At 45.8% G+C, this 288,358-nt stretch overlaps 1 protein-coding gene and 2 long non-coding RNA genes across 15 annotated transcripts; 2 read left to right on the plus strand and 1 right to left on the minus strand.

The window, feature by feature from the left end:
* Positions 1-87,025: 87,025 nt before the first annotated feature.
* On the plus strand, positions 87,026-194,261 carry BCOR (BCL6 corepressor). 12 transcript variants are annotated; one of them, XM_006133942.5, is made up of 16 exons: positions 87,026-87,169; positions 88,260-88,364; positions 138,825-138,954; positions 141,320-141,398; positions 142,762-145,578; positions 146,245-146,298; positions 146,703-146,886; positions 158,832-159,113; positions 159,443-159,796; positions 167,185-167,510; positions 168,094-168,363; positions 176,535-176,701; positions 190,209-190,354; positions 191,559-191,636; positions 191,826-191,976; positions 193,128-194,261. In XM_006133942.5, exons 3-16 carry the CDS (start codon positions 138,869-138,871, stop codon positions 193,420-193,422), a joined length of 5,289 nt encoding a protein of 1,762 aa, XP_006134004.1. In that variant the 5' UTR covers positions 87,026-87,169; positions 88,260-88,364; positions 138,825-138,868; the 3' UTR covers positions 193,423-194,261. The 12 variants fall into 12 exon arrangements, with proteins under 12 accessions (XP_006134004.1, XP_014434447.1, XP_075769352.1 ...); XM_014578961.4 differs by lacking the exon at positions 87,026-87,169 and having other exon boundaries at positions 87,228-88,364; XM_075913237.2 differs by lacking the exons at positions 87,026-87,169; positions 88,260-88,364 and adding an exon at positions 117,635-118,352 and having other exon boundaries at positions 168,226-168,363.
* On the minus strand, positions 128,186-133,103 carry LOC102457994 (uncharacterized). Of its 2 annotated transcripts, none has more exons than XR_001369001.4 (3): positions 132,917-133,103; positions 132,119-132,260; positions 128,186-131,425 (listed from the first exon to the last, which is right to left on the minus strand). It is a non-coding gene; the product is annotated as an uncharacterized LOC102457994 (long non-coding RNA). The 2 variants fall into 2 exon arrangements; XR_012898367.2 differs by having other exon boundaries at positions 132,931-133,097.
* Positions 194,262-268,383: 74,122 nt separating the features above from the next.
* Positions 268,384-286,054, plus strand: LOC112547562 (uncharacterized). Its single transcript, XR_003091331.3, has 3 exons — positions 268,384-268,439; positions 281,753-281,953; positions 285,699-286,054. It is a non-coding gene; the product is annotated as an uncharacterized LOC112547562 (long non-coding RNA).
* The last annotated feature ends 2,304 nt before the right edge of the window (positions 286,055-288,358 follow it).

A 288,358-nucleotide genomic window follows, 5' to 3' on the forward strand; every position in this document is an offset into this window, starting at 1 on the left:
GTGTCCTAGCCCCCATAACTAGCCTTTGCACCTTGCACATTCATTGGGCCCTGCATGTTGGCATATAGCATCCGGTTTCAGCACCCAAGAAGGTTCTTGTCATGGCCCAACCACACACAACCTTTTGGAAATGCACAAGATTACAAAATTAAGCCAGTCACAGGAAGAAACTGAGGGGTTTGGGGTCATAGGTGTGTGTGTGTGGGGGGGGGTGTATGTGTGGGAAGCTGAGAATCCCAGTCAGGCACTGCTGTGTGCTATTAAACAGCTGCTGCATTCTGCTCCAGAGGTGAATGGATTTCAGTGGTAGGTGAAGTGATTATCTAATTGTACAGAGCGTTGTTAAGCTAGAACTGTTCCAATACTAACCCTGTTTTTCAGTAAACTAAGCAAATCAGACTCAGAAGATGCACTACCATGTCTTTTTTATCATTACCTTAAAACTGAAGGAGGCACAGTATAAAATGCTAATCTAAAACTGTTACTGAAGAATAATTTAGAGATTATCCAAAATTAACAAATCAAAACCTAGCACAGGAATAGTACTAGAGATGTAGCCATGTTAATCTGGTCTTGCTGAAACAAAAAACAGGACTATGCAGCACTTTAAAGACTAACAAGATGGTTTATTAGATGATGAGCTTTCGTGGGCCAGACCCACTTCCTCAGATCAAATTGTGGATCACAGGAATGATTGTGATAGCAAGAACAATGCATTTATCAGAATAAGAATACAATACACTAGAATACTGGAGAGCGGGGAGTAATCTTTCATCACTTCCAAATTGCAGAATTGGGGCCTCAAGTTTCTCTGCAAACATACGGGTTATTGACTCCACGCATGTGAGCAGTTCTATTCACGCAGATGAGTTACTCACATGCATAAAGCCGTTCATGTGCATAAATCTTTGTCGAATCCAGGCCACCATAGAAGGCTTTTGTCTGGCTTGAAATAAACCTGCAGATTAACAGAATTGGCAAATATAGGATGAAAGGGCAACTATTTTTTTTTCAGCTCAGCAAATGTGATCTCATGAAGTTCCCCTTAGCTCTATGGCCCAGGTTTAATGTGACTTGCAGAAGTAAAAACTTCAGAGAGGTAGCCAAGGTAGTCTGTAACTGGAAAAACTTAAACAACAAATAGCCTAGTAGCACCTTAAAGACTTGTTAGAAGTAAAAACAACACTTGTATTCTAACTGAACACAGGCTACTAGGTCAGCTGTTTCATGTTAGTGGAAACACATATGTTAATATGCCCTTGAGCTAAAATCATATGAAAAATGCTAACTACATCTGGACCATGATATGTAAACTAAATATGAAGGGCCTAATCCTGCAACATACAGAGTGCTTTCTACTCCCATTGTTCAACACGCTGCAGGATTAGCCCCTCAGACAGTACAGAAAGGATTAATATAAAAATTCCAAAAATAGCTAATCTCTTGCATATGTCTGAGATGCTGTCTTTCCTCCTCTCCCAGACATACTGACACCCTGCTAAGGAATAAGTGATACAGGCCAAAATACTGTCCTGACCTCTGCAGTCTTAATTGTGCAGACCTTACTCAGGAAAATTGTCCATAAAAATCAATGAGCATTTGCCTGTATTAGAATTGCAGGGCCAAGATTTGCTCTGTTAGCACCCATCACAAACCAAAATGAATTTTTCACCTTTCGCTCCCAATTCAGTAGTGGAGTTGGCACTTGACAGACAGTACAGAAGGCAACCTATCACTGGAGCCAGTCAGCATGTCAGAAGTCTCTCTCTCAAATGTCTTTTCATATTTCTGCATGTGTGTGATTACACAACTGTTCTACCCATTCAGCATCTTTATACCTAACCAGATTCTCTGTTCTGCTGCTGCCCCATTGCAGTGTTCTCTTTGTGCAATGGGGACCGTGAAAAGCCTCTTAGCTAGATACCAGAAAATTCTTCAGCATAAATGGTGTCACCACATGGTAAGCTACTCCCTTCCATTGATCCTAATCAGAAGGGCATGGCAAAAGACCTCTGTGCTCTGGCTATCTGGGGATGCTGGAATGCCCCTGCTCCCACCCCCTTCCCCCACCCCCACCCCCACCCCCACCCCCGACAGCCATGTGGAGTTCTTTTCCTCAGGGCTGCTCTAACTTACTCCAGGCTGGATTGGTACTGGCCAGCCCCAGAACTGGAGACCTGCAATGGAGGCCCAGATCCCCCGTTCTTCTTTTAGGGGCCTAAACTGAGCATACTTCAGACCCAAGATTCAGGTCCAAGATCTGCAAATATGGCTTCAATTTTCATTGTATTTATTACCTTACACATTCTTTTTCAAAATATACTTTGCAGCAAAAAGTATGTGTAGTGGAAAGTCATTGTGTCCCCTGTGAACATCTGCGGACCATTTTATCTTGTTAGTTGCACACATGCAACTCCCATTCATATCAGTGGAACTTATATGCAGACCTAAAGGTCTCTGCCGTCTGCTGGGGAAAATAATGCAGTACATTTGCCAAGTTTAACATAGCATGCTATAGGAACACTTCTGCTGGGAGGTGGGGGGAGAGATCATCTAGGAAAGAAAGAGGAGTCTGTGACATCCCATACATGTGAAGAGGCAGATGCTCCTGCTGCTCCTATCTTTAATTTAATATAAAGGCCATGATTTAGCTAGTGCATTACTCCCTCTTCTGAAAAAAAAATGTTTAATAACTGATTTTCTGCTCCAGACTTCAAACATTACTTTCTGCCAACATGTGAATGACCAAAATATCCTTCATTCATAGCATACTCAGTTTTTAATTTGCCAAAATGTCTTCCCCACTATCGGCCTGTCCCTAGGAGCAGGTGTCTCATTTCAGATGCAGTTAGCTTGGTGCTATACTCACATCTTATACTCTTTTACAACTAACTTGATCCTGACAAGTAGATTTCTGAAATCATAGGTCTTAAGTCACAGAACGTAGAGATGGGAAAGAATTTATTAGGCAAAATAGTCAATGCAGGATGTAGTGATATGGTGCTCTGTCCGAAGCCTTATTAGATATTAAACTGATAATGCTCTTGCCTAGAGGAAATTAGTCTTTGAAAAATGTACAAAGGAAATATGTTAATAATGGCAAGCAAATGTTACAGGTAGCTGCATAGCACCATGTGATGACTAATACAAAGGACTGAAGATTTGTTATGTTGAGCATATCAAGTGGTAGCATAGGTTTTGTCTAGTTATACATAATGAAAATACACACACATTGATCTATATATAATTTGTTATTACCTCAAAGCTGGCCAAATATAAATGTATAGGGTTTTTTATGGTCTAAAATTAGAGCTATATGTGTCATGGTCATTTGTATGACCATACAGATGACTGCTACAGGATAATGATTGTGTTATAATAGATTCTGAAGTATTTAGATCTTGATTCAGCAAGGTACTTAAACCTGTACTTAACTTCAAGAATGTGAACAGTGCCTTTGTCAGCAATGGGACTACTTAGGTGCTCTGAATTAAGCAAGTGCTTTGCTGGATCAAGCCCTAGACACTGAATATATGAATGTGCAGAAATAAATGATACAAAGCTAGAGCCCTAAAATTCCATATGTCTTACAGAACAACTTCCACTGAAAATGATACTCCTTTTTTCAAGGACAGGTGGGGTTTCTAAAGCTCTAGCACTGTTTGGCTACGTCTGCACACGCACGAGAAATATGCAAATGAGGCTAAGCGTGGAATATCGCCGAGCCTCATTTGCATACCTAATGAACCGCCATTTTTGCAGAAGAGACTCTTGCGCCAGAAGGAGCTGTCTACACTGCCCCTTCTTGCGCAACAAAAACCCTCTTGCGCAATGCCGCTACGCTGATTATTTTCAGGAATAATGGCATTGCACAAGAGGGTTTTTCTTGCGCTAGAAGGGGCAGTGTAGACAGCTCCTTCTGGCGCAAGAGCCTCTTCTGCAAAAATGGCAGTTCATTAGGTATGCAAATGAGGCTGGGTGATATGCCATGCTTAGCCTCATTTGCATATTTCTCACGCAAGAAGCCGCGAGTGTAGACATAACCTTTGTGAACAATCAGATCTGACTTGAATTCATCCCACAATTTTGTTTTGGGATTGTTTCCTTTCTCTTCTTTGGTTGTGGTTAGGCATCACTTTTACCCTGTTTTGAAATGAGGGGGAAAATGGCCAAATATCCTAGCTCATACTCGTGTGAAGCCTCATTCGTATAGGGGCTATCAAAAATTCTCAAATGCTGGTGATCTGGTTAATGACCTCAAAGGCTGCAAATCCAATCTCAGTTCATTTTTTGTTTGAAAAATGAATCGGGGAGGGGTGGGGTTGGAACATGGTCATGGCTAAGTCTGTTAATGAATCCAGCCCTTTGTTCTACTGAGGTTTGGATGTTGACAAATGTGCAATGTCCTGAAAGATACGACATCTTTGCCTGTGTCCAGGTGCAGGATAGCCACTAGGCCAGCCTGCTTTGAAAATGAAAACCATTTTTTTAATCCTAACATTTCTTAACATCAAAAGGGCCAAGAAAACATCAGAGCCTCTTTTCATCCCTTGGCTAGTCTTATGATGTTGCCTGAATAGGTCTCATTGAATCTATCTTGATCTCTGCATAGACATTACCTTGTTCTTTCTCTTAGTAATATGTTTATGGTCAGTTAGACCTACCTTGTATTAGGGATTTAAGAGACTGTCGACCATCTGATAAACAGAAGTGATGTGATGTGACTAGTCACTTCCCCACCTTGCAGCCTCTATCAGAGAGAGGCAGCAAGGGGGGGCAGCAGGAGCCAGTGTTGGGTGGAGCGGGCTTAAAAGCCGGTTCTCCCCCCACCCCATCTCCATGGGGGGCATGGGGGGTAGAGGCACCCGTTATCTGGGTCTTTCAGTTTTGGGATATGTAGCAAAAAAATCAAATGTGATTCTGGGATGCATTAACAGGTGTGTTGCGAGCAAGACACGAGAAGTCATTCTTCCGCTCTACTCTGCACTGGTTAGGCCTCAGTTGGAGTATTGTGTCCAGTTCTGGGCACCACATTTCAAGAAAGATGGAGAAATTAGAGAGGGTCCAGAGAAGAGCAACAAGAGTGATTAACGGTCTAGAGAACATGACCTATGAGGGAAGGCTGAAAGAATTGGGTTTGTTTAGTTTAGAAAAGAGAAGACTGAGGGGGGACATGATAGCAGTTTTCAGGTATCTAATAGGGTGTCATGAGGAGGAGGGAGAAAACTTGTTCATCTTGGCCTCTGAGGATAGAACAAGAAACATTGGGCTTAAACTGCAGCAAGGGAGGTTTAGGTTGGACATTAGGAAAAAGTTCCTGACTGTCAGGGTGGTCAAACATTGGAATAAATTGCCCAGAGAGGTTGTGGAATCCCCATCTCTGGAGATATTTTAGAGTAGGTTAGATAAATGTCTAGCAGGGATGGTCTAGATGGTATTTGGTCCTGCCACGGGGGCCGGGGACTGGACTCGATGACCTCTCGAGGTCCCTTCCAGTCCTAGTATTCTATGATTAGGTCTTCATGAGGTACTGAGTCACAGACCCCCCAACTGTGTAATGACCCAACTAAAGATTTTGCCATAGGGTCTTTTATAATTTCTAAAAATATATTCAGAACATTTAATTTTCTAGAAAGTAACTTAACCCTTAATTATCACACTACACTACTGCTAAAGCCAATTCATACAGGATAAATCAAGTCCTGCAGGCCTTGCATTTCTGGCATTATTATTAAAATATGGAAAAAGGGATAAGATAGGAAAAGATATAGCTTGGCAGGCTACACCCTACCCCATGCTGCTGCCTCTGTATCAGGTTAACCGATGAGCCCAGGCTCATCAGTTAACTGTATGCATGTTTGCACTTCCACATCCTGAATGCACACAGCTTCCAGTATGCTTGGGCGCATGGGATTTAGGGATTTGGGGTGCATGGGATTCCACTTACTTCAGTGATATTACAGAGGAATTGACTTTGGTCCTGGATGTTTTCCTTGTGACTGATAACACAGCAGGTACCTCCACTAGCATAAACCAATCGGTATTTCTTTTTGCATGGTTAGTGGACACTAGTGTTCCCTCTAAGCTGAGCACTTGAGTGGTGGCCTAGGAGAGATTTAAATGCTTCCCAGCTGATTACCAGAGTGACCACAGCTGGCAGCATGTGTTTCTACATGCCTTAGTGCACATAACAAAATGTATTCTGCACATGGATGGAAAAAATTAGAGGGAACACTGGTGGACACCCCAGCGCTCATACTATCTTTCTGGGAAAATTGCTTAACCTAGCATTGAAACACAATGTACCCTACTGAACAAGTAAATGCAGACATCCTTAATACATTTTACAGCTGTCTGTATTTTAAGACTAATTCATCTGGTGTGTGATTCTTAAGTGCACAATGTGAGCACAATCCAAAGCTCACTAAGGTTGATAGAAAGGCTAAATGAAGCTAAAGCATCACAAAGGACTCTAGTCAAAATCAAGTTTGTGCTGGATAAACCATGCTGTCTTTTATAAACAAAGCAACATAAGCATAAATAGCGGCTGAGACACAAGACTGAGTGCCAGGAACAGTCCTATATTTTAATCCCTCTGCTGTCGATTACTGCAGTGTGGGCTTGGGCAAGTCACTCAATTGCTTTATTTAGATGATGGGTAGCCTCGTTCATTTGTACAAATGCATGGGAGAGGGCCATAACTCAAGCCTCTTTCAAACAGGAAAGTGGGGCAAGGCTGGTGAAGGAGGTATGCATGCTGTGTTCCTTCAAACAATGTGCAGTACTCCCGAGTGATCCCGGAGCCGTTATGAATGCACCAGTTAGCCAATGGAAGCCTTCTATCACAGCTTTCTGAGTTGTAAGCCAGGGTAACATTAAAACTGCTGGCACAAACTGAAATGCTGGGCCTTCTGCTGGCCTTATTTAGAATACAAAAACTGAGACTCCCTAAAAAATATTCTGTAAAATACTACTACTGACGTACCCAGCTGTCACGTCTTTCATCCAAGTATCTCAAAGCATCCTACAATTACTTAGCTAAACCTTGGGAGGCTGATACTGTCCCTGTTTTACAAATGGGTATTTTGGGGCATAGAGACATGGTTTAATATGATTTGCCCATAGTCAAAACTGAGAACAGAGCAGGTCAGTGGGATTCTGCCCAGTGCCCACCCTTCTTACCAGTGCATCAACTCCTGAGAAGGGCTGAGCACGTGCAACACTCATTGAAATCCATGGAAATTTCAAATGGACAGCACTTGGCAGGCTTTAGTTCCATACAAATCAAAGGATTCCTCCGCATAAGTGTAGGTGCAGTGAGTGGTTCAGAACTCTGCTTTCCATTTGGCACATGGTGGTCTGTCCCACAGCTTATCAGCTTTTTCTTTCCTACAAAAAATTGACTTCTGGATTTTATAATTTATGCTAATCTGTGACTCACTGGCTTTAAGCAAAGGCTCTATTCTAAATCCCATACTGAATCTCCATTCTGCATGGGTCATCAAGTGTGCAATTCCCAAGGAATTTTCCAAGCAGGTCAGTAACATGCACAGCTATAGAGCTTCTTCTTGAAGGAACATTTTAATTGCATATTTTATCCAGCTGCTGGCACAACATGCTTTTAGGAATAGCACCTATCTTGGCAAAGGCTGATAAAAGATGATATATTTTATATGATCACATGCTCATGCATTGGTGGCTTTCATTTACTTTGTCCATTTCACTCAAAGATATCACACAGTTGAAAAGCAGAATAAAAGGAATTTGCCCTTTTGACCAGTTCTCTTTTCCTTTAATCTCCAATTTTTCTTTTATTTCCCCTTCTCTTACATGCAGCACTATAGATCTATTTTCACAATGGTCTTTATCTGAGCTGGATGTATCATTTAAAGGTAGGTAATATTGTAGCAACTGATTAAGACATCTCTCTTGCCTAGAACAAACCCCTTGCATGCCCATCAAGGTAGGCTAAAACAGAGCTGAAAGAGAGAATTGCAATATGCAGAAACCTGACAACTAATATATGCACGTCTGCAAGACACTTATATTGTTTGTTTGTTTTTCCATGCCCTGATGCCATATACAGAGACATTTAGAGCCAGATAAGAACCATTTCACAAGCCTCAGGCATATACACTTTGGGGGTATCTTAGGAGTTAAATATTAGAACTAATGTTCCGTAAAGAAAAATTGTTCTGTACTGGAAGCCATGCTTCAAGCTTCATTGCTATGCGTCAAGCTTCCATTAGATGGCTCTAGTCCCCTGATCTTGGCAAAGAAGGCAGTGGAGCAATACAGGTAGATGGTGAGTAGCTGAAGATGGAATTGGAAAGTGATCATTAATCCTTCTAGTTAGCAGGCATGAACTGATATAAAGTATCAAACAGGTCAGGAAAGATATTCCCCTATTGCAAAGCAAGCTCTGACAAATTAAAGTCCTGTTTGACCAGTGGTGGAATTGGGATTTCAGACACAAATAGTTTAGATATTAAAAATGTTTGAATCCGAGAAAAGTATTCACAGATGAGAATTGTTCTGCTTCAATTAGATGTGTTCCTAACCATTTTCATTTGTTAAAGACGCTGCAGTGTTTCCTTGTTTAGTTTGATTCCTTAAATACACTACTTTCCTGTTCTCACCTTCAAGTACAAGAGGGTTTTTTTCTCCAAAACAATAGTGGCTACTTTTTCAAAAACACTTTGCAAACATTAACAAGTGGAAGCAAAATGCTGATTTCAATGGAGCAGGTGCAAGTCTTTGATAGGAATTACTTAATTATTTCTAGCTATATTTTACATATGGATAAACTAGCTGTAAAAAGAGCTTATATGTTCCTGGGTCCTAGCTCCATGTTCAGTCCATTCAGCTAAGCTGTTCATGCCATACACCAAAGCAAGTTAGAGTGAACTATCTATTCTTTTCCTTTGGCTCATTAAAAGTAATCAAGAATGTAAATAGCTGTTAAGATGAATGAAGGTCTCTAAGGTAAAGAGGCTGGGATTGGAAAAACTGCAAAGCACTAATTACATTAATCGCATCAATTTGAGTAAATTTTCTCCTTTCCCCTCCCCCATCAATAAACTTCTGAGAACCCAGCCTTAGGAAACACCCGGGCAGCTGGGCCCCATCGCCTACCCCTGTTCACTGTCTGCCCTTCTAAGGCACAGGCAAAGGCGGCGAGCAGCAGGCTGAGAATGGCCCTATGACGTGTGTGGTAGTAGCTCTGTATTTAGCTCCGATCCTGCAGCCATTAGTCATGGGCCTACTCCCACGGGGCTTCCTGCAGCGTGTGGCTCTCGAATGGACCGTGCAGCTGGAAGGGCGCAGGCATTCCCTGCACTAGCAAGCCCCCCGAGGTAAGGACGCCCCAGGATCGAGCCCCTGGGCCGCGCTTTGGCCCGCTCAGCCTACTCGGAAGTGCCCCGTGCAGTGACCGGGCTCTGCACACACGCAGCCCTGGCGCCTTAGCGCTGCCGCCGACTCTCTCCGGCGGAGTCTCCCCCCGGCCCCTTGCACAAGGCGCACTGGGAGCGTGTCCGAGGTCGGCCGGCCAGCGGGCTGTGACCCGGGCGCGGCTCAGCCTGGCCGCAAGCACACACGGGCGGGCGCCTCCCCCACCGAGCCGCGAGGCCAGGGCTCCTCCCAGCGAAAGACACTCGCAGCCGCGCCCTCCCGCTCCTGCGCGAGGAAAGGCACCAACAGGCTCTGCACCGCGCCGGGGAGACACCCGCCCGAGTCAGGCGGGGAGGGCCCGTCGTCTGGGAATGGCCCCGGGGCCTGAGACCCCGCGCCTGTCGCTCGCAGCCCGCAGCCGAGCCGTCAGGAGTCCGGCCTTGCACCCACTAGGTCCCGTTGTTCCCAGCGGGAGCTGATGGTTGCGGAGAGCGCTGAAAATGCGCCCCCCAGGGCTCCGCAGATCCCATTCCAACCCCTCGAACTGCAATGGGAAGTGAATAGGAAGCCGAGCCATTTCCTGGCGCTTTCTGGCATAGATAGATAGGACAATCCCGAGAGCTAATGTTGCCCGGCAGATAAGCAGGCACCTCCTCCGCCAGCTGACACTTCGGAATGCCTTAGGCTGTGTCTCTGTTACAAAGAAGGTGGGTTTGTGTTTACAGTGGGAGAGCTGCTAGCACTCGCCCTGGATTTCTAAGCAGAGACAAGGCACCTGCGGGGGGGGGGGGTGTTGTTTTTATTTGTTTTGCCCCTTCTAGGTAACTGTGTGAGGTCAGCACTCTTCTCTAGCCCACAGCTGACATCAAGTTTATCTCATGGTAAAACCATAGTGCCTTGTGTCTGCTAAGATTTTTACAGTGAGATAGTGAACCTATATTAGTTAGCCTTCAGGGAAAAACACTAGTTTTGTCTTCACTGCCATAAAAAGATAACTGTTTCCCTTGCTGGGCATAGTCAGGACATGAACTCTGCTGCTGCCTGACAAATGCGATTAAAACTAACAATACTTTCTATTTCAACCAAGATTCAGTATGATCTATGGAAAGACGTAGTGTGGTTATTAGTGCTCCAAGACCGATGCTGATTGCCTTTTAAATGGCTATTGGAATCAGTAGTAGAAAAGACCATGAGAGGCTTAAAGGTACTAGGAGGTTTTGGGACTCTTGAGCCAGGTTTACACTGAACTCTGTAGTGTAAGGGGTGTTGAGGATCATACCTCCCTTTAGTAACATTGGCTGTGTACCTCCATATAACATTCCTTGTATAGGAGTGGCATGTCCACAGTTATTGTTCTTGCATCAACATTGCATCTTGGGTAGCTATCTCACAACTAGCCAATTAGCCCATCATAGGATGGGATTTTCAGGTCTCTCCTCCATGTCTGTCTTCTCTCCTGAGCCTCCAGTCTCTCTCCTCCTCCTCTTACTGCCTCCCTCCCTCTCTCTCTCAGCTCTCCTCTGTCTCTGTCTCTCCCAAATGGCCTTTTGGGCTCTGCGCTCCGTGTGCTGCATGGGGAGCGTAGATCCCAAATGGTCGCTTGCGCCACTTGCTCCCACGCGGTGGCCTGGCTGAGCGGCGCAGAAGTCAGCCGAGTGCCATGGCGGGAGGGGAAGGAGGGTGGGGCGGTGATGTTCACGGCCAGGGGGTGGGGCCTGGAGCCGCTGTCACACCACCCTGCCCCCCTTCCCCTCTCGCCATGGCACTCGGCTGACTTCTGCGCCACTCAGCTGGGCCGCCATGGGGGAGCAAGCGGCCATTTGGGTCCCACACTCCCCAAACAACACGGGCCGCCCAGAGGGACCAGCCAGTATTTCAGCGTTACAGACTCTCAGACACTGGGCTACTATATACATATATATATATGACTAGCCAATTAGCCCGTCATAAGATGGGATTTTCAGGTCTCTCCTCCACATCGGTCTTCTCTCCTGAGCCTCCGGTCTCTCGTTCCGTCTCCGTCTCCCTCTCTCTCCTCCTCCTCCTCCTGCCTCCCCCCCCTCTCAGTTCTCTTCCCCCCTCTTGCCTCTCACTCGGGGGACCGCAGAGTCCAAATGGCCTTTTGGGCTCCACACTCCCGGTGCTGCATGGGGAGCATGGAGCTCAAACAGCCCTTGTGCCACTTGCTCCCACGCGGTGGCCCGGCTGAGCGGTGCAGAAGTCAGCCGAGCGCCATGGAGGGAGGCAAAGGGGATCGGGGTGGTGACATTCATGGCCGGGGGCAGGGCCTGGAGCTGCTGTCACGCTGCACATCACCGCCCAGCTCCCCCTTTCCCTCCTGCCGTGGCGCTCGGCTGACTTCTGCGCCGCTCAGCCAGGCCGCCACGTTGGAGTAAGCGGCCGTTTGGGCCCCGCACTCCCCATGCACCACGGGCTGCTCGGCGGGAACATCCAGCATTTCAGAAACAGCACCGCCCAGAGGGAATAGCCAGCATTTCGGTGTTACAGACTCTCAGACACTGTGCTACTATATATATGACTCGCCAATTAGCCTGTCATAAGACGGGATTTTCAGGTCTCTCCTCCACATCGGTCTTCTCTCCTGAGCCTCCGGTTTCTCGTTCCGTCCATCTCTCTCTCTCTCTCCTCCTCTCTCTCCTCCTCCCCCTCTCCCCCAGCTCTCCTCCGCCTCCTGCCTCTCTCTCTCTGTCTCTATCTTTCTCTTCTCCTCCCCCTCCTGCCTCTCACTTGGGGACCGCAGAGTCCAAATGCCCACTTGGGCTCCGCACTCCCCATGCTGCCTGGGGGGCGCGGAGCCCAAACGGTCACTTGCTCCCACGCAGCAGCCTGGCTGAGCAACGCAGAAGTCAGCCAGCTCCGCAGCGGGAGGTGAAGGGGGGCGGGGTGGTGATGTTCACGGCTGGGGGCGGGGCCTGGAGCTGCTGTCATGCCACCCATCACCACCCTGCCCCCCTTTGCCTCCCGCGGTGGAGCTCGGCTGACTTCTGCGCTGCTCAGCCGGGCCGCCGTGGGGGAGCAAGTGGCGCCCAGAGGGAACAGCCAGCATTTCAGCAACAGTACCGCCCAGAGGGAACAGCCAGCATTTCAGGCAACAGCGCCCCCCCCAGAGGGAATAGCCAGCATTTTGGCATTACAGACTCTCAGACACTGGGCTACTATATATATAATGTGACTGGACACCCTTTGTCACCCTCCATTGCTGGGAGCTCTGCAAATGGATGGGGTGCATCATGGGGATGCGCTTGCCATCCCATGAAGCAGTTCTTTTTTCCCCCCATAAATCCATGAGTTTCTTATACATTTTTGTACCAACTTTCAATAGTCCTTGTAAACTGCACCTGCTATCTCTATCTGACAGGATAATTCCTGAGCTGTTGGCTAATCTGGTGACGAGAATTCTGAACACAAATAACCTGTGCTGTGGTATTCAGTGAGCTGCAGAACAGAGAGTGAATTGGCAATGCCTGCCTTGCTGTCCTAGAGGGGTAGCTGTGTTAGCCTGTAACTTTAAAAAGGTAGTCCTGTGACATTTTAGAGACTAACAAATACATATAGTATCATGTTACCGGAAAGGAAATGCACATAGTATCATGAGCTTTTGTGGGTAAACCCCACTGCTTCACATGAGATGATCTTGAGTGATCATCTTGTGAGGTGCCAGTAACATATAATGAATGTGGTGGGGGAGGTTGGTGAAGGCATGGACTGGAGTTCGGGAAAGAGAGACTGACTGCAGGCCTTGACACAAGAGCCAGGGAGGTGTAGGAGTCACAGGAGAAGTGGCCCAGGGCCCAAGAGTCAGTAGAGGGGGAGAGAAGGAGGGCAAGAGGACATGGTTGCTGCCAGAGGGTTCTGGGGTGAGACCCACAGTAGTGGGTGGGCCTGGGTCCCCCCCCTTCCTCCTTGCAATACACCAAGCCACACTAAGGAGTGGTCTTTATGGACTAAGGCTTGCCCCTGAGATGAGGAGCCAGACTGAGGCTACATTTGGCCACGGTGATTAGGAATGTGAACAACTAGTCGACATATTAGTCGACTCATTGCTCCCGTGCTTGCTGCCTCTATCAGAAAGAGGCAGGAAGGGGGTTGGGAAGAGAAGGTGCTTCAAAATAGCAGCACCACATGGAGCCCAGGGTCAGCGGAGGAGTCCCCAGCTGACCCCAGGCTCCATGCTGCACTGCTACTTTGAAATGCTGTGTGCAGCTCAGGGCCAGCTGAGGACTCCTAGCTGGCCCCGGGCTGCACATGGCACTTGCCTCTTTGAAACACTGCAGGGAGCACAGGGCCAGTAGAGGATTGCTTGAGTCCCTCTACTGGCCCCCTGCAGCGCTTTCACCTTTGAAGTGCAGCAACAGCCTGGGGCTGTTGCTACACTTCAAAGGCAGAGGCACCCTTATGGACTAATCAACTAGTTGATGCAAATTGCATTGACTATTCGATTAGCCAATTAATCTAAATTTAACATCCCTAATGAATGATAGATGTGAGACTGAGCACTGCTGATATTCCTGGAACGTAGGGCGAGAAACCAGTGTGTTGGGCACTGCTGGAGGGCAGGGTGCTGAAACGGATGCTGTGATCTGGGGAGTGATGCGGATGCAGAACAGAGAATGGAGAGTGACAGTGGGTGAGGCGCTCTGCTGAGCACAGAGCTAATTCCTAGCAGGAGGTACTGTGGCGGTGAGTCGCAACCCTGTTACAATACGGTACTGCTGTGCCTCCTTTTGTGCCCATTCCTACATGCCACTAGCAATCAGCCCATAGGTGTCAAAGTCCTTGTGGGTGGGGTGAAGCTGCTACTGCACAGCCGCCTCTCCCCACAGACCTGCACACAGCAGATCCAACAGCTCCAGTATGCTCCCCAGGGGAGTGCATCTGCTGTGGAAAGCCGGCATGGTCAGCTGGGAAGATGCTGTGCCGAGCAACAGGAAGTGGAATTTCAAAAATTCCCAAGCCTTTAAATGGGGGAGGGGCACATGTCTGTGTACCTTCAGGACAGCAGAGTTCTAACCGCTGACTGCAGTGGTAATGATGGGCATTGTGGGACACCACCTGGAGGCCAATTGGGAGGACATTACAGAGTGCAGCATCAACACGGGCGCTGTGGCACTCTGTGCCGCTTGCTAAAGTGATTTTATTATGTCCATGCAGAAGGGAAATGACATTGGTGGGAGGAGCATTGTAGGTATACACCTCCACTGTTTTGTTGAAAAGAGCTGACTTTTATCAACAAAACTGTGCCATGTAGACAAGGCCTCAGGAGATTCAGGCAAATCTTTTTAAGTTTGTGACCAATTCACACATTGTTGAATTTTGAGTTACAGGGTGAAAATTCAGACCAGGTTTACACTAAACATTCAGATTGACACAGCTATGTCTTGCTAGGATGTGAACAATTCCCTTCCCCTCTGCCCTGCATTGTAGCTACACTGACCTAAGCTCCTGTGTAGACACCGCTAGATTGAAGAATACTTATGTAAACATAGTTACTGACTCTCTGGCTATGTCTATACTGCACCCTTCTTCCACAAAAGCTTATGCAAATGAAGCGCAGAGTAGAATATCACTGCGCTTAATTTGCATAATTAATTAGGGGGTGTTTTTGTGCAGGGGGCTTTTGCACAGAAAGGAGCTCTGTAGATGGCTCCTTTTTGTGCAAAAAAACCCCTCTTGTGCAAGAGCCGTTCTTCCTGAAAAAATGAAGAACAGCTCTTGCACATGGGGGGGCTTTTGCACAAAAAGGAACCGTCTACACAGCTCCTTTTTGCACAAAAGCCTCTTGTGCAAAAGCAGTCCCTAATTAATTATGCAAATGAAGCATGGCGATATTCTACTCCACACTTCATTTGCATAAGCTTTTGCTGAAGAAGGGTGCAGTATAGACATAGCCTCTGAGGTGGAATTCCCACAGTGATGGAAAAAACATGTCTATCATTGTGGGAAGCATCTATGCTATAGCACCTTCCTCTGCTGCTCCAGCACTTGTCTGAAACTCAGTCAGAATGTTGAGTTTCACTTGGCTCTGTGTGACTACTGTGAACAGCTGTTAATTTCACTTAGTTTTGATGCAAAACTGTCATTTGACCCAGGTTTGCTTGCCTTGGGGTTTGGTCCAAAGGCTATTGGTCAATGGAAAAACTCCCTTATTAGACTTTGGATCAGACCGTTGGTGACAGTTTTGATTAACATGACTGAGCCGAGTTTCAAATTTGCTCTGAAATCTAAACTCAGGTTATCATCATCTGGCGTGGGTGGTGGGGGCTTCACGACAAGTATTTTGCATAGCCTTATTTCCAATAAAGAACAGATTTTTCAAACCCCGCAAAGCAGGAGCAGCAGCCTTAGGCAGAGGCTAAGCAGCTGGTCACATGGAGTCAACCTCTAGAGGGACATTATAGTAGCTTTGAGACCATAGCGATCACCTGCAGCACACAATAGGGAAGAACTGGCAACATTCTCTCTGAAAATTATGCTGACAAGACTAGATAGATTGTTTACTTTGGGTAGGAGGAAAGATGCAAGGAGTACTGAGGGAAGACTATGACTGGCATAAACTTTGGGATTGGAAGACACCATTGTCATGTTGCCTTTAGAATGCCAAGTGTCCTCTCCCCCTAGCAGTTGCATCCTCTTTATCTCATCTAAGTACCTAATTTCCCTAGTTTAGAATATATGGTAAAGTTGCAGTTTCTGCCAGTGTTTTTGATAACTTGTGCTGCATGTTAATTCCTTTCTGACTGAAGCACTGACTCCTGCATTTCCTCGGTGCTTGTCCCTTCCTTCATTTTGGTTTGTAGACTCAACTTTCTTTTGAAGCTGTTAATTTCTAGATTTGTGCTGCCCTCAGCATTATCAGAGTTAAGATAAATCACAGCGACGTAGGCTGCTTAAACTTTTTTTCTTCAAAACATCAGCATTAATCAGGCTCCATCCTTTATTTACATTGCTGCTGCTTGTCTCTCATCCCACCAGAAATGTTTAAAACACACCCAGAGCCAAGAGAGCTTAAATTTAGCTTTCAAGGACAGTGGCTCTACCCTTTACTCAACTGCCATTCAGTTTCAGAAACATTCCCCATGCTGTTGCCTCAAGGATATTCCTTTATCAGTTAACAGCGTTTATTCTGTATCAGCCTGAAAAAGCTGTATTTTGGCGAGAACCTGAGTTTTCTCTTTGAGCCAACTTTGATGTCCCACACTGTGAAGATTCTAACCAATTTAGGTGGCATTTAAATTGATGCCTCAAACCTTCCCAAACTGCCTGGCTGGCTCCACCCAACTCTGCCCCCAGTCCCCATTCAGCATGGCTCCCAGAGTCTCATGGGGCTGCCTGAGCTTAAGCCCTGCCATGGCTGTGGGAGTGTGCTGCCAGCCCTCCCTGTGCTCAGGGTGGGGGGCTGGGTATTCCTAGGCTCAAGGGAGTGGAGTGGGGAAGGCTGGTGCCACCTGTGCTTGGGGGTGGGGAGGGAGAGAAGGCTGCGGCCACAAGCCACCCATGCTTGGGAGGGAAGGGCTGCCAGTAGCAAGAGAAGGCTTGGCTCCCACAGGGGCTCTGGGTGGTAGGGGTGGGGTTGGGGCTTGCCTTCACCAGCCCTAGGCTCCCCCACTGCCATGCCTCAAACATACACTCAACATTGCATTGTAGCCTCTTTATATATCTTCTGAGGGAAATGAACACAATGTTGGGGATGTAACTTCCATGAAAAATTAATGTAGGTTGTGTCTACGCTACAGTGGCACTGTTATGATGTTGCTATCACTGTGCTGCAGTGTCACACTATGGGCTAAGGTTAAACCTGGGACCTTTCAAGCTTATAGCATGAGCCTCTACTGCAGGGGACTCAGGCAGCGTCTAGACTACAATGCTTTACTGGAAAAAGCAATTTGCATATCTTTTTCTGATAGTTTTGTCGGAAGAAGCTTTTCCAAAATTTGGCCCAGTGTAAACAGGCCAAATTTTGGAAAAACCTCCTCTTTCGGAAAAGCCCTTCTTCCTCGTGGAAGGAGGAAGACAGGGCTTCTGAAAAAGCAAGTCTGTTCTTCTGCAAAAAAAAAAAAAAAAGCGGAAGAGAAGACGCGTTCCCTGGATGCGGCAGAGTTTTTCCAGGATACCAACATGTTCCCTAACTCCACTTGCCACCCCCAAGTAATTTATTACCCCCCTCCTGGGACCAACCAGCAGTGGAGCTAGAGCGGCTTCTGGACCAGGGGAAAGCTGTGCAGAGCTGTTTGTCCATAGGACAGTTTGAGGCATCTGCAATGGGTCCTGCACTTTGGGAGGCCAAATTTCCTTTGGACAGGATGGTCCCCATACTCAGGTTAGCCTGTAGGGCACTGGACAGGCTGGGGTCAGGCTGCCCTACACTCACTGTGCCGGTGGGCACTGTAGGAAAGAGGAGCAACACCCAGCAGCCTGCTCTGGCCCACCGCCCTCTCTCTGGCCAGCCTGGTCGCTTTGCTTCACCATGTGGTGAGCGTGTGGCAGCACGACCCCTGCTGTAGCTCAGTGGCAGATTCCCTAAGTAGTCACTGAGGCCATGTACCTTGGGGGAGGAGCATTGAGGGAAGGGGTGAAATGGGGGGGAGGCAGGGCAGGAGCGGAGCAGGGACTAGGCTTGGGGGAAGGGTATGGACACACACGCACGCACACACACACAGAGGCCTCGGGCTCACGTGTCGGCAACCATGTGCGGGCCAGATTGTGAAACTGCTTGGGCCACAGATGGGCCATGAGTTTGAGGCGTCTGCTCTACTGCCTGAGTGGAAAAAAATTCTTTCTCTTAGCCAAAGCCGTAGGAGGCTCATCAAACTCTGTTTGGGTTAGTCACCACTGGAGGGGACAGAGCATCATGCCAAGCAGACCTGGGTTACAGTAGCACCATATGCTTCCTACTAGGGATGTTAACTTGAAATTAATTGACTAGTTGAATAGTCAATGCATTTTGCATCGACTATTCAACTAGTCAATAGGGAGCTCCACCTTTTGAAGTGTAGAAATAGCTCTAGGGCTGTTGCTACACTTTAAAGGTGAAAACGCTGCGTGGAGACCTAGGTCCGCTGGGGACTCCCCCGCTGACTCCGGGCTCCACATGGCGCTGCCACTTTGAAATGCCATGTGCAGCCCTGGGCCAACTGGGATGTAATCACAGGCTGTACTCAGCATTTCAAAGCGGCAGCAATTCTTATGCAAATGGTTTGAACCGGGATATAGGGTGGCTCGCACACTATCCTCCACCTTTTAATGACTTAATCAACCACCCAAATAATGGAGGCGCTAATGGTTCTTAACAGCCTCTTATAACTATTTGAAGTATCTGCTCAGTCTCTTTTTTCTTTCTTTCTCCACTTCCCTTTTTCCTCTTCCCGCTTTCTTCCTTCCCCATCTCCTTATTTATTCTTGGATCTAGACTTCTTATACTCCAGTCATCTGAAGAAGTGGGTTTTGCCCACGAAAGCTCATGATACCATCTACATGTTTTGTTAGTCTTTAAGGTGCTACTAGACTATTTGTTGTTTAAGTTTTTCAAATACAGGAATGTGTTGCTGAGCTGCAAGGGGGTTTATTTGTTCTCTTCCCCTTAAATTTAGAATGAACACAGTTAAGCTCAGCTGAATGCATCTCACCTTTTTAATGATTTACTCTTTGTACTACTGTAATACTTAGAGATTGCAGTCAGGGATAAGGGCCCCAATTTTTCTAGGTGCTGTGTAAACACATACCAAAAAGAGTCCTTTTCCCAGTTTGGCTCACAGTTTGGTCAATGAGAAGATGCCACAGGTGGATGAAACTAGTGGGTGGCATCTTCCTGACTTACAAATACTATGTATTCTGGTCTAGGAGATCCTGCCCTAATAGAAGGAAAGAAACCATTGCTTGCCTTGGGGCCTGATCCAAAGCCCATTTAAGTCAATTGAAAGAATTGAAAGAGAACTTTCTGGGTGTCTGGCTGATGAGTCTTGCCCACATGCTCAGGGTTTAGCTGATCGCCATATTTGGGGTCGGGAAGGAATCTTCCTCCAGGGTAGATTGGCAGAGGCCCTGGAGGTTTTTCACCTTCCTCTGTAGCATGGGGTACAGATCACAGCTGGAGGATTCTCTGCATCTTGGGGTCTTCAAAGTATTTGAAGGCTTCAATATCTGAGATATAGGTGAGAGGATTATTCTGGGAGGGGTGGGTGAGATTTTGTGGCCTGCACTGTGCAGTGGGTCAGACTAGATGATCATAATGGTCCCTTCTGACCTTAAAGTCTATGAGTCTATGAATCTGCTGATTTCTTTGGCTTTGGATCAAACCTTTGGTGAACATTTTGATTAACCTGGGCTGAGTTTCAGGTTTGTACTGAAATTGTTAGTGTCATGTGGCATGGGGTTTCACACAGACCTAATTTCCAATAAAGAGTGGACTCAAACCCAACAGAGCAGCAGCTTTATGGCCCTTATGTGCAGACCTTTTGACTGCTCAGGGTGGCAAAAGCAAACAAAACAAGAAACTAAAAAACCCAACTTGTCAGACCACAAGTACAGTAGGCTAGAGCGGAAAAGAACCCCAAAAGCACCGAGCATTGGAAAACAGTCCTAAGAAAGGAAAGGGACTAGTAAAATCTACGGTCACAAAGCTAGTCACAGACTCTCCTTTAACTAACAAAGCATAATTACTAACAGTGATTTTGTTGACAAATTTATTGGTGGGGTGGGGCCTGGGTAAAGGGGGCATATAAGCCCTGGCAGTACTGTCATGGGACACCTCTGCAGTATTAAAACTGAGTAGAATAAAGTTTTAATCCTCTTATTTCCAGTATTAAAACAAAGAAATGAATTGGAATACTGCTAAAGGACAGCAACTAGCTAGCCTGTGCAGAGAAACCTGGTCATTATGTTTCATTCAGAAGATGGACTCCCTGAGACAGATCTGAGTCGCACTCAAGTGCACTTGGCATAGACGGAGGCTAGAGGGCAGGGGCGAGGACGGGGAAGGTGACCTAAGCTAACTTTCTCTTCTCTTGATCCTGGGGTCAACAAGGGAGCTAAGCCAGTCCTGGATATAATTAAAATCAGCCTGAAAGCTGCTTTAAATGATGCTCTCTAAAATGGTCCCCGCTGGACAGATCCACCAGCTCAGAATTGCTGAAAACACCCCCTTTCCTCGTCCATTTCCCCCAGTGTCCAGGAATGCCCACAGGCAGGGAGCAGGTGGTGCAGAGCTGGTTATCCTGGCATTATGCTACCCAAGGATTTTGCCTATGTTGTAGTAATCCCCAGATGTCCTGTTTAAGGCAGTTCTGCTGAAATAGTGCACAGCAGATGGAGCTGGGGCCCAGGATTTGGCTAACTGTGTGCAAGCAATACACAGAAAAAAACCCAGAATGGATTATTCCACAGTGTTGTCAGTGGACATGTTACATCAGTGCTGGGCCCTGCACTCCCTTTGTGGATTGAAGGGTATGAAGGAAGCTGGTGACAAGAACAACTGAACCTAAGTCTCTTTAACTACAGTAGACTTCCGATAATCCGGAACCTTTGGGACCTAGGTGGTGTTGGATTATCGGATATGCCGGACTATCAGGAGGTGCTATAAAATGGTTATATATATATATATATATATATACACACACACAGGGCTCACCAGCCATGCTGTCCAGCAATCTGCATATGTGCAGATCGTTCTGCACATGTGCAGATTGCCTGAACCTGGCTCTTCCAGGCGAGTAGATTACGTAGCCACGGGCGAGTAGATTACATAGTTTGTCGTGCCCTGAATAATATATATATATATATATATAGAGTGTGTGTGTGTGTGTATATACACACACACTGTATATAAAGTGTTTTTAACCCTTTTTATTGTACATACTGTATCCAGTATGCTGTAATGTTTTAGTTTTTAACCCTTTTTTATCCTTTTTATTGTACATACTGTAATGCATAAATTTAGTCATAGAATGAAATAATAAATGTACAGTACTCACCATTATTGTTGCAAAGCCTTTGAATACAGAAAGCAGAGGATACTATGTACAGTAGTGTGCAGCACTGGCTAATCACTTAAACTATTAATACAGTAACTTAAAACTTAATACAGCACTTTATTCACTTAAACACAAAAAGTATACACTTCAGCACTAATACAGACTGTAAATTATTCACTTATACACTAAAAAAAAACATGAACTGAAACAAAACACTAAAACTTAAATCTAATTTTGTTTATTTGCCATGCTGCACAACTACTCATCATCTGATGAAACTTGTGCTTCATCATCCAGGATAGGGTGCTGGGGTGGGACCTGGGTGCCAGTGAGGGCAGTGGATAGGGTGCTGGGGCAGAGAACAGGGTTCTTCAGCAGGGGACAGGGTGTTGATGGGGGCAAGGAACAGGGAGTTCCCAGCATGCACCTCCTCCCAGGACTCCTCCTCCTCCCCCACTGCAGGGGAAGGACGTCCCTGGCACGCCACAGACCTAGCCTTTCAGGTACCGTGCCAGCTGTTTGGGGGAGAGGGAGCAGTAGCGCACTTCATGAAACCCTGGGAGTGGCATGCAGCTGCGGGACTTCCATCCACCCCGCGGGAAGCCAGCGCTACCTCCATTGTTGGAGGTAGGTAGTGGGGCTTCTTGGGGGTGGGAGGAAATGGGGGGGCCCCGAACGCCTCGTGATTGACTGGTCAGGGCCTCCCGATCGACCAGTTGATTGCGATCGACAGGTTGGTGACCACAGCACTAGGCCCTTACCATTTTGATGTCAGACTAGCAAGAGTGCCGTACAATTTGATGCTGGACTATTGGAGTTTTACTGTACTTGCATTCTGTTGTATCTTACTGGTGATTCCAAGTCTCCAGTGGCTAATTGGACTTCAACCAAACTCTTCTCCATGGCACCTACCCTGAGCAATGTGGCTGAGCACTGGGGAACTTGGTGTAAGGCAGGGCCTCCCAGCCTGTGCAGCAGCTGCAGCGAAGAACCTGCAAGGAAGAGAGAGTGGAGGAGCCAAACAGCGTCCTATTCCTCATCTCTGCTCCAGCCTGTCTCCTGTCACTCTATATACCAGTGCATGGGAAGCCCCTGCCAAGCTGGGTTTCAGACGTTAACAGGTTCATTCGCAGGTAAGGTGCAAAGGGTGCAAACGCTTTTCCCACAGTCCAGGGGTGGCCAGCCTAAACCTGAGAAGGAACCAGAATTTACCAATGCACATTACCAAAGAGCCAGTTCTGTGTCACCAGCCCTGATCATCTCCCTGCCACCACTCTCAGCACATCCCACCCACTGGCAGCCCCACTGGTCAGTGCCTCCTTTTCCTTTTTCTCCTGCCCATTGGGATCAGCTCTTTCTCAGTGGGAGACACTGTAGGGGGGAAGCATGGGTGTGACAGGCTCAGTGGAGAGGGTAGGAAGTGGCAGGATCCTAGGGGGAAAGGGTGGAGGGGGACAGCACCCAGGGCAGAGCTGAGGGTTGAACAGTGAGCACCCTTCAGTGGAAAGTTGGCACCTGTAGCTCCAGCCCTGGATTTGGTACCTATGTGAGGAGCCGCATATTAACTTCGGAAGTGCCGTATGTGGCTCTGGAGCCACAGGTTGGCCACCCCTGCCACAGTCCTTCATGGTCCACCGTGCAACTGATTCCAACCCGTCTGGGAAAGGCAGAGACTGCCCCAGCCTCCTTCCCCTCTGCTCCAACCAGCCAGGGGAAAGCAGAGACAGTGTGCTGCCAGCCTCCTTCCCCCATCCTCTGGCTGGCCGGGGGCAGAGGGTGGGGGGAGCCTGGGGTTGATTCACCCCTTCTTCCCCCAGGAGAGGCTGGGGGCAGGGCAGGGCTGTGGGGGAGGGGCAACCACTAGCCCCTCCCACAGCTTGCACGCGCGCGCACACACACACACACACACACACACACAGAGAGAGCGAGAGAAATTCCTGCATAAGGGCCTGTTTAAGGACTAACATACTTTGTGCTGTCTGGTAGGATGCCTTCACACTGCTGCAGAAATGTTCCTTTACGAGAGGACCCTCCATGCCCAAAAAGAGGGCAGGGTTTTCCCTTTCATATTACAATCTATGCTGGGTTAGCTTTAATTCTTACCCATACTGTGGTATCCTAGCCTGTCAGTGGTGAGAAGCGGATCCATGAGATGTCTGTCTTCTCCCCTGAAACAACATGAGGAATGAACCTCTCATTCAGCATCATGGACAGAGTCAAAAAAGAGCTTCTGTTGCACCCTTATCAACAGTGATGAGGACTGAGGCACAATCACTAAAGTGCAGCAGGAATTGGCTCTCCCATTTGCTGAGCCTGGCTGTAAAAACAGCCTGATGGCTGATCTCCTTCCTGACCTTTGGGTTCCTGAATGGGGAGAGGAGGGATAACTATAATGTAACAATAATTACTTGATGGCAGATCTATTATAGTTATCTGATGTAGCCATCTGTCCTACATACATCCATGTGTTCTGTACATGTATGTTTGCAAAACCCTCAACAAATCCTCCACAATCAAATGATTTGATACAATTATTCTGACTACAATATCCAAACTACTGTTTTTAGCTTCAGAGGGGTAACCTAATTGGAAAAAACTTAAAAAACAACTAATAGATCTAGCAGCACCTTACAGATTAACAAAACAAGATGGTATCATGAGCTTTTGTGGGTACAACCCACGTCATCTGAAGAAGTGGGTTGTGCCCATGAAAGCTCTTGATATCATCTACATGTTTTGTTAGTCTTTAAGATACTGCTAAGCTATTCATCGTTTTTAAAGTTTTTACTGGTTTTAGATGCTCCTTTGTTTCTTAAATAGTTTCCTTTTTGTGCTGGACTTTCTATGATTGGCCTCAGCTCAAAGTTTACCTCAGCTCAAAGTTTAAGATCTCATTCAAGCATTTTTATGTTCAACAAAGATGAAACAATACTTTCCCTGTTTTTTTTTTTTTGTTTGTTTTAATTAGAGATACTGATTAGACAATTTTCCTGAAAGGATTATAGTTGTTGTGAAACAAAGCAAAAACTTCAGCTCCCACCAGGCCTCACTCCCTCAGGTGGTGGTGGTGGGGGACAAACCAAGTTCTTTACCAGGGTAAGAGAAAATGGTGGAGGGGGGTTGGCATAGGAAAGGGAATTCCTGTTACCCTGTATTAGCAACAGTCTCTGCAACTGGGAGTATTCTGAAAGAAAGCTTAGATAAAGAACTTGTATAACCCAAAGCTTCAGCTGTCTTGCTGTAAAATGACATGCTGCTGCCTTGTTAACAACCCTGGAGCAAACTGTCTCCAGCCAAACAATAACAGCTATAAAGGAAGGACCTCCCTGCACCCCATGCCTGTTGCCTCACAGGTGTGAACCACAAAGCCTAATTAGATGATTTAAATGGTAACACTATTAGCAATGGCAATTTCTCATCTCCCCCCTCCTGCCTCCCTCTTTTAAAAATAAGCAAGGAAATCAGTGCAATCCCCTCCCAACTCCAACTCCCCCCTTTTTAAAAATGCAAGGATAAAACCCCATAGTTTACTCTTCAATAGCCTGAGTTTTTAAAAATGTGAACATTAGTACAACAATGTTAGTTTGGCCTATTGTATGTATTTTATACCAGACAATATAAACAGAAGTATAACACATGCACTAACTGAAGGAAGCAGGAATTGCTGGGTGAGGTACTATGACCTGTGTTATGCAGGAGGTCAGCCTAGATCAAGGGTGGGGAACCTACAGGCCGTGGGTCAGATCCAACCTGTGACTTGCCTTGATCTGGCCTGGGGCTCCCACAGCTACTGCTGGCACTCCAGCCACATGGGGGGGCAGGGGAATGGGCACTGTGGCTATTGTGCTGCTGTGGGGGTAGGGAGAGGCAGAGCCCTGAGTCTTGCAGGCCCAATCCAGGCAAGCTGCCAGCCAACACGCTCTGCCTGGCTGGGTGAGAAGTGACTGCAGACTGCAGAGCAGTGTTCCCATCACACACACACACACACACACATTGCTCCATTAGCCAGGAATGGCAGCCAATGGGAGTGATAGGAGGCGGTGCCTATAGGGAAGTGTGCAGAGTGGTGTGGCAACACATGTACCAAGGCCTGCCAATGGGGCAAAGGGAGCAGTTGCTCCAGGGTCCGGAGATTCAAAGGTACCCAGAACTTCTGGCTGCTGCTGCAGTTGGAATTGTCACCGGAGCACTGCTCCACACGGCTCTGAGTGCAGGGGCCATGCCATGATCTGGTGGTAAGGGCTGACTGCCCTCAACACTGCCCCCGTCCACCTGAGGCCCTACATGCCCCCTCACTTTGCTCGGGGGCCCACAGTGGCTGTTGGCCCCACTGCCTGTGCCTCCGTCCTGGGAGCTGTGCCAGGTAGGTGCCTGCATCCCTTGTCCCCTCACACCTAGACTCCCCTTCAGTTCCCTCCTGCCCAAACCCTACCCCCAACCCTGCTCCTGCACCCTCCTTCCCGTACAGACCCTGCATCTGCACCCCGTACCCCATCCCACATCTGCAGCCTCCTTCCCACTCCAACACCTCATCCTCACCACACTCCTGCACCCTCCCTCCCAGACCCTGTACCCCCGTCCTGCTGCTACACCCTCCCTCCCATCCAGATCCTGCATCCTTACCTCCAGCCTGCTACTGCCCTCTATCCCTCCCAGACCTCCCAGCCTACTCCTCCTTCTCACTCAGACCCCATATCCCTACCCTGGTTCTGCAGCCCCCTCCCTCCAAGTCCCTGCATTCCCACCACGCTTCTGTGAGGTTTTTTTTCTTCCTTCTTCAGGTCCATGAAGGTTGTAGGGTTGGGTTTTTTTGTCTTTGTTTTGTTTTGTTTGTTTTGCTTCCCATTTGCCATGTATGTGGCCTACAACTTATTTTTCTGTTTGTCAGTAGCCCGTGACCCATAAAAGGTTCCTCATCGCTGGCCTAGATAATCAGTGAATCCTTCTGGCCTAAAATCTATTAATTTACAATCTGTGAAATGAAAAAGTACTACAAAAGCACCATGCAGAAAAGTTAGTGGTGCTGTGTTGCCTTAATGCTTGCATTTCCTTACTTCTTAGCAAGTTTCAGAGGGGTAGTTTATTGCAACTCTAAGGGTTCTATCATCACACTAACCCTAACATTACCTAACATTGACAAACAGCAAATTTTAGTGTCAGGCTGTTCTTTCTCTTTAAAAAAAAATTAAAGTGTGTACATCTGCCAATATAGTATTTCTGGACAGTATAGACTAGTGATAGGAATATTAAGCTTGGACTCAGGGAGCCTCATTTCTGTTTCTGATTATGTCACTGGTTTGCTTGGAGACATTGGACAAATCACACCACCTCCCTTTGCCTCAATTTTCCCATCTATAAAGTGGGGATAATGCTACTGGTTTCCTGTGTGAACTACTGGCTGAAATGCTACATCAGAACTGCGTATCATTTAACCATTCCAAGTTTAAATAACAAGTGACAAAAATAATTGGCATGAAATTCACCCCCACTCCCTACCACTGAAGTAAAGGCAGGGCTTTGTGTGGGGAACCATATTGGTATGAGGGGGCCTGGAATCCACCCTAACAACACATAGCCAGGATGTGAAGCAGCTCTGAAGCCATTTTCATCATGTTCTGCAGTGCAGAATTCTCCTGTCTTACAACCTACTCATGCCCTAAGCGCTGGAATGAGGATTGCCAGTTTTAATTGGTCACGTTCCTGGAGGTTTCAAGGCTTGACATTAATCTTTAAATTCCTAAAGATGCAAAAATGATTCTGAAGGGTTTTGGTAACCTTAGTTAGAACCACCTTAGTTCCACTGCCATAGGGATGTCGTCTTCCCAGCCATGTCTACACTACAGAGATGATCGAAGCTGCCCGCAGTCAATCTTCCGGGGTTTGAATTAGCGGTTTTAGGGAAGACACACTAATTCAAACTGAGAGAGCATGGCTGTCAACGCCGGTAGTCCTGCTCTTACTAGGAGTAAGGGAAGCTGACGTGACAGTGTGCTTCTGTCAACCTAGCGCTGTGTGGACAGTGCCAAAATGGGATTTAAGTTACTTTGACTCCACCTACTTAATTAACATAGCTGGAGTTGCGTATCTTAAAGCAACTTTCTCCGGGTATGTCTACACTACAAAGTTAGTTCGAACTAACGGACGTTAGTTCGAACTAACTTTAATAGGTGCTACACTAGCGCTCCGCTACTTCGAATTTGAATCGAACTAGCGGAGCGCTTAGTTTGAACTAGGTAAACCTCATTTTACGAGGACTAACGCCTAGTTCGAACTAGCTAGTTCGAACTAAGGGCTGTGTAGCCCTTTAGTTCGAACTAGTGGGAGGCTAGCCCTCCCCAGGTTTCCCTGGTGGCCACTCTGGCCAACACCAGGGAAACTCTATGCCCCCCTCCCGGCCCCGGACCCCTTAAAGGGGCACGGGCTGGCTACGGTGCCCGTGCCAGATGCAAGCCTGCCAGCACCCAGCTAGCAGACCCTGCACCTGGCACGGCACAGAGCCACCCACCCGATGCCCCCCAGCCCACCCCCTCTTGCCGGGACCAGGCTGGCGGCTCCCGGGAGCTTGCCCTGGACCGCAAGAGGCGGGCACCTTCCTGGGCTAGTGCGGACGTCGTGGACCTCGTCCACGATCTCCGCACTAGGCACAGGAAAGTGGCCGTCTAGGGCAGGAGAGCTGCCAGCCTTGCCACCCAGGAGCAGGTGTGCATGAAAATCAAGGGGGTCCACTGAGACCCCCGACACTGAGCCCTGAGTTTACAATGGCCGTCCTGGGTCAGACCAAAGGTCCATCTAGCCCAGTAGCCTGTCTGCCGACAGCGGCCAACCCTAGGGACCCTGGAGGGGATGGACCGAAGACAGTGACCAAGCCATTTGTCTCGTGCCATCCCTCTCCAGCCTTCCACAAACTTTGGGCAGGGACACCACTCCTACCCCCTGGCTAATACCACTCCATGGACCCAACCTCCATGACTTGATCTCACTTCCCTTTAAACTCTGTTCTAGTTGTAGCCTTCACAGCCTCCTGCAGCAAGGAGTTCCACAGGTTAACTATTTGCTTTGGGAAGAACAACTTTCTCTTACTAGTTTGAAGCCTGCTACCCATTCCTTTCCTTTGGTGTCCTCTAGTCCTTCTTTATGGGAACTCAGGAAGAACTTTTCTGAATGCACCCTCTCCACCCAACCCCTGCTTTTAGAGACCTCTATCCTGTCCCCCCTCCGTCTCCTCTTTTCTAAGCTGAACAGTCCCAGTCTCTGTAGCCTTTCTTCATCTGGGACCTGTTCCCAACCCCTGATCATGTTAGTTGCCCTTCCTTCTCCCAGCCTTTCTCTTCCCCTCTCCCACCTCCTTTTCCCAGTCTCCCCCAGTTTTTTCAATAAAGACAGAGTCAATGTTGGAAGAAACGTTATCTTTATTTTGTACATCAATAAGAAGGGGGGCTAGGGAAGGGTAAGTGGAAGGAGGTGAGGGAGGAATGGGGTACGAGCCCCCGATGGGGAGGACTGGGCTGGCTCTGCGGGCTTCTGGGTGTGGAAGCTCTCCTGCAGCCCCCCAATTGCCCCCTCTCCCCAGATGGCAGCCTGCGGCAAGTGCAGCCGGGCTGATGGCCGAGTGGTGTGATGTGCCCAGTGTGGGTACTCCGGGCACTCCAAGCCAGGATTGCTTTGCAAGCGGGGCACCCCTTAGAACTGTGTGTCCGGGGTGGGGGTCGGGACCCTTTAAGCGCAGCCCTCGGCTAGCCTGAGACAGCATCTCCATGCTCTAAGTCCTCCTTTTATGCCCTGCCGGCACTGCTTCCGGCCATCCTTAAGCCCTGTTCAGAGTCCACTCAATGTGGACTTGCTAGTTCGAATTAGCAAAACGCTAATTCGAACTAGTTTTTAGTTCTAGACGCGTTAGTTCGAATTAACTAATTCGAACTAAGTTAGTTCGAACTAGCGCTGTAGTGTAGACGTACCCTCCTTTAGTGTAGACCAGGCTGCACAGAGGTAGGTTTTGTCACATGCTGCTTTTCTTCATTTGATTATCTAGACACTCTCTCTCTCTGTCTCTTCATATTGCAAAAGTCATACTGTGCAGTCTTGAAGAACTGATCCAGTAAGTCCACTCTATTCCCAATGCACTCAGGCAAACACAGCTCCACAATATACTCCCATTTGGTTCCAACTTATATAATTGGCCTGAGCGCATAGGTACTATGGGACTGATATGCTGTACCTGAAGTTGGACCTCCTACTCTCCCTCACTGGAAATAGCATTGTAGAAGTTACGACTGCACAAGTAATTTGTCTGACTCTGGATGAAGATGGAGATCAGGATGTGAGGAATAGGTCATGGACATTGTGGTTGGGTGTTTATTGGAATTGAAGGGGAGCTGGTGTGGAGTGGAGGAGTGCTGTTGCAATGTTTATAAGGAAGCCTTTTTGAACTGAGATTATCATGGAAGTGAATTTTGGCTTAATTGGTCATTTCCTGGATTTCAAGTGATTGCATTGCTAGGAAATGGGCTTAAGCAATCTTAACTGTAAATTAACATTTTTGGTGAGGCTTTATGGAGTGGTTTGAAAGTGTAGCGTAAATTGGTGTCAATGAGCTATATTGATTTATGTCAGCTGAGGTGCTGGTCCTGTATCTTTTTATTCTTAACTTATTTTTTGTGGTTTAAATAATATCGACCCAGATTCATTTCAGAATTGCAGCGTGACATGACAGGCCGTGGAATATTGTTGGAATATTGCCATGACTCATGTGGTTGCAGCTCAAGGGCAAAGGCCTCCTGCCAAACAACCCATCTGAGATCCGGTGACATGTTCATTTGCATAAATGGGATGAGATAAAATTTGCTGCCTGATCTTCGGGCTGAGCCTAGCTCAAGAACGAGTGTGCGGAGGACGTGCCTGTATCCCCTGGAGCTTCAGCGCTGCCTGCTACTTTGGTACTGGAGTTGGAAATGCTTCTTTAAAAGCGGACAGCCCTAGAAGCTATCTACAAAGTCGGAACAGCATCGGCAGAGACCGTGTTCGTGCCCATGCACCACTCTGCTAACATGCCTCAACCCTGTTCTGGTGAGACCACTTCTTGGGTCTAGAGGGCAATTCGTTCTCCCTGCTAATGCAAACTTTGGTGCGTCTGCTGAGGCTGTGAAGCTGGAATTCCAAATACGAGAACCCAAAGGAGCACTCTTGTTGAAATTGCACTATACGTGGGCCTAGGAACCAGGGCTCCATCTTTCCTCTGAGTAATACCCAAAAAATAAAGTAGCCTGAAAGGCTAGAGCCGACAAAGTGATTGACATTTATAAACGCAGAGGATGCATTTCCTGGAAGGGGAGCAACTGCTGTTCATCCCTCATCAGCCCTTCTAAAGGGGAAGTCCATGCAGGGGTATGTTTAGCCAACTGTATGCCCAGAAGGCCATAAAATTCAACAGCTTCCTTCCCCATAAATAGTTACATTTAATCCCCTGTGTATTATAAACTGTTGTTTTAAACGAAAAACCCAAATCTCTGGAGAATTAATTCAGCACTTTTACAGTGGATTATTATATTAGGAAAAAAGCCGGAGCCAGACAGGTTTTGATATTCACCTCTAAATACGTAAGAGGTTGTAACTTTTTAATGAAATGACTGGAGCGTACATAATTGATTGATGCTGTGGTGGGAAGTGCTGGCATGACACAAAGCACAGTTGCACCCCGTTCTTCCACTATGCACACACATAGTGTATGCCATACATACCTTGTGCTAATAATGAATCAGACTGCATTTACAATAACCCCTGGAAACATTGCCACCCTGAGATAGACAATGTACACCGTGATGAATGTGTTCCCTTCAGGGCCCAAATTTTGTGTTGTTTCATTCCCCTTCACTAAACTGTTCCTTTAATGTATAAAAAAACCCAACTAACCACCCATAACAATACAAAACATTCCCCTGCCCACACAGTCATCTCCCCCCGCCCCTGGGGAGAGAATGAAACAGACTGAACTATGCATGACACATGAGACCACGGCTGCACTACAAACTTTGGTTGACGCATGTTATGTTGGCATAGAGCCTCTGAAGTCTGTGCCTTGCTACAGGCAGTGATGGTGGTTTTAGTTTTTATCTCGCTCCTGAGGGTCACAAAGGCACCAAGAACACAGCTGCTGCTGGCATCTTGAGGCTGCCCCGGGCCCATATGCCACTATCCTGTTTACTGCAATGATGCCAGCTGAATTCACCATGGTGTGGTGAGGGGGTGAAAACTCCTACTACACAGGAAAAAATAGGGTCACCCTTTGTATAAACCTTTTGGAAGAAGATAGCTGAATACCTAGGTTTCAAGTTTCATTGAGATCTTTCAGGAAGATAAAAGGGACCGCCCTATTCAAATGAACAATCTTCTGCATCCCCTCCCCCCATCTCTACTGCTGCCTAACCCCAACCGGGGAGTGAAAAGCAGACACTAACTCTGCATTTGTTTAAGCGGAGAGGAGTCCTGTGGCACCTTATAGACTAACAGATCCTTCGATCCTTCCTGTCGCAGGTAGGGGCCCGGGCAGAGACAGGTGCATCCTGGAGGTGAATGCCTGGCTGCGAGGATGGTGTTGCAGGAGGACTTTGGCAGCAAGGGAGATTTAGGTTGAACATTAGGAAAAAGTTCCTAACTGTCAGGGTGGTCAAACACTGGAATAAATTGCCCAGGGAGGTTGTGGAATCCCCATCTCTGGAGATATTTAAGAGTAGGTTAGATAAATGTCTATCAGGGATGGTCTAGACAGTATTTGGTCCTACCATGAGGGCAGGGGACTGGACTCGATGACCTCTTGAGGTCCCTTCCTGTCCTAGTATTCTATGAGATGTATTGGAGCACAAGCTTTCGTGGGCAAACACCCACTTGGTCAGATGCATTTATTTGTACAGGTTAAACCTTTCTTAATCAATACCCTTAGAACCTGACTACTGCCGAACCAGAGAATTTGCCGAACTGCGGGTGGTCAGTATTGTCTAGCAGCATTGCCAACACTGCTTAGACAGGTGTTAAAAGACAGTTAGAGATAAATCAGAGCTAAATAACAGCACAGAACAGTGGGAGCCAGGACTGGTGGCTACAAACTAACTTTATGGGACTGCAGGAAACTTGGCCACCTCCATGGTAAGTGAGCATCTGGCTAACTAAAATCATGCCGGACCATGGAAGATGCTAGACCAGGGAGTGCCAGACTAGAGAGGTTCAGCTTGTATCCCTTCTTCTTCTGGTATGACAAAAATAATGAAAAGTCATTTGGGATTGGGCTGGGTTTCATCCTTACATTTTAAATAATGTAAGGAAAATATGCTTTCACAAAGTTCCTTCCCCATCATCAGCTCATCTGTGTTCCCTTGGTAGGACTGACCAGACCAGGGGCTCTCAAACTGTATTTGTGATCCCCCTCAGGATAGCGAGGGTCACCTCCTGCATTTATAATAGTGTGAAATATATAAAGGTGGTTTGAATTTATAAAGGGGAGTTGCACTCAGAGGCTTGCTGTTTTGTGAAATGGCTCATCAGTAAAAAAAGGTTGAGAACTGCTGGGCTAGGCTGAGATGGAGCAGCGCCTGACTTGCTGCTTTGCTGGAGCCCTACTCTGCCCCAGCATCTCTACCTGTCTTCCCCACCCCCTCCTTGTTGTTTACAGTGCGCCTCTTTGTCCTGGGCTCCACTGAGATATCCACAGTGGTCTAGGAGGTGCTGGTGGAGTCGCCACTCAGTTTAATTTTCAGTCCATTGTAGAAGCTCCAGCTCTGTTGTTGCCCTCCTTGGCCTTTTAGTACACCAGGCAGTGCTCCTTTGCTTTCACACAACACTGTGCTTGTACCCCTTCCACTGTAACCCCCATGGACTCTGCTCACAGCTGTCTTTTTCTGGTGCTGGTCCCTAGCTGTGCTTGAGGAACCCACACACCTACTGGGTGTGGCTCACTGTCCCATCTCGTAGTGCTTAGACCACCGATGGAGAGAGCATGAGTTTGTTCTGCAGCCTAAGCTGAGAGCCAGCTGGCTTTATAGCTCAAGCTGTGAGAGGCTCATGCACTAAGTTCCAGAGGTCCTGGCTTCAGTCCCACCTGTCTGCGTTACACTTGCACCGCCTCTTCTCCCCAAGGGCCTAACAGAGCGTCTTGTGGCTCTCTGCGTGCATGAAGCTGGCACGGGTCTTTTGTACATGACACAGGTGAGCTGCTACCTGGGCAATCAGGAAGAGGCATTTCAAAATATGGGGGAGAGGTATTAAGGAGCAGAAGGCAGGTTCTAGTTTCTGTGAATCTTGGGCAGTGGAGTTTAAAATTGTGACTGTTGCAGGGCTCTGTGGGATGGCAGCTGGAGGAGTGTGATGGCTGACACAGGTAATGGAGTGTCTAAAACACAGCACTACACCATTTTAGGAGGGGGGCCTCTTCTCTATTGCTGTAATGGGGCACTTCTATGAACCCAAGGCAAATCTGAGCGTAGATGCATGCACAGACAGGATAAGATGAGTCACCTTGCATTGACCTAGCCCAGGCCGCAGTCACCTCACATAACACACTTCTGGAAGGTTCTCAGACAGCACCAGATTAAGGGCAATAGAATGACTTTTATAGAATAGAACTTGATTGCAGTATTGGTGCAAAGAGATGGGGGGTCTTTTAACTAGAAGGCTAGTTTACAGTTCCAGAGCATCTTTCAATCGAGAAGCTCAAAGAGCTTTCTAAATAACTTCATCACAGAGCACATCCTGCTATAGAACAGTTCAAGATGTTGCTGATAACGGCTCTGTTTTACCAACAGAGAAACTGAGGCAGAGAGAGATGAAGTGACTCCCTTGAGGGGACACAGTGCATCAGTGGATAAGTGAAGAACAGAAAGTGGGACTCCAAATCCAGTCCTGTTTGCTCTTAACACTAGACTAGACTATACATAAAGCTTTAGTGGGGTGTCTTGCAAGGAGGCTGTGAGGGAATTAAATCCAGGCCCCAAACCTAGAGACAGGCTACTACTCTGGACTATCCAGTAGAGTGGCAGTCTCTTGCCCACCTCAGTATGCCCAGGTACCTTGATTTTGGATCTGTGTTAATAAGATCAGTGGCCCTGTCATTAGTTTGCTTCCGTAGCCTTTCCGTGGAACGCCCTTACCTAATGTATAGAAGGGTTCCTTTATGCACTGCAACATTCAATTAAAAAAAACACAAGAAATTAGATTTCAAGTGTGACACAACCAGCAAATGTGGGGTTCATGTCATTGCTCATTGTTTGCAGAGACAGGTCTAAGCCCCACCAACACTACCACCCTTAACTGTGTTGTAAACCAGGCCTCTTGACTTGACTGTGTCTGGGTCCTGCAAGGGATCTCCATCCACCACCGGGCCCGTAGCTGGGGATGCAAGATCAGATGTGGCAGCCCAGCAGGTGGCATGCTATTGGAGTTATACTTGCTTATGTTAGTGGGGAACATGGCTGGTACCAAAACACCATGCAGAACAGATGGGGATGGAATGTGTCAGCTTGTATTTGAATTGTCTTATTTTTACTGATATGCCATCATGACTTTAAAATCAGCAGACTTAACATGAGCAAGGAGCTTGACTTTTGAAGCATTTATGGAGTAGATTTATTTATTATTATCAAACAAAGCCAATATTATAACTAGAGCCCTGCCCGCATACAAAATTTATATTCACATCTGTAGCCGCAAACATGAGTTGCAGACCTCTGCATTGTCATTCACAGATGCAGATCCCTGGGGATATCAGTGGATTTGCAGGGCTCTAGTTATAACCACTGGCCCTGATTCTCATAGAAATACTTTTTATACCTGGTCATTTCTGGAGCTCTTGCTCAAGTCAAATGGCTTGCTCTCCTATAGAATCTGGTTGTGTTCCTCTCGTCAGCTAGCAGCATACTCGATGCGGGTCTTCTTGTTAGTGTGGCCCTCAGCTAACACACAATAGAGTGAAATGTGTCTAATTGTGTTGCCTGGGTGGAAACCACAGGTTAAATGCCAGACTGCTGTATTTGAATCAGAAGGTTGCTTCCCATCCCTGGGAATGGGGGTGGAAGGGCCAGGATGCACAGGCCTCGGGTATTTGTGGGATAGGCTACATCTAGACTGCAGGCTTCTTGCTCAAGAAGCTTTTTTCGGAAGAGATCTTCCAAAAAAACTTCTTGCAAAAGAGAGCGTCCACACTGCAAAAGCTCATCGAAAAAGTGATGCGCTTTTTCGAAAGAGAGCGTCCAGACTGCCTGGATGCTATCTCGCATGTAAGCTGTGATTGCTATGGACAGAATGGCCACCAGGGCACCTGGGCTTTTTCCTCTTCCCTCATCTTCAGAAAAAACTCCCTCTTCCCCCTCCACACACACCTTTTTGCGAAAGAGCTCTTTGACACAAAGGCTTTTCCTCATAGAATGAGGATTATCAATTGTGCAACAAGCCAGCTGTTCTTTCGATTTACTATCGAAAGAACACGCTTGCAGTGTGGGTGTAACTCAAGTTTTGTTGGAAAAATGGACATTTTTCTGACAAAACTCTGTAGTCTAGACATAGTGTTGACAGATTCTGCAGACATTAGCCTGCTGATCTGGGCTTTGGCTACATCCATGCTGCAAAATGAATGGTCTTGGATCCATGTCATGGCACTTGTCATACCCCTGGATGAATCCACAGGTCTGAGTCCTGAGGGGTTTTTCATGGTAGGAACATTTAGACTTAAACCTGAGTCTGAGCCTGGGTTTTTCACATCCTAGAGCCAAGGCTACCTGTGCTTGGCCCAAGACTAGGAGTGGCGGAGGCTGGATGGACATAGGTAACTTTTTGCCACCTGTGCCGTGCCTAAACAATGTGGCTCTCTAGGGACGGGCTGATGTAAACAAGACCAGCCTTCGGGTTCCTCTAATTTCAGCCTTGTTGCCCACAGGTCCAAAGAGCTGCTCTGGCAGTTGAAAATAGCAAGAATGCAAAAATTCTCTAGCCATGCTCTCTTCTCCTCTGCCATGCATCCTGTTCTGGGAGCTGCAAGTGAGCATGTCACAGTATCACCCTGAGATTCTTTCTTAGCCAGATAAATGCTTAGTTGGTTAGGATTTTACCTCCTACTCTGGAACCCTGCAAAGGACCCATAGTGGAAACAGACATGGGGCCTATGGATATGGTTGTGTGTAGTTAATGTCCTAGCAGTCAGTAATTTTGGCCCTTTAAAATAGAGGGAATTAAATTACCATCTTTCCTGTCCCTCCCCCAGTCTGCCTTTGACAGAAGCAAACAAACAGAGAGTAGAGAATGGATTTATAGCTCCTTGTTTCTTGACAAAAGTAGCTCTGAGTTTAATATAGATCAGGTTGTTGTCAATGTTCTATCAGAGAACCGATGAACTCCGACTGATCCTGAGTGTTGTAAACAAGGGCCAGAGGCGAAAAAAGGCAGCAAAATCAAAATAGTTTGGTGTTGGAGTCTTCAGTTCTGCATAAATTAAGAAGTAAACTGGAAAAATAACTCTCCCTCTGTCTGCATAGTAAGCTAGTGATAAATCAAATCCTGGAAATCCTAGTCACACAACTTGTCCCACTGAAATCTCTACTTGAAGCTCACAGGATCAGACATAGGGTTATGTTCAGTGGATATCATTTTATTATTCAGTGCTATAAAACATTATTCATTTCTTAAGACACATTTTGTACAGATCCAAAAACTGTAGACATGGAATTTTCACGGTCCTGCTCATCAGTTTGGTTAATTGCTCATTTCATTTATTAGCTGGGTTTTTGCTTTCCTATGGATGAATTGACTCTTGATATTCCATAAGTATTGAAAGTCAGCAAATTTTGGAAAGTGCTCTCTTGAGGAAAGCCCTGGAACGCTTACCATGGGAGCAATTTTCATTTGTGCAGGTTTAATGCGCTCACAGAATAAATAAGCATTAACTATCCTTGCAACTACATCAACATGCAATAATTTTGTAACCCACCATGTGTGGTAACGTAGGCTCAGCATTTTACTTTGCAGGCTAATGCGTAATGTCTTTGTTAACAGAGAGTGTACACCTCTAGGTAAAACAGACCAAGAACAGCTATGGCTGGATTTAGTACATGTATTGCTAACCCAGTGGATTTTTGTTTTGTTTTGTTTTGCAGTTAGATGCCAACAGAAACTTGAGAGAGGTAAATTTTTGATTAACCCTTCTAGCCACTGGGTGCCACTATTGATTTGTTAGGTTAACAGAAGAGCAGAAATCTTGTAACTCTACAAGAGCAATCCACCATATAAATCCTTTCATTTTAGGAGAAGCAAAATGCAGGACAATGTAGCACTTTAAAGACTAACAAGATGGTTTATTAGATGATGAGCTTTCGTGGGCCAGACCCACTTCCTCAGATCAAATAGTGGAAGAAAATAGTCACAACCATATATACCAAAGGATACAATTAAAAAAAATGAACACATATGAATCTTAATGGATTGTTCACTTTCAGACTAACACGGCTACATTTCTATCACTATTCTACATGCAAGGCACTACATTTAGCCATTTGGAATGGAAATCCATCAACCATACGAAGAAACTTGCACAGATACAGACAGTCATCATCTTTCTATCCAAGTGCAAGAAGATGGACATCGTACCCAAAGGACTGAAAGTGAACAATCCATTAAGATTCATATGTGTTCATTTTTTTAAATTGTATCCTTTGGTATATATGGTTGTGACTATTTTCTTCCACTATTTGATCTGAGGAAGTGGGTCTGGCCCCCGAAAGCTCATCACCTAATAAACCATCTTGTTAGTCTTTAAAGTGCTACATAGTCCTGTATTTTGCTTCAGCTACCCCAGACTAACACGGCTACATTTCTATCACTATTTTTCATTTTAGGGTTTGTCTACACTACAGATGCTACAACGATGCAGCAGCATAGTGTAGACCAGTGTTTCTCAACCTTTTTTTATTAAGTACTCCCTTTAAAATATATATATATATATAAGTACCTGCTCCCCCTCATCCCTCCTCGTTACGCCACTGATGCGGGGGGGGGGAGGTCTTTTGGAGCAAAGCTTATTGTGCCACTTCCCCGCCTTTTAGCTCCTCTCTGCAGCACCACAGGGAAGGAGTGATGGGGATGCGTTGTACTGAGCTGCTGGCGGGGATGGGGATAATGCAGATTCAGCTGCCCTCCCTGCTGGAGCATAGGGTTGCCAGGTAGAATCTGCTAAAAAAGCGGACACGCTTGTCCGGGGGCTGCGGGGCTGGCCGGCAGGAAGAAGGGGCAGGAAGCAGAGCTGGGGGTGCAGGATCGGGCGCTGTGGGGCTGGAGCGGAGGATGGGGGGGCCCGGAGAAAAGAGGGCGGGAAGCAGAGCTGGTGAGGGGGCCTCCCAGGACTGGCCGGCAGAAAAGGGGGGCCCAGAGGAAGGGAGCGGGAAGCAGAGCTGGCAGGGGGGGAGGGGTGTGCAGCCACTGGCCACAGCTGGAATCCTTCCGGCCGCGCCCCCGGCAGGCACTCCCTTTACTTACCAGCAGAAGCCGGGCGAGGCTGGGAGTCACTCCCCCAGCCCGGCTTCTGCTCGCAACTGGAGGTTCCCAGCTGGGAGGCGGGGCTGCGATTGGAGCAGGGAGCCTCTGGTCCCATGCAAAAGCCGGAGGGGAGGAGGGGGTCCCAGCTCCCACCCCCACCCCACCCTGCCCGGCTTTTGCGCGTGACCACAGGGCTCCCAAAGCCAATTGCAGCCCCGCCTCCCAGTCGTTCCCCCGCCCCCACCAGGCTTCCCTCCGGCACCCAGCCGAGAATTCAGAAAATACCAGACATTGCACATTGCACATGTCCGGTATTTCCTGACTTTTTCTACCAGACAGACAGTGCAAATACTGGACTGTCCGGTAGAAAACCAGGCACTTGGCAACCCTACTTGGAGCACCCCAGGGAGGCTGCCGGAGATGAAACAAACTAGGAGATGTGGCTGTGGAAGTGATTTTCTTTTCCTCCCCCCATAAACCCACCCCCCAACTTGGAACTGCCTGGGTCTCACCAGAGCCTCCACTACAGCCATTCACTTGTCCCAGCAGGCGTGCACAAGTGGCTGTTAATGTCTGGGCGTGCGACTCCGAACGTTCAATTTGACAGGCCACTCCCTCCCTGGTCCCCTTTGCAGGGCAAAATCCCAGCCTTTTTTTTTTTTTTTGCCAAATTTCACTTGTGTTGAGGTACCCCCCCGACTTCTCTCATGTACCCCAAAGGGTACGCGTACCACTGGTTGAGAAACACTAGTGTAGACCAGGAGTGGGGAACCTTTTTTGGGGTTTGGGGCTGCTGACCCATGGAAAGATCAGTCAGAGGCCACACACAAATGAGAAGCCAATAAAAGGAAAACCCCAAGCCCTCACTGAAATGGCCCCTGACTGAGAAGGAGAAAAACACTCCCCACATTCCCCTTGCTCATCAGATCCTAATGGGGCCAGGCTAGTAGATTTTGTGTACTCTAGTCCCTCAGTAGACATGGGCTCCCCAATGCTAGGAGAGGAGCCTTGGGCCTCGGGGGCTGGATCCACATCTTGCCCCCGAGCCTGAGGTTCCCCACCCCTGGTGTAGACATTTGCTGCAGCTACAGAAGGGGTTTTTTCCATCACAATAGCGACCCCTTTAAGAGGCAGAACCCTCTGTTGACCAGCAGTCCCTATGCAAGGACTTAGGGCAGTTTGAAAAGAGCTCTCAGAGTTGTGAATTTTTCACATCCAGGAACAATGTACACTACAGTAAAACTCCAATTGTCCGGTGTCCAGTGGTCCAGCACTCCCGATAGTTGGCACCAATTGGAACCCGGAAGTGCTCCAGACAATTGGAGCTGCTGGCAGGGAACAGCGCAGCAAGGGGCAAACCCTCCGCTGTTTTGCAGGAAGGCGGGGGAAGCCCCGCACTGCTGCCTAGAGTTTCTGCGGGGGAGCGGGCTCCCCACCCCACAGACTGCAGTAGTTATTGCCGAGTGAGGGGGTGAGGGGCGGCACTGTGGGGCCAACCCAGCAGCACCCCAGCTGCTCTGCTCCGCCACTTGTCAGTTTCAGCTGCTTCCTCAAGTCCTCCGCTGCTGTTGCTGAAACTGATGAGCGGTGGACAAGCGGCGGAGCAGAGCAGCTGGGGTACTGCCAGGTTGGTCCTGCAGCGCCACCCCTCACCCCCCCCGCTCGGCGCCCGGCAGCACCCCAGCTGCTCTGCTCCGCTGCTTCCCCAAATTCGCCGCTGTCGCTGCTGAAACTGACTAGTGGCGGACTTGGGGAAGTGGCGGAGCAGAGCAGCTGGGATCTGCCAGGTTTGTCCCACAGCGCCGCCCCTCACCCCCCCTGCTCGGCGATAACTACTGCAGTCGGGGATAGGGAGGAGCCCACTCCCCTCCCGGAAACTTGTAGCAGTGGCGCGGGGCTTCCCCCACCTTCCTGCAAAACGGTGAAGGGTTCTCCCATTGCTGCGCCATTACCCACCCGCCCACCGGACGCAGTGCGAATCCCAGCAGACCTGTCACAGCCCCCCACCGGAGTACCTCCCGATACTCCAGCATAGCCGATAATCCGGCACCACTTAGGTCCCAAAGGTGCCGTATTATCAGAAGTCTACTGTAGCTAGGTCAACCTACAGCTTAGGTGTAGACAAGGCCTGAAATATCACTGTGGCTGAGGAACAGCAGAGTAATATTAAATAGATGTAGGTTGCATGCTTTCTAAATTAATCTCATTTGTCCTCCACCCCAGCTCTCTGTCTCTTATCTTAGGCTGTGTCTGCACTACAGAAACTATAGAAGCAAAGCTTTGTCATAGTTATTCCCTCAGGCTATGTCTACACTGTACTCTCTTGTGCAAGAAAATGTGCAATTGAGGCGAAGCAGTGAATATCGCTGCACCTCATTTGCATAGTTAATAAACTGCCATTTTTGTGCAAGGGGCTTTTGTGCAGAAAGGAGCCATCTGCACGGCTCCTTTTTGCATAAAACCCCCCTCTTGCACAAGAGCCGTTCTGCCGCTTTTTTTCAGGAGGGTTTCTACGCAAAGAGGAGCTGTGTAGACCGTTCCTTTTTGTGAAAAAGCCCCTTGCACAAAATGGCGGCTCATTAAGTATGCAAATGAAGCACGAGGATATTCACCGCTCTGCCTCATTTGCATATTTTCTTGTGCAAGGAGGCACAGTATAGATGTAGCGTCATAATAGACACTGTTTATGCTGACGTAAAGGGTTTTCCATCAGTGTAGCAATGCAAACAAAATAAGCTGTCAGGAAGCACTCTTCCATCAGCGTAACTGGATGTATACTGCGTGGGAGGTTGGCATAGCTACGTTTGTCAGAGGTGTGGGTTTTTTGATTTAACTACATCAACTTAACTTTTAAGTCTAGCCCAAAGTAGGTGTCAGGATTGTTGAAATGAGGGGTTCTCACAACAAATATTTTGATGCAGCCACCAACTCTTGCTGGGTGGCTGCTCTGACAACTTTTCCTCAAATACTTAATTAACTTAAGGAATAACAAACAAATATGCATAGATACATGTCCAAATCATTGTAATTTATTTATGTAGGGTTTTTTTGTAGCCCTAAACAACATAGAAACACAAATAAGGTGCTTTCATGTTCTTGTCTTTTTTTCTTGTTTCTACTTTTATGTCTGCTTTTTTTAGACTTGCTAGATATTAGGTCTGTGAAAAATGATATTAGCAAACATATAAATATCACTTTTCATGGCTGATTTATTCAGCTCCTACAAGCATTGAATGGGGAGGTGGGTATTGAGCCAGCGGGGACCAGGGTTTGAGGGAGCACTGGGGAAGGCAGTGTAGGTCAGGGGGATGTGAACTCAGGACCAGAGCCTGCCACCACACAGCCAGGAAAGGGATCCTGAAAGCCTCAGAGCTGAAGCCCGTCACCCCAGGGCTGAAGTCTGACCCCACCACCGTCAGGAAGGTGGGGAACTCAGTCGGTGCCTGCTCCTCCAGCTGTTGTGTCTCCAGAGAGGACAAGGCCCAGTCACTGCTGGCAGTACCAGGGGATGGGCCTCTGCTTTGTGCCCCCTTTCTTCTCCATCACTGCCCAGAAGGCTATGGCCACAAGAAAAGCCCCTGGTGGCCTCACATGAGAAACACTGATTTTAATCATTAACATAGAGGCAGGATAACCAGTTCTCATGAAGTCTGATCCATCAAACTACTGAAGCCTGTGTTTAGCACTAAGCGTGTGAGTAGTCCTAGTGAAGTCAATGCTTCAATAGGAACACATGCTTAATTGCTTTGCTGGGTTGGGATCTAAAAGCAGAGACAGCACTTCCTTGCTGAAATAACCATTGCTCTCCCAACTCAGACTGTGCATTATCTTTGCCAACATGACTAGAGAACTATTCTGACTTCATACCCAAAATAATTGTAACTCCCATGATTTTGAGGTAATTCCTGCAGCAGATGCACTGGGAGCCTGACACATAATTCCCTCCTCTGTCCCTCTATAATTACCACTCTGTCTCTCTCTCCTTCCTTTTGTCTTCCAACTGTTGAACATTCTGTCTACATTCACTGCCTACAATGAGTTTCTCTCTTTGGCCTGGTCTACACTACAGCAGAAGGTTGAATTAAGATACGCAACTCCAGCTACGTTAATTATGTATCTTAATTCAGTGTATCTTAAATTGAGTTTCTTCACTGTCCACACAGTAGGAGGCCAACGGGAGCAAACGCTCCCATTAGCTTCCCTTATTCCTTGTGAGGAGTAGGAGTGCCGGTGCTAACCATGGCGCCATATGAGTTCAATTTAGCTAGTCTTCACTAAACCCACTAAATTGAACACCGGAAGATTGACCGCAGCAGTGTTGATCTTTCGTGAAGCATAGACACGGCCCTCTAGTCTCTCTGATTCTCCTTAGTATAGATTCCCCAGTCTTGGCTCCACATAAAGGACTTGTCTACCCACAGAAATTGCATTAATTTAACTAATGGGCTACGTCTACACTGGCCCCTTTTCCGGAAGGGGCATGTTAATTTCAGAAGCCGTAATAGGGAAATCCGCGGGGGATTTAAATATCTTTGAAGTAGGAATAAGATCCTCCGGAAAAGGGCGCTTTTTCCGGCGGATCGGGGCCAGTGTAGACTCTCTTTTCCGGCTTTTTTAAAAGCCGGAAAAAAGCGGCGGACATTTTTATTTAAATGCCGCGGGGGATATTTAAATCCCCCGCGGATTTCCCTATTACGGCTTCTGAAATTAACATGCCCCTTCCGGAAAAGGGGCCAGTGTAGACGTAGCCATGGTGTGATACTGAGATAAGGTGGGTGAGATAATATCTTATCGGACCACTTTCTGTTGTTGAGACAAACTTTGAACTTACACAGAGTTTTGGTAACGTCAGAGCACATTGATTAAACTGAGGTACATCTCTTAAATGTATAGGCAAATCAGTTTAAACCAGGCTTATATCAATGTAGCTTGCATTTGTAAACTTGCAGGGCAAGCTGAAACAATATAATTAGCTTTAAATTAATATGTGTGTCCACCCAGGATTCCATACCAGATTGTAAACTGATGTCACTTAAACCAATGCAGCTTCTGTGTGCAGAGAAAGCTTTACATCGCAGCAGGTAAATTATAGGTGCCAACTAAACTGATATAACAGGTTTTAAAAGAATGCATCAGTTTGATATCTCACCTATGCTAACATTGATGCAGCTTCTGTGGATAGACCAGGCTTTAGTCACAAAGAGGCCTGTGCACTAGTTCTATCAAGAGGCAGCAATGTTTTAAGAGGGTCCTTTGACGGGGTGATATTGTGGTGCAGATGGGATGATGGGAACACTTCTGTTGGTGTTTTTTTTATTACTATTATTATTTTAATCTCTCTGCTGCCTTTGATACCATTGATTATTGTTTCCTCTGCTTTTAACTTCCACAGTTCTGCACTCTGACTTTCTGCCTCTCTCAGTAACTGCATCTTCTGTAGCTCCTTTGGCTCCTCCTCAGCCTCCCTTACACTCTGCTGGACTGCTATCTCTTAGGGTTCTAATCTCAGTCCTTTCTCTCTATGGTCCCGCTGCAGGGGACCTCTGCTTCCCCCATGCTTTCAGTCCCTGTGACTCCTAGCTCTTTTTATTCTCTGTCTACACTCTGTTTCCAGTCATAGAGCCCTAACTCTCTGAGATGCAGAGCCGGTCTTAGGGCGGGCGAGTCGGGTGGTCGCCTGGGGCCGCCATTTTCAAGGGGCTGCTGACAGAGCCGGTCTTAGGGGCAGTCTGCGACCGCATTTCAGCCCGACCTCCTGAATCCTCCCTCCAGGCTTTTTTTTTTTTTTTTTTGCGTGACAAATTTTCCCTGGCGGCTTTTTGTTTGACAAATTTTTGTCCAGTATTTTTTTGAAACCATCTGGCAACCCTACAGGCAAGCCAGGTGGTCGCCCGGGGCCACCAATTGGTTAGGACTGGCCTTGCTGAGATGTCTCCTTGTGGTCAGCCCACAACTGCCCCAAATGTAATTTTTCCCAGATTTGTTTTTAATCGGTCAGCTAAATCAGTAGTATCAACCTATGGCCTGAGGGCTGCATGTGGCCCGTCGGGGTTCTGTGTGTGGCCTGTGAAACATTGTGTTTACCACTGCCTATGCACAGGGTTGCCAGATTCTGCTGGTATCTGTCCATGCAGGTTTTTTCCCCCTACTGGTACTACTGAAGTGACACGCACGTAAAGCAAGGGCACATGAAGTGAGGTGCATGCTGATTGCACAGACATTGACTGTGAGAGCTGTGCACTCCTTCTGTGTCTAGTCAAAGAGCTGCTGTGGTTCAATCGGCACACCTGGCAAATTCTAGTTATGCAAGCACAGTTAGCAAAACTATCCTATCACGGGAGACTGTCATTGTCACAACAGTCTTGTGGCCCACTGAGATGGAGGGCCCCTCACTGGCATAGGTTGCCCATCACTGTACTAAACCATTGCAATCCACCTCCTCCCTTCACTGTCAACCCTATCAGCTTCATCATCCTTCTCATCTCCCAGGCTAGTCCTACCCTTTGTCATCCCTGACTGTTCTCTTTCCCTCTCAGTCCCAGCCAAAACATCCAGTCTTCCTCATATCTTCCCTTTTTTGTACTCTTCCCACTGCTAAAACTTGTTCACACCCACTCGTTTCTCACCTTGATTACAGTAATCTCCTTTCTGGCCTTCCTGCTTCTCACCTCTCCCTTCCTTTCCTTTTTCTTTCCCACAGCTCCGGTCAGACCACCTCTTTGAATTATAGCACTGGCTTTGTCTCCTACTGACTCAAATTTTGGCCCCTCAGCTTTCCCCTCTATATTACAATACGTAATCATAACCCTGCTTACAGCTCTGCTCCCGTTTCCTTCTACACTGCCCCCATCTCCTTATACTCCTCCTAATCTTCTATGCTCGCTGTTCCATTACACCCCTTCCACCCCTCTTGCTTTAGCATCTTCATTTCCACAGCTCTCTCCCTTAGGAGCTGTCCCCTGCTTGCTTTTGCCTACGCACTCTGTCTGTCTTTGATACTTTCCATAAAGCCCACTTGTTACCAGAACACTGCCTTTCTTCTCCTCGCTAATATTTCCACACTGTTCCATGCCTTGTCACTCTCTTTCCAGTTTTAGATTATAAGATACTTGCAGGGAACGTGTCCCTACTCTATGTATGTAAAGCCTCGTGTGACTTTAAAGTGCTATCTGAATGAAATTATGACACTGCGGTTACATTAGAAGATAACTAGACTGGAGGAAATGCGAGCTTGTATTGATAGTGAAGAATTTGTAAATACCACTCCCAGGCCTGCAGTCACTACACTCTCAACTCCCATTGGCTCTTTACACATGTTGGTGAGTAATCTGCAATGACTTGGCATAGCAGAGCATGGGTGGAGGGTTGCCATCAGGGAGCCAGTTATGTCTCTCTGATGATCTAACCTGTTTTAGATCCTATTTTGCCTGGGATCATTGTAGAATGGTGCCAAATCAGGTCAAAGGGCCAGGAACTCAGGGCAGCATGTGGCCCATCAGCTTCAGTTGGAGCTGAGCGCACAGTGATTGTCAGATTGAAACTTAATGTATAAAGAAGAGTCTCCATTTGGAAAAGGTTGGTTCAAATAGTTCTGTTGGCTTTCAGTTGGTTTCGTAAGAGTTTGTAACACAATAGGTAAAGTGTTTTCCTTTGCCCAAATCAACATAATACTTTCCATTTTCTGTCTAAGGGACAGAGGATTATATTTGTAGTTAACACCTGCATTTTTTCCTGCATGCCTTTAAAAATGCTTCTAACTGCTCCTCTGAGCTCCATCTTTCACATAAGAGGGGGGTTCGTTTGCAGGAAATAACCGTTTCATTAAGGAAATATACCCTTGGCGGATGACTCTTCTCAAAATTGGAACTTCTGTACTCTCATTAGACTACCATATAAACTGTAGCGAAACCTGTGTTTGTGTTTCTGGATTACCATGTTCTAGGCAAGAAAAATTGCTCCTGAGATCATTTACCTCCTTTCCTCCTCCTCCCCGCCCTCCCATGGAGATGACAGGAAGGAATTAATTGCTGCTGCCGTTGGATCAAAAACTGGCATCCGTGGGGCTTCCTTTCTAGAGGAGCCTGCAATGGTATTCAAAACTATACAACCCCCCGCAAAACGTTCCCCCAAATGAAGGAATGTTGTTGGGAAATCAAAAGGACAGATATTTCAGGAAGCACATGTAATTTACTGTCAAGTTTTGTGCTTTATATTGCCGGTTTGGGAAGGGAGTCCTGTTTTCACTATTACTCTGTGGTATAATGTGAGACAGTAAGGCAAAATAGTGCTCACAAATATTCTTACTGCCCAAACTCTCCGTTGGCTTTGCTTCTCTTTGCAACCTCTTTTATTCCCTTGTTCATAAATATTTGGGTTGGTGAGATTTTTTTTAGCCACCAGCACATCTGTGGGAAGTAAAATGTGCTGGTTTAAATAAGTGTTTGTGACAATACCTGCACTAGAAGTGCTTGTGCATCAATTTTGGACCACTTTTTATTGGGACCACAATAGAGTTAATGAACAATGCAGAATGTTTGCAGACAACATGTAACTGGAAAAAGGAGCTCCTGGTTATAAAGCTTAGCTCTGTCAGTCCTGGACGTAGGTCATACCATTTGATGTAGGTGACCGATCATATGGCATGAATAACAGTAAATACCTTTAGTGACAAGCTTGCGGGAGAACAATTGGCTAGAAGGTGTTTACACACATTGCTTTTCCAGCCATTGTAAATTTGTACCATGGCTGTACAAAACAAATTCTGTGTCATTTGTGAATGGAAAAGAGTGTTATATTTACAGGACAAACTATTTGCAATGAGCAGTGGGAAATTAATGCCAGGAGCTCAGAATATGGAAGGTTTGCACCTATTTTTGCCGAAGTCAAAGGCAAAAGTCCTGCTGATTTCAGTGGGAGGAAGAGCTGGCCCTGCAGGGGTATGTTTTCCCTTCGAGAAGCTGACAGCTCCCTTTTCCAAAACTCAGGGAGCCCCAGAGATGCCATTTATCTCAGTGCAAGCACACGGGTGGGGTCCTGCATTCTTCTCAAGTCTAACTATCCTGCCCTAACTTGGTAACTTGCAGGGTGGCTGGAATGCTTCCTGTGGCAGCAGGACTGGAGGAAGAGGACAAGTGACCGCATTGCCCAAACCTGATCCCCCTGCCTTTAGCCTTGCAGGGAACCACAATTAGTGCAGCATGCTGGGCCCTGTATACAAGAGTTCCTCTTCCCTTAGAGAACAAATGAGGTGACTGTTCAGGCAATAGTCAGTTTAAAAGGGGGGCGGCTGGAGGGTTTCTATACCTGCAATCATTATTTCCCCTCCTCTGAACTTGCTGATACAATCCCTGCTGGGGATGACTTAGTGCTAGCTCATAAAAATACTTCACAGGGATGAGTTTTACCTTTATAATGCACCAAGTTGCATTTCTAATGGGGCATGGGGGGAGAAGGGGAGAACAGGAGTGTTGAATAACCCCAGTTCCTTGCCTTACAAAGGCTTCACACCTCCATTCCCTCTTTCCAAATTACTCCCCTCTAACACAGCTCTCAGGAACAACACATGGTTACCATTAAGGGCCTGGGAAACTGTGTGTAAATGAATGATTCTTTTTAAAGAGGAAAAGAAACAGAGAATGTGACATAAAAACAATCATGTGACATTTAATCTCCCATCTTTGTCAAGTGGTGATTAAGGGCGGAAGGTATTCTCATGTGGGTTGGGAACTGCAAGAAGCACACCATGTGGGGTTTTTTTAATTTCTTCTAAGGGTATGTCTACATTACAAAGTTAATTCGAACTAACAGCCGTTAGTTTGAATTAAATTTCATAGGCGCTACACATACAAACCACTAGTTAGAACTTAATTCGAACTAGCGGAGCGCTTAATTCGAACTAGGTAAACCTCATTCTACGAGGACTAACGCCTAGTTCGAATTAAGTAGTTCGAATTAAGGGCTGTGTAGCCACTTAATTCGAACTAGTTGGAGGCTAGCCCTCCCCAGCTTGCCCTGGTGGCCACTCTTCTGCCCCCCTCCCGGCCCCGGAGCCCTTAAAGGGCCACGGTCTGACGACGGTACCCGTGCCAGGTGCAAGCCTGCCAACACCCAGCCAGCAGACCCTGCACTTGGCACGGCATGAGCCAGCCACCCGCTGCCACCCAGCCCTCCACCTCTTCCCAGGACCAGGCTGGCAGCTCCCAGGAGCCTGCCCGGGGCCGCAAGAGGCGGGCGCCCGCCTGGTCTAGTGTGGAGATCGTGGACCTCATCCAGGTTTGGGGGGAGGTCTCCAACGTCCACAATCTCCGCACTAGGCACAGGAAAGTGGCCGTCTAGGGCAGGATAGCTGCCAGCCTGGCCACCAAACGCCACATGCGAACCCAGGAGCAGGTTTGCATGAAAATCAAGTTGGTCCAGTGAGACCCCCGACTCTGAGCCCTGAGCTTAGAACATAAGAACAAAAGAACGGCCGTACTGGGTCAGACCAAAGGTCCATCTAGCCCAGTAGCCTGTCTGCTGACAGCGGCCAACATCAGCTACCCCAGAGGGACTGGACCAAAGACAATGACCAAGCCATTTGTCTCATGCCATCCATCTCCAGCCTTCCACAAACAGAGGCCAGGGACTCCGTTCCTACCCCCTGGCTAATACCACTCCATGGACCCAACCTCCATGACTTTATCTAACTTCTCTTTAAACTCTGTTATAGTTCTAGCCTTTACAGCTTCCTGCGGCAAGGAGTTCCACAGGTTGACTATTTGCTTTGTGAAGAACAACTTTCTTTTTTTAGTTTGAAGCCTGCTACCCATTAATTTCATTTGGTATCCTCTAGTTCTTATATTATGGGAACTAATGAAGAACTTTTCTTTATGCATCCTCTCCATACCACTCATGATTTTATAGACCTCTATCATATCTCCCCTCGGTCTCCTCTTTCTAAGCTGAAAAGTCCCAGTCTCTTAGCCTCTCTTCATATGGGACTTGTTCCAAACCCCTAATCATTTTAGTTGCCCTTTTCTGAACCCTTTCCAAGGCCAAAACATCTTTTTTGAGGTGAGGAGACCACATCTGTACAAAGTACTGAAGATATGGCATACCATAGTTTTATACTTCCCCTCCTCCTTCTTCCCCTGGCTTCCCCCTTCCAGCTCCCTCCTCCCAGGTTTCCCCCTCCCCTCTCCCACTCTCTCCATTCCCCTCTCCCACCTCCTTTTCCCAGTCTCCCCAGAGGTTAATCCCTCCACCCCCAGTTTTGTTAAATAAAGAGAGTTTCTATTTTTGAACACACGTGTCCTTTATTTTTTTACATCAGGAAAGGGGGTTAGGGAGGGGTAAGTGGAAGGAGGTGAGGGAGGAATGGGGCACGAGCCCATGATGGGGAGGACTGGGGTGGCTCTGTGGGCTCCTCGGGGTGGAAGCTCTGCTGCAGGGTCTCTTGGATCCTGACAGCACCCCGATTGACCCCCCTCTCGGATGGCAGCCTGCGGCAAGTACAGCCGGGCTGATGGCCGAGTGCTGTGATGTGCCGAGTGCAGGCACTCAGGGCACTCCAAGACAGGACTGCTTTGCTGTCCCTCATCGAGGTAGACAAGCAAGTGGGGAACCCTGAGAACTGTCTGTCCGGGGTGGAGGTTGGGTCCCATTAATCACAGCCCTCGGATAGCCTGATGCAGCAGCTCCATACTCTAAGTCCTACCCTGATGCCCTGCTGGCACTGGTTCCGGCCAGCCTTTACTTCGGTTCAAGGTCCACTCAATGTGGACATGCTAGTTCGAATTAGCAAAACGCTAATTCGAATTAGTTTTTAGGTCTAGATGCACTAGTTCGAATTAGCTTAGTTCGAATTAACTAATTCAAATTAAGTTAGTTCAAATTAGTGCTGTAGTGTAGACATACCCTAACTCGGGGAAACAGGGGGAATCCTCAGCATTTCAGCAATGTTCGCATCATATAGACAGACCGTGTGGTTATTATCCTGTTCCCAGAAGGAAGCTTGTTATACAAATATCCAAGATGGACCTTTTTGAGACTCTTGCTATGTCTTGTTACACCCACACATACAATGCTGCCTTCAGTGTTTCCCCGGGACCTTTTGAAAGGCTGTTGTAGCTGTTCTGTTGATCCTTCAGCTCTCTGAAGCTGCTCTCCTTACCCCCAAATCACTCTGAGGATGCTGCTCTGCCAGTCTCCTTGAAGCTGGTTCTGAGGCTGCTGCTTCTGTCTGTACATTTTAAAGTCTGATGATGGATGAAACCATGCCTCCCTAGGAATGCGACCTATTGTCTCCTGGGTCCAAACCATTGGGCAGCAGCAGGTAGATGTCATTATAGCCGAGATTTTCTTTTATACTGATACTCCGGGCTTTGATACTCGTTCTGGGCGGGGCAGTCAGGAGTACTGTGTTGTTAAACTTAAGACTGATCATACTTCTGGAGATGATGTAGATACAATCATTACTTTTTTTCTTAGCTTTTTGTTTGTTTGGATCCAGAATCGGTTAGCCTTCACAATCAGGCCACAATTAATATTTGGGTGAGTGTAGGCTGGTGCTCCACATATTCTATTGTCAGGAGAGTAAACGATGTACTCAGAGCTCAGTCTCCTTAGATTAGATTGCTAATGGGTTCTGTGAAATAATGAGCAATACTCAGATTCAGTTCTTCTGAGACTCAGAAATTCCATGGCAGCTAATGAATCAAGGTGCAGAAGGGAGTGGCACGAGACTCCAGGAGTACTATGGCTGGGCTCCACAAAAAGATTTAGGCACTAAGTCGGGCTAAGTCCCAGTTGTAGTTCCACTGCAGCTCACAAAACTGTTGCTGAATGCAGGGGGTGTCTATACTCATTTGATATGTCAGGGTGTGTCTACACCACCCCGCCGGTGTCGATACAGTGGTCTCACTACTAGTTGGTGTGTGGGAACGCTGTTTGGCAGCACATTTGCTGACAAAGTACTTCCATCCCCAACTATCAGGTTTTGCTTTGTCAGCAGCAGAAACAGCCTACACATGTGTACTTACTGCAGCAAAACCTTGTTATGCACAGGGCTGGGGTGAGCAGTGTTAAGAATCGGTGAATGACAAAAGTTTTGTCGAGCAAGTGCAAGTGTAGACACAACTTAAGTTTTCAGGGTAGAAACTTCCCTAGACACTTAGGTTTCCGCCTCAGACCATGTGCAGTGCTGCTTCTCACTAGGCCTGTGGTTCTCAAACTGGCTGGAATTCAGTTCCTCTCCCTCACCCTGCAATGGGGAGCCTGCAATGGTGCTCCAGCTTTGCTCTCTCCCCTCTGGGCAAGGTTGGAGTGCCAGCACCGGCTTCCTGCTGAGGTGAGGAAGGAGAAAACCCAGAGCCACCCCACTGGATCTGCCTCACAGGGAAAAAGCAGAGTCAGAAGCAGCTCCACGCACTGTCGCTCTTCCTTCCCCAGCTGGGTGAACAGCAATGCACAGATGCTCTGCCTTGAAGCTTTCCAATCTGCTCCCGTTGGCCAGAATCCGGCCAATGGGAGCAGCAGGAGGCCATGTCTGAGATATGGTGCCTGGGAACGGCACGGGGTGCAAAAGCAAATAAGTGCCCGCCCCATCATGCCCAGATCCTGTACCCCCTGCCAAGATCCCACACCCCACCCTGCTCCTGCACCCTCCCCCGGGCCAGACACGCCAAACCCAGCCTGCTCCTAAGCCCTCCCCCTCCAGCCAGACACTCTACTGTCAGCCTGTTCCTGCACCCTCCCTCCTAGCCAGACTCTCTGCACCCTCCTTGCTCTTGCCCCCTTCCCCTAGACAGACACCCTACTCCCAGCTTACTCCTGCACCTACCTCCCACCCAGACCTCGCACCCTCATCCCTGTACTCCACTTCTCACTCAGATCCTGCATCCCCATCCCTATCCCACTCACTGGCATCCCTGCTGCACACACTGACCCCCTCATATTTGGCCTCACCCCAGAGCCTGGGGGTCTAGAAAATCCACTAACGCCAGAACCCCAGAAGAGTAAATCTCGTCTATGGGAAGCCCCAAAGCTCAGTCCTTCCTGTCCCTCTTCCCCACATGGGGCTGGAGTGCCAGAGGAGTGAGGTGTCGCAGTTAGGGGCCACATCAGTGAGGACTGAAGGGTTTTGGAGGGGTTTTTTTGCTTCTCACTTGTGTGGCCCCCAACTGACTTTTTCTATGGGTCAGTGGCCCCCAGACTAAAAAAAGTTCCCCACCCCTGCCATAAATAAAGAAGACATTGAAACTTTTTGTGTTGGACATAGATTAATATTTTACTTTATTTAAAATGAAGTTTGGTAAACTAATATAAGAAAGTTAAAACATTTAATCTATTTAATAATTTTGATTAATATTTCCTTTCTTACTAGTTAAATCAAACCATTTTTCCTACCTGCAGCACTAGCAAAATGGCTGGGCATAATTATGTAATTAGCAGCAAATTTGCATTAGCAGCTGGGGGTCTGCAAAAAAATTTGCTATGAGCCAGGTGGGCCCCGGGCCAAAAACTTTGAGAACCACTGCTTTCGGCATCCACATACCTATTTCCTGCCTAGAGCAATCCACAAACCAGGGGAAGACAGGCATTTAGCCACCTAAGTCAGTGGTTTCCAACCTTTTTTATACCGATGATCGGCAAACCCAGTCACAAACTTTTGGCAGACCGGACCTGGTTGGCATCTCCCGTTGCCTAGTTGAAGTGACTCCCGAACTTCTTGGCAGGTTGGCTTTGTGGAGCCTATTCTCAGGCACTATCTCACCCCTTTCATTGTATAAGACGCCTACGTGCCTAATTCAGCTTTGTAGATCACAGCATTGTTCCTGAACTTTTTAGGTACCTACAAGTCAGGTTGCTGTGATGCACAACAATGAAACATCTCTTCCTGGATCTATGGCCTACAGCATGGCGGGGTTGCTTACCCTCAGACGCAGAGCGCGGAAGGGGCAAGGGGCCAGCCAGCAGCCGGCGGGGGAACAGTGAGGGGGCCTGGCGCCCTCAGCAGGGCTCCAGCTCCTCACCCCCACTAACAAGCAGCTGTGAGGGAAGCAAAGAAACGTGGCCCCAGTTCACTTTGCTCCTTGGGGGAGGGGAGAGACCTCCCACACACTCCCTGGTGGGAAGTAGAGCAACGTGGCTGGGGGAACAGAGCAAGCTAAGGCCGTTTTTCTCTGCTTGCCCCACCACTGCTGGTGACTGAGGGAGGGCGGGGGTGGACCCCTGCCGCAGGTGCCAGAACCCTTGCTCCACTATTCCCCAGGCAGCCTCGGTTGGGGCAAGAGGTGGGTTGGGGGCGGAGCAAAGGCAGGGAAGAAGGCGGAGCAAGGGCAGAACAGGGTGGGGAGAGTTGGGGTCTGGGGCAGAGGGGAGTTGTCCCAGCCCTTTCCTGGGTTGAAGGGGATCACATTTGCAGTGGTCACCTGGTTCATCCCTTACCAGTCACCCCTGTCCTCTGTTATGCCAGAGGTCAGATTAGAGGATCACAATGATCCCTTCTGGCCTTAGACTCTGTTCATCCCAGCCTATGTGGCTACTCCGAGCTCTGGTGCTGAACTTCAGTAACTCTCAGCACACAACAAGGGACTGCCTTGATTGCATACCATCCGATTACACGCACCAAGCCTAATGTGTTATAATCTAATACAATTTCACACAAGGAGTCTATGGGACGATCCGTTGTAATAGCCATACCTGATGCGACTGTGAAACTCGAATCATGGGTCTTCTCTAACACAGTATGGTTAAAACCAGTCCTAGTAATATAAGCAACAGAATGCTTCGTTTTTACATTAAAAAGAACTTAAAACTATATACAACAGTACAATAACATACAGAAACCTGCCTTCTACTGTGTCACACATTAAAGCTATGTCTACATTACACTGTTCTTCTGGAAAAAGCTACGCAAACTGCAAACCACAATTTTTTCGGAAGAGGCTTTTCTGATATTTGGCATGTTTACACTCGGCCAAATTTTGGAAAAAAACCAACCCTTTTTCAGAACATCCCGTCTTCCTCATAAAAAGAGGTTTACAGGGCTGCTTAAAAAGTGCATCTGCTCTTCTGAAAAAGTTTGGATGTGGCAGTAGTGTAGACAGCCTTCATTCAGAAAGATTACAGTTTGGGGCCTTTTACAGAGACAGACACTGTTAAATGGTGTTCTGGTGGATTATACATTGCTCAATAGTAACTTTGCTTGGAGATTCTTGCATTATTTGATATTGGCTACTCATTTTCTCAATATCTTAAAACACAGAAATTAGTTAGCTGTATATTTGTGGTGAGGATTAGCCTTGCTGGTGATGTGGATGGAGTTCACTTGTGCTCAGTCTCTTATGATTTCCCCCCCTCACCTCAGAGATCGTCGGTGTGTTTCAGGGCTTTAAAATAAAGGACTTCTCATGTGAGCGAGGCTCTTTTCACACTAGTCTTTTTCAAACATTTCTCAACATTAACTCCAAGCCAGTGCTAGCAATGTTGGGGCCCAAATGTAGTTGAAATTCTAGCTGCTCACACTGTTTTCAGCACTAACTCTGCAGGGAACAAATCTAAACACCATAGGTGCTGAAACCTGTCAGCAGCCGAAACCCCATCTACATGAGAGCTCCCAGCAGAACTGCTACAGATTTAGCTGAGCCAGTGTTAGTGATGGCTGGAAGTTTCCAAAAGTAGACAGTCATAAAGTTAGCAGGTCTGGCCCCTGATAACTATCAATACAAGCTGTTGTTTTTGCATGAACCTGCAGGTGTTTCCACTGCTATTTCCTCGCAGTACGGGAAAACAACTGTTCTGGCAAATACTCCAACATGTTGTGCAGTTATGAAATATGCACCTGAAGACTCTAATTTTCAGAGAGTTGCCTTTACTTTCTTCTAACATTGCTCCTCCCACGCTCAAATCCACATCAGGGATAGACTTTTAGGGACAACCCTAAACTGAAGCTCAGGCAGAGAAGTGCCGCTCTAATGGGAACAGGAACAATGCTTCCTAGTGCTGCAGTGACTACTGCAGAGAGAAATAGCCATTGCTCCCCCCTTTACAAACATATGCTCCCCTTTGCTCTCAGGGTCTACCTTGCACCCATTTACATCAATGCCAACATTCCCTCTGCTTTCCATAGGTGCAGGATCAAGTCTTTGGCCAAAGTGAGTGATGTAGAGCAGGGACAGGAACTCAGCCCTTCCTTTCCCATCCACTTTAGAGAAGCTGGAGCCTACTCTGATGGTAATTTCTTGCACTCAGAGAAGCTCAAATACTGTCACTGTGGTTGGGGATGGAACCTGGGTGAATACACAAAGATGCCATACTTTTTTCTTTCTTGTGCAACTGTGCAGGGTCAGCTACAAGCTTGACCTTAGTGTGATTTTTTAAAATTTCTGCAGAAATTAACTGTTGGAAAACCTGATGCCAAATTATGAATGTTTTTAACAATCTCAGGATGAAAAGAAGTCTGATTTCAGAAGAAATGCAGGAAGTTTCAATCTTTCAATCCTTAAATGAATTTACTAAATAAACTGTTAGGGCAGTTTTACTATTTAAATTAAGCTCAAAGCCAGATTTTATCAGGAGATGCTCAGTAGTAACAAGTCCTTTATAGCTTCTCAACACATAAATTATTATAAGTTTAGCTGTAGAAAGGAATATGATTTAAGCAATTAGCAAATGTGAAGTTAATGATTCTGCAAATAGGCTATAGTTGTACAGGACTTTATTGGACTAAGAGACAACATAAACATTTTCAACCGTCTAACTTTTCACGTGTATAAAAACCAGCGCTATTCATTGTTAACCTGAACTTCATCGATCGTATCCCATGTGGGTATGATATGCTAGATGGTGACAGGAACAGATGAACCTCAAGGTGGGTGACTGCCTGCGTAAGAGAATGCAAAGCTGAACCTCCTAGCTCTGTACAGGTTTTGTGCATGTCAATTAACTGCAGTGGTCAGATGTCCAATATCTGTTCTCCCTAACAGACTGGCTCCTCAAATATTTTGAGACGTGAATTCTGCAAATACTTTCCTTCACTAAAAGTCTCAGACAAAGGAGAATCCAATTCTCAGGCTTAGCACATTTGGAGCCTGGCATTTCAAATGTTTGATACTACTGAGCGGTGTCTGACCTCTTACCTATTGCTTATGGGTCTAAAGCCACATTAGGCTGTCAAAAGAGAGGCAAAACAGTTACACGAGTGATTAGCTGTGAAATGTTTATATTAATGTTAATTTGGCTTAGTCCTGGGTTTTGTTATGGCCCATGATTTGGTTCTTTCTTGTCATTCAAGATATAGAGGAGTGGAAGCAAAGTTGTAATTCCTCCTTTAGGTAAGACAGGAAATATTTCAGTGCAGAAGACTGGCTAGTCCATCACATCCATTAGGAGTTGTATAATCCAGTGTTTTTCAACTTTTTTCTATAAAGTACCCCTTTTTTTAAAAAAAATTATAAGTATCCCCAGTACTTACAGTTTTCAGACACACATTTTTTTCTACCATTTCAACACATTTATTTAAACAACTTAATTGTAGCTGGGCGGGCGATGAAATTTTTGGGTTTAAAAAGCACAAAAATAATAAAACGCTGTAAAACCTGAAACAAAAATTCAGTTTTCTCCAAATGTCAGTTGTGTTGACATACCCCCCGAGACTTTTCTCAAGTACCCTTAAGGGTACTTGTACCACTGGTTGAGAAACACTGGTATAAATAAAGTGGCTACCTTATTATACTGGTAAGTCAGCCTGTTGCTCGAGATCAGGGCCAAATCTTGATCTCACCTGCACCTGTGTAACTGTGGAGTAACTCCATTAATTTCAATGGCCTCACACTCCTGTAAATCCAGAGTAGCAGGCAGCAGAACTCAGATCTTGGTATCTCTGAAATTAGAATGCTTGAGAACACAGTTTAAAATCATTCATCTTCCATATCACATTTTAGTTAATATTCTCCATCTGGAATGTTTTATTTGATGTGGGTGGTGGCTCACCACTTCCCACTTCAACTGTAAATTATGTTCGCAACCTCTTCTGACAAAGGTTCATATTATGGAGAACTGGTATGTGTACTTGCTAAAATGAGCTAATACAGTCTAATAATTATGGAGGAACAGTAATGACTCCATAGTTAAGGCTGTGTTGTGATTTGCAGTTAAAATGGAACTAAAATCCCTTATTAAAATTTTAATTGTTTGATTTTATCTCCAGATTGTATAGACTAGTTCTGCACAAGGCAATTGCATCTTCTACATTTTTGTGAGATATTGACTCGCTTTCATAGGGGAAACTTCCTCAAATATTTTTGCTTTGAAATATAGTTCACATGTCTTTGCCAAATGGCCATTAACTCCAAGCGTCTCTCACGTGCCTCTGAGTACATTTCCAGTCATTGGCCACCGCTTAACTTTTAAAAGTGAATCTGTAAGTAGGTATTTTTCTCTTCCTTGAATAGCAGATTATAGTTATGCCATGATTTTCCGACGTGTATAAGTATCAACAGAGATACGTTGACACAAATCAGCATTTTAAAAGCTAAGTGTGGGAGAGGAATAGGGGAATGGCAGGTACTGCAGACAGGGGAGTGATGGAACACTCTAGATCATGGTCTGGAAGCACAGGGGGCATAGTGGGAGGTGAGGGAGGTGAGAGAGAAGAGACAGAGTTTTTGCAATGGAGATATGGGCAGAACTGTAGCTGTGAGGAGGGCTAATAGGAAGAGTGGTGACACCTGGAGGGCATAGGTCCAAGCATTTGCAGGACTCTGTGGAAGAAGCGTAGAGATGATAATACCTGAATTACACACATAATCTATCAATGATTTATATAGAAATCCCAGCAAACAAGAAAACGTTAACCAGTTAAAGTTACCACCACTGCAAACACTAAAAACCCGTTAAATCCTTAGTTAAGTCCTCACTCGACTCTTGCAGCCTTCAGCCATGATTTCACTTTCATCACATTACCACACCAATATTCACAACCCACACGCATCCTCCTTCACCCAAAACATGCAACGTTTACTTTCAGCAGGGGGCTGACAGAATTGCCTGGGCAAGGGGGGGTGGTTCTGTGTAAGTATTCAATGTATGACATGCTGAGGGGGCTGGGCCTCTGATACAAGGGGCGGGGCTGGGGCTAGCCTCCCAGCACTCTGGCAGTGATTTAAAGCAGTGTTTCTCAAAGTGTTCCGTGGATTTACTTTGAGAAACACATTAACTGGCCGCCCCGGTTTGTTTATTTACCGGCGCCGTGGCCACGGAGCCTTGTGGCTCCCATTGGCTCTGTTTCATCCTTTGCAGCCAAGGGGAGCTGCGGGAAGTGGCGTGGGCTGGGCCGCTGTGTCCCGCTGCTCCGCTTGGCTGCAAAGAGCGAAATGGAGCCAATGGGAGCCGCAAAGATTCGTGGCCGTGGCGCCGGTAAATAAGCAAACCAGGGCGGCCAGTTAATGTGTTTCTCTAAGTCTAAGTGATTCCACGGAACACTTTCAGGAACACTGATTTCAAGAATCCAGGGCTCTGACTGCTGCTGCTGCAATAGCAGTGTCTAGGGCCTCTGGGCCTTTTTGAATGAATGGGTCCTGGGGCAACTGCCCTCTTTGCCCCCTGCCCCTATAGGCTGGCTCGATTTTGAGCATAAACATCACCCATATGTCCTGAAACAAGGGGTACTGCAGATGCTGTCGCACCCTGTGGCACCCTCATATATACAAGTTTTACAGTTTGGTTCAATAGTTTTCAGCACTCTCATCATATAAATTGTTCCAACACCTCTGACATCACCAAGTAAGAAGACAAAATGCAACATTGTACTCCCTAACTATAGCATCTAAAGTACATTGCTGCAGATTTTAAAACCATCAAAGCCAGTGTTAAATATATCTTCTTATAAATATTTCCAAAAGTTTGTTTGTTTGTCCCGAAAGATCTCCGAAACGGTAAGAGCTAGAAACACCAAATTTTGCACTGATACTACTGATTTCCTAACTTCAAAAACTGGATTGGTTAGATCTTGAAATTGGTTCCCCCAGAGCCTCAATTGGGTCCACCGATAATTCTGAAAGATCTCAGAAACGGTAAGAGCTAGATACACCAAATTTTGCACAGATACTACTGATTTCCTAACTTCAATAACTGGATTGGTTATATCTCTAAATCGGTTCCCCCTGTTCCCTCAGAGCCCTAATCGGGCCCACTGGTAATTAGCTTTTAGTAGCACCTGATCATAGAAACACAACATTTTGCACAGATACTTCTGATTTCCTAACTTAAATAACTGGATTGGTTAGATCTCGAAATCGGTTCCCCCAGATCCCCAATTGGGCCACTAATTAGCTTTTATTAGTGCCTGATCATAGGCATTTGCTGGACTCTTCTGTTAAGTGTGTCACATAAACTGCAACTACGAGATCCTTTCTCTATGATAACAGAAAAAATACTAGCTATGTTAATTTCTTAAAGTAATTTATAAGAGAAACGTATTTCCAATAAAATATACTATGTTAATGTCATTGACATAGTTCATTCATCACACCTTTTAGTATATTTTCCTCGGGCAATGCCAGGTATTTCTGCTAGTATATATATATATAATGCACAGGTTAAGAAAAGAGTGTGTGTACATCAGGGTATAGTGCTCAGCTTATCCACAAATGCGAAGTTTTATGACAGGTGATAACTTCTCAGTTTTCAATAATGTTTATCACAATCCTCCAACACAGCACACTTTAAACCATCATCTAAAAACCTACACCATCTACTCTGTCTACTTCAAGACAACACCAGTTCATCATTTTGAACAATTACATCCTTTCCTAACCACTCCGAATGGTTAGTATATGGTTACACATTCTGTGTGGGGGTGAAGGGAGGAGGCATGTGGGTTGTGGGTGAGGTAATGTGGAGAAGGTGAAATCATGGTTGCTGATTGCAGGCTAGAGGGCTGAACTATCAATTTCATGGCTTTTTATGGTTATGTTGGAGCTATGTTTATTTGAAGAACACTCACTGGTCTTTATCAATATTTTTGGTTGGAATAAATATTAAGAGACAACAAAAGTAAGGCAAACATAACACAAGCATAAGTAATTATTTTAAAAATCCTTTGTGTGTGTGGTTTTTTTTTTTTTTTGCTTGTACTTTGTTGTTGCAGATGTTGGCTTTACTAAGAGCGTTTTTTCCTCCTCTTCCCATCTAGCTTCTCATTTTCGTATGAAATCATAATGCTGTATATATGCCATCACACTCTGTCGCCTAAGAAATGCCTCTGATCTAACATGCAGTATTATGACAAGGCAGACTCAAGGGCTACGTCTACACTGGCCCCTTTTCCGGAAGGGGCATGTAAATTTCACTAGTCGTCGTAGGGAAATCCGCGGGGGATTTAAATATCCCCCGCGGCATTTAAATAAAAATGTCCGCCGCTTTTTTCCGGCTTTTAAAAAAGCCGGAAAAGAGCGTCTAGACTGGCCCCGATCCTCCGGAAAAAGTGCCCTTTTCCGGAGGCTCTTATTCCTACTTTGAAGGCACTTTTTCCGGAGGATCGGGGCCAGTCTAGACGCTCTTTTCCGGCTTTTTTAAAAGCCGGAAAAAAGCGGCGGACATTTTTATTTAAATGCCGCGCGGATTTCCCTACGACGACTCGTGAAATTTACATGCCCCTTCCGGAAGAGGGGCCAGTGTAGACGTAGCCAAGCAGTAGGAGCAAATGGTTTCAGAGAGTGAAATCAGCATTTAAATAACAAATATCCTTTCCTAGCAAAAGTAGCAAAGGAAATTATTATTAGGTGTGTAAACTTCTAATATAGAGAAACATTTAGAAAAAAAATAAATCATCCTCCTGTCTCCCACTTGGTTCCTCTTATTTCTTATTAAGTAAATGTAGGATAAAATTTTCAGAAAGGGCTGGAGTACATAAATATGTGAGTATTCATCTTGGAACAGCTAAGGGTCTCAGACTGAATACCAAAACCAGAAGTATCTAAAATCAGTGGCCACTTTTGAACCTCAGAGAACATAACTGTTGCTGAATTTGTAACAACTGGAAGCTGTCCATAGAATAATCATAGCATGGGTGGCTGCAGCACTGGCTTTCTTATGCTACCACTGTCACTATACTGCAATCTTGAATTGGTGGCATTATTTCAAGAGTTAAGAGCAGGATTGATTTGAGCATAAGTAGCAAAAGAGACTTGTTTTGAGACGCCCTGATCCTGTTCTTTGCATGATATTCTGCTCAGATATTCTTTTCTTGCAGCCAAATATATACTTGTCACCAGACAGTCTGGTTTGGAAAAGACTATAATTGAGAAGGTCTCTCTGCTTATTGAACACTTAGCTTTTCTGCCAAGATTGCCCCAAAAGCTGTTAGTTAAGATAGATACCAATTAGCTGAAGTCCACCAGCTCCTTCACACAAGCCTTGAGTTTAAGCTGCCTTAAGGTGACACATTGAATCTGGGACTTCCAGGTCCTATGCGAATGTGTTAACCATTGGGTAACAGGATATAAAGGGAGGCAGTAACTCCTCCTCTGGCTGGGTCCTGATCTGGTAGGCATTGCTCCATCTTTCTTCACATGCTGAACTTGGGCACATGGGCACACCTAGAGTGGGGCATTCTGGGTAGCCCCAGCAACTGGAATTTGGTGCCAGGGGAATCCTTGTGGCAATACTTTAGGCGCCTATATATTAGGTGGCAGCCAAGAAGGCTGAAGGGTCTCAGTGGCACCTAAACTTTGGATTTAGGCATCTACAGTGCGAGTTCGGAGTCAACATTCTTTTAAACAATGAGTAGTCCTGTGGCATCTTAAAGACTAACAGATTTCTTGAGCATAAGCTTTCGTGGGCAAAGACCCACTTCGTCAGATGTGGTATTGCCATGATGCATCTGACGAAGTGGGTCTTTACCCACGAAAGCGTATGCGCCAATAAATCTGTTAGTCTGTAAGGTGCCCCAGGACTCCTCGTTGTTTATGCAGCTTCAGACTAACAGGGCTACCTCTCTGATACCTGTCAACATTATTTTAGAGATCAGAAATGACCCTCTTTAAGGGCCTGACACAGTCAGTTCAAGTTGATAGGAATCTTCCCACTGACTTCAGTGGGCTCTGGATCGAGCCCAGAGAATGTAATCTTCCTGTGCACTGAGCACTGCCTGCAGTGCCCTGTGTACGTGCTGCCAGCTCACCACTGGTCTTAAGATAGCAGAAGTATCTCAGCACTTCCCAGGAGGTGCTCAGCAATCTGCAGGATGGGTCCTAAAATATTCACCCTTTGAAGAGTTCTTTGATTTCACTGGGAGCAGCTGGTCACTTTGCAAAGAGCATCTGAAAAAGCAGTGAGAAAGTGTTGTCACATGCAGTGGGAAAACGAAGGAGAGAGAAATGCACAACCCACAATGTTCCTTTCGCAAGAGGAGCTTTTCGCTTTGGTCAAGCAGTGTCTAGGCCTCCACAGTATATTAGACCATGAGCTGATCTTATTTACAAACTCACTCTACTCCTCAGCGCCAATTCAATGGATTGAACTAAATCAGAACCTTTGCGCACAGAAATCTGGGCACATGCAGGAAAGGGGGTTTATATTTGGGTGCTTAAACTTGGGTGTTTAAACTACCAAGCACCAGCAATTTCATACCAGCAAGCAGCTGCGCTTTGGTGCCTAGGAACGTGGGAGGTAAGAGGGGAGAGGCACTGGGTGGTCCTGTCCTCCTTCCCTACCACAACCGGTCATAGTGTATTACTTGTGAATGACCCAAATGAAGATTAAAGGTTGTCAACACCTAGCTGAACTGGGATCTGGGACAAACTGCAACTAGAAACTGTGTTGAGTGTTTCCATGTAAAGTCATGTGAGCTGCTACCCCAACTATGTCCCCCAGAAAGGAGCCTCCAGAGCGGAAGAGGCAACAGTGGTGCAGAAAAGACCTTTCAATGCTTGGCTGCTGGGCCCCAGGAAGTGGTCGTTTTACTGCCACTGCTGGTCTTGTGGCTAAGAGTACTTGGCTTCACTCACTGTCCACCCATGCAGTGCAGACATGCCAACTCTCATGAATGTAGCAGGAGCGATGCAATGATCTCACAATGGAATTCAGCCCTGACTGAAAAACAAGACTGACATTTGAGAGTCCGAGCACGAGATCATGACTAAGACTTAATTTTACTTAGGAATCGCTGTCAGATCCTGGTGGCCAGGGCTCCCCTCTGTCACTTCAAAGGCTGGCAATGAGGAGCCTGGGAAATGTCAGAAGGAATCCCATTGAAGCCCTCCCCACAGCCTGGAGTAGGTGAAAAAGCTTAAGTGGAGCAGAGATGAGGGTGGGAAGGTTGAATTATGGGCTGGATGCTGCAGGGGAGCTGAAATGAGAAGGGTGGGGGCTGATGAAGTGGGAGGGCTATGTTGGTGTTTGGTAGATGCAGTGCTCAATGGGCGGGTAGTCTGAGACCATGGGGGCAGTGGGCTAGGGGGGCTGAAAAGATGGGGTGGGGGTGATGGAAACTGGGAGGCAGAACTGATGGGGGAATGGAGGAACAGGATTAATTGCTGGGCAGGAGATGGACAGATGCTGGGATCAGAAGAACTGCATCAGGGGCCAGTATCCTCTTATCGCTTACCAGTGGGAGAGTGGGCAACCCTAATTGTCAGATGCACACACTCTGTGGAGAGGCAGAGAGGAGTTCAAAAACCAAGAGACTGACTTAAAAGCACACATGCTCATCCTTTCAAAATGCTCATGATTTGAAGGAGTCAGGCCCATGCTTTTTGATGGCTTGAAGTTGACAATGCTGCGAGGTGACACACTTTCACGTCTCGCTGTAGGTTCCAGCCACCCACCTGTCACAGTGGGAGGGACATTAGGGGCTGACTCAGGCAGTTCACAGCAATGGAAGGTGCTCTGACTCATAGGGAAAGTGACAAAAAGTGTTTGGGGGACAAATATTTCAGGCGTGGGAGCATGACAGGCAGAAGAAAGGGTGGCCCCAGAGTATAGCCCACAGCAGTAGTAGATGCTTAGTTCATTAGTAGACTTGATCCACCTTCCTCTTCAGCAGGCCCAGAGAACCAGGGGGGCGCAGAGCTGGCTGTGGGGTTAGATCTGGCACCTGTGTTCAGCCAAGCGGGAGCCAAGGCCAGTGGTGCAGGGGCTGTCTGTATGGTGGGGAAGCTGAGAGGCATTGAGCCGAACTGGAAACCCTGGATGGAAATGACTTCAAGCCAGGAGTGCAGCAGCCCCCTCCCTCCCCTCCCCCGAAGAGCAATCACACCCCGCCCGCCCGCCTTGTTGATGGCAGGCAGGCGCTGTGGTGTAAGCCAGGGCTCGTCCCTCAGGCTCCGCTTGACACGTTGCCTGGCGAGCAGCGTCCCAGCGGGGAGCAGCAGCTCCCGGCTCGTCGCACGGGGAAAACAGGGGCCGAGGGGCTGCTCGCGAGGCCCGGGCGGCGGCCCCAGAGCGACACACCCGCCGCAGCCTCGGGCGGGCCGGCGGCGTGCTGCTGGGCGCGGGGGAGGCGGCGGCTGAAGGGGGCGCGCTCGGCACAAGGCGGCGGCCGCTGGCAGGGGAGCGCGTGAGCTCCGCGCCTTGCCTGTGGGAGAGCCGGGCCGGCGGCAGGCCTGGCGGGGCAGGCTGGGCGCCGCGGGGGAGGGGGCTTCCCTGCACTGGGCAGGCAGCGGGGCGGGCCGAGCTGCAGCCGCGCCCTGCCCGCCTGCGCCTGTCTCCGGATCAAAGGGACGCGCGGTGCAAGCGGATTCCCGCGGCGGCGCCTGCTCCGCCCCCGCCCGCTCCCAGCCCGGGGACACGGGAGCTGAAGCGCGTCGGGCTCCCAGGCTCGTTTTGCAGCCGCGCTGCCCTGCCCGGGGGAAATGCTCCCGGGCCTGGCGAGGCGCGGGACCCGCCAGCCTGTGGGGCTTGGGGCGAGGGGTGGGGACCACAAACAAGCTCGTGAAGCCCCTTCCCACCCGCAGCGGCTTCCGAGCGCCCTGAGCCGCGCGGCGCCGGCCGGGGGCGCTTGGTGCGGGGCGAACGCGGCGAGCGGCGGCTGAATCGCAGGCGCGAGCGGGGCCGGCCTCCCTTGGCAGGGCCCGCTGGCATGTGTGTGACAGCTGCACGCGGCGGGCAGGGGCAGGGGATTAGCGCGCGCACCCGCCTTTGCGCGGCAGGAAGGAGCGAGGCTGTAGGCGCCGGCAGGCAGACGGTAAGGTTTGCAATGCAGGCCGCAGCCAGGAGGGGACGGGAGAGCAGGTGAAGCTGCTTTCGCAGCCGATCGCTGCAGGCTGAAGCCCGGCCGCTGCCCCGGGGGCTCCCATCACGTTACACGCTGCACATACACAGGGGGCAAGGCCGCTCCGGCAGCCCCCTTGGCGCCCATCCTCGTGCGCCCCGCAGGGTAATGCAGCCAGGGCCGCTGCGTGGCCTCAGCGCTGCTGGGGGTCACCTAGGGCCCCTCGCTCTCCTCCCCCAGCCCGACGCAGGCAGGCAGGGTGTGCGCTGTGGTTTGCAGCCGCCAGAGCACGAGTCCCTCAGCCTGGGCGGGCGGCCGGCCGCCATCCGGTGGCTGCTACTCCGTGCCAGGCGGCTGGGGTGGGGAAGCGGCTCCTGCAGTTTCCCTTCCCTTCCCCCGGGCGGCTGCTTGCTCGCACAGCTGCGTCTGGCAGAAGATCTGTGCTGGGGGAGGGGGGGGCGAGACGCCATTTGCATCCACACACACATTCGGCTCAGAATAGGCGCGGGGGGAGGGGAGTTGGGGGTGCAGCCGAAGCTAAAGGCCGAAAGCGGGCGGGTTCCCTTTCGGAGCGAGGCAGGGCTGCGGGCCGGGAGAGGTCCCTGCTTTTGCCCGCGGGCGCTTGGATTTTGCTGCCTGATTGCTTGTTCTGTGCAGAAACTTCGGTGCTCCAGCTGGGGCCTGCAAGACAGAGTTTGCAGCCTCGTGCCTGAGCAGGAAGGAGGCACGTTTGTGGGAGAGGGCCTTTCCAGCCCGGTCTGAGTTTGCAATAAGGCTTTTTGTGCCGTGGGCTCAGCTCTGCCTTCGCTTGCGGAATTTGGCCTGGGCTACTCCAAAGGTGCCGCTAGAGCAGTCTCAACGGCCTTGCTTCAGATAGGCCTTTTCGTGCAGGGTATCTTAAGCCCCGCGATCTGTGGAAATCCCGCTGCTCAGGCTTGCAGCCAACGTGTGAGCTCCCCACTCGCTTTCCAGACATGAAACAAACACCCCCCCTCCCCAGCGGTAGCAAATAACTTCGTAGCACAAATGACCCGGCTAGCCAATAAGGCGCTTAGCTGTATTGCTGGGGGGGGGGGGGGAGGACAGGCCGAGGGTGCTATGGGAGAAGCCCGCTTGAAAGGGCAGCGTTGCGTTTGCCTGCGAGGCATGTTGTGACTGGGACAAGTGAATCCGGAATAGGATGAGCGAAAGCTCCTGAAATAAATCCGCTCTCCTTTCCCGTGCGCTTCCCTTCCTTCGCGTGTATTTCACGCAGGCTGGCGGAGCGGGGCAGCGTAGGGATCTGTGGCGAATATTGCACCAAGGCCGTGTCAGTGGGTTAGGCTCGGGCAGGCGACGGATCACTAGCGATGTGCTTGTGGGGAAAGTGGCACCGGACTGCTTCCTTCGGCACATGTGTTTATGCTCGCTCCCTCTTCTAGAAAGGCCGCTTCTGTTAATTGCTCTTCCGTGTTGGGTCTCCGGGGTTCCTCACCGGAACACGAGGGTTTTATTGCCATTCCCCGCCCTACCTATTGATGTACCTTATGTTGTTATAACCCTCACAAACAAGGTGGTTTTTAAAAAGATCATGCAAGATCCCAGTGAGCGGGGAATACAGTTTGAATGAAGTGTCTGTGCGCGCGTGTGTCCAAGCCCTTCTTGCATACGCCTCAGGTTATAGGCTCCGAGTAGACAATAGTGAAGTGTCAGGCAGCTATGCTCTGGCATTCTTAAGTACAGCTGCGCATTAATATGCAAGAACGCAAAGGCAGGTATTTGCTCTCTGCTGCGTGGATTCATTCAGCCTCCTCTTTCGTCAGTGCACTGCTTCTCTAGTGTGTGGAGCTCCCGGGATGTTGTCCGCAGTTTCAGCTTTTCGTGTCTGTCTGTTTCAAACCAAAAACTCCGTTTGTTCTCGAAGAACCAGAAGCCAAGTCTGGTTCTATTTCTTCGGTGTTTTACTTTAAAGACAGTCAAGGATAGACGTCTACAGAGCTACCAATAGGAGAAAAAAACTGGGAGTACTCTCTGCTGGGCCCCAACATTGAAATGTAATATGCAGCGAGACACGTACGGAGCCTGGCTAGTGTACAGCACTTTATCATGAGCACACACCTCACTTAACTAACAGATTACTCTATTATTTAGAGTGATTACTAGTGTTATCATGTAAACGCTGGTGGATGCGTGGATCACGAGTGCTGCAATTTACATTTCTAAAAACAAATCAATGGGGAGTGCGGCTTAGCAATCGATGTGGCCCAGTGTGATGCTGTTTGACCATAGACAGGCGCCTCCGTCAGTAATAAACCACCAAGTGGCTGTGAAGTACCGCGATTCTCGTTGAAAAGAAAGTTTTCATGGGTGCCCAAAGTACTTGAGGTGCCATGATGAGGGTAGTGAGAGGAGTAAGCAGCCTTTTAAAATCCCTCATACAGGGGCTGTTAATCGCATTTGCCAAACTGATAAAAAAGATGCTTAAATGACTGCCTGAATAATACGAGAGTGCCGTTGCTCTAGTGCAAAAAAAGATTCACACCCGTATTTAGGCTTTAAATACTGAGGCTTCGGTTTAGAGGTGCGAGGCAGGTGCAGCATATTTTTGTAAACGTATCTTAAACACAAAGGTTGCATAGCTAGCTAGTAGACTAGGAAATGGGGAGTCAGGGTTTTTAAAAATGTGTGCGAATCCCCGCTAATCACTGATTCTTTCAGTTCCTCCCGCTCCTCTTTCGTAAAGTGGGAGCAATAACAAACCAGCGTTGGGATAGTGGGGTTTATGTAATTCGTGTTTGTAAAGGGCGTTGCGGTAGGTTGTGACCATGCAATGTATTGCTGACTATAGCGCTGCATCTCTTTTGAGTGTTCTTGTGAGTACCCACGCATATGAGGCACGGGGCTGTGTCAAAGCAAAGCATTTGCCAAAAAGGGAAGGAGTTTCTGTTAATAACTGAGCTGTTCTCACGAGGCAAGCCACGCGTGCAGCAAGCTGCGGATCAATCTTCCGTCTTGTCATTTCAATTCTAACTAACTTTCATTAAGGAAGGAGGGAAGATATTTCTTTTTCTCCCTCATAAGCGATCACCCTGCCGTCAAGGCCCTGAACTGAAGCCTCCTTTGGCGAGCGAGTTCTTCCTAATTACACGGTCTTTTCCAACAGGGGGCGTGTTAAACCCAGCAGCCTCTTGACTGCAGCTTCGCCTTCGCTATGCTAAATAGCGTGCTGGCAACGCTTTCACTTATAAACCTCTACCAGGAAGGGGATCGAGGATAATTACTCTGCAATAAAACCTCTCTCGAGCCTCAAATGTGCCACGTACGGCCTTGCGCCAGGAGGGGATTTCTTCTGTAAAGCGTTGGGGGAGCGGGTTCTTCGGTGTAGGCTCGATTAAAAGGAAAACTCACCATCCCAAACAGACAATTGCAGGTGGGTTTACTCCCTCTTCGCCTCGAGAAAAAATAAACCCGCGGCTTTGTAAAGAGATTACGCTCCACTAAGATTGAGCCCCTGAGATCGTAAATGCTCAGTGAACGCCTTTGTATTCAAACCAAACCAAACAGCCATTCTTCTAGGCGAGAGAACGACGTTTAAAAAAGTAGCTGGTGCACAGCCAGAGTTATCAGCGCAGGGGGAAGCCAAACAAGGGCCGCCGGCGCGTTGCCTCCAACGCAGTGTAGAGGGGCTGTTTGAACCACCGGCTCCGCAGGCGCCGCTTCCGTGCCGGAACCGGAGTCCCGAGCCATAAATCTAACGCCTTGCGGAGCAGATCCTGCTCCTATTCAAGTCAGTGAGCAAACGCCGATGGGTTTGAATGGGAGCAGGATCTTGCTTGTCTGCGGTTCCTGTCGGACACAGGCTCCCCGGCACTGTGCAAGTTGTACACGGTCTGTGCGCCAGGCTGGGACGCTCCATGGGAAATGGGGTGGGGGAGGGAAGGCAGCTTTGGCCTGCGCCCGTGACGAATGACCCAGACCAGGCTCTCGGCTGATCGGGCAAGACCTTAGACCCTCCAATATGTCCGTGGGACCAGCTGCTGCCCTTGGCCGCGCCTCGGGCGCTGTGGGCACGTCTGGCCGTGCCCCCAGCGAAGGGAGCGCTAGGGATAAAGGACTGGCTGAGCCGGAGCCAGGAGCCGCGGGGATGTGAGCGCGGGAGGCATAATCCGCTGTGCCCAGATCCTGGGATTATTGCAGGGGAGGGGAAGAAGAGCTTGTGTCTGCCGGGCCGCAGAGGGCGCCAGGCCGGGGTGCCAGCTGGTATTCCCCCAGCTCCACTAACAAGCTGAGAAGTTTGCAGTCTTGATAGGCGCGTGGCCGAGCTCCTTGGCAGACGCCGCTGTGGCAGAGGTGGGGGCCCGCGGGGTGTTCCGCTCCTTGGCAGGGCTGGCGTTTCGCTCCAGCTCCCCGCACGCACTCATTTGCGCCACTGGGGGGTGGGGAGGGGGAGGGAGCACAGCAGGCAGCGAAGAATGGTCGAGGCGAGCGCAAGGGCTCCGAGCGCAGAGCCTGGAAAAGGAGGCCGGGTTTCGGCCAGCCGGGCGTGGGATGCTGCTTGTGGCTCCCGAAGAGGCTCCGGGCACTGTTCCTGTGAGGAGCACGCAGTGCTCGGAGCCCAACACTATTCCCCGGGGAGTTGCACCGCGCTGCCCCTCTCGCGTATCCCCTGCGCTTTGCAAGCCGCTGCCTTGCTAACGGAGCAGGAACTGAGCCCCGGGGGGACTTGGAGAGCGCTTGTTTTCCTCTCCTGACACAGACATGGCTCTGCCTCGCCAGGCTCCGCGCCCGCAGCGGCCGGGGCTGGCTCGTGCTCTGCAGGCACAGCCCGGCCCTGCGCTGGGGGCAGTGTGGAGCCGCCCAGCCCCAGGGGGCGTATGTGGCGCGATCCCTTCCCGGGAATGCAGCGCAAAGGCCTCGCGACTCCAACCGTGGGGCTACGTGCGCTAGGGGCAGTTCTGTCCCCCGCTCGCCGGTGCCTAGCGCTACGGCCCCGCCTCCTCCTGCCCTTTCCGAGCGCTTCTGGCGCCTGCGGGAGAAGGGGGGGCGCTCCAGGCGCGGGAGCTGCTGTTGGGCCTGGCCTCGGATGCAAGGCCGGAGCGGGTCGGCTGCCTGTGCTGTCTCTGCGCTGCACAGCCGCCTATGGGCAGGGGAGTTTGGGGTCACCGCAGTGTTAACATCTGGAGCCCTGTGCAGGAACCGGGAGGGTATCTTTTTTCATCTGGTCATCACCTACGTACCATGTCTGGCTGCTGGAAAACAAGTAAACGTGATTAGGTCCTACTTTAGCGGGCATAAAGGGCCCCCGAATTGTCCTGTAGCCGGGCGACTGAAGTCTTCTTTTAGACAATGGCCTCCTAAAAAGGAGCGGATGCAAGGAACGCCAAGTGAATGGCTGGGAGGCGAGGTGAAACTCTTGCCTTTGGGTTTGCCCTTCCCGGGAAATCCTGGAAAGGGGTCAGTCTGTAATTCCCTCTGAACCAGCTCTCTTCTCCCGTCCCCTGCTTTTCCCCACGAGCAGGGACGGTGTTTATAAAGGACGCTAGGACTGTCACCAAAATCTGAGGCCTGTCTCCTCTGGGAAAAAGAAAAACATTAATTCTGTAGCTTGAGTGATAATGAATGCCGCTCGCAGAGGTGCTAGTATCCTAAATTTATTTCTGCTAAGCCGGGGTTGTTTACTGATTAGACTTTCTATATACAGCGATCTGCAGGGAGAACAAATGGGTTCCTTCAATAACCAATACGACGTGTTTGATCCTGCTCAGGAAACAGCTCCTTAAAGTAGTTAGTAAACAAGGTCCCCGTGTCAACATAAGTCCGGAGCTGAGTCGCGTTTACCCACACTGAGTAATTTTTGCTGGCGCCAGTAATCCCATTCAAATCACTGACCGATTACTTCAGAAGGAATACGCGTTTGCAGAATTGGGCCCCAGGCGTGGCTCCAGGCCTCATGAAAAACACATTTCAATCACTTTTTGCCCAACGTGTGGAATGGATGCGTTGGAAACAAACACAAGCCCCGAACGGCTACGTGTAACGATCTCCAGCAGCCGAAGGGCTGTGCTCAAAACGTGTCTGTTTGCTGCGAGAGCAGGAAAACAGAACGGAATCAATGTAATGCGATTTAGTGTTTCGCATCTGTGCCAACATTCCAAGGCAGAACGAAGAGGGAGGCAGGAGCAAACCCGGAGCAGCACCAGCCTGCTTTGCCTCTGGGCCCCCACTGACACGCAGGGGAGGACGGGGTACACAAATGGCTCTGCCCCTTCTGCTAAAAAAGGAGGCTGCTGCTTTATAAGCAGCACGCAGCGCCTGTGCTGATTTACAGGTAGACGAGAAACGTGCTCGGAGAGCCTCGCGACGCTTTTCGCCGCTGGGTGCGAGCAATGTCTAAAGAGCCTGAGGAGGCGATCTCCCGCGAAGCTCCGAGGATGCGTGGCGTTGTTGTTAACACATGTTTCAATTTTGGATGGAGACTGTCAATTACCCGCTGAGCTGTGAGGCTTCGCCTCAGGCGGACCGGAGAGAAGGGACGGTGTACTTATTAACCTCTCGAGCTCCCAGTCTGTCTTGGGCTTTCTCGCACCTTCTCCGCTAGCCTTTGTAAAAGGGGGTTGGTTTTGCTTCTTTCTCCGAGCTAGCTGTACTTTGACTCCTCTAACCACACTCTGCTACATGGGCTGTCCGACGCCAGCGGAACGGCATTCATTCATGTTGTCACCAGAGGACCTTGATTCATTTAACAGCTGTTTACCCTTTCGAAACCGAGATAAATTTTGTTTGCCATAACACCAACGCCAGCCCTGAACAGTAGGGGGAGGGACGATCTATAGGCAATATTTCCCCTGCTTCAAAAACGCAATACATTCAAAATCCTTCTGGGCTTCTAATTTCCAAAATCCCAGTTCTTCAGGCGCGAGAGAACTTTTTTCTCCCCAGATAGAGCTGCAGCAAATATATTCTGCAAGAGAGTGTGCTCTGAAGAGTGTTAAACTAAATGGCTGGCCGTCTCAAGCAATTAACATTTAATCTCTTATCTGAGATCTGCAAACATTCAGAGCTTAAAACGGCCAGAAAAGTGAATTCCTTCCTCCCTGCACCTTCTCTGCACTGTACGGTGATTACAAAATACTTACAGCCATTTTAAGACGTAATTTGTTTCTTAGATGCTCTAAGTCTCCTAGGTTCTGCATTGCTGCACACCAGCAAAGCCTGCTGGAAAAATCCACTAGAGTGGATATTTGAGACCACTTAACCCAAAGCCTAGGTTTTATATTTGCTTACGGAGCTCTCCCTATCATCCTCTGAAAAATGTCTGCAGTTTACTTTTCGCCTAGGCGCTTGAGGTCACATTCTCCCAACCTTTCCTGACCTGCAGAGTTTGGACTCTAAACTAAAAAGTTGGACTCGTACGGCCAGTACAAGCTAAGTCATCTGTCGCTAACAAAGCTGACGGGTCTCCCCCCAAGGGCTCCTACTAGTCTCTCTGGCCTCATCTCTTTCCGGCGCTCCCGTAAGATCTAGCGCAGACCCGAGCAGTTGTCCTTGCTTGCAGCCTGCACATATTTGTCTCGGTACACCAGCGCCCAGCACCTCCAGCCTCCATGACGATAAACGCGTTGTAGGCAGCCTATAAATAATTTCCATTATGTTCATCTGACGGCACAAGGCGATTAATTTTAATAGCTGTATATTTGCCTGTTTCTCCTAATGCCCTGTAATGAGATGAAAAGCCACCGAATCCCAGATGACTCCGTCCTCTTGCGAAAGGCAACGGGGGGGGGGGGGGGGGTCCGGCAGCGCCTCCTAGTGGTCGCTAGGGAACCCGAGTTCTCCTTATCTTCTCGGTCCTGTCTCCCCTGCCATATCTGCGTGTGACGAGAGCACCTCCCTTGTCTCCCAGCAATAGGAGCCATTATGACACTGCACGTTCAGCTGTCTGATGCGAACCACTTGTGGACAAAGATTCGCTCCTTTTTAACCGGGCTGGAGGCTAGTGGTTGCCCCGGCTCGGTGATTCCAGATTCTGTATTAGAGCCGGTAGCTCAGACAGTGACTCACAGCCCTGGCAGAGTGCCAGAGGGCCGAGAAAGGCAGAAGTACATGTAGCAGATTGATGTCGTGAGGGGGTGAAGGGAGGGCGGAGGGGGAAAGGATCAGCGCGCGTCCTATTAACCTAAATGTTGTATTCTCATTGTGGCCTACAGTCCTTCCCCTCAGACTGCGGGGAGAGGGATGTCAGGGGAAGAGACGCGTCAGACGGTGACTGCTTTGTGGGATCCGGGATATAAACACGCTGCAGCTCTCCCAGGCAGCCGCGAGCAACGTGGTCTGTGTGCGGTGTGTGTGTTCGTGTGACAAAGCCTAGCAGCAGTGAGCGATCGCTCTCTCGCCTCAGCCCAGGGGGTGGAGAGGAGGATGGAGGAAGTGAAGAGGTTTCTAAATGTAGAGGCATCGTCGCGAGTCCTAGGTTGAGGGAGAAAAGAGTTCCTTCGCGGGCAGGGCGGCTGGGCTCTGCTTAACCAGGTGGAACCGCCTCGCAGCGAGCACCTGTGTCTTTTTCTAAAAGGCGTGCACTGATAATTACAGCAGTTAATTGCATTTCCTTGAAGGTCGTTTGAAGTTACACGCTGTGTTTTCCTCTCCTGCGACTAGCAGGCAGCGCCTTTGCTGTGTTTAAAAAATGTAACCGCAGAAACCTGTACCCTGGGATCGAGGCTTAATGGATTCACGCTGGCTGTGTCGGAGGTATGCACAGTGCACGCTGGGGGCGGGCAGCTAGCCACACACGGGCTCCCTTTTCGGAAACGCAGCTGGTGGAGAACCGGACAGATTTGACTCGTGAAGGGAGAAAGGAAACAGACATGGCTCACACACCAGCTGCCTTACCCAGCACAGCCACTGAAGTTTTTATCTCCGCGGGAACAACACGGAGGGCCCCTCAGTAGTACTGACACTCGCGGGGCACTTATTGACTGGGCAGCGTCCTTAATGAGGTCGAGTTTAGAAGAGCCCCCGCGCACAGCTGATGGGTTGGTTCCAAATGGCTGGTGACTTCGCGAACTTTTCTTGTCTGCTGTTCGTCATGTTCAGTGGCCATTTGTGTCTCGGTTAGCTGGGTGATGGCGCTCAGCTAGAGGGATCACGGTCGAGATCCGAGGCCACTTTGTGGACAGACCGCGCGGGGGTTTCGCACCGTGCCGAATGGAGGGAGGCTAATGCCAGCGAGTTCTGACATTCCCCTAGAGAGGCGTTATTTTGCTGGAAAGGCCCTACCGCGGCCAGGGGCCAATCCCGATTCTGCCCCCAGGCAGCGGGCAGGACTGTGGCGAAGAATTAACAGCCCTAGTTTCATTTCTGGCGGGAACGCGTAGGCTGTGGTTCTGCTTGCTGCGATCTGGATCCCGCTGGGGGAAGGGAGCGGTTTGCCAGGCGTCCCTTTAAAGCAGGCATGTGGGAGAGAGTCAGGGCCTGAGGGGAGCTGCAGGCAGGTTGAACGTGCAGCGAGGGAAGTGTCAGGGGCATATTCGTGTGTGAAGAGTTCAGTCAAGTTGGATAAGGAGTTGGCTGGGGTGGGGTATCTTTACTGCTTTGCCTGTGGCCTCACAACGTTTAGATTACTAATACCTGGCTGGCAAATTCCCAGTGGATATAGGATTTAGTAACCATGGTGCTGTGACCTCAGGGCCCCGCCTTTTCACGGAGCTGACCTTAACCTCTCCCCAACCCTGACATGCCGCTGAGGCACCTTGGTGGGGCCATACATGCAGGCTCCTTTCACGAGAAGAGGAAGTGCTTTGCAAAGGCTACAAGCCAACATTTTCTCCACCCTTTTAATAATATAGCATCTCTCCTGGAAGGATTGCAAAGCGCTGAACAAATGTTAATGAATCCTCACAGTGCCCCTATGATGTAGGTTCATTATTATAATTGCACCTATAAATACAGTGAGGCCGGAGTTTAAGAGCGGTGGCCGAGGTTCTTTGAGACAGTGGCAGAGCTGGGAACAGTCATTCCCCAGCCGGTCTCATTGGCTGTGATGATTTGGGCATAGTGCCGCAGGAGGCTGAAAACAGTACAGAAGAGTAGAAGCAGCAGTTCTTCAACTGAAGTTTTGCCTGTGCAAGGAGAGCAGGATCAGTGACATGAAAGGTAGCTGTGCATCTCCCAGAGAGCTCCTGCATTGAGTTATATACTCCTCAGGTAACCCCACAACTCCCATTCAACCCAGTCTGATATCAATGTATTCTTTTACTCTGCACTTATATACTAAGGTGAGCCCCCTTATAAATCCCTTTGGGGGAAAGATTTACACTCTTGGGTGTTTCTGCTAATTCTGTCACTGGTTCCAGTTGTAGGTATAGATGTCTCCACTGTGTCTTAGAAATGGGTTGGTTCACTATCATCAGAATCCGATGAGATTACAGGTTTCTTATTTTAAAAGGACATTTGAGCATTATCACCACCAATTGCCTTAAGGCTTCCTGCACTGTTCCTTATGTGAAAGATTTTCACCACCTAGCTACTTCATTTTCAGAATGTGCTCCATTATTTTATTTCACAACCTCAGCAAAGATGACTTCACAACCCCTGTGGGTGAGGCCTGTGCCTGCTTGCTCCATTTTCATCACTCCATGCGGTTGCCCGATGCTGTAAGAGGCATTATACCTATCTAGATCCCTTTTATCCCTAAATCATAAAATATATATACAAATTGCCCCAGACATTTTGTGAATAATCTTGACGCGGGGTTATCCTGGGTCCTCTGAATTGGCAGTCAGTGGAGGATGCGGTAACAAGATTACAGGCATCTTGCAACCTTATGCGAGAGGAGGGATCTGGGAGAGAAATGAAGATTGAAGTTCTCCATAAATACGTGCGCCTAAAAAAGCAAACAAAGCGGGGTAGGAAGGGCCTGCAGGGAAGGGAGGCCTCTGACAGACTGCTGTCTGGCCAGAGTCAGATTGCCAATAGAAGGATCATTAATCAAACCGATTTTGACTGCCCGTGGTTTGCTTGCTCTGGGTTTCTGCTCTACCCAGCCAGGGCAAGTCCGGGTGTACTGTTAGCCTTTAGTACATCAAACAAACACGGGTGTCAAATGCTCCACGCCCAGGGCGGGTGACACCCAGACAGGAACTAGCCCACGGCTGGCCAGGCATGAAGCGGGCAGGGCCCAAACATGCGCAGCCCTGGCGCGGGCGCGGCCCCAGCGCCGGCCTGCAGCCAACGCGACAGAAACAAAAGCTCCAGCTGCACATGGCGAGCGCCGAGCAGCCCCGCCGGCCGCGCTGCAGCGGCGCTGGGGGAAGCGAGAGCGGCCGAGTGGGAAGCCGGGCGGAGGCTCCCTGCGCGCGGCGGGGGAGGGCCGGGCCGGGCCGGGCCGCCCGTATCTGGGTCACTGGGGTGAGGGCGCGCGGAGGAGCCGCTGCAGGGCAGGCGGGCATCGGGCGGCGCTGGCCCAGGTGCGCTGCTGTGCGGTTTCCCTCGCAGCGCTTCGCTCTGACAGCCGGGCCTGCCTCCCCCGCCACAGCTCGGCTGCTGCCGCCGCCTGCCCAGCTCCCCGCGGCGGGGGCGAGGGGCGGGCCCGGGGGGCTGGGCGCTGCCCCGGCCTCGCACACACTGGAGCCAGCCCGGGGACCCGCCCCCCGCCGCTGCAGCCGCCGCTCGGCGCGGCCATGCTCTCGGGCTGGCTGAGTCGGGAGCCCGCCGCCGCCTCCCCCTCCTAGGGGCCAGCGAGGGGACCGGGCGGGTCTGCCCCCGGCCCAGCGGGCCCTTGCGGGGGGGGGGAGGGGAGGGGAGACTCCTGGGGGCGGCGGATCGGGAGTTGTAAAAATAACTGTTATTCGCCCGCCCCCCCCGCGCCGAGCCCCTCAATCAATTTCACCCGATTAATTATTAATTTTACGCCAGTCAGGCTCGGGCGGGCGGCGCGGGGGGAGGGGCGGCCTGGCTGGCAGCCGGCGGGGGCGGGAGGCAGCTGCGGCGGGGGGGGGGGGGGGCGGTGTGTGTCGGGCTGAGCCCCGACCGCTCCCTGGCTGGGCACGGCGGGAGCTCGCAGGCCTTCGCGGAGAGCAGGGTTGGTGTCTTGTCGATGCCGGTGTGTGCTGCAGCCTCCCGCTCCCGGCCCGGTGCGGGCCCAGCCGGGCGAGGGCCCGTGGCTGTGCAGCGATGATGGATCGTGCCTGGCGGGGGTGATTTGGTGTTGATCGCACATTAGCACTGGCAGGTTGGACTGGTTGCTGATGGACGGCTGCTAGCAGCAGCTCCTTCCGCCAGCGGGGCCGGGGAACAGCCCGAGCTGTAGAGCCTGCCTTGAACCCCCTCCCTCTGCCGCAAGCGTAGGACACGCATCTGGCCCGGCGTCTCGCGGGTGCCACTTTCCCCCCCCCCCGCGTGTGCCCCCAAACAGCTGCGAGGACAGGCTGCACCCTTGGGTGTCTAGCCCCGGGGGTGGGGGCGGGTGATTTTGAATCTCTCTCTCTCTTCCCTTCCCCTTCCCCTTCCCCCCCCCTACAAAAGAGCAACCTGCGGGACACGTTCAAGGCGCGCCTGGCATTGACTCAGCAGGAATTACACTGTGCGGGCCCTGCACGTTTTCATACCGTGAGCCCAGCTCCTGGCCGTGCCGTGCGGCGCTCAGGGAGAATTTGCATGTACAAAGAGGTTTCGTAATGCCTCCCGTCTGCCAGCGCCGAGACCTTGGCTAACCTCTCGAAAACTAATTGCAACTGCCTGTTAGCAGTCGGCCTGCCCGCACAGGGGACCGAGGGAGGGTCATAATTTAAGCGACAGACAGGGTGGCGGTAGCCATAGCGCGAGGCCTGCTGAAATCCTTCCTCCCCAGAAAGGCTTCGTGCGAGCGCGTTTCAGTCTCTAGCGAGAGAGGAGGGGAGCGGCGGGGAAGGTTAACCCTTTCCCTGCACGCAGCCAGCCCGTCCATCGGCTCCCTGCGGGAGCCACTGAGCCCAACGACGGGTTAATCTGCTCCCTACAGATAGCAATTTATAAAAAGGCCGCTGGCTCGGGGTGCCCCTGCGTCGCCCCTTTCACGCCGGCTTGTGTTTTACAATCAGGCGCTGCGCGGGGAGTGTCTCTGGTTAACGCCTTCCTGAAGGCAGCGCGCAGGTTGCTGTTGCTCCGGATTGTTTGGAAACCGGAGAAGGGGGAGGTTATTGACAGGGAAGCGAGCGCTCGCTCTCTGGAGAGCTCAACAGCTGCTCTCCAACAGGCAGCGCCTTGAAATCTATTTAAAGAGAGGGAAAGGGGAGGAGAACAAAGGGAGGGGGGAAGAGGAGGGGACGAACCAGAGTCTCCGAGAGCGGCGAAAACGATGGATCAGCCGGTGTGCAGCGCACATCAAGCGATCACATCTGTACACGCTCGGATCGATGGAAAGAACGGATAATATTTGTCAGCTGCAGCCCTTTTTTCCTCCCTCCTCGGGAAAGGGAGGGGGAGGAGGCTAGGCAATAGGCTGCTTCAAGGCCAGAGGCACTTCCTGCTACATCCACATGCAATCTGAATAGGAAAGGCCGGGGATTGTTATTGTTATTAATTATTTTTAGGATTGCACTAGCAGCCAAAGGGAGTCGCGGCGGAGCTGCCAGTCCGCCGGCGCAGCTGCTACCAGGCGGGCCCAGCAAGGTTTCATTGTTTGAACCCTGGGACACGGAGCTTAGGGAGCACAAAGAGTATCGCCAAGTCCTCGTGCTTCACAACAACGCGCGTCCAAAGCAGGATTCCACACAAGCTGCATGTTTTGGCCTTCAGGGGGAAAAATGAACCCCACCCAGCCACCCACAGACGTCCCAGCCCCCTCGCCTGCAGTTCCACTCTGAGTAAATAGTTCCCACACATGGTCCACATTTTGCACAGCAGCAGCGTGTTTCCTCTCGGGCTCTCGTTGCTGTTTTCTGAGCAAGAAAGAGATTTAGAGGAAGTTAAAATCAGGCGAGCTGAGAAAGGAGTCTCTGTGTTACACACATCCTGCGTGAAAGCGAAAGCATTTTGGTCTTATACGCATCAAGCTTTCACCCCCTTAACAATGTCACTAAGGTCCACGTTGGACATATCAAACTAATTACTTACACCCGGCTGGCTGGCCTCGCTGCTAGCTAACAATGGTCTTGCCAGCGCTGAAGAGAAGCCAGGGAGATGGCAGGAACAGTGACAGCGCGTTGCTTTTCATTTAAAAAAAAAAGTGCACTTCTGTGGCTCCAGCAAGCACGGGGGAACAAAGTAAATACGTCTTCAATTGAGCTTTAAGTCCTAGCCATTCTAATGGGGAATTTCCATTCAACCGTGTCGCCACTTCAGTCCCCTCACACGGCTAGCCGGACTGCGGGAGGATTCCTGCCCCTTGGATACAATAGGGTGCCAAGCAGCGAAGCCCTTGGATTTGTTTGCAAAAAATGGCGATTTCCTCTAAGTCGTTAATTTTCTTTCCCAGTGCACCAAGTGTCTGGAGAGCGAACCTGGAGCAGCGATTTGTTTTAATTGTGGGAACTGACAGCTCTTAGCTGTGTGTGTCCGGTGGGGAGAAGGCTCAGTGTAAGGGACTGGGGGGGGGAGGTGCATGCGTGTATTTGCACTGTGTCCGGACACGTGTGTGCAGATGGCGGTGCATTGTACACAGTACGTGTGTGGGTTGTATGTATGGACTTGTGTGTTGGGCGGAGGAGGTGCAGGCGTGTGTTTGCCTCTGTAAATCGCTGTGCAATGCAGTACCATTGTCTACTGTCTTCATTTCCCTCTGGCCACTCTAGCCTGCCCGTTGTGTCCACGCCTGCCCTTTAGCTGCGGGCAGGAAGCTTATAGTCTGAACGCTGGCTGGGTAGGCGCCACTTTGTGGGTAGCTCAAGGACGCTCGTCTCTTTCTCTTCTTTGCTGTGCCTACGTCTGTCCCCGCCGCCCCAGCAAGCCTCCCGCCAGCCTTCTCCCCAGAGCCGCGTGCCACACAGTAGCCTCCCCTTTGGGATCGCTAAAAGAAGGGCTGGATTCTCCAAAACAGACGCTCCAACGTTTCCCGGTGGCCGCCCACAAAGCCTGCTTTCAGCGGACAGGCGTGCTCGGTACCCCTGGCGGGGCCGGCTGGCAGGGGCATTCTGAGCGGAGTGCTTGGGAGCGGGGGGTTGTCAGGGGAGCTTAGCTACAAAAACAGGGCTTCCCCAGAGTCCGGCACTAGCTGGAACAGCAGCGAGGGAGCCCTACCCCGGGCGGGATGTGCTTGTGTCCGGGTGAGTTTCCCAGCCAGCGCGCAGAGAGGCTGTGTGCTGGGAGTGCCATTAAGAGGCATTGCTGGAAACTCACCAACCGCAGAGTTATTTCAAGCTATCTTATTATTGTATTTGCTCTAAAAGCGGCTTGGTTCGCTCGCCTGGTAGCTCTCCCCACGTGAGAAGGAGCGGAGGCCGCTGTAGGTATTAGCCGAGGAGAGCCCGGCTTACAGAGGTCACAGCTGACACTAGACCCTTGGTCAGAGCTGGAAGAGCTCTGGCTCTAGCGCGAAACGACAAGGGTCAGGTAGCTGAGAGTACAGCAGGTCAAAGGCCATGGCCCTGGGCGCTTTCTCTCGAGACAAACGTCTGATTTAATGCGTGTAGCGCTATATGGCAGCGTGTTCGCTCGAGTGCGGGCGAGGGTGCATCTTACTGGATAGCCCCCCTACTTTCTTCCCCGGATATTTGGCTGCCTTGGGAGATAGGGGCGCTGGGAGAGTTTGTAGCATGGTTAAACTGGAGCCTCGCCAACGAAAGACTCTTAGATTCAGCTAAGTTGTGCTTTCAAGCTGCAGCAAAGCCTCTGCCAAGCTGGGCAAGCGGTAGCTGCAACCAGCACTGGCAGCGCTTGGGTTCACACACAAAGCACCAGGCAGAGACGAGATTCGACTGCGAGGTCCCAAAGCGTCTGCCTTCTTCGCTGGTTGTCCCCCCCCCCCCTTTGCGGGCACTCCTCCCACTCCTCCTCCCTTGCCTGCAGTATGGCATTGACCCTCTGGCTTAGGGCTTCTCTTGTTTCTTGGTTGGCTCTGCTAATTGGATCAGCTGCTTGTTTAATTTTCCAGATCGCAATCATTTAGTCATGTATATGCCTCCTTCCCTCCCTCCCCCCATAATGAGCAACTTGTTAGCTGCTTCTAACGTCATGCCTTCCCAGGGAAGGAACAGCCACCAAATTTCTCTTGTCTGTCTCACACACACAATTCCCTGCTGCAGCCCCCAGAGCCAGAAGGACCAAACCAAGAAAGCAACAAAATAACGTCAGGAAATAATTGGACTGGTCGGGAAAATCACCTCGTAAAGCCACGTTGTAAATCTATAGCCATAACAAGAGAGATTTGTAATGAAACAATAGGGAAGAAGGGTTCATGCACATGACATTACTCGCGTCTATAACGTTTATAATAACAGCGTTGCGATCGCTCCTGTTTCACCAACGCACCTACGAACATTATGTTCAGTGATAAATGTGAAAAGCAATGTAAATACGTGCTTATACGTGAATAAAATGTGCTTTGTAGTAGAAGACACAAGCTCCGCGTGCTTTGCAACCTTCTGTTATGCCCCTCGGGAGAGGGGGAAAAGGGAGAAGAGAAGGCGACAAGTTGCGAGTTAAGATCAGAATACAAGTTGTGTTTCTATCAAACCAGTTAGCTCCACAACCCCAGGAACAGCAAAGTGAGCTGGTGTGACAGCCCGCGGTGCCCGCCTAGCCTGCTGCAATCTACTAGATTTAAGGCCCTACACATGCAGGGGCGTGAACGCAGCTCCCTGCGCTGTGTGTGTGTGTGGAGGGATGACGGTGCAGTGCCAGAAAGGCAGAATTCAAAGTCTGTAGCTGAATGCAAGATGCTGACGATAAGGAGCGGGCTTAGAATTCCCTGCTGATGCCTTGGCAATGCTGCGCCTGCGCACGGCGGCGGCCACGGCACGCCTCAGCTGCAATCGCTCCCTCGGCTGGCCCTGCTGCCCGAGCAGCCCATCCCGCGCCGGCATCGCGCTCCGTCGGGGCACAGCGTGAAACTGATCGCTAGCCCGCAGGCATCGGTCGCCCTGGGCCAGATGGGAACGCAAGAGCGAGTGTGTCCTTAGCGGGGAAGAAGGAGTCCCTTGTTCTGAGACCGATGCGCGGTTCAAACTTCCCGGAGACAGTCCTTTCGGAAACCAGTCACATGCCACCCGAGCCCCGCAGCACTCCCACCGCCGTGCTCTCCCCGGGCAAGGAACTGGTTCCACCAGCCCAGGGAGTTCGAGGAGGCAGGCGCTGTCATAGAGTGCCAGCCCTCGTGTTCCACTTTTTTGGGACCACACCAGAGCCATAACGTTATAACCAGGCCATTTACCAGTTTCTAGTTTGCATTGGGAAAACACTAGAGAACTATTCTTAGATCACAAAGAACTGCGCCCGTGTTGGATAAATATTTTAGAAATGTAGCAATCATTGTGCTAACAGATCCTTGTCAATCTCTAAAGTGGCTGAGGAAACGTTTGAAAACTTTGTTGGGAGGGCAGACTGCTGCATTGGCTGAAGAAACCCCTTACTTCCATGTTGTTGTTTTTGAAAAGTTATTTCTTACCTCGATCAGTATTGTCTTTAAGTTTATTATCAGGAATGCTGTGCCTTGGCAGGCTTGGTAATATATTATATTAGAGTTTAATAGCAGCATAGTGTGTTATGGTGAAAAATGCTGCATGTTTATTTACATATACTCAAGTATAGTTGGGATTGGTCCTGCTTTGTCCAGGGGGCTGGACTTGATGACCTCCTGAGGTCTCTTCCAGTTCTATGATTCTATGATCCTAAGTTGTTTAGTAACTAACTAAACAACATTTAGTAATGTTAAGGTAACTGTTTTGTGCTACACACTTTGAGATATACAGTGGTCTGTAGTTATGCTGTCGACATTATGCCTTAAATGTCAATATTCAGTTTAGAGTTTTAATGTTCAGATCAAGAAAGCACTAACTTGTGCGTCTGTGGGTTTGAGAAGGATTATTACAAAGTGGCCTTCGGAGCCTGTGAGATTAGTATTCCCCCTAGTTATTAATTATTATCTAAATGGGAATAGCAGCTAGGAGTTCCAGCCAGCCAACAAACCCCCAATGTGCAAAGAGCTGTACAAGTACAGAACCAAAAGAGAGTTCCAGCCCCTTAAAAAGATCTTACAAACCAAGAAGACAGAAGACCACAGCTGGATAAAACATTCCAGAGCACAAGAAAGCAATGAGACAATATTGGTCAGTGTGACGGGCAGGTGTCACTGCTCACCAATAGTCTCCACTGTGTCAACTATTTTTGCTGGAATCACTCACAAAGGACAGGGTTGAGGAAGGTTTTGAAAGAGGATGATGAGATAATTTAGCAGAGGTTTAGGAAAAGCTCTTTGCAAGAAAGGGGCATGGCATGGGAGTAAGCACAAAGATGCATCTTTGAACATCTTGTGAATGGGAGATGAAGGCTGCCATTATGGGGATAGTGGAGAAGATCTCCAAAGGGTATGAGAGGTGATAGGTAGGTGGGAATAGGCCAGGGCTACTCAACATGTGGCCTGTGGGCCATAAGCGGCCTGCGGCCTGTTTGCAGCTTGCCGTGCAGTTTGGATTTATACGGAGCTCAACACACAGCCTGCGGGTGGGAGCCAAAGCAAAAAAGGAGTCCATATAATTGTCTTCTGTTGATATACGTTTTAGCAGTTAAATTCCTGGACTGTCATTGCTCATTAAAAGTGCTGACATATGGGGGAAAATCAGGTAAATACTGCATTTTATTAATATCAGCAGAACTGACTTACATGGGGCCTGTGTGTTGTGTAGTTTTGCCTTAATCTTTGTATTCATACCTGTCCCTGTGAAGGACGCTATTTGCATATATATTTGCATGTATATGCAATCACACTTAAGTTGCAGCCCTCGGCATGAGCTGAGAGTATCACTGTGGTGCCGGGGATTTCAAAAGTTGAGTAGCCCTGGGCTAAGCCATCGAAGGCTTTGAAAGTGAAAATAGCTTATTGTTGTTGGGATAGAGAAAGATAAGACAGTGGAGAGGTGCAAAGACTGGGCCACCATGGTTTATACTAGAGAAATTATCATCTGCAGCATTTTGAATGGATTTGAGCAAGAGGTATTATTGAGCCTATCAAGGCCAGAGAACTGGATGTTGCAGCAGTGAAATGGTAGATGATGAGGTCCTGGATAAGAGGGTATGAAGATCATACTCAGAGCTTCTAGGTGATTATCTTTTGTAAAATCTGGATTCCCCTTCTGGTGTCCCTGTATACCAATGTAATAAGATTCTACACTGTTTTTTCTTGTAAAATCATGTAAATACTGCTTAATCCTTCTATTGCCATTTAGAACAGCATTCTGATTTTAATGTGTTTCCATTCCTGTTCTGATGTCAAGTTATTCACTCAGAGTCATTGTCCTGTGCAAGGATAAGTTAAGATATTCTGCTTCCTGTTCAGACATAAGGACAAATTAATATATGCTGATGTGGTATATAATTTGATCCTTCATTTTAAGAGAAATTTCAAAACAAAACAAAACACTATTCAGCTACTAAATTAGACACTCTTCCTGCAGAACTTCTGAGGGCTGCATACTATTTCATTAGCGATCCCCTTGGTGTATTGATTTTTAATATTTCTATGAAATGTGGTGTACACTTGAACTCAGGGGTTAGAAGATGTTGTGCAAACCGCAAGTCTGGACTCTCACTTGATTGTGATGTTTGTGTCCCGGAACAACAGTTGGAAACAGGCCAGGAAGTGATAAACTCTCCCTAGGGGGGGGAGGAATGGAAGGCTGTATTTAGGGAACAGCGGGGGGGACAAATAACCACTCTACCCTGAGAGCAGAGAGCCTGGCTGAATGAGCCCCCCCCCCCCCCATCACTTTAAATCTGTCACCGCCACCACCATGCAGCCAGAGTCACCATCCTGCCAGGAGGCACGTAGGTTTCTTCTCAAACTTTCCTGAAGCTGAGGCGCTCGCAGGCAGTTTGTGCTCCTCTGTGGCTCAGCTCTCCCGGTCCCTCCATGTTGCCTGGCTCCCCGTTCCGTTCCTGTGCTCGCTCGCTCCATGTCGCCTCCCTCCCCCGCCTGCTCCATATGGTCTCTTCCCTCCGCCCCCCCCTCCATGTTGTCTCGGTGACTCTCCCCGCTCCATGTTATGTCTCTCACCCTCTAGGTAGTGTTTCCCCGCCGCGCTGCCTGGCTCGCTCGCGCGCCGGGCGCTGCTCGCAGCCGAGTGAAAGTGACTAGCGTTGTGATCCGGGAGGCTGGCGCCTGCCGCAGAGCCTCGCCGAGCTCTAGGTTTGAGTCAGTTTCGCTCTGTGGCCACCAGCACATGCACAGCGGAGCGGCAGGGCAGCACAAAGCGGCGAGCGAGCGAGAGGAGGGGGCAGAGAGGAAGGAAACTGGAGAAGGAGGGGGGTAGCTGGCCCAAGTATGTGCCGGGGGGAGGGGACAGAGGTTCCAGCAGGAGAGTTGTGTCGCAGACTGGCCTGAGGAAGTTACCCCCCTCCCGCGTCAGTTTCCCCCCTGAACATGAGAAATTTGGAAATCAGCATCATTTACCTGGCTCAAAACCTTGCGAGCCGAAAATTAATGGCTGCCCTGAGAATAGTGCTTGGTCTTCCATGCATCATCTGTGTCAACTAAATGCTTGACTGGGGCCCTCAGCGGAGGAATTAGCTTTCCTTGTGCTGGAAATGCATAATAGAAAAAGTGCTGAGGCACCCTTGTTTCGTAGTTGTAACTGATCCCCCGTCCCTGGATTCAGTTCTTCATTAGTCTCTTTCTTATCTTCGACTCCTCTTCCTCCACCCCCCTTTCCACTCCAGATCAAGGAAGGGCGGGGAAAGGCAGCTCAGTCAGGGGAGTGTCTGACAGCTAAGTGAAATACAACTCAATCTGTGGCGGCAGAGGATTCAGTTTAATTAAACAAAGAGCATTTGATCACCATCCTCTCATCAGAGGGGCCCATTAGCCCTGCGCTCCTTTAACCAGCCGCCAGGCCCACTGAACCATAGAGCCCAGCAAGCCATGGGCAGGACCTTTGAAAGTGTTAGGCTGGGCTCAGAGAGGGACCCTACCCCACTCCAAGGTGCGATGGTGAGTAAAATGAACATGCTATCTGAATATGAAAGGCGAGGGCCTGATTTAACTCCATCCAAGCCAGGAGCCATTGGGGAAAGTGGTTAGGATTTCATCTTCGGGCCTCGGAGCCTAGGGATGGCTCTATCTGCCATTGCCTGCCTCCTCTCCAAAGCTTGGCTCTTTCCCCAGCAACTTGCTGGTCCAATGCAATATTTAATCTCAGCCACCTTGCCATGTGCCTTTGGCCTACAAGGGGAATGCGGTGGCCTGGCAGCTATGTACTTTGCCCTATTATTTATTTATTTATTAAAAGGTTTGAGTCAGAACCCCTTTCCCAGAGGAAAGTAATGTCCCCATGATCTTAACTGCACCGATTTGTTAATTTTATAGAAAGAAGACAATATTGGCTGTAGTTGGACAGCCTAGTAATCGTATTTTAGAGGCAGGGGCCGTCGCTGTAGACCACAGTGGCTTCGTGTGTCTTGCGGAAGCTTTCCGTTGTGGATTATCGAAGAGAGAGGGGGGAGGGCTTCTCAGACCCGTGCTGCCGGGTGGGCGATGCACACCCCCAGCCACAGTCAGCCTCACTTTTCACTTTTAAGTGCGTACAAGCAAGAAATACGCGGCTCAAAGGAATAATGACGGGGGGGGGGGAGTGGCCCAAGTGCTCGGTGCAGCAGATGTTTTCCCAGCCTCAATATCTGTCCAATTAAAAAACGCCCCCATCCTCGCTGTACTCCAGTGACCTGCACCTTCCGCTTCTTTTCAAACTGGAAAATGGCCAAAGCTCGCTTAGGGGCCCGGGCTGGGAGGCGGAGGGGGTGGGGGTGCAAAGCGCTCAGGGCTGCGGTCGCTGTGCCAAGTTTCAGCCACGCCGACATTTCTGGCAGATTTCCAAAGGCAAAGAAACAGGAAAGTCGGGGGGGAGGGGGGGTTGTACACGCACACGGGGCAGCCCCCTTGGCAGAGAGGCAGCAGCGAGCGGGCGCTGCACCAGAGGGATGAATCAGTCAAGCCATCTGAGCGGAGCACAGGCATCTTCCGCAATCCATTCATTCATTGAAGCGCGTGAAAAGCTGCTGATCGCTGCCATTGTTACTCACAGGCGATGTGGGAACCGGAGCCTCCACTCTGGCGAGAGATAAATAGCCTGTGACAGCGCCTCCTCGCAAAGAGATCGCATCGCATTTCACACGGCGGACGGGCACAGGTCTGTGTGGCGCTTTCATCCTGCGAGTCCCTTTCCAACAGCCGGCTCTCCTGGCCCCGCTCCCTCTGCTGGGCCGCCCCCCCTTTCCCTTTAGGGCTTTGCAGCCGGGGGACGCTGCAGCGTGTTCGCTTTCGGAGTGTGTGGTGGTCCGGAGTCAGGCTCGCCCTGGAAAACGCGGTGTGAAAAGGCTAAGCGGGCACAGAGCCCTTCCCGCCCCTCCTCCCGCCGAAGTCTCTTTTGTTGAACTAGTTTCAGCAACCTCTGCCTTTGCAGCAAGAGCGCTACCGCTGCGCTTTGGTCTCAAGGCCGTAAGGTAGGGCTGCCTGGCCCCCGGCGGATTGCTGGGACGAGCGTCCTTGAGCTAAGCAGCAGGCTGCACAACGTTATCGTGCAACTCTGGTGTAAATATTGAAAAAGTAGGACGTGAGCCTGTCATAACGGCTTTTGCTGGGGAGGGGGCGGGGGTCATTTCGGACGGCAGCGCTAGGGCCCTAGGGTTAGGCTTGTTTACACCTCCCCGGCAAGCAGAGGGGCTCCAGATTAGGAGTAACAATCACGCTTTGGTGCAGCCCCTGGAGCTCCTGCTGGCTGATCTCGCAGGCACAGATTTGATTGCAAACGGAAATCAATGGTCCACGTTACAACCCTAATGGGGCCGGGCGCTTGCCCTGAGCATTTGCCATCAGCGTCGGGGGGAGAAGACGGGGTTCCGTGTAAACGGAGCGAGGCTGACACTGGCCTAGCGCACGCCTCTCCCCAGGCGGAATTCGAGCTCAGGTAAACGCCAGCGTGACAGCTCTTCCAGGCTGGCCGCTCTCCACTTTCCGCTCCCTTCGAGGGCTGATTTGCGTCCTGGGAAAACACGGAGCCTTCCCCATCCCCGTCTGCGTTACGTCTGGAGAGCAGGGCTCTCAACATAAGGCCCCTATATAAAAGATGCGCCGCAATGGGGGGGAGAGGGCAGGGAGGAGAGTGAGTCTCGGCTAATGGAAGACAGTGCACTTGGGTGAAAATCTGATCCCTCTGTGGTACATTGCGCCAGTTCGGAGTCCCCCAGACACATTTGCTGGCAGCCTTTGCGCTGTGGCCAGGCAGCCAAACGTGAGGGTGGCTCCCGGAGGAAATCGCTACATCTCTGCCTCCAGGCTTTTCCAACTTTGAGATGACGCGCTGCGATCCCTGCGAGCAGGCTCCAGATGAGGTCTCTGTCGAGAGAGAAATGCGCTGTTCTGTCTGTGCCTGTGTCCTCTCGGGTTCCTTAACGAGTGGAGCTAATAGATTCGGCAGTTGCTGTACAGGAGTCTCTGGGCATCAGGAAGCGCCTCAGATGCAAATCACAGAGGGGACGATGCAGCCCAGCCATGTCATGAAATATTGAGAAAAATCTGCTCTTTCGCAGAGAGAAAAAAAAAAAATAGGCCGAGCTGATGTGAATGTGTAATGCGAGGTTAGCGCTCATTGCCAGTGAGTCATTACTTCCAGCCTGCTGCTTGGATCACAGCACATTTCAGGTACAACCATCCTAGGGAGACAGTGCCTGGGCACACAAAGCAGGAGACTGGAATCTTCTAAAATTATGGAGCCTGCTTAAGCGGAGGCAACTGTCTGGCTCAGTCAGATTTTCTTGGCTTGCAGTTTTCTTAGGACAAGCGCCGTCCAAGGGACGCGGGAAAATGTTTCTTGGCAGGATGTCAGAATTTACAGGATTTGCTCCGTGCCTTGTAGCCCCATGAGAATGCAGGCGGGGTTTTCCAAACGCGTCTTTCCAGTTACCTTTAATATAGTTTTAGGTGATTGTTTTTCCTTTTTCACTTGTTTGTGTCATGCTAGCCTAGTAAATTGCCTAATGATTTATTGCCTGAACTATGTGCTTAATTTGTGAATATGAAACAGATTAAAAGGAGATCGGCACATTTGAGCAGACAAGCCAAAGCAAGACTAGCAGCTGTTTCAAATCTGTAAATGTTCTCAAGCTCGTGTAGAATTTAAGTTGGCCAAACTGCAGGAGTCTGTTCCAGTTCCTGTAGGACTGAAGGCCTGATTCTGTTCACACCAGTTTCTAAACTGGAGTGACTCCATTGATTTGAACGGCGCCACTTCGGATTTAGATCTCAGTGTGAGGAAAATCAGACCCCATCCTACTGCAGGATATTGGACTGGTTGTAGAAATCATTGTGTGAAGTCAGTTAGCTTGTAGAGAGGCCAGACGGAATGGTCACTGAGACTTTAATATGTGTGAATTTCTCTCCATGATCAAAAGGGTCTCGTGACTGAAAAAAGACGAGCACCCAGACGGTTAATATATATACATTGTCCTCTCCCACTAAGAATTAACTCGAGTTAAAATAAATTCAGCGAGATGAAGGTGGATACTGAAACGTGGTACAAAAGTAATACATAAGCCGGCTGTGGGAAACAAAGACAGAAATAGTTTATTCTGCAAGTAAACTTTAGATGGAAGTGACAGACAAAAGATAATAAAATAAATACCTTTGAGGTAGCCCACGCTTGCTACTTTCTGTATACTTCCTACTCTGAGTTATCCAAACAAGGAACTAGTACAATCAAAACTCTTCCTTTCAAAAGACTCCATGCTCAGACAGCAGTTTGGCTTTTCTCACAGACAATGTCACACATCAAAGGATAACAGCATGTTCCCTTAGCTGCTTATTGCTATGCAACTCAGGCAAGCAGATATAATGTCCACGAACTGTGGACTTCTCTGGATGTTGATTGACTATCTCGGTAGGGCATCACTGAGCATCTAGTGTTTGTTAAAGATTATGATGGGAAAACATTGGATCACTAGGTCACTGGATCTTTTCGGGAAGGCGCTACAGAGCCGTAGTGGGCCTTTTAATTTAAAATGGAAACTTGCTGAGATTTAAAGAACCCGTGGCCAGAGCAAAAATATCGGAGGGAAATAGATTAAGAGCCAAATTCTATTGGCTCCGGTATGGTAAAAAGTCACATTGGCTGCAGTAATTGTCAGAGAATTGCCACTGGCCTTTTTGTCTGCCACCCAAATGCTCCTGCTAATGTGCCTCGCCGCTCCCATTTTACGTTGGATTAAAGTTTTATTCCTGCTCTTCTGTCTTTTCCCCAGACTAATATGTGGAGGCTCACGGAAAAGCGCAGAAGGTGTGAATTATCTGCTCCTTGCAAAGTGACTTCTCGATTCTGCCTAGCGCATTGAGTGATGTCGCTGGTTAGCGTCACACTTGTTACAAATATCCTGTTTAAAATTCCGAGCTTTACTCCACCAAATGCAGGCATTAAAGCCTCTCCTGGCTCCGGGGAGGGGGGCGAGAGAACGGCCTGGCACAAAACGGGGACCGTTGATCTGGTCCGTACGGCAGCGCGGTGCAAGTTCTGCAGCCTTCCCGGATTTGCCAGAGCTAAGTGCCAGAGGCGATTGTTAGCTGTGAATGGCCAACATTCGCTGCCTGCTGGCAATCCAGCAGTGACCGTGCTGCAAGGACTTCCTGGGTTTCAGAGAGGCCTTGCTAGGAAGGGGAGAAATCCCCTGCCTCTTCATATCAGGCTACCTAGATAAGAGTGGTAAAAAGTCTGAGTCTAACTTTAAAAACAAACAGTAGTCTTGTGGCAACAAAATATATAACAAAAATATATAGGATCATGAGCTTTCCTGGATAAAAGCCATTTCATCAAATGAAGTTGTTTATGTAACAGAGAGTCTGGTTTAAAGAAGAGAGGGTATTTATGGGTTGGGGGCAAGGAAGACATCAGCCATTGACAAACCCTTGCAAAGGAGCACACAGAAGGGCCTTCTGAGTGCAGCTACAAAACGCAAGACAGAGAGAGGCAAAATCTATAACCTGCCCTATATCTCTAGATATTGCTTAAGAACACTTAGCAAGAGTAGGTCATCCTCAGCAGAGCAGAACAGACAGCCCTAGCGAAGAGACAAATGACTCAAGTGCCCTTGTTGTACCCAAAGTTAGCGCTTGTGCCATAGATGTGTCTTGTGCCAGAGCTGTAGAAATAGCTGTAATGGGAGAGGAAACTGACTTTGTCCAAAGCACAATGACCAGGTGTGCAAAAACAAAAGACAGAAGTATGTCGCACTTTAAAGACTAACAAGATGGTTTATTAGGTGATGAGCTTTCGTGGGCCAGACCCACTTCCTCAGATCAATATGTGGAAGAAAATCAGCACAACCATATATACCAAAGTGAGTGCTACATAGTTCTGTCTTTTGTTTCAGCTACACCAGACTAACACGGCTGCATCTCTATCACTATTCAAGTGTGCAAAGTAACTGAACAGATTGCAAACCCACTTGATCCCTAGTCTTACCTTGTTGCCATTTAGGGTGCATCAGTTTAGGATAGAGCCATAAACACACACACGGGCTATGTCTACACTCACGGCTTCTTGCACAAGAACATCTTGTGCAAAAAAACATCCACACTGCCATGTGCGAGCTGTGTTTTTGCACAAGAGCGCCCTTGGCAGTGTGGATGCTCTCTTGTGCAAGAAAGCTCTGATGGCCATTTTAGCCATAGGGCTTTCTTGTGCAAGAAATCCCTGCTGAGCGTCCACACTGCCCGCTTGCGCAAGAGCTCCTGCGCAAGAGGGCTTGCACCTGTCAAAAAAGAGCGTAGCTCTTGCGCAAGGAGCCCCCTCTTACCACGCCGTACTGTAAATTTACTTGCGCAAGAGCAGGTAGACAGTGTGGACGCTCTGCAGATTCTTGCGCAAGAAGCCGCGAGTGTAGACATAGCCAAGGTGTTAAAACAACTTTATCTGGGATACAATGTAATGTAACCTCTGACATGGAAAGAGATGTGTGTGAGAGCGCAAGAACACACACCCATGAGCCAAAGAGCACATGAGGAATCTAGAGGCAGAGTAAAAGAGCAACAAAGCATGTGCCAGGCCATGAACCTTCTTCAAGTTGGTTCAAAAGAGCAACCTTCTTTCCTGTTCTTGCAGTGTCCACCAAGTCCTAATGTCCAGTTATTGTCTTATCAGTGAACAAGTGAGTAATGAAAAAGGTTATGGCAGAAATTCATTTCTAGGGTCTAGGCACCTTATTCTGGCTCCTCCACAGAGCTGTTGTTTTGCCATGGATATTCAACATCTTAAAGGAGCCTATTCATAAATAACTAGGTTTGCAGTAGGGATGTAATAGTGTTGTCAATTAACCGATTATCCAATAAGTAAACGCTTATGGGTTTATGCTATAGACTACACACATTTCTCCCCGCACCTGCCAGTAACTTTTTTAACAGGCTGGCCAGCAGCCCAGATCAGTTCTGGCTCATGCCGGGTCTGGGACCTACCCCCACTGTGGCTCTGCATTTAAAGTGTGTTAGGAGCAAGGCGGGCAGACAGTCCGGTTCAGTTCTGGCTCGTGCCGGGTTTGGGAGCTTAGCCGCTCCCCTAGACAAGGGTTACTGCCACCCTGTGCTGCTGCCTCTGTATCAGAGGCAGCAGTGCGGGGAGACAGGCAGCTAGTCTGCGAGGGGAACTGATTTTTAAACTGGCTCCCTGTGCAGACTAGCTCCAGTCTAGCACCCCGCGTTGCTGCCTCTGATACAGAAGCAGCAGTATGGAGTGGCAGGGGGCTCCTCGGGAGTGGGGTTGGTGCACACTGGCTTCCAGCCCCAACCCCAAAGACTATAGAATAGTCGACTAACCAATAAGATTCATGAGGTTAATCGACCATTCAGTTAACTGATATTAAACATCCCTGGTTTGCACCAGTACAATAAAATGCCTAATTTATTTTAAAATAAGTATGATTATCATACAGAAGCACTTAGAAAGAAAATGACTAAGAGGCAGAACATTTCCAATGTTTTTGCCCTGGCTTTAATAATCCAAGCTAACTACCCTCACCTATACCAGGAGTCTAGACCTTGATTACGCTTGAGAAATTTACCTTGACAAGAACCATGTGGTCCTGTTGGCACATTTGTAAAATGCATCATGTCCACCTGGATTATATGCATGCCAGAAACCATTTGGATTAGACATGCTTTCAGCAGGGTGCCAGTTCCATCAGATCCAATTCAGCCTACACTGGTCAAGTGCCAGTGCAGGTTTTACTATCAGAACAGAGTGGTTCAGACAGTTCTCCCTCCATTACTGTCCCATGATGCACTGGTAGCATTTTCAAATCCCTGGAGGTTCTTCTGAGATCTGTGCAGGGAACTGTGGGCTACTACCCTCATTGCCATGCCAGATCCAGTCACGAGTTTTAGATGAAGACAGAAACTCTGCAGCCATCCCCACGCTGAGGAACAGTGCTTATTTCCTTCCCCTTTCCCTGATTCTTCTGTCCACCAGTCCCAAAGTGACCCAACTTTTCCTCCACTTGAAAGTCTGAGCTCAGCATGAGACCTTCCACCTACTTTTATACTAAAGTGACCTGTTCTCATAGTACTGGGGGAAAACAGAAAGGAAGAAGCTTGGAGATCAGATGTACACCATTTAGAGCAGTGGTCACCAACCAGTAGACTGGGATCTACTGGTAGATCTTGAAGACTTTGACAGGTGATCCTGACAGGTTTGGCCGGGAGGCTATCAAGTGCTAGCAGTTCATCTGCCTCTCTCAGCACTAGTGTGCTATTCCTGCCATTTGCCTTGGAGCTGCCTCCCACCCCCTAGGAGACTCCTGCTTGCTGTGCAAAGCATGGGGAAAAGAGGAGAGGGTGCTGATATCTGGGTGCCCTTCTCCCCCCCCCATGTCCCATCTCCATAGAGCAGAGGGGGGGACAGGGATGAAGGGAGTTTGCTGGCTGCTTTTGGGTGTGGTGCAGGGCCAGGGTGGCGTTTGCCTGCCTTAGCACCACTGTACCACCATCCAGAAGCCACCTGTGGTAAGCGGTGCCCAACTGGAGCCCACATTCTGAACCCCTGACCTGGTCCTGCACCCCTCACTCCTGCCCTAGTCCTGAGTCCTCCCTGCACCCAAACTTCCTCCCAGAGCCTGCACCCTAAACCCCTTCCTGCATCTCAACTCCCTGCCCCAACATCAGCTCAGAGTCCCTCCCACACTCCAAATCCTTTAGCCCAAGATCAGAGCTGGCATCCCCCTCCCCTGTACCCTAGTCCACTGCTAGCTACCTAATAAAAGTGAATGAGGATGGGGAGGGGGAGGATGGCATGAGCAGGTGCGGAGTCTTGGAGAAGGGGTGGAAGAAAACAGGGTAAGGGTGTTTGAGTCTGAGGTAGATCCTGGATTGCACTTAAATTCAAAAAGTGATCTTGTGCTTAAAAAGGTTGGAGACCCCTGATTTAGAGGAATAGACTATCTTCTTCTTAAGTCTGTGGACACTGCCTGGCACAAATTAAAGAAAAACAACTTAAAGTAAAACCAGTCTAACCTCAAGATGATTCTTACCAACCACCACAGGACATACCACACTAATACCAACCCTGGTACCTTCCCTTGCAACAAACCCCGTTGCCAGCTTTGTCCACATATTCATTCTGCTGATACCATTCTTGGACCTAACCAAGTGAGTTATAAGATCAAGAACACATATTCCTGCGCATCCAGAAATATAATCTATGCTATCATGTGCTGAAAGTGTCCGTCTGCTATGTACATTGGACAAACGTCTCAGACACTTCGCCAAAGGATTAATGCCCACAAAATAGATATCAGACAAGATCACAAAGAAAAAACAGTTTCTTGCCATTTTAACCAGAAAGGACACTGTCTCAATGACTTAATCACCTGCATTCTGCTACAAAGACCTTTTACATCTGCACTTGAAAGGGAATCCTCTGAACTGTCATTCATGTTAAAATTCGACACTTTCCAAAAAGGACTCAACAAACACTTGATCTATCTCACCCATTACCAAGATAGTTTCCCCAATTATCACCTGTAATACCATTAACTCACAAACATCCCACTCTCCCTACCTCTAATATCATCAATTCACAGACACTTACCTTCCTTCCTCCTCCCCCCCCCCGCATCCCCCGTCTGTTCTGCAATGTGATTTGTCCTTTTCATATTTGTTCATTTTTTTTAATTGTATCCTTTGGTATATATGGTTGTGACTACTTTCTTCCACTATTTGATCTGAGGAAGTGGGTCTGGCCCACGAAAGCTCATCATCTAATAAACCATCTTGTTAGTCTTTAAAGTGCTACATTGTCCTGCATTTTGCTTCAGGTTTTTACAGTCTAATTCTTCCCCATTTATTTCAAAGGAGAATTAGTTTATTCTTGGCCCAATTTTTTTATGAGTTGCCTGGATTAATCTCAGACACTTCTACAGACACAGAAAAACTTTGAACTTGTTGTTGTGTAGCTTAATTAATTTTTAAGCTAAATTGGAGTGCTATTTATGTATATAATATTTAAAATAGGTAAACAGTGAACATTTACAAAAAACTCACTTATGTTCAGAGAGCAAGTACATGGCCTATGCATCTCTTAAATCCGATTTACATCCTCAAAACAGGACTGAAGTGAGGTATAAGCCTAGCGCTAGCCTTTTGCACAGGGGTGAGCTTCATCCACAGAGAAGAATAAAGTTGCACAAAGCTATATTGGCTAAGTGGCACCTACATCAGCCAGCCAGCAGCTTGGAGAGAACAGAACAGAACAGATCTGGGTTTGGTGAGTGAGGCATCATGGAGACTGTTGATTTCCTTTTTAAAAGCACTGGCCCAATAGGCTGTAGTAGAATAGTTCTCCTAGTCCAGGTTCCTGCGGCCCCCTATGATATATGATATTTAAACAAGGATATGTCATTATTGGCTTTAGCCACATTTATCCCAGTCCTGTTCTCCATGAAACAGTCATAGAAAGGACAGTCATATTCCTGAGCATACAGTGACCCAATGCTGCTGCCCATCTTCTAGTTTGAGCTCTTTAGCTTTAGAAAAAAATTACAAAATGCATTTTCGCTCATTGAAATTAACGTGGAGCCCATGTGAGTTGCCTACAGCCTAATGGTGCTTTAAGATGACTACTCCATGTTTACTTTCTATAGAGAGGGCAAATCGAGAATGGGAGGTCTGCATAAGAGTCTTTTAGAGAGCAGTGATAACTGTGTGAAAGGATGTCTGCCATCAAGGTGGACAAATACAGCTCTAGACACAAGCTTTCTCTTAGTTAGGAGAGTTTGGGCTGTATGTATAAAGATCAAGCCTGTATGTTTCATCATAAATGGTGGTATCTGAAGCTACAAATGAATGAATGACTGCTGCTGTTTGGAGCTGAATGCTGTACCATGTGTCATTGCAAAAGTAATTTCCCCTACATAGGCAAATATCAGGGGCCAGGACATCGGGGCAGTTATCAGGTGTGTGCACAAAAAGGTGGCTTAAACCTCACATTTGCACTGCATTGTGTTGCTCTGTGCTGGCCGATTACCGTGTGCTGTGTTACAGCAGCCTGAGGCTCCTCTAATTTACACCAGGTTTTAAAGGCTCCATAGGGGCAAAGATGCATTTGGGGATTTGCACCATGCAGGTGTATCAAAGCCACGTTATCTTTCCTGTAGCCCCATCCCATTTACACTGATACACTGGCAGCAGGGAAGATGATTGGCAGACGAGACCCTAGTTCTGGATGATCACCCTTATGTAGGGTAATTTTGTTTTTGTTTTTGCCGGCTTAACTAGCTTTATCACCAGACCATGTGAGTGGTGCGGCCATACTGCACATGCTGATCTGGCCAAAGTCTCTAATTTTACAATGACCTCTGACATAGTCTGCATGCCTTCTTGGTCCTTTGTGACTATATGAATGATTGGGCTAGATTGCAATTCCTAAACCAATAAGATTAATGTTGACTGTAATCATCTACTCAAGCGGGTGTATGATCATGATAGAAGTTTGTATGCTCATTCCCTGAATGGAACTTTTTCTAAAAGATCAAAGGAACCAATCTAGAACACAACTTAGTCTCCATCATATTTGGTAGAATGAGTAATATAAATATTAATGCATGTCCAAGTGATGTGTGTTACACAGAAGCAACATTTAGGAGGGAAGCAGAAGGGAAGCCTGTTTATGAGACTTGGGACATGTAATTTATAAGAAGATATCTGTCTAGTATGTTGATATAATTGTTTTCTGTTATTGAGGAGGTTGATATGAGAACTCTGCAGGGCAGAGAATCTCCCACTGTATGTTTGCATATGGCCTAGCACAATGGAGCCTGGAGCTTTGAGTGTGTATCTAGGAAATACTGTTATACAACCAATAAGTTCTGTAAGGTAGAACTCAATCATCATTTGTTATACATATATGAATCTAATCTTTTGGCATGCACTGAGGTGACCCATACAGCTGTCTCTGAGTTAAAGTGCTGGGGTAGCTTGAGAATAAAGAGGGGAAAAGGGAAGGCACAGGTGCTGCGTAGCTAGTTAAGACATCTATCATCCAAGAACCTTTGACTGATATTCTCACATACTTGGACAGGCAAGTTGAGCCATTAGACCTGGTCATTCTTAGCTCCAGAAGATGATCTGGAATATAACAGGGATGAACATAACAAGGGTTTTCTGAGTAATGTCAACTATCACCTCTCTTCTCATGTTTATAATTTACAATTACTGCTGGATTCAGGAGGAAAGGCAGAAAATGCAGGACTTCTGCAGTGGCTTCTTTGTACTTCATTGATTAACAGAGCTTATGGGCTAGCACTAATCTGGAAGCCCTAGAGTAGGTACTTTTAAGGAAAAAGCACTTCACTTTGTCTGTAAGATAAAGCACTGCCTACCTCGCACAAAACAAATGTTCCTTAGTTAGATGAACTGATGCCCAGAATGCTGAAAACAATATCCTGCATGAAGATGGGTGACTGCTAAACAAGTCAGTGTTTTTAATAGTCTATATTGCAGAGAATCACTATGAAAGGTGATCTGTGAAGGATATTATACAAATGGATTTTGATTTATTTGCTTCTTTATCATGGGGAAAGAAGGTCTGAATGAGATCTTTTCTTTATTTTTCAAAACAAAGCTCTCCCCATCCCGTTTCTTTATTTTCTGGGGGGGGGGGTAACCTTGATAACATCAGAAAGGAAATATCATTGGCAAAGTTGGCAGATGATACAAAAATTGGTGGAATGTAATTATTATAAGGATGGGTCTGTTCTACACAGGGATCTGGATTACTTGGTAAACTGGACTCACTTTGAACCACGTGCATTTTAATACAGCCCAATGCAATGTTATACATTATGGGACAAAGAATGTAGGTTACAATTCCAGCATGGGGGAACTGTATTTTGGAAAGCAGTGAGTCTGACAGAGGACTGCAGAGGTCATGCTGGAAAAAAAATGAACATTAGTTGCTGGTCTGATACTGTAGCTAAGGGTACGTCTAGACTGTGTGTCCTGAAATAGCAATGCTGCATCTTTAAAAGTGCTCGCTATTTCCTGAAATAGCAGGCGTGCTATTGCAGTGTCCCTGTAAAGTTAAGGGATTTGTTGGAATAGTGCATTATTTTGAAATTTGGTGCAAATTCCAAAATAAGCTCTTTCAATTTAGACTTGGAATAAACTACGCAATTTGCATAGCGCAAATTGTGTAGCTTATTCCGATGGAAGGGTGCTGTCTAGATGCACCCTGGAAGAAAACACACTATTTTTGGGTGTGTAAGCAGGGGACTATAGAATAGATAGAGGAGGTGCCTTTAATGCTGTAAGTTTAAATCAAGATTGGATGCCTTCCTAAAAGTTCAGGCAAAATGTATGGGCCTGATGAGTGGGTGAAATTCACTGGCTTGTGTATGCAGAAGGTCAGACTAGATGATCATAATGATTCTTCTGACTTTAAAATATGTGAATCAGGTATTTCAAATCTCCTAATCCCTGATATCCCCAAAGGTCTCAGAGGTGTATAGTGAACACTCAGATCACAATTGTAAATAGGCCAAGGTGTTGCATCTTTTTAAAATAGACTCCTCATTCAAGTATTCGTTGGGCAGTGGAGTTTTAAGTAGTGATTAACAAACAAGACAAAGTTTAAAAACAGTCTGATAAACCCACCTCCCAGTTGTGCAGCTTTGTCTTATGATGCCATAATTTCACTATCAGAGGGGTAGCCGTGTTAGTCTGAATCTGCAAAAGCGGCGAGGAGTCCCGTGGCACCTTATAGACTAACTGAAGTGTTGGAGCATAAGCTTTCGTGGGCAAAGACCCACTTCGTCAGATGCATCTGACGAAGTGGGTCTTTGCCCAGGAAAGCTTATGCTCCAACACTTCAGTTAGTCTATAAGGTGCCATGGGACTCCTCTCCGCTTTTGCATAATTTCACTAGTTCTCCAACTGCTGTAATGTTACAGATTATGTAAGACCTGAAATGCTAATGTCAATAAATAAATAAGCAGCCAACACCCTTGAGTGTCCCTTTTCCCCATAACATCTCCTTTCAGCCCTTCTTTATACCTACCATTTGTTTTCCTTTGCAGGTCACTTTTAAAGATAGAAATCCATTCTTTATCTATCAGGACTGGCACTTAGCTTAAGGAGCCCTGCAGCTTGCCTGAAGGGATGGCAGGAGAAAGGGTGGTGGTGGTGGGGGGGGAGTTAGAGAGACACCTAGATTTTTCTTGGGATTAATTTAAGATATTACTTTTATGAGGTTTTGTAAAAATGCCTCCAGCCAATACATTAATCTGTAATTGAAAAAAATTAAAAAACAAATGGTCCTGCAGCACCTTAGGGACTAACAACAAATGTAGATGGTATCATGAATTTCTGAAGAAGTGGGTTGTGCCCATGAAAGCTCATGATGCCATCTACATGTTTTGTTAGCCTCTAAAGTGCTGCAGGACTATTTGTTGTTTTTTTTAAAATTCTCCAGCCAATTGTCTTTTCTACCACAAATTTTTTTCCTGAAGGGAGAGGAGGGAGGTAAGTTTCCAAGGCACAAACTGCATCTAGTCCCTTATATGAAGAAAATCTGCTATGAGTCTCAGGGGTCTTGTAAATCATACCTGTTGCTCTGTACTGAAGGTACAGTCAATGCCTTGTTAATCTTCCTCATCAGAAATGGAACAAGAGAAGGTAATTGGTGCAACAAAACAGAGTTAAAAGCATCTCAGAGACTGAGCTCTGTTATTTGATGTTTTAAACACACACAGGAGTGTTTCATGTGCAAACAGTAAATTGGGGAACGATGTCAGGGAAACCTTGCAAATTCATCAGGAAGGCAGACTGCACAAACTTTGACCAACCATTTTGCTGACACAGTCACACTTTGGATAAATTTCATATGATTGGCCACCATCTTCTGGCCAACTTCATGTTCTCTAGGGACTTGTTCATGAGCTCCTCTTGGCAGATAAGAGGGTATCAGTTTACACACATTGTACATGGGCAAGATAGGATGGTCAATGATGATGGAAAACAGCACAAGAAAATGTGAATTCCTAGCTGGACAGGGGTGGAAACCCATTAGTTGTACATAATTTGAGAACACAGATTAACTTGTCATAACATACTACTCTAAATCTGTGCTGCTCTCAGAACAACAATGCAAGAATCCACGTCCTATGGGAACCCAGGAGTAAGCAGGAAGTAAAATTTTCATGCAAGTAGATGACGTAGGTTAGGACATGTTCTGAACTATAGACAGGATCCTGTAGTTCTTCCCCAAACAAAACATCCAGTGGCTGCAGAGTGCTCCCTACCATAGCCACAGCACAAAAGTCTGGTGGGAGCTTATTTCATTCAATTTCAAATAATTTAAGATTGCAGGGCTTTGAGAGAGCATTGTTAGGAGCACAACACAAGAGGATGAAAGGATCTGTGTAGTTCATTTTACATGTCCAAAAGGCATTTTCATGCTCCATAATGAGAAGGGATAATTTTGAGGAAGTTCAGATCAAAGGGGAAAACATCATGAACATTTGCATAATTGCCGGATTTGGGAAAATAATAAGACAAGCCTGCTGCTTAAGAACCTTGGCATGACATAGGCCTTCAGCTGAACTTAACATCTGAGGTTAGTGGCCTATGTTTACCTACTTGGTCTAAAGACCTCCTTGGGGACCAGAGAGGGAGATCTGGAGAGGAGGCTAAAAATAACTTTGACTTCACAGGACAAAAAGAATTAAAAATAGGCTAGCTTAGCTAGCTGTTCCAAGCCCCAAGCAGTCCAGGCCTGACTGGAAGAACTGCAAGCGGTATGCAGGGAATAGCGTCAGAGCTCTAGAATATGCGGGAAGACTAGATCATTGAGGGTCATTGCCTTCTTGAAGAACCAGCTCCTTTTGTTGCTAATGACTCGGAATGCCAAACCACTGTCAGGGTGTTCACCAAAGGCTCTAGGTGAAATGCACATAGTTTGAATTAGCTGCTGATGGCAGGGGGCGGGGTTTGCAGGAACATCTACTGTTTAACGCGGCAACAAATACAGTTTAAACAAGGCAGATAATTCCCCCAAGTGTCACCCTGTGGGGCACAATAGACTAGTCAAACGTTTCTCTCAGAAATGAATGGTGCAAGAAGTAGGCGAGAGTCTCTAGTAAGTTTCAGTGTCAAAGAAAGGCGGGGGCGAAGAGTCGGTTCGTTAAGACCCCGGGGTTTGTAGAAAAATGCGACAGAGACATCCGAGTTATCCCTTTTCAGCTAAGAGGGAGGGAAACGCCAGGGAGAGCTTCCTGCCACAGAGTTAGCGCTAGCTAGATACCATCCCGCTGGAAGACACATTTCTGCCAAGCGAGCAAAGATTGCAGGTTCTGAAAGGACACACTGGAGCACCCCCCCCTCCAAACCCTTGGCTGTCACTAGCCATTTGGTACTTCTGTGGATTACTCTGTGCTCTTACTTATGTGACATATGCCTCATGTAGCAAACACATGGCTTACATAGCCTCCTCCTAGTCTGTGCTCAGAGCCTCCTCACCAACCACTTTGCTGACACAATCACACGAGGAAGACTTGTATAAATGGATTAAATTGCACCTTCCCATTAATACAGAGAAGCACTTCACCCAAGAGCGCTTCTGCATCAGTGCTATACAGTACTTTCTATAGTCTCTTCTGTAATGATCTGCTAAATGGAACTGTCCCATAGCTGGTTGGTGAGCATAGCTTTCTGAAGAAGGCTAGTGCATGCCTTTCTTTCAGCACCCCAGAATAGATATTTGATGCAAGTGTGATTTCCCTGCTACAGTTAATGTGTCATTGTGCCCATCATAAGCTGCCTGTTCAGGAGGCTAACTGGAAAGAAAGTTTGAGTTGAAAATTTTCCTTCAAAAGGTTTAACTAAGATGTTTCCTATCAGGTGTGTTTGTATGGACCTCTGGCACCCAAGATGCGGTGGTTGGAATCCAATCAGCCATGTTACAGATGTGAGAAGGACAATAAAACAACCCTTGAAATAAAGATGAACAGCCAGTAATAAATAGCTTCTTAGTCATTATTTAAAAGTGTGGGTTTGGCCTATATCCTTGTTCCAGAGATATTTCAACCGTGCATACTTTCCCGAGAAGAAATGTATGTGAAAAAGGAGAGGAGCCCTTATAGTCTGGTAGCTAAAGACCAACCTTGATGAGGACTTGTGATTCTGCCCTGCTCCTTGCTGAATTAGTGCAGGAGTCTGATTAGTCCTTTCAAGTCAGTGAGCGTTCTGGGAAATAACATTATTTGTCACAAGCTGCAGTCAGTCCTTAAATAATTGCTCCTTCCTGTCAACCTTATTCAGACAGAAATCGCTATCACTTTAATTTCTCATTATTTTTAGGAGCAGACTTTTAAAAAGAGAGACAACTGTGCATGGGCTAAGAAGTGCAAGACCTAAATGTTAGTTCCTTGGCTTTTGCCACCGCGGTGTTCTCTAAAGGACGTTCTGGTATGCAGATTGGTTTTCGCACAAGCCCCGAAGTGACTGTGATACCAGAAAGGTCATTACACACTTGTATAGATTTTTTTTTTTGAGAAACAGGCCTAAAACGCAAATATAAACCGGCACCGAATAGCCAGGCCACGTGACTTAAGTGTTTATTCTTGCTTGGGAAATCCAGTCTGTGTGCACAGCCTCGTCCTGCTTTCATGACACGGGCAAAACTGCCACGACTATAAATGGGGCTGGGCCCTCAGAGAGCACAGCCCGTCAGCTCTTAGAATAATTTCCCCTGTCATTTATAACAACCCCTCCCTCGCCCCGCACCCTTCGGGGAAGGCATAAGTGAAATGCAGGAGGAAGGGCAGAACGGGGAACCAAAGGCAGCTGCGCGCAGAACAAAGGTGCTGGAGGGTGGCTTTTGGTGCTGGAGCAGCAGAGCCTTGTAAAGGAGAGATTTCTGTCCACGCAGATTTCTGCGTGCACCCTTTCTGTCCTGCCCTTGAACTGGCGTGAATATCTGCCTCAGCCCGAGAGTAAATCACATCGAGCCTGGCTCCAGCGAGAGCGGCCAACGCTTCCCTCGGTTGCTAAGTGCTCAGACGTGGAAGATTTTTGCTTTCCAACGCGGTCTGTTTTTCTATACAACATTTACTTTGGGAGCCCGCAGAAATGCGTCCGCCCTTTCTTGTGAAGAGCGTGACAGCGGCTCCCATTTTCGTGATTACAGATCAGTTTAGGAGCCCCCGTGATGACGAATATCAAAGTGAGACCACCTTGGAAATCCTCCCAAATCCTGGTTTTACTGCAGCTCGCTGGAGATTTTTGACCAGGGTGCCTCAGAGTTAAGTGAAGGGCTGGCGGCTTTTCCCCCTTTCAATTTACAGGCCAAACCTGCTCCCCCTCCCCCGTGCTTGTTTAGCAGTGTAAACTTCTGCCTATTGACTGTCAGCGTTTCCTTAGGCGCAGGGATTTTGATCAAACCTTTGTGATCCGCAGAGAAGCAAATGCAAATGTCATTTTGAACATTTAACTGAGTCAACAGACAAGGCACCGTACGTCTATCGGTTCAGTAATATGGCTCTGAGGGTCAGCCCACATGATTTTAATCGTAAAAAACAATAATAAACGCTCCCCTCCGCCCATAACGAGCCCTGCTGTAATCGTATTAGCCCAACTGCATTTAAGGGGGAAAGCGTTTGGTGTCTGCCTAGCCAAGAGCAGACAAAGGTCTGAGAGGCAAGGCCTCGGAGTGTGCCCCAGGGGGTCGAGGTTTGTTAATGTTCAATCCGGAACAAAAGACCAGGTTAGTGAAACATCTCGATATTGTTCTCGAACCGCGCGGTATAGACGAGGTAGACTTTCCCTTCGTTTAACAACTGAGTTCGCCAGTCAAGTCTGTTGACAACATTTAAAATGGAGGAGGAAGTGAAAACCCAACCCATAGGACAGAGTAGATCAGCATACTGCTTGTCCTTCTGCCACTTTGGCATAAAGTCTCTTTGAAATTATGCTAAAATAACATTGTGCACAAGTTAATGATTTATTTATTTGGCTAATAACGTTCACATTCCCGCTTATATTTATCTAGGCTAAAGACCATCTGTAAAATGCCCTGCAGCTGTAGTCAGGGCTACTGCAGACTGCCTTAGCACCAGAAATCAATGTCCCTGAAATGAACAAGTGGACAACTTATTAGCTTCAGTCACTCCACACACCATTTCTTGAACACGAAATAGATGAAGTACACTGAAGGAAACATTTGAAAAGGCCACATGCAAACCCTTTCGCTGCTGCCGATTTAGAGTGGCTAATTTTACAAGTCACAACTGACCATGCACAGTAAACAAAAAACAAACAAAAAGCTTAGAACGGGGGTGTGAAAGAGATCACATGCTATCCAGATATAAATGACGATGGAAACCACAGATTTAGCTCAGATAAAGGCGCTAGAAGTCATTGATAAAGGTGTCTCATTTCTCTTTTTACAGAAGGCAAAACAGACACCTTCGGTGAGATCACACTGTCGTACAAAGCCTTTGCCTAGAAATACCAGCACTCATTTTGCATTTTACACTTAAGGGGGAAAATATGTGCTTTAATGCAAATCATCATTTCACAAATAGATTTGCAGACATACAAAGCCTCTGCCGACCTGACCTCTTCCTACACAGTCCGTACCTATAAGCTTGGGCAAAGTGGCTAACTGAAAACACCACATCCGTAGAGCAGCCATTATCCGTAAAAACGCCTTGAAAAAAATCAGTCACAACTCAGGCCTGTTTTTAAAAGTCCGATTAGGAAGGGCTGGAAGGAGCCTGCGACTAATCTCTGAGGCCTTCATGCATCCCTGGCGAGCAAGCGCTCCAATGCCATGTGTAATTAACATAACAGGCGCTAAGTTAGGAGAGAGCAACGCTGAATTTAATTTGCAGACTTTAAAAAAAGAAAGTTAGCACTTGGGCAACTCTGACTGCGTCGTACCCGGAGAGAGAGATTGCAGAGCTGTTAGATAAGCGAGTCTGTCTGCCCGGGAGTGTAACACCGTCATGCCGCGAGTCCCCACAGAAGAGCAGGTTTAACAGGGACAAATGCAAAACGCCAAGGCCGCCTTTTGCAGGCAGCGCCATAAAACAACTCCAGGCAGGTAAAACTCCGCGGAGTGCCTCTTGCACTCGCAGGCCACCAACGCACCTCCTTCCCACTCCCCCCAGGCGCGCACACGCCCAGTAGCTCTTTCCCCGGCAATAAAGGTGTTGGAGACCATGGAGACGGGGAAGAGGAGGGGGCGCCCACTCACATACAAAGCCCAGGGCAACAACAGCCGGCTCCGAGCCAGCTGGAGCCCAGCGAGGTCACGTTGTGTCTCCAACCCAGCCAGATCCCCCGCCAAAGGTTCCGGCCCCCCGCTCGCCTCCCTGCCCTGTGCCCCTGGGGGAGAGGAAGGAAATCGGAGGGGTGCGGAGAAGCTGCTGGCGAAGCCCCCCCCCCCCCCGCCTCCCCGGCCAGGGAGCAGCGCGCCACACAAAGGCGAGCCTGGCCGGGAAAGGCGGGGACGCTGGGAGGCTGACGGGGTCCGGCCGAGTAAGGGGGCTCGGAACCGTGCCCGGCTCTGCTGGCCTGGCGGGGAGGAAGAGGAAAGCGAGCGAGCGAGCTGGGCTGAGGGGGGAGGGGAGGCAGCGCCATCTTTTCCTGGCACAGCCGCTCACACAGCGCTGCGCTCGGCCACGGTGTCTCTCGGTTTCTTTTCAGCAGCGGAAAACGTGCGATTAGCAGGCAGCCATGCGAGGCCGCCCTCCCAGCCCCGCGCCCACACAGCCCGCAGCACCCCCCTCCCCCCAGCAGCTCGTGTGATCCCAGCGCTCAGCCCTGGCTCGCTTCAAAGCAACGCCTGCCCCGGCCTGAGAGCGCCCAGCCAGGCCCGGGGGCTCCCTGCAGCTAACAGCCCCCGCGGGGAGCCCCGCCTTGCCCAGCCGGCGAGCCCGAGCCCTGCCGCACCCAGGGGTGGGCTGCGCGGTCACCGCCTCCCACAACGGGGCGGAGAGCCCGGGCCCCTGATTCCTCTCGCTTTTCACACCCTGCACCTTATCGCGGGGAAGCAGCTGGGCGATCCCCACCCGCCGGGCAGCAGAGACAGGCGGGGCCGGCGTTGCAACCCTAGAGCTTCACGCTCCTTCCTCGGGGGGGGGAGGGGAGAAGCCGAGGCCCCGCGCTGGCTACTGCCAGCTCTTTGCAGCCTCCTTCCCCGCGGGGCGCGCTGCGACCTCCCCGGCTCTGGGGCCCGACCCTGGGACTGGTGGCCGGGGAGGTCCCTCTAGGCCAGAGCCACCGCCCTGGGTCGGCAGCGCGGCCGGACACCGCCGCCCACAGCCCCCTGAACAGCGCTTCATTCCCAAGCGCTCAGACCCCGCATTGTGCTTGGCCGCATCACCTGCCTCCACTGGAGCCAGGCGCGGAAGCCCGGGCGAGAGGCAGCGCGCGCCAGCCCGGCCTCGCCTTGGCAGCCTGCCCGCCCTGGGGCGGGGAGCTCGCGGGCACCCTCAGCGCTGCCTGGCCCGGGGAAGCCTCGCGCCGCCGGCTCCGCGCGGCAGCTTCGGCTCACACAAGCCAAGTGCGCGGCCGCCTCACAGACCTGCCGCTGCCTGGGGGTGGTGGGTGGGGAATTTAAAGAGCGGGAGGGGGGGAGCTTGGAGAGGGGGATTTGCTGGGTGGTTGGCTGAGCCGGGGGAAGGAGGGGGTTGGGTTGGCTGCGCTTAGTGATGGGGGATTTGAGAGCGAGAGAGAAGGGGGAGGGAGGTGTTGGCTGCGCTTGGTGAAGGGGGTGGCTGCCGCTCCTGCTGGGGAATTTTTTAAGGAGGGGGGGGCTGCGCCGTGTGGAGGGGGGTGCGTGGGGGTGCTGGCTGCGCCTGCCGAGGGGTATTTGATAGGCGGTGGGAGAGACAGCTCCTTGTTTCTAATAAAGGAAACGACTTTTATTGAAGGATAAATGCAGGGAACGAAAGCCGTGTGGGTTGCGTCTGGTGAGGGGGGATTAGATGGGGGCAGCCACTGCTCCCGACGAGGGGGGATTTGGTGGGGGCAGGGATGGAGCCCTGGGGGGGAGATTTGCGGGGGGAGAGTTGGCTGGCCCTGGCAGGGATATTTGCTTGGGGGAGGGAGAACGGGTTGGGGGCAAAGGGGTTGGCTGGCCCTGGCAAGAGGGGATTTGATGGGGGAGGGGTTGACTGGCCCTGGGAAGGCGGGACTTGGGGGGGGGGGGGGTCGAATAGGCCCTGGCAAGAGGGGATTTGGTGGGGGAGGAGTTGGCTGGCCCTTGCAAGAGGGGTTTTGGGGGGAGGGGGGGGGAGGGGAGTGTGGGGGGGGGGTTGGCTGGCCCTTGCAAGAAGGGTTTTGGGGGGAGGGTTGACTGGTCCTGGCAAGAGGGGATTTTGTGTGGGGGGGGGGTTGGCTGGCCCTAGTTAGGGACTTGATGAGGAGTGTGGGCTGCCTCTGGCCACGGGCTCTGTGTGTGTGAGAGGGAGGGGGGAGGTGTCGGCTGCGCCTTGCCAGTTGGGATTTGATAGGGGCGGGTAGGAGACAAGTCTCCTGTTTCTAATAAAGGAATCGGCTTTTATTGAAGGATAAATGCAGGGAGCCAGAGTCGTGTGGGCTGCAGCCGCCGAGCTTGGTTAGCTGCTGATGTGACTGTGAAGATAAAACGCTTCGCAATCATCTGAGTGAGAAACGCCGAGGAAGGAGCCTGGCCCAACACGCCCTGTCCCCCCCTTCTCCTCGGTCGCAGTAGTCCCGGGACCCAAGATCAGTAGCCGAAGGTGCTTGGGGTAAAGGGGGATGCAGACCCTGCCAACGGCTAGGTTTGGGGGGTTGCCAAATGGCAGTGACTTAGGGGAACTCTGGGGATGACTAATCGCGTAGGGCTTATTGAGGTGGGTTTTTTTATTTTTGTATTTTATTTTTATTTTTTGTCATCAGCTGCTGACCCACTTGCTACGAGAAAATAACTGCGGCGGGTTTCTGAGAAGGGCAGGAGGAGGAGACTGGGGCCGCGCCTGGCCTCGGGGAATTCCCCTCTCCCTGCACGGAGATCAGCTCGGAGCCCTCAGCAACTGCCTTAGCGGGCTACTCAGCGGTCGGGCCTGCTGTGCTTCCGTGTGTGCGCTGGCAGCCAGGAAGGGATGTGGGGGAGGGAGGGGGAACGAGCTATTGCTGCGCTGTCTGCCTGGGCTCAGCCAGCTTTAAGGAGCTGCCCCCTGGGGGGCAAGGCGGGAGGGAGAGAAGTGAAGAAGCTGCTAAAGGCTGAGAAGTATCAGCGGGGTAGGAGTGTTAGTCTGAATCTGCATAAAACAACTAGAAGTCCTGTGGCACCTCATAGACTAACAGATTTATTGGGGCATAAGCTTTTGTGGGTCTTTGCCCACGAAAGCTTATGTGCCAATAAATCTGTTCGTCTATATAAAGTGCCATAGGATTTCTCCTTGTTTATAAAGGCTGAGAGTCACTGCAGGCCCAGGCCCTGTAGCCTTGGCTGGGAGATGTCTTCATGCTGGGGCAAAGCCCTGCTTTTCCTATGTGTGGGAAGGGGAGGAGGCACCTGGGTCTGGCTAAGGGGTGTTCCTGTGTGTGTGTCTTCCTGGATTTAAAGTCTGGTCCGAGGGGATGGTCGAAGGATTAAAAATGTCCCCAGTCTGTCACTGTGAAAGGAGTTGCTGTATGCTGTGACCACCACATATGCCAGCCTGGTCCTCCTATGGCTATGTGTCTGGTGGTGTGGACTGTATGTCCAGCTACTGTCTACAGCAGGGGTGGGGAACTTCAGGTCCAGGAACCAGATGTGGCCCTCAGCTTTCCTGAATCCAGCCCAATGCTCAGGACCCCTCCAGCTTTGGGGATCTGAGCTGGTGCTCCAGCCCCCATATTGCCACCCCTGGGGGCTCGAGCATACCAAATCTACTAGGCTGGGCCCCCCAGGCTCTGGTGTGTGAGGGGAATGTGGGGAGTGTGTTCCCCCTTCTCAGTCAGGGGCCACAGTGAGGGCTCCCCCCACACTTGTGTGTGGCCCCAACTGCTTTTTCTTTAGGTCAGTGGCCTTAGACCCAAAAAAGGTTCCTCACCTCTGGTCTATGGAACTGGGATGTGCTGCAAGTCTCCAAAAGTTACAATGGAGAATTGTGTGTCTGGGCCTGTCCTGCTGAAGAAAGGGGCTGCATATCCTTCTACATTCCAGACCCTGGTGTTTGGGGATATACGTACAGTGGGGAATGTGGAGGTAACAAGCTGCCTGTATTAGTTCCAATGAGAAGCAGATAGCATACACATGGGGTGGAATTGTAGAACTGTAGATGTATAAATCTAAGAAAGCTCTCTCATTTGTGAACGACTTTTTTTAAATTCACTCCTGCACTAGTTCAGTCTCCAGCCAGTCCTATGGCTCCCCCCCCCCTTTTAACCTCAAAAAGGTCTGTAAAAAGTCAGTCAAGGCTCTTATTTTGTATTAACAATCACCATATGTTGACACTGTTATATGACCCTCCCAAAATGCAGCTACCTGTTTAGTTTCAACACAGTGAGTGGTTAGTAAAACAAAGACAAGTTCCTTAACTACTAAAATAGAAGTGTGGCTTGTTCTCAGCCACTACACTGAGATACTAGAGCTCCAATGCACAGTAAATCTCAATTATTAATAGTTTAATCTACTTAATTACCTGAATAATTCTGGCTTCCAACAGACACATTTAAAAGAAAATCTTTACTGACTGAGCTACTGTTTGGTTTTAGCTATAGTAACCAACGGGTGGAAGGAAATGTAGTTGTGAATGACACTTTTAACACATAATACTTTTATTTACTTTGGCGTTTTGAAGCTTCTTTCAAAATGAACATTTTTGAGATAAGAGGTGACATTTCAAAATTGCTAGGGGGTTGTAAACAAATGTTTGGTCCCATCTTACTGTTATTCTTCACACTTGTAGGATGAAAAAAGTGCCTTAATTTTTCCCCATCCCCCTCTTGCCTTAATTGCTAAACACTGCAAAGTGTTAAGTACAGGACTAAGGAATCTTTCTGTATCTTCCATGAAAATAGGTCTGTTTAAAAACTTGGAGCTATTCGCTGTATAAACACAGAAATCCTCTTATGCTTTCCCCCTGCTTTAAGGCTGCACGTTTCCATCTCATACGTGTGCATCCAAGTTAGGAAAACTGCTGCTGCTGGGCTTTCAGCTGAACTGAAAATCCAGTCACTTAATACCAGTCAGTCCACAAGGACGATTCAATGGTGCATTCGACTGACTGTGGAGGCCTCAATACGTTCAGCCGCTTTCGTGTTCAATTCTAACGTGTGAACTTACAGTCACCTCTAAAATAGATAGAATAAACTGACTGTTTATGAAACTAATAGCAGAATTATACTGGCTGTTCAGAACCAGGTTTATATCTCCTTGCTTTTCTCCTCCTCTGAAAAAAAGATAACTGGAGGTGATTCACCGACTGTATCAAATTATTAACATACAAGCTAGTGTCTACAAAAACATGCTTTAAAATAATGGCGCTTCCCCCTTCCATTGTATGATATTTAAACTCTGGAGCTTGGTGGATATTTGGTCGTTTGTCTGTGTCACAGGCAGGCCGCTAATGGCTGGGATTCCAAGTGCTGTGTATTGTGCATTACAGAGATGCCTGGTACATACTGAAGGGCCTGTCAGTGTTTCCAGTAAGAAAACCCATCATGGTGGGTTTATAAACCAACTGCAAAAATTAACTGCAGACTTATACTTGAGGCACAAACGGCTTTAATTTAAACACACATTTTAGCAAGCGATTAGAGTGGATTGCTCAGATTCTCTCCGTAGGAGTTTGTGTCTGCATGCACACTCAGCGTACACTACCAATATTTAGATCATTGCTTTGTGAACTAGAGTATAAAAGGGGCTGTAAAACTAAAATAGTGTCTTCTATTTTTTTATTCCTTTTAAGAATTCTCCTCCCCCCCCCCCCCCCCCCCCCGTCTGCCCCCTCTTCTGCAGGGCCCTGCTTCGCAGCTGCATCTCCCTGCTAGGAAAACTGGACAGGATTTCAGACAGTAGTCCTTTCAGAACCTGTCAACATTGCCCCTTGATTAGTTGTCAGAGCACGGGGAGGTGAACCCTCCCCCTCGGGGCGGGCATGCTGCTGCTTCCCCTGCACCCCAGAAGCGACAGGCAGGACTGTGCTCTCCGGTGTGCCTGCTGAAAAAAAGCTACTTGCTCATCTGTGCCTTTCTTCCCTAACTAGTTCTAGTGTTTTGAACCAAGCAAACAAAAAGAATGGCTGAGATATTAAACTTCAAGAGGTGGCTACTGTTCACTTGCTATATTGGTTTGGTTTTGGAGATATTACTCCTGCTTTTTCAGTATGATTCCAAAAAGAAGAACTTGAAGGGACAGTCTTCTTTGTCCAAGAAGCACATATATTTATGTAATGTATCCATTCAAGCAGCTGATCAGGTACATAATACATAAAACTGTCTATGTAGAGACAATGGATGGGTAGAAATACTGGTCTAGTGACTGGGGAGTATTTCAGAAAGGTGAGAATTATTAAATTAATTTGTTACACAGGTTTTTTGTGTGGGGGTGGCTGGTTTGTGCCATGTACTGAGAAAAGCAAACTCTTTTGCTGGGCTTGATTCCTTAATATTGTAAAGTAGGGATAGAAAAACAGCCTCAACTTTATATTTTCTCTCTGTGCTGGATGAATGTCACAACATTGACAAAACCTAAGCATGTATGATTCTGATCTATATAGGCTACAGATGTTTCCATTATAATAGCTGTTATTGGGGCATTTAACTGTGAGGCTCCAAACAATCAGACACAAACCTGAAACACAAATTATAAAACTGAATCTCTCCTTGTTAGTTAAGATGAGTAGTTAGGAGATGTCAAAAACATCAATACTATTTTATTGGGTGGAGGAGAGGTGCAGAGCACTATTTTTGTCACTTCCCTTATAATTTCAGATGCTAGCCATAAGGAACTTAAAATTGATATAATCTGAAAATAATTGGCCTGTACTACCAAATACCATTATAGTAATTGTAATATGCAACATCTCTTTGATTTCAGTGAGAGCTGGTAGGATTTGTAACAATATGCTGGCACTGTATCAGGCCTGAAGGAACTGCAGACCCTACATAAGGCTGACTGAAGGTTGTTGTGCTTTGTTATTTAGATTTCTTCGCTACCATTAATAACAGAATTGGTGAGGAAAAAGGTCTGATTTCACCCTGGCATGGCAATTCAAATCTCGGAATAGTAATGTTACTTGTAGGCTTTTTCATGACTAATTATTATAGTATCTGGGCATAATACATACATTATTTAATGCCTTATCACAATATCCCTGTAAGGTGGGGAAGTATTTGTTATTACCATTTTGCAGATGGAGAACTGAGGCACATGGAGATTGAAGTCCCAGGCCTCTGCACTAGCCATATTTTTTCTTTGAGTTGTGGTATTTTATTTAACCAGTAACCCTCCAGTCTAGAAGCGAGTGATAGCAGAGGTACATACAAATTTCAGAATAAGGTATTACTTGTACTATTGTGATTCATGGAATAGCAGGTAAATTAAAGAGGGAGTGAAATGACTGCCTTTTTAAGGCCTCATGTTAGAAGTCCCATTTTACCGTTAGCAATGGATTTGTCTTTACGAGGTTGTTAAGTGCTTAACGTTATTGGAACAGTTGTGTTTGTGAACGCATTCTCACCGTACTTTATAAAAACAGCAGCGCAAAGACCCCAGTGCCTGTGTACGGCCGCTCTCTCTAAGGCTAAGCTTTCATTGAAATGCTCCCTTCACTGAGTGCATTGTACAGCAGCCTGACCTCTAGGTCAGCTCCCTTAAGGGCTTGTGGGAGGGGGAAGGCGGCCTGATAGTCTGCAGGCAACACTATGCTCCGAATTTACCAAGGGGTTGCCTTCATCTGCTGAAGGAAATGTAGCCCTGTGTGTTCAGAAGAACCGAGCCAACCCGGTGAAGGCATTGAACTGTAGCTCCAATGGCTTCACAGGGAAGTGTGGATCACATCTCCCACTCTCCAATTGAAAAGCTTTGGGACGGGGGAGGGGGGACACAACAAAGCCACACCAAAAAAAAAAAACCAAACAAACAATAAAGCGGACATAAGAACAAACTTGTTTCTGTTCCTCCAAATAATGAACAAAGTTAAAGAAAGTACTTTTAAAAATAAAGAGGATCAGTTTGGTCTTTTTTTCAAGGTAATTTGAACAGAATAGTTGTGTGACACAGGGCATTTTTAAAACCAAAGGTCTGGGTAACTGTTTCAATACAATACTTACATTTGATATATACTGTGAATCAGGGAATCTAAAGAAAAATAATTTTTTCAACAGAGAATTACCTGGATCCAACATCAGACTTTACTCAGTTTACTTTTTCCCGCTAGGAGAGGGGAATTTACAGTCCTACTTTTCAAGTTAAAAAAAAAAAAAGCAATTTAATTAGGCTTTTCCCAGGGGGAACAAAAATACCAGAGGCCTTTCCTCAAACTCTGTGTATGTAACTCACGTGTGTGCAGTCTAATAACTTTTAATGTCTAGCCCTAAAACATCTTTATAAAAAATAGCTTTACAAGGTAATAGGCCAGGTGTACTTCTTCTTGTTATCGGAGATTAAAAAAACACGGAGGATAATTTTCAGATGTAAACCCCATAAACCCAGAATAAAACATATACACTTTTTTCACTGTTTGATTGCAAACTCTTCTTATCACAGGGGAAACCATTTCAGATGTAAATGTATGAGACACTTGCAACTGTTTTCTTACTTAAGCTCGTCTCTACCTACTGCTTAAAATTCAAGGGGGGAGGGTCATTTGCATCAGCTGTTTTTAGAAGTTCCAAGGCAAAGCAATTCAGTTGTTGTCTAGAGTTTCGGGTTTCAAACAGTTGATATTTCACTTCTGCTTTGAAAGGGACGATATTTTAAAATAGTTACATACGGAAAGCTAAAGCAGCATGAATAAAATCTCACAGAATGCTAGCTCTTCTGTCAGAACTTTATTTTTTTATCTACTGGTAAAACAGAGTTAATAACGCAAATCCACAACTTCAACTGTTTTTTAGTCCAGTCTTCTTTAGGGAACTTCGGTTTTTCCATCTTTAAAAGAGAAGTCCCTCCTGACATTGCAAAATAAACGTTAGGAACCATTACATTTTATGCCCTTATAACATAGGCGCCTTTAAGCCAGAGAAAGAGTAGGCAGAAGCAGGAAGTTAAACACTTTATTATATTTTTTTACACTGAATCCTCAACATAGAGATGAAAAATACAGCAGGTTACATTTCCTAGATTAGCCCTGCTCTTTCTGGAAAAAACTAACAAAGAACAATAGTAAGAAGGGCCTGATTTTTTTCCCATTAGACGCAATGACAACATTCCAGGTCACTTCTTTGAGACTGGTATCTGGCTCCAAGGATTGTGCGTGTGTGTAAAAAGAGTAGGATTTACCCCCTAAACATCCTTAAATGCGGGTGGGGCTATGCTATAGTCTCTTCTGATGTTAATTTCAGCTAGACCTTTATATAACTATACTAAGGCCGAGCAACCAAATGTATGAGTATCTGTCAAGTCGGGCGTTACGAACATGAAATTTACCAGCTGAGCTGCCTGAGCCAAACGCTGCGCTGCCAAAGTAAATAGATGCAGTAGATAACCACCAACCCAGCGATTAAATGGCTCCAAACCCATGCAGAAATCTTAAAACAGCGGTAGACGATCCAGAAAAAGAGAACTGGGCACTTCAAGCGCCACCTCACCGCCCCACTATTTCCAAACAATTCACACGCTGTGAATGAAAACGCGTGAAGGGGTTCCAGGCTTGGATCAGGCAAAGATTTATAATCAGAGTGGCATTTCCACGCCGAAAGGAAGCCGTTGAGAAACGATGCTTTAAAAAAAGGGAAGGCGAAGGGACATGTGTGGCTAAGTAGAGCAGTCCAGCGGAGTGGAGTGTGCTGAGAAAGAAAGACAAGCTAGCTGAGGGTTGCAATGGGGTAAGGCATTTCGGGGGGCAAGGGCTGAAGGGCGAGGGGCACAGTTTGGGACGGGGGAGCGAAGTGGGAAGTGAGTGTTTCGCAGAGCCGGGCTCAGCACAGCCTGCCACTGGAACAGGATTGCGAATGAGAATTAAAAATGCGGTTGTATTGTGCTGTGCGGAAGGCGGACGCTTGTGATGGAAACACAGGGGATGGATGGGGGAGGGGGGGGGGGGTTAGCGTGTGGCTGAGAATGAAGCCCATGCTGGGGATGGGACAGCCGTGGGCTCTCCAAAGCAAACTCTCCCCTACGTGAGCGAGGCGAGGGCGCGGAGGGGAACAAAGAGGGCGCCACTTGGGGCAGGGGCGCTGGGAGCCGGCTGAAGGAAGAGCTCGTTTCCCGGGGGAGGAGGGTGTCCCCTCACCTGAGAAAGCAGCGAGGGTCCAGAGGGAGGCTGACAAGTGGAGCAGGGAATAAAGAGCGTCCCTTCCCCCCGCCCAGCCTACCCCGCTCTCGGAGAACGGGGGCTGCCCCGCTCCCCCGAGGTTCCGCGCCGGGAGCAGGACTTGGAGCAGCCGGGGACAGAGGGGCTAAGAGCTGCGCGGCGGGGGGCCTATGCCGCTCGCTGGAGCGGGGCCGAGGCGGGGAAGCGCCCGGCGCGGGCCGGGTGCAGGCAGCGCTGGGGCCGTCCGGCGCTGTCTGCCTAAGCGAGTGGCTGCCGGGCTTTGACAGCTCGGCAAAGCGGAGTGAGCGGCGCTTTATGGTAATTGCGGTTCTCCACTGGCCTTCTGGGTAGCGAGCGAGGGGAGCAGCGGGCGGGGGCCGCGGCGGATGGGGGTGGGGGGGGAGACACTTTTCCTCTCAGCCGCTGCTGGCTGAGGAGAGCGCGGAGTCTCCCCGGGACGCCCTCAGCTCTGCGTGGGGGAGGGGCCGCGCGCCAGCCCGGAGGGGCGGGAACCGGGAACCGGCCCCGGGGAGCGGCCCGGGGGGGCAGGGAGCGAAGCGAATCCATTAGGGGCGACAAGAGCCTGGGCGGGGGCAACTCGCGCCGGGAGAGCGCGGTGGCGGCGTTGCTGCTGCTGCTGGCGGCGGCTCCCTGAGCGCAGCGCCCGCCCGGGGGGAGGGGAGGCGGCGGCTGGAGCAGGAGCAGGAGGAGGAAGGGGGAGGTGAGGGGAGCGCAGCGTGCAGCAGACGGAGCCCGGGCTCCCAGCGGCAAGGGGAGGAAGAGCGGCTTTCCCGGCGCAGGGGGATTAAATCCCCAGCCACACACACAAAGCCGCGGCCAGGCCACTGGAGACGCCGGCCCCGCGGCGAGAGCGCGATGTAGGAGGGCGGCCGGCGCCGGCAGGGGACCCAGCCCGGAGCAAGCTAGCAACATGGCGCTGCCAGCCCAGCGCCCGCAGCCCGAGTGAGCCTGGCGGGCGGCGGAGCACAGGCAGCTCTCGGCGCGGCCACCTGCCTTGTCAGCCTCGCCGGCCCCCCGCGCGGCACGCAGCGCCGCGGCACTGCCACACGCCCCGAGAGAGGGGGAGGGGAGCAGCAAACTTTTTGCATCCACCCAGACTGCGCTTCCCTTCCGGGGAGAGGAGGGGACTGAAGCCCCGGGACCCAGGCGGCTCACACTCGACGCGGCTGCTCTCCCGGCCGGAGCACAAGGTCAGTGCTGCTCAAAACCTCGCTGCTGCGCGGAGTCTGTTGCGTCCCTGCCTCCGGCCCGCTGAGGCTGGGCTCTGGGGTGCGCCCCAGCCCGGCCCTGCTCCCTGCCGGCCCGCCTCGGCTCCCCCCTTGGGGTCGTGGGGGCGAGGGCTGCCCGGCCGGCCTTTGTGGCAGGGCCAAAAGCTACGCACTGGGCAGCGAGCCGAGCGGGGCCGGTGCTTGGCAGGCTGCAGGCGCTGGCTGCCTGGGGCGCGCCTGGCGGGCGCGGGGGCCGCGGAGTGGAAGTTTGGAGGCAGTTGGCTTGTAAAGATGCCCCCGGAGAGGCCGGGAGGGGTAAGCGAAGGGGAAGCTGCCGGTCGCGCTCTGTCTGCGCCTCAGCAGGAAGGAGGAGGTGGGGGGTTCCCGTCGTGTCTCTTTCCGCGCTGGAAAGGACTGTGAAAGCCCCACCTCTGGCAGACGCCGCGGCTTGGCTCCCCAGAGAAGGGGGGGGGGGGGGGGCACGTGTCCTGTGGCCTCTGGTTCTGCTTCCCCTCCGAGCCAGGGCAGCTGGCGGAGAAGCCCAAGGGAATAGCCACATAAACAGGGGAAAGGCTGGGGCTTTCGGGCGCTGTTTGTTCCACATCCAGGTAAAGGGTGGACTCTGAACACGATTTTTATAGGGGCTGCTGCGCGAGGTTTTCGTGTTGATTTGAGAACGCAAAAGGGTTTTGTTCTTTGAAGCTGGGGACGGCGCGGGGGAGTGGGGGAGGCAGTCACCGTGGTTACCCGTTCAAAGCTCTTTGCTGATGTGGGGTCCAATCTGATGTAGAAGTTTATTCATTTTAAACCTAGTTTTTAGTGGAAAGAAAACTAGAGGGAGGATGGGAACTTGCTATCAAAGGCTGATCAGGGAAGGACAGACAGGTCTATTTTTTTCAAGCCCTCGCCAACTCCGCGGCTGGTCTGCGCAGCATATGAGACGTGTATTTGATGTTCGTGAAGCGAGTCCGGGGGCGATATTTGCGGAGGTTTCACGTTCCTCTTTTTCTCTCTCTTCCTTTCTTCTTTCCGCGACGCGATGTGTGTAGGATCGGGGGAGAGGGGGAGGGAGAGCGGCACACCAGTGGCTGATATAACACCGACGAACTATGGTATTGCGTTTAAGCTCGCCTCAGAGCTTGTTGCAGCATTAATTTCTTCTAACGAATCTTTTGCAGAGAGTCCGCTCGTTGCTTTCATCTGCTCCTTGGAGCTTGCAGCTTTGCATTCGTGTTTTCGTATTAAACACGAAAAGAGCCTAGCCCGCCTACAGTCTGGTAGCAAAGTCTGGTTGTTTCAAGGCTTTATTAACTTTTTTCGTGATGAAGTGATCATCGCTCCCCATAAAGTGGGCACTGGTAAAGGGCTGCGTAGCCGACCCTACTAGTACGATCTGGGAACAAAGATAAAAAGGAGGAAACCTCCCCATACGGTTGTATTAAGTGCAGTCTTGAGTGTTTCTTGCCGTGGCGTTGGAAACGAGACACTAGCCACCGAAATCAATTGTTACTAGGTGTTTAATTCAGCTCTGCCAACAGAATTGCACCCCCCCCCCACCATCGCAGAACGTTTGCATGCTGTTCACCTTGGAGAATCGTGTCTGGCTGTTTCTGTCACGCGAGTCCATTAATGTAGCTTCTTCCCCGAGACGTTCGTGCTTACATGTTTGGCCAGCTTTCGATGCAGTTGCCTTGGTGTACGCGGGTCCCTTTTCTTTTTAGTTTAAGTGGAAGGCGCCGTTTCTTTTTTCTGATAAGACAGGGAAATGGGCAGCTTAACTGCTTTTAGGGCTGTTGGGAAGGAGAGATGTGTGTGTTTTCAGGCTGAGGTTACAGCTTGTTCCTAGTTCAGCTCTTTGAATTGCTATCACAAATAGGTGACTGAGAGTTAATTAGGAAGTATGGCCTGGATCAATGAGTTGCGCTGCTCATTAGCTGTTCCCTAGCTTTTTGCAGGACTGGACCTCCATCTACTACCATACCTCTTAAATAGGCCACTCCTAGGGAGAGCTAGAGACAGAACAGCACTTCGGTTGACTATAGATGGGTGTGAAAAGGGCGTCATGAAGAAACATTCACGTTTTCAGGTTAATAGGTTCTTTCATTGGGGAGCTGGTGGTTCTCGGAGGGCGGGGAAGGCCCGTACACTTGGAGCTAAGTGTTGTGATCGTGGAATATAAAAAAGTGTTTCGTCGTAGCAAACGCTAAAAGAGCAGACAAAATCCTATTTGTCAGGCATGAAGGTGGGCTGTTTTGAAGGCTACAAATGTATAGTGAAGGATTATGTTGCGGACACTGTTTCTTTATTTCCTTCGCCATTTATAAGGTGAGTGGCGAAGGCTGAGGGATCGGGAAAGGGCTTCTCCTGGTATTGTTTGTCCGTCTGTGATAGATCGGTCTAGACAGCCGTTCAGGCTCCCTGCGAGCTCAAGAACCGGAGCCTGAAAGGAAGAGTGGGGGAGACCGAAAGGAAAAGGTCACCGCGATATTTTTGTTAACCCTTAGAGATGAGGAAAAACTAGATGGCTGGTGTGGTGAAAAGAACTGGATAAGCGATTCAAATGAGGCCGGAGGGAAAGGGGACAACGCTGAGGATCGTGGTCCTGCTCCATGTGTCTAACCGCGTTTTAAGAGCTGTTTCCCACAACAGGAAAAGAGTTTGAGGCGACTGCCAGATTATTTCGTTCCCAGAAGTTTCCTCTGTTTAGAAACTCCGAGGGGCGCGTTAACCCCGTGTCAGATTGTGTGTGTGTGTGTCTGGCCCCGCACCAAAGGCGCACAGCCTGAGTCTGGCGTGGAAGGGGCCCCGCGAGAGAGAGAGAGAGAGCGAGCGAGCAGGCGAGCGAAGCACGCAGTTAGCGTTTCCCCATCTCTTCTCTCCGCCCCCTCCCCCGGGTCACGCTGGAAAACCCACAGCGGAGAGTCACAGCCTCTCCGGCCGAATACCGAAAGGAAAGCGAGTTTCCGCGAGAGCTTTTCAGATCAGATCAACTTCTCCCCTCCCGGCCCGAGGCCCTAACGACCTGAAGGTGGGGGCTGGAAAGAGGGGAGGGGGAGAGGGAGGCGACTTTGTTTTATAGCTCCGGGCTGCCCTCGGTTTGTTTAATGTGTACACAGAAAGGCACGCAAACCTACCTTAGCTTGTTTTGAAGCACAGCGGACTTCACAGGGCGGGTCATACCTCGTGGCCCGAAAAGGCAAACAGGGAATAAGGCTTCCGTTCCTGTTTGGGTTCCTTTGAGTGGCGTCTGGGTTTCCCTTTTGTAATAAGGCATTGTCAGAGGAATACAGGCGATCGTGCCGCGCAAGTCTATGCGGTGCAGATTAAAAGGAGTTAAGGCTCCAGAGCCGTAGATAAAAGCTGGTTTGTGTTGGATTTGCCTGCAGCGCAGACCATCCTCATTCCTCTTTGTCTGAGCCCTGGCTCCGGGCGCTCCAGCCTTATTGGAAATATTCCCGAGGAGTCAGGGCAGCAGGCAGCTTCGCGTTTATTTACACTTCACATCTAAATACATCTCTAATTAGATAGAAGCAACACCGGAAATGGTAGATTGGTTGCATATCTAATAGAGACGAGTACCAGTAGACCCTGCTCAATTTCCCTACCATGAAAACCAAGCCAAGAACCTGGAGACGTAACTGAAATAACCTCCTCCATTTAAGTCTATAATAAACCCCACAGACGATTTTTGAGGTTATTCTAATGCTAAAGGGATACTTAAAATGTGTGAGAGGAGGGCCCAAATTCGAGTGTCTTGAATGATTATTAAAATACTTCTCCTATCTGGAGTGTATACTTCACTGGTGAGCACAGGCCATGTGCATTGAGTCCTTACCCTTCTCTACCAGGATGGCCCCTACTCTACAGCTGCCTTGGGATTTGGCTAATTCCTAACAAACATGTCCCCAAAAGTCCACTTTCTTCATAAACAGGAGCTTTAAAAATTGGGAAGGCCCATAGGCCATTCTAAGCTAATATTTTGAGCATTCAGTAGAATCACTGGTGGAGCATTATTGGTTAGTCCTGGGTTACAAAACCCACACACAAGCTTTAAAATCCCAGTGGTCCACAACTTGTGGTCATTACAAATGTACGGTCGCCATTTAAAAAAATTAAACAATATTCACATGAAAATCTATAATTTAGACTTTATTTCCTATTATTTTTTTCCGCAAAGACCTTTTACAATTTCAAAAATTGAGTGATTAAAGAACTAATTTAGTCTAAAGGCTGGGATAGTTAGTAGGGGGTGTAAATAATGCTGTAATTTCTTCGACAAGGAAGTTAATTCCTATTTTACTCAGGCCCTTTAATTTCAGTTGATGTTCACAAAAAGCCACTCAACTATTTGTTTATAAGACTTGGAAAGCTCCATACACTTCATTACATGAATGGCGTATGATACTGTCTCTTCCGTCTACTTCTGTAGTACGTTTCAGTGTGGGCACATTTTCTCAAACTGACCGTGATTAAAAAAAGTAGTAGCTAGGATGAATGTTATGCTGCTTGCTTTTTGCAGTAATCTAATCACTCAGAGATCAAGTAGATTCTTTCTAGCGAGCCAGACTATATCGGAAAGCTCTCACTGTGTGTGTATGTGTAATGAGGAAGAGGAGGCCTCATCTGCAGATAGGGGGAGTTCCCTTGTCCGTGAGCAGCGCTAGCTACATTTAATCCTTGTGTCCTTTCACCGAAGAGGCTTATCGGGAGTGTTACTCTGAATCAACCTTTCTATCAGACCTCTTCAGTTGCCAGGACTTGAACCTTTAGCCAGAAGCTAGAACAATCTTTCAAGCAAAAGTTAATTAATGTTTCACAAAGATTTTTCTGTCGTGGGTAGCACCTTTTAATGTGAATAGTTAGGGAGTGAGAACAAGAAGGCCACCAGCTCACAGAAAATATTTCCTTTAGAAAAGTTTATTGAATTTGCAGAAGACTCTTCTATTTTTTTTTCTGGACAACAAAACAGTCTTCAGCTAATATTAAGATTTTCCTGTACTCTATCTCTTTCACGCTGGTGGGACAATTTAAGATTCTTGCAGTGCTATGTGCCTCTACATATATTTAGAAATAGCAAATGTATACTACGATGTTGGGATTATGGTGATGCTGTTTTTCAGTGTGAAATTTACCTTCTGTATTAATAGATTTGGTGCCCTGTGATTAGGCATGCAAGGAAGTCTGCTTGGAGAAGACCCTGACAGCATAAAATATAATTTGTGATCTGAAAGACAGTTTCCAGTATAATCTCATTATGCACCACAGACTCCCGGTGTTATTTTGTAGAAGGCGGACAATGATCAATTTACATTGACCCGGGGCTGGGCGAGCTTTTAGATGGTAATTGCCATATTGATTTGCATGCAGAGAAGAGACCTGCTAAAATTAAAGACCGGAAGCTAAATTAAACTAAATTTATTGTCTAGGTGCAAACTAAAAGACCTGTTAAAGTGTAGGGCAGAGTTTAAAGAATTGTGAAACTTGGAGAGGAAAGATGTTTACATTGCTAGTCACTTAAAAAAATTACATATTCTTAGAAAGTGGAATGTAAATACCTTAAACAGTGATCATTTTTTAAAAATGTATATTATTTTTACCTTCCACTTCTCCACACTAATGAAACCCAACAAAGGGTTTACAAGTTAAACCTCTTTAAATTTGGATAGGACAATTAAAGTAAATAGTACAAAATCCATCAAATACACTGGATATTCTTCGTATAGTTGAGTATGACCCTTAGGAAAGAGAGTGGACTAGGAGTTCTGCTCTGTACCAGCACTCGCTGCAGTAAATAGTTCATGCATGATTTATCACCTTGATTTAGTATTAGCAAGATCATTTTTAATAATACCTAGTTCTTGTTTAGCATTTGGATAAGTAGAGCTCAAAGTGCTTTACAAAAAGGTCAATATCCTTATCCCCATTTTACAGTTGGGGAAACTCTGGCAAGAGTGTTCAAGTGGCTTGCCCAAGGTCACTCAGTGGAAGACAGAGAATTAGAGGCTATGTCTACTGGGTCCCAGTCCAATGCTCTATCAAGTAGGCCACAAATTCAACTTTCCCCTTAAAATATGCCTGGTGAACATGTAGAATGATCTTGTTACTGAAAACAGCAATAACATCAAAGCCATATGCTGTCATTCCTTTTGGAGATGTCTCAATGTGTTTTAGTGGATACATGTGTCAATACTGCTACTTGTAAGTTACTTGTAAGTTTTGTTACAACTTTTTAAATAAATTAACTTTAAAAATAGATTAATCTCTTATTCTAAGTGTTCCTTTAAAATACTTTGGAACATAATCACTCATTGACACTAGCCTTTAAATAGTTTTACACTCCAAAATGCTTGGGTTTGTGTTAGCTTTAAAAATCTGGACAATTGAGGAAATCAGTTCTCTGAAATAATTAGGAATGTTTTCATTTTGTGTGTGTGTGTGTGTGTGTGTGCAAGTGCAAGGCCAACCACTGAGTAATTCTACAGTACAGGCACTACAGGCAATCCCCGGGTTACGTACAAGATAGGGACTGTAGGTTTGTTCTTAAGTTGAATTTGTATGTAAGTCGGAACTGGTACATATTGTAGGGGAAACTCTAGCCAAACATTTCTCCAGAGCTCAGTTTTATTCTCCCACACCTCACTTCCCTCAGTCCTTTATTCTCAAGCTGCGGTGTCTGCTGAGAAAAGCCGCTCCACGTCTCCCTGGTCTGCTGGGGTGGGGGGGCGCTAGCTTCGCATCTCCCTGGTCTGCTGGGGGGAAGCAGCTAGTGCGGGGTTGCCTCACCCTGTTTGTAGTAGGGAGCCGATGTAAGTCGGATCCATGTAACCCGGGGACTGCCTGTAATCCTTATAGATATTTTGCCTATATAGTTATGAGAAAATATTAAAATTACAGCTAGGTTCATGCCTTGTGTTAAAACTAATATCCAAACAAAACCATTACTTATGTGGAGTTTCTTTTGTGAACGCAAAAGGAAGGAGGGAAGAATTAAATTCATTCAGTTTCATTTGTTTAGTTGAACCTCAACTGTGTGTGTGTGTGTGTGTGTGTGTGTTAAATACTGTAGCATATAGGCACAGGGACATGCATTATAGACTGACAGGTAGACTCTCAGTATTGCTTTTAATTCATAATTTTTTTTCTAATGGCATTATAAGACAGCAACAAACTCATTTTCACTAGAAGATCTGCTGCTGCTGTGGCACAAACATCTTCCATATGATAGCTTATAATTCTGGATAGGTACCACCAGGGATCTTCAATCCACCCACGATTGCTGTAGAGTCTGAATCCATAGAAATAGGGATCTTTTAATGCACATTTTATTACTAAGACACTGTAACATGCTTTTAGTCATATTATTGAAATTTAGGTGGGTATGTAAAATCACTTATAATCCGGGTATCAGTGTGCCTATGAAAATGTTCTGAACAGAAGTATGTGCTTGTATACAAACTGCATTCTGAATCTCTGCACCTCACTCATCTCTATATCCAAATATATTAGTCCTCATTGTGGAACTATTTGTAACATGTCACTCCCAGCCATTATAAATTGTTAGGGCCAAATTTAATTGGCCCCTCAGGAAGCAGTATATTTTAAATACATCTCCAAATATGTCAATCAGAACACTTTACATATTCATATAGGGGCTTCATTAGCACAACTAACCATAGAAATATTAATTTAGTACTCCAAAAGAGCCCCATATAGTTTTTGCTTTCCAAAGTCTGCCTGGCTGTAAAATCAGAGGACATAACATTTCCCAGTTCCAAGCACAGTATTGGGTAGATCAAACCATATTATGCAGCAAGAACTGGTCTTCCCCTTACGTTCTTAATTTCTCCTGGTCCAGACAATGATCTAATGTATATGTGGCCAACATTTGCTTCATCCATTTTAGCATAGGCAAGGCCTACATCTCTGTGGAACCCGGCAAGATCTGAGCTCCCACAGCCTGGCCCCAGAGCCTGAGTGGATGGCTAGCATAGGCATGGATGAAGCAGACTTCAGCTATACCCTTTTCTGTCATTAGTATGACCCAAAGTACACCTGCCTTTTAAACAAACAAACAAAAAAAGCAGCTGTATTGTGTTTAATGGTAAACATGTTAATGGCTGTGTGACTTGACATTCAAAGGATCCGTTAAAAAGTAGCAGTTGCTAAAGTATCTGTTGTTAGCTGAAGTCAGAAAAGTAGATGTAGTCGGGAAAGAAAATAACTGAGATGTGAGTTTTAAACTATCACTTTTAGTGAGGTGTGGAGAAAAGGAGAGTGCTCTCCTGAGCAGACATTTCAAGGTTGTCTTATTTTAGCTACAGAAAGAACTGTAGACCCACTACTATGAGATCGCATTTTCAATAAACTGTATTGGCTCTCTCTATACAAATTGCTGGTAGGAAAGAAAAGCAAGCCTATATGCATGGAGGCAGGCATAAGCTAGTGAGATCAGGTTTCCTACTGAGCTCCCGGAGGAGAAGTGAGCATTTGATTGAAGCTACACTTGGTTCTTGGTTCCCAGGGGACAGCAGCCCTGAAACACGAGAGCTCTCTCTCCCCTCCCTCGCTCTCTCTCTCTTCTTCCTCTAAAAGCCTTTGTGCTAAAAGAGCTTCAGTAGGCACGAATCGCTGGTCTCTCACAAGAATGTATTGCAGCCTTTGCTGACATTGTTTTGTTAGCAATGGGTTTTACCAAGCAAGCAGATTTTTAGATCCGAACAGGCAATGAATAGTCGACGCCACCAACCTGCAAATACCTAGGGCAAGCTGGGAAGTTCAGTGCAAACCGATCACGTCAGTAGTACCTCTACTTACCTGCCTTGAGAAACGATAATCTTAAGCAATAATAGGGGCAAAATGAAAATGCTCTTTAAAACAAAGCAGAAAAATCGTATCTCTTCTTGCAGCAGGTCACAAAGCTATACATTGTTCATCCGGGAGGTATATATTGTGCATTTGGGTACCGGTTCTCATGACCTCTCTCAAATATAATTATTTTTTAAACTCTTGGATAAATACACGTTTCTGTAAAGATCTGCACTCCAGTTAATCGTATTTAATGTTGCTAAAAATAAACTGAAGGGAGGAAATATACTTTGTCAGTTCTAGCGAAATCTCCACTTTTAGAACACAAGAACGGCCATACTGGGTCAAACCAAAGGTCCCTTCTAACCCAGAATGCTGTCTTCCTTTCCCTTAGCATTAGAGAATTGACACAGAATAGGAGAGATACTAGCATAAGTGTAATCTCTGAGAGCAGGCAGTTTATAGCTAATGTGTTGTGAAATACTCTGTACAACAATTAAACAAGTAAAATCTGATTTGCATCAGGATAATAGATTTTAAAGTAGGAAAAGAGAAACCGCCCGTGCATGATTTAAGATTTAGTTTAGAAACATTCTTAAGACTTGAGTGGGTTCAGTGGAGGTGTCAGTTTATTTTAACGGGATATATTGAGATAGAAAGTAAACTAATTTTCCCGTTCAAGTGTTTGGGACAATAAGGGATGTCCATCGTGGGATAATCAATGTATGTGTGGAGGTCAAAGGAGTAGGGAGGTGGAGGGATGCAAGAAACCTAAGAATCTCGTGTAAATATGAGAGGGGAGCCGTTTCATTTTCTACTTTAAACTAAAAGCAAACAGATTAGATTTTAAATTGTCAAATCTGAGTTGCTTTACTGCTGAAGCCACTTCGGATACCAACCTGAGCAAAGCCATCTGGAATGGTCCATTATGTAGATTTGGTAATATAATGCAGAGAAAGAGGGTTATTTGCTATAGGCCTTCATGATACGGAAACTTTAACCAAACTATCTCGAGTCACAAAGCGAGATTTACACTTTAATTAAAGGCGAGTTCGGATACCGACGATTATGGAATGTCAGTTTAATAGAAAATACAGGAAACTTGTCGTCACCTCCCACCCCCATGGGGGCAGTTAGCAGTATCCATTCAGTCAAGAAACTTCTGCAAGAGAAGAGGGGGACTTAAGCTTTCAAACGCTACAATGACCGAGACGTAGCGAGTGGCACGGCGTACTTAACACGAGAAAGTCAAAGCTGCAGCTGTACTTCAGGGGCTTCTTTTAACCGGAAATAAGAAACAATTGAAGTTGTGACCAAACGTGATTGTCGAGAAGACGTGTGTGTGCTCGGTCTGTCTCTTGGAGTGGAGAAAAACCGAAATGTCGTCTGGTGGGGAAAATTTAATAAAAGGAGCCCCACTGTATCGGACAGCCGCAAGATGTTTGAAAAATCGGCTGCCAACAAGCACGGTTCTCTCCACCGTAGGAGTAGGGTAGAGGGGGTACCTTGTTTGGACTGAACCAGCTGCAGTAGTTGCTGGTACGGCACTGAAGGCAGACACAATGCTGCTGTTGTTGGTTTGATCTCGAACTGTGGATTGTTAGTCTGGATTTAACTATGCGGGGGGGGGGGGAGCGCTGGGGGAGAATGTGAAGGCTGTTTACAGCTAGTGCAAATAATGTGACAGCTGTTGCGGAGCGCGAGTAGCCCGCGCCTCTTCGGCACCTACAACAAAGCTCTCACTATGCAGGCAGCAGTAGCACTTCAGAGCGCTCGCACAGACAGCGGCCGCGCGGATTAAGAACTAATGAGCGTGGGGTTTTGTGTTGCTTTTTAATGTAATAATTCGCGAGAGTTGTGATTTTTTCCCCCCTCCCCTCAACATAACTTGTGTGCACATCCTTGGGCTAAATTTCAGATAGACGCCTTGATCTCGCAGTTGAATAATACACCTGTAAGAGAAAAGCTTTTCCTGGAGTAGAGGGTCTCGCTAAAACAAGACTATACAGATATTTCCCTTTTCTAAAGCTTGAGAGAGAGTCTAGAGGTCAAATTCTGTCCTGACAGTCAGCAAAGGTAGATGCACCGCCAACAACCTAAACCAGCTCCATGTTTTTGTTTTTGCGGGAAGGAGTGTTTGCGACTAAGCAGTGCTCCCTTTCCTGGAAGTAGGAGGGTGTTGAAATCTACATAAACAGGGCCAGATCGTATTGAAGGCAATAGCAAAGCTTCTCTTGATTTCTGTAAAAAGAAAAGCAGGCCCTATGTGCAAGGGATTGTACATGCGGGGTGATGACCTGAATTTCCCTAAGACTCAAATGATAATGTGAGATGACTGCAACTTGGGCAACATTTTTCAAAACAATATGGTAAATGGAATTGTTTTCAATGCAGGTACTGCTGTAAAACAAAGTTGTTATCCTGACATCAGTTGTAGGCATTCTATGAACTGTGTTTTGTCAGGAATCTCTCCCTGTGCTAACGTTAGACTCTGGTGGGCCAAAAACAGCCCCAGAAGGTTGTATCTCTTAAAACAGGGATGTTTTAAACTTCAATAGAGAATCGCTACCCGATTCTATCTGTTCTTAAGGTTTCCTTATGTGTCCAAGCCCAGCACGTGGTTTCATGAGTCTCTCAAAGGTCAGAGGGAATTTTTTGTATGATTAAGAACTGTAGGATCTAGCCTATATTTTCAAATTAGATAGTTTTAACTGCAACAGAATTAGGTTTTACACACGAACTAAGCTATAACTCTGTTCCCAATTTGCCTCGAACTCTTCAGGAAGATTTAATTTCACATAGCGGATATAACTTGTTTCAGGGTCGCTGCCTTTGTCTCTTAATTCTCTCTGCCTCCCCCTCCCCCCCCCCCATATACTTTTGGGTGTGTATGAATAATGTGCTGTTGATGGTGGAAGTCACCAATAGTAATTCAATAATCGTAGCGTCAATGCTATCAATTAATCTCTTTATATGATGCATGGTATGCCATTTCTGTAGTTGCTTGCGAAACTAGTTTCGCCTTGAAGCAAAGGCGGAAAGACAAACAAGTCTACGTCGCCAAAACACTGGCAACCTCTTCCAAATATTTTTAAAGTCACGGAGCAGTATTTTCAGGATTATGCTGCTGCCTCTGTGGAGGGACTGTCAATGGCTTTAAAAAAAGCTAATGCAAATTGGAGAAAAATAATTTTCTTTCAGAGATATGCAATGTATTAGTCACTTGTTATCGTGCTTAGAGGCAGACCTCATTTGCGCGTCTGCCAACTCGCTCACATCTGCTCAGAGCTGTTCAGGGCATTTTAACCTTGGCGGTGTAGTGTCGTAGTCCCACGGATCAAGAGCGAGTAATTAAAGCTCTAAGCAGCAGCAAAAATTCATAGCCGCCCATCTGCATGGCAGTTGCTTCAGAGCTTTGTTTCGGTGCTGAGCTCTAAGATGAAAATGCATAGATTGTAATGGTCCTTAGTGTTTCCCTGTGAGATCGCTGGCTGACAGTCTTCCTACAACAGTGGTGTACGAACCCAGGGGAACATCGCAAACTTTGTAGAGAAAGCTTGACTTCGCTTTTACAGTAACTTTCGGATTCACGTAAGAAACGTACGTGTCTGCTGTTCGAACAAGAGACGTAAAATCAGACGACTGATATTTGCACATACCTGCAAGCTGTACGATAACTGTCTTTAAACTTCCCGGTGAAGATGATGTGAGGTTTGGGACCAGTGGTTTATATGGATGTGAGAGTGGCTCCTTGTTTATAACTGTTTTCGAAAATGTTCAGTGCTTTTCAGAAGTAGTCGAAAGTATTTTCCATGCGGGGGAAAAATTAGCATTGTAAACAGTATATACATTTTGAGGCGCGTACGTATTTGCTAACCATACGCCGACTGGTTTGTTTATACCCCGCTCTAACTTCCCAAGCGCGTTTCCTAAACTGATCGCTGAATATAACTGTATATTTGTGCCTACGACAGTGCAGCTGAGCCCCTCCCCCGCAGCCCCCACCTTGTTGCATAGACAGAGTCCTGGGGGAGCAGAAGGATCTCAGGCTAGTTAAGCTAGATAAAACGTTAGACAGAGGACCAAGTTTAATATCTCGCTGTCGGCGCGCCAGCCATTTGCTGTATAATGAGGAGCTGCTTTACTCTCCGGAGAGAATCGCCTTCAAACTGCCTCCTCTCCGTGATGGGTTGTGTCTGTCGGGGGGGAGGGGGCTGCTCCTAATCAATCAGCCTCTCAAAGCTGTTGCTCTGTAAATGAGGGAACCACAGGCACTGTCAGCCACAATTATGCAAAATCAACTCGTCCGTGATCAATATCTGCTAACGTCCCCTGTGGATACGGGGGGGGAGGAGAAGAAGAGAAGCCGGAGCTTCTCCCACAGTACTGTACAGCGTGAGCCGGTGACGGCGCGAGAAAGCAATGTGGACCGGGGCGACCAGAAGAAACCAAGGGCGTATGCCCCATTAATCATTCTAACGGGGAGTGCTGTGGAGGGAAGGGGGAGGCGAAGGGGCCCGGAACGGTGGTATTTATAGCCCGATAATGCTGCGGAAATGAGTGCACCATTTCGCTCGGTTCTCACAGAAATAAGGCGGATTTATCTATTCGGGGGGAGGGAAGAGGGGAGTATTTTCCAACCTGAAGTTTCCTGTCGGCAAAATAAGTGAGGAAGGGTGGGATGGAAAATGCTTTTGAAAAGGGAGCTAAGATATGCACAGCGAGCCTCGCTAAAGCCAGACGTGTGTGGAAGGAAAGGTGGCTAAAAGGTGCCTTTTGTTTCTTAAAAGCAATAGCCATACTAAATCAACCCAATGTGGAGAGCTCTGAGCAGGACTCTGAAGGGTTAATGAGGGGTGTGTGTGTGTGTGGGGGGGGGCCGGCCCTGCGCGCTCTCTTCTCCCCGAGACTCCGCTGGGTGGATGCAATGTTCGCTTAATTACCTGAAATGCACATTTCTGCCAGGCCGGCTGTATCTATCACTTCTCCTCCTCCTGCGCAGCTCAGGCTAGGCTGCTGCTTGTTGTCTCTGGCAGCTGCAGCGGAAACCCTCGCTCCTGTGTCTCTCTAAAATGGCGCGGACGACTAGGAAGTGAGAGATGCAGAAAAGGGGGTCGGTGACAAGAGAGCCTAAACTATCGCTTGGGGGGAAGGGGGGGAGCAAGAAGGTGGCGAAGAGCTGTCGATAAAAAGCGTTTAGATCTAGTGCCTCTGTGCTGTGTGGTGCGGAAACTACCGTCTCTGCAAGCATATCCGCCTAGCAGCTTCTCTCCCCAGTCATCTCCTGCCCGGGGGAGTGGTGGGGGCGTTATTAATGTCGCTGCTGGAGAGGCGGCAGGATGAAATGCGAAGCTGCCCTTCGCGATTTATACTGTAGAACCCCCTCCCCCGCGTGGAGCCGAAGCCTTTTCCGCTTCAGCTCCGCCATTCACACAAGGGAAATGGTGTGGCGGGGGCGAGCCGCAGAAGCGCAATGGAACTGGTGTCGCCACTTATCGCTTGCCAAGTACACGTTTCAGCGGTGACCCTTCTAGCACTCTCACAAGGTGGCCGCGGGGTGTGTGTGTGGGGGGGTGGCGGCGGCCAGTTCTCGTCTCAACCCAAGCTTAGGTGCCAGCCGTGTTTCTGTTTCAGCCAAAAAACCACCCTCTTTTCTTCCCAGCTCCCTGCAGCATTTCGGGGGCTCCAGTATATGCCCCAGGCTCCAGCTCTCTGGCTAATAAAGCTGCAGACGTTCGTACCTCTGTCAACTCACCAGCGAGCCGGGCGCTTCTCTTCCCCTCCCCTTTTGCCGCGGAGTTTCCCCCTCGCATAAGTGCGGTAGGTCTCCAGCGGCTCAGCGCCAGCAAGCAAAAAGCTGGGACTCCGTCACGTACGTGGGCGAGACGGCCAGGGTTATTTGAAGGATCGCCAGCCATTTTAACTTTCCCTCGTTGGCCTCCGCCCCCCCCTCCTTCCGCCGATCCCAGGTTTATCATTAATTTAAAACTTTTGTTTGCAAATGGCGGTGAGAGCGCGGCACGGCTTCGCCTGGCAGCGCAGAGGGTCGGGGGTGGGGTGGGACGAGCAGGCGCTGCGGCCGGAGTTACTTTCTGTGGCAGGCTCAGACGCGCGAGAGAGACCGAGCGCAGCAGACGCACGTGAACCGAGCGCAGCTGCTGCTCTTCTGCCGTCTCCCGGGCGTGTCTGGCGGGGAGAGTCCCCGGCGGTCACCCTACCCGCGCCCTCGTTACGCATAGACGTAGAGGAAGGGGTACGTGCTGGGAGGGCTCCCCCACTGGCCCCGGCAGAGGGGCAGTGTCTGGCGGTGAATGTGGAGGGACTCAAGTACTCAATGCCTGCCTCCCTCCTTTCCGCATGTTCCTCGCCCCCGGGAGCTCCTCATATCCTTCGCGCCAGTGGAAAACACCCTTCCCCCCTTCGTCTCTAATCCCTCTTGCTCCCCTCGATCCTCTGTGTCTGCCCCTAGGGTGGGGGCTTGCCCTTTGCTGCCCTCCCCCGCGAATCCAATCGCTGGTAGCGGGAGAGCCGCAGACAGAGCCCACAGTCATCTCTGCCTCCCCACTTCCCCCTCCCGCGGCTGCAGCGTCTGTCTGTCTGTCTGTCTGTGGGTGGAGTCCCTCTCGGCGCACCCCCGCCCTGTACTGTCATCACTGTGGCTGATGGCGAGTAGCAGCTCTGGCTGCCCTCAGATGGCTCCGCCGCGTTTTGTTTACACGGTAGAAAATCCTGATAGCCTCGCTACACGTGACTGTGTGGGAGCTTCGGCAGGAAAGAGGAGTCAACACGCAGAGGAAAGAGGTTGTTTTAAAATCTTAAAATAGACACCGGCCCTCGTGTGTATGTGTTTCTTAAACCGAAATGCACTTTTGTTGCGCATGACTCAATATGTATTTTAAATCGGTTTAGAGACCTAGCTGGCACATTGTACTTAGCTTTATGGTTAAATGAAATGCCACACGTCCCGGGTAAAGGTCAAACTTCTTTTTCTAATCCGCAGATCCATGCGGCGGCTACTTAGCCTGCTGCTTCCTAACCTGGCTTGCCAAATGTGTGTCAAATCTGATGCTGTGTACGTCTTGCAAAAAATACCGAGTATTGTTTTTACCCCCCCCCCCTTAATCGCCTGTCTAGTAGTGGACCTCTGTTGCCAAAGCTGTCGACTAGGTATCCTAAACTGTGTGTTATGTCGTCTTTGAAGTAATGTCTAAACCTGACTTCTGTGTAAATTGTACATATATTAGCCAAAAGTGTAAGAGAAACGAGGTAACAAAACACGTTTATGAGCAGCTGTCTGTTTGTAGGAGTGCTGCTTTATAAATGAAAGTCCGGCTGAATAATTTTGGGGTCTAATCGAAGTCCATTGCTAGAGATCCCAAATTACTTTTCACTTCTCTCAGGGATTATCACAGATCTAGCAACGATCATTCCTATGGCCTGAAACCAAACTGGAGACTATCAGGACGGAGTTACTTATTGCACTGTTTTCATTTCCGAAGGCCAGATTGTTTGTTTAACTCTCTCTTATTCAGTCGGTGCCACTTGCTTACTACATGACTCGTAGACTTTAACCCGTGAAGCTTTCTGACCATCTGCAATCGCACTGACGGTGGGGCTGTGGCTTTTGCAGTGGAAACTGGCGAGCTGCCAGAAGGAGCTGGAGGTGGAAAGAGTAAAGGCGCCAAAAGGGAACTCATGCGCCGCTGCATTCTCTCCTCTTCCTGGCTCGCTGCAGCTGCCTGCCCCTCGCCGGGCTTCCTCTCCTTTCCTTATCCGGCTTTCACCTTTTCCACTTGTTCCTAATCAAGACGTCCTCACAATAGCGGCTCAGAGGAAGGCGGTGGGAGGGGCAAGGCACTACCACTTTGCGCTGGCTGCCCTGCGCCCCCCCCCTCCTTCCCCAAGGAGGCGAGAATGAGCGGCATCTTCGCCTGGCCCCCGGCATCGGGTTTTGCTAGTTTCCAAGCCAGGAGCGTGTTAACAAAACTTTGCTGCTGCTGCTGCTGCTGGCGTCAATGGCTGCCAAAAGTCTGTTGACGTTGCGAGGGAGACCCGAACGTTTCCCTTTTTTAATCAAATGCCCAAACAGCGCTGTGTGTGTCTGTGCCTGTCTCTGCAGCGCGGAGCTCTGGCTGCGTGCGGAGAGCGCCGGGAACTGGCTGTTCCGGGCACCAGGGGCTGCCTCCTCGGGCTGCCCTGTAAGCCGAGCACGCCTGGGAGGGGGCGGGAGAGAGAGGGGGAGACAAGAGAGCAAAGGTTCAGCTCCGCGGCACACTTGGAGCCAGGTTAGTGGGTTTTAAAAGCGCTTTTTCGCGGCTGGTTTCACGTGCCGGCATTGCTCTGAAGCGGTGTGTCTTACGCTCTATATATAGCCCCAAAGGGCGCTCGCAGCCAGACACCCCCAGGAGGAAATTCCATGCCCGCTCCTCCTAGGCTGAGTTCTGCTGGGCACCCCGGCAGCGGCGAGTTTCCGAGGAGTTGGTGGAGCAGCGATCGGTAATTCCTGCCCCCGAGGGGGAACGGGCTTTCCAGTCTCTGCTGGTAGGGACACGAGAGCTGCACGCCAGCAGCCAGCAATTGCAGCGCTGACTCGCGTGCGGAGGCGGCGGGGTTTCGCACCGACTGACTCCGGACAGAATCAACCAGCTTGAAAATAGCCGGTCGCGGCGTGGATGTTTCGGGAAATGGGATCCGAGTTGGGCGGGGCAGGGTTTAAACGCGTCCTTTATTTCCCTTTTGATTCGAATCGCGGCCGCCAGCGCTTCAGGTTAGAGAGCGGGGCGATCCGCCGAGGAAAATACCAAAGGGGCCTCATTCATGCCTGCCCAGGGCGCGGGGAGGGTGGATCCGCTGTCAGCCGAGGGCAGGAGGTGTCCTTCCCACTTCGAATTAAGTACTTCGAGATTGGTGGAAGTGACGGAGGTTTTCAGAGGGATTTACCTGCTGCTAAGGGGGTTCTGTCTGGGATTTGTGTGGCTTTTTTTGACGCTGAAGGGAGCCACCCCGAAGGCGGTGGGGTCACCCGCCTACATCTTGCGACCTCTTGTCCGCCGAGGGAAAGGAGGCGGAAGAGTTAAAGTCTGTTGCTTGTTGCAATGAAATTATGGCTGGCAGTGGCGCCGCTGTTTGTTCAACAGACCTCCACTTTTAAACAGTTCACAAAAAGTTCATCGGGGCGGCGATTATAAATACACACGTAGGTATCCACCGCGCAGCGCGACCCCGAAAGCGATCGCAACGCCACCGCCTGCCCCCTCCGCTCCGAAAGGATAACTGGGATCAGTGTAGTTCTGTTAGAGGGCATTAATATTGCACGCCCTCTAGAAGCTGCTCAGCTGCACACGCGAAACGATTGTGTGTGTGTGTGGGGCGCGGAGGGGCTAGCAGAGGGAGAGCAGACGTTTCTTCGCTCGCTCAGGGGATTGCAGTGCTGCTTCGGAGAGGGGATGGCAACATATTTCTTTGCAAGCGATCGGTAGCAGGTCTGTGCTGCTTTCCAGCCGCACGCAGCCTCCCGGCACAGACACCTCGGCCTGAGGCAATCTTCGTGCAGCTGGGAGGAGGAGAGATTCTTGGCTGGCAGGCGAAAAGTAGGGTGGTTTTTCTTCTCGGGCGTTGGCTGCCTTATTACTGGGCGCTTTGAGTTGGTTCTCTCGCATTGCCGGATCCGGCGAGTGAACCTTGAAGCCGAGAACATAATTTTTAGAATTTCATTATTTGCAAATGGCAGGGGATTGACAGGCTTTAATTCAGGCACCGCAGCTGATGTTAATGATACATTTCCAGCGAGGAAACGAGGAGCATTAGCAATCCGGCTAATGAGTAATATTAGTCTGCTTTTCATGCCCTGAGTTTATAAAAGGGAGAACAGTGGGCCCCCTTTACACACAGCCCCTATCTATTTGGACTTTGTGTCCATTCCTTACAGATGAGGCAGCGTACGGGGCGGCTACTAACCGTCTGTAAAACCCTAAATCACTCTCTCCGTGCTGCTGCTGCTTCTCTATTGAAAACATTACGAGCCGTGCATCTGGAAACCAGTAAATCTGTCCAGAAACCGTCTTTCCAGTGAAATAACTCCTATTGAATGATAGGGCGCTATCTCATCTCTTCGGTTTTTTGTGTCCTCACCACAGTTTTTGTGGACTTCATTATTGAAAGATCACTATTCTGGAGGGAGGAGGGGGAACATGCTATTTCATTAATATCCATTTGTTCCAGGCGTGAGGCTTTACATAAAAGACTAATCTAAGAGGGGAAGGGGGGAAATGTTTGAGAACACAGAGCTTTCCTGCCGTTTTCTTTTCCAAAGCTCCCTGATCGAACGGCTGAAAAGTGTTATGTTCAACCCACTCTGGGATTCTTCCCCTATTAAATAGCCAAGTAATCATTTGCATATCGTGGACTCTGACAAAGGAAATGAGTTTACGCGAGAAACATGTACGCTTTGGGAAACGTTATGGATTAAATTCCCCGTGGTCAACCATCCATTGCTGGCTTGTGTGCATGTGTAAAAAGAGTATCGTGTCTCCCGTTGGAGGGACTCTATTTTTGTAAGAGAGGAAGAGCTGAGGGATATCCTGTGCATTAAAGTCTCCCCCTACTTATTAACCCAGCATTTAACAGCAGGATGCAGGCTGAAGCTCAGTCAAAAGAAACGACTCAACCTCTAAAGAGCAATTAAAATCCTGCACTGGAATAAATCATGCGCCACGATAATCCTGTTAATAAAACGCAGCTTGTCCTGACACTTCACTCATGCAGCAAACTAGAATTTAATGCGGGTGGCGATGGCGTTAGGCAGGGAAGGAAGGAAGAAAAGGCATTCCCCCTTCTGTCTCTGGACGCGGCAATCCGGCTACCTTTCACCTGCCTTTGCTGCTGCACCACGCAGCGCCTACTCTCTCGGACTGCTAATACTCTGTCAGCGAGCCTGCTAATGATTTCTTTCCCTGGAGTAAGCAGGCGTCATTTGAATTACTGAAAGTACTCGCAGCAGCTCCAATGCAAAAGCCATCAGGGGTTGGTGCTTAATCAAATCAAGGGGTGGGGAGCTCAGCAGCCCACTTGCTATTTTTAACCCATGTACAAAGGTTAGAAGAGAGTTTTCCTTTAGATCCCTTTTGGGAAAGCACTGCTCGTTTAACTCGTCAGCGCTTTCTCAGCATTTAGCAGGGTGGCTGATGTAGACCTTATACACTTATTATTACAATGCACTATATATTCCTAATGCAGATTATTTTTTTCCAGTTTAAAATGCATTGTCTGGGTGCTGGGTGTCTCCTTATTTGGGTGTACATAAAGTGCTTCGGGGCATGTTTGGGGATGGGTGTAGACTTTGCCAGGCCAATCGTTTCTTAGTTCAAATTACACGCATTGGTAAAACTTTTTAAAAAAATTGTCAATATCCTGGAATGGTTCTTAATTTTGTGGCTGTGCACTAGGGAAAAGATCCATCTCCTCTGACCTATAAATGCCCTCAATTTGCTCCTTTATTGCAGGGTATCTCCCTTAACATTTAGCGTAGGCAACTCCCTCCTCACACCAATCCTGCATTCATTATTAATTACCGGGAGGGAGGCTTGGCTGGCTGCTCCACGGTGCTGTTTGTGCTTCCTAGACCAATCTTCTCAACTTTTGTTTTAATAGAATATAAAACCGTGAAGAAAAAGCAGCGCTTTTAAGACGACGTCATGCTTTCTGCAACTCCCTTGTATAGCAACGTTCATAGCTGGATGAGCAATGAAAGAGTCCGCATGTGTGGAATTAATGAAGACAGGTAAATATTTAAGCTTCTGGCAAGTTAAGCCACGCCAAGATTCTGTGATGTGAGATTTCAGAATTCATTCGGTTTCCTAATGCCTGAGTAGATAGCTGCCGCCTTGTATCGAGATCAGGCCAGTATTGGGGGGAGGGGAAAGACATGTGCGTGACAGCAGACCAGCCAGTGATTTACTGTTTAACAGGCAACCTGGTTCAGTGAAGCAGTAGCGCCCTTTAAAACCCTAAGCAGCCTTTAAATGCACTTTTACACTTAATTTATTTCATTCTTATGAAGGAGTATTAATCCAAATACATATTCATTTAACATGCCAGTCCATGTAACTAGCCTCTCAGTGCCTTTAAAACAAATGGCTTGCCCAGTGATTTAACACTGGCTGCCTAATCTAGGTACTGGATTCTTTATTGTCACCCCATATGTTGTTTTTTTCACCTTATATTATTTATTCAAGAATCCTAGTTAATTCCATATGGCCTCTCTGGCTAAAGGGACACCACCAACTTTAAATCTAGTTTAAAAGCAGAAAATCTCAATACTTTCAGGGTATGTCTACACTGCAGGGCAAAGGACGAATTAATCTATGCCACTTCAGCTATATGAATTGCATCGCTGAAGTTGAAATAGCTTAATTCAGCTTTTGACTCTGTGTACACAGCAGGAAGTTGAAGGAAGAACACTCTTCCTTTGACTTCCCTTACTCCTGGGCTGCGTCTAGACTGGCATGATTTTCCGCAAATGCTTTTAATGGAAAAGTTTTTCCATTAAAAGCATTTGCGGAAAAGAGTATCTAGATTGGCACGGATGCTTTTCCGCAAAAGCACTTTTTGAGGAAAAGCGTCCGTGCCAATCTAGATGCAGTTTTGCGCAAGAAAGCCCCGATCGCCATTTTTTCGCAATCAGGGCTTTTTTGCACAAAACAATACTGCGTTGTCTACACTGGCCCTCTTGCGCAAAAGCATTTGCACAAGAGGGCTTTTGCCCGAACGGGAGCAGCATAGCATTTCCGCAAGAACACTGACAATCTTACATGAGATCGTCAGTGTTCTTGCGGAAATTCAAGCGGCCAATGTAGACAGCTGGCAAGTTTTTCTGTGAAAGCAGCTGCTTTTGCGGAAAAACTTGGCAGTTTAGATGCAGCCCTGGTAAAATGAGGGTTACAGGAGTCAGAGTAAGAAGTCCTCCAGCTTGCCATTATTTCGAAATAATGGCATGCTGTATAGACGTGAAAGCCAGGATGGGTAGGAATGGTATCCCTAGCCTCTGTTTCTCTGGAGGTAGGTGACAGGGGAGGGATCACGTGAGGATTCAATATAATTTGGTATTGACCACTGTTGGCAGACAGGATTCTGGGCTAGCTTGACCTTTGATCTGACCCAGTATGGCTGTTCTTAAGTTTATTTCGGAATAACGTCAGTTATTCTGAAATAATTCTGCCGTGTCGACATGCCTTCAGACATTGGATTTAACTTTGCATAACCCTCACAACTTTTGTGTGTGCTTTTCACAATAATATTTTCCTGTTGTTTCCTCCCCACTCCTTTGTTTTTTAAACAACTTTCTCCATTATTGCTGACTGACAGCCCGATGGAAGAGGGGTGTGCTGTTGTGATCTGTTCAGGGGAAAACACTGAAAGTGACTTTTTGACAACTCTGTGCAAACACAAAATAAACTGAGGGAGAAGTTTTGCTATATTTTCTAATTGCGTTCATCCAGATACAGTAATACTAGGTGGTGTTCGTATCAGTAACAAATACAATTGTGCTTCTGATTTTTTTCAATGTGTTTTTGCAAGTTGATGTTACCTCTTTTATCAGATTATTGAAATTCTTTTCTGAGTAATGATGAAACTTTATTTCTGCTTCATGTCAGTTGTTTTATTCATGGGGTTTGAAAGTTGGCACTAAGGTATATTCTTTCAGTGCTTTCTGTGATAACACGTCCCAGTTCTGTAACAGTGATATGGCACAGGTGTGGAGGTTCCTCTTTCGCATGGAATAGGTTCCTCTTTAGCATGGAATTGGTGTGTATTTAATATTCTTTTCTCTTTAATATATAGAGATGGTATCTGTATATGGTACATTTAAATATGGCATTACCACTAGATATGAAGTTTAAAAAAATTGTCTTTGGGATAAGTTCTTTTGAAGTGGACTAAAATACCTTCACATTCAAAACTTTTTTTATCTTGAATCTGTTCTCAGGCAGGATTTACTTTTTTTTTTTTTTTTTTTCATTAATGTAGAGGATAGAGAGAATTTTATATGGGATTGTTATAAGGAAATTAAAGTATGTAGCCTTATAATCTTTTATTAATATTATATGCAAGGAATATTTTCAATAGTAAGCTTACATTTTTAATAGGAAAATTCCAGTAAATGATGGCGATGCTCTGAAAAGCAGACTGGAATTGAGGGAAGAAAATCACCTGACTCACAGTGTGGTAAGAGATTGATAGCTTCAGACTGAAGTAACATCTTACTATTTTTTAATTTCATTTTTGTATGCTATTTAATAACCTTAAGTGCAGCCAGGACTACAATAAAGATACAAGTTGCTTCAGGTAAGAGACCTTCTTCAAGCTGTGGTAAAAGGTTATTTTATTTTTCAAAGATGTGAAGAAGGCCTTGTGGTAGAATCAATTTCTTTCATTCTGTTCTGTTACCTTGTTAATTCTTTTGTATGCAGAGTGGTACACCACCAGCACTGTTACTTCTAAGCCATTAGGAATAATGTGTTGTGGCACATGTGTGATTCTGGCAGGATTAGTGTATGAAGTCATTAAATAAATCAGAACACCTGCTATTTGGCTCTCTGTTTAAAAAGTGGGAAGTGGGATTAAAAAAATGTCACTACTGTTCCATTGATGCATTTCTCATAGATGCCTAGTATTGGGAGACAACTCCTGGGTTATGGAATACAGTTCCTTGCTATCACTAGCAACCCTGTCATGGAATCCTGTTAATAAATTTATTAAGATCCATCTCTAAACAAGTTAGGTTGTTTTCCTGAACTACTGCTGTTATAGAAAACGGTTGTTGAGTTTGGGTGTGTAGCCATATTTCTTGGATTTTTCCTTGAAGATAGGCACCACTTTTGTCAGTCTGTGGTATTTCAGAAGGCTTTTGTCTCTGAAAGGATTGCATTTTGGGATGACACAAGTGCCGTCATTCTTTTCAGTAAGAGTTTAAGGGATGTAAAATCTTGTTTAATTGGCTAACCATTTAAACATGATGTTTAACTGATTAGAGGAGGTAGGTGGACTGGAGTGGCTCTTGCTGCAGGTAGGGGCTGTGCCAGGCTGGAATGTCCTGTCTGGTGAACCCCACGAGGCTAGAGTAGCCCCATGCCCATGGAGGGCAAGGAGCTGCTCCAGCCCTCGCTGGTTAATCAGAACTGGTAAGGGTTACCTGTTAAAAGTGATGCTTGCTGGTTCACCTTTCACATTACTAATTTCTGCTGAGTGGAAGAAATTTAAGGGGATGATTATTTAAAGGCAGAATTAACCTAGTTAGGTTCCAAGTGTAAAAGGGTCAAAACATCTGTCCTGTTATTTAGTTAAACAACTAGTTTTAGTAAATGGTGCCCATTTACAGGAGTCAGATTCTGAAGCAGCCAACTTCTTACTTAGATTTCCAGCACCCGGGTCCACCAGTTCAACCTACATACATTTTAACAATGAAAAATGTATTTGCATTAGTATTAGTATTAATATTGTTTCTCTTTAAAATGAAAGATATATCCATAGTCTTGAGTAATGTTATTTTAACAACATGAAAAAATAACACCTTTTTTATTCTACAAAGGTGGATGCAACTACAGCACATCGCATTGACAGTCTTGCAGCACTGAGCATGGACAGGTCTGGACTTATGCGGGAAGGACTTAGAGTCCCTAGTAATATTGTCTATTCCAGCTTATGTGGACTTGGCTCAGAGAAAGCACGGGATGCTACAAGTTCTATAGTTGGTCTTGGATTTACACCTGAAAGAAATCCAGAGATACAGTTCAAATCAAATCCCTCTGAAGCAATAGAAAATGCAGCTGTCTCTGGAAAACCCCCAAATGGCTTTAGTTCTATATACAAAACACCACCTGGAATACAAAAAAATTCTGTTCCAACAGGGGAAACGCTAGGCTTGGACAGAACTTCAAGTGACAAACAAAGTCCTCTTAATGTCAATGGTGCTAGTTACCTAAGGCTTCCTTGGGTAAATCCTTATATGGAGGGTGCGACTCCTGCTATATATCCTTTTCTTGACTCACCAAATAAGTATTCATTGAATATGTATAAGGCATTGCTACCTCAGCAGTCCACATACAGCTTACCACAACATCTGACGTATTCACCTGTATGTACAAATGGTGAACGGTTTTTATACCTTCCACCTTCTCACTACGTAACTCCCCACATTCCGTCATCTTTAGCTTCACCAATGAGGCTTTCAGCTGCTTCAGCATCTCCAGCAATTCCCCCACTTGTGCACTGTCCAGATAAAAGCTTATCTTGGAAGATGGGAGTCAGTCCTGGAAATCCTGTTGATTCACATACCTACCCACATATTCAGAGCAGCAAACAGCCCCGAGTCCCATCTGCAAAGTCAGCTGCTGGTAATATGTCAACAGACCCTACTCTCTTATTATCTCATTCACCAAGACCCAGAGTTCATCTGCCCGCACAAGTTGGGGATACCTACTCAGAGTATCACAAGCAGTTTTCCAGAATTTCAACGTCTCCTTCTTCAGTTACGCTTCCAAAGCCATACGTGGGTGTAAGTAATGAGTTTCCTCCTTCACGGCCGTCTAATGGGAAAGTTCCCAAAACACATGACACTGGTGAAATTTCACAGCAAGCTACAACACATGCAAGAAAAACAGGTCATGACAGAAAGGACAGCAGGTCACCTTTGCTACTAGAAAAACAAACTACCAAAGATGTTATAGACAAACCACTAGACTTGTCATCAAAAGTTGTTGATGCAGAGACAACCAAATCAGATCTTATTAAAAAAATGGCACCAACTGTTCTAGTACATAGCCGCACTGGAAGTGGGTTAGTTTTACCTGGAAGTGATGTTCAGAAAGAAACAATTTCTCCTTCGGGAAATGGCTGTCCTATCTACAGACCTGAAATAATTAGCACTGCACCCTCTTCCTGGGTTGTTCCTGGTCCAAGTCCCAATGAAGATAATTGTGGGAAAAACATGCAGTTGAAAAACAAAGCATTAGACTGGGTGATACCGCAGCAGAGAAGTTCTTCTTGCCCTAGGATGGGTGGAACAGAAGCAGTAATCAGTAATATTTCAGGGTCTGTGTCAAGTGGCGGTCGACCAGCATCTGCCTCACCAGCTCCAAACGCTAACGTAGATTGCACCAAGACAAACAGAAGTGCTATAGAAAGTACTGCATCTGTCATACAGCATATTGGACAACCTTCAGCAACGTCTGCAAAACATAACAGTAAAGTGACTAAATCCAACAATCAAGAATCTAGTTTCAAAGCAAATGAGAATGCCCTTGCATCAAGTTCCATGTTTTTACCTCCAAATGAGGCATTCCGATCTCCACCATTGCCGTATCCAAGAAGCTATCTCCCATTTCCTGTTCCAGAGGGAATAGCTATTAGCCCTTTATCTTTACATGGAAAAGGACCTGTGTATCCTCATCCACTTTTGTTACCCAATGGCAGTCTTTTCCCTGGACATCTGGCACCAAAACCTGGCATTCCATACACCCTGCCAGGTGCTAGAGGAGAGTTTATGACCTATCAAGATGCCCTGGGGATGGGGATGGTACATCCGATGTTGTTACAACATTCAGCTTTGGAAATAAATAAAGATGAAAAATCAGAGAGACGATCTAGGTCACATGAAGGGCTTCGCTATGAGGATCCTGCTACAAGAAACAGATTGCCAGAGATGCTGGAAACCAGTACAAAGACACATTATGAAATACCTATTGAAAAGAACACAAAATCACACCAAAGTTCAAGTCATAGTAAGAACATGGCCAAAAGTGACAAACACCTCTTTTCAGATCTTCTGCGAGATGACCAAGATGTGAAAAGTGAAACAAATGTAGTAAAAACTGGCTTTACTACTGAAAGCAGTAATCAAAGTAACGACCACACAAAGCGCAAGGTAGAACAAGTGTTTCAGCACAGAGATTTTATTGTAATGAGAGAAGAATTTGGAAGGACTAATGATTTCCATGAAACCTATAATTTTAAACAGGCCCAGAATTCACCACTATTCAATTTAAGAAAAGAGGATGTATCAGGAAGCCAAAATAAAGAAAGATTACCAATTCAGCCTTCCTCTGCTTTCTTAGAGAATACTCATGGGAGTGATGGTCCAACTATGTCTTTTGGCAAAGTACAAGATGGTGCAAAACAACTTTGTATGGGAAATACACAGTCAAATATTGAATCTAATCAGACATATACCAAAGATGGAACTGATGATCTAGAATCTACTGATGGCAAAATTTTGAAACCCAAGCCATCTAAATTGGCAAAAAGAATTGCAAATTCTGCCGGCTATGTAGGTGATCGATTCAAGTGTGTTACAACTGAACTGTATGCAGATTCTAGTCAACTCAGCAGAGAGCAGCGAGCGCTGCAGGTGAGTCCGTAATTAATTGCCAAAACATATTTTCTTGTTTATAAAGTCACAGTCAAGTATTAACTTTGATATATTCTACACAGGTGGGAATATGTTATTTCATGTAGATGTTGCCAGAAATGGTAACAATTGTTTGTTTATAAAACTTTGAAGCCAGGTTATGAGAATAGCAGTAGATGTTAACTGTATGTATTCACTAGTCAGTTTAAAAAATGTTTTAAATTAGAACTGATAAAGTGCTGATAACTGCAGAATATTTAATACTTAAGTTATGGGAACTGAAGAATATATGAGATGCTAAGCTAGTGTTTGTTGTAGCTTCTTAGTAGGACTGTACTATAAAATAGCAAAGGGTATCCAGAAGCTCTGATTAGCATTTCATATGTGACATTTGATGGACAGGAGTAGCAGCCATGTGTTGGTGGGTTTTATGCAACTTTTATGCAGCCTTTTCACCAATCAAGGATGTAGCAAAGGAATAGAAATAGTATTGAACTTGAGCGATGACAGATATTGTATAGGAATTTCCTTAAGGTACTTTACTTTTAATGAAAAGATAAGTTAAACCAAATTGTTTTGCATTGTTAAGAAAAGAATTGGTTTATGCTTATAAAAATGGATGAAATTATTTAAATGATCCATTGAGTGCCCATTTTAATTACATAGATGGAAGGATTACAAGAGGACAGTATTTTATGTCTACCTGCTGCTTACTGTGAGGTCAGTTCTTCAAATTTTTATTACTAGAATCTTACATAAACCTTTGAGTTAAATTTCATTTCCAAATACACAAAGGGAAGTTTGTGGGCCATGGTCGTTTTTATTCATTGTGCAGTTTCTGTTTTTATGTTTTTGTTTTGTTTCTTATACCTCCAAAACAGAATGTTTTTGTTTGTATACAATATATCTTTATATATAAAAGAATTGTGTGGTTTTTTTACATATGGATACTAGAATTTTCGTATATTTTTATACAACTCAGCTATTTTAAACTTTATATATTAGATATCTATCTCAAACCTTGGTTTTGAGCAGATTTTTCTTTGGAAATACTTTCATATAAGGTAAGGTAAATGAAGTAGCTTTTAGTGTGAGATTTTTTTTCATATCAATTCTCTTTCTAGCGTGCAATGATGCGCTTCTCAGAGTTGGAGATGAAAGAGAGAGAAGGCCACACAGCAACCAAAGACTCGGAGGTCTGCAGATTCAACCAGGCAGACTGGGAAAACTTGAAAGGAAATAATGAAAAGAAGCCAAAGTCTGTCACTCTGGAAGATGCCATTGCTGACCAAAATGACAGTGATAGATGTAAGCACATTTAGATGGCTTTTTTAAGTTTGTGCAAGTGTTTATGCACGTATGTACCATAGCAGTTTGTCCTAAAACTACATAATACATGGAGCTAGTAAAATTTTTTATATTCACTACAGAATGTTGTAAATAAGAGTAACTAATAGTGATAGCAGTAAGTAATACAAATTTATAGAACAGCATCTGGTCACATTTCCATAGAGTTCTGACCTCCATAGCTTTATGTGCATACTTTTTTGATCTATGAATGTTGAAAAGTTGCGCCTTTTAGCAGTATAGCTTCTGTGAAAAAAACAGGTTAATGTAATTGCAGTTACCACCCTACACAGATCTGTTTTGTTGTAGATGAACTAGAACCTTAACACAGCTGATACTAAACACCGAGCGTCTTATTGCACCATCTGTTTTGAAGTAGAACTTTCCTATGTTTCTTTTGGGGAGTTCTGTTTAAAAACATGTGGCACTGTTAAGTTCCAATAATATAGCTTTCCTTCACTATATGGGGGCAGGCAAAATGAATGGGTGGCAGGGGAAGTCAAATATGTAATCTGCCACATCTACTTATTTATAAAAGTTATAGCTGTGAAATTGAAAATGCACATGTAGCTAATCTCATCCTCACCACTTATTACTGTGGCAGGGTATGTATGTGTTACACCATCAGATGTTCACAGGGGTAGTCAACATGCTGTGAAACTGCCTCTTGCCAATGTAATTGTTGTTCCGGCCAAGGGAAAGAGACTTTGCAGTAACGTGGGACAGTGTGTGGAAGTACTGTCATTGAGCTCTGTTGCAAAAAGCACAAAACGCTTTTTTCCTCCTACTATTTATTTTTGAATGAGTACTTTTAAAGTAAGTTCCAAATCATGCAAGTAATCTGGGTTCTATCGGTCTCCAAATAATTTTTCTTGTAGGAGTTTGTAACAAAGGAAATAAGGAGCTGATCACTTATTTTATTCCTTATTCATTGAAAATTCAAAGTTGCAATGCTAGAACATTGGATGCCCTGTAGCATATGCATAATTTATTAGATTGTTGTGCCTGTCTATAGTCTGAGACTTTTGAGTAGGACTGGTAGAAAATGTCATCTAAGCAATTAATAATTGTGAGTTATTGTCCTGGTCTTTGTTTAATAATTTTGATGGACAGGATGATGATCTGGACATGTTCAGTTCCTCACTTAAGTCATGTTACTCTGCAGTGTTTCCACTAGAATAAAATTTGTGAACCAAAAATAGCTTGGCAGAGGAATAGTGAGGATTTTGTTTTTAATCTACAGCTAGCTAGCAAGCAACCAAGCTTAATTCTAGACATCCAGACTTCCATTCCCTAAGGCAGCTGTGGGCAACCTGATTGTGGGCATGAGACATTTTGCTGACTGTCTGCAGGCACCTCCCCTTACAGCTCCCAGTGGCCATGGTTCATAATTCCCTGCCAATGAGAGCTGAAGAAGTAGCTAGTGTCAGCAAAATGTCTACGCCCTCAATCAGATCACCTTAATGGTCCACAAATGGCCTGCAGGCTGCAAGGTGTATAAGCAAAGTAGGGATTCTTGTTTTAAAGCAGCCGTTTCCAACCTTTTCCAGATGGGGACCCATTTTGACAATTCAGGAAGATTTGGTGACCCAAGGCAATTCAAAAACGGGGGGAAGAGGAGGGGGCCAAGCCACCTGGGAAGACACTTGGTGATTCTATGAAATGTAATGGCGACCCAGATTTGGGTCCCGACCCATAGACTGGGGAAATCTTGTTCTAAAGTTTCCCGTTGCTTGGTTGTAAGCATGATAGACTTTCTACCAGGTGGTGCTTGATAGAGCTTTCTTCTGTTCCCAGCACTACTTGAATCTCTAAGGGAACTGCACACTTGTAATGCCCTCTATTAAATCCTGCACACATTTTGAAACATCTAAGTGTTATAAGAGCAGCAGCATCTGGGGCCTGACACAGCGATGCCACTATTGGAGGGAGGGCATGTCACATAAGTACCTACTTGAGTAAGGTGAGGAGAGGAGGAACTGACTATTACCAAGTAGATTGAGCTGCAGTTGATTGATAAGAGAGAAAGCAAGGAATAGTTCAGAGCATGAGGCAAGGAGAGGAAAAAAAGATTTTTCAGGTGCACATCTCATTTGTTTGAGGAGTATCCCTTGCTATCAGGAGATTACGTTTCTTAAAATGACCCTTCTGCTGATGTAGAAAATAGCAACAAACAAAACCAAACCCCAAACCATGCAATTTGCATTTTTCTTGACTCCATCACTTAGCAGCGTTCTGGCTTATGAGACTCCTCTGGAACTAATAAAGAATTGTCGGGAGTGGAGAGAGTATTATAACTTTGAGTACATTCCTGTGTACAATTAATTAGCTCTGAATTAACAGGAAGTTTTACAGGCTTACTAAAATTGCTAAATCTATAAACTTACAAAAATGCAGCTTTAGTTCAGTAAGGGAGCTTCTCTTGCGCATAATGGGCTTTGTAGAAATAACACTTGTAGATACTGAGTCTGTTCTCAAGGCAGGTCTACGCTTACTCCTGGTCAACAGTAGGGATGTGAATGGTTAACCAGTGTGCACTGCTCCACCATGATGGGGCCCACTGTGAGCAGGGAGCAGCCCCATCACCCTTATTTAACTGGTTAAACTTTGTTTTTTACATCCCTAGTCAACACTGCAGAGTTGGGCATATATAAGGGCTACGTCTACACTGGCCCCTTTTCCAAAAGGGGCATGCTAATTTTAAACTTCAGAATAGGGAAATCTGTGGGGGATTTAAATATCCCCCGCTGGATTTAAATAAAGATTCCTTCAAAGTAGGAATAAGAGATCCTCCGGAATAGGGCTTTATTCCGGAGGATCGGGCCAGTCTAGACGCTTTTTTCCGGCTTATCTACAAGCCGGAAAAAAGCAGCGGATATCTTTATTTAAATCCAGCGGGGGATATTTAAATCCCCCGCGGATTTCCCTATTCTGAAGTTTAAAATTAGCATGCCCCTTTCGGAAAAGGGGCCAGTGTAGACGTAGCCAAGCTGTTGTGCATTGATCTAACTGTAAGCATCTACACTAAAATGTTGATCCTGCCAATGTAACTTATCTGCTATGTGAACTTAATAACTCCACCTCTGAGAGATATAGCACTTAGGTTGACATAGATCATTGCAGTGTCGTAGATGCTTTGTTGCTCACAGGAAGCATGTGAATATTCAAAAGTGATTTAAGTACTGTGGTGGCTGTATGTTGATGGAACTTATGTTGACATTTTGTAGTGTAGACGTACCTTAAGATGTTGCAGCAGTGCAGCTGTACCTTTTGTAGTGCTTCAGTGAAGATGTTACCAGACCAATGTGAGAGTTTCTACTTATTGGAGTAGTTAATTTACCTCTGTGAGAAGCAGCACCTATACTGATGGGAAAAACCATCCTGTCAACATAGCACTGTCTACAGTGGGGATTAGGTCAGTATAACTTCATCACTCCATGGGTATGGATTTTTTTAACCCCTGGGTGACTTATGTATACTGATGTATGTTTATAATATAGACCTGACCTTTAGTAAAACTTTTTACTGCCCTGTTTCACTTTCTGCTTCTTGGTATAGCAGTTGATTAAATCAGAAATATACATTTTGCACTTGTTGAATGCCTCAGGCGTAGTATTTTTTGGTGCTCTGGTGCAGCTTAATTTGTAGGAGAGTTGATACATCTAAGACTTTGTCTACACTAGCAATTGAGCAAGGAAACTGTGGTTCACAGGTGATTAAACCCATCCCACTGCCCATAATAACCAACTTTTTTTGCTGTGCCCAGTGGCTGTTTAAATGGCTCATTGTTGACATAAGTGCTCTCCCTGGAGTGACACTTAATGGTGGATGAGGGGTCATGTGTGGCTCCCTTTTCCCCTGCCCCTCTCTGAACACTGTGGGTGGGAGGAGTGGCCCATTTGGGAGACTATCGGGGGAGGCTTGGTACCCCCACACTTCCCAGAGGGAGTGGAGCAACGCAGCGACCAGGGGAAGCAAAACAGCGGGGCCACCTTGCTATGCTTCCCTCGTCACTGCCAGCGAGTGGGCTTGTGTATGTGTGTGAGGAGGGAAGTGGGGGTAGTGGATCCCTGCTGGTGGCCCTGCTATTCACTTGAACCACCTTGTTTGGGGAAATGGATGGGGGTGGAGAGCAAGGGGGAGGGGGAGGGGGAAAGGCAGAGCCAGGAGTGTGGGGGGATTGTCTCAGCCTTACCCTGGGCTGAGGGAGGGCATGTGACTAGTTTCCCCTCCACCAGTTGCTCCATGCTCTCCTGTTGACCATGTGAACTCCTCTCATAGGGGGTTGAAGTGTTTTGTTGGCAAAAGTGCTGCAAAACAGCATTTACACTGCCTGACTTTTAGGAACATGGCCTTGTAGACAAAACCTGAAAAATGACAACTGACAAAAGATGTGGTAAACTTTGCCTAGCGTGTTCTTCTCAGGGTATCAGTTAAGGCTTTCAACAGTGAGAATCACCGGAGAAAATGTAAAGGCATTCATTGTTTCCCCATTCCCCCACCAATTCCTGATCTCTGCTGAAAGTTTGAAAACTGAATAGAACTTTTAACAGCTGTATTTCAGAACTTCTCCTGTCTTATGCTCTGCCTTCTATGCTGGATCTTGATGCCCCAAAGATGTTATATTTTGTTTATATATTGTTCACACATTTATATCTAATTACAGTAATAGACCTCTCCAGATGCTAACAGGAAATTCATGGGCAAAATTGATTAATCAGTAATTTCTAGTGAAATGTTAAAGTTTATAGCAGAGTTCAAATTTAGCTCATGTGCATTTGAAAGAAAAACAAATACAATTTAAAGTCTGATTTTGCAACATGTGGTATTCAGCTTGACTCCTGTGACCTTGCAGAGGTCCAGTCATATTAGTGGGGCACTGTGCAGGTGCAGCAATCTTTTGTGCATAGAACATGTTACAGAATTGTTGTCTTAAGATCAGGTGCTATTTCACACACTACTTCTATACACTCTGCTTCCTATTGCAATAATAATAGTATAAGTATTTTTGCCGCTCTGTCTTCCTTTAAAGACAATTAGTACAACCATCTGACAGCCCCAATTTTTTTTCTGATCTTTCTTGGGGAGTTAGTCAAGTGGCGTATGGGTAAAGCCTTGACCATCTAACTCCCCCCCCCCCCCCTTTTTTTTTTTTTTTTTGGAAAAAGCAAGGAATTCTGTGGCACCTTAAATACTAACAGATTTATTTGAACATAAGCTTTCATGGGCAAGACCCACTTCGTCTGATGCATTGACGAAGTGGGTCTTTGCCCATAAACGCTTATGTCCAAATAAATCTGTTAGTATGGATCTGCAAAAATCAATGAGTCCCGTGGCACCTTCAGGACTTAACACGGCTACCTCTCTGCTACTAAAAAACCCTAAGATAACTTAATAAACTGATCAACATTTTCTAATGACTTCTAAAACATTTTTTTCAGTGTTTAGCAAGTGTCTGCATTCTAGGAACGGGCACTCTGCAGAAGAGTATAAAGATTTAAACTTGGTTAAATGGGGGGGATAAACTGTAAGTGTCTTAATATTCTTCCATCTTGTTTAGGACTCAGTGGGAAATATGAGAACAGCAGTGAAGCTGCTTTGTTGCTAAGGTGACTAGTAAATGTTGCTGTGGTGATGCTTCTATGGAGTATTTCCATAGCACAGACACGATAAATTATGGGATGGATGTGTCGTGAATCATAGAATTGTTCAGATTTAAGCATACAAATACATTTACTTCAGAGAAAGTCATGTGACACAAGCAAGAGGGTAAATAACAAAAATTTTGGAGCTGTATTAAAATTGTACAAAAGTATGTAAGAGTAAATAGATTTTGCAAGCTGTGAATGTCTTGATAGATAAACTGATAGTTATGCTCCTAAAATTACAGTTCAGAAATACTGATGATTTCTTAATAGAGAAAAATAAAAACTCTTATGTTAAAGACCAGAGATTTTGGGGAATGTGGGTGTGAGGAACGCTGTTCTGGGCATGGAAGTATGCCTTCATTTGCAAAGAGGTTGGAATTCAGATGGAACTGATCTGCAGCCTCTTTGCTAAGTGTGTATGTTCCTCAGGACACAGTGTAGTAATCTTTCAGTTTCTTGCTTGTGTGACTTCTGAGTCATGAAAGATCAAAACGGCAAATGTTCTGTTGTCCTTTGGCTTGGTCAGCATTAACTTGCTATGACAGGCAGTGGTGCAGAAAGCCTCATGATTCTTAATATAGTGGGTTTAGGCAAATAAACAAGGATTGGAAAATATCCAGGAAAAGAGGTCCAGAAAGGAAAAAATTAAAACTGGATTCTCCCCCCCCCCCCCCCCCATGGAATAGTCAGAGTGCTGTTTGCTTTATCCTGACAATTAGCTTGGCTGAATTGTTCTGTTCTGTTGTTGCGATCTTGGTGATGAATGCTAGTTCATGTTTAAAAATAAGAGTCCTGTGAAGAGTTGGGAAGGACTAAAAGGCATCTTACTTAAATGTCTGCAGTGAGAAGTCGCTGACGGAGAGAGGAAAAGCTGCTTCTAGTTGCTGCTTTACATCTAAAGAAAGAATTGCAATTTAAAAAATAAGCTGCATGTTTCCCACTGATCTAGTATGGGAAAGTGTTATTTAATAATATTTGTGCTGGCAGGAAAAGGAAGATGGAAAAAATGAACAGTTTTTAATCATTTAGCTAGGACTTTAACAGGGTTCAAAAAAAGAGCTAGCTAGATAGAGGCTAGGTCCATCAATGGCTATTAGCCAGGATGGGTAGGAATGGTTGTCTGATTGTCTGGAAATGGGTGACAGAGAGGGATTGTGTGAGGATTACCTGTTGTGATCCCTCCCTTTGGAGCATCTGGTATTGGCCATTGTTGGCAGACAGGATACTGGGCTAGATGGACCGTTGGTTTGATCCAATATGGCCGTTCTGATCTTCTTTATTTTTCACAGAGTGTCCAGTATATTGCTTCAAATAGAAAACAATAGATGTGGAGTCAGTTATCTTTCTTTAATTTCCAGTTTTACAGAATCATAAGAGGTGGCTTTTTTGCTAGGTTAGTATAACTGGACTGAGGTTAGCAAACTGTCAGGAATGTGTTGCCCATCACTGTAGCAGCATTTGCAGTTTTAGAGTCAACCTTTTGATGTGATGCTATGAAAACTAGCATTTACTAGTGTCACTGTGTCTATCTGCTGCATTATTTGAATAGTGATTATTATTAAAGACTCCAAAGTGTGTTTGCTATTTTCATTCTTGGCAGACTAAAAGGTCTCTGGAAAGCACGAATGCTTGAGGAAGAATAAAGTTTCTGCATATGGGCCCAAAGAGAGGAGACTGTTCTTGTGTGAGTGTACTTTAGTTTGAGAGATTCATACCTGGATTTTGGGAGTCGTGTGTCTTTGAGCCAGATGACTTTCCAAATCCGATTCAGGACAGAGTGGGATATGGTGGTAAAATATGAATAGAGATTGCAGGAGCTGTGTTTGATGAAACTATTGTAGTTTTGAGTAAAACAAAACACTATTGGGCATGTGACTTAGACCTCATAACAATGATGCTTTGATACAGGATACGTGCCTGAGAAGATAGTACCAAAGTACAGGCTGACAGCCCAGACTTTTTTGCTGAACAAAAAGGAGTCTAGTTTTAAAGGGCAATAATAGTAAAATTGTGGAAAAAGTATATCTGGTAGTCTGCAAATACAGTAATAGTCAAAATGCTTCCCAAAATATTTTAATAACTTTACCATTCTGCCTGAATGTGTCTTCTCTTACTTTTTGCTGTCATTGCAACATTGTCATAGGGGGATTATGTCACAGGTTTTATATACATTGAGCATCTAATAATGTTCCTCATCTTTTTTTAAAACGGGTCAGTAAAGGACTTGTCTGCTAGCTTGCATTGGTACTTGCCTTGTTTCTAGAGAGATGAGCAAGACACCAGAAAAGCTGTATGAATGATGGGCTAATAATAATGAGACTAAAATGAACATCACTTCACTGTTCTTGAAGCTATCCTTTGCAGGGCATAGTTGGGCATTCCTTGTTTCTCGGGAGATCCTGCTGGGGGAAAAAAAATGGAATTGGGGAGTTAAATGTAATTTGATGTCTCTTGGTTTCATTTAGTAGCCAAAGGGTGCTACATAGCTTTTTCCCTGCAGATCTTATCTGCAGTCTTTCTGGATGGTCACAGTAAAGACTGCTGCTTCTGCAGGTCTTTATAAGGGCCTCTAGGAGGCAATCGGATAGAGATGTTAAAATGCATTTAATCACATAAATGTGCATGGTTACACATGGGAAAGCTGGTGTGCGCAGGGAGCTAGCTTTTAAGCCGGCTCCTCGTGCACCTACTCTCACCTGTTCTCCCCCCTCTCTTTTGGCGCTGATATAATGGTAGCAGAGTTCAGGGGCAGGCAGCTCCCTGGGAGCTGGTGTGTGTAACTGGGAGCTTTTAAGCCAGCTCCCTGAGCATACCTTGTGGGAGCTTGCGTGTAAACGTGAAGGTTAACCAATGACCTTGTTATGCTTTATAAGAAGCACATGGGATCTTTTTAAGGGAAAAGGCAATGCACCACCTTTATTATTGCAATAGTAAAGCAGCTGGCATATGCTTACTTAATTTGTTACTACAAGCCGCCTAGGCGCTTTGGTTAACCGTGTACTTTCACATCTTTATAATTGGAGTGTTCCAGCCTTTTTTTTTTTTAACTCCAGAGTGGATCATCCACAGGGTAAAGATGTAAAAATGCGATTATCTGACTAATCGTATAGTTGATACAATTTGTATCAACTATATGATTAGTCAATAAGCGTTGCTGTGCAGAGCCACAGCAGGGGTAGCTCCAGGAGGTGACTCCAGCTGGGAATGAGCAATCCTGGCTTGTGCTGGCTCTGGAGCCATCTGTGCTGTGGCTCTGCATGTAAATGTAATAAGAGCTGCTGAGTCCTGCTTGGTTCCGGTCCCGGCTCACTCTGAGTCCAGCGGCCCCTGTTCATGGTGGCCAGGGTTGGCCATGGGCAGGGACTGCTCAAGCAGGAGCCCCCTGTCCTTGGCCAGCCCTGGGTGCCACAAATAGGGGCTGTTTGGTGGAAACACCCCTGTCCGTGAGGGAGCCCAGCTCCCCGCTGGGACCCACATGGACAGGGGCTACTTTGCAGCAGCGTCTCTTATCCCCACTCTCTGCTGCCTCTTATAGCGGCAGCAAGAGGGGGCCCCACAAAGCATGGGGCGAGTGAGGACTGCTTGAGTCCCCATTTGCACCGTGCTCCCTGCGTCACTTCTGCTTCTGAAGCAGTCCCCGCTTGTGCCATTTGCCACTGTGCCTGTGCATCCCCTGGAGAGAAGGTGATGGGGGCGGGGGAGAGTTATCAGCTCCTGCTCCTCCCCTCAACCCCCCCCCCCCCCCGCTGCCTCTCTCTGACAGGGGGGGAAGTGACTAGTTGAGTCGCTATTCGACTGCCTGTTAAGCATTCGCTTATCGGATAGTCGACTAGTCGTTAACATCCCTTCCACAGGGATATTATGTTTTTAAAGGCATTTTTGAACTGATACTTAATGTTGCTGGTCCAGCTTCTTTTAAATTTGTTCAGAATAAATCTGATTTGATATTGATGTGATGAAGATATGCAAGGCTGAATGCTCTTGGCACATGTTACCATATGTGCTGGCATCTAATATTTACAAATGCATTTCGATTTTGGACTGTAGTTTTTTGGAGAAAGTTCATTGTACTCTAGGGAAGCTTCCCCATGCTTCCAATTTTTTAAATACAGATATGTTCGTATTCTGTAGAAGGAGAACAGTCTAAAAAATGGGTTCGCGCTATAGGAGACGGGCCTATGTGTGACTAGGGAATGAGCACTCCAATTGCATAGGCCAAATATAGTGCTTTTTTGAGAGAGTGCCTTTGGCTTTTATCTCTTGTTCTTTTATTGGTTGTGTTTGTAACTTTCTAAATGGAGACTGAACTTGTCTGGTGGTGGTGGTTTTTTTCCCCTGGAGTCTACAGAAAGCAGTGCTTTAATTGCTGCTTACAGCTTTTCCAAGTTTCAGTAAGTGAAAACTGACCAGAGGATGCTTTGCTATTACTGCTGCTGTGTTGGCCTTTGGGTGCCTCGGTTCCTCACAGGAAGGCAATGGTGAAGAGAGTAGTGAGTGAACAGATAGGGTTGAAGAGAAGAGATTGATGGGATAAATTAGAAACCAAGTGGCGCGCGTGTGTGTGTGTGTGTGTGTGTGTGCGCGCGCGCACGTGCGCGCAGTTTTGAGGGGAGAAGTGGGAGGGAGATTGAAATTCGAGGGGCTGAGGAAGAGAACAATATGTAAGGAAGCAAAGGAGGTATGAAATATTGGGAAATGGGGACGAAGGCTTAGAGGAAAAGGATTGTAAAAAGGAGAACAAGAGGGTGAGCCAGGAAGGGTAAGGCATATGAGAGACCTAAACTCTAGTAGTATGTGTGTGTAATATATGGATTCAAAGTTTATTGATAGGTTGCTTTATGTGTAGTGCACAATAAATGGTACATACCTGTTTTGTTCATTTAGGTCCTGTTTCAAGAGAGAATCTCTCTTCAAAGAATATTTGTACACTATTTATGTCCCATTGAAATTAAACATGCACTTAAGCTAATCCTGAATCGGGGTTAAGTTTGGAGGGGGCTTGGTAGCATGTATGTTTTTTCTCCTTGGCTAGTAATCTTAAGTGGTATCAGATCACTTTTTCAGGCTTAAATGGTCACTGTAGCTGGAAAGCTTTATAGGAGAAGCGAGTGCTGGATTTTTCTTTTTCTTTTAAGGAATAGATGGAAGGAGCTTGCTGTTCAGTGACTGGAAGATTATCATACATGCGTGGGGCTTGGTGCTTGGACAATTTCAAGGGAAGGGTGCTGAGTCTCACACACCCTTACACCTGTTCATGCCCCTCTGACAGTTGCCAACTCTCCCACACTGGACAGATTGGATGCCATTTGGCAATGGTTTCCAGTCAAGGAGAGTCAGCAACCTTACTCCCTCACCACCCCAGGCTGGGGCTACATCTGAGCTTCAAGCCAGGAGCAGAGCCTAGGACTGGTGGTAGAACCCAGGTGGCAGTAGATCCTCCAGGGCTGGTGGCCAGTGGGGCTGACAAGACTCCAGAGGCATGGTAGGGACCTGGAGCTGGCAAAACTAGTGGGTAGTAGACAACAGAGCTGGTTCAGGGGAGTGGGAAAGCTGGATGCAAAGCCTGTGGATGCTGCAGCATCCTGCGCACCTCTGCTTCTCTTGCCTATGACAAGGCTGCAAAAATCTTAAAATAAATTCAGGTAGCGTCTTATCATTTCTCAGCAATTCTTGAAGTGTTTTCCTATCCGAGTGAGTGCTAGAATGTGCATTCGCTTGTGTTTCCCATTTGTACATCCAAGGACACACCGTAGCGGGGTTGAATTCTTGTAATCAGACTCTGCAGTTGGGCATGATTAGTCTTGCATTGACTTAAAGTATCAGAGCAGCTGAATTTAATTCTATAAAAGCCATTGCAGAAATGAAGCTTGCATTACTATCTGATTTTTAAGGTTATTCTTTCAAAAGAGTATGTGCTTTAGATATCTAAAGAATAATCTTTAAAGTCATTGAAAAACCCTGAATGAAAGAAAGGTAAGTACACTGATATTTCTCTGGCTACTTGCATGGTGAAGTGCCTGACTGGATGCTGGCTAAAAATTGAAGGCCAGAAATTTGAATACTTGCTTGGTTTTCAACTTGACTACTGGAAAAGTTGCTGTTTCACACTTGACTGCAGCAAAATTCAATTTAAAGTAAGCAGTGTTTTGATTGAGAAATCAGAAGGTTATATTGCTAGGCTAGCATTTCTTCTCTCTTTAATGTCAGTTATTTCATAATAGACTTTTGTGTTTTTGATCTTTTAAAAATTATTTTTAGGTGATTTTAATAGTGCGCAAAACAACCGAGATCATTTTCCTGAAACCTCAGAAGAAAGAGACACTCCAACTGAGAAATATTATCTGGAGAGACATGCTCTATATGAAAAGATAAGGGACCAGCCAACAGATGATATCGGTCAGCATCCATACCCACGTCTGGATAGAAAGCGTAAACACTCTGGCGAGAGAGAACAAAATGAGGGCATCCCAAATGAAAACTTTGTGGATGAACTACAGGATGAAGCTGTATCGAAGACAAAAAAGAGGAGGAGCTCCAAAGGTAATTCCATTGCTTTGGTCTCCCCTTAGGGACTTTCTTGTGAAAGGAGTATCCCTATGAATTAATGTCATTTCTAAACTTGATAGTTACTAATCTGAGCACTCTCATTTCACTTAAAATAATATCATGGTGTCTAAGGGTAAAACAATAGTCATTGGACACTGTAGCTGTAGCAATGCAAATGACCCTAGTGCATGTGACCCTTAATGACCCTTTAAAAATGCATAGTGTGGTGGTAAAGCTGAGACTATATGCCCCGCAAGTGAAATGTAGCTTTTGTTTTAAGTTGAGGGGGCCTTTTGATTAATTTTTAGTTATTTTTCCATTAGATGACTGGCCTGAGAGGGAAATGACAAACAATTCCTCTAACCACTTAGAAGAGCCCAATTGTAATGAGGTGACCAACCTGAAGGTGTGCATTGAATTAACAGGGCTCCATCCCAAAAAGCAGCGTCACCTGCAGCATCTTAGGGAACTATGGGAGCAGCAGGTGTCACCAGAGAGATCCCCGTCCGGCAAGTTGGGCCGGCAAAGCAGGAAAGATTTAGCTGAGGCTGTTCAGCCAGAGGCCACTGCAAAGGTCAAAGACTGCACAGAAGAAAGGCACACCAGGAAAAGGTCAGAGGTCAAAAGCAATAGAAGTTGGTCTGAAGAGTCCCTCAAAACAAGTGACAATGAACAAGGTATGCAGAAACTAGGAAAAACATCAGCTGGCATAGCATTTGTAGTGATGCATGCTGCCACCACTGTTAAGGAATTGTGTGCAGTTTTTATAGAAGTCCACGTGTACAAAGACTTAGAGCTCCACTATATAAAAAAAAAAATCACGGTAGTTAAAATTTGTCAGGTGGGGGTGTATGATTTTTTTTTTTTTTTTTGGTTATTTTAAAATTGTGGTTTAAATGACTTTAAAAATGAACCTTCATATCTTCAGCTGTTTTGACATTCTTATAATTCAGGAATAGGGAATAATTCAGGGAGGGAAACCCTCAAGTTGTTAGTCCATCTAAGAATACTTACTGCATGTACAGCTACATGGATTAGTGCCTTTTGGGTATAATTAAACGGGAATCTCCTCTATCATGGGAATCTGCTTTTCCATCAGGTAAAGAACTGCTGTTTTTCTGCTTTCTCTAAGACTTAGAGGCAGTCAAGAGGTTACTCCTGTTTTTCCCTTAGTGCAGTTTGCCTGTCTTGCTTTCTCTACGGACACCCCTAGTGAACAGACCCAATGTTGCTCCCCAGCGTCCTTCCATGGGCATGCTCAGAGTTTTCCTTAGTGACTCACTTCAGGATATTTCGCCAGCTTCTTTCTGTCCTCTGCTCCTCTAATTCACTCTTCATCTCAGGCCAGGTCTATGTTGTAAACTTAAATTGGTATAACTATGTCACTCGGGGTAGAAAATCCACACCCCTGAGTGATGCAGTTATACTGACCTAAACCCTTCCTACCCATGTAGACAAGCACTATATCGATGGGAGGGCTTTTCACAGCAACATACCTACCACCTTTTGGGGAGGTGGGTCAAGCACGTTGACAGGAGAGGCTCTGCTGAAGCACTACAGCTGCGTCACTGAAGCATTTTAAGTGTAGACCTGCCCTCAGAAGGTTCTCGGGAAGTAGTGCCTGTGTGCGAGATGTAGTTATACATATCTAAGGATTTCTTTTGACTAGCAGTATGATTCCTTCCCACAACCACTACTGCTCCAGCAGCTAAGTAAGGCCCATCCAGCAACATCAAAGGCTCCCGTACCTGTATTCAGCTCCAAGTGTTGGCAGTCATCTTCCCTGCTTCTCCATAGCTTGAGATTCTATTACTTCATTACTTCCTTGGTTGCCCCTCTATCTAGGTTGGCTGCTTCCTGGAGTTGTGTGGAGCCAGGGCAGGGTGACTGGACTTTTAATTGCCCAGGCAACTGTGCTGATTGGTGCTACCAGAGTCTCTTTTCAACTGGGCATTTCAGTCGAAAACTAGAAGCCTAGCAACCGTACTTCTCTCTCCCTACCCCAGTTCTCAGATGGTTTAGTTCCCTCCTCAAGAGACTGAGGTATCACTCTCACAAAACCAAGCAACTTAAAATCTCAGCTGTAGTCAGACATTCTCAGTGTGCTTTGTGCTGTCCTTGACTGGTGCCCTGCAAACTTAAACTGTGTGGCTGTTTCTGCTCACAGATTCTCCACATCTTCTCAGATAGCTCTTCCTTCTCCCTCCATCCCACTCTCAGTACAGAGGATGAGACTTTCCTTCTCCCTTTCAGGACTTGCCAATGAAAGGCTTTAAGGATTTTTCTTTATCCCCCCACTCCACCCCTATCACTCCCTTCCCCAAAAGCAAATTAGCCTGTTATTCTTGAGGGCTGACCTAGATGTAACTAAGACCTGGTCTACATGAGGAAATTAGGTTGGTACAACTGTGTTACTTAGGGATGTGGATTTTTCACATCTTTGGAGTGATGAAGTTATACAGCCACCCCTCTGAGGCAGTTTAAGTTCGTAACTTTAAAAACTAGTCATCCTATGCCACCTTAGGGCATATCTACACTGGGGAGTTCTTTCGAAATAATGACTCCTGAAATAACTATTTTGAAATAAGCTTGTTCCTCTTCATAAGAGGAGTTATTTTGAAATAACAAAAGCCCATTATTTTGAAATAGGACAACTCGTAGTTAAACTGCTCCCTGTCCTCCCATCCTCTCCAGTGTAAACAGTACTATGGGTGAATTCCATCATCAGCCTAGCTACTCCCTGTCTCTTGGGAGGTGGATTACCTATGCCAGTGAGAGAACCCCTCCCATTGCTATAGGTAGGTCTTCAGTGAATTGCTATAGCAACATAGCTGCCCGTCTGCTCTGAGCACTCTGAATCAGATGTCCCGGGTTGTTTGTTTGCTAACAGATTTGGTTGATTTGATACCTTTCACCCTCAAGATAGCCAAACCTACAATTCAACCAACCCTCAGCCAGGACCCTATCAAAATGAGACACAGGGAAAGCCAATCAATCCATTTTCCCCATACCAGAAACTCTTGAGAATTGCTGAGGTCAGGTGGTTCAACCCAGACAAAAAGAAGTTGGTTTATAAGATCTCTCAAATGGTTTCCAGTTCAATTGCATAAAGTTAGCAATTGTCCCAAAGATTACCTTGTCCATCCTTCATTTCAGTAAGGATTGTTTGCAAGGGAGAAAAATATATTGATGTTAATGGATAAAGCAGGTTTTAGTGTACCTGAAGATCATCAGTTGTCTTAGGAGATTCAAAGCCTCTTTTCTATTACTATAAGATACCATTGTGTTAGAGGCACTGGCTGAGATACCTGTCCATCTTCTGCTCTTCCTTGTGCTCTTAGAAGAAAAGGTCTAGTAGAACTCAGAAAGGGGAGGCCAGAAATTTTGATTGTTATGTTGATGCTAGCTTTACTTTGCAAAGCCTGCTGTTATATTGCCAGATCTTCTCTTTTTGTTGACATGTTGGCTCAAAGAAATGTGATTTTATTTTTTTTAAGATTCTGATGCTATTTCCAGAGGCATCCTGGTTCAGGCATGCTTTGACAATGTGAGACGCTTTCTATTCCTAGAATAAGCCCTTAATAGCACCTTAGACCTGATTTAAATTTATGCCCAGCCTACCCATTCCCAAGAGACACTTAAAGGCTTTCAAGTCATTTTGCTGCAACTGCTGCTTCCATCCGCACAGGACTGTAAATTCTTTGATCTGTTTTTCTCCATTTACCAGGGTTAGGAAATTCTTTCCCATCATTGCTTACATAGGCTTCTCCATGCACGGAGCTTGCATGAGGAAGTTGGGTTTTGCTCTTCTGATCCAGTTGTTCCTTGACTTTTTTTTCATGATTTATAGACTCAGGCAAGGCTTCCAAGTGGTGCAGTTGTGGGGCAACTGCAGTTGGAAACAGTGATGATCAACTCCAGGCAGTGCCCTTGGATATGGGAGGAAGGGAGAGAGTTGTACTGTTGATGCCACGTGGAGGGTTGGACTGAGACAACAAAATAACTAGATCTGCTACTACACGCACAACCTCAATCCTATGTGGTGGCAATTTGCCAAGCTTTGCCAAATTGGTCCTGGAACATTTTAGATTCATAGAGACTGACCAGAAGAGCTCTTATCTAATCTCAAGATGCATACATTTGGAAGCCCTGTCTATGGGGCCGAAGCTGATTTTGGTTTTGTCAGAGGACAAATTTGACTAAATTTTGGCACACACCAAGCAATTCCCCAGCATCTTTCAGTCAACAGCACACAATACTTTCAGCTAGCTTGTACCAGGTGGCCTATGGGCAATACTCCCTTCCTGCTAAAGCACTGTCACTACCAGACTTAGGGTCTGGATTGTCTATGGACAGCGCCTCCAGGCACAAGTCCCTTTTAATAGTGGTGTCCACTCCATTCTCTCTTCATGGCTGACCTGTGCCAAATTTGTTAGCAGTCTGTATGGTAACTAATGCTGGTTTCTCAGGATAGGAAATGCAGATGAGTCCTCATGTGGTTGAGAGCAAGTAGTCTTCCCAGGAATTCCAACTCAGCATTAGCCACCTGGAGTTACAGGCAGTGAGGAATGAAATAGACTTTGTCCTAAGAGGTTCTCTGAGAATCTTAGCCACTCATATGGAGATTAACCACAGAACCACTGTGGTTTTTCACTGCCACTCAGACAAGACAAAAACAAAAGCCTGAATAGAGAGGCTGGAAAGATTTTTCTGTACCTTGAATACCAGCATCTGCCCCTCAGTTATGTGCATCCATCGCAAGTCCAACAATCTGCTCAGCAGTGCCAAGATGGATGCTAAACTAGTGAATGTTCAGATAGATTTCACAGAGCTGGTTCCTTTTGCAAGCAGGCCCATTTACAGCTCAGGCCACCAGCAAGAGAACCAAATTCTGCTCCCAGCATTGGTGCCAACATAGGGTTGATGTTTTGTTTGGGTTTCTGAGGATATTCCTGTCCACTCTTTTTCTTAAATTCATAGTGGTCAGAAAGATCAGACTGAAGGGAGACTAGATTCACCCTTTGATGGCCCTGTGTTTCCCAGACTGATGCGAATGTCTGCTGTGGATACTGCCAATCTTTTGGAAGGCCCTTTAACCCATACAACTTGTAATAGTTTGTGTGCTGATGTATAGATTTAGGATCTTAGTGATTTATTAGTGGGAGATTTGTGCAAAGATAGAGTGGAACCTAGCCTTCATATAATAACTAAACTTTGTGACCTGCACCGTATTGCTGTATTCAGCATCACTCAGTGGGAAGATCTGTTCTTTGGGATCGGTGGTGGTTTTTTCAATCCCCTGTCTCTTGTTTCGTTCCCACCTTTCCTTTCTATGTTTCTCTTCCTCTTCCCCATCTCTGAAAGTTTTCTCTCTCCTTCTATTTCTGTTGCAGGTAAATAACTAATTCCACCATCTTTCCACTTCATCTCCATTTAGTTTTATTTCCATCCCTTCCCACTAAAACAACTGGTAATTAAATAGTTGTTGGTGACACTGAAGGATGACCTGGTTTACAGATGTTACACCAATGAGACTGTTTAGGGAAAGGAGGTTTTGCACCTCAGTTACTGTTTCAGACTGTGAACTGAGGAGGACAAGTCCACATTGGTTATGTGCTGTTCATGTTTGGAAGAACAGAATGGGAGGGTTACTACAAGATTTGTTTCAAAATCTCTTTTTCTGATGAAGTAACAAGTTTGATTGATAAAGGTATTAGTGCTGATGCAAAAGACTTAGCCTTCAGTAAGGTGTTCAACTTGGTACCGCATGACATTGTTTAGAAAAATATCCTGGAACAATGTAAAATTAACATGGCAGACATGGATTAAAAACTGGCTAGCTGACAAGTCTCAAAATGTAACTGTAAATGGAAATCATCCAGCTGGACTGTTTCCATTGGGGAACTTCAGGGATTGGTTCTAGGCCCTGTGCTATTTAATTTTTTGTTATCAGTGGAAGATAATCCCAAAATTTGGGAAGTGGTAAATAGGGAGGGGGACAGGTTGCTGATTCAGAAGGATCTGGATTGCTTGGTGCAAGCAAACAACATGTTCTTAATATGCTTAAATGTTTCTAGGAACAAAGAACATAGCCCATGCTGATAGGATGGGGGACTCTATCCCGGGAAGCAGTAACTCTGAAGATGATCTGGGGGGGGTCATGAATGATGCAGCTGAATATGAGCTCCACCCGTGATACATGGCCAAAAGAGCTAATGGGGTTCTGGAATAAACAGGAATTTTGAGTAGGAGCAGAGAAGTTATTTACCTCTGTATTTGGAACTGGTGTGACTGCTGCTGAAATACTGTGTCCACAGTTCAAGAAAGATATTGCAAAATTGGAGAGGGTTCAGAGAAGAGCCATGAGAATGATTAAAGGATTAGAAAACATTCCTTGTAGTGACAATCAGAGCTCAGTCTATTTTGTTTACCAAAGAAAAGGTTTAGGGCTGACTTATTACAGTCTGAAGTACCGGCATGGGGAACAAACATTTAATAATGGACTCTTTAGTCTAACAGAGAAAGGTAGAACATGATCCTATGGCTGGAAATTGAAGCTAAGCGAATTCTGACAGGAAATAAGGTGTAAATTTTTAACCATGAGATCAGTTAACCATTGGAATAACTTACATGACAATTTGTAAATTCCAAGTTATTTGCTTTTCTAAAAGAGATGTTCTAGGGATTATTTTGGGAAAGTTCTGTGCCTGGTGCTAAACAGTTGGTCAGACTAGCTGATAATGATGGTCCCTTCTGGTCTTGGAACCTGTGACTCCAGGAAGAACTACAAGCTCTTTCTCTTCCCCCAATGACTCAGAGGATGGCTTAATATAATCTGAAGTTTCCCTTCTTTGTTGCCATCAAGATGGAACTTTTTTTGTCCCTTTCATCAGACAGCATTACTTTTAATTTTTTCCAAAGAAGGTGATTCATACGTTATAGCCCCAGTTCTATTCCTAAGAAAAATTCAAAGTTCCATTAAAAATTATCATGTTCTCTGCTCTCACTTTATCCCAGACCCCTTTTGGACCCTAGAAAAAGTACAAAATTTACTTGTGGTCAGAGCTGTAAAATTCTACTTTTGTAGAAATAAACCATGGAGGAAGCCCAATGCCCTGAGAAATGTAGAAGGGGTGTTAAGCATCAAAATATTTTGCATGTAGATAACTTATTTAATCCTTCTTCTAGTTTTTCAAGGCCTCTAATCAAAGTAGTCTTGGGAAAAAATACTAGTTTCTCATTCCACTAGGAATCCATCTACTTTGTAGGTGGAAAGACATAATAAGCCTATTTCAGAATTTATTTGGAAAGAACTAAAAAGCTGAGGTGCTGCTTTCTCCATCCATTGTTGTCTTTGAGCATAGAGATTCCTTTGAGTCTTTCCCGAATGCTCTCCTCCAAAGCCACTCTGATTGCCAGATGCTTGGACTAGATGGACGGGATGGATCGCTTGATAATTGTTCTGTTCATTCCCTTTGAAGCATTTGGTATTGGCCATTGTCAGAAGACCGAATACTGGGCTAGATCTGACTGATTATGGCCATTCTTATGTTCATTTGCTACAAACCGAAATATCTTCCCCACCTTACCCCATATATCTCTTGACTGTCACTTAAACTTGCAAAAGGCAGAAAAACTAAGCAGTTCCCAACCTGATGAAGAAAGTGGGCTCCCATTCTGATAAGACATTTACAGGTAAGGAAATTGATTTTGTCATTCACATCCACCAAAGCCAGTTGAAAGACTTTCTGCTCCCTGCTTTGAGGCTAGATGTTGCAGTGTGTAGGTTACATATCATTGCTGTGATTGGCCTCTGCAGTACCTAAGACACAATAGTAATAGAAACTTTCCTGTAGTGGTTTTATCAGACAATTACAGCTACTTTAAACTTAGCATCTTGTGTGTGCATATATTTACATTTTGAATGTGGAATACGTAAAGTATTAATGACTTGAAAATGTAATTGGTGAATCTCTTAAACAATGAAAGAGTTAGTGTTAAGTATTAACAATGGGTTTTCCTCTCAACACACACTGCAACCTGTAATGCCTTTCCTCCCATTTAGGATTGCCTCTTTTCATGGTCTCTCCACCCCCGAAGAGCCTTTCATCCACCAATGCAAACAGCAAAAGGCAGACTCAGCCAAACTGTACTCCAGCCTCAAGGTTGGCTGCCAAACAGCAGAAAATTAAAGAAATCCGGAATACAGATGTGCCGTGCACAGATGAAGAAGAGGATTTCCAAGCTTCATCCCTGCTACAGAGATATGAGTGTGAGAAGCCATCAGGGAAACGTCAGTGTAAAACAAAACACTTGGCACTACAGGAGAGGAGAAGGAGGTCATCCCTGACAGCAGATGACACCACAGATATTGAAAACACTGAAGATAAGGTATCTTTATTTAGACTTAATCATCCACTAACCTCACAAAATGTACAGCAGAGCCAGCCTACTCAAGCTAACACATTACTGTGCTGTGTAGCTATACAGGACACCCTGCCTGTAACAAACCCATTGGGTTCATTAGAGCTAGGGGTTCGTTATAGTGAAAGAGACCCGCCTGTGGGGGAGGGGGTGCCTGACAGCTCCTCCAGCCCCAGGGCTGCAGTGGGGGCTGACTGCTCCTCTAGCTATGCTGTCAGACCTCACCATAGCAATGGGGGTTGAGGTGGGATTTAGGGACCGGGTTCATTATTGCCAAAGGTTCATTATTATGAAGGGTGCACTAGCAAGAATGGACTGTAATTGTATTCAGACTCCTCCCTTTAGCTATTTTGCATGCTTTGGATTTGTTCTGTCTGAGATAAAGCCTAATTCATACATAAAGAACTGAGGCGTTGTAAAGCTGAGGAGTTGTAACATGAGTAAATTTTTGTAATGAGAACAGAAATGTAATTCTTAACTGGGAAAATATATTCCCATCAGCGTGTTCGTTAAAAAGGGGGGAAAAAAAATCCAATAATGATTTTGACAGGTCACGGTAACAAGAAGATTCAGAAAGCGACCAGAGCCTACTTCAGACTGTGACTCCTCACCAGCCAAATCATATGAGCAGAAGCTGTATGATCGCCTGCAGCAGACTTCCTCATTATTACCTGTCTCTCAGCCCTCGCAGTTGCAGATTGCAAGCACCCCTCAGGAGACCACCCCAAGTCGTCCCATGCCGCCTGAAGCACGAAGACTTATTGTCAATAAGAATGCTGGTGAAACTCTTCTGCAAAGGGCAGCGCGTTTGGGATATGAGGCAAGAATCACTTTAAATACTCTAAATTGGGATGTGGGAGCAGTTTTGCATTGATATATATATTTTTTAAATCTTTTATTTGTATACAGGGCTAAAGACACTTTGTAATTCCAGGTTATGGGATCCTGGTGCACTGACAAGGTAGCTACAGATTTTAGTTCACAACATTTCTATTCTTGGGCGAGGGGTATTTTTTTTACTGAAGCGTTGTTAAATCTGAGTATTTGGAGTTGTAGAAAGGAGTGAAAACTTGTTAACTTGCTTGGTTATAGAATACAGCACAGGCCTAAACCTGTGGTGCTCTGCTCCCTCAGCTCCTGTTACAGTTTTTGGGAGTGGAGGGCATGCAATGGCTTGAGAACTGGACTCGTATATGAAGTTTTGTTAAGGGGTTGAAAACCCCACCATTATATTGTCTAACAGTGTATAAAATGACAAATTAATGTTCTATATGGTGTATGGAGAGTTTTAATGAGCTGTGGTTTTGCTTTCCTGATGTAAATTATGTGCCCTTTATCCAAAATATTTTTTTTTAAGGAAAATGGACAGTGTTGATATTTGAGCCTGAACGTAATGCTTGGTGTGTCTGCATGTTGGGATATGTTGCAGAAAGTGTTCTAAATGTTTTTAGAGTTTGACGTTTCTTAGCATTGGTGCTTCTCTAAACAAACAGATCTAGCTCCTACAAAAATCAGTAGTTGCTGAATCCACCAGCAAGTACTCAAACATGGTTTTATTTATTGGTTGAGGGGGAAAATATACCGGTGTAGAAGGATGTTAATATCATTAGGGTCCCAATCGCACAAAGAATTACTGTGACAAAGTGGTCCATCATGAGTGTGATTACTGATTTGATGGTATTAGTTAGTGTAGGGATACGGAGCTATAAAGCTTGCCCTAACTTTGAAAGAGACAGTTTGGACTGAGAGCTTGGGTTGGACCAAGTCTATACGCAGAAGGGGTGTGAAGGTTGCAAAAGCACCCCCCGCCATGGACCCCAAGTGAGCATGCTGTGGCCAACCAGGGGAAGGCTGGTTTCCAGATGGTTTAACCAAAAAAAACCTACCGGGGAAAAAATTATGTTGAGAGGGAAAAAAAGGTGGAGACCAAAGTTGTTGGGGGAGGGGGAAAGTACCCCAAGAGTTAAGCAAAATATATAAATAAAAATTAAATAGCCATTTTGGGGGGCTTTTTGGCCCTAACGGGCTGCTGGTGGCTGCCCACTATCTTGCTTCCCTGCGCCGGGCCCAACAGCTCCCCTGCGGAAACTGGTAAGCGCCCGAGATTTTCGCCTCCTGCCTGGGGGGGGAAAAAAAATCAGAAAATACCAGACATTTTAGGTGTCTGGTATTTTCTGAATTATTTTTACCGGACAGGAGGCAAAAATATCAGACTGTCTGGTTCAATACTGGACACCTGGCAACCCTAAAGGCAGGAGCAGCACACTGCCTGAGCCTCCCTCCCCATGACCTGACCAGCCGGGGAAAGGGAAGAGGGCTGATTTCCCTGCTTACTTGGAGGACCATGGGGGGGGGGGGGGTGAATTCATATGCTTGCAGTCCACATTTACAAAAAAGCACCCCCAGCTCCAGCAGAAATTCCTGCGTATAGGCCTATACGCGAGGCCTGTTGCTGTTTTGAAGATTGTCAGCCTGGAAGTCTGGTTTAGGCAGAGGCCTGTACACCTTGAAGGATTTGCTCTAGCCCATGAAAATTTTTTTCCTTGGGAACTTAGTTTAGGCAGAAGCCTGTTGCAACTTCAGAAGGCTTAATTTAAAGTTTGGAAAGATTTTAATTTAGCCAGACAAACAGTCTAATTCGGGGTTTTCATACTTGAGCTATGATTATGAAATTGCTATAGGAATATTTACAACTTGCATTATTTCTATTCACATGGGACCTGAATTTAAACAGATTTTTTTTTTAAAGTTCCGTAATCTCTCTTGCTTCTCCAGAGTAGCTGAGGCTGACCCACAGTTTCCATGTCAAGACTGCTATGTGATACTTACGAGTACTTTGAGTAGTCTCAAGTTCAAGTGAATGTCTCATTTTAAGTATTTTTAAATATTCAGTTGGGGTTTTTTTTTAAAAAATGAAAATGATTTGACTCTTAGGTCAATATTAACATTTTTTAACAATTCTCCCTTAAAAGGGTTGAGTTTTTTCGGTTGTTGGATTTTTGTGTGTGTGTTTCCATTGAGCAGGAGGGAGAGAGAAGAGAGCAAAGCAGTGATGGGAAAAGTCCAATGTGGATACTGCAGTGTTATGGCTGTGATAAATCTGGAGACTCCCTTCTAGGGCTAGAACAATGAGTAATCAAAGCTCCATTGTAATTAAGTTTGGTGACACCCTGTTTAGGTTTGGTCAGTGATTGAAATTGCCATTTCATAACCAAAATCGTTGGGGAAAAGAAGATTCTGTGTTTCTCTGGAAAGGTGCTGAGTAGCAGGGTTGAAAATGTTATTTACGAAGCGAGACACTTCCTTTGTGAAACAGTCTCCATCTCTTCCCTCCCCAATGGAAAAACCCTTCTCCTGCCACTGACAGGTACTAGCCCCTAGACCAGTGGTTCTCAGACTGTGGTCCACGGACCACTAGCAGTCCACGGCAACCTTTCCAGGTGGTCCATGGCTTGAGCTCAGCTCCCCCCCCACAGCGAGGAGCCTGCACTGGTGCTCCAGCCTTGGCTTCCCTCTCCCGCAAGGTTGGAGCGTCAACGCCTGCTTGCCTCTTGGGGGCGGGGTGTGTGTGAAAGACCTGAGCCTTGCTGTGTGATCCTTATTTAAAATGAAGTTTGATAAACTAAAATGAAAATGTTAAAGCACTCATCTGTTTAATAATTTAATTTAATATTTCCTTTCTTTTCTTACTGGTTAAATTAAACCATTCTCCCTAGCCGCAGCACTAGCAAAATGGCTTGGGTGTAATTATGTAATTAATGGTGAGTTTCTATTAGCAACTGGTGGCCCATGGAAATATTTGAATTGAGGCAGGTGGGCCATGGGCCAAAAAGTTTGAGAACCACTGCCCTAGGCTTTTCCTCCTGTTTAGCAATTCTGTCTTGTTGGCTAAATGTCTGAGACCATGGATTTCTGCAATCTCATTGGAGTTAACTACAGCAACACGTGTAACTGTTTGTTTGCAGTTCCACAGCTGCAAAATTGCAGTTTGATACAAGATTGTTGCAAGTTTTTTGCTGGCCAGCTAGAGAGCATATATAAGTATACTGAAAGAGCTGCATTCAGCATTCTGTAAGCCACCAGCACATAACTCCAAATATATATTTAAAAGGCACTTCATCTGTCTCTCTAGGCAGGACTAGCTCTGTGACTTGTAAAACTCTGCACAGCAAGACAGTGAGGCACTTTTCAGCTTCCTCTCTGCCTAGGGGCCAGGTCCTTTTGCAGTCTGCTCTGGGACTGCATCTGCTGAAATGTTATGGGCTTGTGCATGCAGCATAAGTCTAAGAATCCCATTCTTTTTATGTTGCATCTTAACTATAACTTGCTCTTTTTGTACCTTGTGAAACAGTGGGGGAGAATTATTGGAAAATGAGACGTTTGTTTCATCCAGAGAAATGTACTGGAACTCATTTCCTTTGTCTTTGACAATGGAGACTCTCAATTGTTGTTACTCATTCCCTTGCCAATTCTCCACACCTTCCCCTCCCCTCGGTGACACTGACCATGGAGAGGAATCCTTGGATTTATAGTGGTAGGTCTATACTGCGATGATAAACCTGTGACACTGGATCTCCAAGCCTGGGTCAGCTGACTCAGGCTTGGATTGTGGGGCTAAAAATAGCAGTGCAGATGTTTATACACAGGCTGGAGCCTGGTATTGAGACCCTCTTGCCCTTAGAGGATCTCTGATCCCAAGCTTCAACCCAAATGTCTAATTTTATAGTTCCACAGACTGAACTTGGCAAAACCCAGTCGGTGGACCCACGCCAGCCTGAGTCATGTGGTAGGTTTTTTACCACAGCGTAGACACATCCAAATAATACGGAGGAGGGAACAAAACTAATGTAATGTTTAAAATGAAGGTGATGTATTTGACACTGCTTACAAGCCTTTGATGATACTCTTCTCTCCCTCTACGCTTTTAGTGGGTGATATGCTTTTGTCTCCCCTCTCCATTGCTGTTCTGAATGATGATTTATAATCCTGCCATCAGACCCTCTTGTAGGTAGCTAGTGTAAAGAACTTGCCTGGAATTAAAATCTATGGCTATGTCTAGACTGCAAGCCTCTTTCAAAAGAGGCTTTTTCGAAAGAGTGTCTAGACTACAACCAGTACTTTCAAAAAAGCAAGCCACTTTTTTGAAAAAGAGCACCCAGGCTGTCTGGATGCTCTTTCGAAAAAGCACAGTTTGCATTACATAGTGCCTTTTTTCGAAAGAGCTCTTTTGGAAAAAAAAGGCATTCTTCCTTGTAAAGCGAGGCTTTCTGCAGTCAAAAAAACTGCGGCGTTCTTTCAGTATGCCAGCAGTCTAGACGCAGGGGAAGTTTTTTTGAGAAAAGGTCACTTTTTTCTGAAAAAAAACCCCCTGTAGTCTAGACATACTGTATGTGGTTTGTTTGGTGGCAAGGGGGAGGGTCCTATTTCTTCGGGAGGGCAGAGTAGCGCTGGAAGCTATAGAATCTCTGCAAGCCCCTTGCCCAGACTGTCCCATTTACTTGTCTTTAGATGAAACCTTATTTCACCTCCTTGACTGACCATATTTGAACATTTTCTGTTCTTCTTCTTGCCTAGTACAGTAAAGATGACTGATAGCACAACTTATCCTAGATTGCAGCATTTGTTTCTGAGTATGAGAGTGCGCATAAGAGCTGAGACAGGATACTTTGGCTTACATCTATGCTGTGTAGCCTGGCTGCAGCCAATAACATTACTTAGGCAAGTAAGGTGGAGTAGGCTTAGGCTCTTATGTCTTTGGAGCCTGATCAAAGCACATTGATAGGAATCTTTCCAGTGACTTCCAGGTGGTTTGGATCAGGCCTGTGGTTAACTGGGATGTCAGTATCATAAGTACATTCTGTACCGGAACCATTAAATAAATATTATTTAAATGATTTAAGTACAGTTTTAAGCATACTAATTTTTTTTTGCCTATAGGGAGCATAAAACCACACCCAAAGAAGATAAAGAGGCTGTGTGTTAAATATGATTTGAGTTGTAAAGCTACTTTTCATTCTGTTTGGTGCTTTTAGTCAGTGTTTGCATCCGAAAGTACTCTCTTCCCCCTCCCCTCAGGTCAATTCAGGATTCAGCTGTGCCAGGAAAGGCAACAGTGTTAGGGAGACATTGGTATTTGATGAGGAGGGCAATCAACATTGGAGACTGAGAGAAGAGGACTGAAATTCCCCTCAGGGACTCTCCCCAGTGTTCCAGTGGAGAGGGTGGACTTTGCCTTTTCGTGGATTGTGCAGGCGGGTTGGCCTGTAGAATCTATGGATCCCTATGATGTCCTGGAGTCTGGTGCTTTTGTGCAATCTCCTAGCTCCATGTTACTCTTGCATTTCAACAAGGCTGTATTAGAGCTATGCTGGCCATTTTCCCCTTAAGATCAGGAGAAGATTACTTCCATGGTGCAGAGTGACTCAGCAGAATAACACATACTGTTTTATCCATGGGTTTCACCCCTGGACTGGGTGGAGAATAATCCATATAACCATCTGTGGGTCAAGGGTCAGAGAGCAAGGTGCACAGATCTAGTCTGCATTTCCATGTGGAAAGGAAAAGACTCCCATTAGGATTGGAGGCGGGAAGAAAGGCAGGGGAAATGGATTAGGAGATCTGCGCTCATGTTTAAAATGTTAAAGTTTTAGGTATCTTACACTACGAAATTTTAGGAGGGAATTAAAATGTAAAGCTTTTAAAATATGTGGTGTTTTCCTTAACATTACTGTTTGCTATTTAGCTAAAGAAACCGCAGGCAGTAAAAACAGCTATGGTGTAGCTTTTGCTGGTGGCAAACTAGCTGATTCTTTGGATTTACTAAGACTGTGATATTGAAATCACTGCTTTAAATGGACCATCTGAATATATCCAACTTGGCCTGTGCAAGCTTCAGAAATTTTCTCTAAGGTTAAAAGAGAGAGGCGTTTATGAATCCAAAAGGGTTGTGCTACCACATGTTCATGCATTCAGCAGTGATGGTTAAATTTTCTATGAATTGAATCAATTGTGTTAAAAATGTTAATGAGGCATATAATTAATTAACAATGTAGAGTTTTATGGTCTTCATGCTTACATTTTGTGGTTAATAACCTTGTTGCCTCTTAACATGGACTTAACCCAAAAAATTAGCCTTTGGTCTGGTCAATATTCTGTCCTAGAAAGTCTCTTTCCTTCTAACAAAAATAAAAATTAATAAACTAAATTTGGAAGCTTTACATTGTTTTAAAAAGTAACTGACTGCATTTTAAAACTACACCTCATTATTACCGTAACTACAGTTAGCTAAAAGTCAGCTAGTTTGCAGCCAATAAAGCCTTCGTACTTGGTCAAGTAAGTGGGCTACATGCAACCCATCTTTTAAAGACAATTGTGCCACATTCTACCTTCAAATAAGCACGTATCTAAGGGCATAATTTGGCCTGTTGTGTTTTAACTATGTACTGTTGAGCAATATTATATTTGAAATCAAATTTATTAAATCTTTTCCTCTCACAGTGAGCAATTACTATAAAAGAAAATGGTTTGTGGTAGCATTCATCAATCCCTTTTTTGATATCCCTTAAAATAGGACTTTGCATGCATGCTCACAAAGTTCTAAAATAAAAATCCTTTAGTCTGAAAATTCTCAGTCAACATTTTTTACGTTTAAAGGAAATTCAGGTTCCAGAATTAATTAACAGACTTTTCAGACAGACATGGGGGAGGGAGTTCAGACAAAGACCATAGTCCTTTGATTTTGGTCTTCAGAATTATTAATGGGAACAATAAAGCTTTTGGTTGGTGAAACACCAGACTGCTGGGATCTAGGTAAATTGATCTGTGCACAAGGAGTAAGTGGCTGATGTACTTGATCCCAGTGTCATGTGACTAGGTTTCTTTCCTTGGCTGGGACAGACAGCTCATTAGCTTGCTGTTATCCACTTTAGTGTGGTTAGTGAGGGCCTGCTAAAAGAACAGCTTCATGCTGTATCCTAGATACCAATTCTCAGGTCAGGTATACCAAGAGCACAGATTATTGTAGGCTTTCCGGTAGATTTTTAAACTGAAAGAATATATGCATTACACCTAGCTTTTTATTCTTTCTGCATTGAAAAAGGAAACAATCCACATTGCTTCCAAATAAACATGCAGACAGTTCACTGCTTGCCCTTTAAAGGCAGAGAATGCCGAATTAATGGATTGCAGCTAATCTTAGGGCACATGAACTATTTATGAATTGCATCATATATTTGTGCCTCTCACATAAATAAATGAAACTTGCACCAATCCCAAATTTTTGGTTGAGTGATGGAGCAGTCATTGTTTCAAGGTTGCATGAGAGCACAGAGTTGAGGATGGCCTAGGCCTTCAACCATGGTATATTTGACTGCAAGATGAATTGTGTTAAATCCACATGACTTCCCGCAGTGATAGGTTATTTATTGGAAACGAGCATCTGGCTGTAGTTCCGAATGAAGAAAATCACTATGGGTGAAATTCTGGCTCCATTGATTTCACTGGGGCTTGGATTTTCTTATGATTAGTTTTCTAATGGAAACCATTGTCCTTCATGTCTTTAAAAACTTTATCAAGCTAACATTGAATACATTACTGCTGTGCTTGGAACATTTTTTCATTTTAATGTTTTTATACATGGGGGTTTACACTGAGCAAATTCGGAGGAAAGAGAGGCCATAATTTAATGTGCAATGTGTACATCGATTCTCTGTCTTCTACTATCATCCCACTGTTGCGCATAGAGAGCATAGCGCTGTGCAATACACTGCTGCCTTGCTTATGAAAAAACAGCAGTCTGACTTTAAAAATGATACTTCTATGGAGGTGAGAGCCACATGATTTTTTTTCCTCTCTCATGAGCGTGCGCATACACACACTCTTCTTTCCAAACTGAGCAAGCCTAGTCAAAGAGAGACATGTTGAAGATATGCACATTGCCACAGCAACAAATAATGTGACTTATCTATCCCTCCTCCCCTTCTTTATTTCCAGGAAGTGGTTCTGTATTGTTTGGAAAACAAGGTCTGTGATGTAAATCATCGTGACAATGCGGGTTATTGTGCCCTCCATGAGGCCTGCGCCAGAGGCTGGCTGAGCATTGTGCGACATCTCCTAGAGTATGGGGCTGATGTTAACTGCAGCGCTCAGGATGGAACCAGGTTAGCAATGTTTTAGTTACTAAGAAATTTACTAGTGCTTTGTGGTACATTAATGAAGTAACACATGGTGGGATTATTGTGTCATACGTTACATTTGCTGTTCTGGAAGAATAACTAAAAATGTATTTCTCTAATGAATGTGTCCTTTACAGATTTGTCACTCTTTGGTCTTTGTAAGTTTTGGAATTGGCTAAAGTTTATACACAGGAAAATTTGTTACACCATGTTTCTTTAGGACACCTAGCCTCTAATTTCCAGTTCACGTTTTTTCTTTGTCCAAAACTGATGTAAGAGAATCTTCATTCTCACGTCACCTTCTTTTTCACTGTAGGAGGCATATTTTTCTTTTGTGACTAGTGTATGTTTAACTTTGTTTTACCTGTGAATTTTAATGTTTGATATACTGATATTTTTTAGGAAAGTCTTTACTTCTTTTTAGCTTTATGAAACTTCTTATTGAACTGCTATGGAATTGATAACCGAAGACTTTGATCCTATAGATATGCTCTATGCACTGTTTGAGAGGTCCTCTTGCATTAGCTTTATCTCTGTGTTGATATCTAATATGATATATTTTTAATTTAAAACCAATTCATTTTAATTCACCATATAAGACACTCTCCTTTTTGTAAAGTTGATAGTTCCTCTGCTGGCATGTTTTGCTTTCCTCGGAATCCCCATACACATTAGTTCCTGTTTTGAGTAGATGTTGAGACTCTTTGAGGGGCTGAGGAAGTTGCCGTGCATGGTTGCTCAAGCTTTGAATGTGTATCTCTTTGTACTAAGAAAGTTCTTATCTAATTTAATCATAAATGGTTCACCCTCTTCCGTTTCTGAGGAGCTGATCTGGTGACAACTTCTCTTAAATATATTAAGCAGCATGATTTTTTTTTTTTTTTAGGGGCAGGTTACTTTATATTCTGCTACTTTTAAAAATCTAGGGGGTAATGTGTTTCCTTAGGCCTTCTCTACACTAGCAAGTTTTGTCACCAAAAACCCCTTTTTGGCAACAAAACCTAAAGAGTGTTTGCATTGCAGTGTGACAAAAATCGCGTTAAGTGCCCAGTTTTGGTTACATAAAACTTCCAGCTCTGGGAGACTTTTGTCTCTCCCTCCTTTTACTCTTGACAATCTTTGAGTTTATTAAACTTCAGCATGTTTCCCAGAATGCCTGTTTAGCCACTCTGGCCAGTGCTTTGAACTTGGTTGCTCTGCAGTCACATAAATGGGTAAACACCTGCAAGACCCGGGAACTTTAAAATCCATTTCCTGCTGTCTGGCTCATTGTGTGGAGGTCCTCATTTCCTCCCCCCCCCTTTTCCCTGAGAAGATACCATTACTCAAGACACTGTCCTGGTTGGAGCATCGCAGTGCTTTTGGATCTTATCAGTGTCGTCACAGCTGTGAGTGACCCATAGGAACTGATACACGCACAGTCACGTTTCTCAAGCCCTTTGTGCAAAGGAGTACAATGGACACACCCTGCATTGCAGAGCCAAGATAAAAGAACTTGGGCAGGCCTGCCAGAAGGTGGAAGCAAACAGCTGGTCTGGTGCTGCACTCAAAACATGCCATTTTTATAAAGAACTGAATATTATCCTGGGTGGGGAACCCTACGTCCGCACTCGAGGAGAGTCTGGATACTTCCCATAGCACCGAGTCAGAAACAGGAGTTATCCTGGAGACAGAAGTTATTGATGAAGAGATGGAAGTGGATGAGGATTTGGGGCTCAATCCGGTGACAACCTGTGCTCCAGGCAGCGAGGAATTGTTCTCCAGTCCTGATGTTTGTGAGGACTGGAGATGGAGCATGAAGCAAGGAAGGAGACACAGGGTAAGTTGCTATGTAGTCGGGTGGCAGAGGGATGGTGAGGGTGGCAACCACCCAAAGCGGTAAGTTGCTCTGGTGCAGCTGGGGGAGGCAGGGCGGTGGCACAGGCATAGATTGCTGTGTATTGTAATGGGGCAGGCGGCGGCACAGAAAGTTTAACTTGAAGTCGTGGGGGGTGGGCAGCAGCATGGGGCGACCCTGGGCTATATTTTTGTGATCTGGCTAAGCTCTGCCTGGGTCTACATTATGTCCAAACAGAGCATCAATGTATACAGAGGGATCAATAGAATCTTGTAGGAAGATGGTGTTGAAGCTTTTCTTGAGGTACTTACTAATTCTCTCATGGAGATTCCATGGCAGGGCTGCCATTTCCCCACCACTGTGGTATCACACTCTCCCAGACCATGCCTTATACTGTGTTGTCGGTGCCAAGGCGGCTCAGAGTTTGGCTGCATAAGGGAGTGGGTCGCCCCATCTCCCACTCTGCTTGCATCCAGAAGCTGAGCCTGGGTTTGCCTGTTCACTTTCAGTGGTGATATGTCAGCCAGAGTAATGGCAGCCTGTGGACAAATGGAGGATTATTACAAATGGTTTCCATGGACACCTGCTGCACAAGTGCAGACTGTATTTTCTTGAGCCCCCCACCTCCCCCAATGCCCAACTCTCCTTTTTCCCCCCACTCTTCTCCCTCATCTTTAAAACTCACCACGATCAGAGTGTCTGGAGAGAGCTGTGTTTAAAGTAACAAAAAAGTGGCCAGTTTTGTTCAGAGATATGTGGTAGTGAAACAATACAATCTTTATCAGGAACAGTACAGTCACTCTGTTAATGGTCACTTTTCCAGGCCAGCCCTTGAGAAGGCAGGCCTATTCCCCTGCAGACAGTTTGTCAACTAAGGAAAAAACTTCAGAGGTCATGAGAGGATCTGGTCAAGGATGTGTTGCAGCATTCAATGCTTCAAACAGAGAGAAGGGAGCAAAGAAGAGCAAGGGAGAAGCAAGTCAGAATAGAAACCACTGAGCACTTGCTAAAGCTCATGAAAGATCAAAATGAGAGGCAGAAGCGTCTTATCAGGATGTGGAGTGAACAGAACTAAAGACTCCCTGTCAGCATGTGCAGAATTCTTTTCACAGCACCTGTCCTTCCATGCCCACACAGAAGTCTCTATGGCTGCACATACAAAATCCTGTATCCAGCAACCCTCCCTCTGTGCCCACACACTCATTTTCACAGTCAGGTAATGGATTTTCCCCAGCACACTCCATTCCCTGTCAAAGCAGTTGTGACTTTGACAGCTGGATGCGAACATTGTGAGGTTTTCCAATGTCCCTTACCATCCCTTACCACCGAGCATCCTGATTGAAAGACATCAATATAGACAAATGTGATGCAGGTTTCCATAAGTTTCAAAGTGTTTCCTACAGAGCTTCCCTGATACTGATGGCCACCCATGGGTTCCTCTGACAGCCCAAGTGTCTGGCTGTTCAAACTGTGCACCTGTACACTGTGCCTAAGTCCTCCATCCACGGGCAAACACTTCACCCTTACTCGTCTGCTGTAGAGACCTCTCCCTCTTCTTTTCAGTCTGCCAAAGGCACATTCAGCAACCATGTGGCATCAGCCTAGCCTGTTGTTAAACCGCTCCATATTGCTGTCCGGGCGCCCCATGTGCCAGAGCTGCAAGGGGCGAGCCAGGTTGCCTAGGATCACTATGGGCAATTCCTCATTCCTCGCTGTAATTTTCTGGTCTGGAAAGAAAGTCCCTGCCTGCAGCTTTCTGTACAGGCCACAGTTCCTGAAGATGCTGGATCATGCACTTTTCCAGAGCACCCTGCATTTATTTGTCTGTGAAATACCCCCGGTGATCCACAAGCGCCTGAAGCATCATGGAGAAGTAGCCATTCTGAGTGACATTCTGTGTGGCAAGGTGGGGTAGCGCTGTAATGGGGATGTGTGCGCCATCAATTGCCCCGCCACAGTTTGGAAGCCCATGTCAGCAAAGCCAGCCACTATGTCATCCACATTTCCCAGAGTCACAGTCCTACGCAGCAACATGTGAGTTATTGCCGTGCGCACTGCATAAGTGCTGCCCCAAAGGCGGACTTCCTCACTCCAAACTGATCTGCAACTGAAGGGAAGCAATTGGGAGTTTCCAGCTTCCCCAAAGCAATGGCCACATGCTTCTCTAGCAAGACAGCAGCTCTCGTTCAGGTGTCCTTGCGCCGCAGTTCAGGGGCCAGCTCAGCACACAGCTCCAGAAAAGTTGCTTTACGCATCCGAAAGTTTTGTAGCCACTGGTCTTTATCCCACATCCACTCAGTGTGATCCCACCATTCAGTGCTAGTTTCACTAGTCCAAAAGTAGTGATGTACTGTGCACCCTGCCGCTCTGTGACAACCGAATGCAATGTCACTTCGCTGCTGTACCTGTCACTCACATTGTCGTCTGCATCTGAGTTGTCTTCCTCTGCTATTAAGTGCAGAAATAACTCTGCTGCAATGTGCGATGTCCTAAGCACACAGAATGCAACATGGGAGAGAGAGGGCTGAGATCCATGATTTCTCACTGCAGGAGTTCACAGCAAGGACTGTCATTCAAGTGGCATGAAAATAAGCCTGAAGGTGGCTGACAGGATGTTTTTCATGTTCCCAAAATGCCTAGAACTACGTTGCGAGTTCTTACAGAGCTTAGCAACTGAAGGTGACGCTAGGCACTGTTGGATGCATAGCCACATTGCTTTGCTCTTTCTGTGGACAGGGAAGCTAACAATATGGCCATGAAATGTTGGCAGTGTAAACATGATTTGTCTACCTTCTCTTTGGCAACTTTTGCATGACAAACATTATTTTCTTAGTCGAATCTTTCCAGTGTAGACATAGCCTTAGTTAACTTGGATGTTTTATCAGATCTCACTTTCTATGTAACCCAGGACATAAAATTAGCATAACTATGAATCTTATCTCAGCATTGATTGTTTAAGTTTTTTTTCAGTTAGACTAACAGGGCTACCCCTCTGAGACTCTTTTAAAAACAGTCTTTGCATATCAACTTGAAATAGTTAGATTCAGAACAACAAAGCTCCAAGAGTTCTGCTAACCATGGTCAATTAGAAGTCCATGATGTCTATCATTACTAGCCCATCAGTTTGGAAAGAGTTTTTGGAGAGACATTGAATCTAGGGCAAAATTCCTTTCCCATCACCCATCTTTTAAATACAAAAGGTAAAGAAAGGGGGAGATCTTAAACAATCAAAAAAACTCTCCACCAAACTGTTTACTGGTATCACTGGGACTCTAAATCGGTCATGCATAGAAAAATGACTTCGTTTCCAAACAGTAGATAGTAAGTTCGCATTCACAAATGAAGATTATTCCAGTTATGCCAGGGAAAAATATTAGTTCATATACACTCAGGAGCTAGTCATATCTCTTTTTGACGTGTTTGGAGAAAAAAGTATATTTTAAAATACAATTTATTACTTTTCTTTACAAGTTCACTCATAGGTGCTGCCCTTAGAAAGCATTGTGTGGTTCCCTTTGGTGGCAGATTCACTTAGCTTTTTCCTACTCACCGTGAGTAGGACAACATATTCCAATCAGATCTGCTAAGGCTGTTTCTTAGAGCTTAGCAGGCTATAGAGTATAAGTTTCTGTGAAAGATTTCTTGAGGAGGATAATTTTTTCCCTCTTTTGGTTTGTATAGCCAAGCTTGTATCCAAGTATAAGATAGTGATAGTCTTAGGATAAGTACTATTTCTCCCTTAGAACCTTAATTGTATTTGTCCCTATATGCTCCCGCTCCCCCCTCCCCAAAAGTGTGGGGGGGTCTCAGTCACCTTGTGTTCCTCAGCTCCACTGCTGCTTAGTGTATTACTACTTACCGATCAGGAACAGGCACATACAAAATATTGACTACCTTAATTTTCTGAACTAAATATGCATCATTGTCCTCTAATGTTGCCAGTCAGAGATTCTCGGAGTTCCATCATGATGTTGAAGAGAATTCTTTACGCCTATCCACAGTGATATAGCTACATGCACTACCTGTTTCACTGGTCTGTCTGTCTTGGTTTTCAAACTGACCCCAGCTGACCAAATGTGGGATCTGAATTAGTTATTGCCTTCTACCTTTGGTTGGCTCTGTCAATGAAAAGATGTGACCACTGAGGTTATTGCTAGAGTCTGAACCATACAACACTTTCTTTGTAGCTTCCTGAAACCTGAGGGTTTTATGAAATCACTGTAAAGTCTTTGGACAGTTGTCATGAACATAATTTTCTCTCATGTTGAGTGCTTGAGTACTATAGTGATGTGTGCTTTAAAAGCAACTTATATATAATAAGTCACTGGATCGTCTTTTTTTCTCTGGCATTTTTAGATAGATATATTTAAAAGAGAAAATAAGGCAAAGTATATGAATGGAAGAAAATTTCCAAAGTACTTGCCTTTTTTTTGGAAGAGTCCAATGCCAATGAAATACTGCTGAACTTTTTTTTTAAATGGGCTAATAGAAGAAATTAGATGGTGCAACTGCATTTTGGTGTCATGAGGTAGGGCACAATCATGCTACCCCTGCTCCCACTGAGTAGTAATTTAAATCAATGATGTTTTAATCTACAAGCCAGTTCCATACCGTGTGAACAAAGGTGACAGAATCTAGCCTATATTGAATACAATTATCTTGGATGTTTAAATGTGGTTTTAGAAGATCCAGTGCTATGTGAATGTTCACTAGAATACTTAATCTTTGCTGAAGTAGATCAGCCTTTGAGAATACATGTCTATTTTGTTGCTAAATTATTGGCTAATCAAAGATATTATTGTAGGAAAGGTTGAGATCTGTATCTAAGCTCTTAGTTGCATTCCCTTTTACATAATAACGGTAGTAGACTGTGTGTAAGGAGGTTCAGGTAAACATTTTCTTTCCCAGATAGAAATGTATTTGCTTAACAAGTGGTGTGAGACAGCCATCTGATATTTGTGTGTACTACTATTGGCATATTGGGCCTTCTCTCTTCTTTATTTGTAACAACCGATTGTGTACTTTCTCATTTTTCATGAGAACAGCATTCTTCAGCTGAGATACAGGCTGTTTTAAACATGAAGTTTTAGGCTGAGGATGATGAAGTCTGATGCGTTTCTGTTACCAGGCTCATACACTCGTGCTCTCTCATCTGTGGTCAGTTGTCTAGGACATTAGACTCACTTTTCACAGCAAGTTTTTTTTTTTTATTATTATTATTATTATTCTTTTAGCAGCTGAATTAAGTCAGTCCTCTTCCAAAGAAGATCATACCAAAACTGGAATCCTCCTATGCTTTTAAATAAACATATACATTAAATAAAAATCTGGCATAGAGATACTACAGTGCCTAATAAAATAACAACCAACCAAATTACAGGACTGTCTGCAGCAAAGGAGTTCTGATTGGCTTCATAAAGACTGAGCACAAAACTTGAATGGCTTGTGTATGGCCAGCATCCTGAGATACAATTACACTTCAACCGCTTTAATTCAGTAACCCGAGGAAACAGGGACTACCGGATTAAACATTTGGCCGGGCCAGGGAGGGTGTGTAGGCCTGGGTGTGAAGGGGTTCGGGATGGGATGTTAACCTGATGCCCCGCTCCCAGGGGCATATGTTGCTCTGTGCCCTGTGCTGCTCCTGGGTACTGCTCCCCATCACTGTGTGGGAGCGGCAAGGGAAAGCCACAGTGAAAGCATGTCACTGGGCTGCCATTCCCCCGGTTGGGGAAAGGGGGAGCAGCAGCACACAGAGCTGCTTCCTCCTCTATCCCACGGGTGTTCCCAGGCTGGTGGATAAACTGCTGCTTGTAAAATTACCTATTTCAGGAAGAATGAGACTAGAGAATACATGGTAGAGAATATAAATTTGTGCTGTGTGTAGGATGCTGTTGCTTTGGCAGAACCTCCCCATTCCCTCCACACCTGGAGGGGCGTCCTGCCTTCGTAAGAGCTTATCTACACACACGGTGTATCGCTTTAATTGTACCCATAGGTAGGAATTCCACTTGAAATTCCCATAAAATAAACTTGGGGGGGGGGGAGGGAGTCAAAGCTGTGTATGGGATAGGGATGTCGATGAGTAGTCCACTATGTGATTAACCAATAAGCTGGCTTTAAGCAGGCTCCCCATGAGCACCGGGGCTGTCACACACCCCCCCCCCCCAACAGAGGCAGCAGTATGGGGGGGGGGGCAGGCTGGAGCTGATACATGTGAGGCAGCAGCTTTCAAGCCAGTTCCCTGTGCCCCTCTGCCCCTCTGTCTCCTACAGAGGCTGGTTCCCACCCAGCACCAGTTCTGCAGTGTTGCCGGTCCCTTTTCCCGCCCAGGTGCTGCTGCCTCTATCAGGGAGTTTGGACCACTCACGGTCTGGTGCTGCAGCCACGGACCAGCCTCTGTGTGTGGCCAGCCTGGGCTGATGCTGCCAGAGGCTGCTTCAGGGCAGCCGCCCCTACCCCCCACCCCTTGCAGCAGCTGCCTCTGCTCATGGGGAGCTGGTTTTCAAGTGGGCTCCCCTCATGGACTGGCTCCTGCCTGCCACCCCATGCTGCTGTCTCTGGTACAGAAACAGCAGTGCAGGGTGGCAGGGGGCTCCTCAGAAGTGGGGCCAGGAGCGCACTGGCTGCCCGTCCTGCACCCCCAGGGACTATTGAATAGTCATGTAATCGATAAGATTTCATGCAGTTACATGGCTATTCAGTTACACTATAACTTACATCCCTAGTATGGGGTTCCAAAGGAATAGTTTTTTGAAGTAACTATCATCCTATCAGAGGTATCTTTATGGACCAGAGATGAAAGTTGTCATCCTTGGCAGAACTATGTTAGCAGCTTAGAGTGGTAAAACTTCACTAGAAACTCCCCGTATCTCTCCTTCATCAGCATAAATATTAGCACCTGCTTGTGCCTTTAAGCTCTCTTGATAGGGGCTTCATTTTCTAACCATGTACACTCAATGCTAGATCTGTTTTATTCCCCCCTCTTTCTTCCTTTAATTCTCCTTTTTTCTACTCTATCCCTGGATCTGTTTTCCTCTTTTTGTCAGTGTTCTTCTTTCCTTTTCTAATCTCTCACTCACTCACTCACTCACTCACTCTCTCACACACACACACACACACACACACACACACACACACACACACACACACACGCCTTCCCCTTCTTCGTGGTTTTTTACTTAGCTCCCATTTGTTTCTCAAGTCACTTTTAACTTGTCACTTCTGCTACTTTTTCTCAAAAGCAGCCATCTCTCTTCACTCACTTGGGCACTTTCTACATCACACTGCAGACCGCTCCTCAGAGAGACAAAAAGAGGAGCTTCTCCATGGCAGGGAGGGAGGGTCAGGAAACTCAAACAGTTCTGCTTGATACTGCTGGGGGCTGCATGTGTGCAAAAAAGATAGGGCTCTGCAGCAGTAAGAGCAGCTGCTTCCTGTGCAGGCTTCCTGCAGCATGAAAAGTAGGGGAAACGGCTCCTTCAGGTCACTCGCTGGGGAGTGGGGATGGGCTACAAAAGCAGATGGGGGCACTGCTGTGCTAAGTTTGACAGCTGCTCTGCACAGCAAGCTGCAATTATCACAGGCCTGTAACCGTGGAGGAGATACAGGAGTAGAGCTGTCCCCTCGACATCTCTAGTGCCTCAGTCACGCCTGCGTGAGGAGTGACAATGAATGCAGCAGGTGTTTTCATCTCTCTTCTGCTCAGTCAGGCCTGCTGTGTTAGGTCTCTTCACAAGCTGGGTGACCTATGGAGTAGGAATGGCATGCTCCCATAGAAGAGGACAGCAGATCTGATACTGCCTCACCTACCTAGGCTGCCTCAGGGCTACTACATTGATTTAATAACACTAGTACAACTTTTGGACAACTTTCTTGTGTAGACAGGCCTTGAGGAACATTTCAGACAAACTACTACTTTAAAACATAGTTAAGACAGTAAATAAATATCACTTCAATAATTGGTAGAAAATCATAATTCTAAAAGATGCAAAGAATTACAAGTTTAAGGCTCCAATACATTTTTCTAATGTTATAGAAATAGAAAACTTGTATTTAATGTATGCAGAGTAGGGATGTGAATGTGTAACTGTGTAAATGGTTAACTGATAAGCCTGGGTTCATTGGTTAACTTTCATGGTTATACGCCGGCTGCCTGTAACCACTGAAAATTTTAAGCAGTTACATGGTTACTCCAACACATTTTAACATCCCTAAAGACAGCCTAATTCTGACCTGCTATCCGTGTTCTTCCCTTCTAGCCAACAAGTATCTGCTTTGCTGTGTGCATTTTCAACATAGATCATAGATAGGAGAAAGGGCAGTTATCAATACAGATCTACACAATAGCTCATCAATCAGTGGCCAGTTATTTGGTCTTTTTTTTTTCCTTCTTGTGCAGGTTCTTATACCATGCTCATCACCATAGTATCAGAATGCCTTCTAATAGTACAGTAAGCCACTTGGCTACACATCTGTCACATGTTTGTTCTCTCATCCTCCTCAGCAAGAAGAGTGTGCGTAATAGTGCCTTGTTTTGGTAGGTTTTCATATTTGGCTGTCTCTCTTTCAGTGCAGCTTGGATGGGAAAATGGTGAGATTTGTGATGGTCCTTACTTTCTGAGGGAATTCACTGCACTGTCTGGGAATAGCCCTTGCGAAAGCTATCTCCAGCACAGACAAGATTTGCGCTTACTGTAGAGAATTATGTCATGCCAGAGTAGTGTAGAAGAAATAAACTCCAAAATTTCTTCTTCTCCTATATACCAACATCACGTGCACCTCCTTAGCTGCATGAACTAGAGATGTGTTAGTGTGCATGTTTAAATGGGTAACTAATGAGCTTGGGCTCATGGATTAACCTTCATGATTACATGCAATTTCTCTCCGTCCCCCGTTCCTTCCCCCACTGCTGCAGTGAGGGAGGTGGGACCTGCCTGCCCCTCTCCCTCTGCATGTAAACATGCAACCACTAAAAAGTTCAGCGGTTACATGTTTACCAAAAAAACCTGCATTTTAACCTACCTCGCATGGACCCAACACCAGCAAATCAAATTGGTTCTGTGCTCACTATGCTACCAGCTTCAAGCAGGAATTGCTGGGTGATGTGTTATGGACTGTGTTATGCAAGAGATCAGAGTTGATCATCACAGTGGTCCTTTCTGGCTTTAAAAAAAATCTGTGATCCGACACAGAATCCCATGTCAATTTAAAGGTCTTAATCCTAATTTTCAAGGCACTCATTGGTTTAGGGCCAGGATATCTAAAAGATCTTATAAAGCAAGTGTTCTCAAACTGGCGACCCAGACTCCTCAGAGGGTCAATGAGGTTACTACATAGGGGTCAAGAGCTTGTCATCTTCTATCCCAAACCCTGCTTTGCCTCCAACATTTTTAATGGTTTTAAATATATAAAAAAGTATTTTAATTTGGGGGGGGAGGGGATTGCACGCAGAGGCTTGCTTTCTCAAAGGGGTCACCAGTACAAAAGCTTGAGAACCACTGTCATAGGAGGACCAGGGTACCCAATTCTTTTGGCAAAATCTAGCTGTCAATTGAAAAGAGATATAAATGAACATAGGAGAGACTGAATTTTCGCAGTGGCCTATCTAAAACTGCTGGGATAAGCTTCCACAGCAACCAAGAACCACCTCAAACTTCACCTACTTGTATTCCAGCTACAAGGTGCACATCTTCAACTTGCTTGTCTAGAATAAGCACACAGCATAGTGTCTGTAAAATTTATAAAAACAAGATACTACATTAACACAGTTTTTTGTCTGGAGAGACTGAATCACACGAGCTACATTAGTCTCATAGTGTCATGTGCTTCTGAAAGGTACTTGAATGCTATGGTGATGAAGGCAGTGTAAGAACTGCATAGCATGTAGAATAAAAAGCGCACATTGGGATATTGAAACTGTCAAAACAATCAACCTCATTCATCAGACATACTATGCAGTTGCTGGAAGACACCACTGTATTTTCCTTTTCTAGCTCTTCTAATGTTACACCATTATGATATATCAGTGTCCTCTCCTGAAGTTACCTAGAAACTGCACCATGAAATGACTTATATTAATTAAGGAAGGATTTTACCCTTGTGTAGAAAGCTAGCACCAGAGTCTGTTAGGTCCTGTTTTGAGGCTTAAATGGCCCTCAACACTTTTGTCAGCTCTCTGAATGGAGGGAATTTCACCATCAATTACAAGTGAGGAATGCACAGCAGGTTGGGATGCAGAGTCAGAGTTAAGGGTGTCTTCTGGTTTTCCTGGTTTCCCCTTTTTAATAACCATAATCTTCTGAAAGTTTTTCAGGGAAGTAATACAGGAGGTCCCCAACTAGCGAAGCAATTGGTGTCCGGGGTGTTGTAACTTGAACCCTCATTTACGATTGGTGCCATGCGCCGTCGTAAATGTAGGCTGAGGACGTAAGTCGGGGGTTTTCGGCCCTTTCCGCACTGACAAAAATGCTTGTAAGTGCGGGAGGTTGAAACTTGGGTGGTCGCAAGTTGGGAGCCTCCTGTAGTTGTATGTAATCCTAACTGTAAACAGTACTTTCCTTTCCTTGTGTCTGGAAATACCGAATGTCAAATTAAGTTCCCTTATGTGTTATATTTAATGGTAGCAATGCTCCTGGAATTTAAAAGTGGAAGTTTAGTGTAAAGGGACTCTTTTTGGAGAAAGTGAATTTACTCTGCTTTATAGTCTGCTGAATGTAAACACCTCTTCTGGATCCACCTATCTTCCTATCTCACTTCCTTCTAAAAGACAGGATTTTAATACATATTTCTCATTAGATGCTATAGTGTAATTTGTTGACTTTCAAATAACTCCACTTACATGTGCTCAGTATTCTTTAAAGACAGAAATTAATTACATTTTGGAGGGGGTTAATTTAAAATTATATGCATGCATAGTATAATTACTGCTTCTGTAGGCTCAAAGGATATTTCTTATTTTTCTCATTCTTAGTGTCGCTGTAAAATGTCTAACTTGAACTTTACTGTTTTTGTATGAATAGTGTCTGCAAGTTGATTTTATGAATCATGTTGTAAATATATAGACCACCACTTAAATACCTATATTGTGCCATATTTATGGCAAGTTTTCACAAATGGCTCCCATGTACATAATTTAGACCCTTTGGGTAACTTTCACTTTTGGTTATTCTCTGGGTAGATATGTCCCCTACAACCTATATAATTAAGTTAAATTGGCTAAAATTTGGAATGCTTTTGTGCTTTGCCTATAGGGAGGTATATTGAAGTGATGAACAAATTTGTTCGAATTTTGTACTCCATAATATCAGCGCATTTATTACAATAGCATCTCAGAGGTGCTAGCCAATATACAGGCATATAGTAAAAGTGCCTGTCCCAAATTGCTTTTTCTCTGAACAGACAGACAAAATTTGGGAAAAAGATGAAACAATGATGGACAAACAAACTGTAAGGTAGTCACTGGTAGATCTCTTGATAGTTCCATGTTTGTTTTTTAATTTGTCTTGTGTATATATATTAAGCATTTTTGTACCATATATAATCCCAAATGGAGATCGCTTCTTATTTACACTGGAGTAATGAGATAAATTTAGTCCACTGTTTCTAAAAAAAAAAAAAAAAAAAAAAGTTAACACTAACACATTGTTTTTCTAGGCCTATCCATGATGCAGTAGAAAATGATCACTTAGAAATTGTACGCCTGTTACTTTCTTATGGCGCTGATCCAACACTTGCTACGTACTCAGGTAGAACTATTGTGAAAATGACACACAGTGAACTGATGGAAACATTTCTAACAGGTGAGAAACTCTATACTCTGCTGTTGTCAATGTAATGTGACATTTCCTGCCTCTGCATCTCAGGATCTAAACAACCAATGTTTTATTGTTCAATGTAAATATCAGTTACGAGAACACACTTAAGTGACTTTATATTTTGCTTGCCAAGAAAACAGTGGTAGAAACGTGTGTCTGGATACTGTCGTTTTATATACTGTGTGGAATTTCTGGCATGATATAGGATATTCTGCCATCTCATTTTATTACTGGAGACTAGCTGATTGGACATTGCTCAGTGTAGTTTCTATTGGTACATAAAATTTTGCTTGAAACTAATATGACTAACATTTGGTAATTTTTTTAATAATTAGTTACAGCTATTCAGTTAATTTCCTCCCTTAGTTTTCTCTTTTTAAAAAGATCAACCTACCACTTTATTTTAAAAAAAATCTGTGATACAAAGGAGTTGACTATGTAAATAAGGGGGAATGTGGAACTATTAAGTTCACTTTCCCTGTTTATTTTCAGGTAAGCACAACTGAAAATCATTTTGTCATTTCTTTGGCTTACAACTTAAAAATATCCTATCCTTTTATTATTTATAATTAACCAGTATAAATGCTTGTGTATACGTACAAAATTATACTGTTTGCAGAATCATTAGCTGCTTTAGGACCTTATTGGAGTCTTAAATTAATGTTTATTCACTGGAAATTCTGCCCCTCTCCCCACCCTAAATTAAGGCTATACATAATAAATTAAATACAGCCTCTGGGCAGTGAAATCGTAATGTGAAAGCCTTTGCCATCTTCCTATGTCTGCTACTTACCTCCTAAATTCCTTATCTCTGAGAATTGTTGAGGAAGAAAAGTTTAATGTACTTTTTCAAGTCTTAAGATTACCTTTCTCAGAAAACTAAGACACTGCAGCTCAAAACTCAGGAATCTATTAATCAAAATCTGTCACTGCAAAGGATTGGTTTTTGTTGATGGTTTTTGGAGTTGGTAGAAGGAAACCTCAAGGGTTTGGGGGAGACGAGGAAAGTATATTCCAGGAATATTCACAAGAATGGTATTCTTCATAGTATGTGCCTCAATAATACATTATGGATTTTATATGGGTGGTGTGAAGTATTTATTTTGGGACTCTGGTTAGCTTAGAAGGCAGTGTATCTCATAGCTTTCCATTCTGATTAGTATGTTTTTGTTGTTGTTCCCCTCTCTAGAGTATCTAACTGACCTGCAAGGTCGAAGTGTTGACGACCCTGGTTTGTACTGGGATTTCTGTGGCAGCTCTGTGTGTGGTGAGCAAATGTTATCTTTTATTTTTTGTATGTGAAGGAGTTTCAAAACATTATTTAGCATGGGTGGGGGTTATTGTTTTATGGCAGAGTAAGTTTTGAAGGGAAGTGTCTAGTTTTTATTTACTTCAGTTACAGGAAGGTAAAGTAAATATCCTCCTTATGCTGATTTGGAACTTTTTTTTTAACTAGATCCAAAAGATGAATCTGGATTTGACATCCTGGCAAATCCCCCTGGCCCAAGTGATGAGGATGAAGATGGCTTTAGTGATGTCTTTGAATTTGAATTTTCAGATGGGCCTCTCTTGCCATGTTACAACATCCAAGTGTCTCTCTCTCAGGGGTAAGAACTGATATAACAATGTAATAATCTATTTGGGGTAGAAGGAGTCAGTGGCTGAATGCTTTTAGAATAGCACAGTTCAAACTCTACTTTGAATTGCCGCACAATTATTCATACCCAGTGTGCTACTGTGCAACATGGTGAGGAAGAAAGCTGATATATCACCTCTCTAGGGTGGAGTCCCAAAAGTGTGAGAGTACCAAAGAAATCTAATTCCCAACATTCTGCTGACGGTAACTTGTATTTGATGCAGTATAAAGTGCTTTTGCAAATGCTACTAACATAGAAAGCTGGTTTACATCCCAGAAAAGAGTGAATTATTGTTTAAACCCAAGATATCAAATGCCCTCCCACCACCCAAAAAAGTATCTTGACAATCCCAAAATAGATCAAACACATCAAGAAAAACCTTCTGGTTTGTTGGTTGTGTACAAATACTGGAACACTGTTAGTCACAACCAGAGACCTGGACTGTTTTAGTTTGCGTAGAAGTATCTCTTAAGTATGAATTAACTCGGTAAACAACTGTTCATAGTTTGCCACAGTTGCATAACTTAAAACTACAAAGTGTTTCTCCACAGAGTGTATAAGCCAAGTAAGACTAGGGTGTTTGGGTTTTTTTTTTCCCTACAGTGATTAAGTAATGCCTGTTTGATAAAAATTGAATAAAAAGTGTTTAAATTAAATCTGAAAAATCTGTTGTTTCCCATGAACTGCTTCTTTAGAAGTCATAGCTGCCCAAGGTCCTAATTACTTAAATGTAAGCTAACTCTTGATTACTGAACAAAAACCAAGGCTTCATCATGTAAACATTTACACGTGTCAGTAGGGGTCAGAGTATTGGTCAATACTATTTACCTGTGTAAAAACGATGTACCTCCAATTCATAGGATCAGGACTTAAGTCGATATATCATAAGACCAGGCTGTCACCCAAAAAGCCATGGGTTACTTTTTTGCGTATAGGTATATCTGCATGCATCTGGACACTGCCAAATTCTAATCCCACAGCTAGTCTCCTTGATGCCAGTGATACTTTTTGCAGGAGTATGGTGAGCAGGATTTGACACGCAATGTAATGCCTCTGCTTGCATAATTGGGATGATTTATAATTTTGTCAATTATTTAAGCTCTTTGTGTTTTGTTCTGCAGACCACGAAACTGGCTATTGCTGTCGGACGTAGTAAAGAGGCTGAAAATGTCATCCCGCATATTTCATTGCAACTTCCCTAGCGTGGAAGTTGTCACTATCACCGAGGCAGAGTTTTACAAACAGACGTCTTTGAGTCCATTGTTTTCTTGTGCTAAGGACCTTGAAGCTTTTAATCCAGAAAGCAAGGAACTCTTGGAATTGGTAGAGTTTACAAGTGAACTTCAGACTTTACTTGGATCCTCACTTGAATGGTTGCATCCGGATGATGATGATCTCTCTGATATCCATTGGTGAACTACCAGGCCATTTAATGTACAGTACAATATAAAGTTAATTCTTTATGTATATGTGTTAAAAATGCAATTGTTTCTGTAAAGAAAGGACACTATTAAATATTAAAGTATCTTTCCTTTATATAAGAGATTTGAATTCCAGTTTGATGGACTTTGGAACATTTTTTTTAAGAACTTTAATCAGTTTTTACAAAATTGTTATATAATATTTCTTTAAATGCACACAGGCTTTGGGATACATTTGTTTTTACTTGGAACACATTTAAAAAAATAACACACCCACACATTGACTTTGTTTCATACAAAGCACTGATTTCCAGAACATACTTTTATAGGTGATGTGATCAAAGTCATGTGGCTTGTTTGGGAGATAGAATTTGGTAAGGCACTTCATGATATTAATTTTTGTTTTTTGTTTACATAATTACCTGCTTTGGCCAGGTAAGTGTTGTTGAATATAATTCAATAGCTTGTAATATAAATTAAAACCATATCCATACACACCAACTAATTATATGAACTTTTATATCCTAATTTAAAAGCTGTGAAATTTAGTTTTCACACATCAAACCGGATTGTTTATATATGTTTAAACATTTTATGCTCTTTATTTAAAGAAGACTTTGAACTATTTTTTCTGTACCTTGTAAAATATTGAAAAACTAACATATGTTGAAGTTGCTTGAAACTGTACATAAACTAAAATTTTCTGAATTGTGTGTTTGTTTGAGATCTGTGTTTTAACTTTGTAAGTAAATTCCCCTGCCTTTGTATTTATATTTTACAAAAATTTTCTTAAAGGCAATAAAACTGTTGAGAAAATAAAGATGTTGAAATGAGTTCTCTTAATTCTGTGCATGATTATAAAACAAACTGACTTGTTAAAGTTTGTAAAAGGAGGATCTGGTGTCATTTACTGGAGCCAAGCAGGAATGGCTCAGGTGCTGGGAAGCAATTTATATAATATGATGTGAATCTATATTAGCCTTCCACCATCAAGGTCAAAAGGAAAATATCTCATGAGCCTTTTACAGGGACAGATGTTTAAAAACCAGTAAACATATGACTTTCTGGAGAAGGTTTTAATTAAAGAGTGATGAATTCATTTAATGGGTTTTTTTTCCACTTGTCATTTTTAAAGTTGATTTTTTTTTTTCTCAGTAGTTCCTAATGGGTGGGGAAAAAAGTGAAAGGAGAGACATACTTTCAAAGAAAATGTCTATATAGGGGCATCAAGTATGTGGGCACACTGGGCATTTCATTTGTGCTCTCATGTTAGAGACAGCCTTGAACCAAAGTTCTGGTTCTAAACTTCATACCTTTTAAAAGCCTCTTCTCAAAACATCTTGAAACCCAGACCCTTCAAAACACCATGGGGTTTCAAAATCTTCCCAGTTGTCTGTCCAAGTTTGGTCCATAAGAGCAGCGTTTTTCAAGCCTTGGCTGAAAATGATGAACGGCAGCCAATGTGAGCTGTGTGGCTGTGGGGACACAAGTGAACAAAGTGTCATGGGACTGCCAACGGTTTACTCTGATGGCCCTGCGACCCACATTTTAAAAATGCTGCATTAGAGGAACAGATTCCCACTGTGAAGTTTTGAGTTCTGAGTGTTTTGTTTCAGATCCATTTCTAATATTAAAGTGCTCTGTGTGAAAACTAAACACCTAAACAGTCTTACACTTTTTTCCAACTTATTGGATGTTCTCTGTCCAATGTTGCCATAATGTGCTTAAATAGGTTTAGAAGCAATGCATTTAGTCAAACTCAGATGCCTACACGACTGACATCTAAAGGAACTATTGCTATTGAGGGTTTTCATGAAAGCATCTGACTTTCTGTAGACACAGTAAGATTTATTTCATGGATTTTCTTTCTCGAGCTATTGCACTGTGACCCTTCTGCCATTGTATTTGTATTTGGGGAAATAGAGCAAAGATTCATGCAGTGCCATCTTGCAAGTTGCAGCTGAGTGTTTTTCTGGCAACAGTTTGAATATCTAAATTTTTTGAAAGTATTAGGGCTGTAAGAGTGTCTACATTGCACTGTAGGTAGAAATAAGATATTTAAGTTAAGCTACGAAAATTGGGTATCTTATTTTGATGTTGTTTTGAAATTTGGCGCTGTCTACACAGCACTTACTTTGTAATAAATCGCTATTCCGAAAAATCCCTTACTCGTGGAATGAGGTTTACAGGGACGTCGGAATAGCGAGCCCGTTATATTTTGAAATAATGGGTGTGCTCAAGAGACACGGAATAGCTATTTTGGGATACCTCTGGTGTCCTGAAATAGCGCTGCAGTGTAGACGGTAGCCCAAAGATCAGAAATGGATCTTTGAGAATATTTTCTGTACTCTCCCCAACTGCCACAGAGTTGGCTGAAAGGCTCAGTATTAGCCCCATATACACAAGGGCAGTGTCTAGACTGGCCAGTTTTTCCGGAAAATCAGCCGCTTCTCTAGAAAAACTTTCCAGCTGTCTACACTGGCCGCTTGAATTTCCGCAAAAGCACTGACTTCCTACTGTAAGAAATCAGTGCTTTTTGCAGAAATACTATGCTGCTCCCGTTCGGGCAAAAGTCCCTTTTGCGCAAAACTCTTGCACAAAAGGGCCAGTGTAGACAGCTGAGATTCGTTTTGCGCAAAAAAGCCCCAATCGCGAAAATGGCGATCGGGGCTTTTTTGCGCAAAAGCGCGTCTAGATTGGCCACCGACGCTTTTCTGCAAAAAGTGCTTTTGCGGAAAAGTGTCCCTGCCAATCTAGACACTCTTTTCCGCCAATGCTTTTAACGGAAAACTTTTCAGTTAAAAGCATTGCCGGAAAATCATGCCAGTCTAGACGTAGCCAAGGAAGAAGAACTAATGGCATACAAGGGTTGTCTGCTTCTCATGGCCCCTAGGGGTTCATGAGAAGCAGTGAAATTGGCGCATCTCTCAGGTTGCAATAATGGATGCTAGTGATTGACTGACTCCTGAAAACAGGGCCAGCCTGAGCCATTCATGGGGCCCGGGAATCCGGCGTCGCCCCCAGGAGTGTGATGCATGCATGGCCCCGCCCCTGTGTGCCCGGCGCATGCGTGGCACCACCCCAGGCGTGCAGCGCATGTGTGGTGCCGTCCCCTCCTGGCCTGGCAGCCCTGCGCGGCACCCCCTACAATGGGGCGCTCTGGGCAGTAGCCCGGTCAGCCTGTAGCTTGGACCAGCTCTGCCTGAAAGGGCCCAGTATACATGAAGCATCTTGTGCCAACTACTCCCCCTATCTAGGAGTGTGATGCATAATAAGCAGGTTCTAATCTAGGAACCAATGTAAATCTAGACTACCTCCCATCAGAAGTTATGACCATGTGAAATGAGAAATAGGCCCAACACCCAAATACTCTGGGTGGTGGAAACCAAGATGCTGTTTGGTCAGAGGATATCTAGCATGAACACATTCATGGAATACAATGTCTCAGGGGCGTATCTGTGTTTGTAATTTAAAAAATGAGTAGTCCTTTAGCACCTTAGAGCAGGGGTGGGCAATAATTTTGTATTGGGGGCCACTTCAGAAATTTTTGAAGTGCCCCTGGGGCTGCACCCGAAGGGGCGGGGCCTCAAGTGGAAGGGGGCAAGGGCAGGCTACTTCCCTGCTTCCCCACCCACAGACCATGATTGGTTTGGGGGTGGGGGAGTGTGTGAAGTCTTTGCATGCTCCTCCCCCCCCCCCAGATTTCTCCTAGCGGGCATCCATGCCCCTAGTGGTGGGAGGAGACTTTGCGCACTCCCCCTTCTGCCCCCAGACCAATCAGAGCTTGGGGGTGGAGGAAAGTCTCCTCCTGCCCTGCCAGGAGTGTGTGGTGCTTCTAAGCACCATGCGCTCCTTGCAGGCAGAGGAAACTTTGTGCTCTTCTCCCTGCTGCCAGGCCCAAATTGGCCTGGGGGCAGGGGAGCGGCAGGGCCTCTGTGGGCCGGGTCTGGCTCATGGAGGCCCTTTTGCCCACCCTTGCCTTAGAGACTTAACAAAAATATATGTATTATCAGGAGCTTTCATGGGTAAGCCCTACTTTATCAGATGAGTTGGAGTGGAAGTAACAGAATCCAAGATATATGTAATGTCTTGAACTCTATTATTTACATTCACTGAAGCATTTTCACAATATTTGAACAAAAGCAGATTAAATTAAAAATGCAATTCTACTGTATTTTTTAAAAGTACATGACTTAGAGCTCTTTTAAATGCATAATCTTTGGTTGGATTTTGGAAACAAACATTTTGCTTTGTTCAGCCGTCAGAAGCTTCAAGTTGCAAGGTCTTGCTCTTCGTTCTGGATTATGTTTACACGTCTTGCCATGGAAATGAGTTTTGATCATAAAAATTAAGTTTTGTATGTATTAAAAACTGTTTCTTGGACTGGTTTTGTCCAGTCATTTGCTTGCTGGTTGGCTGGTAATTTTTGGGTATGTATCAGCTGTGTACCACTTTCTTTGGTGTACGGCAGAGACCACATCTCTGGAGCACAGAAGAGGAAAATCTGTGTTTTTCATGGTCAGTGGATAAACAGGAAATGGAAGTACACATTTCCTTTTCTGAGTCACCTCTTTTGGAAAGGTCTGAAATGTGCTCTGCCTAATCAGAATCTTTATCAGCCAGTGGAGTCCTTTCACAATGTTTGGTACACACCTACCTCTTGTTCACATCAGGACTTCATTTATAAATAGTTAGAAACCTGCACTGTTGGAACAAAATTTGTGTCCTCACTAAGGCTACATCTGCACTATGAGTTTTCTCGGCCAAAACTATGCTAACGAGGGACTCATTTGCATGAGTTGTGAACTCATTTGCATATTTTCTGCTGATGCTTGTTTTTGCACAAAAACCCCTAGTGCAAAAACAGTGTGGATGTTTTCTTTTTGCGCAAAAACCCCTTTTCCTGCAAGACCGGTATACCTCCTTTTTGGGACATATGGGTCTTCTGGAAAAAGGGGCTTTTGCGCAAAAAGAAGATGTCCACACTGTTTATTTTTGCGCAAAAATCCCTAGTGCAAAAACGGATCAGCAGAAAATATGCAAATGAGATGGACTCATGAAAATGAGTCCCTCGTTAGCATATCTTTGGCTAAGAAAACTCATAGTGTAGACATAGTTTAAGGGTATGTCTACACTACAGAGATTTGTCAGAAAAAAAGGCCGTTTTGCCTACAAAACTTGAGGAACGTCCACATTGCAAGGCTTTGTCTACACTGCCGGCTTTTTCCGGCAGAGCATATGAAAATTCAAAGTAGGAATAAGAGCCTCCGGAAAAGGGCGCTTTTTCCGGAGGATCGGGACCAGTCTAGACGCTCTTTTCCGGCTTTTTTAAAAGCCGGAAAAAAGCGGCGGACATTTTTATTTAAATGCCGCGGGGGATATTTAAATCCCCCGCGGATTTCCCTACGACGACTCATGAAATTTACATGCCCCTTCCGGAAAAGGGGCCAGTGTAGACGAGCCCCAACAGTAAGGGAGTTCCTTATAACACTGTTGTGTCCTTAATGCTGTTTTTAAAAAGTTATTTTTTTTATGATGCAGCAGGTAGATTCCACGACTACTTCCTTTCCCAACATCTGCCAGAACATGTTCTGCTGACCCTGTTGGCCCCTTGTCTTAAAGAGGCAGCGGGGCTGCTCTCTAGTTCAGAGTCTGGCCACCTGCCTGTTTAGAATCAAGATTCTCAGATTATTCTGGCATTGCCTGCAAGAGTTTTCCTCTATTCCGATCACTTATGGGTCCAAATTCAGTTGCTTACAAACCAGGTGGGAACTGTGCATGTGGCAAATTTGCTCTTGCAGATTTCTCAATTCACTGTTTATTTTTGTTGCTGTTTACTTGGTGATGGGGCTGGTGCAGTCTGAAAAACACTCTGCTCCAGGCTAGGTAGAAGCAAGCATGCTCCTGGAAATGGGTCCGTGATGCACAAAGCTCAAGTCTGTGTGATGCTTAAACCTACCTTTTGCCCCTTCCAGCTCCAAACAGGGATGAATGTTTTGTTTTGTTTAGCTTCCTGGCTACATATGCAGTCTTCCATTTGGGGTATTTCTCCCCTAAAAAGCTTCCTCTTTTTAAATTTTTTTTTATGGCTTGTGGGGGTTTTGTTTCATCCATAGACACTCCAGAATTGTACAGTTTGGCCAAAGCCCTGGGTCAAAGAACTTTGAAAGTAACGCTTCTATAGCTATAGACCTAGTAACTGGCACACACGAATTGGAGATCAAAAGGTGTCTGGTGACTTAAAGGTGGTGAAAATGGCCCATGGGGAGTGCACTCCACAACACAGTTATAGAAGCAGTCCTATATGAGCACTCCGCAACCCAGCTGCAGCACAGCTATTGAAGCTGTTCTATACTAGCTCCCAGTGTAGGAGACATGACCATAGAATGCAAAAGGCAAGTTAGAGAAGCCCTGAGTCTGCACTTGCTGCTCAGCTGATCCCACTATAGAAAAAGTATAAAGGTGGCTACCCTGTCATTTCTGTGCCAAGCCTAGGAGGTACTTGAGAAGTGATCTGTGAATTAAGCATTAATCTGAACTGATTGGTAAGTCAGAGTAAAGTAAATGTAGACAGCAGTTGTTTGGTCTATTACAGGTTCTGTTATACGTGATGCAACGCTTTTAAAATGCTAAGATTATTTCAGTTTACAAAAGAAAACTGAAGGCATTACTATTTTTAATTTGTACACTGTAAGATGGTTTTAAAAACAGTGTCTACATTTAAAATTATGTCTGAGCACTGTCTTTTTATATTCATGTGGCTTCACAGGCAGAAAAGGTATTTTTGGTAACAGATTTGAAAACATTTTGGTAAAATATTTTGCCACAGATACGATTGTATAATTTTTTTATCTTTCATGGGGTCAGATTTGTATTTACACTATTTTATTTCTACATATTCTAGAGATCCACCTACTTTGGGGAGGAAAAGGCTTAACTCAAACAGGTCACACCCCATAAGTTTGGTTGGCTCATTAGGTGTTGAAAAACGCTCCAGAAGATCTAAACGAATTGTTTGTGCATATAATGCTTCTCAGTATATTTGTGTGCATATATACATACAATGCTCTCTCTTAAATTAATCATGCAAGTTTTGTATTTCAGACTTTTGTTTGCTTTGTACTGGTTCACCTTTATCTGCAGAATTGAGAGATTGTATCTTCCTGCAAATGAGAACCACGATGAACTGGTACAAGAAGCGCACTACCTTTCAACTTTGATTTCACAAAGAGCTCTTTTAGGAGTGTTTTGCTATTTCTGATCTTTTATACAGCTGCAATTCTTACCTACATGGTACACCTTGTTCTCCCAGCAATGCTAGTGCCTAAGTGTTTTTTCCTGATCTGTAAAATGGGAATGATAATGCTTTGTAAAGGGCTTTTTCTGAAAATGGTGAAAAGTGCTATACAAGTGTTAACTCGCAGCTGGGTTGCTAGTCCAGATGTTAACTTTCACACCCATGCTCCATGGGATTGAAGTGATGGGAACTGCCTGCTCTCTTACACCAGGTATGAACTACAGTTCTGCCACTAAATAGATTTTCCTTTTGTTGTCACATTAATTTGCAACTCATTAATAGTGACAGAAGAGAAGTATTGCACTGATATAGATTTGCATATTCATGAACAAATTATTATCAAATAAGAATTTCCTAGCTTAGGAAGTACCCAAAGTAATGTTACACAGTACATTACACCAACCTGAATGTTTTATTTTCTCTTTAATGTATTAATAGTTGCAGTTGTGCGTGTGTAAGTAAATATGCATCTATAAAATAATGTAATTTAAAAAAATCAGAACCATCCAAATACAATCATCCATTCACAATTCTCAATAATTGAGAAATAATAAAAGAGTCAATTTATACATTTTAACATTGGCTAATGAATGTTATACTGGCAACATCAGCGAGAGTATAGCAATTTCTTTAACAGTGGGCTCAGCACTAGGCAGATTAGTTGACAGTACTGTTTGGTTCAGGCAGGCAAGCCGGAATTACACTCAAAAGTTTGGGACTGCTTTTGTCTAGGGTAGTTAAAATGTACAGCAGGGCCAGACAGGCTGGGGAAGAGAAGCGTGACATGTCCATCTCTCTTGTCAAACCATTTTCAGGGTTCTCACAGATGTTCCATGTTCCATGTGGCATCTATATTTAAAATGGGGAAAAAGGCAGCGACACACATCCAGGAGCTTGACTGCAGCACGCAGAGCTGTTGATGAGAAGCTAGTCGCCACTGAACTGACTGGCTCAGCATGTACTGTTTGTTTCCACAGTTTCATCTTACTCTCACTTCACCATAGCCTGTCCTTTGCTGTCATGGGGAAATGTTTCAATCACAGCTAAGCAGGGACCTGCACGTTTCACCCTTATCTCTGAAGTCAGGCACTCCTCACAAGGAATCTGTTGACATTTACTATTGTTCTGTTAAGCCAATCCCACAGAGGGAAAGCAGTACATATGACCAGACCACCATTATGGCTGTGGTAATTTATTCAGGGTAAAATAAAGCTAAGCTTTTTAGAGAGGCAGGCCATTCGGAAATCTACGGCTCAGCCAAAGCTGGGATTTTAGGCCTATACTATATGCCACAGGACTTGGGACATGGTGCTAGCTGCAGTGTCCCTCTAACTCACAGGAAATGGGGTAACTGTGTTTCATCCATGACCACCGATAACATGCCATGCAGGGAGGGTGAGCAAATAAGGGGAAATGTCCGTGTGCAGAGAGGATGCTATTAAAGCACCATTATTATTTTATGCTCTGCAGAAAATCAATTTAAAAACTCAGAAATTCAATAGCCACTTGAACTCTACTGGCACATGCAGGGGGAGAGGAGATGGGACTTGTATGAACGGCTGTGTACTGAATAGTTGTATTATGGTTCATCAGCTAGTAATCTGTTAGACACTTTCATCATACTTACACTTTCTTTTTCTGTGGGCCTATTTAAGAACAGAGAACCACATGGCTCTCTCTCCTTCTGAGCATGACCGGCATTTTAGAAACAACACAGAACAAAATTGACTCAGCTAAGGTTGAGAAATTAGGGTGATATGTGAGGATGGTTCTTTCACTATCTTGGTGCCTGTTGAAACCCCTCTTAAATGCCTCATTAAACCTGTATTTGAGTTCCTTTCAGGCTTTGTGAGTTGGATAAGGTAGTGAGTATTGTTAGGCACATGGGAACACATTGGTTACTGCAAAGTTCTGCTCAACATTCACAAGTTATTTTATTCTTTCTAGAATTTCCAGACAATGTTCAGAGCTATCCAGCTGTTAGACTGTAAAGGGGTCCCCACAGTTCTTCCTTTTTCTGGTGCCATCTGAGGTAGCAGCCCCCACCACTTCCTTACCAGTCATAGGTCAAAGGCTGAAACACTTCCATCCCTTTCAAGAGTAAGCTTTTCTACTGCAGGCTAATATGAAGATACCCAAAGACTTTATGGCCTTGGTCAGATGTAGCTTCATCCTCTATGAAGAACATATACAAGAACTATAATCTCAGGCCTAACATGCCCCTAAAAAGTTTAGTGTTACCATATTTGAACTTTCAAAAAAGAGGACACCCCTGAGAGGGAATGTATCTGTATCAGTATCTACCAACTCACATTGTAGTAATGTGATATATAAAAAAAAATTGGATCTACCTAGCTATAATCACTTGAGGCTGTCAAAAATTTTGCATACTGATCACTGTATTTGGGTTAATCTAACCTGCAGTGCAGATGAGGCCAGAGCAATAGAAGAATCCTTTAGTGATCTATCACCACTATGCTGATGGGTGGGGCGGGGGGGGGGAAGACCCCTTCCATCTACGTAGGAAGTGCCTGGTGTAATGCTGTAGTGCAGACATTCCCTCAGTGGTTGTGTCTCCAGGGGCATGACACAAGCTGGGGCAGTTTTAAAGAACATTTTCAACCCTTATATCTCTATACTCTTTCTCTCATCGAGAATTAGTTTGTTTTCAAGTGCAGATGAGTTTTATCTTAATCTAATCTGTTAATTTTTTCTCTGGTAGAGGCAGGAAGTGCAGTCTGTTTATTAGAAAGACAAGGTGGTTGAGGTAATTTCTTTTATTGGGCCAACTTCTGTTGGGGAGAGAGAGAGACGCTTTTGATTTTAGAGAGAGTTCTTCAGGCCTGTTCAGAGTCAGTGCATCGACGGGCCAATTCCTGGGCTCCTTGGTTAGAGTCATTTTACAGTACTGAGGATGTTGATGTAGAGCTAGTCAACAAAGGCAGCAGCAACTCATGTCAGTGTGTGGTAAAACCATGAATTGTTTATGTACTATGTATTTGAAGGCTTGTCCTGACAGACTTCTGAAATGAAAAGGGCAGATTATTTAACAACCTTTGGTAAATAAAGGATGCAAATTTAACTCCAGCTAGAGTGCTAAAAAGATACAGCTTAGTCTTGAATAGCTCTTAAATAGTGTGAGAAAAGGGCAGCTGTGTTTTAATTGATAGGGCATGGGGTTGGGCGTCAGGAGGCCTGGGTACTAATTTTACCTTTGCCACAGATTTGTTGTGTGATCTTGGTCAAATCAGGTAACCCCCTCTATTCCTCTGATATTCCTTCTGTCCGATGGGGACAACAATGGTTTGGTTTGAGAACTGTGGCTGGAGCTTGGTACAGCACTGCAAGGGCTTTCAACTGTTTGAGATATGACAAGACCCCTTGAGATTATCTGTTCTAAATACTTTTGTGCTTAGCGCCAAAAATCCTGCCTGTCCACACTGGCCCACCAATGGTTAGGTGCAGGCTCACAGCTACATGTCATTTCACTCCTCCCATATTGCTCCGTCCATGTTACTGTAGGACATTGTACAGGAAAGTACGAAAATTGAACCTAAGGTGTAGTTGAGTTATTCATATTTCATTTATTCTTCTCAGTAGGGATGTCATAGTGTAGTTCAGTGTTTCCCAATTGGTGCTCTGCGGAACCCTGGGGTTCTGCGAAGTGCAAGTAGGGGTTCCACGAGGAGCCGGCACTCCCCCGCCCCCTCTGAAAGAGAGAGCGCCAGCTAACCAGCTTCTTAAAGAAGCAGCGCACTTGTTTCCACTTTCTCCCTGGCGATGCAGAGGCGTAGCGAGGTGGTGGCAGAGGGGAACAGTTGCTCCCAGCCAGCATACTGGGGGGTGCCGGACAGGGGTGACCCCACGTGACCCACAGTGGGGAGGTAAACACTTCCCCTCTCAAAAGGAGCTGGCGCATGCTGCCTGAACAGCTGGGGCTGTGGCATCCGGTAACTTAGTTTCCTGGCCTTTCTGCATGGTGGGGGGGGGGGGGGGAGGAGGGAGCTAGGGCATGGGGTTGGGCGTTAGGAGACCTGGGTCTGTGCAGCTCTGACTGTGCAGGCAGTGCTTTCTGCCCTGGGACTCCCTGCACCCTCCCTCCCCCCGCAGGATGGCATCATGGAAGTAAGTTGCTGGAATGCAACAGCCCCTGCTGTTCAGGCAGCTTGCATGCCAGCTGTTTGGGGAAAGGAAGTGCAGTCGCACACTTCCTGGAACCCAGAAGTCCTGCAGGATTGCCAGGTTCTGGTCCCAACTGCCCCTGTCCCCTGCCCAGACGTATCCTGTTCCCTGCCCCCACCAGCACTGTCCCCAGCACCCAGCAGCATCCTGTCCCCGGCCCCAGCAGCGCCCTGTCCTCAGCCCCAGAACCCTGTCCCTGGCCCCAACACCCTGCCATTAACCCCAGCACCCAGCAGCACCCTGCCCCCAGCCCCCAGCCCCCTGCCATCCACCCTGGCACCCAGCAGCACCCTGGCTCCGGCCCCAGCAGCCTGCCACTCATCCTAGCCCCCAGAAGCACCCTGTTCCTTGTCCCAGCACCCTGCCACCCACCCCAGTGCCCAGCAGGACCATGTCCCTGACCCCAGCATCCTGCCCCAGCACCCTGACACCTGTGCCAGCATCCTGCCACCCAGCAGCACTCTCTTCCTGGCCCCAGCACCCACTAGCACCCTGTTCCCTGCCCCCACCAGCACAGTTGGGACCACATTAATGATGCTTGGGGGTTTTGGAGGGGTTTTTTGCATCTCACTTGTGTGGCCCCGACTGACTTTTCTGTGGGTCAGTGACCCTTGACTCAAAACAGGTTCCCTGCTCCTCCCATAAATAAAGACAATGCTAAAACCTTTTGAATTTGACATATTTTATTTAAAAATGAAGCCTGGCCAACAAACCCCCAATTGAGGCCAAATCCCCATCTCGCTGCAGCATCATAACAGTCCTGCACCACCTGACTCCAAATCTGAGCCTTTTATACACTGGAACCCCCTATCCTGAGCCTCTTACATCCCCAAACTCCTGCATCCCCACATCCTCAGTCTTCTGCCACAACACTCCTGCACCATCCACACATCACAAATCTGTGTCCTGAGCTCATCATATTCACAGCCTCCTTGGCCTGAGCCCCTCACATATCCAGCCCAAACTCCTGCCCCCTCACATCCACAAGCCCATGGCTTGCTCAGCACCCCAACCTTCCACCTGAGCCCAACACTCCCGAGCCTGGAGCCCCCTCCTCTCCCCGAGCCAACATCCCCTTCTCCTGCATCCAAATTCCCTCCCAGAGCTTGCACTTCTCACCCCTTCCCATCCCCAAAGTCCTCATTCCCATCCCAGAGCCTGCACCTCCTGTCTCAACCCAGTGAGAGTGTATAAGGGCTGGGGATAGCAAGTGATAGAGAGGAGGGGAACAGAGAGGATGGGGCCTCAAAGGGGTGGGGTTTTGGGAAAGGAATGTGATTTTAATGCATTGATGGGTTCCCCTCCTTTTTTGGGTGTGGGGGGGTTGACAAACCTAGGGGTTCCTTGACATTCTGAAAAGCGGAAAAGGGTGCCTCGGCCAAATAAAATTGGGAAACACTGGTGTAGTTGATTAAATGATTAGCTGACAAGCGGGTGCTTATTGGTTAACACTGTTGACTACACACACCCCTCCCTCTCTCCCCAAGGCTCTGAAAGTCAATTTTTTTGAGTGCTGGTCAATAGGCTGGCTCAGTCCCGGTTTGTGCCAGATCCCACCATCAACCCCCACTGCAGCTCTGCATTGGATGCAATTTAAGAGCCAGTGCACAGGCAGGTTGGCTCAGTCCCCTAATAATGCAGAGCTACAGTGGCGGTTGATGCTGGGGCCCAGCAGGAGCTGGGACAGAGTGGTTGCAGAGCTAATACGTATCAATTAATTGTATAATCAACAACATTTTTCAACTACATGATTAACAAATTACATACTTCTTAACATCCCTACTTCTCAACCACATTGACAGTGATGCCTTTGTAGACACAGCCGCAAAGTTGCAGTAGACTCACACTGCCATTTGTGATTACAGTATGCAGTGTAGGTGGGGCTGTGTGTGTCCCAGGGTAGCAGAGAGACAAGATGGGTGAGGTAATATGGTTGACTGGATCACCTTCTGATAGCAAGAGACACAACATTTTGAGTCACACAGAGCTCTTCTCCAAGTCCCAGTATCACAGCTAAATGCAAGGTGGTTGTTAGTCTTTAAGGTGTTGCTAGAACCTTAAGTTTAGCATAAGTAGTTAGCACACACCCTAAAGGCCCATTCAAGGTAGAGTGGCCTGTTAACACCCTGCAATCCTAGGACAAAAAGCAGGGCATAAGTGGTTACAGATTGTTGTAATAAGCAGTCCATGAGTTTTAATGTCTAGCAAAGTTATGAATTTAAGCTCCCAGGCTTATCTGTCAAAAATGTTGTGCAGGTTTCCTTTACAGAGTAGTAACAATGGACCAGATATAGAGTGATCACTTAGCGACAAATGTTCAACACAAAGTTTTTAACCTTCCATCATTTAACTGTGTGAATTTATTCAGGAGTGTAGAGGTTGTCTGATTTTACCTATGTAGCTGTTCTTGTGGCATTTGGTGCACTGGAGACAATACACCGCATGGTGTGATAGATATGTGTAGCACTTGTGAATCCTGAAAGGTGTGTTGTGGGGGGGTGTCGATCACTGTAGTGGTGGAGATGTTTCTGTTGTTCTAGCACAATCTGGTGCAGCTATGAGTTGGTGTGTGCTGGACTATGGGGGTTTGCTTCTGAGGATGAAGTTGGGGAGATTGAAAGTCAGAAGAGGGGCTTCAAGAACAATTTTTTCAGGATAGGGCCCCCAACAGGTATGTAGCTGTTTGATGATACCCTGTGGCTTCCAGCATGGGATGATAGCTTACAAGTAGGGGTGTGCAGTTGGAAAGGGTTTTGGTTTTCTTTCTGTTTTGAAACAGGTTCTCTTAGGTGTATTGGGTTGGCCCATTCCATGGTGCAATCTACTTCTCTGTTGGAGAGTCCTTGTTTAGTGAAGGCGGTTTAAATGTGTTAAGATATATAAACATGACTTTCTCCTCAAAGCATATTCTGTGGGTGTCTGGGCATCTGGCTGTAGATTACTGATTTCTTGGTGAATCAAGGTAGATGTGGAGACCTATAGGCTTCTTTTATGTAGCTGTCTATAGAGTTCCATTCATGGAATCATAGAATCATAGAATAATAGGACTGGAAGGGACCTCGAGAGCTCATCGAGTCCAGCCCCCCGCCCTCAAGGCAGGACCAAGCTCCATCTACACCATCCCTGACAGATGTCTATCTAACCTGTTCTTAAATATCTCCAGAGAGGGAGATTCCACCACCTCCCTTGGCAATTTATTCCAATATTTGACCACCCTGACAGTTAGGAATTTTTTCCTAATGTCCAATCTAAACCTCCCCTGCTGCACTTTAAGCCCATTACTCCTTGTCCTGTCCTCAGAAACCAAGAGGAACAAATTTTCTCCTTCCTCCTTGTTGAAGCTCATTGTGGTGGACGATGAGGGAGTTTAAGCCATCCATCCAGAGGATGAAAATACCATTGTTTTTCAGATATACCACTACTTTCATCATGCATTTATTCAGGGATCTTCATCAAGTTGGCCCATGAATACACTGGCATAGTGGGAAACTATTGTAGTACTCACAGCAGTTCCCATGGTTTGGATAAAGTGTTGTTGAATGTAAACATTTATGGGTGAGAATGAAATGGATGAGTTGGAGTACATGTCTGAGGATTGTCCTATCTGAGAAAGGCAACTATGCAGTCACTGTGAGGGATGTTGGTATAGTATAGGAAAGTGACATCCATGGTAGCAAGGATGGTGTTCTGAGGGAGGTTGTTAAGACTGAGGAATTTGTGAAGAAAGTCAGTTGTGTACTGGAGGAAGCTGGCCTTTTGTGTGGAGAGGAGTCTGAGGGTGGTTTCTGTAAGTCCTGATATTCCTTCAGTAAGTGTGTCATGGCCAAAGATGATGGGTCAGCCTGGGTTTCCTTGTTTGTGTAGAAAGTCCCCGTGGGTTCATGGTTTGTAGAGTTTCTCTTCCAGTTATTTGGGGAAGAGTCAGATAATGTTCCTGGGTAAATTGTGACATGCAGTCTTATTTGTGTTCTTTATACTAGGTGGTGTCAGAGAGTTGTCAGTTGATCTCATTAATCTACTCACCATGGTGGAGAACTTCAATTACAGTTTAGCCTTACTCCCTGGCACTGAGATACTTGATCTTGTTAGAACCATTTCAAAAATCACATATTTAGCCCCAGGGTTAGACTTAGGCACAGCCACTTCACCAGTCGCATCAGACAATAGCTATGGTCAAGTGGTTTTGTCTTTTTTCACCATTAAAGACAGTTTACCAGGGATTGGCCATTGTCATCACCAAGAGATCAAAACAGAAGCATGTGTCACAAGCAACTCTAGATACTGAGCGCTGCAAGGAACTGAGACTCAGGGTAAATTGTCATAACTTCAGTGGTGCCAGGTGGGCAGTCCCTGAAATGGCAGTTATAGCCAGAGAACAAAGGGCCTTTGATTACCATTGCTTTCCAAGCCTCACAGGTAGATCTGATTAGCAAAGTCAATACATAGATGTCAATAGCATGCATTAACAAGGCACATATTTTCAAGTAAATGCGCTTCCTTAAGGTAAGCAGTGATTGTTGGTGCTGCAAAGCACAGAACAAGAAAGGGTGTGTTGGAAGACACTGATGATTCAGACCAGAGCTTATCTTGTTGTAAACAAAACAGTTTATCTGTTACAAGATTATTTCATAGCACACAATTGCAGTTTGAAGTATATAAAATCCACACCCATTTGGGCATCAGGCTATTGTTATTATTATTGTAGTTGTGAAATGTTCATAATTTGGTTATTTACTAAATATATAAGGAGGTTCAGTGGAGCTGACACAAATTTAAGCATGGGATTACTTCTAAAATGAGTGTTCATGGCTAAAATATACTAATTTCTCTCTCTCTCTCTAAGTAAAATCCAGTGGGGCTTTGAAGGGGCAGGCTGCTTTTTAACAAAGTTATGTTGTTTTGCAGGACAACAACATTTGTAATATTAGTATTGATACTTCAGAAACACCCACCAGATATTAGGCACTGCTGCCATAATGTCTGAGAGTTATTATTTAAAAAGGGCTTGTATTAATTTGTCACCTTCTTTGCCACTATTCACTCAAACCCCAAGAGTGATTCAGCCTCTTGGTCAGTTTCTGTGAGTGAACATGTCAGATATACGTGAAGACCTCTCCAGTGCCAGGCCTCTCTGTTAAAGAAATAAACCTGTCAAATAAATTTACTTATCAGGTATTTGTTTAACCTCATGACATCAGGAGAGTTGATTTCCTGGTACTAACCTTAAAACATAGACTCTCGGTGTTACTAACCATCGCATTCACAGTCCAGAAACCCTCACCCCAGTGCTACAGGTTTAATGATGTATCCCAGGCAACTTGAAAGGAACAGCTAGAGGTTCCAGGTATTCAATCATTTTAACAGAGCATTTTACACATTTCTTGTGAAAATAAAAGTTCACCATAATGCTGTTGTAAACAGGTCCAAATTAGCTGTTCATTGATATACATTTCAGACTGTTTTTTGAAGTCAAAATTGGGACCTGGGGTTGGGTTTTTTTGGTACTATGGGGTTACAAAAAAAATGGTCACATGTGGTGCCGAGAGATGCAAGCTTTGGGAACACATACAATGGAGAAAGTGTCTTATTTACCAGCCCATCAGTTTTTCAACACTACTGAGCAATCAGATACAAATACCTAAATCAAAAATCAATGTTAATTAAAATCAGATTTATTTACAAACTAGGGATGGGCATTCAGTAGACTGGAATATGATTCTATAGTACAGTATGAAAAACTCATGAATAGTGCACCGTAATCCATTAAAGAAGGAAGGTGGGTTCCTTATTTATTAAATATGCTAATTTATTTTAAAGGTATCTGGTACCTTGAAAAGTAATAATTCAGTAATATTTTATACTATATTCTTCATCCAAACATGCATTATACTACATAAGCTTGGAAGGATTAGATTTTCACTGGTAAATGTTAGTAAATGTCAATTTCACCGCAGACATGCAAACTAATGAAAAAAATATTTGAATTGCTTATAACCAAAATTTAGAGATGAGCATTTTTCTTATTTTTGCCTCTTATTAGAGTTTGAAGTAAGTACTGTACATTGCCTTTGTGTCTTTTGACATGTGATGTTGACAATCTGTTTGAACAGTTATAAAGCTTTAATTTTTCATCTTAAAAGCTACTGTCATTTAATAATAATTGTTTGACCTCCTTCATAATTTCTCACAATTATGAAAATGCCAATCAATAAAAATTGAAAAAAATCTATAATTATGTAAAACTGTGAAAGCTTAAATAGATAAAAATTTTAAAAAATGCTTACAAATAAACAGCAATAGTATCTGTCAAAATGATGAAAACATAAAATTGATTTTTGCTAAGCCTATTTATAAACTATAGACCTGCTAACGTACACGTTTTCTGAAACTTTTTGCAGAATGAGAAAATATTTTTTTTAAATTCACAAAGCTTTGGGAAGCCAATCTACTGTCCCTTTCTGGAGAGAGAGAGTTGAAGATGAATGGAAAAATGGGGGTGTGGCAGTCTAACGCACCCTCATTTCCAAAAGGAAATCCTCACATTCTGAATATTTGAATATGAAGCCTGTATATTTACATTGCTGCCAGAGGCCTCTTTGCCCCTGCAGTGCAGCTCACTATTAGGACTGGACCTTGCCATTGTTCTCCTTGGACTGGGTCTCACTATAGAAACACACCATTTCCTACCTACACTGGGGTGAACTGGCGCATGTTGCACTGGTTCACTGCTTATTTCTGTTCTTCATGAGGAGCTGTGAATGTGTCATGAGGAGCAGGAATTATATTCTCTGCAGATGCCTTGGTGGAAGGTCACTGGTTTCCATGCTGGACTGGCTCTAACCATGGAGGTTTGGGGCCTGCTATGATGAAGCGTACCAGTTTTGGGTGGCAGGCATGGCAGAGGTAAAGGTCTTGATTTCATTATTTTAATTCACATCACTTCAGTAATTCTTTGAATTGTAACAGGGTGGTTTTCAGTTTTTGGGTTGGTTTACAGCAGAACCAAAAGCTCTTCCAGTAGGGTTACCAGATGGTTTAAAAAAAATACTGGACACACAGCTCGGGAGGGGGGGGGGCTGGCTGAAGGAGATGGGGGGGGGGGAACCAGCCAGCGGGAAGCAGGGCTGGCTGGAAAGGGGTTGGGGGAGTGGGGCTGGCCTGGGGGGAACTGGCCAGAGGAGAGTGGGGTGTACCTAGGCGCATGCAGATCCCGGGGTGCTGCCTATCCTGCGCACGGTCCCGGCGGGGCGCATGGGTGAGTCTGGCCCCAGGGATTCCATCCTGCCCCAGCCCCGCCCTCTCTACTGTGTAGTTGCATACTGATACTCATGATAATAATAAAACAAACTTAATTAGGAAATACTGGACATTTATTTGTCTGGTATTTTCTCAATTTGTTTCCTGGACAGAAAGCTCAAATACCGGACTGTCTGGTTCAAAACCGGACACCTGGCAGCCCTATCTTCCAGTGATTCCTTCTAAGCATCAAGCAGAGAAGTGAGCCAGAACTCTCTGTGAAACCCAGCCTGGCCCCCCTTTCTTTCATCCCACATGTTATGCCGGGGGGACTGGGGATGGCAAATGGGTGGTAGTTCACCTGGAGAGTTAAGTGGCCTTATCTGGGCCAACAGGAAGGAAGGTTGGGTGGGGGAAGGGGAGGAAGCTTTTAGATTAAACAGTAACTCAAATGCAATGATAGCCATTACTGAGTAAAAGAGCAAAATGAATGAACCCAGCCCTTTCCCCCCTAAACCCAGGCTTCCCCAAAAGGGTGGTGCGCCTCAGTATGTATCCCAGGCCTGCACTGGCTCAGGGGCCAGGTAAATTTAAGTGTGAGGTAGATGTGCGTAGTCTCTGTCCCTCACAGCACATGCATGGCTTTTGGTACAGGACAGAACCATTCAAAGCATTCATTGGAACAAACCACAAATGTGAACAGGTGCAAATATGGTCTACTGAACCAGACACTATGCACCTGCTCAAGGGCACTTTGCCAAGAATTATGAGACAGATGCAATGATTCGCAAGCCCACCGTGTCGTTGGGGTGAGCTGCGAGTGGCCATACTGCATTGTGTTTTTTGTGAAGCTGGGTGGCTAGTGCAGACTCGCTACACTGTCACATTGGCACCAGTTTAATCAGACTTCCATGTGATATGCTGGTGCAATTCTTTAGCACATAGAGCTTGTGTGACAACTGGTGGCTATTGCTAGTGGTTTGCTTAGTCAGGCTTTTACAGAGAACCTCTAAGAGGTTCCTCTTTCTGGACTATATTAAGGAACACACAACGGTTGAAGGGTGGAGGTTAGACGACAGCAAGAAATTGTGAAAGAGTAGCAAACTGGAGCCATTGAGTAAGTAAGACTATTTGGCAGCATTTCAGAAAATGGGGTGGTCCAGCAAGGGAGTACAGGAAATTGTCTGAGCTAGATTAAACATTTTCTGAAACCTTCTGGGTGCTTGAGATTTGACTTGAAAGTTGGCAAAGTTAAATAAAACAAAAGTTAACATATTCCCCTCAATTTATTTAGTTATGTAATGGGTATAAAATCAAGTCTATTTTCAATTATTTTGAATGTGTCCTTTAATACGAAGATATGCACAGTAAAATCCAGGGCTAGTTCACATATCAGCTGCAGGCCACATGTGGCCCACAAAAGATTTTGTACGTATTTCAAAATGTATAACTGTGGGCATAAAAAGTGGATTTGTTTCTAATGGAGTTTAGAAGAATCTCAGTAGGTCTGTGGCTCTCTGCTATATTACTCCTGCGCAAAATCCATGTGAAATCTACAAATGGTAAGTAGCCTGCACAAATTTGATGGCTGTTTTCCAGTAGCTGTACTCTGTACTGGAATCACACTACTAGGGTCCTTATTGCTAATGCCAGTCCCAAGACCAGACATTACTGGGAAAAGTAGGCATAAAACTTCAGTGGTTTCACCTGCTTCATCTGCTTTGACAGTTTCATCTGCTACTCACAGCAGAAATAAGTTCCAGAATTAATCTATTCTGTGACATGTAGTGGATTTGGACTAGATGATGATGGTTCTTCCATAAACAAGAGATGGGGGAAACACTTGCTATAAAGAGTATACAACCATGTCTTCATCGACAACAGTATCTGAGAATAGGATAGTGGAATGTTGGATCATTAAGAGCTGTTGAAAGCTGACTGAACGTTGAGCATAAAGAGCACATCTCCGACTCATAGTGGTCAGACCTTTTGACTGTTGCATGTGATGTATCCGATGGACACATTACATTTGCTCCGGTTTTGTCCCCTTGGGCACAATTTGCACAACTGCTTGGGCACTGTAGTTTATTCTCCATGCCATTCCCAGGTTGAAAATAGAAGATGAGGTAGTTATTAGCACATATGTGCCACATAATACAAGGCTTGATGCTGAAAACAGAGAATTTTTGTGCCATGTGAGGTGGCATAATGAGGATGTCATCCCAGCTTCCTACTGTCATATAAGCCTTAAGGGGATGTGAGTGTAAGAACTGACCATAACAGCACTAGATATGAACTGGTACAGGGATCACACAGCTGACCAGAAGAGAGTCTGGGGCATGAATCACTCGCAGGTTCCAGTTAGAATAAATGGTGGATTGTCTGTAACTTGAAGTCTTTAGATCATGATATGAGCCAAAGATTAGGGAGGAGAGTGAATCTCTAGCATGTGCTTTGGCACATGGAGTGTTTTTAGCAGCTGCCCAGTTCCAGCACAACAGTTGTCATAAGAAAACATACTGATATCCATTGGACGACAAAGCACAACCTTGCATCACATTCTAGTTTGCAAGCCCTTGATTAAAATAATCTGGGATGTACCTGCATTTAGTAGTGGTGAGGAAAGATTCAAATGTGGTCCAGTTGATTAGCAGAGCACCCACAATTTTGTTTCTACTGGTGGTGCACAATCACAGAACTCTCAGTGCACATACACATTTTATTCTGCACATGGATGGAAAAAATCCACACATGGATAGAAAAGATTAGAGGGAACATTGATTAGTGGGTAAGGAATAGTTCCCATATAAGAAGAGATTAACAAGACTGGGACTTTTCAGCTTTGAAAAGAAATGACTAAATGGTGGGGGAATAAGTTAGAGGTCTAGAAAATGATGAACGGTGTGGAAAAATAAAATAAGGACATGTTATTTACTCCTTCGCATAATACAAGCAGGTCACCCAATGAAATATATAGGCAGCAGATTTAAAACAAAAGAAATTATTTCTTCACGGTCAACCTGCTGACCTCTTAGGCAGCATAGGTGACATAGGTGAGTTGGGGTAGAACCTATAATTGTTAACTGGGTTATTGCCTCATGTCCCCTTTCTGTTCCTCTACATGGCCCTCTCTGCAACTCCCCCCGTCCCAGCATCAGTCACTATGTTGCCAGGGGATGGAGGAAAGGCCCAAATAATAACAGCGTTTCAATAAGAATGAAATAAGTGCAAGAAGTACAGGTCCATCAATGGCTACTAGCTAGGATGGGCAGGGATGGTGTCCCTAGCTTCTCTTTGTCAGAAGCTCAGAGCGGGCAACAGAGAATGGATCACTTGATAATTGCCTCTTCTGTTCATTCCTTCTGAATCACCTGGCACTGACCCAGGGCCAGCTCGAGCCATTCCTGCGCCCTGGGCAGCTGGCGTGCGATGCATGCCCCCCGCTCCCTGGCACACTGTGCACCTTACAGCTGCCATCAGGTGCCACACGCCTGGGGCCGGGGGCCGCACGCCCGTTAAAGCTGCCATCAGGCACCCCCCATAGGTTGGCGCCCCAGGCAGCTGCCTGGCAACCCCCCCCTTAATCCGGCCCTTCACTGACCATCACTGTAAGGTGGGTTACTGTGCTAGATGTACCATTGGTCCAACCCAGTATGATTGTTCTGACGTTCTTGTATACAGCCCAGATGTATCTGCCCCCTAGAGCCCATTCCCTACCTCTCTGAGCTGAGAGAGAACCCAGAAGGTATGTTTAGACTACATGCCTCTGTTACCACCAGCATGTAAATTAGACTACCCGACATTGGCAGTGAAGCTGCGATTTAAATATCCCCGGCTTCATTAAAATAAAAATGGCCACCGCCCTGTGCTGGCTCAGCTGATCGTTGGCACAGTGTGGCAGTCAAGACGCGGATTGGCCGACAAAGAATGCTTTTGTCAACCGCTCCTTTATGACTCGTGAAACGAGGTTTACAGGAGCGGTCGACAAAGGTGTTCCTTGTCGACCGATCTGTGTCTTGACTGCCACGCTGTGCCAACGATCAGCTGAGCCGGCACAGCGTGGTGGCCATTTTTATATTAATGAAGCCGAGGATATTTAAATCCCAGCTTCATTGACTATGTCGGGTAGTCTAATTTACATGCCTCTGGCAACAGAGGCATGTAGTCTAGACATACCCAGAGAGCCTCCCTCTCTTTGCAGAGTTAGTAACAATGTAAGGCTACGTCTAGACTACAAGCCTCTTTTGAAAGAAGCTTTTTCAAAAGAATATTTTGAAAAAGTCTCTTTCGAAAGAGAGCATCTAGAATACAAGCAGATTTTTTGAAAAAGCGAGCTGCTTTTTCGAAAGAGAGTCTAGACTCTCTCTTTCAAAAAAGTACAGTTTTCATTCTAGAGAGCCTTTTTTGAATGAGTACTTTCGAAAAAAGGTGTTATTCCTCGTAAAATGAGGTTTACGTGATCGAAAAAACTGCCACGTTCTTTCGCTTTACTTTCAAAAGAACATGGCTACAGTCTAGACGCAGGTGAAGTTTTTTTGAAAAAAGGCTACTTTTTTCGAAAAAAACCCTGTAGTCTAGAGACATGCTGAGACTATACATTAGCATTTTAAGCCTAAGCAGTGTCCATTAAATGAAAATGCCACAAGATGTCAGAATATGTTAGTATTAGAGCTGAGTGGGTCTAATATGTATTTAATTTTCTTTCTTTTATATAGGAATTAGACACAGTGCTCCTGTCAGCTACTTCACACACGTCCTCTGTCCCCAGGCTCTGATTGACCTGGGAGGAGAGGTGGAGAACCCGAAGACTCCTCATGCCTTCAGGAGCTTGGGGGCCTAGAGGGAATCGCCAGCTGTTCAGAACAGCTGTCTGTTCTCTCTGGGGAGGAGGCAGGACAAATACTTCATGTGCTCCTCCCACCCCATACCAATCAGAGTCTGTAGGCAGTGAAGCACTGAAGTGTCCTGCCCCTACCTCTTCTGCTTGAGGCCAGGTCCCTTTGGGGGCAGCCCAGGGCCACTTAAAAAATTTCTGCCCACCCCTGCTCTGAAGGATGTTATCGAAAAATGACTGGAACAACAAAAAGAAGTTAACATCATTTTTATACACTTTGCCACTAATTTTAATATAGCACATTGCTCAAGACTTTGGAACCTGCTGTGCCAACCAGAGGACTTAAGGTGGGTGGTGGAGGAACTGTCTCACACACTCTTAGCTGTGTGAGGGTCAAGGGATGTATTACAGAAAGGTTCTTCTTAGAATCAGGAGTATGCCTGAGCTGTGCTCTTTCACTTACATTGTTTAATGTCCTAATAAATGGTCATGAAATTCATCACGTAAGTATATGTACGATCTTGTTTTACATGAAAATACCAACTATAGCTAATGCTGGAAGAGCTGTGAAAACTGCAGAATCTATGGGACTTGCAGTCAATGGTGATCAAACCAAAACTATGCACGTGGCTTGCCCCCGACAAAATGGAAACGCATGACCTGCCGACACTGCATGTGGATGGCAATGACACTCGGTGGATGAATGGTTTTAGATATCCGGGTAGTCAGTTGACAGTAGGAGGTTCTAAATCTGATCAGATTGGTCTCATGTCAACAATATTTCAGAGTCTTCAAAGGCCTCTGGGTGGCGGGATATCTATGTGACAACTAAGATATGAGCATTCGTGTAGTGCTCATATGATACAAGAGTTCAGTGCTGTAGTGATGACAACTCTGTTATATGCAGCAGACCAGGAACATGGCCTTTAAAAACAGCTGAGGAGAGTACACTAAACAGTGTTCAGTATCAACAATTATGCTGTATTCTTACCATCTACTGGCTTGATTTTGTCAGAAATGAGGATATATGTAGATGATCTTAAACAAAATGACGGCAGTGAACGGGGCGGGGCAGGTCCAATGTGCAGCAGAAGTATGCTTTTAAAGGTTTGTAGATGTAGAGCTGAGGTTGAAGGAAGTAAAGCACAAGGCCAAGCATGACCATGGTTGGAAGATGCAATTTTGACAGAATTACGAAATCTCAATCCTCCCGTACTGACCCTAGCCAAAGGAAGAAGATTTGCAAAAAAAAACAATCAAGATGAAAGTCTATTCTATGTACCACTGTGATGACACCACAGCCATTCACTCTGCTGTTGTGCTGTGTTTAGGAGCAAAAAGTGCTGCCACTGTTCAGATTGAGGAAGTGAGAGAGTACAAACCTGTTGGCCCATTACTTTTCCCTCAACTCTGAAACAGAACTAATCACAGTACAAGCACAGAGCTTAGGGATCAGCTATAGCACGTTAATAATAAACTCCATTCTAGGATTTTCCTATCAATGTAACACGTGAAAAATGTTTGTGAATGGAGTCAGAATGTGCGTGTCAGACAGGACATGCACTTCCTTCGTTTGTCAGTTCCCTGGAAATAATGAATTAAGGAAGTCACGTAAACAAATATATTCACAAGTAAATATTGGACTAGCATTTTTTTGCCTGTGCTAAATGCCAGTCAGTTCTTTACAGAAAAGGTAGACAAAACCCCGCTTCATGTAGCCAGCAGAATATTATTAGTTGTAACTTTATTACAGCTGAGTTCTTTTGGATTGCTTTGGGTGAAGAAAGAAAGGCAGTGCGACCTTAGAAGAAATAAAATAAATGCAGGTATAAATCAGAAAAATGCAGAGAGCAGTAACAGCCTAGGGTACATTAGAGAGAAAAAACAAAACCTCTTATCACAGTAAGAGCAAAGGAAGCCATCCCACTGAAGGGAAGAGACAAGGAGGCCAGCTGACATCCTGCAGAGAATCTAAGGCCTGGAGGAGGGAAAGTACAGCCTCAGAGAGGAGGCAGCTGGGAGAGACTGCAGCTCTTAAAGGGGCAGTTGCACCAGCTGTTCTGCTTCAGAAGCAGGGGTGCTGTCTGAGCTGACAGGCAGCCTGAGCAAAATAAGCAAAAGAGCAGTTATGGGACAGTTACCAAGGCTGAAGGCAGGTGCGAGCATGTATGTTTTTAAATAATGTGGTTTATAGATTCTTTGCCATCCATTAAGTCCCAGGGGAAACTGAGAGTCTAACTGGAGCCAACTGGAATTTGTTCAGATAATGGTGAATTATTAAATGGACAGATTTGGTGCTCTTTTGTTAGCACAATGGGGAAAGCAACTGTGAATTCTCTATATCACAGTGGTGGAAGGAGCAAGTTCCATCTTAGAACCAGGGAGAAGCCAGTCACCTGTCTCTGGACAAGCAGCAGTTAATAACTTGTCAGTTCTAGTTTGGTGCCCATTTTGGTAGACTGGTAGCTTCAGAGGGACAGTGTAGTTGGAGCAAGAGAAAAATCTAAGGAAACATGGAAGCAATAAGGTTGTCACCAATTATGAGAAGTTAGGGTATTTGCCAGGCCTGCTGACAGAGGGGGCAAAGGGGGCAGTTGCCCTGGAGTCCACAATTTAAAGGGGTCTAGGGCTCCCAACTACTGCTGCTGCTTCTCTCGCAGTCGTGGTGGCTGGAATCCTGGGCCCTTTAAATCACCACCAGAACCATATGTACTCTGGATGGGGCTTAGGGATGTGTGGTCTGTCTCAGCCCCACCCCTTCCTCCTGAGGCTCTGCCCCTTCTGGGAACGCAGAGCCAGCCTCCCTGCCCCCATGGCCAGGGGCCCAGAGAGTCTGTTAGCTCACCTGGTACTTTGCATATTAGGAGCTGTACTGATCAGTATTTGGAGACCCTTGAGTCCACTGGTAGCCCATTGGCTTGCCACAGTACTCCCCACCTGCTTACAGAGAGTGATTACACTCTGACTTCCATCATAAAAGGTCCAGGGTGCTGGTGGGACACTTGTCTGGAGAAAGGAGAAACTCTGTCAGAGGGGCAAGGACAAACAGAGAAAAAAAACACAGGTAAAAGTAGGGGAGAACGGACAAATCAGAAAAGAGTCTTGAAACCAAGGCCAACATTTTAAACCGGATGAAAAATTCTTGAAGAGTTTGTAGGAACACACTGAAAAACCTGAAGTTATCAGGATGGAGATAAAAGTGATGAATGGAAAAAGAACAGGAAAAGGAAACCTACAGAGGAGAGGCTGCAAGTTACTTTATTTTATAGAGTGCTTGTTTTATGCAATATTGTCATGCTATTGTAACCCCTCCTGTTGGCTAGCCCAGTGTGAGGTTATTCAGCATAGGGGAAGCTTGTGACTTCTTACACCACTGTGGGGGGGAGAGCTAGGCCTGAGGCTGCTTGGTGTGCTCTGCGTTGTGTATGTGTGAGTGCACCTCAGACCAGACCCACTCCGACAAATCACCAGGAACAGGCTTTATTCTGTAAAAAACATAGAACAGGAAAACAGTTCAGCAGCCCCTTCTCTCAGCATGCAGCCTGTGTGCTGCTTCTAGCACAGTCCTTGCTGAGACCCTGCTGGGGGCAGAGGGCACATCCAGGAACCAGGAAGTTCTCCCAACATGCCGCAGTTTGTAGTCCACAAGTTGTAGTTCCCAGGGCTGCTGCTGAAACACACTGGACCTTGGGCTACACTATGATTTAATTGGGGTTTGGTTGCTACCTTTACTTTTGTGCTGCTGCTGGCTACAGTGCTGCCTGCAGAGCTGGGCATGTGACCAATAGCTGCTGCTCTTTGGCCATTCAGTTCTGAAGATAACACAGAAGTAAGGGTGGCAATATCACCGCCCCCTAAAATGACCTTGTGACCCCCCCACCACCACCTCGCAACTCCTTTTTGGGCAAGATCCCCAATTTGAGAAACTCTGGTCTCCTCCGAGAAATTTGTATAGTATAGGGAAAAAACACACAAAAGACCAGATTTCGTTGTACATGATGTGTTTTTCATGGCCATGAATTTGATATGGCCTATGTATGGGGATCACTAAGACAGTGAACAACGGCCAGTGCCGGCTAAAGTATAGAACTGTAATCTTGTATCATATTACCTACAAGAAATATACATCCACAGCTACTCCGAAGTATTCATTATACTTTCAATATAAGACTGCCAGCCTGTTTGCAGCCCCATCTACAAAAGAGAAATATTTTCTATAAACCATTTATATTATTCGCTTCCAAGAATATATGATGTTACAGACACTCCAGGAAATATCTTCTGGTATGCTGTAGAGATGGTAAGAAGTCAAAATTAATACTTGTTATGTATACCTCTGAAATACCAAGAGAGAGCAATTAACCCCCAAATTTGGATTCCACTGTTCAGTAAGTAAACCTACTTGAAGTCAGTGAAAGTGCTTGTCTTGAGGGAGCTCTCATGTTTCTTCCTTTTCTTAGAAAAGGGTGCTAAGCGCTTTCTCTCATGGCAAGTGTCTCGTGTCAGGCTAACATTCCATTGATAATGTTCCCTTGGGTGAAATCCTGGCCCTACTGAACTCAATAGCAACATTCCCACTGACTTTAATGGGGCTAGGATTTCATCTCATGTTTATTGTCTTAAGTTCACCTGCTTTAACAGTGTTTAAAAGGAAACCCCCTCTGAACATGCACAAATCCCTATTAGAATGAGTGAGTGGTAAAGTCGCATCATCCTCACACCTCCTACAGTCATATTTTTGGCTTCTCACATGCTGTACATTTATGACAATATGGCATGGGCTAGGCCCATAACCAAGCTATGTGCTCACAGCAATTATTTCAGGGAGGTCTATGATCTATGTTAGGCCGGAGTTCAGACTAGGGATGTAATAGTGTAGTCGATTAACCGATTAACCGATAAGCAAAAGCTTGTAGGTTAATGCTATAGACTACACGCATTCCACTTCCCCCCCCCCCCCAATAAATTTTTTTGTGGTTTTTGTGGTCTGCCTCAGTCTTGGCTCATGCTGGGTCCGGGACCTACCCCCATTGTGGCTCTGCATTTAAAATGTATTAGGAGCCAGGCAGGCAGGCAGCCTGGCTCAGTTCTGGCTCATGCCAGGTCCAGGAGCTCCTCCCTCCACCCCCCGAGACAGGGGCTGCTGCCACCCCACGCTGCTGCCTCTGTATCAGTGGCAGCTGTGCTGGATGACAGGCAGCTGGTCCATGAGAGGAGCTGGTTTTTAAACTGTCTCCCTTGCGAACCAGCTCCCGCCTGACACCCCACACTGCTGCCTCCTTGGGAGTGGGGCCAGAGTGGGGGCTATAGAATAGTCGACTAAGAATTCATAAGGCTAACTGACTATTCAATTAACTGATATTTAACATCCCTAGTTCAGACCAGATGATTACAGTGGATGTTTCTGGTCTTCAAATCTATGCACTGGGGGTTTCTCATGAGCTTTTATTTTTAATTCTTTCTGACAGCTTCTGGGTGCCCTTATTTCATTAGTATCTAAAACAGTTACATTGCCCAGAACGTGCTAAATGTAAATGAAACAATTTGCACAGGTTGATTTATTTTGAGAGTTAGCCTCTTTTCTTGATCAAAGTGTGAATTCCTCCGCTTTCTTATTTAAAAATAAAACGTGCAAAACAAAATTACTGCCATTCTGTGTCATAGCAGTGTCAGTCTGGAACCATGGCAAAAGCTGCAAAGGAGTTTCTCTCTGATCGCACCAGTTATGTTTTCCAAACCAGACTGCAATCTTTGGGTCGTTGGGCATGCGTACAGATGGCCTTCAAAACATATGAAAGTCCATTTCTGCAGCAGGCCTACCTTGCAGATATTTACTGTATATTCAGAAATAAAAAATATTTTTTTAAAAGAATTACACTGAAAGAGTGTTTTGATGGAATCCAAATAGCATCTACAACCACAATCAATAAGCTTCATTTTTTTAAAACCATATTGCACCTTTAAAAAATCCTATTGTTTGGAAATGAAGAGCCGAGGCAGGGGTGAGGAACCTTTTCTGGGTCGGAGGCCACTGACTGACCGACAGAAAAATCAGTCAGGGGCTGCACACAAGTGAGAAGTGGGAAAAAAACCCCTTCAATGTGGCACCCAACCGAGAAGGGGGAAGACACTCCCCACATTTCCCTCGCACACCAGAGCCGAGGGGGAGGGGAGAGTAGCTTAGTAGATTTGGTGTGCTCCAGCCCTCAGGAGGATACCAGGGGGTCTGGAGCACCAGCACAGCTCCCCAGTACTGGAGGGGCCCTGAGCCTTGGTGGCCAGATCCAGGCAAGCTGAGAGCTGCATCTGGCCTCCAGGCCTGAAGTTCTCCACCCCTAAGCTAAGGGAACAGCCTGTTTCCCATTGTCCATCTTTTATCATGCTCAGTCTACCTTGTAGCACCACAAAAATGTAATTTTGGGTATGCCTACATTTGAGCTGGGGTGTGTGATTCCCAGATCTCATATTGGTTCCCACACCAGCTCTGCTCAAGATAGGCAGGGGTTCAGGCAAGCTGTCCAAGTACTTATCTGCTGCCTGTGCTTTGCCAGCTACACTGCCATTTTTAGCTCGCTAACACCAGTAGAGCTATGGCAGGTATGTTAATGTGAGCTGGTAATCATACATCTTCATTAGCATCTGCCATCCCACCCCCTGCGCAAAGTCCCTGCAAATCTGGGCCAATCCATTGTATAGTTAATACGAGCCCCCCAAAAAAGTTAGAAACATTTTCAAAAGGGAAACTGAGGTGCATTTTTAAAAACACTGTTACTTTAAAACTCCTTTTTTTGTTTTTTACCAAACTTCTCAGTAGAATTCTACTCTGGAATGAAATATGGCAATTGAAATTTCAAGGAGAGCCAGTTCTTTCTCAGGTGGGCGCAGGACTGAAAACTCAGGCTTATGGTGTTGAAGCTAGCTTCTCTATAGCATGGCGACCACCGTTCCATAAGTAAGACTAGAAATGCAACAGGCTCAGTGTCTAAAGTTTTGAACTGATCATGGTGTTCTAGAAATCAGGGGCAGATGACTATTTTGCGGGGCCCCGGGCAGCGTAACCCCGCAGGGCCCCCCCTTTGCCATGGCGCATGCGCCGTGACGCCATGCGCATGCGCAGTGGCGCCACAGCGCATGGGCAGGGCTTTTTTAAGTGCGGGACCCGGGGCAGCTGCCCCATTCGCCCTGCCCTATATCTGCCCCTGCTAGAAATACTTGAGTGGCTCAGGGAAGCTCAGTTACTGCTAAGCTCCTACTCTCCATCCCAGCCCCAACACATCCATGCACAAAAACCCCACACAGCTTTTTTTTTAAACCTACACTAATTAGCAGCAGGCAGTGAATATGAAAAGTGTTTATCTTTCCACCTTCAGTTCGTTATCCTGCTGTGTTATGACAGATGGAATGTTAATTAATATGACCTGGCAAGTAATATTTAATACAACACAGAGTAGCACAGAACTATCTGACTTACTCAGGGAAGATCATCTACCTTTTATCCCACTGACACCGATGGCTAAAATGTGTATGGTCTATCTATACTACCTTTCCATCCTCTACTTATCGATATTGCACCCAGCACCTGTGTTGGAGCTCTTTCCATATAAAATGAATAGCGAAAGCAAAGTCCTTAGCAGACTTCATGGAGTCTTTGGAACTTCTCTTTTTTTTGGAGTAGAAACCAAACTTTGCTTGGTTTTTATTTATGTGTTGGGTGGTTGATGTGTTTGTTTCAAGGGTCCTTTTTTTTTGGCGCGGCAGTATCTGGCTAAAAGGGCCTGTCAATATTGTGTGTGTCATACATGCAATGTAAAAAGGCTTTTTCTGGGGAAGATTTTGCAGCATTTTCTAACGATGGTCAGACTCTGGATTTGCCTAATCTCTCGTGGAAGTTTGTTCCATAGCCCGATTCCCTCAACAGAGGGTGCTTTGTCCCCAGCTCTCACATGCTCTGTCTCCCTGGTTGGTTTGTTGCTTGTTTTTAATGTAGCTGGGGTTTGAGCCATTAATAGCTTTGAAGATTGGGACCAAGGCCTTAAACTGGCATCAGAAATGGAGGGGGAGCCAGCAGAGGGATTTGAGCACAGGTCTCACCTGCTCACAGCACACTGAGCCCTTAGAGAAGTGGGAAGTTGCATTCTGTACCAGCTGGAGCCAGGGCATTGTTTTCACATTCAGATTCAGTGTGTTACCGGAATCCTGACACTGACGCTTCCAGTTTTACTACCACCAGTGGAGCAGAAGCAATGGCAATACAATGTGGTGAAATGGGAGGAAAGGAGGAGATTGCAGAAAAGTACCTGACATAGTATAAGACATTTAACCATCCAATCAGAAATACTTGCATTCTGGCACAAAACCTGATGCCATATTTATTCAGATTACCAGGATAATTCATTGTTTTAAGTGTATAAGTGAAATTACTGTGTTTTGTCATTGACAGACTTCATTAACTTCTCTCAGAGCTTCTGAAAAAATGAAGCAACATGTTTACTTTCCACTTACCAGATCACCTCTCCAGGATACAGCCAACATATAATCAATGTCTTCTCAAAGGAAAACTGCAAAGCATGTTGAAAGAAAGATGTCAAGTATAATTTAGACCAAATTTTAAGTTTTGTGAAAACTAAGATCAGCACTAACATTTACACAACTGAAAAACAAAAATATCCACTGGAAACTTTTTTTTTTTTATACAAATAAACACCCTTATTTCTATCATTATAGCTCTTTTAGTGTGTGAGAGCTTGGACATGAAACTCTCTAAAAGTTATCTGTGAACAAAAGTAAGACTGACTAGTTTTTAAATGATTTCTGCATTCACAGATAGGCAGTTCTGAACACAAGACAAGAAAAGCTTTTTTTTAAAAATCAGGTTCACAATTTTCAAGCGTGATTTCCTGATATTAGGTGCCTAATTTTCAGAGGTCCCATTGACCTGGGAAAGGCCTGGACGTCTATGGGAACCACCGATAGGCAGCACATCTGAAAACCAGGGTACTTTTATTTTGGTGCCAAAATTTGAGCACTTAATTATAGGAGAACACTTTGAAAATTTGGGCCATGATTTTTACTTGTCCCTTAAAACAAAGCAGTTCATTTATAAAAGAGGCATACCAAACTAAAGAAAGCTCTCCTCTCCTCTAACTGAACTATCAGAATTTGTGTTAGCTTGGAGGTACTACCTAATTTAGCAGAGTAGTAACTAGATGCTGTCTCTAAAGAGATCTGGGCCAGTGATTTCTAATCATTTTAATAAACGTAAGTTGTATGACACATACAAACCTTCAGTTGTAGCAATAAAAACATCTACTTTGTCTGTAAAATCATATATACTTTTACTGGCACGAGCAGGCTTTTTGACCACAACTATCTAAAAGACAGAGTGGTCTTTGGGTACTATTTAGTTCCAAAGGGGCTATAAAAGGCAGATGGTCTCATTAGAAACAATTTATGCATATATATTTCTAGGAGTTGAATGCTGCCAGAACAGGTTTAGCTCTTTCACCATACAGGAGGAAAATATCACCACTTGCAAATGTTTCCAGTTTGCAAAATAATGACCTATCCAAAGTAGCTAAGCAACTAATTACTCAAATACTAGAAGGTTATATGCCAATATTATCACATTGTTGGTCTCCTGGGCAAACAACTTCACATTCCTCAAACTGCCATATAGTGTCATTAGATTTTGCAGGAAAGGCCTTTTTTAATAGTGCAGCAGCAGCCCCAATGCCCCTGTGCTTATGCCATCATTTCAACTATTATTTCCAATCTCCAAGTCAAATCACTTATTAATTAGAGAGGCAACTCTAGCAAACTCAATTACCCGCAGGCAGTTTCTTCCCAGATGTGAAGCCCCTCTTGGAAGCAGGCCATACTGTTCCCAGCTGCAGGGAAGTGTTTTGAACTTTTGCCTCTATTGCTTCCCAGCTGACATCAGCGGCCCCCAGAATCCACATGCCCAACCCCAGAAATATCTTTCTCAGCCCCTGCCTCCCACAACTCCTCACTCCATTCCTTTTTTCTGTCCCGGAACCTTAGTGAATTCAACCCATAACTGATTGATGTGTGTGTGCATCAGAGCAAGAGAAAGATACTAATACTGCCTGGAAGAAAGTGATGATGAATAATCTAGGGATACGTCTACATTGGCAAGATTTTGCGCAAATACTTTTAACGCAAGAGTTTTTGTGTTGAAGTATTTGCGCAAGAGAGCGTCTACACTGGCATGTGCCTTTGCACAAGAGATGTGCTTTTGCGCAAAAGCATCCATGCCAGTGTAGACGCTCTCTTGCGCAAGAAAGCTCTGATGGCCATTTTAGCCATCGGGCTTTCTTGCGCAAGAAATTAACGTTGCCTGTCTACACTGGCCTCTTGTGCAAGAACAGTTGCGCTAGAGGGCTTATCCCTGAGCGGGAGCATCATAGTTCTTGTGCAAGAAGCACTGATTTCATACATTAGAACGTCAGTGTTCTTGAGCAAGAACTCTCCGCCAGTGTAGACAGGCAGCATGTTTTTGCGCAAAAGCAATTGCTTTTGCGCAAAGTCATGCCAATGTAGACACAGCCTAGAGGTGGAGGCCTGGCTAGATAGCTGCAAAGAAGGCAGCTTTTGGGTCTGTTTACTGGATTTATTTAAGGCAGAAGATACATGGTTTAAAAATAAAATTAGATGCAGGATTTTCTTCAAATGGCAGAGAGAGAAACTCTGAACTGGAGAGGGTGCACACCCCACGCATGTACCTATATAAGCCATAGGGGCATGAGAATGCTGGAGTTTATATGGAACACATATTTTATTTCTCCCTTCAAAGGTCAGCATACAGGCCTGAACCAGGCACTTTCAATACCAAACCATAGACCTCTAGTACTTGAATTGAAGAAGTAATGCCATTAGCTGAGAACAATCGAAGGCTGTTCTCTATGGGTTAACCGCTAGACGGGATGAAATGCATGTGCATGTATGAAGCATCCCTGGGCTTATTATATGGGGTGCATGCATAGGGGAGCACGTGGATAGGTGTGTCTGGCGATTGTATGCAGTGTGTATATGCCCTGTATTGTGTGTATTGCAGGATTTGGGTTACATACTTGATAGTGCTTTCTGATAAGTATTGGGTGTGTGCATGTAGTGCATATAGGATGTACTGGCATGCATATAGGTGCACATGGGATATAGGAGGATATGAAAAGTTTCTATGAGGTTTGTGGGAGTGGGGGTAACTGTTTCATTCAGATTACTGGATCTGCTACCATGTTCTTGGGATGGTATTCCAGTCCAGACATTGTTCTGAGATAATGGTCGGATGGATTAAATACACAAAAGCAAAAATGTCCTCAGTCCATATAGCTATAGAGGAATCTGTGTTTGCATTAACATCTGTACATTACTCAGTAGCTTCCTAAACATACATCGTCCTTTTACTGCATATTTATTATTGTTAGGCACCCATGGCAATTGTGGAGCCATAAGCATCACATTCAAACATATTCCTCTCTACAACAGCCTGGGAAAGCAGGGAATATTTATTGCTGTTTTACAAAGGGAGAATGAACGGACTGACCCCAAGTCACACGTGAAGCCTGCAGCACCACAGGGACCTGCACTCAGATCTCTGAAGCGTAAGGCAGGCACTCTCAGCACCAAGCCCTCTCACTAGCATGCATGCTAACAACGCACTGCCTGACTAACCACAATGTATTCTTGCTACTCAAACTGGATTGTTTCCTGAGAAATGAACCACTGGTCACATGGTTACCCTGCATTTGATCAGGAACAAACAAACAAACAAAGATACTTGCCAACTACCTCGATAAACAGGCAAAGAAACAGCTTTTGCAGGTCTGTACGCAGGAATTTCTTTGGAGGCGGGAGGGGTGTGTGCTTTTTTTTTGGGAAATGTGGACCATAAGGGTATGAATGCACCCCCCATGGTTCCCCAGATAAGCAGAGAGATCAGCCCCAACCTTCTCCTGGCCAGCCAGAGCATGGGGTGAGGGAGGGTCGGACATCGTGCCACGCCTGCCTTTCTCTGGCTGGCTGGAGGATGCTTGGGGAACCATGGGAGGGGGGCGGTGCTTTCACACCCTTCGCACCCCCCATACAGGTATGGGCCTGTTTTGACTCAGTTTGACCCTCACCAGGTAGAGACAGGACAAATGGAAACAAGGAATAGAACCCAGACAATGTGATCCCCACTCTGACTAACAGATTGTGTCTACCTTTAATAGGCAGCTGAAAGAGCTTCCTTTTATATTTTGTTCACACACCTGTATTGTCTCTATCTTGGTTGTGATTCCCAGAAAGATACCTGTGAAGTCTTTCACACACTTTGGCAGGCCTGGTATCACGTGCAGTAGAAGGTACAGCCCCAGGGGTGGAGAATGTACCTGCCACAACCGCATGGCTTCCCCCACCCTGGCTTCCCTTCTCCTGCAGGGCTGGGGAGAGGGGGACGACAATGACAGGGAATTAACCCTTTAGGAGCAGCAGCAGGCTGGATGGGAAGCCTATGCTGCCAGCCCGTGGGTGGGGCTTGCTCTGGTGCAGCGGAAGAGGAGGCGGCCAGGCCAAGCGCTCCTGGGGATGGGAGCTGAGAGCATCACATGCCTAGCCTAGCTGCAGCAGGAGGAGAAGGGGTGCGGCCGCCAATGCCTCATGCTTTAGACCTGCCAACTCTCCAGGATTGGCCTGAAGTCTCCTAGAATCAACATTGCTCTCCCTATGACTATTGAAAACAATCCTGGAGATTTCAATAAGATATTGTAAGAAAATGACATTAAGTCATGTTGGGAAAAAAATCTCCCGGAATAGCTTCAGTCAGAGTTGGCAACCCAACCATGCAGCTGGCTACAGGGCCCCACATCTGAGCCTTTCCCAGATACACCATGTACCCTCCATCCCACAGACACCCCCATAGATACCCCTATATTGCCCCATATCTCCATACCATCTATAAACATCGTCACACAGCCCCTCACAGACACCACACAGAGACACAGCCACTTACACCTGACAGACACCTCCCACTACCCTGTGCTCCCACAGACTCTCTCTGTTCCTACCTAAAAATGCCCCATGCCCCCCATAGAGCAGCACCCTCCCCACGACACACACTTTGCCCCTTCCCAGCCCACCAGACACCCTGTACCAGCTGAATACCCGCACATACCTGACCCTGCTAGGTGCATATCCTGCCCCGTACAGCTCCTTACCCCCACTCCATGTACATTCTGAGCCCATCTCCCTGGGGCCAGGGCAGCAAGCAAAGGGTGAGCCCTGTACAAGGATAAAGTTAATAGCATTGATCCCTGCCAGGGCACCATCTCCACCAAACGAGATGCTCTCCCAGGCATTAGGGCGGGCCCCCTGGCGTTGCTGCTTCAGTGACCCAGCTCATAGAGAAGCTATTTTTCCTTAATTGCAGTAGCACCAATCTCAGATGCGCAAAAATCATGTGTCAGCCCTGCCCTCCAATCACAGAAGATGGACAATCATGAGATTTGTATTTCCTTTTTAAAGAAAAGTAATGAATTGTGGGGTTCCCTTTAATTTGCCTTTTGGTCTTGAGCTGTCACATTTTCATGGCTTTTGCATTTATGGGGGCTAGACCTTTTTTTATTTTTCATGAATGCTGAAGCTTTAGGGAAAACACCAAATATCACAATGCTTAGCAATACTGTGACTGCCAGCTCTGGAAGCTAGTGAGTTGCTTCCCATCTCCGCCAGTAATAAAGGCTCTGTTTCTGTTTGTCTACTTATGCTACCCCCTCCCCACAGCAAAGCATTAATCCCCTTTTACAGATGGAGACCTGAGGGTATATCTACACAACAACTAGACACCCACAACTAGCCCATGCTAACTGACTCAGGCCAGATCTATACCAGAGGGCAAAGTCAAACTAAAGTACACAAGCTTCAGGGGGAGCCGGGTTAGTCTGTAACAGGATAAACTTAAAAAACAACAAATGGTCTGGTAGCACCTTAAAGACTAACAAAACATGTAGATGGTATCATGAGCTTTTGTGGCACAACTCACTTCTTCAGATGACCGGAGTGAATAGTGTGGCTGGAGTTGATGCACCTTAGTTCAGATTTCCACGGTGTCCCCATGGAGGGGAGTCAATGGGAGAAACTCTTCTGTTGACTTCCCTTAATCCTCGCAACTCAGTGGAGTACTGGAGTGGACGGGGGTGTGAGCAGCAGTCTGATCCGCGAGAGAGCAATCTCTGCAGCATCAGTCTCCTGGCAGGTGAAGAGAAGGTCTCAAGATCATGGTACTCACTCTGGGGGTCTATTTACTGTTGTGTAGACATTCGGGATCCGGCTGGTACCTAGGCCCCTGAGCAGGGCTGGACCGAGCCATTCTGATGCCCCGGGAAGAAAGTTTAATTGTGCCCCAGGTTGGGGGAGGACGCATGCGCAGCCCTGCCCCCGCCCGGCACGTGGGGGAGGGCGCGCGGAGCTGGCGGCGGCAGGATGCACGTGCCTGGCCCGGCCCAGCCCAGCTACCGCCACTGGCACGCAGCCTGGGGTCGCCTGGGGCGGGCTGAGCCTGGCCGTGCAGGGCCCCATGGCCGCAGGGGGAAGGGCGCTGATGGCCAGCGCTGCTGGGGTTAACGTGGCCCCTACCCCGGGCGGCAGCTGCAGGGTGGCCGCTGGGGGCTGCTGCAGCCCACGATCTGGGAGCCGGGCGCGTGGTGCCTGATGGCAGCTATAAGGGGCACTGTGCGCCCCTTACAGCTGCCATCAGGCACCCCCCATAGGTTGGTGCCCCGGGCCATGCTAGCCCATGCCTTAATCCGGCCCTGCCCCTGAGAGATACGGGGATTACAGAGCTGGGCTACAGCCCGAGCCCAAAAGTCTGCACAGCAATGAAACAGCCCTACAGCCAGAGCCTTGCAAGCTCAAGTCAGCTGGCATAGACCAGCCAGGGGTTTTGTCTTTCTGTGCAGCCTTAGCCTTTGCCTGGGAAAGATGAAAGGTTTGATCCACAAAGGGCACGACGCATTGCAGTGCTCAATGGGAGACTGCAGTGGGGGATTAGGAGTGAGTGAGGGTTTGGAGCAGCTTGGTAGCTGGGCGACAGGAGCAGGATTTAGGTGGTTTTGGACATGCTCTCTGGCAGGAATGTACGCAACCAGAGGGCTGCTGGCAGTACAGTGATGGCTGTGAGAACGTCAGTGGGGTCTAAGCCCAATTTAGGTCTAAATCCACAAAAGGCTAAATGTTGCATTTAGTCACCCTCGTATCTTTGTGGAGCTGGCCCTAACTGATTTTTTCAAACTATAAGCCAGAGCTGGGAATTAAACTCAAATTTTCAGGGGTATATTGTAGTGTTTCAAGCACAAGACTTTCATCCTCTCCTTATATGTTTATAAAATCCCATTGCTTTTAAATTATGCAATTAATGACATCTGTGTAGCCCAGCTGACGATAATGGGGTTGCACAGAGGTCATGAAAGATGCACATTTGACCTTGAGAGTATTTAGTGATGATAATGATGCATGGGAAGGAAAGCGTTCATCTTGACTTTCTAATGAAAGCGTGAGTTTGCAGGCATGCAAAATGGAACCACCACATAAATCCTGCAACTATTAGGAGAGTAGCATTATACCCATTTTCAGGTGGATAAACTGAGGCACACCACAGTTGCATAAGTAGCTCAAATTCATGGGAAATTTATGGTAGAGCTAGGGATAAAAACTATTGTTCAGGACTGTGTTTTAGTCACAGGACTGGACTTCATATCATGGTCTTTGTACCATGTTCTGAAATAATACATCATGATCGACACTTCAGTAACATGTCACACTGTATACTTGATCACACAATCATCTTCTCTCCTCATCCACCGCTCTGTTTTGAGGCTCCACAAACAACATGTTCAATGTGTAATTTTGAAGTACTGCTGCTAAGTACTTACGTGTCTTGCAGCAGTTCATATTATTTTTGACATTTTGCAGGCATTTGGCTTCACCACACACAATGCAAGAAGGGAAGAAGCATGAAGGAACAAAACACAGTTTTATGTGGGGAGTATTAAAGGGAAGTGAATACCACAGGTCCAAAAATTCTAGTTTTTGTACCAAATTTAGCTTCTGTCTTCGTGGCTTATTTAAAATCCTCCTTCAGAAAGATGTCTGAACAGAAACTTCAGCGTCACATACCAGTTTGAGCTCTCTCTGCCCTCATATCCTTCTTATAGACTGTAAAGTATGTGGGAAGACAAAAGCACTTAGAAAGTTTTTCATCTTTCAAAGGTGTGCACCAAGTATACTGGATAAAATCTTTTTTAATATTGAATCTGAAGGTTGGTTCTCTGGTAAATTAAAAAGGAAACTTTCCTTTTACAATCACTTTGAGAACTGCTACCAAAAGAAAAGCAGGTAAAGACACTAACACTTGTTTGGTGTGTTGATCTTTACAACTCATGAGTTCAACACTAATGAGTTATGGGTTGGCCCAGGAAAACATAATGTATAAATTAGGAATTTAATGATGTGTAAGATTAAAAGCTGTGCAGGGTTGCATTTATTTAAGGCTGCCATCTTGTGTTCAAAGAGGAATTACTTTATCAGACAATGTCGCTTTCACTAGGTTTAAATTGATTCCGTTATGCATGTTATGGAGGATACTCAAGTGCCTGAGAGTGCTGGCTGATAGTATTTCCCACTATATGTCCTCTCCACGACTTTCTTCACTGACTCACATAAGCAAAACATACCATATGTGTTTTAATGGCTTCACCATTACATGCAAAAGGAAGAGACTTGGAAGATTTTTTCCCCCGTTATGAGTTTATGCATAGGAAAGTCAAGATTTTATACAAGAGATGTAGACAAGAAATGCAAAAACTACATTTGTTTTCCACATTTTTTTGAGCTTCCAGGTGTTATAGTTACTAATTCTTCCTGAATCCCAAAACTATGCTCCCCCTAACAAAGTGTAAACCTATAGGCTAGAACCTTTCACCTGTACATGAATCACTGTTGTGCATTTTGAAGTTTTAGACATACACACTGGATGACATCATAGCATCAACCGGTAAACCAGAAATCCTAGTTCTGGAGCCATTTTTTGCTGACTTAGGTAACTGATGAGAGTTCATTTGGGAATTTGGCATTGAGTCAAGCAGCTGCAGGTGTGCTTGTGCTCTCTGAGATGGTAAAGGGCCATTGCGTGGGAAGAACTTGAGCTGTTTTGTAAGCTTCAAGGAAAGAGGGATTAGAGTTTCAGGTTGCATAACTCTTCTTTGATACAACAAAGGAAAAGAAGGAATACAGATGGGTGCCCACTTTATCTGTAGTGCCATGCTGAAGGATGACTCTATTCTGATCTGAAACTACATATGTAGCAAAGTTTTAAATAAGGATCAAGTGTAAGTTTACATTTTTAATCACTGTTTTGGCTAGATTTGTATATGGCTTATTCAAATTATAATTCTTTTGAAGTAGGGACCATGTCTTCATATGTATTTGTACAGTGCCTAGCAAAACAGAACTCTAAGATCTCTGGGCACTATTTCAGTGGAAATGTTAATTAAGAGGTGTATGTGTACACACACATACACACACTTTCCATATAGAATACATTAATAAGTTCATACTCTTGTTTATTTTTATAACTTACTATTATTTCTAATAATTATTAGAATTGTATTTCTAATTGTTAGAGATTTCAAAAAAATTATTCTCATTTCTATAGCCTCGTGACTGTTGTTTTACAGGAAATGTTTTGAGAGAGCTGTGATGGGGTGCAATCACAGAAGACCCTTTGGGGGTGCTTCCCAGACTTCTGACAAAGCCACTGACACTCATCTTCTTGCTCTCTGGGGCTTCTCACCACCTTGTCGTGCTGGACCAGCTCACCTGGTCTCCCCCCCAGCCAATGCACAGATCTGAGATCACCCTTCCACCCCCAAAGAGCAATACAGATGCTAAAACTCTTTGGCTGCGTCTAGATTGGCATGATTTTCTGGAAATGCTTTTAACAAAAAAGTTTTCCGTTAAAAGCATTTTCGGAACAGAGCGTCTAGATTGGCACGGACACTTTTCCAAAAAAGCACTTTTTGCGGAAAAGTGTCCGTGCCAATCTAGATGTGCTTTTCCGCAAAAAAGCCCTGATTGCCATTTTCGCGATCGGGGCTTTTTTGCAGAAAACAAATCTGAGCTTTGCGCAAAAGGGACTTTTGCCTGAACGGGAGCAGCATAGTATTTCCGCAAGAAACACTGATTTCTTTATTTTTTGCATTAAAAATATTTACATTCGTTCCTTGCAGTGACAGATTTACTTCATTTAGTTTTGTAAAGATGTCTGCAAGATACGCAACTCTCGATAACCACAAAAAGTTTGTTAAACGATCGGAGAGTTGGAATTTGTGATCCATCAAATACGTGGAGAGCTCACGATGCAACTCAAATAATCTAACCAGCACTTTGCCTTGTGATAGCCACCTGACTTCTGTATGTAGAACCAGGGCTGGGTGCTGACTACCCATATCTTCACACATAATTTTGACCAGTCTTGATTGTAATGGTCAAATTTTTATATAATTAATAATCTGTACTGCTTCATCCAACACATTTTTAAGAGAGGGAGAAATATTCTTAACTACCAGAGTGTGTCTGTGGAGAATGACTGCTGGTGCAGTTTGGTGCTACATTTTTTATTTGTGTTTAATATAATATATGGAGTTATACCTATTTCATAGAGCAAGAGGGGACCTTGAGAGATCATTGAGTCCAGTCCCCTGCCCTCACAGCAGGACCAAGTACCATCCCTGACAGATTTGCCCCAGATCCTTAAATGGCCCCTTAAAGGATTGAGCTCACATCCTTCAGTTTAGCAGGCCAATACTCAAACCACTAACTAAGCTATCCCTCCTCCCTGGTGTTACAGTGCTGGTCACTGTTCCTACCATTGCTCTGGAACCATCACTGCACACACCAACACATTTTCCCCAGCTTATTTCATGTGTTTTCATAAAGTTATTGATTCAATTGAATATATTCTCACCAGTCATATTGGTTTGCAAAAATTCACATAAAAGTAAGTCTTCTTCAATAGAACTATGAAAATCATAATGGACAAATACAAGCAAAACTGCAAGACCTGCAATGTCAGTGGACTCATCTAATTGTAATGAATATGCATCACATAAATGCAGCTGAAAAATAAGCTCCTTCTTAATGTTAGCAGCAAGATCGTGAATACGACGTGTGACAGTATTGTTTGATAGTGGCACAGCCTCAACTTTTTGACGCCTAATCCAACACACACATTACAATATCTTTTGCACATGGTTCTATGAGTGATTCCCCAATAGTGTATGCTTCTCCAGCGAGCAATATACAATAGCTAACTTTGTAAGATGCCTCTGTTGCATTTTCATTATCAGATTTGGCAATTTTTGACATGAAGAGTTTACTTTTTTCACATGATTAAAGCTTCCGTTTAAAAAAATGAATGTCTTTATCTTTGCATTCTGAATGATTTGTTTCAAAATGTCTTCCCAATTTAGCAGTTACTAAACAACTATTAGATAATATTTTGTTGCATGGTACACACTGGGCCCCTGGAGCATCTTCATTTCCATTGCTTGTGAATCCAAATGACAAATAGTCCTCACAATACCTGTGTTTCTTATTAGTAGGCCGTAATTTTTCATAATTAACTTGAACTGCCTCAGTATTTTCCTTGCTGGTTTCAGTGAAAATATGGGAGTTTGAAGTAATCACTTTTTTCTTTAAAGTTCATTCTTTTAACCAATGATCCATGGGGAATTTTGATATTAACTTGTATTCTTAGTCACACATGAGCCACACGTCCTCACAGTGAGTATGGGGATTTCCGCTCCCTCACAGCGAGTACACCATGGCATGTGATCGCACCACTGACTGATAGCACCTCCCTACACACTCTGTCTGTGTCTAGACTGGCCAGTTTTCCGGAAAATCAGCCACTTTTCTGGAAAAACTTGCCAGCTGTCTACACTGGCCGTTTGAATTTCCGCAAAAGCACTGACGATCTCATGTAAGATTGTCAGTGCTTTTGTGGAAATACTGTGCTGCTCCCATTCGGGCAAAAGTCTTTTTCCGAAACACTTTTGCGCAAAAGGGCCAGTGTAGACAGCAGAGATTTGTTTTCCGCAAAAAAGCCCTGATCGCGAAAATGGCGATCGGGGCTTTTTTGCGCAAAAGCGCGTCTAGATTGGCCACGGACACTTTTCCCCAAAAAGTGCGTTTGCGGAAAAGCATCCTGCCAATCTAGACGTGCTTTTCCGAAAATGCTTTTAACGGAAAACTTTTCCGTTAAAAGCATTTCCAGAACATCATGCCAGTGTAGACGTAGCCTCTGCCTTTACAAAGGGACCTAGCAGCAGTTGCTGGTTCCACTTCCATTGATCTGCACAAGATTTCATGTGCCCTGCTGCTGCTCTGCATTTACAAAGGGACCTAGTAGCAGCAGCAGCTAGTCGGTCCCTTTGTAATGGGAGAGTGGCATTGGGGGATGGGGGAAGAGAAATCTTGTGCTGATCAACAGAAGCGGGACCAGCAGCTGCTGCTGCTACTAGGTCCCTTTGTAAAAACAGAGCAGCAGCGGGGGACGGGGGGGAGAGGAATCTTGTGCTGATCAATAGAAGCGGGACCAGCAGCTGTTGCTGCTACTAGGTCCCTTTGTAAAGGCAGAGTGGCAGTGGGGGCGGGGAGGTGTCTGAAAGCCTGGCGGGGAACCAGAGAAGAAGCCAGCATCTTTGTGCGCTGGGCTCCTCTCTGTCTTTAAGGGCGGGGAGAGGGAGCGATCGGGTTCTCGTGGAACCCTTACTTTCACTTCATGGAACCCCAGGGTTCCACAGAGCACCATTTGGGAAACACTGACTTAATGGACAAAGAGGCTCTTTACAGGTGATCACCCAGACATCGAGGGAAATACCTTTGATGACTTCCATTTGCACATTTAAACCCATAAAGCATTCCATCCTCCATATTCCTAACTTTACATACAAGAGTGAGACACACACCAACGTAAGATATACAGATCCAGCAGATTGAGACATTGAAATTGATAGGTTACATAAGATATTTTGTCCAAAGCATCTTTGAGTTATCCATATTGGAATCCATAAGTAAATTTCATAAAGCTTGGGGAGGAATGGAACCATCACTAGAGCCATTTAGTCTACAAAGCCCTTGATAACATTACTATTATTTATTTGTATTATGGTGGTGGTCCCAACCAAGGGCCCCACACGTGCTAGGCCCTCTCCAAAAAGGCCAGTCGGTTACAATTAAGACAGCATGCTAGTAAAGGGATCAGGGCACCCTGAGTAGTTTATACAAAGTAGATATTTGATGTTAAGATAAACAAAATTTAGATTATGCTCCTGGGGAAGCTCCAATAGTTGCTGTGTTTGGTTTTGGCTAAAAAAAAGGTGGTCCCAGCATCTATGATATATAAAAATCCAGAGATAATCAAAACATTCCATCTGATTTTCTTTTGTCATCTCAAATTTAAAGAGAACTGAATACATCTCACAGACAGTGGTCATCCATTGCACTTGCAAGAACAGCCTGAAATCCTGTTCTGAAGCTGGAAGGCAAGACGCTTTTTGCACTTTAATCACTGACTGGGCTCCCCATGGCCCAGTGCTACTGTGTGTGACTATTGTACCATTGCATCTTTTTAACAGGATGCAACGATTTATCATGTTTCTGGAGGATATTTTTATAGCAGAGGGTTCTTCCATGATCTCTGGACAATATATGTAGTATAAGAGCCCCTCAGTTTCATTCCAGTCCAGTGGGGCCCACAGACTTGATTGGCCCCTGGGCAAGGCAGGCTCTGTACCCTGGAAAGGGCGGGACCTCAAGCCGAAGGGGAGTGGCTTGGACTAGGCTCCCGGAGCACGGCACTTTGGGATCGATTTAAAGGGCCAGAAGCTCTAGCAGAAGCAGCAGGTGGAGCCATGGGCTCTTTGGAATCACTGGACTTTGGGGCAGTTTCCTCCTTTGCCCCCCTAACTCCTTGTCAGCTGTCCTGCTCCAGTCTAACAAGTTGACATATGACTGTCATCAAATCTGGGGAAAACTCAAACTCTCACGGTTGAATCTAAGGCTTCCATCTAGTTCAAACACCAGTTCAAATTATATACACCTTTCTTGTCATCTGATGGCAGGGATAGTTGATGATCATAATGCTGTGTGAACTTATCCTGCCGGCCTTTGCTCACATAATATTACAGTTTCATGGCTGTGGAGGAGAAGCAGCATGACAAGGTTCCCTTGGTATCTGGAATTGTTTTGATGTTTCATCATAACATTTTATTTTACATTTAAAAAAGTTTTGTGCCAGAGAAGAGAGAAGCAAACAAAAACATTGATTGCTGTTTCTAACATAACATGGTATAATGTGAACCCTGGGTGAAATCCTGACCTCACTGGATATGTTTACCATGCAATTAAAAACCTGCCATGGGTCTGTGGTGGCTGATTCAGGCTTGCAGGGCTAATAGAGTGTTTAACTGTTGATGTTCTGGTCAGGCTGAAGGGTCCTTTATTCTGCAATTAAATAGCCTCTTAGCCCAAGACCTGCGTGCCTGAGTCATGGGTTTTTAACTGAAGTGCAGCCACTGACTTCAGTGTGGCCAGAATTTCATGCTCTGGGATTTGTAAAGTGTCAGAGACATTGTTACAATAAACTTTGGATTTATTTTTCTATAGACACACGGTGATTTTATTTATTTATTTGCCATCTGTATGTAATATTGCTACTGTTGGAAATTGAGAAAAGGAGAGAAACCAAATAATTTTGTTTCTGCCCTAGCAGTAAAAATAAAAGCTTTTAGCGAGCATGAAAACTAGAGGAACCTTACTGCCATTTGTGATAGGGCCAGCTTCTGATACCCTTATTTATGATGAATGGTGCCTCATTGCACAAATTGATCCATTGAATCCAAAGGGGCCACGCATGAAGTGAGGTCATGCTCGTTTGCATATGTATATCAGAATCTGGTCTCTAATTAGGGTCACATCAAGAATCAAACATAAGACCGGGCCATTTTTTGTAGCAGGGCATTCTCTCTCATAAAGCACTGAAGAGACCATACATTTGTCTTCCACTTTAGGATGCCTGAAGTGTTTTATTTTACTTCAAAATCCTTACAAACTGCTATGTGTGCACTCCAAATGCAATACAAGCCAGTGGTGACAGGCATTCCTTCAGTGTGTTGCCTGGTATAGTGAACTCGTTCTTGAGCCAGCTCCACTCCCTGAATATCATTTTCCTGTATCGATATTAATTTATGTGTTCACTTGAATACAGACGCTCTCCTGTCTCAGTAAGTTATAGAAGCAATCATCCAAGGAAGATCAAAAACACCCAAAGTCAATTCTGGTGTCATAATTTCATACTCTCACCTGAGATGCCAAGCGGTAGCCCTTTCAGATGAGAAGTGGGGGTGTGAAAACACTCCCCTCTTCAGAATTGCAGACTTCATTTCTCTATGAAATATATTTATGTTTTGGAATGAGAAGTGGCTACCCTGGCAGAAGGACAGATGGAATTTTAGTCCCTTGGATGGGGAGGTGCTGGAGCATGCTCAGATCCAGAGGAAAGAGAGAACACCAGATGATGTCAGGCAGAGACTCCTCTGACTCACTAGGTGTCTGCACCATGCCTAGCACAATGAAGGACTCCAGTCTCACTTGAGGCTTCTGGATGCTTCTGTAGTACAACTAAATAAGGAGGTTGACTAACTCCCTTCATCTGCCTTGCCTCTATCATGTGATTCATCCTACCCGATGAACATGAAAAAAAGACTCTTTGTAGATGTTTTAAAATCCTGATTTCACATTAATAGTCCATTGGCTAAACTTGGCTATTGCTTAGACAGCTTAGTCCTTTCTCCTGGGCAGCTGCTATACTACTTTTTGGCACCCTGACTTAAAAAAGAGAGAGCAGCAAGTATTACCCAGAGTGACATTTAGTTACTAAGAATCCTTTTACATACCACCTAACACAACATACAATGCAACCACTACCCATTCAATTGGATTTGTATAGCAGGGTGGTAGAGTCAACCTCCACAGTACCCCCTTGTGGCTCAAAATGGCATCTCTAGCCCTACCTCATTTTCCTAGGGATCTTTAATGAGACAGAGATTAACCATCTATGCCTCAGGGCTTTCAGTTACAGTCTGCTTTCCCTTTAGAGGCTCTGGACAGGCATCTGTCTCTGTCGGTGTCCTCAGGACAGCCATGGATAAGCAATAAACAAAAGTGGCAAAGGAAACATAAAACAAAAGGGTCTTCCACCTTGCTGGGCTACCCTTCCCCCTAGTCTGGTTTCCTCACAGGCTTCTCCTTCATTCCTTGGCCATCCTCACAGTCTGCCTTGGGATCCCCTTCCAGTCCCTACAGGGAGAGTCCCAGGAGACAGTGATTGCTGCACCACATCATGCCACACATTACCTTGCCCCAGTAGGAGCTCTCCCAGCCTTTTAGAGAAACCATCCATCTCCTTTCCAGCTGAGCCTAATGAGGGAAGCCATCTTCTTCTCAGCTGCTCAGGATGAGCTGGGTAAGAGGGAGATTGTAGCTGATGAATCACAGGCTTGGCTCTCTTAAAGGGCCAGTCTGCCCACAACAAAAACAAAAACAAAAGTGGGGGCGGAGGATGGGGAAAGGGAAGGAAGCATCATCTGGGATTATTCCCATTTTACCCTCTTTACTTTCTTTTCCTCCATGCTTAGCTCTTACAGGACATGAAGGCCCCTCCCGCTCTACTCTGCGCTAGTTAGGCCTCAGTTGGAGTACTGTGTCCAGTTCTGGGCACCGCATTTCAAGAAGGACATGAAGAAATTGGAGAGGGTCCAGAGAAGAGCAACAAGAATGATTAAAGGTGTAGAGAACATGACCTATGAAGGAAGGCTGAAAGAATTGGGTTTGTTTAGTTTAGAAAAGAGAAGACTGAGGGGGGACGTGATAGCTGTTTTCAGGTATCTAAAAGGGTGTCATAAGGAGGAGGGAGAAAACTTGTTCATCTTGGCCTCTGAGGATAGAACATGAAGCATTGGGCTTAAACTGCAGCAAGGGAGGTTTAGGTTGGACATTAGGAAAAAGTTCCTGACTGTCAGGGTGGTCAAACACTGGAATAAATTGCCCAGGGAGGTTGTGGAATCTCCATCTCTGGAGATATTTAAGAGTAGGTTAGATAAATGTCTATCAGGGATGGTCTAGACAGTATTTGGTCCTGCCATGAGAGCAGGGGACTGGACTCGATGACCTCTTGAGGGCCCTTCCAGTCCTAGTATTCTATGATTCTTTCTGAATTTATCACTGTCACTTCAAGCCCTGGCTGGTCACTCTTGAGAGACAGATTCTTTCTCCGTGATCACACTTTGTCCACTGCACACCTATATTCTGACAGTCCAAGGAACTAGGCTCACATCCACAATGGTACTTAGGCTTCTCATTTCTAGCCTAAATGCTTTTATAGAGCTGCTAAACCCTTGTAACTAACTTGGATTCCCAAACTTGAATGAGTGAGCCTCTATCATTGCTTGTTGGGCTGGTGCTATGTAGCAGCTACCACATCCCAGCCGCACCATTTGTTAGTTCAAAGCTCACTAGAGTACTCTGCTATAATCAAATAATTGTGGATGTACAATGTTATCCCACTAAGAAACTGGTATGTTTACATAGAACTTGAATGGAGTAAACAAGGAATAGAACATAACAGTAGATCTGTAACAGAAGCCAAATTCCATAACAAACAGTTAACGAAGGAAGATCTTGGGTTTTAGACAGAATAGACACGAGTACAATCTATACAAGAGGTAACAGAGGGATTTATTATAAGTAAAACAGTGCGGAATTGTGGCACTCCAGGTTAGCAAGAGGAATATTGGTGCACTACATTTCTTTGAATAATACAAACTATTAAATGCTTATGAAGAGTTAACTGAGAAAAATAGAGATGAAATTTCTGTGAAAAGATGAGGTACTATACCTGGGCATTTTATAGCACTGGGTAAGTCATTTAATGTCTCTAAGCCAATGTGAAATCTGCGTTTGCAAATTTTAGTATGCTGGACTCCCTCGTGGTCCATGCGATAAAATGAGATGGTTAAAGGGCATGTCCTTGCATTAACTATTCTTTCTAAATTTGAAGGGCCATTATGAAAATATTTATTATAATTAACAGCCAAAGTTCTCATGTTATCCTAGTTTGCAGCAGTTGTTGGAGTTACAATCATTCACAGGCTGTGAGACACACTATCTGTAAATGGTCAATTTCTTAACAACTTGGAAGAGGACGTGAGCAAAGACGTAGGACTTTGCTGGTTCTACCAATCAGATAGCATTGCTGTTGATGCTAATCACCTATTCACTTATGTTCATTTTATAAATAAATACTAAATACAGGATCTATAGGCAGAGGCAGAAGAGTCAAGAAAAGGCCATGTAGCAGCAGATGTAGTGCAACAGAACATATGTGTTTTAACATAGCTTGCCATAATATTATAGCCACACTTTTTATTACACTTATTCTTCCCTTAAATTATTGTTCAATTTGTTTGACTTCTAGGATGCATGAACACGTGGGCATCTGGAGCCATCTGAATCCATACACCAGTGGATAAAAGATTCTTTAAACATTAATATTGTGAGGTAGCTGATTGGCAGAGCAAACTAAACTACTGATGGGTGGACCCAGGATTGTGAAGTGGACTCAAGATCGTGGGTCCTCCAGAGACTTGGCTCAGGACAAAGACAGGTGATGCACTCAGACACTTGGTTAGAGAAAACCAATCTGCTCCCGGTAACAATACTTCTGTTTGACTTTTCTATGAAGCCTTTTTAAATAACCACTCTGTAAATGTCCAGCCAGACACTGGCTAAAAGACTCTGTCTTCCCTTCTTGTTTGGAAAATGGAGGGATCAGTCATTCAGTAAAGGAAAAACATGACAAACTTGCACTTTTAATTTTAATATCTACCCCATAAAAATGAAAATACACAGACTAGACTAGTTTGAATTATTTCCTTTAGAAGTATCTTTGCTGTTTAAGAGTCCAAACATTCCCTTGTTATCCTTCCATCTTCTTCCCAACCTTCCCCTTATATTGTTTTGGTCTGTTCAAATTTTCTCTTTCCCCATCCCACAAGTCATGAACACCACTCTGATCAATTACATTAAGCTGCAGTGGGGGCATTCTTAATACGCTAATGCTGCCCTACTTTGCCTAACGCCGTATTTATTTTTTTGCATGATGGATATACCCTCTGGCTTCATGCACAGGGTCAATGTTCAAAGAGCAGGTTTGATTGTGAAAACTGCAATATAACCTCTCTCTTTTTTTGGTCGTTTAGGTTTTATTAAGCGCCCAGCATTTCATCTCCAATACATCTAGAGCACCTTTAGCAGTCCTGGCATGAAGCTTCAGCTCAGGGACACTGAATCTTCAGTCTAAAGAATTCCGGCTGGTGTGACCCCTGCATGTCTGATGACTATACTGCGGAGGGAGCTGCAGTTTTATGACATTAAATATTAACAGCTGGATATTAATAATGAAAGCTGACAGCTCCTTTCCCAGTTTCTGAGGTTCTCTTTCCCCCTGCCTGCAACTCCAGCAGGACTGTGCTTTTTCACTGCCTAAGCAATATGGTCAAGGGCCCCTGATCTTTAAGGTCACAGAAGGTAAGAAAAATAACACTGTGGTGTCATCAGTGTGAATGGGAGTCATCTCCTCTGACTGGCCCTGTACAGCTACAGCCTCTGGCTACCTCTGTCTTTAGCCTTGTCTGGGAATGTTGATTGGAAAGCAATTCACAGTTAAAAGCAGAGAAAATGTACAACACTAATAAAAAGCGTGGATTCAAGAACTGTACAAGCAGATCACTGCGCATAGTTTCAAGAAAGAGAAGACTTAGATATTTAATACTTCTCTGCTTTCCCTCCCCCCACATGTAACTGTGAAAATAATATACATTGCAAATCCCCCTCCCCATTACATCTTTGCTTCTTCTCCACCTAATTCTTTCCCGTCCTTTTAATCAGCTATTGCTCTTTGCCAGCACAGGATGGGAGTTGAAATGCTGCCTCAGTCAGTAGCTATATCAGTCTTGTTCCTAATATTATTTACAAGAGACGTTAACACACAAGGCGGACTATCCCCTCCTACCAGCAGCTTCACGGCCGCTGAATAAGTCATGTCTGTAGCTCAGATCGGGTAGCCCGAGGACAAAAGAACACAAGTCCTGTTTTGAACTCATGACCCTCAGGCCTGCTTCGAAACATGCTAAATGTTGCTGAAAAGTAATCTCAGAGGAATTAGAGCATCTTTATTTGAATGAAAAAAAGTGCTAGAAACACAGTAGCTTCCAATAAATCACAGGCTATTTTATTTTACTAGTGCAACTTTATCTTATTTTTTTCCATATTGGACTTAGGTTTTTTTCCAAATTACATTTTCCCCGTTGTACATCCTAGCTCTTTTTACCGTGTGACAAACTGAGTTACTGTTTATTATTTATGCTTGCATTTTAATATTATCTAAGCTAAGTAGTGAAACTTTGGACATGTAAGGCTGCTCTTTGCAGGAATTACTTATTTGGATCAGTAATTTTCTCCCTTCCCAAAACCTTGTCTACTGTACAGTGAAAAAAACCCTCTTATTCAAACTGCTTTGATCCAAAGGGCCCTCTAAGTCAAATCTAGTCTGTGGGTGTGTCTAGACTACCTAGTTTTGTCGACAAAAGTGGACTTTTGTCGACAAAACTATACCAGCGTCTACACTACCGCTGAGTTCTGTCGACATAACGTTGACAGAACTCAGCAGTTTTGTCGACGCTGGTATACCTCATTTTACGAGGCATAACACCTTCTGTCGACAGAACTCTGTCGACAGAAGGTGTTATTGCCTGTAACGTTGCGTCCAGACTACGGAGTTCTGTCGACAAAGCAGCTTGCTTTGTCGACAGAACTCAATGTGTCTGGACGCTCTTTGTTGACGGAAGTTTTGTCGACAGTATCTGTCGACAAAACTTCCGTCGACAAAACGCGGTAGTCTAGACGTACCCTGTGTTCCTTTCTGTGACTCACGTTTCTAGTAACATTCCCAATTTCCCCAAGTCTATTTATGGAAATTATTTTTAATGCCCTCAAACACTGAGGATAAAGAGGATCACCCTGCTATCAGTGGAGTTGCTCTGGCTTTAGAGCATCATGCCTGAGAGCAGAGACTGGGAGTGGAGACCAGTGGGGAGAAGAGTCTGGAAAACCCTAGAGGAGATGTTACTGGGTGTTGTGACATGAGACAGGGAAGAGTGAGGAAGGAGGTTTGAGAGGGGAGTAGCCTTAGAACTTGGTCAAGTCTCTTTCAGCTTCTTGCCACTGCAAATACAATTTCTCTCTTCCATGAGTCACTAAGGCCTGAACTACAATAAAAATGTTACCATGTCTGGACACAGCTGCCAGCCTTCATGTTAGCTGGCATGCTGTGGCACATGGCTTAGTGGTCAGGGTAGGCAAGGACAAAACATGTTTGGGAGCATATCTGCTACCCATGATTAAATCCTCATGCTGACAGCCTTGCCAACCCGACGCATTCCAAAATCATGAGCCAGGCTCCAAATAGCATGACATTTTAAAAATACAGCTTTGTGTTCTTTTTACCGGTATTTACCTTCTTGTTCTTGAAGCTTTGGGGGTGGAGTGGCGGAGTCATTCTTCCTAGCTTTTCTCCACATCCATGAGAGCCAGAAACTTACTTTAAAAAAACCACCAGCAACTGAGATTCTCACTTAATTCCATGACCCCAGAAGCTAGGGCCCTGGGAGAAACATCAAGCATCGGAAGACGCCTAGTAAAATCATGATTGCTGGCAGCACTGGTGCTAAAGCTGAAAACATGATTCATTCTTGTCTACACTTGAAGCAGGTAGAAAAAAATAATTTCTGAAAATCATTTTCAGGCACAGCCACATTTTGCAGTCTAGGCCAGTCCTATAGATCTCTTAACTGGCACAGACAATATAAAGTTAAACAGCAGTGGCCTGTCCACACCATCCGTGCAGCTCCACTGGTAGTAGCAATGATGGAAAATTTTTTAAAAACCAGTCTATTGTAAATGACACTTGCTGTCTGAGCAGGCAGGCTGCTGAGTGCAGAGTGGAGAGAATGCTGATCCAGACTCCTTCCCAGAAGCCTGCCAGAGGTGATCACGGTAATGGACAGAGGGGGAGATGCACTCGCAATGCTGTGGGGGGCACCTTTTGCCTACGGCTGGAGTATTAATGGCACCAATAAAGAGGCTTAATAAATGGGACTGGCTTTTTTAGCTGCTTGGCACCAACTGGAAGGATCATGAAAGGAAGCAAAGGAAGAGCCTAGAGGTTAAACATATTCAGAGGTGAGGGCTAAATGATACCCTCAGTGAGAGGCTGTGGGCCGGAAATAAAAAGTTCCCTGTGGAGGGGCATATTTCATGGCTCTGTCTGACTGCACAGGGTACCTCTTTACTTAGGTAAGCAACCTTTCCCCCTCCATTTCTCTCCTGGCTCCTGTGGAGCAAGCAGTGAGCCAGGTGCACTGATCTATGTAGAGTGAGCAGCAAGGTGGATGTGGCCTGTGTGCCTCTGTTTGACGCCTCTGGTCTAAAATTCAGGAAGGAAGAGGGCTCAGTATCTTTCCGAGCATTGGAGCATTAGCACAGATAGCTTCCAAAGTTTTGTAATTGATTTCTTGTCCTGTCTGAATAAAGTAGTTTAAACAACCCCCCAGAAATGAGGGAGAATGTAGCATAAAATGTTTACCACAAACCCCAAGTCTGTGCACAGATATTCCTCTCCATCTGCCAAGATGCAGTTGTGGGAGGGGTATTCAGGCGGCAGGAAACAACCTATGATCCCCTGAGGGAGCTTGAAATGAAGCACTGTAGGCTGGGCAAAATTCTATCACCTCAGGTTCTGCAGGTTTGATGGAAATAACTGACAGCAATAAACATGGGATAAGTGCTGCATTCCCATGGGACAAAGGTAAATGTGGATACAGTGAGGGCTGTTCATCTGGAAGAAGTGGATGAGGGCAGTAGGATGAAGGCAACACCCTTAGTCTTTGTCGAGGATTGAGTGTGATAAAGAGCAGGTTTAGGGGAGGCTTGGAGCTGGCATTCCTCATTCACTCGCTTCAGCTGTTGGTTTTACAGTGATGTTTCTTTCTTACCTTTCTCCTAGGCTCAGTGAATTGACCACATCTGTTGAGGGGAGGGACTGTGGCTGATGTCTGTAAGGGTACGTCTAGACTACACGCATCTTTTGAAAAAGCTTCTTTCGAAAGAGATTGTCTAGACAACCACAACTTTTTTCAAAAAAGCGATCTGCTTTTTTGAAAGAGAGCACCCAGGCAATCTGGACTCTCTTTTGAAAAAGCCCTGTTTGTGCTCTTTCGAAAAAAGGCATTCTTCCTCGTAAAATGAGGTTTACTGCTGTCACAAAAACCGCTGTGTTCTTTTGATTTAATTTCAAAAGAACATGGAGGCAGTCTAGATACAGGTGAAGTTTTTTCGAAAAAAGGCCCCTATTTTTTGAAAAAACCCTGTAGTCTAGACATAGCCAGAGTGGGAGAAGGGAAAGAATCTACACTGAAGGCCTGGGGAAAAATCTTTGCTTCTTTCTACCCTCTGGGCTGCCTGTTCTTTTGAATCACTTAGCAGGGGAGATTCAAGCCCCATTGTCATAAAGGCTAGTCAGGGTCAAATGAGCTAATGGTGAAGCAAAGGGAGCAGCTACCAAAACCAAACCAATCAGGGCCCACAAGTGAGTCCACTTCATTGATTGGAACACTAACATTGTAATAAAATAACTAGCTCAGCAGTTTTCCAACTCTGGGAGGGGGGGTGGCCTTCCCAATGGAGGCACGGGAATGTGCCAAAGGAGGGGCGAGCTGTGTGCTTTTTATTGTTTTAAGTTAATGGGCTCTGGCTGTCAGCCCAGGATGGCTGTAGCAGATGGGCCATGCGCAGTGAGGGGTGGGGATACAAAGGACAGCCAGAGCCTTGCAACCCAATATTGGGCTCTCCTCCCTTCTCCTCCCCATCCCAACCCTCACCAGGAAGCAGCCTGGACTTGTGTTTTCCTTTTGCCTCATTCCCTGAGGGAGCCTGAGCCTCATTCCCTCAGGGATTCCCCCGCAATCCTTCATTTGGAGGTGTAGGGCTCCGGCTGTCAGCCCCAGGGGGGCAATAGGTTGCTAAGTCTGCTGTGAAAAGTGATATTGACAAATAGCAGTGTTCTCATTGCCAGCTTGACTTTTGTGCTGCTGCTGGGGGAGTGCTGCCTTCAGAACTGAGTGCCTGGCCAGCAGCCACTACTCCTCACTCTGCCTTCACAACTGGGAGGTGGTCTATGTACATGGGGCGGGGGCAAAATCACTACAGAGATAAAGGGGGGGGTGATCAAGTAAGTTTGGGAACCATTGAACTAGATAGCCCACGTTTGAATCATGGTAGGCTAAACTCCAGAGGTTAATAAAATAATTTCCAATAATTTAAGGGTTGAAAATGTCCTCTGGATGAGACCTGTCTGCTCTCCAAGAGCATGAAAAATTCGGAGGCACTTTTGTAAAAGTGGGGGTTTATCCCAGAGTCCTTGGCCAAAATGTTTCACTGTGTGCTATGTGTCTACCCGGTTGCCGTCCTCACAGCGTAGAAGTGGCTGCATTCAGTAACAGGTGTAGCGGTTCCTGAAGGGTGTCCAATGTCTTGTGATCCTTCGGAATGGAAGGTGTTCTGTACGTGTAGGTAGGACTGTTATTACCTTGCTTGGGTCACAAGTCAAACGAGTCTGATGGTCTCGTGCATTAGTCTGAAGGCATTTGCCCACATTGCCACAGCTAGGTACCCAGGCACTGAAAAGAGCAGGGATGTGGCTATCTAGCAAAACTGAGTTGTCCAGTAACAGAACGTTGGCCCCAAACTTACAATCCGCTTTGTGTCAGTCAAAATGTATGCCTATGCAGAATCCTGCTGTGCTCAATAGAGCTGTGCCCAGGGGTGGGTCAAATTGCACCCTCAGCGCCTTAGTATGGAACTCTTTGTGTAGTGCACAGGCTCTTCTAAGCCTGGCCCTAGCCTGAAACATCGGCCTTCATTTCTTCATAATCCACTCTATTTTTAAAATTCTAATAAACTGTCTGGGAGCACGCTGGAGTCAAAAGAGAAGAATGAAGTAGATGTGAACTGGCAGGAGCTTTCATTGAGATTCCCTCCCTCTCCCCTTGTGGTTACATAGTCTGCAGAGCATTCTATAGGAGAATGGGAGATACAGGAAGAGGAGAATTTCGTGACAAGTTGTCACATTCTGTGCATACATTTTTGTAAAGTGTGAGGCGCTGGTGATGGGAGGAGATGTTAGGCCACTCAGTGCTAACCCTTAGAAGACTTTATATGGACTTCACGCATGTCCGTTGGATGGGCTAAGCGTTGCCTTTCCAGCACGAATCCTGCACATTTATTTGATATAGGAGCCTATAAAAAACAAACAAACAAACAAGCAACAACAACAAGCCAGCACTCCCAATTCTAATCCGAGTTCCTTTGCTCTCCCCATTTTCATCTGTGTACCCATCAACTTTCTGAAGCATGAAATAACTCCAGAAGTCAAAATAATACTTACTCCTTTTTTTCTACAGGGCACATTACATAGATTGCCTGTTTCATCTTCAGAATATACCTATGAGGTAGGCCACTTGTTTTCTTTGTTTTTACTGAGTGGGAAATATAAGTAGAGAGGGTATGTACCTGATTTTCTGAGGTTCTGGGCACCTACCATTCTAATTAAAGTTAATGGAGCTGCAGATGCGAAGCACAGCCGGCAAAAAGGCCCTGATGTTACTAAGGCCAGGAGAGGGCAGATTTAGAAATCCGATACTCCTAATTCCAAGCCTGTACTCTACCACAGCAACAGGGGTATGTCTACACTACAGAGTTAGTTCGAACTAACATTAATAGGCGCTACACTAGCGCTCCGTTAGTTCGAACTTAATTCGAACTAGCGGAGCGCTTAGTTCGAACTAGGTAAACCTCATTTTACGAGGATTAAGCCAAGTTCGAACTAGCTAGTTCGAATTAAGGGCTGTGTAGCCCCTTAATTCGAACTAGTGGGAGGCTAGCCCTCCCCAGGTTTCCCTGGTGGCCACTCTGGCCAACACCAGGGAAACTCTATGCCCCCCTCCCGGCCCTGGACCCCTTAAAGGGGCACAGGCTGGCTACGGTGCCCGTGCCAGGTGCAAGCCTGCCAGCACCCAGCCAGCAGACCCTGCACCTGGCACGGCTCGAGCCAGCCACCCGATGCCCCCCAGCCCTCCCCCTCTTCCCGGGACCAGGCTGGCGGCTCCCGGGAGCTTGCCCGGGACCGCAAGAGGCGGGCACCCGCCTGGGCTAGTGCGGACATCGTGGACCTTGTCCACGATCTCCGCACTAGGCACAGGAAAGTGGCCGGCTAGAGCAGGAGAGCTGCCAGCCTGGCCACCCAGGAGCAGGTGTGCATGAAAATCAAGGGGGTCCACTGAGACCTCCGACCCTGAGCCCTGAGCTTACAATGGCCGTCCTGGGTCAGACCAAAGGTCCATCTAGCCCAGTAGCCTGTCTGCCGACAGCGGCCAACCCTAGGGACCCTGGAGGGGATGGACCGAAGACAGTGACCAAGCCATTTGTCTCGTGCCATCCCTCTCCAGCCTTCCACAAACCTTGGGCAGGGACACCACTCCTACCCCCTGGCTAATACCACTCCATGGACCCAACCTCCATGACTTGATCTCACTTCCCTTTAAACTCTGTTCTAGTTGTAGCCTTCACAGCCTCCTGCAGCAAGGAGTTCCACAGGTTGACTCTTTGCTTTGTGAAGAACAACTTTCTGTTACTCGTTTGAAGCCTGCTACCCATTCCTTTCCTTTGGTGTCCTCTAGTCCTTCTTTATGGGAACTAATGAAGAACTTTTCTGTATGCACCCTCTCCACCCAACTCCTGCTTTTAGAGACCTCTATCCTGTCCCCCCTCCGTCTCCTCTTTTCTAAGCTGAAAAGTCCCAGTCTCTTTAGCCTCTCTTCATATGGGACCTGTTCCCAACCCCTGATCATTGTAGTTGCCCTCCCCTCTCCCAGCCTCTCTCTTCCCCTCTCCCACCTCCTTTTCCCAGTCTCCCCCAGTTTTGTTCAATAAAGACAGATCCATTTTTGAACACAATTGTCCTTTATTTTGTACATCAAGAAAAGGGGCTAGGGAAGGGTAAGTGGAAGGAGGTGAGGGAGGAATGGGGTACGAGCCCCCGATGGGGAGGACTGGGCTGGCTCTACGGGCTTCTGGGGGTGGAAGCTCTCCTGCAGCCCCCCAATTGTCCCCTCTCCCCAGATAGCAGCCTGCGGCAAGTGCAGCCGGGCTGATGGCCGAGTGGTGTGATGTGCCCAGTGTGGGTACTCCGGGCAATCCAAGCCAGGACCGGTTTTCAAGCGGGGTACCCCTGACAACTGTCTGTCCGGGGTGGGGGTCGGGACCCTTTAAGCTCAGCCCTCGGCTAGCCTGAGACAGCATCTCCACGCTCTAAGTCCTCCTCTGATGCCCTGCCGGCACTGCTTCCGGCCATCCTTAAGCCCTGTTCAGGGTCCACTTAATGTGGACATGCTAGTTCGAATTAGCAAAACGCTAATTCGAACTAGTTTTTAGTTCTAGACGTGTTAGTTCGAATTAGCTTAGTTCGAATTAAGTAATTCGAACTAAGTTAGTTCGAACTAACTCTGTAGTGTAGACATACCCCCGGAGACAGTCCAATAAAAGCCATTACCTCACCCACCTTGCCTCGCTGATGGGGTGATGTTCCAGGTGAACTAAGTGTACATGTGAGGAGCATCCCTATACCCTCACTATTCCCTGACCATGCAAGGCTCAGATGGACAATGGCAGCCAGGGCACAAGTTAAGGCTATCTTAAACGGGTCCAGTGTCTAAACTGGCCCCAGCATACCATGCATTGTGGCACTGCAAGCCACCTCCCCTTGCTCTTTGCACTGAGTTTAGTGCCAGCAGAGACATAAGTTCCTGCCACAGGCAAGGTGCAGGGTGAGCTTCCTAGAAAAAATACAGGCCATGAGCAAAATATTATATTCTGCATTTTTACCCCTTGCTTTGCTTATTTGCTGAAGGGGGGAAGGCAGCTGCTGTTTCATCCACTGTGAGTTAGAATTCATCTGACTTCTAAGAAAGAAAAAAAAAGATTGCCCACGCTCTAGCAGTAAAGGTTATTGTATTTCTGGGCCACACCTAACCACCAAGGCTGTGCTGTGCAGAGCCTGGAGTAAGCAAGTGTCTTCTAACAGGGTCAAGTAAGTGCACCCTATTTGACCACAGTAATTCAATCCAGAATCCTAACTGTTTAGGAGAGTGTGTGTTGTATGGACATTGGATTTTACAGCCCTTCAAGGGAGATGATAAAACATTGCTTATTGACATGCCCCCAAGGTTCTTTCTGAATTAAAATTCGAAACTTTTTTTTTTTTTGCGTTTTGGTGTGCCTCATCAGACATCTGTACAGTTAACACACACTGGCAAAAGCCCTCCTTCTCCTTTGTAAAATATTAGCTTTGTTTTTGCTTTTTGGGTCTAATGATTTAGATGAAATATTTAAGTTCTCCAGTATAAATCCCTCTGAAGTCCCAGCCACAAGGTTGTGTGGCTTGGTTGTGGGACATGTGTGTGGATGAGTGTGATACGGATTAAATGCAGCCCCTTTAGCATTTCAGCTCTCCCTGCTTGCAGATTGGTTTCCTGGTCCAGCTTTTCTTAAGCTGATTCGTACAGGCTTCGAAGTAACCAAACTGAGGCAGCAGCTCCCATTCAGACAGAAGATACGCAACAACCAGCTTAATAGGTTGTTATAGCCAGCAAAGTCCTCCGGTGAGGAGCAGCGAAGTGAAAAAACCCCAACAAAGACCATTCTACAGCAGACAGTGGAAAACAAAGAATAATTCTTGTGTGGGATTGACAGGGAGGAGGGGAGAAAAAAGAAAATCAGATGGTATTTTCTACATCAAACTGAAGATTTAGGATGCAGAGGAGTAGCTGTGTTAGTCTGTGTTTGCAAAAACAACGAGGAGTCCTGTGGCACTTTAAAGACTAATAACAGATTTATTTGGGCATAAGCTTTTGTGGGTAAAAACCACTTCATCAGATGTATGTGATGAAGTGGGTCTTTGCCCATGAAAGCTTATCCCCAAATAACTCTGCTAGTCTTTAAGGTGCCACAAGACTCCTCATTATTTTTAAAGCTTTAAATGGTTTCTTTAATTTTTTTTCCAAAAAGAAAAGGATAACAAACAAAACAAACCATTCCTTAGGTTTTTCTTTTCTTTTACAAAAATAATATGTAGCAGAAGCTTCTCCCTTCCATTAACTGTTCAGACAGAAAAATCTTTTTTTTTTTTTAAAGCAGGCAGTTCCCTTATCCTGCTTCTTGCTGTTCCTCATAGCTCCAGCAACCTCATAGGTTGATTGCTGACCCTCTTCTGTTTCATTTATTTTGATTGATTCTCAGGTCTGTGTAAGGCATTCAGTGCAGCCACCAGGCCAGGAACCAAGCTGTAGCAGCCGATGATGAAAATAGCTTCTATGACCATTTAGGAAGAGAATTCAAGTCTCTTTTCTGAACAGGAGGTTGCTGCAAACCTCTCTCAAAAACACTTTTATGTCGTGTCTGGTCAGTGCTACTCCAGATTACGGTCATTCTCAGGTCTTGCCTAGGGCATGACTGAGGGAGGCTTCGGTGTCTTTGTGGTTTTCTACTTTGACCAAGAGTTAACCCCCCCTGCTCCCTCCCTCCTCCCCTTCCCCCCCCCGCACAAGTCAGAGCAGGCTCAGAGCTGTTCTGGAGAGTCTGACCTACTGTGTTTTCAGCAGGGCCTTAACAAGGGCGAGGCGAATGAGACACTTGCCTCGGGCACGTAGCTGAGGGGGTGCAGAAAAGACAGCTACTATGCTGTCTTCACTCGTGCCACGTCAGCACTCCTGCCTGTGCCGAGGACGGTCTTGCTCAGGAGTCTAATTAGCTAGTTATGACTCTGGTCTTCAGTAACATTTATTTGTAATTTCCCACCTTTGCTGTCACTGGTTCAGCTCTATTGGTAGAAGCATCTAACCCTGCTTGTAGGTCTGCACAATGTGGTGCTTAGAACTGGTGGCCCCTTTTGCTGGAAATTCCACCATTGCTATCACAGTGTCATCATTGTGCTACCCACAATGGTTCAGAAAAATACACGCCTGGTGTATTCAAGACTGAGTCATCTTAACACTCCGGGATACCCCTATATCCTTATGTTACGTTCTCTGATATTTTTCTTGAACTGAAAAAAAAAGAAAAAAAAAAGCCTTCCCCTCTCCTGTCTCCCTAGCTAATGAGGCCAGACAGATCTGCCTATAAGGCATGGATTCTTTTACAGGTTATGTGTCTTCTAGAGCTAGCCCCTTGCATAGATTATGCAGCAGCGCAGCATCAGGGAGCAGAGTTCTGGCTGCAGAGACACATTGCCCCAGGGGAGAGGACAGGCTGCGGTAGGAGTGGGTTCTGAGTGTACTCCCATTGACCACGGGGGCCAAAAAATCCTTCTGGGAAGGGACCTATAAGCCTCTGCTCTTCCTAGAGAGAACAAGTTGCAGGACAGAAGATGGAGCAACGGAAGGCAGGGAGGTCTCCTCTTGTCATGCTTGGGGACAGCCTGTTGTGTATGGCAAGGGCAGAGTCACAGATCTGGTCAGATGCGCTCTTTTGGTACCCACCAAACTGCTGTGAGGAGAATCCTAGGTCACTGGGTCACCCATGTGATCTAAGCTCCCCTAGGTTTCAGTAGGAGTGTAAAGCGACTAGTCGAGTAGCCGACTACCCAATAAGCCTAGGCTAGTCACTACTCAACTAGTTGCTTCTCCCCCCAGCCTTGCTGCCTCTATCAGAAGGCAGAAAGGGGTGGGGGGAAGTAGGAGCCAGTGTTAGGGGGAGCCGGATTAAAAGCCGGCTCCCCCCAGCACTGTCTCCGTGAGGGGGCAGGGAGGCAGAGGTGCAGCAGGGAATCGGGTGCGAGACGGGACTCAGCTGTCCCAGCTCGTACCCGGGCCCAGATGCTGCGCCTCTGCCTTTTAAATGTAGCAAGAGCCGGTTCTTATTACATTTAAAAGGCAGAGCCCAGTGGGGTTAGTTCCCAGGGGCAGGAGCTAACCCTGCTGTGGCTCTGAAGTTTCCTCCCTTATCGACTAATCGAGTAGTCGATGGAAATTCCATCAACTACTCAATTAGCTGATTAAAAGCAATTTAGCATCCTTAGGTTTCAGCAGGCTGCAGCAATGGTTCCTCCCTGATCTCTCTGTCACATTTCCTACAAGTCATCATCGTGCTACCCCTTCCTGGTAATAGGGCTCCTCAGCCCACTGCCCTTGGCCCCCAGGGTATCTGGCTTAACCACACCCTCTTTCAGAGTTGAGCCCACAAATGCAAAACTCCTTGTTACAGTTGCTCTCTGAGGCCAGGCATTAATTGTGAAGCATTTAACACAGAGAGACTCTTTGTCCAGAGATCAGCACAATGTCCCTTTATACTTTCTATCACACAAAGCACAAGAGACAAAACAGATCACAGAAATCAATGTACCCTACCTGCGTTTCCCTGCCTCATCACTCCAGGGCATTCTTTGGGCTTGGGCAGTGTCCCATCTCCCTTGGCCTGTCCAGAGACCTGCTGCTTCCGTACATAGTTTATGATAGACCAGGAAGCCTTTTTCTGCCTAGGTCAGCTTGCTTCCTTTGTCCTCGACCAATCAGGCTCCCTCCCTTGGGAGTCGCTGGGTCCATCTATGCTCAGGAAAGCAGGCAGGACCCCTGCCTGATGCAGGCTCCTTGCTACTTGCTGGGTAGCTTCTCCCTCCTGTTGAACTGGAGGCCAAATAACCAAAGGTCCCACTCCTGCCTCTCTATAACTTTTAGCTCCCTCTGTTGGGTTTCCACATGGGCACAACCCCCTGCCAAGTGACTTCATTGCCAGAGCAACCTCTCCCTGGCTCAACCAGTTCTACTAGTTGGGAGCCAGCCTATTGTTGAGAGCTATTCCATCTCAAAGACTATTGTTGAGAGCTATTCCATCTCATTTTAAGTCAAGGACTCTCTGTTGGTATTCTTTTGTCACCAGTCATTGGATTCTCAGCCTAACACAGAGGCATGGTGGTGGCAGATATAATAGGCCAGGGGAAGCAGAGCTACCACCTTTGCCACCAGATTCCCAGTTATGTTTTTGGCAGGGGAAGTTTTTGCTTTATTATGTCCCATGCAGGTTCTGGGGTGGCTGAGGAGAAAGTATGTGCTACTCTGCTTCCTGGTCTTACTGGTAATCTCCCTGGACACCAGAGAAATTACTGATGAACCCAGGAAGTTGAGAAGCAGATACTATCTCCTCACCCCCCATGAACCTGCACAAGGCACATCAAAAGCTCAGGTTCTTTGGGAAGAAACACTGTTACTCTGAGGCTTTTCCAAGCTGGCTTCTTGTCTGGAGAGGAGAGGGGATGGACGGTGTGGCACAACTGCTGCTGGCCTGGGGCTCCTTTGGGCAGGTGTGTGTGTGTGTGTGTGTGTGTGTGTGTGTGTACGGTAGATTCAGTGCCCAGGGCTTTGGCCAAGTTGGGTCTCTTCTGGCCAAGGAGGGCTCTCGGGGTTCCAACAAGCGGGGGGTGGCTTGTTGCTCCATTCATTCACTGGTGGATAGGGGGTCTTGGGGCCCTGGCTTCAGGGAGTGGGAGAACTCAAGGCTCTGGCCCCAAAGCAGGGGCTCCACCTGCCACTCATGTATGGAGACAAGGAGACCACAGAGAAGGCAAAGAGTTACACATTCAAAATGGAGTTTGCAGCTTTATAAAGAGAAATAGAATTCATAACTCCACACAGAATTCATATATTATATTGTATAGCATTCTCAAATCACAACAGAGTTAATCTGAATTAACATATTGTGGAAAATTGATGTTAAACCATTCCCCAGTCTACAAGGGCTCTTTCTATTCAGCTCAAACCTCAAAAAAGCCTGGGAGAATAGACAGGCCTCACAACCTGCCCAGAAATTCAACAACATCCATCTCTGTCAGCTGAAGAGGGGAAGCAAATGGCGAGGGCCCTCTCATGAGCAAGCCTTGCCCTAGCACATACAAATCTGTTTGTGGCTTCTGCTTCTCGCCAAAAATCTAAAGACAGACCTATCACTGGGAACTGGACCTGCGCTTTTAATTTACACAAGAGGGCCCTGTGCTTGTAACGACTTACTCTCATGAGTACTTTTATGTATGTGATTAATCTCTTAGGAAAGAATTCTCCCCTGCACTATGGCTACATGGTCAGACAGAGGCCATAAAAGTTTGCAGCCGGCTGGAGTGGGGGAGGATGGGAGAGAATTCCTCCAGAGCCAGGCCGCCTTACGCAGGTCCCCTCAGGGCTGGGCCATGCTGGAAGGTGGCAGGCACATATGTCACCACAACCGCCATGTGGAGTTTTGCAGAGTTGTCCAGAGACAGCCTCACTTAGAACAGCACCTGTGTGGCATAAATGACACATTGTGTCTCTCTTCAGTCCCCATCAGCTCAGAATCTTGAGGGCATGTCTGTGCACTGCCCCTACTAGAGGGAAAGCACCCATCTAGCCCCTTGAGTTCATGAGGGCCTCTTTCAATGAAACCCAGAGCACTTTTTCCATTGCCTTTAATGGGAATTGAGCCACCCAGTCACATGTGAAAAATTACTCAGGGGCAGAATGGGGGCACTGGTATGTCCTGGAAATCTGCTGGCCCATTGCAGCCAGTATGGCATGTTTTTAGTTATTTTAATTGAAAGACAAATGTAAATAATCCTCTTTGTGGGCCTGGGTGCCCTTGGCACTATTTAATACACCACAGTCATTAATGTTTACACCTCTTTTAGTCACTGACCTACCCAACAACGGCTAGTCTGAAACAAGCAACAATAAATCTCACAAGCCCCACATAATCAAACTTTTCATAACCCACCCCCCCATCTATTTCTGCCCATAGTTCTCACTCCTCACCAAAAGCTAAGAATGAGAGATATATTTTGTAGCATGTCTTGAAAGCCAGAAGGTTCAAGAATCATCTTATTGTGCATCAAGGTATGGGAACAAAGTCCCAAAACAGCGCCCTTTGTATTCAGAGAAAAATTGGACATGACTAAACACCTGCAGTGAAAATCCCAGGAGTGCTCTAATTTACACTGAGCCTCTGCTGGAACAGAAGGTGATTTGTGTCAGCAAAGATTTTCATAAATGTTGATCTAAGGATCTATCCCCTGCTTACATAGTGAATCTGGAGACAGCTAGAATACAGGGGTGCTCACCTCCAAACACCCTGCTCTTACCGCTAGAGCACAATCCCTAGCCAGTTGTGACTGCACAAACTAGTCACAGCCCTCTCTCAAAAAAGGAACTGGTCCCTGAAGTGGCAGTTTAAGTCATAGATGTTAGACATTTTAAGTCACATTTAATTCTTTGGGACTGGTTTTGCCACATAATTTTTTAGAATATTATCCAAGTTAAAAAATATGACTCATAGGAACTCTATAGCAAAAGCAAGAAAAGAACTGCTCTGTAGTCTGTCTTAGAAGGAAAAAGAAATGTTAGGATAACAACTCTTGTGAGTAGTGTTAGGGTTTCATTTCATTGGAAGGCTCCTAGAATCGTGAAGCCTGAGAAGCAAGTGCTGTAGTCAGGCAGCTCCTGTGAGGAGACTGAAACCTCTCACACTGTTGCTTTGTATTAGATATATACTTCCCCCTACTGTTTTCAAAGCCTACTTCTTCTCCAAGCCTAGAAAATAATGCCAGCTGACCATAATGTTAGAACAATGGCAAAATGCTTAACTGCCTACAAAATGAAGGAAAGGTGAGGAGGTAGTGATCTTGCTTTTCTATATGCTTCAAACTATTAATAATGACATCATATTCTACAGTACAACATAGCACATTATTTTCAGGACAATATTCTGTACAAAGTTAACAATCCAACTTTACTGAAAATGCAAAATATATCAATTTGAACAAGAGAGCCAACATGACTTCCTGTTGCTTTTTGATGTGAGTTTGACACAATCTAAATATGAAGCAATGCTTTACTGACCCTAGTGGCTAATAGCTGTATATAATGTATGGTGAGCCCCAAAACTGGGCAGAAGAATAATGTATCTTTACAATGTAGGAACAGTATTTAGTGTCCATAGCTGCAAGTTATGTAAAATATGAAATGAAGAGCCAGATCAAGGATGGTATTTGTCATGAATGATATGGACAAAGACTCAGATGGGTAGCCGTATTAGTCTGTAACTTGAAAAAGGCTTAAAAATGAGTGGTCCTGTAGTACCTTAAGGTATGTCTACACATCAAAGTTATTTCATAATAACTTTCCTAGCATCTACACAAGCCAACCACTATTTCGAAATTATATCGAAATAGCAGAGGGCTTATTTCGAAATTGGTAAACCTCATTCCACGAGGAATAACACCGATTTCGAAATTGCTATTTCAAAATAACGCTGTAGTGTAGACGTACCCTTAGGCTATGTCTAGACTGCAAGCCTCTTTCGAAAGAGGCTTTTTCGAAAGTATCTTTCGAAAAAGCCTTTTGAAAAAGAGCGTCTAGACTGCAAGCAGTACTTTCGAAAAAGCAAGCTGCTTTTTCGAAAGAAAGCAGCGAGTGAGTCTGGATGCTCTCTTTCTAAAAAGCCCTGTTGGCATTCAAGAATGCCTTTTTTCGAAAGAGTACTTTCGAAAAAAGGCGTTCTTCCTCATGAAATGAAGTTTACCGCTGTTGAAAGAAAAGCCGCGTTCTTTCGATTTAATTTCGAAAGAACGTGGCTGCAGTCTAGACGCAGGTGAAGTTTTTTTGAAAAAAGGCTACTTTTTTCGAAAAAACCCCTGAGTCTGGACACAGCCTTAGAGACTAACAAAAATGTAGATAGTATCATGAGCTTAGTGGTACAACCCACTTCTCCAGATAACAGATATGGAGCAAGAGGCACAGAGGGTCAAATATAAAGCAGAAAAAGAGGGGAGAGGGCGTGGAGAAACAAAACTCTGTCAACTAAAGTGTCTGTGCTAAATGAGGCTAATAGGCTGTGTCTAGACTACATGCCTCTGTCGGCAGAGGCATGTAGATTAGGGTTGTAGGCAAAGGGAAATGAAGCCGCGATTTAAATGATCGCGGCTTCATGTCCATTTACATGGCTGCTGCGCTGAGCCGACAAACAGCTGATCAGCTGTTTGTCGGCTCGCACGCTAGTCTGGACGTTCCCCCTGTCGACATCAAAGCCCTTTGTCGGCAGCCCTGTTATTCCTCGTGGGATGAGGTTTACCGGGGCTGCCAACAAAGGGCTTTGATGTCGACAGGGGGAACGTCCAGGCTAGTGCGCTGAGCAGACAAACAGCCGATCAGCTGTTTGTTGGCTCAGCGCGGCAGCCATGTAAATGTAAATGAAGCCGCGATCATTTAAATCGCGTCTTCATTTCCCTTTTCCAAAACAACAAATCTACATGGCTCCGTCGACGTAGAGTGGGCAGTAAGTTTCTGATACTTAACTTTTGATGTCATTTGGGTATTGAATATACCGGCCCATCCAAGAGATTTATTGTTCAGTCCCTGGCTAAATGAGTCAAATTTGCATATTAAGGCCAGTTCTGCAGTTTCTCCCTCTAGTTGATTCCTGAAATTATTCTGTAAGTGTATGTTTACACTATAGGAAAAGGTTGAATTAAGATACGCAATTTCAGCTATGTTAATTGTGTAACTGAAGTCGAAGTACCTTAACGCAACTTTGGGCACTGTTCACACTGCAGAATGTCGAAAGGAGAACACTCTCCCTTCAACTTCCCTTACTCTTCTGGAAGCAGGACTACAGGCATTGACTGGAGTGGCCATCCCAATTCAAATTAGCTGTCTTCATTAGACCTGCTAATTCGAACTCTGGAAAATCAAGAGCGTAGCTTCAATCTTCTCTGTAGTGTAGAAATACCCTAAGAGAATGGCCACTCTTAGATCAATTAGTAAGTGCCTGGGCAAGTTAAAATATTCCCCAACAGGTTTCTCTGTGTTACCATTTTGAATATCTGATTTGTGTCCATTTATTTATCCTTTGTCATAGAGACTGTCCAGTTTGGCCAATACACATGGCAGAGGGGCATTGCTGGCACTTGACGGCATATATTACATTAGACTGAAGATGTGCAGTTGTATGAGCCTCTGATATGGTGGTTTATGTGGTTAGGTCTTGTGATGATGTTGCGTGTATAGAGGTGCAGACAGAGTTGGCAATGGAGTTTATTGCAGAGACGGGTTGCTGAATGAGTATGATGGAGGTGTGATGTGTGGTTGCTGGAATGAATGTGTTTCAGGTTAGAATTGGCCTGTCCCCCAAGGCCTGTGAGAGTGAGATATCATTTTCCAGGATAGGTTGTAGATTGCTAAAGATGTGCTGGAGGGGTTTAAGGTGGGGGCTGTAGGTGATGACTAGTGGTGTTCTGTTGTTTTGTTTGTTGGGCCTGTCACTTTCCTGGGTGGGCATTAAAGTTTTAAGAATGCCTGATAGAGATCCTGTAGGTGTTTGTCTCTGTCTATGGGATTTGAGCAAATCCAGTTGTATCTTAGGGCCTGGCTGTAAACAATTGATTTGGAAATATCTCCTAAATGGAAGCTAGAGGCATGTAGGTAAGTGTAATGGTCAGTACGTTTCCGGATAAGGTGGTGGAAATGTGGCCGTCATTTAATTGTACTATAGCGTCAAAGAAGTGGAGCTCTTGTGTGGACTGGTCCAGGCTAAAGTTGATGGTGGGGTGGACGTTGCTGAAATCCCTGTGGAATTCTTCAAGAGTCTTCTTCCCGTGGATCCATATGATGAAGTTGTTGTCGATGTAGCATAAGCAGACTAAAGGTACTAGGGGATGAGATCTGAGGAAACATTGTTCGAGGTCAGCCATAAAGATGTTGGCATATTGTGGGGCCCATAGCTGTGCTGCTGACTTGAAGGTATTAATTGTCCTGAGATTGGAAATAGTTGTGGGTGAGGATAAAGTCACAAAGCTCAGTCACCAGCTGTGTGGTGGCATCACCAGGGACAGTGTTGTTTGAGCTTGTTTGAGCATCGTAACATAGACAAGAATTTGGGCCTTGATTCTGAAGTTAATAACTTTGTTGAATCACGGGATTTTCTTGGCAACCACCCAGGGTGTGCCATTTCAGTTTTTGGTAAGGAGGGGTGACCTGTGCATGCTGTGATGGGAGGAGAGAGTGAGAGCTTGGGCAAAAGGGCAGACTGAGGACAGTGGCTTCAACAGTATTACTGAACATTTTCAGTTTAAGCCAAAGAGCAAACTGTGTGTGTGGGAGGAAACGACCCTGTCCTCCCTCCCTCTGACACACACATCACCTCGCTACAGGCGCTACTATGGCACTTGAAAACTCGAGGTTTTTTGGCAGATAACTTAGCAAATAGCTGGCAGGAGCACTGTATCCACTTCTTATATTAAAGAAAGAAAATTAAATAAATAGACCCACTCAGCTCTAATGCTAATATATTCTGACATCTTGTGACAAGTCACTATGTGACACTGCTTAGTCTTAAAATTCGAATATATATTCTTACTAACTCTGTGGAGAATGTGTGTTTGTGGGGGGCGGGGAGGGGAAACTGTCAGGACTCCTGGGCTTTCTCTCAGCTCTGGGAGGGGTGTGAGGTCTCAAGTGGGTTACAGAAGGAGGCAGATACATTTGGGCTTTGTCTACACTACAAGGTTTTTGCGCAAAAACCAGCGGAGCATCCATACCTCAAGCACGTTTTTGCACAAAAAAAATTACAGTAAATCAACAGGAGAGAGGGCTTTTGCCAGTAGTTATTCCTCTCCCCACGAGGAATAACTCCTTTTTGAGCTACAGCTCTTGCACAAAAAGGCATGTGTGGACGCTCCACAGGGATTTCTTGTACAAAAAGAGCTTATCAGAAAAAGCCCAGGTGCTCTAATGGCCATTCTGTGAATGGGCATCAGAGCTTTCTTGTGCAAGAGCGCCCATGCAGTGTGTGGACACTCTCTTGTGCAAACGCACATTGCTTTTGCGATGTGCTTTTGAGGTGTGGGTGCGTTTTGGCGCAAGAAGTTTTTGCAGAAGATCTGTTCCGCAAAAAGCTTCTTGCGCAAAAACCCTGCAGTGTAGACAAAGCCTTGGGCTCTATATAAGAACATCAGAATGGCCAGACTGGGTCAGACTAATGGTTCATCTAGTCCAATATCCTGATAGCCTGTCTTCCAACAGTGGCCAATGCCAGGTGCTTCATAAGGCTTGAACAGAAGAGACATTCATCAAATCATCCCTCCCCTGTTGCCCATTCCCAGCTTTTGGCAAACAGAAACTAGAGACACCAACCCTGTCCATTCTGGCTAGTAGCCATTGATAGACCTGTCCTCCTTAAACTTATTTTGTTCTTATTGGAACCCTGTTAGAGTTTGGGCCTTTCTACCACCTCCTGGCCTAAAGTTCCATAGATTGACCGTGAAGAAACAATTTATTTTGTTTGTTTTATATCTTCTTGTTCTTAAACCCTTGTACTCTGAGTGGAGCTATCTGCTACCTATACATTTCATTGGGTCAGCTTCTTGTGTTGTGTTAGTGAAGGAATAAATAACATTTCCTTATTCTATTTTTCATGATTTTCTAGATCTCTAACATATCCCTCCACCTTTTAGTCATTTCCTTATCCCAAATCATTTTGGTTGCTTTTTCTGTACCTTTTCCAAATCCAGTGTATCTTTTTTTAGATGGAATGACCAGATCTGCATGCAGAATTCAAGATGTATTACCTTATATAGAGGCAATACGATATTTTCTGTGTTATTATCTATTCCTTTCCTAATGATTCTCAGTATTTTGTTAGATTGCCACTGCACACTGAACAGATGTTTACAAGGGTATTCACAATGATACTAAGATCTCTTTCTTCGCTGGTAACAGCTATTTAAAACCCCATCAATGTATAATTGGGATTATATTTTCCCATGTGCATTACTTTGCACTTATCAACACTGAATTCTACTTCCTTTGTGTAGCCCCGTCACCCAGTTTTATGAGATTCCTTTGTAACTCTTTGCAGTCAGCTTTGGACTTAACTATTTTGAGTAATTTTGTATCATCTGAAATTTTGCTACTTCACTGTTTAACCCTTTTTCAAGATAATTTATGAGTAAGTTGAACTATAGTGGTCCAAATGCAGACCCTGGAGCTCACCACTATTTATTCTTACTCTTTCCCCCCTATCTTTTAAGTTGAGTACCAGGCAATGTTTTCATGATTATTTAAGGATCCTTCAATTACTTGAATGACAAGCCTTTTGTTATCTTAATCACCTTGCCTCCCTCTGTTTATACACAAACTCCCTGCCCCAAAGGCAAAGCTGGGAGCAGCACAAGCTCTGTTGCAGTTAAGAGCTGCCTCTGGAGCTAGGGCATCACTTAGCTTTAAGCAGATCTCAAGTATGAAATCCAGGCGGGTTCAAACTTTGGAGGGAAGGGGAGGCTACAGGCTCTCTTAGCCCCCCTAAATGGCACCCTTGTAAGAACTGCATTAGAATTTAGGAGTGTATTTAGAATGAACTCTAGAGTGAGTATAATTCTTAACAAATAGGTGGGGGCCTGGGGAGTTGGGGGCACCTGGAGCATGCTAGTAGAAATTGGGATGCAGGGAACTATGGAGTCAGAGGGAGAGCACAGAGAAGGCATGCAGGGGAGAGCTCTATAGAGTGCTCTAGAGCAGAGGGAGGGCTGGGGAGGAACTGAGGCGCAAGTGCACAGGGGAGTTGTAGCCTACATATTTGTACATACAGTAAACTTCTGATAATCCGGCAGCTTTAGGACCCAGGGGGTGCTGGATTATCAGATAAACCTGACTATCAGAAGGGGGGGCTATGAGGAGTCTGGGGTGGGGTGGGGTGGGAGGACAGCACTGCGGGGCCAACCCAGCAGCACCCCAGCTGCTCTGCCCCAGACTTCCCCAAGTTAGCCGCTGCTGAAACTGACCAGCGGCTGACTCGGAGTCAGCCACTGGTCAGTTTCAGCAGCGGCTGACTTGGGGAAGTCTGGGGCAGAGCAGCTGGGGTGCTGCCAGACTGGTCCCACAGTGCCGAGGGGCGGCGCTACGGGACCAACCCGACAGCGCCCCAGCTGCTCTGCCCCGGGCGTCCCCAAGTCAGTTGCTCCTGAAACTGACCAGCGGCTGACTCAGGGAAGCCCAGGGCAGAGCAGCTCCAATTGTCCGGCTGCCCGGAGCACTTCCGGGTTCCAGGTGGTGCCGGACTAGCAGGAGTGCCGGACCACTGGATGCTGGACAACTGGAATTTTACTGTACATATTGTGTGTGTTTATGGTTGACTTTTCACCCTGTACCTGTCACACACATTTTTGGGATGGTCTGGGGAAGTAAAAAACCAGAAACAGGACAGAAAAACCTACATGATTTATTCATAAAAAAAACAAACTCTTTATTTTGTAGGTCAATCTCGTGAATTCTGGGGGATCTGACATGATTTTTTTAACTTTTGGGGTTGGTGATATTTTGGATGTTTCACTTAGCTTTGTGTTTATTACATGTGTCTCTGCACAGATATACACCTATGTGTGGTGTGCCTGTGTGTGTGTGTGTGTGTGTGTGTGTGTGTGTGTATGTTATTCATAAAGTGGCATAAGTTTGTTTGACACTATACATTAGACGGAAAACAAGTGCCCCGCATGGAGGAGTTTACTAATCGGATATATCAGGGTGGGGTAAAGGGAACAGCCAGAGTGACTGAGTGCATACGCTGGTACACCTCAAAGCCACTTTTCCATTCCCATCCTTCCCAGTCTGTCACTTGCCTTTGGCATGACTGATCTGTCCTTCTGTCTAAAGTCTCTTTCCTCTGTGTTTCAGAGACTGACCTTTCCTAGTTTTTCTCCTCTCTCTCTGACTATTCCTCTCTGGTCCCCTTTGGGGCCATTTCTACTCTTTCCTGCTGTCAGCTTCCCCCAGAACACCATCCTTCTCCCTTTCCTCTCTTCCCATGACACTTTGTCCTGGGACAGCTTTATCTGACCATGCTGCTTCAGTTGCCATATTTATACTGACGATGTAAAGATCTACTTCTCTACTGACATTCAGTCTCCTTGCTCCCTGACAGCCTCTGTGCCATCTCCCTCTGCATGCTGTGCTGCCAACTCGTGCTCAGCCTGAAGAGAACTAAATTCCTTATCTTACCTCCACAGCCCTAGGCTCTTCCTTCCTGTTTTGTCCCATTGGAAACACAGCATCCTTCCAGTACCACAGGCTTGCAACCACAACGTAATTTTTCTCTCCCATTGCTTCGCCCCAGATACTAATACATGGTGAGGCCTAGAGCCTCAGAAGTATTTAGGCACCTAAATCCTAATGACATCAATGGGAGCTCTGTGCCTAAGTACCTTTGGTGATCTGGGCCCATAAGAGTATGTCTACACGGCAGCCAGATGCAGGCCAGCCACAGGCATCTGTGACAGAATCCCTGAGGTACAACCTAGAACTAGGGTACCCCTGAGTTCTCTGGCTTACCCATCTGGGCTTCCTCTTACACTGTGATGTTGTGACAAGCTGCAAACCTCTCCAGGTCCAACACTCACACAGACATCCACAGGCAAGGATTCATCCAATTGAGTTACATGAATGCTTCTTCCAGCCACTTGTGTACCAGCAACAGAGAAGGTCCAGCCAGGTTTCCCCAGATCCCCAGCCCAAGACCTCAGAACTGTTCTATCTTGCCCTGATCAGAAGCCTGACTAGTGTAAGTTTATTACTTAGTCTGCCCCTCCCTCAATGTGGAGAGGACATGTGCCAGCTCTTATTCACTGAGAACATGCTTATTAACTACAGAAAGATAGATTTTAAGCAAGTCATCATAAGCAGTAGATGTAAAAAGACAGAGATGGTTATCAATGAAAATAAAAAGAAGCACACAATCTAAATTCTAGAAGCTAAACAGGATTTGAATCAAGCAATATTCTTATCACACAGGATGTTACAGTCTTTAATGTACAGACTCCCCTCCTGAAGTCTGGACCAGTCTCTTCAGATGATCTTCATCTTTTTGGCATCTTAGTTGCTTCTGGCATAGATGGGGAAGGAGAATGGCAGAGGTCAACTACACCTGTTCATTATTTTATACCCTTGGCAGACACTAGCCCAGACATGTCTGGATGGGCTTTGCTGAGTCACAGTGAATGATCAGCTCCCATTGTGAGGAGCTTGCATAGCTGAGTTACATAGTTGATTAGTGAGTGGTGGCCAACACTTGCCCAGCCCGGGATCCTTTGCATGCCTCTAGCAAACTCACAGCAAATGTAAGTTACAACCATATAGCACAGTCTCATACACACTAATGATATCCATGTTTGGACAGAACCACGGGTTTCAGCAGATTATGGCCTTTTCCATGGTACCCTACATGGCATACTTTGTATGAAATATCACAGCCATGTGTGAATGATGAATATGAAGGTTACAGGGTGTCATTCTGCAGTACAGTGTGTCACACTAGAGATACCCTAAGGGTGTGTCTAAACTACACCCCTCTGCCGACAGAGGGATGTAGATTAGGCACATCGCTATTGCAAATGAAGTGGGGATTTAAATATCCCGTGCTTCATTTGAATAGAAATGGTCGCCGCTTTTTGCCGACACGGCACTTTGCCGGCAAAAAGCAGCCGTCTAGACAGGGATCGGTTGACAAGGAAAGCCTTTTCTGACCAATCCCTTACGCCTTGTGCAATGAGGTTTACAGGATCGGTGGGAAAAGGCTTTCCTTGTCGACTAATTGCCGCTTTTTGCCAGTAAACTGATACGTTGACAAAAAGCGGCGGCCATTTCTATTCAAATGAAGCATGGGATATTTAAATTCCCACTTCATTTGCAATAGCAATGTGCCTAATCTACATCCCTCTGCTAGCAGAGGGGTGTAGTTTAGACACACCCTAAGTGACTCAGAATCCAAAGTCTAAATGAAAGTCAGTGGGATGCATGCTCCTAAATCACATGGGAAATCTCATCCTTTTAAAAATAAATCCTACTGGTTTTTCCCTGCCAGTCTATCTAGCTAACAGGAAATTCACAAATGCTGCTTGGGAACTGAGCATTTCAGGCAGGTCTGGGAGGAGAGCCTCTACTCAATAATTCCAGACATATCTAAAAAGCTAATTCCTTCAGCATAGCTACAAACAACTTTGACTGTTTGCAGAAAAGCTTTGAGTGAATTTATTTCTCCTGAATGGTGCCAGATTGGCAGCCTTAGAGACTTACCCTCTATTTATTCTCAGAGTTGGCAGTGGCAGTGCGGATTCCTCAGTCCATATTTTAAAAGGCACTAAAGTAGCAGAGCAACTCTGACGGATCGTGGTGCTCTCAGTACCAATGCAAGTGTAATGCTGACAGACCCAGGTCATCTACAAGCGGAACCAAACCTGAAATTTCTGGAGCTTAGTGTGTGAGTCTCTACTGCATGAGCTAAAACCCAGTTGCCTGTTAGCTAAGGCTGTAGAGCACACTCATTATTCTCTCTGTAAATGGTCTGAGTGCCACTAGATGGGCAGTACACCACATCCAGAAGGTGTGTGGGCTACACAAGCAATTCAGCACCTGGGGTCCTTGTAAAATACATCACGTCCAGCCTGAAATGTGTATGATATTATAGGGTATTATTTGTAGATACATCTTGGCACTGGAAAAATTTCAGAAAAGGGCAACAAAAATGATTAGGGATATGGACCGAGTGCCATATGAGGAGAGCTTAACAAAACTGGGACTTTTCAGCTTAGAAAAAGGAGACCAAGGATGGATAGGATAGAGGTCTCTGAAATCATGACTGGTGTGGAAAAAGTAGATAAGGAAAAATTATTTACTTGCTCCCATAACGCAAGAACTAGGGGTCACCAAATGAAATTAATAGGTAGCAGGTTTAAAACAAAAGGAAGTTTTTCTTCACACAATGCACAGCCAACCTGTGGAACTCCTTGCCAGAAGATGTTGTGAAGACCAGGACTTTAATGGGGATGAAAAATAACTAGATAGATTAATGTAGGATAGATCTGTCAGTGGCTATTAGCCAGGATGGGTAGGAATGGCATTCCTAGCATCTGTTTGTCAGAAGGTGAGAATGAGCGACGGGGGATGGATTACTTGATGATTCCCTATTCTGTTCATTCCCTCTGTTGGCAGACTGGATACTGGGCTAGATGGACCTTTGGTCTCACCCAATATGGCCGTTCACATGTTCTTATGCAATAATATGTGATTGCGTAAATAAAATCTGTGGTAAAATCTATACACAAAAGCGCCAGAGTTAAGATTATGCATGCAACTTTACCTTTATCATTTCCTCACTTCTGAGTGCTTCACTGTGCATCCTTTGGGCTAAACTGTGCCATAGTCAGAGCCCTGAATAAGGGGGCAGAGTGGAGCTGCTCTTGCTCTTGTTGAGGAAGCCCGATCCCTCCCAGAGTTCCTTTTGGGACAGCAGGGATCCCAGAGGGCATCACTCTGCCCCAGGATGGAGCTTGCTCTACTCAGAGTGCTGAGGGTTGATGTGCCGCACCTCCTCCTTTCCCCTCTCCAACCTCTTTGACAAAATGGGCCTGATCCAAATCCAAATGCAATCAAATGAAAAACTCTGTAGTAGGCTTTGGATCAAGCCCCATGTGTGCCGAGGGGAATGCACAGAGACAGGACAGTCCCTGGGTATCTCATGAAATCAACAGTTGCAGTTGCAGCAGGGGCTCTGAAAAGAATTGTTTGAGGTGCCTAAACAGGGCTTTAGGACCCTAACTTGAGGCATACTTGTTTATAAACGTTGGCCCTTATTATGCACTCCCAGAGAAACTGCCCCACATGGGACCTATATTTCAGTACACAGAATAAGGAGCATTATTGCAGCATGTCTGAGACCTTCTCTGCGGCACCCCCTGCAGATTGTGTGGTGCAGCGGAACCCTGAGCCTTCATTTGGAAGCCTGGGCGTTCCATTAGCATGTCAGCACTTCAGCACCTGATGTTTGTTTTGTACTAGGTCCCAGGAATGTTACTCAGCAGAATGATAAACAGAATGTGCTCAGTTTGCAGACTAAAAAAAAAAAAAAATGTAGCCACGTGGACAATCACCCAGATGTGCACTGGCATTTTTAAAACATGCATTGATTTGTTAGGAATATGCAGAAAGAATATTAAACTCCTGGTACCACGTCTTAGGCCGAGTATTTATTTCCTTCGGGTTCAGTGACTTTAAAAAATTGCTTTGAGGCACTATTAATTTGGATACAGTGTTTTTTCTTCAGCAATTGAAATGCAGGATGTTTGGGGGGCTTGTTCCTTTGTCAATAATTAAACAGCTCTGTGCTTAAAAAAACACTCTTGCCCTGTCTACAGAATAGACATTTTGGCCAAGGTTTTTCACTGTTGCTAACATCAGTTAGCTCCACCAGCAGTAGCAAATACTGAGGGGTTTACTGAGAATGGGGTGGCTGGTTGTCACTTGTATTTTAAGCTTTGTTTAGATTAGAACCACTCTGAGCAAGGTTAGATGACATGGGGCTTAACAAAATACCAGCAGCAACGGGTCTCTGCTTGGGCTCTCTGGATTGGGGGCAAACAGAACTTCTGATAGCACCTGGGAAATATTTGCAAAATGTGTTGAGCAAAGACAAGGCCTCCGGGTGTCGAAATTCTCAGGGTGTCGACATTTCAGATTTGTATTCCCCCAGAATAATACAATTTCTGAAGCATAACAATAAACTCAATAAAATAATATTTTGTATTTATGAAGCACCTTCAGTCCCAAACGTGCATTAAAAATGTGACTTACAGGATTGAGGTAACCATTAACGACAGCAGCTAGAGCGACAACTGGTGCGAGAGAATGATGAGGGGTGGGGAAGGAGAGGAGGAACTTTGACCAATCCGCACTGCAGCAAGCTCCCTGATTTCTCAAGAAGAAACAAAGGATCTTTAGTTTCTATAAAGTGCAGATAGGTCTTCTCAGTGGGTAGGGTTTCATCTAGCCCCATGCTGTAATCTGCATGAGACTTTCAATTTATTTTTCTCAGCGGGCCCGTAGGCTATACGCCAGCGTGATGAAGTTTGTGTGTTCAAACCACCAGGAAAGGTCCCTCCAGATCTGTGGGTGGGTCTGGAGCCTCTGCTGTTTCATATTTTCCTGTTGTGGGACTCTGAGAGGACCCTCCATCAATCTGAGGATCCATGAGTACAGCAGGAGCAGAAAGAATGTGAGCGCAGTGCAGAGGGAAGCGTGTTGCCTCCCCTAGCCAGCAGTGATGACAGATGTGCCAGGACTCAAGCAGTGTTGTGTTATTTTCATAAATGATGCAGCAAGTCCAGGTTGCCAGGTTCTGAACTGTCAACCCAAGAGATGCTGGGCCGTAGCCCTGACAAGCTCTGGCACAAATTAGGCAGTGGGTAAATCCGTTGAAAAGTTACTGCAGCCGGGAAAATCCTCCACTGAAGGGAATATCCAAAAGCAGCAGCAGAGGAAAGTTATGGCTGAATTGGAGCTGAAGAGAACAGATGCAAGACTTGTCTTTGGAAAGTAATGGTCTCCGGTGGCTCCCTAGATGTTCTGAGGGAAGCTCTGCTCTTCAGTGGAGGTCCTGCCTCTCTGCAGAAGAAACTAAGGAAAACTAGGGGAGGATCCTCCTGCCAAGTTGTCATTCCTCCAGGACTCTGTTCTGTTTGTTTTCTATGGCTGATATGGTTCCTGAGACTTGGTCCCTGAGAAATTCCTTCTGTTGTCTTCTTCTTTATCCAGATTGTGTGTCTTTATCACACTGACTCATGGGAGTTGATCATGCAACATGCTCAGTAAGCACTGCAAGAGATCCAGCAGGGAGAAAGGAGCTGGCTTCAGCTCTCTGAAGCAGATGGATATGCAGTAATGGCTGACTCCTGTTCATAGTCATCTGTAGAGTCAGTCACTTCTGATTAAGGCAGGTGGAAGGCATCCACTCTGCATTAGATTGCTTTCTTTTTCCCCGATTTGCACCTTCATTTATATTATATCCTATATCAAGCCTCAGTTAGGTGGGTATTTATAGAAGGATAGAATCATAGAACACTAGAACGGGAAGGGACCTCGAGAGGTCATCGAGTCCAGTCCCCTGCCCTCACAGCAGGACCCTGTACTATCATTCTAGACCATCCCTGATAGATGTCTATCTAACCTTCTCTTAAATATCTCCAGAGATGGAGATTCCACAACCTCCCTAGGCAACTTATTCCAGTGTTTAACCAGCCTGACAGTTAGGATTTTTTTCCTAATGTCCAACCTAAACCTCCCTTGCTGCAGTTTAAGCCCATTGCTTCTTGTCCTATCATCAGCAGTTAAGGAGAACAAATTTTCTCCCTCCTCCTTATGACACTCTTTTAGATACCTGAAAACTGCTATCATGTCTCCTCTCAGTCTTCTCTTTTCCAAACTAAACAAGCCCAATTCTTGGAAGAATGACTTCTCATGTCTTGCTCACAACACTCCTGTTAATGTTTATATGTGACTAGAAGATTTACCTGGCATTGCTTGGATCCTTAACTCAATTAATTTTTGTTTTTGGAAACTAAAATTAAAATATAAATACTTCATTTGAATCATTGCTCTGGGATAGGGATAGGGATGAGAGGTTCAATATGCAGGCTGCCCTGGGGAGAAAGGACTACCTCAGACCTCTCTTCGCGAAGCAGCTTGGGGCCACGTGAGAAGTTCCTGTCCATGACTGCTGCAGCTCCACCAGGCACAGGTCGGGGACGGGTGCATGTCCCCTGGCTGGAGCACGTCCAGGTTCATCTGCCTCCCTGCACTTGCGGAGCGAGGAATGCAGCAAACTTTGCACTTTCCTTTGACTCCCTGATGCAGTGGAACAGCCAGCAATGTTCCTGTATGAACTGGGAGAGAAGGAGGGTATGTCTACACTGTCACCCTAGTTCGAACTAGGGTGGCTAATGTAGGCATTTGAACTTGCAAATGAAGCCCGGAATTTAAATATCCCGGGCTTCATTTGCATGTTCCTGGGTACCGCCATTTTTAAATGCCCCGTAGTTTGAACTACCTGCCTGCGGCTACATGTGGCACAGAGTAGGTAGTTCGAATTAAAGCTCCTAATTCGAACTACCGTTAAACCTCCTTGTAGGAGGAATAACGGTAGTTCGAATTAGGAGCTTTAATTCGAACTACCTAGTTGATGTCACGTGTAGCCGCGGGCAGGTAGTTCGAACTACGGGGCATTTAAAAATGGCGGCCCCCGGGAACATGCAAATGAAGCCCGGGATATTTAAATTAATTTGCAATAAGAAATCCTCCGGAAAAGGGCTTATTTTCTGGAAAATCGCGTCTAGACTGGCGCTTTTCTCCGGCTTATCTCCAAGCCGGAAAAAAGCGGCAGCCATGTAAATGCAAATGCCGCGGGGGATATTTAAATCCCCTGCGGATTTGCAATTCCGAAGTGTCTAATCTGCATCCCTTTTCCAGAAAAGGGGTGCAGTGTATACACAGCCTTACTGTTTAGGAGGAGTTCTTGAACAGACAGACAGATTCTCTCAAATATAAAGTAGACATAATTCTGTGATATTGTCCATAGATGAACTGCATGACAGTTTTCATGTGAAAGAATCCTACTTCTGGGGTATATTTCTACCAGCATAGGCTATTGTTGGTGTTGGCCTACTCTACCCAAGGAAGAGTTTGCTAGATATAGCTATAGTAGCAAACCTTCCTACTGGAAATGCAGTTTATAGTGACAAAAGAGTGTTAGGGTGTGTGTAAACGACATGGATCTGTCGATGGAGCCTTTGTTGACCGGTGCAGGTAAACCTCGTTTCACGAGGCATACCTGTGCTGGTCGACAAAGGCTTCCTTGTCAACAGCGGCGCGTCCAGACTGCCCCGATCTGCCGACAAACAGCTGATCATCAGCTGGTCGGCAGAGCGCGGCAGCCATTTAAATTTAAATGAAGCCGCGATTATTTAAATCGCGGCTTCATTTCCCTCTGTCGATCAGCCTAATTTACATGGCTCCATTGACGGAGCCATGTAGTTTAGACACACCCTTATTGCAAGCATAGCTGATACCAGTTTGTTGAACAAAATAAACTACATAGGCAAAACTGAATCTATATTAGGGCTTTGGCCTGCACAGTTGCGGGTGTGATTTTTTTGGTTCAAAACTGCAGAAAAGTGTAGGCCAGGCTGGTGTTTTTCTTAATGCGCTGTCTGGTAGTTTTGCTTGTATAGCACTTGCTTGCCCCAGCCTTTTACCCAGTCACATCTGGGTCAATATTATTTTCTTAGTAATGCAGAATAATGAGGGCTGTGAAGATTCCACTTTTTTTTCCACCGAAGAGGGGATCCTAGCAACTGTCCTATACCAAATCTGGATCCCGATAGTATAGAGAGGAATGCAGTGAATGGAGAAAGCCAGGACACCAGGAACAGGACTTAGGCTCTGGGGATGAAGCTGAAGGGGGAATCTGAGCCAGCAGGGCAGAGGAGAGCTCAGAAGGGAACTTCCCATGACAGATGGATTTGGACATGAAGGGCAATGATAGAGGGAGATGAGCAGTACAAGGGGAGGCAGGATGTATTCATCTTCATGGGCATCAGTCATTTACTTATGGGATTTGTCTGAATGTGGCAGAATGATAAAAATTATTAACAACTGATTTTACATCCCTCGGACAGCTGATGGGGAAAGGGCGGCACAGAGCAATCAAGTGACTTGCCCAAGGTCATGTGGAATATTTTTTATTGAGTCAATCATACATCTAACTATGGCTATGTTTACACCGTGGGTTTTTTGCGGAAGAGGAAATCCAAATGGAGCACTTATTTGCATATCCCGTGCTCTCATTTGCATATCTTCTTCCGAGCCTTTTTGTGGAAGAGGTTTTTGCAATAAAAGGCCCTGTGTAGATGGGGCCATTTGTTGGAAAAAAAAACCTTTTGCGTAAGATCCCTTAGTCCTCAAAAAATGAGGTTTACAGGCTCTTGCGCAAAAGGGGTTTTTCCTGACAAATGGTCCCGTCTACACAGGGCTTTTTATCTCAGAAACCTTTTCTGCAAAAAGGATTTGAAGAAGATATGCAAATGTGAGCACGAGATATGCAAATGAGCACTCCATTTGCATTTCCTCTTCCGCAAAAATCCCGCAGTATAGATGTAGCCTATGAGTCCTGGGTCTAATTGATCAAGAACTCCCGGGCTGTGTCTAGACTGGCAAGTTTTTCCGCAAAATCATTTGCTTTTGCGGAAAAACTTGCCAGCTGTCTACACTGGCCGCTTGAATTTCCGCAAAAGCACTGACGTTCTACTGTCCGAAATCAGTGCTTCTTGTGCAAATGCTTTGACGTTCCCATTCGGGCAAAAGCCTTTTTCTGGAAATGTTTTTGTGCAAGAGGGCCAGTGTAGACAGCTAAAAACTGTTTTGCGCAAAAAAGCCCCAATGGCGAAAATGGCAATCGGGGCTTTCTTGTGCAAAACCGCATCTAGATTGGCACGGACGCTTTTCCGCAAAAAGTGCTTTTGCGGAAAAGCGTCTGTGCCAATCTAGACGCTCTTTTCCGCAAATACTTTTAAAGGAAAAACTTTTCCATTAAAAGCATTTGCGGAAAATCATGCCAGTCTAGATGTAGCCCCTATGTCTTAGCTTCAGCTCGCTACATTATAAATAAACGCAAAAGGCCAGAAAGTTTCAAGAGAACTACAGCAGATTCTTTATAGATCTAGTTTTAAAAATCCCAGATGACTTGAATGGTTTTTATTCTACTGATCATCTTGCTGCGCAGAAAGAATGGGAGCAGCATGAGGATTGCAAATCAAAGATCTGCTCGAGCCAGGGCTACTAGACACTCCGTGTTAATTTGTTCTTGGCAACACTTGTGTCTAAGAAGGCTGAAAGCCTTGTTGTTTCCACATCTCCTAAATTTTTATATGACTGGCTCAGTCTCAGAGAGTCAGTACAACTATTGGCAGAAGATTGCACATTATATTAGTAGGTGACATATCAAACCCACATCAGCAACAGCTTCAAGTTGGCATGTTTGTGCAGGAGACTAGGAGCTAGATTCTTCGGTCCTTCAAAGTGACTTTTTGTCATTCTTGTGGCAACAAGTGACCTAACACACACCTGTCTTCATTGATAGTGGAGAATTCCCTTTTCATAGACGAATAGACGAATTCTCTTGCATTATGGGGTTGCTTTATTGGCTCCTATGACACTCCCCTCCCCTTCTCTTGGCTTCTGGTGTACAGGATCTTGTTACAGAAACAGGGATCAGGCCAGGGTACCTGTGCCTTGCTGATCTCCCATTGGTGGAACATCTGTGAGAGGCAGCTGAGAGCTGGCATAATGACCTTAGGCTATTTTGTTTTCTGCTTGGAACTAGACTGGTGGCCCTGAAATTGGGAGGGGAGAAAGATAGTGCTGCCCCTTTGACCAAGCAATAGTCTGGAATATGGGACTTTGTGAGATGTCTTTGTTTGGCTGAGAAGTCACTGACACAGAGCTGGGGTAATGCTGGGTGTAAAGAGTTTCTTCACAGAAAGAACATTAGCAATGTTCTTATGTGCTGTCATCTTGACCAGCAATAGGAACACACGACGCAGAAAGCTTGCAGAAATCTCATATCAGTATATCTTAGATGAGTGCTCAAGCAACTGCTTGTTTCTCAGGCTAAATCTACACTACAACAGAAAGTCAGCTATGCACTCCCGCCCTGTGACTAATGTAGCTGGAGTTGATAATGTTCCTTAATTCGAGTTACTGTGGAGTCTACACTGTGGGTGGTTGAGGGGAGAAACTCTCCCGTCAACTTCCCTTACTCTTCTCATCCAGAGTAGAATAAGAGGGTTGACTGGAGAATGATTTGAGGTTGATTTGAAAGGTCTTCACTCGACCCACTAAATTGACCACCATTGGATCAGTCTCAGAGCATCAGTTCAGGCTGTTGCCTTTGCTTCCTCTCTTGGTCACTTTGTACCTCTTCCTCTTCCAGGGCTCTCACAGACCCACAAACCAAACTGTCTCCAGCAGCTCCGCATAAAATCTCTTTCCAAGAGCTATTTGCTGGTTGCTGAATAAACTGTGGGCTCTGTCTACACAGGGAAGGTTTGGCGACAAAAGTGCTGTCAACATACAAAAGTCGCCAGAAGTGAAAACTGATCAAACAAGTTTTGCTGCCTCCCATTGTCAACATTCTATGGCCACCTTGCTAGCACCCTGTCCACAGATAAGAACAAAGCAATGTGGCAGAGCATCCCATAGTGCAGTGTTGGGGGAAAGCAGAGCTGCTCTGTGAGCTCTCCCTGTTGAGGAATGTCAAAGCAGCACAGCAGTATCTCTAAACCTCTCCCTGTAGCAGCAGTCTGCCTGTCAATGTGTTCCTAGCAGGACAAAACAGGAGGAGCATTCCAATGATTTGCTCTTTGCTTGTTCTCCAAATGGAGCAGCTCACTCAGATGTCAGAGTTTTGAAAGGGGAGGGGCACCTGCCTGCAGGGCAGCAGAGATCACAAAACACTGAGCACAGCCATCAGGACAGGCATGGTGGGATACTGGCAGAAGCCAGTTCTCTTGACAAACAAACAGCAGAGCCCACTCTGGCTCTTTGTCAACAATCAAGGAAGGGGAAAAGACAAAAGTCTCTCACAGGGCTACCCATCCCAGGAGCTCCTTGAGTTATATCTGTGGCTGCTGATCCCACTGCTCAAATCCTTCTCCCTTCTCCCCAGTACCTCCTGCATATTGCAGAACAGCCGTTCCATGGTATGCAGGAGATGCTGAATGGGAAGGGGAGGAGCAAGGACAGATCATGCATGGAAAAAGGTGGAAAAGAGGAGGGGCAGGGATGGAGTGGAAGTGGGGTGAGGGTGGGGCCTAAGGGAAAGGCTGGAGTGTGGGTGGGGTTAGGGTCTAGGGGACGGGGTTGAATGGGGGCGGGGCATTGAGCACTCTCAGGGAAAATTAGCAGCCAGCTTGGGAGTGCATGACCATTTTTAAATCAAAATGAGAGGGTCCTCAGGTTGCTAAAGTTTGAAAACTGCTGTATTGTTGCTTTAAATAAGATGCCTAGACATAGGAATTAAAGTTGTTTAAATTATTATTTGTAATAAGGCTCACTTTTTCTGCATTGACTGCAAGAGTGAGTGAGTGAGTTAGTAATTAAAAGCAAAAACATAAGCCACAAAACTTCAAATAAATCATTCTTGGGTGTCTCAGAGCATCCTGTTATCCTTGTGTCTCTATACCTCCTATCAGTTGTAGTCAGGGTGAAAGTAACACATTTCTTACAAGTATTAGACTGTTGTATTGCAATCCATCCTTGGAGGTGACGCTCAGGACAGGAGGTTGGGGGATTGCAATAGGAGAGTACCTGTAAGAAATATAAGTTTGGGATGGAGAGGGGGTGGGCTTAGGGAAGGGGGTTGGAATGTGTATGTGGCAAGGAGATGGGGGATGTGGAGGGCTCGGGGCAGGAGGTGGAGAATGTGGGGAGTGCAGGAGTCAGAGTAGGGGGTTGAGAGGTGTGGAGGGCTGAGAGCAGAGGGAGTGGAGGGTTCAGGAGTCAGGACAGGTGGTTGTGAGGGGCTCATGGTAGGGGTATGGGCAGTGTTCCCTCTAAGCTATGCAGCAGCACAGCTTCACAGGTGATTAATCAGCCTCACCCAATTGGAGGCTCAAGTGTGTGTGAATGGAGCTGACTGACCGGGCAGGGCTGATTAATCACCTGTGAAGTTGTGCTGCCACATGGCTTAGCGGGAACACTGGCTGGCAGGGAGGCTGATTCAGGCCGGGAGTGTGACCACCGCACTGCCTGGGTACCGGATCCCCAGGGCTGGCTGAGATGCTGGTGACAGAGTTGCTCAGATGTCGGATAGCAGTGGCTGTCCAGGGCAGAGGGGACCATGCTGCCTGGCCACAAGCACTGGGGCTGGAGCCTGGGTGTGCTGTGGCCACACTGCCAAGCATGTAGCGACACACAAGCCATTTTTGTTGCTATATCAGCAGCATCCAGAGCCCCACCCCTAGCCGGCTTTTGTTTTACTAGTGTGCCACACCCGGATGCACTGGCTTACTTTCACCTCTAGTTGTAGTGCTCACTAACATTGTGAGATCAATATAATGCAGTAAGGTTACTAATCAAATGTCAGGATACCATTGTCCGAGGTGCTGTACAGACATAATATTGACTATTTCCCTTGGGAATGAAGGTTACAGTGATCTTAGTTCCATAAAAGCCCACAGAACTACTCCTGGGTATGTCTACACTACCCCGCTAGTTCGAACTAGGAGGGTAATGTATGCATACCGCACTTGCTAATGAAGCCCGGGATTTGAATTTCCCGGGCTTCATTAGCATAAGCGGGGAGCCGCCACTTTTAAATCCCCGCTGCTTCGAACCCCGTGCAGCGCGGCTACACGGGGCTCGAACTAGGTAGTTCGGACTAGGTTCCTATTCCGAACTACCGGTACTCCTCGTGAAATGAGGTGTACCGGTAGTTCGGAATAGGCACCCTAGTCCGAACTACCTAGTTCGTGCCCCGTGTAGCCGCGCTGCACGGGGTTTGAAGCAGCGGGGATTTAAAAATGGCGGCTCCCCGCTTATGCTAATGAAGCCCGGGAAATTCAAATCCCGGGCTTCATTAGCAAGTGCGGTATGCATACATTACCCTCCTAGTTCGAACTAGCGGGGTAGTGTAGACATACCCTCTCATAGTAAGAACTGTGACCAATGGGGGGTATTTGGCCTTTCAATTGTAGACTATTAAGGGCAAGGATGATCCCTGTCTTGTATCTTTTGGAGTGTTGATCACAGGGTCCTAAATAATAAATAATACTTATGACCACCAAGGTTCATAGCTTCTGTCAGCAAAGGAATGAGCAGTGCTCATGGTGAGCTTGAAGCTACAGGCTGAATCTCTCAAGTCTGGCCCTCTGTGGTCCAGTAACACCTGTGGTCTGGCATGGTTTTAGTTAGCTAAATGATCACGTATCATGGGTCTGGCCCAGGTTCCCATGGTCCCATAAAGTTTGTTTACAGCCACCAGTCCTGGCTCTCAGTTTTCTGTGGTTTTTTTTTGCTCTAATTTACCCCTAAATGTCTTCTAAGAGCCCAGCAAGCAGTGGAAGTGTTGGCAATGCTGCTAGACAATATTGACCTCCCGTGGCTAGGCAAATTCTCTGATTCGGCATCAGTCAGGTCCCAAAGGTGCCGGAATAGAGAAGTTCAACCTGTACACTGTGAGAATCTTTATAGTCTCTTAAATATGTATTTGCTATGTGGGGGTGGGGAGAAGGGCAATCAAAGGCTCACATTAGTGACTGATGATGCCCTGACTACAGGAAGCTTCTAATATGATCAGAGAAAAAACCGATCCTCTCTTCCTACATGCCCCAGGCACTGTTAAAATTAGAGCTCAGCCTAAACTAAGACCTCTTCAGTTTTGGGGGAGTTCATATCTGTACCCAAATGTTGTGGTTAATTGCAGGCCCACCGGGAGCTGAAATGACTTCAAGAGCAGTCACCAAACCACACCTTGGATTTAAAATTAAAGTAAGATTTACATTGACAATTTGTGTTGCCGACTGCCTGCTTTGTTTTGTGCCCACAGGCTTTGCAGACCCCAGTCGCTGGCTGTGAGAGAGTCAGCGTCGCACAGCTACAGAGGAACGGCAGGAACTGAAACCAGCTCTGTAATTTATAGCACTAATAAGGCTCAACTGCCATTTCTTGCGGTTTCCTCCCAAGTTGTCTTTGAAAATTTCGACTTGTGCTGTGTTTGTTGTTGTTGCTGCTAAGGTTCACTAGTTAGGTAACTGCTGTACCGTTTTGGTTCTCTTTGGTTCTGTCTGCATTGTTGATCATTTATATTTCAGTGGTGCCTAAAGGCCAAGCCGCCCCTGGGGCACCATGCTGCTAGGGGCTGGACAAACTGTGAATGACACTCCTGTCTCAAAGAGCTTACAAGCAAAACAAGTTAACCTTTGTGTAACCCCCACATCTTCTGGCTGGGGTGTACTGTCCCAGCTAGTGGCACTGAGCTCACTTACAGAAAGAATGCTTTTAGTTCAGGCGGTAGAGGCTCATGCACTAAACTTCAGAGGTCCCAGGTTCAATTTTGCCTGTCAGCGTTACATTTGCTCTTTTCTTCTATTTTCCCTGTGTTGCAGTAGTGCTGGTGCCACACCTCCCGGGTGAATGCTTGTGTAAACCAGCCAGTAGTGGTTTTACCTGAGAGACAACTAAGCCTGCTGAGACCAGGGTCTGTATGCAGTCAGGATGCTGTTTCTGTCTGCTGTCTTTATGTTGCCAGACGGGAGCAGTGTAAAGGGACCGAGGCAGAAAAAAAAATTGGGCCCATTGATCCTGGGGAGAGGAAAACTTTCCAACATAAAGCTGGCTTTGCAAATAGTTTCATTGCTCTTGGAGGGGTAGCTATGTTAGTCTGTAAGGGTATGTCTACACTGCCACCCTAGTTCGAACTAGGGGGCTAATGTAGGCATTCGAAGTTGCAAATGAAGCCCGGGATTTAAATATCCCGGGCTTCATTTGCATCTTGCCGGGTGCCGCTATTTTTAAATCCCCGTTAGTGCGGACTCCGTGCCCGCAGCTACACGCTGCACGGAGTAGGTAGTTCAAATTAGGCTCTCTAACGAGGTGTAACAGTAGTTCGAATTAGAGAGCCTAATTCGAACTACCTACTCCATGCCGCGTGTAGCCGTGGGCACGGAGTCCGCACTAACGGGGATTTAAAAATGGTGGCGCCCGGCAAGATGCAAATGAAGCCCGGGATATGTAAATCTCGGGCTTCATTTGTAACTTCGAATGCCTACATTAGCCACCCTAGTTCAAACTAGGGTGGCAGTGTAGACATACCCAAACTTAATAAAACATTGAGTGGTTCGGTAGCACCTTCTAAGCATGTCTACACTAGGAAATTATTTCAAAATAATAACTCCCAAATAACGATTTCAAAATAGTGTGTCCACACTACAGGAAAGCCTTTAAATTAGTCCGAGGCAGGCTCCGGTAATGTGGATGCACTACGTCGACTTAGAGCCACAGGAAGCACTGGGCACTAATTACTTTGAATGGTTCTGGAGAGTAGTTATTTCAAAATAGCAGCAATGGAATGTCCACCCTACTGCTATTTTGAAATACAGTACCTATTTCAAAAGAAGCATTATTCCTTGTGGAAAAGAGAAGTTATTATTTTGAAATAACCAGCCACGAGCTTGCGTAAGATCATTGGTGTGGGTAAGGGAAAGTTTTCAGTGACTGTCAAGAGAGAAATTGTATTGCCTGAGGTCCTGTCCATTGGTTGCAACCCAGAGGGGAGATCATGGATCTTTACACTGATCTCTGGAAAATTTTGAACTGCTTTGTCTTTACATCAGGCTCCATGAAAGCCTGTGAAAATGGCCAAAGTAAGCAAATGCCCAAGGCTGCTGGATGTCTTCACTGATATGGTTGGCTGCTTGCTGGTAATTTGCCTAACGGAAAGTGCATCAGGGATTGCTGGAGGCAAAAGGTCTGAAAAATGCAGCAAGTAGGTGCAATTTTAACACAAGAGTATGGACTCTTTGAGCGCTCCCAGTGGGTTTAAGTGTTGCACCACAGTGCAACCAAAACATCCCCACTTTAGCATAGCTTGGACCCAGCTGTTACAGCCTGAGCTGCTCTTTGGAATGTGGGACCGTTATGCTCCTACCGCGTCTTCTCTCAGCACACACACACTCTGCAGTGCTCCACAGCACTGCAATCTGCACGCTCGGAGACTGCCACAGCTCCTGAGAAAGGGACTGTGAAGGGGGGAGGGGGTGCGGGTGGGGTGGATCTACAAGGGAATGGACTCTGAAGAGGGGAGCAGCCATCACTCCAGCTGCAGGCTATAAGCAGGCTAACAACAGCAGGGATAAAAGGCTGCAGTCCAGCCAGGACAGGGCGGCTGCTGGAGAGACAGAGACAGACAGCAAAGGGGTTCCTCAGGGTCAGAGTGGAGGAAGCTGCTGAAAGGAACCAGTTCTCTGCCAGAAGGGATCAGAGAGGATTGCCAGGCGAGGGGTGCTAAGTAGGAAGCTGGCCAGGGAAGCAGTAAAAACATGTCCCTGACTGACTGCATCTCTCACGATCACTGGGCTAAGAATCAGAGGTGAGTCTGGGCTTGAGTCTCCCTACCACCTCATTTTGATTGGCCAGAGTCTGCTGAGAACTTCTCGGACTACTGAGTGAAGGAGCACTAAGGGGGCAGGTAAAACTCTAAGGCTGTGTCTAGACTGGCCAGTTTTTCCGGAAAATCAGCCACTTTTCCAGAAAAACTTGCCAGCTGTCTACACTGGCTGCTTGAATTTCCGCAAAAGCACTGACTTCCTACTGTAAGAAATCAGTGTTTCTTGCGGAAATACCATTCTGCTCCCGTTCAGGCAAAAGTCCCTTTTGCGCAAAGCTTTTGCGCAAAAGGGCCAGTGTAGACAGCTCAGATTTGTTTTCCGCAAAAAAGCTCCGATCGCGAAAATGGCGATCGGGGCTTATTTGCGGAAAAGCACGTCTAGATTGGCACGGACGCTTTTCCGCAAAAAGTGCTTTTGTGGAAGAGCGTCCTTGCCAATCTAAACGCTCTGTTCCGAAAATGCTTTTAACGGAAAACTTTTCCCTTACAAGCATTTCCGGAAAATCATGCCAATCTAGACACAGCCTAAGTGTGGCCAGTCTCCTTTCAGCCCTGAAAGGGGAGACACACAAGTAGCCCAGCTAGAAGCCTGGATCTACAGATTGCTGGATATAGGTTCCATCCCTGGACTGAGGGGAACTGAGGCAAGCAAGGATAGCTATAGTTCCATGACTGATTGCCACGGGGAGCTGCAGGGCTGCGGTCTCTCTATTACTGAGGCAAATTTTACCCTCACATGTACATGCACATCTCCAAAGGAAACCAGAGTGGAACTAAGGGCTGAAATAGGCCAAATGTTGGGAGCGATTCTTGCAGCTGGGTCACAGAACCAGTAATAATAATTAGTGAACTTCACTTTCATTAATCTTCACAACATTGCTACGAAATAGGTTTTATCTACTTTTTTACAGAGCGGAAGTTAGGAGAAAATGGAATGAGTTGCCCAATGCAGCATGCTACGTAGTAAATCAGAAGCAAGCCAGGATGGCAACTCAGGTCCTCCTGACTCTTAAACTTATGCTCACTCCTCCAGTCTATCCTGTAGCTTTGGCTGATTTTGCAAGAGGCTTCACTTCTTGGTTTCCTTTACAGGCTTATAAATAGCAAAGTGCCCATTACAAGTCAGAAAAAAGTGTGTCTCTATCCTTTTCATGTTGCCCATCGTTGGGAGCACAGAGTTCTCACCTGACTTGGCATTTCTTCAATGTTTTAGGTAGAACTGATCTAAAAGAAAAAACCCTGCAAAATCCTGGGAGTTTAAAGGATTTTTTTTATTATTTAAAAAACGTAGCTTAGAAAATTTTCATGGAATTTTATATTGAAAATGTTTGCTTTAAAAGCATTCACTTTGTTTTCTTTCTCCCCACTATTTTTCCTTTGATAAAAGGGGAAGAAAATGGGAGGAAGGCAAAGATGAGAAAAGAGGAGAGAAGATGTGACCCCTTCCTACCGGAACCTCCCCTTCACTTTTGTTTCTTTGCAGCAACACAATAAAAAAAACTATCGAAACAAAGCTAAAAATGACAGAATGTTTTGAAAAGCGGAATATTTTGTGAAACTTTCATGTTTTTAAAAAGTCATATTTTTCCAACAAAAAGATTCATTTGAATAATATCGTGGTCATCTGGAATTTTCCAGATCTGCTCTTGCTGCGAGTCTCTTTAAAACCAATACACACAGGTATATTTGTGGGATAATTTGTATTATGAGTATATATTTCCTATTGACAGTAACACGCATCTCTGTGGGGTCCTATGTGGTCTTTGTTAATATAAAATTATATTAAGTGTATGGAACTCATTTGTACCTTTAGTTTATAAGGTGTGAAGAATAGGCATTCTGTTTGTCTTGAACACCGAATCTATTGTAAAGTTCTATGCACACATCATGGTAGTATCAACATGAGTTCAGCTACTACAAGATATATGCTACAGGATGCTTGGTGCTGTACAAGGCTTGGAATACAGACAGTCTAAGATCAGAAATCATTCTATATGAGTAAGAGCTTTCAATCTAAATAATCTAACCATAATAAAAATGACATGGGGCATCCTGTAAAACATGACTCAACTGGTAAATTCTGCCATTTGTTTATTATATCCTTTGCACCAGTAGTCAATATTTTTCAAGGGTTGGATGTTTCCTTTAGTCAGTTTTTTTCAGAGTACCAGTGGCAATCAATGAAAGCTTCCCTAGCTATTACAAACTTTATTCCATATTGTTCAATAAAAAAAAACAAAAAACACAAGTATTTAAAGAATTGTCTTTCTGAAAACCTTAAAGTTGAGCAAGCAAAGAGTGGATTGAAATAACTGCAAAACAGGCCTCTCTCTAAAGAAGGAAACTGGTGCAGGGATTTTTTTTTAAAAGAAGAAAAACCATGAAAACTGATTTAATTATAAATATGCCAAAACAATATAAAGCAACACTTAGGTCACCCGTAGGTGGTTTTTTTGTTTTGTTTTTAAAAACAAAAAATGAATCCTCAGCTTGTATAATGTAGCATAGATCTAAATAACTGAACCCACATCAATTTATGATAGTTGAGGATCTGGCCAAAACATCAGTGCTCAATTGACGTTCACAAACTATAATTTTGTTCTGTGCTTTGCTCAAACCAGTTTAAGTTTGAAGTGAAAATATTTGTAGTAAAAACAGTAAATGAAATATTTTGCTCCCACTGTCCCTCTTTGTTTATGTAGCTGATCTTATGAATGCATATCAGGGAACTACTCTCCTGCTTCCGAAAGAAGTAAGAAAATAGAAACCTGCTTTTACTTCTGTTTCGTACTGATAATTTAAGCAAGACACATTTGAAACCTGGAAAAGAATGAAGCTTCATTCCTTTTCCTGGAAAATTTGGGCAGCTATGTCGGTTTGTCAAATCCATAGAAACGCAGGCAAAACCAAAAATACAACCTATCCCAACAATCACTACCCTTCACAAACAACTAACCAACCAAACACCCTTTCGAAAAAGCCCCAATTCTATAGTGGGAAATTTAATCTTACCCAAATGGCCACAACTCTAAAATGTCATTTTCCCCATCCAAATTCCCAAATAATTGAATAGTTCATGGAGGGGAGTGTTGAGAACATACAGTATAGATGAGAAAGTGAAAAAAAGTTGTCTGGTTTGGATAAAATCATACACATGTTTATAGCTGATATCCCTCCCAACATCATACAGATACAGATGATCTGTTTGTTTATTTTACCCTGTGACCTAACTACTCACTTATCTAAAGAGAGATGGGAGGGGAATAAGGACAAATAAAGCTGGGGACTGTTCTGTCTTTTACAGGGGTGGGGGGAAAGGAACGATAAATGGTGAAGAGTGAATGTGGGAAAGAGATTTAGGCTTTGCAGTGTGAGCCATGACGGTATACCCTGGACTGTCCATGTGGAGTTCCACTGAACTAAAGGCATGGATTACTAGACTGTAGGGGTGGTTCCTTACTGCATTTAACTTGAAAAAACACAAAGGGCCCAACAAGGAACATAACTAATAAACCATGTACCTATCACCATGTTAATCACTTTGCAACTCCATCCACCTTTCTCTGGTAAGATCGCAACCTCTTCAGGACAGGGACTACATTTTCTGTGTTTGGCAAGCACCTGATATGTAATATAGACACATACATGCTGGGGGCACACGTCATATACTTCTACAAAGTTCCTCTCAATTAACCTGAAAAGATAGCATTGTTTACTGTATGGTCTAAATCTTCTGATGCTGGGTACAATGCATTGTGCTAGATCTGAAAAGTAGTGACCGGACAGAAAATGCACTGTACCACTGTATACTGAATAGCTGTGAGGTGGTAAGACTGCACTGTTTCTAGACAATGGAACAATCTATGTTGTGCTGTGAAGTATTTTCTAAAAAGAAACTGAAGGAATAATGAAACAGTATGGGAAAGGCGTATAACCTAAGATTTAATAGGGATGTGGTTGACTTGAACCAGGGCATCAAATAAGACAGGGACGATGGTGGTAGGAGATCCACTCTAGAATACAATAGAGTTCTAGGTGTCAGTGACT

This window comes from Pelodiscus sinensis, chromosome 1 (assembly GCF_052426305.1).
Source record: "Pelodiscus sinensis isolate ZL-2025 chromosome 1, ASM5242630v1, whole genome shotgun sequence".
NCBI lineage: Eukaryota > Metazoa > Chordata > Testudines > Trionychidae > Pelodiscus > Pelodiscus sinensis.

Bases quoted from the DNA above. Each gene is read 5' to 3' on its own strand.
- BCOR (XM_006133942.5), top strand. From the start codon at position 138,869: ATGCTTTCTGCAACTCCCTTGTATAGCAACGTTCATAGCTGGATGAGC. The intron at 159,797-167,184 runs GTATGCAGAAAC...CCTCCCATTTAG, and splicing joins AACAAGTGACAATGAACAAG to GATTGCCTCTTTTCATGGTC. The intron at 191,977-193,127 runs GTAAGAACTGAT...TTTGTTCTGCAG, and splicing joins CAAGTGTCTCTCTCTCAGGG to ACCACGAAACTGGCTATTGC.